At 51.7% G+C, this 258,623-nt stretch overlaps 8 protein-coding genes and 2 long non-coding RNA genes across 37 annotated transcripts; 7 read left to right on the top strand and 3 right to left on the bottom strand.

Moving 5' to 3' along the window:
* The first annotated feature begins 28,007 nt into the window (after positions 1–28,007).
* LOC110350644 (uncharacterized) lies at positions 28,008–39,227 on the top strand. Its single transcript, XR_015448962.1, has 4 exons — positions 28,008–28,420; positions 32,466–32,611; positions 38,223–38,279; positions 39,021–39,227. It is a non-coding gene; the product is annotated as an uncharacterized LOC110350644 (long non-coding RNA).
* Positions 39,228–51,449: 12,222 nt separating this feature from the next.
* On the bottom strand, positions 51,450–69,040 carry Ifitm10 (interferon induced transmembrane protein 10). Of its 2 annotated transcripts, none has more exons than XM_021264397.2 (4): positions 68,982–69,040; positions 67,208–67,317; positions 65,869–66,321; positions 51,450–52,042 (listed from the first exon to the last, which is right to left on the bottom strand). In XM_021264397.2, exons 3-4 carry the CDS (start codon positions 66,109–66,111, stop codon positions 51,893–51,895), a joined length of 393 nt encoding a protein of 130 aa, XP_021120056.1. In that variant the 5' UTR covers positions 66,112–66,321; positions 67,208–67,317; positions 68,982–69,040; the 3' UTR covers positions 51,450–51,892. The 2 variants fall into 2 exon arrangements, with proteins under 2 accessions (XP_021120056.1, XP_087061659.1); XM_087205533.1 differs by lacking the exon at positions 68,982–69,040 and adding an exon at positions 67,781–68,945.
* A 1,994-nt stretch (positions 69,041–71,034) lies between these two features.
* On the bottom strand, positions 71,035–81,095 carry Ctsd (cathepsin D). Its single transcript, XM_004852084.4, has 9 exons — positions 80,894–81,095; positions 78,533–78,692; positions 76,912–77,035; positions 76,163–76,281; positions 74,554–74,780; positions 72,408–72,530; positions 72,040–72,184; positions 71,858–71,956; positions 71,035–71,783 (listed from the first exon to the last, which is right to left on the bottom strand). Exons 1-9 carry the CDS (start codon positions 80,959–80,961, stop codon positions 71,616–71,618), a joined length of 1,233 nt encoding a protein of 410 aa, XP_004852141.1. The 5' UTR covers positions 80,962–81,095; the 3' UTR covers positions 71,035–71,615.
* A 117-nt stretch (positions 81,096–81,212) lies between these two features.
* Positions 81,213–143,847, top strand: Syt8 (synaptotagmin 8). Of its 3 annotated transcripts, XM_013075037.3 has the most exons (10): positions 81,213–83,387; positions 93,816–94,028; positions 141,373–141,477; positions 141,584–141,753; positions 142,330–142,428; positions 142,546–142,704; positions 142,782–142,949; positions 143,092–143,197; positions 143,293–143,426; positions 143,525–143,847. In XM_013075037.3, the coding sequence occupies exons 3-10, from the start codon at positions 141,384–141,386 to the stop codon at positions 143,756–143,758; spliced, it is 1,164 nt and encodes a 387-aa protein (XP_012930491.2). In that variant the 5' UTR covers positions 81,213–83,387; positions 93,816–94,028; positions 141,373–141,383; the 3' UTR covers positions 143,759–143,847. The 3 variants fall into 3 exon arrangements, with proteins under 3 accessions (XP_012930491.2, XP_004852143.2, XP_012930490.2); XM_004852086.4 differs by lacking the exons at positions 81,213–83,387; positions 93,816–94,028 and adding an exon at positions 137,622–138,010; XM_013075036.3 differs by lacking the exons at positions 81,213–83,387; positions 93,816–94,028 and adding an exon at positions 138,277–138,561.
* Positions 143,848–146,518: 2,671 nt separating this feature from the next.
* Tnni2 (troponin I2, fast skeletal type) lies at positions 146,519–147,821 on the top strand. The gene is made up of 5 exons (XM_004852085.3): positions 146,519–146,719; positions 146,801–146,929; positions 147,074–147,163; positions 147,281–147,457; positions 147,631–147,821. The coding sequence occupies exons 2-5, from the start codon at positions 146,807–146,809 to the stop codon at positions 147,724–147,726; spliced, it is 486 nt and encodes a 161-aa protein (XP_004852142.2). The 5' UTR covers positions 146,519–146,719; positions 146,801–146,806; the 3' UTR covers positions 147,727–147,821.
* A 9,850-nt stretch (positions 147,822–157,671) lies between these two features.
* On the top strand, positions 157,672–189,810 carry Lsp1 (lymphocyte specific protein 1). 10 transcript variants are annotated; one of them, XM_087205523.1, is made up of 11 exons: positions 157,672–157,910; positions 179,843–179,980; positions 180,888–181,052; positions 182,787–182,949; positions 183,304–183,396; positions 183,607–183,650; positions 183,812–183,893; positions 184,555–184,689; positions 185,015–185,092; positions 185,225–185,327; positions 189,364–189,810. In XM_087205523.1, exons 1-10 carry the CDS (start codon positions 157,843–157,845, stop codon positions 185,312–185,314), a joined length of 1,056 nt encoding a protein of 351 aa, XP_087061649.1. In that variant the 5' UTR covers positions 157,672–157,842; the 3' UTR covers positions 185,315–185,327; positions 189,364–189,810. The 10 variants fall into 10 exon arrangements, with proteins under 10 accessions (XP_087061649.1, XP_012930453.2, XP_087061650.1 ...); XM_013074999.3 differs by having other exon boundaries at positions 157,680–157,910; positions 182,784–182,949; XM_087205524.1 differs by lacking the exon at positions 157,672–157,910 and adding an exon at positions 166,509–167,127.
* On the bottom strand, positions 185,811–192,235 carry Prr33 (proline rich 33). The gene is made up of 2 exons (XM_021264398.2): positions 192,154–192,235; positions 185,811–188,215 (listed from the first exon to the last, which is right to left on the bottom strand). Exon 2 carries the CDS (start codon positions 188,204–188,206, stop codon positions 186,857–186,859), a length of 1,350 nt encoding a protein of 449 aa, XP_021120057.1. The 5' UTR covers positions 188,207–188,215; positions 192,154–192,235; the 3' UTR covers positions 185,811–186,856.
* Positions 192,236–193,946: 1,711 nt separating this feature from the next.
* Positions 193,947–197,858, top strand: LOC147829530 (uncharacterized). The gene is made up of 3 exons (XR_015448960.1): positions 193,947–194,190; positions 197,125–197,159; positions 197,308–197,858. It is a non-coding gene; the product is annotated as an uncharacterized LOC147829530 (long non-coding RNA).
* A 2-nt stretch (positions 197,859–197,860) lies between these two features.
* On the top strand, positions 197,861–211,405 carry Tnnt3 (troponin T3, fast skeletal type). Of its 6 annotated transcripts, XM_087205527.1 has the most exons (13): positions 197,861–197,873; positions 199,291–199,308; positions 200,773–200,787; positions 203,463–203,481; positions 206,065–206,110; positions 206,866–206,982; positions 207,069–207,146; positions 207,416–207,529; positions 207,630–207,739; positions 207,865–207,955; positions 208,987–209,027; positions 209,673–209,713; positions 211,065–211,405. In XM_087205527.1, exons 6-13 carry the CDS (start codon positions 206,899–206,901, stop codon positions 211,388–211,390), a joined length of 885 nt encoding a protein of 294 aa, XP_087061653.1. In that variant the 5' UTR covers positions 197,861–197,873; positions 199,291–199,308; positions 200,773–200,787; positions 203,463–203,481; positions 206,065–206,110; positions 206,866–206,898; the 3' UTR covers positions 211,391–211,405. The 6 variants fall into 6 exon arrangements, with proteins under 6 accessions (XP_087061653.1, XP_021120068.2, XP_087061655.1 ...); XM_021264409.2 differs by lacking the exon at positions 209,673–209,713 and having other exon boundaries at positions 211,065–211,345; XM_087205529.1 differs by lacking the exons at positions 197,861–197,873; positions 199,291–199,308 and adding an exon at positions 200,552–200,569.
* Positions 211,406–228,123: 16,718 nt separating this feature from the next.
* Mrpl23 (mitochondrial ribosomal protein L23) lies at positions 228,124–236,487 on the top strand. Of its 11 annotated transcripts, none has more exons than XM_013075007.3 (7): positions 228,383–228,414; positions 229,507–229,573; positions 230,261–230,331; positions 231,096–231,218; positions 232,088–232,170; positions 232,847–232,920; positions 236,237–236,487. In XM_013075007.3, the coding sequence occupies exons 1-7, from the start codon at positions 228,398–228,400 to the stop codon at positions 236,396–236,398; spliced, it is 597 nt and encodes a 198-aa protein (XP_012930461.1). In that variant the 5' UTR covers positions 228,383–228,397; the 3' UTR covers positions 236,399–236,487. The 11 variants fall into 11 exon arrangements, with proteins under 11 accessions (XP_004852147.1, XP_004852148.1, XP_087061642.1 ...); XM_087205515.1 differs by lacking the exon at positions 230,261–230,331 and adding an exon at positions 229,821–229,870; XM_087205518.1 differs by lacking the exon at positions 230,261–230,331 and having other exon boundaries at positions 228,387–228,982.
* Positions 236,488–258,623: the final 22,136 nt, after the last annotated feature.

The following is a 258,623-nucleotide window of genomic DNA, read 5'->3' as shown; positions in this document are numbered from 1 at the left end:
AAAGGAGCCCCGTGGCCTGGCCATTGTGTAAGGGAACTTTTCGTACCACCATGTTGGCCATTAGAGTTTCGAGGCCTGGAATTTGGAGGGTCACATTTGTACCATGTGTCACCCTCTGAGCACCCCCTGAGCCATCCAGAGGTGTGGGCTCCCCCAGGCCATGGGACTGCACAGTCTGGTCCCTGCAGCTGGCCCTGACTCTCCCTGCATCCTGGGTTTACCACCACATGCCTGGAGCTCCTGTTGCTGCTTCCTGCAGCCTGTGAATGGCGTGTGGGATACAGCTCCAAGTGGCAACAGCCTGATGTGAGGCAGGGGAGGAGCATGGGGCTGATCTGAGCATGCTGGGGTGACAAGAGGGCTTCTCATTCCTCAGTGGACCCTGAAGAATCATTGCCTGGCACTCACTGCTGGCTGTGCTAAAAAGTATAGACATTTTGGAAACTAATGGGAAAAAAAAGTGATAAATAGCTTGCATCTAAATTAACTTTCAGTCCTGTGAATCTTCATTGTGTCACTCTGAAGATCTGGCCCTGACTTTGGCCTTATCTGCTCACCTTTTCTGAGTATGCATATTCTGTTCCTGCAGACTTATTATTTTTGTTTTGTTTTGTTTTTTGAGTCAGGGTCTCCCTTTGTAGTTCAGGCTGGCCCTGAATTCACTATGTAGCCCAGGGTGGCCTCTAACTTGCGGGGATCCTCCTGCCTCAGCCTCCTGAGTGCTGGGATTGCAGGTGTGCGCCACCACGCCCAGCCCAAGATGGCTTTTAAAAAGAGTCATTTTGGGAAATTTGAGACGGGGGTTTAGCTCAGTGGCATTGCACCTGCCTTCCAAGCATGCAATGTCCTGAGTTTGATCCCCAGTACCAGAAAAAAAAAAGAAAGAAAGAAAATTTAACTCCCTATCCTTGAATTCAATGTAGACACCTTTACTTGGTTCAGTGATTTAAAAACAAACAAAACAATTCAAAGCCAAACAAAACTTTTTGTCCAGGGACCTTGGGCTCCAAAACGTCCTAGGAAAACCCCAGGCGAGCCTGGTGCAGCTTCTGCAAGACGCCACCAGGTGGTGGTGTTGAATGGCGAAAGAGAAGTGGAGCCCACTGCGGTGACAGAGCAGCTACTTGCTCTATCTGCCTGAAATGGTGTGTGTGTGTGTGTGTGTGTGTGTGTGTGTGTGTGTGTGTGTGTATTTGAGTGTGTGTCTGCCCAAGACTGTGGAGTTGGCCCTGACCCTCCCTGCGGGGATGTCCTAGTAGAGCTGCAGCTCCTGGGCTGCGTGGAAGGTGCAGTCCAGGTGATCATGAGCAACAGGCTTTCCTTTGGATCTGTATCAAGTGTCCTCTTGATCAAGAGGGCAGGAGGACCCAGCCCTACCTGTGGGCTTCCCCACTCTCCCTCCCTGTGCAGAACACGACTGCCAACCTCAGAAACAGCCCCGAGGGCCTCCCTTCTCCAGGAGGATGTGCTCGAAGGCTGTGAGGTCCCTGTATTCTGAGCCTGCCCCTTCCCATCTGGGCTGTGTCGTTGCCCCCAGCTCATCCCAATGGCCAGCCCATTATTGTGACTCTGGCCACCAGGTGGATGACCAGGTGTGAGACAAGGCTGACCTGGACTCTCCAGGCAGAAAGTTAGGGATTCTCCGAGCTTCAGCCCCCCTGCCCCCCGCCCCCCGGGGGGGGATGTGGTCACTGTTTCTCTTTGGGCTTTGTCTAAGGTCCAAGGCCTGGGAACCACAAACTGGGACATAAAGACCCAGGGCGTGTGGCACGTGGCTGAGATTTAGCTTTCTGTTCTGCCAAGTGCATCAGCATAGGCTGGGCTCTCGGCTTTCCCACGACATAGGAAAAGGAGTTAATGGGAGAAATTCTTCCCTGTGCCTCCATCTTTGAGCAGGACCCTGCAGTCTCTGATACCTATTTTGCCCATGTACGCAGTGGCCCTTGGCACCCAGGATGGTCTGGTAGTGATCAAAGAGGCTTCTCCTGGAGGACCTTCCTCGGGGACCACACCACGCACTCACTGAAATGGGAAGGAAGCAATGAGCAGTTTTGACATAAATGCATGACAAAGGCGACTTCACATGGCCTGTGCTTATTGTCCACTTCAGGCTGGGCCCTGTCAGCTCAAAAGCCCACAAGCAACATCTCAAACTTTTATGCATTGATTATTTTTGAAACAGCCCTAAGAAGCAGAATTTTAGCCGTACACCACAAGCCCCATCTGACTGCTGTTCTGTGTAGGGGTCTCTCTGTGTCTCTGTCTCCCTCTGTCTCTCTTCCCCCGCCCCGTCCCCTCCCTCCTTCACATAACTGAAAAGGGAGGGTTTCTGAGTGGCCAGGTGGCATGCGAAAGTCCCAGTGTCCTGTCCTCTCTGTGGAGGAGTCTGGGGTCAGGACAGCATTTATGAAGAAAGGACAGGCACTGGAGAAGGAGCTCAGCAGGACAGGTCTCAGCATCCTGCTGCAGAGGGTCCCTTGGCCTGTCCTGGAGCTGGGCAGCCTGTTGCCCTTCACCCTGTCCCACATCTTTCTGGGGTCACCCCCCTGCTGCTCCTCAGTGTTTCTGAGGGTCACAAACTCTGTGATCACAACTCTGTGCTGACAGCAGCACTGGGTTCTTCACACAGTGTGGCCTTTACTGTGCACGCTTGAGCGCCATGGCTGGTACTGTTAGAGGATGCCCCGTGGCAGGGCTGAGATCTATCCCCACAGCTTCCTTCCGCCTCCAGGACAAGCTCCAGCCAAGTTCCTGAGTCACACTCTTCCTCATCGGGGGCCACCTCAGAGCATACTGCTCTTCCCAATGAGGTGTGTCACTTAGGACTGTGTCCTATGGACACAAGTCCCATGGCCACTTGGTGTCACATGCATGAGTGTTTATTTTCCCATTGCAATACAGGAGACAGCAGGAGGCATTTTTGTTTGTTTGTTTGTTTTTCAGCACTGGGTATGGGACATAGAGCCTCACACATGCCATGAAACATGATAAACAAAAACTCTACCACCGAATTATAGCCCCAACCTGGGAGTTTGTTTTTTTTTTAATGTGATGCAAAAGGCATAATTTTGCTCCAAGACCCCAGCCTCTGCTCAGTCATCTCTTCCTGGAATGTTCTGAAGCTTCTGTGTGGGACCCAAGCCTGCTTGGCATCCAGAGTACATGTGACCTTGAGAATAGAACTGGGGACCACAAAAGGCCCTCCTGGCAGCCACTGCACTTGGCCTCAGGCATGGCTGACCACCTTGAGGGTCTCCTGGTAATCGGGTCCAGCCGCACAGGGAGCTGTCATTTAGGATACTTCTCACTCCACAGTCTTTGCTCATCTCTCTTAGTGGCAGAGGATGAGAGAGGGACCCCTCCCCTGAAGTGAGAAGGAGCAGGGGCAGACCCCAAAGTGGGATGCCCTGGAGTACACCTGATTTGTCCTCCCTTTTATTTTTAATTTCTTTTTTTGAGACAGTAGGTTGCTATATATTACAGGCTGGCCTTGAGCTGCCTATATAGGCCAGGGTGGCCTTGAACTCTCGGCAATCCTGCCTCAGCCCCCTGAGTGCTGGGATTACAGGTGTGCACCACCACACCTGGCTGTATCCCCCTTTCTAGGGTCACCTGCATGTGTACATCATCCACCCTCCAGCCCTCCTGGCATGATGTCCTCTGTGTGCTGAGCCAGGGGTCCCCATGGGGTGGTGTAGACTAGAGGCGGTGGGACAGGGTGGATCTCTTGAGGGTAGTGACACTCAGGAGGGGTGGGCCTGTTCTAATTCTGCCTCTGAATAGAAGCTAACACTGCCGGGCCTCGGCTCCCCTGCAGGTGCAGACATGGTGCACCATGCTCCAGAGAGACCCTCCTGACAGGAGCTGCTGTCACAGTTGGGTCTGAACTCACTCATTCTCTAAGCCAAGCTCACATGGCCTGAACTGTCGGCGCTGGGGATACAATGGGAGAGCAGACCCTGCTGCAGGCTCCTTATTATTCCCTCGATCATCAGCTGCCGGAGCCAACATGGAGGCCCAGTCCATCACTGTGGCTTTATGTTCCAGCACTTGTCCAGTGGCTGGGGAATAAAAGCAGAACACAGAATGGATGTGATATCCATGCTGGGTCAGCCCTGGCCTAAGTCTGCATTGTCATTCCACCATTTTTCTGTGCGGTCTGCAGATGGCTTTGGAGTTCTCTGTCCCCTTGAGCCAGGGCAATGTCAATTGCCCTTGAACCATGTAAGGACAGTCATGTTGGTAAAAGGCCATAGTTCTCTGAGAAGGCCAGGACACCACTCATACCTTGGAGGGCAGGACATCTCACCCCTCTGCACTCCAGACATTGAGAAGGGCTTGGTCACCAAGAGGGCACCTGCTCACTGGAAACTATGACATTCTACAAAGTTGTATGTGCTGGGGCTTCTCCTCAAGAAACAACAGTGCCGATAGGAAAGATAGTTGCTGGAAAACCAAATAAAGCAGCAAATATTCTCTAGAGATCCCCAAGAAGCACTTGATAAAACCCAACACCCTTTATAACAAACCCCAATGTCCAAGAAAGTTAGAAACTGCTGAAAAAGGAAAAATAGAACTTTCACAAAGCCAGTGGCAAACCCAGATTTTAAAATATGAAGCCCAAACCATTGCCATTAAAATGGGAAATAGACCAGGAGTTTCACTGTCCCTACCATGTTTATTTGGGGTCCAAGAGAGATGAGAACGTGATATGAGCCACGGGAGAAGCACACAGCTGCTGGAATAGGACAGGCAGGCAGAAAGGGTTTGTGCTGTTAAGTGTTCAGCCTGCTACTGATGAATTATTAAAATATTTGCTCTCAGGGCCAGGTATTTAGCTCAGTGGTGCTGCCGCCTGCCTCGAAAGTGCAAGGTCCTGAGTTTGATCCCTAGTACCAAAATAAAATAAAGAATAAATTAAAAAATTTCGGCCGGAGATTTAGCTCAGTGGTTCTGCCACCTGCCTCGAAAGCACAGGCCCGGAGTTTGATCCCCAGTACCAAAAAATATAAATAAATAAAATATTTGCTCTCTCTGACCCTTTGGGTTGCCTGGTTTGTCCAGATATGGAAAGTTTCCTGAGATGGTAGGTTTTCAGCACCACACACAAAAAAACAAAAAACATCCAGGCATCTGCATGTGTGGTTGTCACCAGCCACAACCATGATGCCACCTGCTGCTCACCTGGGTGTGTGACACCAGGTTGGGTCTGTCCCTTGCATTTGCAAGAAGCTGCTGGCTCCTTCTCCTGAGCACTAGGCACCAGAATCTCCTGCACCTTGTGAACTTCACCAGCACATTATGTACTCACATTTCTGCCTGTTTTTCTGTCTTCATTTTTAAAATTTGAAATGTGACTATCCTTTGGCTCTTCCACCCCATCTCGGAACGGTAACATGTCAGCACAAAGGTATTCATAAACAAGGGTATCCACAGCTGCATTCTGTGTCATGGGAACAGCAGAACAACACCAAACAAATGATGTGGAAATGCAGCAATCTTGCAGTAGAAACTTGGAAGTGTGCAACCACATGAAGGGATATTATGAGAAAGGAATGAGGGATGTCTACAAATGTTAACCTTAGAATATTTCCATTTTATAAGCAAAAAAAAATGCATGTATGTGTTTGAATTAGGACAGAAAGTCAAGTGAAAATTCAGACCACAGTGCACCAACATTGCTGGGCAAGGGACAGAAAGAGAAGGCTTCTGGGGGAAGTTCTCCCTTTGAACTTATTTACCACAGTGCTGCTTGCCGACTAATCATGACCAGGCATTCCTCGTGTAATTAAAGCCATTAATCAATCGAAGGAAATAAAGAAAACTAATCAGGATGCAGAGAAACATGCATATTGTGGGTTTTCTGTTCAGTTGAAAATATTTTATAGAGAAATTAGAAGGAAAGTTTCTAACGTAATACATTTTTTTTACAAAGAAAGAGAAAAAAGTATGGTGCTGAAGATAACAGATTAAATAAACAGGAGAAAAGGGAAGCAGAAAATGTAACAAAGCTGAGAGCTGTCATCTAGTGTCTGAAAAAAAGGAAAAACACCCTTTTCTTCAAGGGCACAATGACCTTGCCACCCACTCCGAGACTGTTTACAGGGGGACCAGCGGCTTCCACGGGGTAAATACACACACCACCAATCACACTTGACATTACCAGTGACACAGGTGGCTGAAGGATGGAATAATCAGAAGTAAATTAAACAAAAGAGAAACTACAAAATTTAATTAACCAACTTTGTTTAATAACGAACATGTGAAAGGATGCAAAGACTTAACCTGAGCCCACTGGGAGACAGAGCTCGGGAGCACTTTCCCCCCACCCATGCGTGGGGAAAGACACCCAGCTTGGGAAAGACATATCACTACCTGGGTGCCCAATTCTGCAGAGACCTGAGCCTGGCTGAGGACACAGGCAATAGGGGAGTCATGGGGCGAGGAGGGGAGATAGAGGGTGTTTTCTAAACCCACTGTCGCTGCTCTGACAGGAAGGTTTGTCAGAGGAAGGAAGTGGTGGAAGTGACTGGCGGAGTGACCCGGAAAGACTTCAGACAGGTCACAGATGCAGCTGGGGGTGGGGCACATCCATGATTGCAAAATGAATGAACTTAAGGTGAAAATGCTACCACCTACTGATGGGTAGATTGAGGAAAGGAAGAAAAACTGAGTCCCAAGTGTGACCCATGTGCCTCACGGAGGACAGCAGCACAACCTCCTGCACAAGGAAAGCCAGTATAGAATCTGCTGTTACCTTCGACGTGGGCAGACACAAGTATGGTGATCAGTAGAGGTCCCCTGTGGCTGATGGCCAGTGTGTGCACCCGGCCAGGCTGTGCCCTGAGGGTCACACGAGGGATTTTCTGCACATAGATGTCATGTAAATATGAGGAATAACAGAGCAGACAAAGGGGAGACACAGAGAGAGGTGGAAGGGGAGGGAACTGAGGCGGTTTTCTGGTCGATCCACATTTAATAAGGAGGAGAAGTTGCCGAGGTAGGACCACCAGAGGGTGGTAGAGAGCTGAAGATAGAACAACAGAAAGAGCCCATCCGGTGGAGTAAGGTGGTCAAATAGACCCTGCTATGAACCAACAGTCAGTCACCTATTACCTTTACAGTTATTCTCTGTTCCATACTCAGGCCGCAGGTGGACCCTAAGCAGCTCCAGTTTCACCACAGGAACTTTGGTCAGAATAGATATCACGTGCAGGGTAGCCAGAGCATGAAACTCTAGGGTCAGAGGCGAATAAGCTTGGGACCACTAAAGGACCAGCAGCTGAACAACACAGTTGCATCCCTTCTGTCTGTCCCCAAGCTTACAGCGTGAGGTGGTAAGATAAAGACAGCAGGCAGAGATGACGCTGGGACTGCCCAGGTGCCCACACTTAGTGAGCCATTAGCAACTTAGTAACAAAGCACAAAGGTTGTGGCAAGTAGTAAGTCCTAGAGCACACAGCAAGCACTGTAACAAGCAGCAAGACATCTCAAAGACGTTGGAGCAACAAACAGACGTTACAGAAGCAGCAAAAGTCTCCCCTCATCACCCCAGGAGAACAGGAAGTTCCAACATAGCCACACCTTGGTTGCAATAACCTACTGAGGTGTCTGAGTGACCAGATACAGAAATAGCCTGACTGGAGGGGAAGGTGGGCCCTGTGGTGTGGCGTCCACAGCAAGGAGGACCAAGGTGCTGGAGCCCAGGGAGCGAGACCATTCCCACCACTAAGCCAGGCTAGAAGATGAGGACAGATATTCAGGTGACAAGGACAGTGCAGTGCCTCAGTTCTCAAGAAGCAGAAGCTGATCCCAGTCTGTCCCCAGAGGACAGGAGTTTTGGTAGGAAACAGCTGCCCTACAGCTGCCAGAGGTGGGCACTGGACTGGGATCTCCAGGCCCAGGCTCTGCTCTCCTGCATGGCTGCCAGGGGCATCACAGGAGACAGGTGTGGCCTCCGACTCTAAGGAGCTGTCTGTTCCTGCAGAATCCAGGATCAAACCATCTCGGGATGCTGGCTGTGATCGTTCACACTTTAAACCTTCACCCAGAGAATGGCATTTGTCGCTTGCATCTGATACCCTTGGTTGACCAACAGCCATGGGTGTGAGGCCACCCACCTGTGGTCAGCTGGGGTCCCTCACAGCCATGGGTATGAGCAGGGAAGAAAGACTCCACGGGCAAATTCATGCTCTGTGGTGATGACGTTTCCTCCCCGAAGGTGAAGAGAGGGGCACAGGGAGCCAGCTGCCTTAAGCCACTGTAGAAACAGTCATCATCGGATCTTCCCCAAGCACCAGGGATCAGTAACCCCTTGTTGTCCCCGCTCCATCCACCCCTCAGGTAAGAAGATGCTTAGCTCTCACCATTCACTTCACACACCAAGGTGCTGCTCCTATTTCTCACTCTGAGCACCAGCTCCTTTGAAGGCGAGAAAGGCAAGTGAAGATACTTTAGAAGAACGCATTGAAGTACACGCCAGAAGAATTCAAATGGTGAGAAAATACCTGCTAAAGGCCAGAACAGAGCCTGCTGTCGTTAACACCCCAGACCTGAAAAGTTAGGAATGCACTACATCAAGTGATCACATGTGTGAAATGAGCTCAACTCTCCACCAAAACCAAGAGAAAGCAGAGCCAAAGAAGCAGAAACAGGAAGAGAGAAGAGGGGAAAGATGGAGCGAGGAGCAGGCATGGGAACGAGGCCCCCAGAATGACCCCGTCCTTCCATGTGGCAGGGCAGGGACAAGTCCCACTGCCAGGCTCTTCGTGGGAGCCGAGAGTTGAGCAAGTCTCCTCAGGAAGGAGGCGGTAAACACGTCCGGAATCAGCTGACAAAATGCACCCAGAGCCTTGGCAGCATCAGCTGCACCGCTCAAGTTTATCCCCAGAAGCATTAGCAGAACAGTTTATGAGGGATGCCAGTCAGGATTCCATCCTTACAGTGTACAAAAAAGCAGGACTTCACGGAGTAGTATTAAGCTCTTAAAATCCTTGATCCAGGAAAATTTTCCTACCCTGGGAAACACACAGCTACACCCTCTATCTGGTCCCCGGGTGCAAGGGCTAAGTCCGTATCTGTGTGGGAAACAGGAGAGCGGCCAAAGAAAACAACAGAAAAATGCAAGCCAGGCACCTCGAGGTGGGCAGAGTACACTCACTTTTGCTCCATGTTTTACTTCGCAGTGTGAAACTACAAGGTGTTCTTTTATACTTTCAAAGCTACTAATTAATTAGCTGGAAGGAGGCTGGATGGAATAGAAATCTCACACAAACAAAACCTTCAACAAGATACAATTGTGATTCTCTGTCTCAGTCCCAAAAGTCTGACTGCACTGCCGAAGGGTGTTGAGGCAGTTGTGAAGGTGCCAGCACAGGATCGGGGCTCCGAGCTCCTGAGTCTCTCTGTTCGGTGATGGGGACGGAAGAAATCTGTGCTTGGTGGGATAACATGGATGCTGAAGCGCTGCCCTTCCATCAGCTCTCTAGAAAGCAGAAAGGGCACAGAGGAGAAGACAGCAGAGTCCTCTCCGGAGCTGTGGGAACTCCCTCAGGAGAGAGAAGCACCATGGCCTGGCAATCTCACGCCCACTGTGCCCCAAGGATGCACGAGGGGACCGAAGGAGACGTTTGTGTGTCTGTGTCCATCCCAGCATTGTGCACAGTGGCCGAAAGGTGGACACGAGCCACACATCCCTGGAGCTGAGTGCAGAGGGGATCCGTGGTCCATCTTCACAGTGGAATCTCACTGACTCGCCTCACAGACGAAGGGGCAGTCCCGCTTACAGGCTGCTCTGAGTGGGGCTGGGGTGCATTAGAGGGGACCTCAGCCACAGCGGAGCCCTGGCACCAGATGGCCCTGGTGGTTGAGGGAGGGGTCTCCAAGTACCAGGAGGCAGGGAGGCTGGGCTGATGCGCCTCGGGGCCCCTGCTCCCCCACACTGGGTTCTCCATCACAGACCCCCTTTCCGGCCCCCTCCCACCTCAGCTTCTGAGAAGCCCACCGGGCCCTGCCTTTCAGCTGGGTTCTGGCTCTCCACGCCCTGTGGACTGGGGCTCTCCCGGTCCAGGCACATCACAGCCTCCAGTGCCACTCTCAGCTCTGCTTCCAGAACTCACCAGAAGGTTCTGGGGTCCCCGTGTGTACACTGCCTGGCCAGCATTGCTGGGGTGGAGGGGGTCCCGACCATTGTGCCTGGGTCTCCACTCCCAGCAGGGTCCCACCCTCCACACCTCCACAGCCAGCACAGACCCAGACCCGGACCCAGGCTGCCCACCCCCATGGCCAAGCCAGGAGCCGATGTGTCCCCACACGGGACCCTCCCTGCATGGCGTGACTCTCGTGACGTCCCTGACCTGCCCACAGAGACCTGAGGGGGACCTGCAGAACATTACGGGGGAAATGAAAGGGAAGGGGAGGGAGAGGCAGATGTGGCCTCCTGTAAACAGTCTGATTTCCCAATGTAAACCAGATTCCGGCCCAAGACATCAGGTAAACATCTGCATCAGCGCCCCCGGGCCCCCACCGCCCCGCGAGGCCCAGGGGTCTGCATCGCCTACTCTGGGACGTGTCAGAGTTGCCGCCCAGACATTTCGTAATTAGGCAAAATTAGGCCTCACATTCCTCTGCTAAATCCCAAAGATCTCTCTCTCTCCCTCTCTCTCTCTCTCTCTCTCTCTCTCTCTCTCTCTCTCTCTCTGCAATAATTTCGGGTGCTCTCCAAAATGAAAACACTTGGTCATTCAGCGACACCGGTGAGCATGGCATAGAATGTTCTCTCAACTGGAAAAAACCAAGCCAGGAAGTCATTCTGATTTCCCACCCACCTTGGCTGGGAGGCAGCTTATCTCTCTGCAGAGGAATCTGCTGGGAGAGCAGATTAGCTGTGGCCTTGCTCTGCAGGGCCTGGGGGAGGCTGCAGAGGCCTAGGGGGAAGCCGGGGTGGGGGGTGCTGCCAAGCTGGCCCTGCCTCTCTGATACTGGGATTTGGGGCTCTGAGGCCCCACATTGCATCCAGCTGTGGGAGCAGCACCAAGGACAGTGACCTTGGCGGCTCAGACCAGGCGTCAGAGCCTGTGAAGCTGGCGGGGTCCCCACCTTGGTCCTTGAATCCTGTGTGAACCTCAGGCCCATCTGGGCTGCAAGGGCGACTCCTGTCAGATAGAACCCACAGATACTCATCATTTACAATGTTCTTCTCTCCTTTTGTTTTTTACTCATTTATTTTTCTTCATACTTTTAAATTTTATTTAACTGTGTTTGAAAATGTAACATATTAAGGTGTCTCCAAATGTCATATGTCTGTTTTCTTCTACCTTTTTTTTTTTCAAGCATCGAATTTACCTTTCCTGGGGCATCAATTGCAAAAGAAAATGGATTCCTGCATCTTTCATTTCCCTTTCTTCTGCAGATGGTAATATGCAGTGTATGCTTTCTTCCTAATCCTCACGGTGTTTTAAAGACTTTTATTTAAAAAAATTAGTTTCCCACAAAGTTTCTAGAATAGTCCAGAATGTTCCTCATGCTCCTCATGGAGGCTCCAAATGTCTTCATCTTTCTCTAGTAGCACACAGTGTCAAACAGAAAGTTGGCTTTGCTGCCATCAGTGTCCCTAGGGTCCTGGCACCCTAGTGGGTGTACAAGTTAGCATGCTCACCATTATGTGCAGACTGTGGACCATGGCCACTGCCCCTCTTGCACCAAACTTGGACTTACTGTCCCCACACTCACCTCCCTGGCTCCTTACAATCTCTGGCCTGCTTTCAATTGCTATCGTCTTGTCCTTTTGAAAAGATTGTACAACTGGAACATATTTAACCATATGATATTGGCCTGTGTTTCACTAAGCACAATGCACTTTAGATCCAAGATGTCGTGTGTATCAGTGGTTGTTCCTTCCTATCGATAAGCTCTATGCTGTGTTAGGGATCCACCATGGTTTATTTAGCTAGTCACTTACTGGAGGGTATTTTAATCGGTTCCAGTTTGGGACTATTATGAATAAAGCTTCTTATGAACAAATCATGTACAGGTTTGAGTGTGAACATGAGCTTTCCTGTGTCTGGGATAAATATTCAGGGTGTGATTGTTGGGTGGTATGGTAAATGTATGTTTAGTTTTTAAAGAAACTGTCAAACTGTTTTCCAGAGACAATGAACTCTTTTACATTCCCAAGGGCAGTGTATGGGATATCCAGTGTTCCTGCATCCTTGCCAGCACTTGATTTTGCCATCAGTTTCCATGATAGCTGTTCTAATAGGCTTGACTAGAGTCTGTTTGTGCTTCCCTTTTGGGTCAAGATAGACCAACAAGTCAGCAGGACCAGAGTGTGGGAAGCTGGACCCTTACTCCCCCACCGTGTGCCTCCAAGACAATGGGGCAGCACTTGGGGGCTTCCTAATTGGTGCACCTCTGCCTCCCTGTGACTCCATCTCCACCCCTTAGGCGCTCTTGCAAGGGAAACAAGGGTGCCTGACCCTGTAAGGATGCTCATACCACTGCTCCAGCTGCCACCTGTGCCCCCTGCTGTCTCCCTCCTTCCTGTCACTGCTGGGAGGAAGGCCAGTGCTCCCTCCCCAAGGCTGCCAGCATGCTGTTGCCCTATGTTCCCAAGCTGGGCTCAGGGCCTGCCACCAGAGTGGAAAAGTCTGCTCCTGCATCTCCTGGATGTAGTTCTTTTTTGTTTCGGTTTGGTTTTTTGTTACCAGGGATCGAACTGGGGACCTTGCGCTTTCGAGGCAGGCGCGGAACCACTGAGCTAAATCCCCGGCCCCTGGAGGTAATTCTTAAAAGGAAAAAGAAGTGTAGAAAGTCCTCTGCCTCTGTCTTTCTCTATCTCTCTCCACACGCTAGACTTAAAGCTAAATGTCTTGCTGCAGAACCCTGCTTGGATATAAGGAGAGTCGCATGCATTGTCCTGTGAAGGTGATTTCATGTGTGGACTTGGAGGATGCTTTTGGATGAGGATAATGTTTCAGTCAGCAAACAGTGGGTGAAGCAGTTTACCCTCTGCAACGTGGGTACACCCCAGGAAAGAGGAAGTCAGGGGCCGACCAGCCAGCCACTAGAGGGGCAGCCAGTGGAAGCACAGGTAGTGATTTCGGCAGCCTCGAGGTGTGGGAACAGAATTACACACACGGCATCCAACAAGGGGCCCAGCTGTCAGCTCACTCCCGTGGATGGGCCAGGTCCGGATACGCGAGATCAGGCGTGACAGGTGACCCTGACCCCATGTACTTTTCCTGCAGCCAGAAGAACATGTTACTGGCTCTGAAGGATGATTAACCAGCCAGAGTCTTTGCTGATGTTCACACACATTGTCCACCACAGTCCAGACTCCGCCAGGTCTGGCCCGGCTTTGTCCTTTGGTGAGCCTAAAAATGACTTCCCACTCTGAGCCTCAGTTTCCCCAATGTAAGTAGGGGGAGGGTGATGAAGCCACCTCACAGTGCTGCCATGAGCAATGCCAGACCCACATAACAGAGAAATGATCACTTTCTCCCAGCCCTTCACATCCTGCACACTGATAGTTTAAAGGCCAACTGTGGAAGACATGTCCCAAGTGGATGTGTCCAGCAGGGATGTGATAAGGACAGTACAAAGCAGCACAAATCCCCTCACAAATCCCAGACAGGGCCCTGACGTCAATTCTTCAAAGATTGTTTGCCCTTTGAGAGCCTAGCAGCCTGTGCCTTCCTGGGAACAAGGGGGTAGTGTCTTATCAGGGGAGACAGGCAGGCCATCTGCCTTCTTGGAAATTACTTTATCACCAAGCCATAAAAATTGTTTTAAAAAATCTTAAATCTCCCATGGGCAACACTGAGCATTCACTGTGCTGTGTTCTGCACGTAACCAAACCCCACCATGACCTGGTGGAATGTTCCCACCATCGGGGGAACTGTCCCCACCACCAGACCTGCTCTCTGCAGTTTCCTCAAGTGTCCTCCTGCTGGGGTCCTCACTCTGGCCCACCCCTGATAAGAGCCCTTTCCTGAAGCTACCCTGTACTCCTAGAAAACTTCACTGTGGGAGTAGCAAATCTCATCCCCACAGTACATATGTGGGTTGTCTTGACATGGGAACAACATCTGGGGTGAAGGTCATATGTCTTCAGAGCCACAACCAACCACACCTCCGATCCAACTGCAGCTCCACACAGAAACCCCACACTGACCAGTCTGCACATTTGGTTGTGAGCAAGGCTCATGTAAGTGTCGTTACATGTACTGCATCAATCATGCATCAGTCTAGCAATGTGCCCAAAGAAGAAGGAGGAAAAGACACATGACACACGCCCTAGGCTCCAATGGTTCCCATGGAAAGATGAGATCCAGCAAGCACTCAGAGGGCTGAGAGGCACGTTCAGAGCCATTCTCCCAGCAGAAGTGTAGCTAACTCCACCACAGGGCCCAGCACCAACTCCCAGGCTGGTAAGCAGGGCACCATGATTACTATTTTGTCCAGTTATGGGTGAATCAGACCACCCTTGAAGATGAGGACCACACCCCAGTCTCCATGGTGTCTCCAGGTGTTAGTCCACAGTAAGGTCATGTTCTGTAAATTTTAATTGAGCAAAATTTCTGGAACTCAAAGGGTCTTGAAATATAGTCAAACACTCTGAGTGAAACAAAGACACCCTGAAGGCTCAATGAGCCCCATTTAAAAGGTGATGTTGGCTTTGCAGAGATGAAGACCACCTGAGATACTAACTCTACTTTTGGACCCAGGGGTATTGCTGTACAGGACGTAGGCTAAGGTTCAGCAAACTTTTTCTGTAAAGGGTCAGATAATAAATATTTTACCTTGGTGGGTCACCTTATCTCTGCCTGGATGTCTCAACTCTGGTGCGTATTGAGGAAGAGAATGGGACTGTATGTAAATACACAGGGTGGCTTTAAGCTAATAAGGCATTGCTTATGAACACTGGATAATGATTTTTATACAGCTTTCAGGAATCATAAAATACTATTTCCCTTTTGATTTTCATTCAGCCAATTTAAAAATGCAAGCAAGCTCGGTGTGGTGGCAAGTTTGTAATCCCAGCACTCGGGAGGCTGGGAAAGGAGGATGACTGTGAGTTCAAGGCCAGCCTGGGATATGTAGGGAGTACAGGACCAGCCTGAACTACATTGTGAGACCCTGTCTCATAAAAAATGGAGGGGGGGGTAGCTTGTAGGCTGTACAAGAGGTGAGGAACAGACCATAGTCACACCACTGCCCTAGCAGTGAGGGAGACACAAGCAGGAGTGACACACTAATGTATGATCCAGTCTCAGGGGACCAGGAAGGCACATGACTCCTCAAGATACAGAACAGGACATGCCAGCAGGTGGCAAATGTGGAGACTAGAATACTAGGCTCCATCCTCACTAGGCAGAGCATGGGGACAGATCGAAGCCAAGAGGGAGTACACCCCGACTCCAGTCTAGGTGCTGGGGGACAGCACCTAGAAAAGAAGGAACAGCAAGGCCAGGAGTCGCCCTTGCAGCCCAGATGGGCCTGAGGTTCACACAGGATTCAAGGACCAAGGTGGGGACCCCGCCAGCTTCACAGGCTCTGACGCCTGGTCTGAGCCGCCAAGGTCACTGTCCTTGGTGCTGCTCCCACAGCTGGATGCAATGTGGGGCCTCAGAGCCCCAAATCCCAGTATCAGAGAGGCAGGGCCAGCTTGGCAGCACCCCCCACCCCGGCTTCCCCCTAGGCCTCTGCAGCCTCCCCCAGGCCCTGCAGAGCAAGGCCACAGCTAATCTGCTCTCCCAGCAGATTCCTCTGCAGAGAGATAAGCTGCCTCCCAGCCAAGGTGGGTGGGAAATCAGAATGACTTCCTGGCTTGGTTTTTTCCAGTTGAGAGAACATTCTATGCCATGCTCACCGGTGTCGCTGAATGACCAAGTGTTTTCATTTTGGAGAGCACCCGAAATTATTGCAGAGAGAGAGAGAGAGAGAGAGAGAGAGAGAGAGAGAGAGAGAGAGAGAGAGGGAGAGAGAGAGATCTTTGGGATTTAGCAGAGGAATGTGAGGCCTAATTTTGCCTAATTACGAAATGTCTGGGCGGCAACTCTGACACGTCCCAGAGTAGGCGATGCAGACCCCTGGGCCTCGTGGGGCGGTGGGGGCCCGGGGGCGCTGATGCAGATGTTTACCTGATGTCTTGGGCCGGAATCTGGTTTACATTGGGAAATCAGACTGTTTACAGGAGGCCACATCTGCCTCTCCCTCCCCTTCCCTTTCATTTCCCCCGTAATGTTCTGCAGGTCCCCCTCAGGTCTCTGTGGGCAGGTCAGGGACGTCACGAGAGTCACGCCATGCAGGGAGGGTCCCGTGTGGGGACACATCGGCTCCTGGCTTGGCCATGGGGGTGGGCAGCCTGGGTCCGGGTCTGGGTCTGTGCTGGCTGTGGAGGTGTGGAGGGTGGGACCCTGCTGGGAGTGGAGACCCAGGCACAATGGTCGGGACCCCCTCCACCCCAGCAATGCTGGCCAGGCAGTGTACACACGGGGACCCCAGAACCTTCTGGTGAGTTCTGGAAGCAGAGCTGAGAGTGGCACTGGAGGCTGTGATGTGCCTGGACCGGGAGAGCCCCAGTCCACAGGGCGTGGAGAGCCAGAACCCAGCTGAAAGGCAGGGCCCGGTGGGCTTCTCAGAAGCTGAGGTGGGAGGGGGCCGGAAAGGGGGTCTGTGATGGAGAACCCAGTGTGGGGGAGCAGGGGCCCCGAGGCGCATCAGCCCAGCCTCCCTGCCTCCTGGTACTTGGAGACCCCTCCCTCAACCACCAGGGCCATCTGGTGCCAGGGCTCCGCTGTGGCTGAGGTCCCCTCTAATGCACCCCAGCCCCACTCAGAGCAGCCTGTAAGCGGGACTGCCCCTTCGTCTGTGAGGCGAGTCAGTGAGATTCCACTGTGAAGATGGACCACGGATCCCCTCTGCACTCAGCTCCAGGGATGTGTGGCTCGTGTCCACCTTTCGGCCACTGTGCACAATGCTGGGATGGACACAGACACACAAACGTCTCCTTCGGTCCCCTCGTGCATCCTTGGGGCACAGTGGGCGTGAGATTGCCAGGCCATGGTGCTTCTCTCTCCTGAGGGAGTTCCCACAGCTCCGGAGAGGACTCTGCTGTCTTCTCCTCTGTGCCCTTTCTGCTTTCTAGAGAGCTGATGGAAGGGCAGCGCTTCAGCATCCATGTTATCCCACCAAGCACAGATTTCTTCCGTCCCCATCACCGAACAGAGAGACTCAGGAGCTCGGAGCCCCGATCCTGTGCTGGCACCTTCACAACTGCCTCAACACCCTTCGGCAGTGCAGTCAGACTTTTGGGACTGAGACAGAGAATCACAATTGTATCTTGTTGAAGGTTTTGTTTGTGTGAGATTTCTATTCCATCCAGCCTCCTTCCAGCTAATTAATTAGTAGCTTTGAAAGTATAAAAGAACACCTTGTAGTTTCACACTGCGAAGTAAAACATGGAGCAAAAGTGAGTGTACTCTGCCCACCTCGAGGTGCCTGGCTTGCATTTTTCTGTTGTTTTCTTTGGCCGCTCTCCTGTTTCCCACACAGATACGGACTTAGCCCTTGCACCCGGGGACCAGATAGAGGGTGTAGCTGTGTGTTTCCCAGGGTAGGAAAATTTTCCTGGATCAAGGATTTTAAGAGCTTAATACTACTCCGTGAAGTCCTGCTTTTTTGTACACTGTAAGGATGGAATCCTGACTGGCATCCCTCATAAACTGTTCTGCTAATGCTTCTGGGGATAAACTTGAGCGGTGCAGCTGATGCTGCCAAGGCTCTGGGTGCATTTTGTCAGCTGATTCCGGACGTGTTTACCGCCTCCTTCCTGAGGAGACTTGCTCAACTCTCGGCTCCCACGAAGAGCCTGGCAGTGGGACTTGTCCCTGCCCTGCCACATGGAAGGACGGGGTCATTCTGGGGGCCTCGTTCCCATGCCTGCTCCTCGCTCCATCTTTCCCCTCTTCTCTCTTCCTGTTTCTGCTTCTTTGGCTCTGCTTTCTCTTGGTTTTGGTGGAGAGTTGAGCTCATTTCACACATGTGATCACTTGATGTAGTGCATTCCTAACTTTTCAGGTCTGGGGTGTTAACGACAGCAGGCTCTGTTCTGGCCTTTAGCAGGTATTTTCTCACCATTTGAATTCTTCTGGCGTGTACTTCAATGCGTTCTTCTAAAGTATCTTCACTTGCCTTTCTCGCCTTCAAAGGAGCTGGTGCTCAGAGTGAGAAATAGGAGCAGCACCTTGGTGTGTGAAGTGAATGGTGAGAGCTAAGCATCTTCTTACCTGAGGGGTGGATGGAGCGGGGACAACAAGGGGTTACTGATCCCTGGTGCTTGGGGAAGATCCGATGATGACTGTTTCTACAGTGGCTTAAGGCAGCTGGCTCCCTGTGCCCCTCTCTTCACCTTCGGGGAGGAAACGTCATCACCACAGAGCATGAATTTGCCCGTGGAGTCTTTCTTCCCTGCTCATACCCATGGCTGTGAGGGACCCCAGCTGACCACAGGTGGGTGGCCTCACACCCATGGCTGTTGGTCAACCAAGGGTATCAGATGCAAGCGACAAATGCCATTCTCTGGGTGAAGGTTTAAAGTGTGAACGATCACAGCCAGCATCCCGAGATGGTTTGATCCTGGATTCTGCAGGAACAGACAGCTCCTTAGAGTCGGAGGCCACACCTGTCTCCTGTGATGCCCCTGGCAGCCATGCAGGAGAGCAGAGCCTGGGCCTGGAGATCCCAGTCCAGTGCCCACCTCTGGCAGCTGTAGGGCAGCTGTTTCCTACCAAACTACTTGCCTTCATGGACAGCCTGGAACAGCTTGTTGTTACTTGAGGCACAGCTGGTTCTTAGTGACCTCAGTTTCTGTCCTGGTCTCACAGTCTGGGTTGGTGCTCCAAGAGGCCACCTCCTCTGGGCCTAGGACCATGTGGTTCCTCCCTATGTGTGACGGACTACAAGACCCACCTTCCTCTGACTCCAGGGTGTTCCTGTAGCTGGTCATACAGTCAGCCAAATAGGTGACAGCACCCACAGTGCAGCCACATTGTAACTTCCTGATTTCCTGGATAGAAGGGGGGAAAACTCATGTTTACTTGTTGCTGCAATGTCTTTTTTTTTTGTTTTTGGTACCAGAGATTGAACTTGGGTCTTTGTGCCTGCGCAGTGGGTGGCGAAACCACTGAGCTAAATCCCCAGCCCTGCAATGTCTTTTTGAGATGTCTTGCTGCTTGTCACAGTGCTTGCTGTGGGCTCCAGTGTTTACTACTTGCTAAATGTTGGCCATTTGTTACAATGTTGCTACTTGTATGTACCTTGTGGGTGTTATCTATGTCTGGTGTCCTTATGTTCCAGACCTCATGCCTTTGGCCTGGGGGCAGACAGAAGGAATGCAAGTGTTTTGCTCCGGCTGTTGACCCTTCTGTGGTCCGGAGGTCAGTTGCCTCTGATGGGAAACCTAACACTCTGGCTACATAGTGGGTGAGGTCTGGGCTGAGGGAAGTTTTCTTGGGGAGTCTGCAGCTACTGAGGTCCACCAGCAGCTTGAGCACAGTGCTGTGAGTAGTGGACATGATAGCTCTGTGGGTGAAGAGGCTGGTCCTTTGGAGGTTCCAGGTATCCATGCCTTAGGGCCAGGCTGCACTGCAACTCCTAGGAAGTGCTTTCTGGAGTCAGCAACATCAAGACTCCTCTTTGTTGTTGCTGCTGTTATGGGGATCAAACTCAGGACCTTGTGCTTTCAGGGCAGGCGTGGTGCCACTGAGCTAAATCCCCGGCCCCAAGACTCCATTTTCAAGTGGCTGTGGCAGGTCCTGAAGGCTTTTCCTGGTGGGCCTGACATGAGGAGCCCTGCAGAGCCTTGGGCTGCCCTACCCTGCCTCCCCCTTGTCTGCAGGGAAGATTACCCACAGGGCCAGCATTGCCTGGCCCTGACACCCCTTCCTCCCACAGCTCTGCTGACCCCTGGGCCTGTTCTTCCCAGAATGCCACCTCTGAGTCTCCCTCAGATCTGCTCATAGCCCTTTGCCACCATCCTCTCGGATGTCCTCCAGGTACTTAACAGGGCTGTTAGTTTGGGTGTTCACAGTGGGCCCCTCAGCGGGCATCTGTAACTTCCCTGGATTAATCAGGGAGTGCATTTAAGGAACCCTATTGTAGTGAAAGATAAGGAAGCAAAAGAATTCACTCTTTGTGCATCATACTACATGCCAGTTTTCTCTTCTACTCAGGAGGCTGAGCCAGGAGGATCAAAAGTTCCAAGACAGCCTGAGCAGCTTAGCAAGACCCCGTTTCAAAACGAAAAATAAACATGACAGGGGATGCAGCGCAGTAGGGTGTGCCCCTGAGTCCCATCCCCAGTACCAGTCAAAACAAGCAAGTGAACAAGCAAAACCATTCACTCTTCCCATTTCCAATATGGCCTAGTTCCATATACCTGGGCCCTCCTCATCCAACACCACCAAAGCACACATGGCCTGGCACTGTCCTGACCCCACACTCCTCCTCATACCCTGCAGCTCCTTACAGTGGGGTCAGAACCACTCTCTCCTCTTGTTCTTTGCATCCCCTCTCTCTGCACTCTGAATAGCTGGTGCTACATAAATGGTTGCTGTAACTGGCGTAGCAATCCAGAAATTGATGAGACAGACACACGTGGCTGAGGCTGGAACCAGGCGTCTGCCCTCAAGGGCCGAACTTAACTGTGCCCAGGAGCCAGGCCTGGTGGCCTTTCCACTGCTGGGTATAGCACCTACACTAATGGGGCCCCAGAGTCCTCCCAGCCCCTCAGGGGTGGGGTTGGGGTCGGGAATAGGAAGAGCCAGGCATTTCGAAGAAGCCCTTAACGGGCAGAGGTGGAGGTCTTCATCCCTGGGTCAGGTCTCTGAGACAAGGCTGGAAGGCCAGCCCCAGGGGTAGAGGCAATGCCGGCTGGGTATTTCTGTTGGTTCACTTCGCCCCTAGCTGAGATGCATAGAGCAAGAGCTCAGGGGCAACATGGCTGGACAGAGAGAGGCGAGTGGCCAAGAGCCTGTGCAGGGACCGGGTTCCGGATGCAAGGGCAGGCAGTTGGAGCCAACCCTGAGACACTCACACTCTGCCCTGTCCCAGGTTGTGCTTTTGGGTTTCTACTTGTCGAAGCATTCAGAGAAGGAAGTCAGTTTCAGTTTATCCACCGGGGAAGTAAGGCCCAAGCAATCGCTTCCATATCACCCTGTTTGCAATTGTATCTTCACAAGCCCTGGGTGCTGCCAGAATCTTCCGAGGAGACTAATGCAGAGACCACGAGACAGTGGCAAGAAGTATTCAGCTCTCTGAAAAGTATCTGGATGAGAAGAAATGAGGAGGGATGGTGGCCTCCTTGATTCTGCCAGGGGCCCACCTGAGCTATGGACACAGCAGGGCAGGGAGGTACAGGGGTGTACCTGTGTGTCTGGACCAGCAGCGGTGTGGGAATTCCCTACAAGCTAAGCTAGACCCACCTGTTGGAGCTGCAGTGATGGTCCAGGTCGGGGTTTCAGCCAGCCATACGCCTCTTCCATCCCCAGGACCCCAGAAAGAGATGGACACCTACACTGAGTGCCCCAGTTCTAGAACCCCTGCTTCCTGTGGCTCCTCACCTGCTGGTCTCAGGCACCCAGCCCACAGGCTCCTGCAGCCCTGTCTTCTGCCTCAGGGATAAAAGGAAGAGATGAGATCCAAGGCATAAGTTTGGCCCCATGAACATCTGCTGTGGGATGTGCAGGCGCATTCTCAGACCACACCGGCATACACCACAGGTATAACCCCAGTTGTCAGTGAGGCAGACAGCAGGAGCTTTCCCATAGAAATCCTAGCTGACCCTCAGCCTGGATTCCTGCTGCATCCGCTGTAGGCACAGCTGGGCTGAGCACTTGCTCTGAGCCCTGGAAAGAGGAGCCCACAGAAACGAAGCTTTGAGGTATGCAACTGTATCACTCAGCAGACAGCAAAGTCATTGTGATTGTAAAAGATTGTAAAGGACAGAATTTGACAGGATGATGAGCTTATTCTTTTTTTTTTTTTTGGTACCAGGGATCAAATTTAGGACCTTGCACTTGGGAGGCAGGTGGAGACACCACTGAGCTAAATCCCAGGCCCAATGAGCTTATTCTTGGTTCTGCATTGTCACCCAGAGGTGTTGGGAGGGGTAACCATGATATCCTGGAGACTTTAGAAGCCTCGGTGAATCTCCAGCCTGATAAGCTGGGGACATGGCCTTGTGAGAGCCCTGAGAGGTCACTGGCCATCCTCCATGGACAGAGATTTTTGGGGTGAACAGTCTTTTCTTTTCGCAGGAGGACTGCCATAGTGACATTTTGGCCAGCAAGTGGTGGCCTCTTCACCCCAGTGCAGCCTGGCATTTCCTGGCTGAACAACGTGAGCAAAGCTTTGGTGAGGGTCAGCAGCCGGCCAGGACAGAGGAAGCCCTGGGTGATGGGGTTGGGACTCAGGTGCTGAACCTGGAAGAACAGGGCGCTGACGAAGGGTTACAGACAGGGAACCTACCCCACAATCAGCAAGGACAAGGACCACTTCCTCATGGGCTGGAAGAAGGCCTGGTGGGTCTGTATACAAGGACAGGCTAAGGATGTATTAAGTTTCAGAAGGCCGGTACAGGGCGGGAAGAGCTGGCCATCTGTCCAGAGGGCTGCTCTGACCACAGTTCCTGCAGGACCTAAGCCAGCTCCGTCTTGTGAGTTGAGTCAGCATGCACAGGATAGAGCAGGAGTGCTTGCCACTTCTTGACCAGGGCTCTGACTGTCCCGGCTGGGAAGACATTGGGTACTAGGGGTGCTCAGTACCCACAAAACCTGGTGCCTCCTTGAACCAGTCTGGGCTGCCACTGCCTTTCCCCAGGCTGCTCTGAACCCTGAATCCCTAGCCTGCTCCTGTCAATGCTCACAGCTCAGCCACCACCAGGGGGCATCCACGGACTTCTCAGCACTCATCTGCAGCTCACCAAGATCCCCGCCTGCTCCTTGGCTCCTTTTAACCCTTAGGTCACTGGCCTGGGGGAGGGGATGCCTGGGAAGGAAGAGTCCCAAATCCAGGAAGCAAAAATGACAGAGTAAGGTGACAACTGGGCTTCTGAAGAGAGGCAGTGACTTAATTTCTGTGGCCTCTAACCTTTCAAGTTGCCTCTGGACATGGGTCCTGAGGCCTGTCTGGCAGTTCCCCCGGCCCCATGCTGGAAGGGTGTACATGGGGGTGGGGGAGGTTTTGGAGGTGGCCCAGGGGGCTGTCCTGAGGGGCAGAGGGGCAAGTGTGGAGATTGCAGCAATGACCGAAGCCTACAAGAGTCGCAGAAGAGCATGTGCACACTCCCAGCTGCAGAATCAGAATGATCTCAAAACAGGATGATGAAGCTAGGCCTGGTGGGGCACACTTGTAGTCTCAGTGCTCTGGAGGCTGAGGCAGGAGGATCGCTGAAAGTTCGAGGCCAGCCTGGGCTACATAGTGAATTAAAGGCCAGCCTAGAATACACAGTGAGACCCTGTCTCCAAAAAAAAAAAAAAAAAAAAAAAAATCAAAACAGGATGATATATTTCTATAGAATTTTCCAGTGACCCCGGACATCCAGGTACCTGGGTTGGCAATAGAGGGGACAGACTTGGGGGCTCTGATTTGATTTGAGGCTTTCCTTGAGCTTCCCAGTCCCTCTGGACAAAGGACCCTGCACAGCTGGGGATGGTCCTGGGCCCAGGCTGCCATGCTTACCAGATGTGCAGCTGTGCCCTCCCTCCAGCTGAATGATCTGCCCCAGCCCTGGCTGACCTCTGAGGACACATCTTGTGGGTCCCATCCCTGGTTCTGACAGGACTCCACATGTGGATTCACTGGCCATCCTATGTCCCTCGGCTCTTTCTAGCTGTCACCTGGGTTGACTTTGAGGGCTACTGTCCCGTGTGTGGGATGGGCACAGGCTCCTCTCACACCCTTATCACTTTCAGAGTTCCACTGTGCCCTCCTGATACCCAGGCTTGCCTCCCAGCTGCCGAGAGCTGTACACACTTCTGTTGCGGCTCCAACTCTCCCAGCCAGCTGGATGGTGTCATCAGCATTACAAGGTGCCAGCCTGCATGTCACTCATCTTGGAGCCCTAAGCAAGCCCTGAGTCACCTATTTCTGTAGGAATGGCCACACAAGGCTGTGGATCCTGGGGCATGCCCCACTTTCCAGCAAAGACAACCCAGGTCCTGGCCCTGAGTCCTTATCCTGGGTCTCGTCCTCATCCTGAATTTCATCCTTATACTGGGTCCTAGTCTGATCCTAGGCCCTGTTCCGATCCTGAGTCCTCTTCTGATTTTGGATCTTGTCTTACTCCTACATTCTGTCCTGACCCTGGTTCCTATTTATGTTAGCCAGCTTTCTGTTGCTGGGGCAAAATACCTGATAATAACATCCTAAAGGAGAAGAGATGTATTTTGGCTCATGGTTTCCATCCATGGTCACTTGGCTCCGTTATGTCTGGGCCAGACATTTGGCGAGCATTTGGTGAGGGGGCATTTGATGGAGCAAAGCTGCTCACTGAGGCTTTGGCAGCTGGTAAGCAGAGAGAAAAGCATGTGCTGGTAGGCTTCCTCTTTCTACTTTTGTTCTGTCCAGGGCCCCACCAACTGGTGGTATCACCCACATTCAGGGTGGGTCATCCCCATCAGATTGTCCCACATGCCATTTGTTTCTGGAAACACCCTTACAGACACACCCAGAAGTGCACTCAACTAATTTTCTAGATATTTCTCAACCCAAACAAGTTGACAATCAAGATTAACTATTACATTATCCCAGTCCTGGCCCTGTCCTAGACCTGAGTCTTGTTCTGATCCTGGATCTTGTCATAATCCTACATCCTATCCTGACCCTGGTTCCTACTACTCTTATCCTGATCCTGGGTCCTATTCTCATTCTGGACTCTATCCTGATCCTGGGTCTGATCCTGATCATGGGCCCTGTCCTAGACTTAGGTCCTACTACTGGGACCTAGGCCACCTGCCCCAGGGTCCTGTGCTGGTTCTCTGAGTCCTGTCCTGAATCTGGGTCCCATCCTTATCCTGAGCCCTTCTCTGCCCACAGGTGGTGGCTCAGGATGAAGTTGTCTGTTCCAGAATGTCCCCATGGACTGTCCCCTGTGGTTTCCATGAACAACCCTGGGGCTCCACACCCAGGCTAAGATCAAGGAAAGACCAACTGCATGATGAGACAGTGCATAGACAGAACAGGGCCTCCAGTACATGTCCACCCGGAACCAAGTTAACATGAGGTGGCACTAGGTCAGGCTGTCTCCAAACCAATGACTTAGGTCTTTGTAAGGAAAATGTAGGGAGATTTGAGATGCAGATACAGAGGAGGATGACATGTAAGAATGGAGGCAGAGATGGGAACAATGCAGAAATGAGCTGAGAATTCCCAGCAGCCAACAGATGCCAGAAGAGACAAGGAAGGTCTTCCTCCATGGGAACGTGGCCTTGATCTTGGCTGTCCAGCCTTCAGAACTGTGAGAAAATAAAAGTCTGTTGTTTTAAGCTGCCTGTCTGGTCACTCGTTACAGCAGTGCAGGGAAATGAATGCAGGTAGCAGAGATGAACATGGCATCAAAGCTGAGTTTCCTGTTCCCATCTCTCCAGATCACATAGAAATGGCAGAGGCCCTGCTATTTTTTAGAGAAAATGTGAGGAAAATAATAAACCAAAGGAAAAAAAGCAAAATATGGCACAACTGAGGTGATTTTAAGATTAAACAAACATAAATTTCCTAAGGAAATGGCACAAAGAAGAAGCAGGAAGTAGCCATGTGTCCAGCCGCACACCTGACCTGGCCAGGTATAAGGCTCCAGGCTGAGGAGGCTCCCACCTGCACACCTCCCTCTCCTCCTGCTCCTCTGACCTCTCCACCTCCATCACCAGAACCATGACCTGCTCTGGCTGTTCCGGAGGCTGTGGCTCCAGCTGCTGCTGTGTGCCCGTGTGCTGCTGCAAGCCCGTGTGCTGCTGTGTGCCAGCCTGTCCGCTGCTGTGTGCCAGCCTGTCCCTGCTCCAGCTGTGGCAAAGGGGGCTGCGGGTCCTGTGGAGGCTGCAAGGAAGGCTGTTCCTCCTGTGGGTGCTCCAAGGAGGGCTGTGGGTCCTGTGGAGGTTGTAAGGCCAGCTGCTGCCAGCCCTGCTGCTGCCTGTCCAGCTATTGCCAGTCCAGCTGCTGTGTCCCTGTGTGCTACCAGTGCAAGGTTTGAGGCTCTGTTCTCAGATCTAGTGTGAGTGTGATATGTCAGCCCTCCCCAGGAAGTGACCAGAGCTTCAACTCAGTTCCTCGCTATTGCACACACCCAGGGGTCATGTCCCTAAGTCCTGAGGAGGTAATGATCCTTTGTAGTCCTTGGCCTGTCCTGTGACCCTCTTTCCCATCACTCTCGTGCCCCACATCTTCCCTGCTCCCAGATCCCTAGAATCTCATCTGACAAGACCTTTGCCAGGTTTAACCCAGCCAGGGCAGGGCTCTCCCTGTCCATCACTCCTGCTGCCCTTCTTTCTGCTGTCTCCCCAACATGGGGTCAGATCTAGAGCAGCCCTATGTGGGGATAAGGGAGCCTCAGGCCCCACAAGGCTCCAGGCTCCCTCTTCCTCCCAGAAGGTGGTTGCCCTTGGCAATTTCCCTCAGCAAAGGTCCAACAGGCCCTGAAACCCTTTCAATAAATACATCCTCACCCAATGCTTGCTCTTACTGTGGTTCTTCGCCTATAGCCTTTGCTGATGAGCAGCCTGTCCTTAGGTCATCTTGCATGTTTCCTGAGCATCCATGTCTCAGGCTTTGGTAAGCTCTGGGGATGCAGCAATAAGAGGGACAGAAGCCCTTGTCCTGGAGCTCAGGTCCAGGCTGGGTCAGCTTCTGAGAAGCAGTCCTGGAAAAGGAGGCTGCCTCTGGAAATGCTTGACACACATCCTGGGACCCATGCTATGCTCTGGGCACGTGGCTTTGGGCCTATGAGAAGCAGGTTGCCAGCCCGCGGGGGAGGTAATAGATGCTATTAAAAACTGGGAGCAAAGGCTTCAACCTGCATCAAAGGCTCAAGCTATAAGGGGGAAGGTCAAGGCATGCCACAGCTGCAGGAGGCAGCTCTCTCTTGCATCCTCTGACCTTCTGGCCCTTCCCCTGGCCAGGAGCAGGGCCCTGTGAAGACCAAGGGACAGGGATGGTCTTATTGGAGCAGACATAGTGTTTTCCACATGAAGAATTCACCCCAGCAGCTTCCAGTTGTAGAAGCACAAGAAGATACACATTCTGGAAACTCTCTGGCTTAAAAGCATGCAGTTGTTGGGTAAAACAAGAAACATCTGTTTAAATGCTTAGCCAAGCTCACAAAAATAAGGACAATTGTTATGAGACGAACAAATTGGGTGCTGGAGGTCAGGCATGAGGTTCTGGATCAGAGCCCAGCCCCCTGCTGCCATCAGACCAGTGGCTGTGTCCTTCCTGCTGCCGTGGCCACTTTGCATTGATAAAAAACTTCTTTGGAGCAGTGGGAATGGCTGCTCATGGCTGAGCGCCTCCTGGAGGCAGCCCCCTGGCCAAGAGCCTGCACAGCCCAGCACCACAAGAGGACCCACTTCGATGCCCCAGCAAGAGTGACCACTCTCTCCAATTCCCTTGTCAAATATGTTTTGCTGTTACTGAGCCTCACAAACGCCGCTGGGCAGTGTGCACTTCTGTGGCTGCGTCCACCCAGGAAGTGTGGTGAGACTCATCCAGGCTGTCGCACCAGACAGCAGCTGCACTGCGTCTGGGGAAAGAATATAGCACAAGGTTCTCAAAGATTTCAGAGCCAGGTGGGAGGGTGCGATGCAAGAGGCTTATCTCGGGCCTGCAAAGTGAATAATTAGTGGCAAGGGCTCCTAAAGAGGCCACGCCCTCAGAGGAAAGGTGGGCTGAGGACAACCTCCTGCTATCAAAAGCAGATAGTGAGGGTGCTGGCTTCGGCAGCACATATACTAAAAGCAGATAGTGAGGAAAGATGTTTTCTTGAGTCTGTGGAGGGCGATAAAACATCTCCCCCAGGAGTGGTAGCGTCAGGCTCACCCTCACAGAGGCTTTCGGCCCACATGTGCATTCATTTTGTAGCCCAGAAAAGCTGTTAGTTAGAAAGTCAGTGGTGCCCAGAGCAGCCTAGCAAGAACAAGGGAAAAATGGAAACATAGGGACCCAGCAAATGTGAGCTCACACAGAAAGCAAAAACCTACAAGAAAAGAAACAACCATGATTGAGAGGCAGCAGGCACAATCTGCGACTACAGAGGCCGAAGACCTGACAACTGATCTCACAGGATACAGGGTCCCCACTGCCTGGGGACCACAGCACCTATCATCAGAGCCCAAGGTCCCTCCATCCGGGGTTCCAGGTAAACACACAGGCAAGTAGACCCCTTCTCCAAAATGAGTTTGACATTGTTAACAAAAACCGCAGCGTGTCTGGGGCTCCAGGTGTGTGATCTATGAGACAATACAGCGTGAGGGGCTGTGGAGAGGGGCCGCACTGTTAGGCTTCCTCAGCCCTCTCAAAGTGGCCATGTGTGACCAAGGAAGCGAGTACGTGTTTGGCATCCCTGGAACGACATAAAGATACATTCTCAAAGAGCACAATGAAGATGGTTCTTTGAAAAGATCAAGACCTTTGATAAAATTCTAGCAGGACTGGGCTGGGGATTTAGCTCAGTAGTTTGGCCGCCTGCTGCGCAAATGTAAGGACCCGAGTTCGATCCCCGGTACCAAAAAAAAAAAAAAAGAAGAAATGAAAAGAGAAGCCTAGCTTAGTGGCTCATGCCTATAATCCCAGCACCCTGGGAGGCTGAGGCAAGAGGATCAGAAGTTAGAGCCCAGCAAGGGCTATTTAGTGACCCAGTGAGACCCTGTCTCAAAATAAAAAAGGGCTAGGGCCAGGGATTTAGCTCAGTGGTTCCACCGCCTGCCTCTCAAGCACAAGGTCCCCAGTTCGATACCTGGTACAAAAATAAATAAATAAATAAATATAAATTAAAAAGGGCTAGGAATTAGCTCAATGTGGGTCTTGGGTTCAATCCCTAGTACTGCAAGGGGAAAAAAGGGGAGAAGTGATGAAAAAGGAAAATCCTACAGATGGGATCACACACTAACAGAAAAGCTTCTGCACAGCTAAGAAAGCAATCAATGGGGGAGAAAACCTTCTACAACTTCTCAGTTTATGGATGCTAAATATCCAGAGCACAACCATGTGTGGTGGCGCATGCCTGTAATCCCAGCCCTGGGGAGGGAGGCTGAGGCAGAAGGCTCGCCTGGGCTACATAAAAAGTTCAAAGCCAGCCTAAAGTACATAGCAAGACACTGTCTCAAAACAAACTAAAAAATCCACAATACACAAGGAACTCAAAAAATTAACCAAAAAACCCAAATAATCCAATTTAAAAGTAAGCTAGTAAAAGAATGCTAAACGGATTATTTGAATGGCCAACTATAAATGTTCTTTCAATTGGTGCCTTTAAAGCTGTCTTTTAATCTTTTCAACTGCTCATTTTTATTCCTCCATTTAGTCCAGTATTTTTCCAGTCTATATTTGTTTTTAATCATTAAATACTTTTGTCATGGTTTTGGAGGACTAAGCTGAGGAACATTTATTTTTTAACTTAAGCAGTTTCATGTTTATTTTCATATTTAGCTTTCTTAGGCTTTTAAAAACAACAACAAAAATCAGCTTTAGACCTTCAAATGAACTCGACCGAGGGAAAAATCAGTTTGATTTGAAGACATTCCTTTGCCTTACATGGTCTTGTCTTTGACATTCTGTATACCTTTATTATTAGGTTATGAATTATTTATATACCAAATATTACACTTTTAAATATTTTCATGTTCTCTGATCTTTAGAATTATTTATGTTAAAATTTTAATTGGAAAGCCCATTGCCTACTTAAGCTCAGGACTTTATGACCTCAGAATGGAGTGCCTTTGAGTTCTACATGCTAACAGAAATTTCATAGTAACTGTACATGAGGTTGGAGGATCTAATATTGAAGCTGATAATAGAAGCATTAATGTAAAAACAGAACTTATTTTTGTCAAAAATGAGATGTACGCTTGTCATGATTTAAGTATGTTGGCCTCTTGTGTTTATTGCTATTTTGAGACATGCCCACTTTCCTTCCAGTCAGAGTAAGTACTTTTGTGGTTAATGTATATTTTTAGTATGTTTCTAAAAATGGGAATCATTTTTATGTATCTCTGCAAATAATAAATGCCCATTTAAAAGTAAGCTAGTGATTTGAATAGGCACTTATCAAAAGACAGAATACAAATGGCCAACAAATATCTGAAAAATCATTAATCATTAACATTGAGAAATCCAAATCAGGCCAGGGATTTAGCTCAGTGGTTCCGCTCCCTGCCTTGCAAGTGCAAGGTCCCAGTTCGATAGCTGGTACCAAAAAAAAAAAAAAAAAGGAAATGGAAATCAAAACCACAATGAGGCTGAGGGTGTAGCTCATGGTAGAGTACTTGCCTAGCCATGCCTGAGGGCCTGGGTTACATGCCCAGCACAGTAAAAGAACAAATAGACAAAACTCACAATGAGGATCATCTCACCCTATCTTACAATAATAACTTCTATCAAAAAAAAAAGGAAAGGAAGAAAGCTAATCCAGGGGCCCCACATCTGTAATCCTAGCTGCGTGGTAGGCTGAGGCAGGAAAGTTGCAAGTTTGAGGTCACCCTGGACAACTTAGGAAGACCCTGTTTTTTTGTTTTTTTGTGGGTTTTTTTGGTACTGGGGTTCAAACTTGTGACCTTGAGCTTTTGAGGCAGGCACCAGAACCACTGAGCTAAATCCCCGGCCCCAAGACCCTGTCTTAAAAAAAAAAATTTGTTAAGGAGCTGGGAATGTAGCTCAGTGGTATAGAGTGCTTGCCTAGGATGTGTGAGACCCTGGGTTCGATCCCATTACCAAAATAAAATAAATATATATATTACAAAATAAAGAATAGCGAGCTGGCAAGGATGTGGAGAAAGGGAGCTCTTTTATATGCTGTTGGTGGGAATGTAAATCAGTAGTCATTATGGAGAACAGCATGGTGATTCCTCAAAAAACTAAAATTAGAACCACCATAAGACCCAGCTAACCCACTTCGAGATGTGTATCCTGTGGAAATAAAGCCTGTGCACCAAAAAGATGCCTGTACATCCATGTTTACTGCAGTGCTATTCACAGTAGCTAAGGTGTGGAACCAGCCTGGATGCCCATCAGTGCATGAGTGCATAAAGCAATAGAGTACATACACACAATGGGGTATTTTTCAGTGATAAAGGAAAATGAAGTCCTGTCATTTGCAGGAAAATGGTTGGAAACAGAGGACAGGATGCTAAATGAAGTAAGTCAGGTGTAGAAAAACAAGGCCTGTGTGCTCTCTCTCATATATGGAAGCTAAAATATGTTGACCTGAATGTAGAGCAGTCATTAACAGAGACTAGAGGGGTGGGGGTGGGCGGGAAAGGGGCTGTGTTTGATCTGTGCATGATGTAGGCAAGCTTTGAGTGATCCCTTTGCACCCCATTAATATGTTCAACTAATACCTGGTAATAAAAAATAAAAAGGATAATGTGGTAGTACTACAAACATCTCTGCCCATACATACATTTGGAAACTAAGATGAAAGGGACCAATTCTCTGAAAGACACAAACCCCCAAACTCAAGAAGAAATAGCCAGAGTAATCCTTTTGTCTATTAAAGAGCTGGAACTTGTAATTAAAAGCCTCTCACAAGGAAATCTCTGGGTCTGGATGGCTTCACTGGTGAATTCAGGGAGCACGTAACCTATAAGCAAGCAGGAATAAATATGCATGTATATGTGTGTGTCTCTATATAAACCAGAAATCAATGCACCGAGAACAGCAAAACAATGGAGAATTTGATAAAACTAAAAACTAGTTCTTTGAAAAGATCACTAAAAGTGGTAAACTGTTAGCAGGACTGGGAATGAAAGAGAATAGACATTAATGACTGGCATTAGGGTTGGAGGAGGGCTGTCAGACCCACAAGCATTATAAGGGTGTTAGGGGAACACTATATATATTATATTATATCTATAACACTATAATATTATAAACACATAAATTTGACAATTAAGATGGAATGGGCTAATTTCCTTTTTTGGGAGGGTGGTTAATTTCTTGAGAGACATGAACAACCAAACTCTCTCAAGAAGAAAGAGACTGAACAACCTCATATCTATTAAAGACATTTCAATCATAGTTTGAAAAAAAAAAAAGGTTCACAAAAGCAACAAGTAAAAATCTCCAGATCTGGATAGTTTCACTGGTGAGTTATACAAAACCTTTAAGGAAGAAATAATATAAGTTGCACACAATCTTTTCCCAAAAATAGGATAGAAAGGAGCACTTTCCAACTCTCTCACCCTCTCTCTTTTTTAAAGGGGGAGCATGACTCGACTGGAGACAAAAACCAAATGCATTTCAAGAAGAAAAGGGAGAAAAGGGCAGAGCCTCCTCTGTGATGAGCATGGGTACCATATTCTCCGCAGAGCATGGCCCGCCCAGCCCAGCTGCTGTACTAGGCCAGGTGAGGTACGACAGCTGTGCAGCCTTGATCCCGGAGTGTAGGCGACCTAGATGTTTAAAATCAGTGCAACTGGGCACACAAAAGGACTAAAGAGGAAGACTGCAGGATAATAGCAATAGATGCAGGCAAACCCACTGACCAAAATCCAGCATCCACTCACAATAAAAGCTCTCAACCAAGCTGGGGGTTTAGCTCAGTGGTTCCGCCGCTTGCCTTGCAAGTCCAAGGACCCCAGTTCAATCCTCAGTACCCCCCCTCAAAAAAAGCTCTCAACCAGTTAGTAGGATGAAGCTTCAACCTAGTTAAAGGCACCCACAAGCCAGGCATGATGGCACAGGCTTGGGATCCCAGCATTCCGAAGGCTGAGACAGGAGGATTGTTGAAAGTTCAAGGCCAGCTTGAACTACATAGCAAGCCCCTGTCTCAAAAAAACCAAAATAATAATAATAAATTTTAAAAATAGAGACATCCACGAAATCATTATAGCATGGTCATAGGTAGTGGTCAAAGGGTGAATGCTTTGCCCCTGGGATCAGAAACAAGACAGAGGGCCATTGTTGGTAGCTCCGATGTGGCCCTGAAAGACACAGTTAGATGGGAGGAGGGGAGAGGTGTAAAAATGTAAATGGAAAAATGAAGCTACTCTACTTCTCAGCCAACCTGATTGTATACTCAGAAAATTTATCACATCGAACTAAGACTCCTAGAATTAATAAGTGAAATTATCAAGGGCACAGGGTCACTTTATAAAAATCAATCATTTTAATGTAACTCTACAATAGCAGTGAAGAGTTGGAGATCCAAATTATTAAAAACATCCTTTAAAGTAGCTCCAAAACAAAGAAGCATATGAAAAAACTTCTTGGCATCCTATGTTATTAGGGAGTTGCAAATTAAAACAACAAGACACCACTATTCTTCTATGAGAACAGTTACAGCACTGACAATTGAATTCTGGTGAGGAGATGGGGCAACAGGGATTTTCACTCATTGGTAGGGGGGATGCAAACTGATTCAGCCACTTGAACCTTTCTTTTCTTTCTTTCTTTTTTTTTTTTTTTTTGGTACCAGGGATCAAACTTGGGACCTTGTGCTTTCAAGGCAGGCGCCGGAACCGTGGAGCTAAATCCCCGGCCCTGATTCAGCCACTTGGGAAGACAGTTTGGGAGTTTCTTACAAAGCTAAGCATACTCTTACCACACTCTATCCACTGCATTCCTTAGTATTTACCCAAATGAGGACATGTCTATGCAAAAACCTGCACATGCGTGTTTATGATAGCTGTATTCATAATCACCAAAACTTGAGAGCACCCAAGACATCCTTCAGTAAGTGAACTGATAGACAAACTGTACATCTAGACAATGAGATGTTATTCCATAATAGAAAGAAATTAACTATATCTCAAACATTAGACACAGAATGCAATATGATCCAGCAAATCCACTTCCAGGTTTACAGCCAAGAGAACTGGAAGCAAGGCCCCAAAGAAGAGGTACTTGTGCAACCAATGTTCTCAACTGATTTGTCCACAACAGCTGAAATGTAGAAGCAATCCAAGAGTCCATTAATGAATAAATAGATAAGCAAAATGTGGTCCGTCTATAAATAGAATATTATTACTCAGCCTCAAGAAGGACGGAAATTCTGACACATACTAGAGCATGTATGAACCTCGAGGAATAAACCAGTCACAAAAGGACAAATATTGTGTGATCCTACTCACTGAGGTTTCCGGTGGAGTCAGATTCATAGAGACAGAAAGTAGAACGGTGGTGCTGGGAAAGCGGGTAGGGAATCAGCATTTAATGAGGGCAGAGTTTCAGTTTTCCAAGATGAAAAAGCTCTGTCAGTGGCCCGTGGTGATGGTTGCACAACAAACGGAATGTGCCGCATGCCCCTGAACTGTGCACTAAAAATGACTAAGGTGGTAAATTCTTTTTTTTTTTTTTTTTGGTACCAGGGATTGAACTCGGACCTTGTGCTTTCGAGGCAGGTGCCGGAACCACTGAGCTAAATCCCTGGCCCTAAGGTGGTAAATTCTATGTGTATTTTTCCACAATAAAAAAATAATGGCATAGGAGGGGCTGGAGATTTAGCTCAGTGGTTCCGCCGCCTGCTGCGCAAGCACAAGGACTCGAGTTCGATCCTCGATACCAAAATAAATAAATAATAATAATAATGGCATAAACTAGAGCTATAAAACTATGAAAAGACAGAGGAAACTTGAATGCACATTGCTTAGTGGGAGAAGCCAATCTGAAAAGGCAGCATCCTGTATGATCCTAGCATGTGACATTCAGAAAAGGAGAAAATATAGAGACAGTAAAATAATTGGTGTTTTCCAGGGACTGGGGGAGGGATGAGCAAAATGAAGAGGATTTTCTAAGGCAGCAAATCTATTCTGTAGGATATTACAATGACAGATATACATTTGTCAGAACCCATAGAATATATGACAGAATGGTGACCCTAAGGTCAACTACAGACTTTGGGTGGCAAAGATGTGTCAGCATAGGTTCATAGGTTGTAACAAAGGTACCTCTATGGACGGAGGCATTGAAAATATGGGACACTGTGGGTATAGGGGACAGAGGAATTTGGGAGTCGTATATACAACTCAAGTTTGCCATGAACCTAAAACTACTATTATTTTTTAAAAGTCTATTTTTTAAAAATTTCCCTCAAATTACTTAGTTTTAAATCTAGCCAATCAGCATCTGCATAAAAATTACAAAACACTGATAAAAGAAAGCTAAGAATGCCTGAGTGGGGAGACAAAATGCACTCATGGACTTAAAGAGTCAAACAGTGACAATGTCAACTCTCCCAAAGCTGATTTGCAGATTTAATAGGATTCCAAAAATCTTAGGATCTTGTAGACATAGGCAAATATTTATGAAGTTTCTTTGGCTAGGAAAAAAAAAATTAGAATAGCCAAAAGCAATTTTGAAATAAAGTTGGAGGAATGATACTACCTGACTTTAAAGATTTTTTAAAATAGTGACAGTAATCCAGACAGTATGGTATTGATAAAGGGATAGATGCATAGATTAATGAAAGGAGTTGAGTTTAGGCAACAGCCCTTACAAATAAAACCAACTGATTTCTGACAAAGGTGCAAAGACAATTGGATTGGAGAAGTACCTTTGTTTCTTCTTTTTTTTTTTTTGGTACCAGGTATTGAACTCAGGACTTTGCGCTTGAGAGGAAGGTGGCCGAACCACTGAGCTAAATCCCCGGCCCTGGAGAAGTACCTTTGACCACTTGTGTTGCTTAACAAAATACCTGAGACTGAGTGACTTGAAAACAATAGAAATTTATTCAGACAGTTCTGTAGGCTGGGTAGTCCAAGGTGAAGGTATTGGCATTTGGCATCTGATGTGGGTCTTGTTGCTTCATTCTCACCTGGTAGAAGAGTAAAAATGGCCTAAGCTTGTTCCTTCCAGCCCAATTACAAGGCACAGATCCATTAATGATGAGGGCAGAGCCCTGTGATTCTCCACCGGCCCCATGTCTTAACACCACCACAACAGGGACTTTGCTTCACAATGTGATTTTGGGGGGACACACTCCCACCATAGCAAGAAGGGACAGCCTTTTCCAACAAATGACATTGAAACAATTGAGTATCCAATATGGAAAAACATTGCAACCTAAACTCTATACTTTGCACAAAATTAAATCATAGATCAAAATACAAAACTGTGAAACATTTGGCATACAATAGAAGAAAATTTTTGTGACCTTGAATAAAAAATGAATAACAACACTCGGGGATTGTTTGTTTGGATATAAAAGGTCATGGAACAAAATCTCATTGTCCTTGCCAAAGCCACAGGGCGAACTTGGCTGTGGCAGTGATTGGTGGAAGAGGATTGAGTGGGCTCTTTGGAAGGAATATAACTCCTCTGCACCCCTTTCTTCACCAACTGTTCAGTCTTTGGGGGCCTCATGATTATTTTATAGGAACAGTGAATGGATGTATACCTGTATGCAAAAGAACCTTAAGTACAAAACACCAAGACAAACATTAAAAACAAACAAACATCAAAGCAGCATGGTCATGTATGTCTATAATCCCAGCACTTGGGAAGCTGAGGCAGGGGGATCACCATGAGTTTGAAGCCAGGCTGGGCTACAGAGTGAGTTTAAGGCCAGCCTGTACTCCATAGTGAGAATATATATCAGAAAGAGGTCTACAACAGAAAAATCAACTTGGAAAAAGAGAAGACTTGGCTATTGAAGGGTTATAGATCTACAGAAATCAAGATCGAATGGCACTGATGTCAAGAGGGACTCATGGTTCTCAGCTACGACACCAGTCCATGGAGCCATTGTTAGGGGCTGAATTCCTGACTCCCAGCACCTCAGAATGTGACTGTATTTGGATATAGGTCCTTTAAAGAAGTGGTTAATGTAAAATAAGGCCACTCAGTGAGCTCTAACCTAACTGACTGAGATCGTATAAAAAGAGATCAGAACCCAGACACACAGGGAGAAGATGCCATCTGCAAACCCAGGAGAGAGGCCTCGAGAGAAACTTGGATTTCCAGCCTCCAGGATGTGAGAAAATAAATGCTGTTTACGCCACTAAGTTGCGATGTTTGTAATGGTGGTCTCAGCTGCCAAATGCAGCAATGTCAAGTCATTTTACGATGTTTCCCTTGGGGGAGGCACTGCTGGGGCAGTGGGCAGGACCAATGATTTGGTTTAGCACCTTGTGATGCCCAGGATGGTGCCCCCAGCGGAGAATCATCTGCCTCAAACTGTTAACAGTGCTGTGGCTGAGAAACCGTGATTAGTAAATGAGATAAGTAAATGAGAAATAAATCAGTGAAACAGAATAAGGAGTCCAGAAATAGACCCCTAATTCTTATCAAATTAAACATATATGGATCACATGGCTCAGCAATTCTACTTGCAAATGTTTATTTGGGTGAAAGAGAAGTATGTTCACATAGACACCCTGCACCTGTATTCAGAATTACCAAAAGCCAGAGAAAATGAAATAAATCAGAAACAGAAGGTTAACTATCACACGGTTTCTCTTATATGAGAAACCCAAAATATAAATAATTTAGAGGACAAAATAAAAGATGACAGGGAACAGGGAGATAGATTTTGTGGAGATGGAGAGAGACACTTGAAGATCCAGGGAGACAGGCAGCGGGGAAGGGGAAGTAAAAATAAAAGAAAAAAAACCAGCCCAAGAAGGTCCAAACTGTCCCTTACCTTGGGAGTGGATAACTGTGTCACTGAATATACTGGAGGACAGCTTGGCAACACAAAGGAACAAACCACAATACACTCCACAGCATCCAAGAATCTCAGCACATCATGCTGAATGACAGGGGCTGGACCTGAGTGTTTCCATGCTATCGGATATCACTTCCATGGCACCCAGGAAGAAGCAACTGGGGAGGGGACATGACCATGTAATGGCCTCAGTGGGTGTGCAGGTTGTGGCAGTGGTGGAATATAGTGTTCTATGCAATAGGTTCTGTATCTTGGCTTTGGTAGAGGTTACCTATAGCTCATAGAAATGTAAATTTCACTGTAAGCAAATTGTACTTTATTATTACTCTTTTCAATCTTTTCCACCCTACAGATACCACATGTCCCTTCAGGATGGTGGGAGTACTTAACCCTAGTTCCTGGGAGCCAGGTGAGTGATAGGGCAGCCCCTGGGCTGACATTCTTGAATCCCTGTCTCAGTGTTCAGGGCCCCAGGTTTCCCCTGACCTCTGCATACTGGATCTTCCTAGGCTGAACAGTTCGACCCCCCAGCTCTGTGTCATCATCAGGCCTGCAGCTCAGATGCATCTGCCTTCCACCACGGACACAGGCAGTGGCCACAGAGCTCTCAGCTTCCTTGGCAGCCTTCGTTCGGAGTCATTTTCCTTCAGTGGGCATCAGCACAGCTCAGTAGTGCCCAGCCAACCTCCTGGTTCTGTGGGCACCACCCCCATCATTTTGTGCTTCCATGGGGCTCTCTTCCCCTGGCCTCCTCTAGTCATCACCAGTGAAACTGCTGACAACAGAGCCTCCATCTTGTCTTGGGGGCTGTCCACCCCTGCCCAGTGACCAGGAGGTGGCCTCTTTGTCCCCAAGGTGAACCATTCTAATCCTCTCTTCATCACTTTTCTCAGACCACTTCCTGCATTCCTGGTGCTGCTCTGGGATTTCCAGGGAGCAGATGCCAAGACAGGACCCAGCGTGGAGGATTTTTAATAGGGGAACCACCTGTGTGGGAGAAAGCAGGGAGGTGGCCCTAAGGCTGGGAAAGTGCAACCAGGGTGAGGTTCTCACCGTGAGTACAGTAGAGTGGAAAGGCAGTGTGCTGGTCATGCCATCTGAGAAAAGCCTGGCATGGCCTCCAGGGAACCCTTCTACCATTTCTCATCAGAGGACCGTCCGATGTGCCAACAACAAGCCTGCAGAGATCGCAATCCTGGGGAGCAGCCCAAAGCTTTGGTGTAAATGAACCACTGGATTTCAGCTCTCATTTGCTGGGCCTTTGGACAATTCCTCTCCCTACAGCAAGCTCAGTAGGTATACAAAACACCCTATGTAACAACTTTTGCCTACAGTCAAATAAAGATTGCAGCCCCAACATTGTAACTGTTTTTTTCAAGGACATTTGATATGTTAACAAAAGATTAAGTAAGTGTAAACTATGTCTTGGAACACTTAGAAAATACACTGTACCCAAAATGCAATTATGTTACAACTTCATGAAAAAATTTAACTAGAACATTCATATAGGTTTAGATATTAGAAAATGTTATTATCAACATTAGTTGAATCAAAGTAGTTAATTTCATGAAATAAGCAATTCAAAGTAGTTAAATCAAATACAATAAAGATGCTATTTGTCAAATTTAGAAAAATGACTTCAGAAAAGAATTGAAAGGCTTAAATAGAAGTACACCTGGTCCTATAGTAACTTAATTTTTTCCTGAAAATCCTGCCAGTAGCAGAAAAACCAGTAGACAAAATAATATTCCCATTAACTTTAGAAATAAAAGTTATGGGCTGGGGATTTAGCTCAGTGGTTCGGCCGCCTGCCTTGCAAGCGGAAGGACCCGAGTTTGATCCCCGGTACCAAAAAAAAAAAAAAAAAGAAATAAAAGTTACATTGTGCTCTATCTCAACTCAACTCAAGATACCGAAACTATTTTAACAAACAGAAATGTCATTTAGCCTAGCAGCGCAGACAGCGATCGGAAGTGAATAATTTGTGCATGAAATACAGTGTCATAAAAGGTCACCTTACCCTTTTTTTTCCCGCACCATTTCTCCGCCAATGTGTTGGTCAGTCAATTTGTCACTAATCAGTAACAGTTATTTTGCATTCAGGCTTCAGTCGAAAGTAAAATTATAGCACCAGAAAAATATTGAAGGAAAAAGTAGAAGCTTAACCTGAGAGCAGTTTTCAACACCTATAATCCACAGAAAAGTTGTGGAGAATACCAGTCTCTACCCCCTTACTCAGCATGTGTGAAACAAATAAAACATGTCAGGTTCATTGAAATGGGTCACGCAATTCAAATCGTGTCATATAACATTCTAAGAACTCTGTTGAGGGCTGGGCATTTAGCTCAGTAGTTCCACCGCCACCCTGCAAGCGCAAGAACCTGAGTTCCATCCCCGGTACCAAAAAAAAGAACCCTGTTGAGCAAAAAAATGTAAAAATGATTTTATTTGAAACCATAACAACAAACGATCACTTTTTATGTTTATTGAGTGTGTTTGAGGATGAAAAAGTCAATACATTGAATAAAAAGAAATTGTTCTAAAGGTAGTACAAAGTTTTCAGTGGCTCTTATGGTGACATCATGAAGTGGACAGTAATTATGTCTATATTTGAGTATAAAAATATAAAAAATAACTTGTTCAATATTTAGTGCAAGATATTGGCGACAGGGATAAATAAGTAGAAAACAATAACTCATAAAGGAATTGAAACTAAAATTAAAAGCTTCCTACATTGGAAAGTAGGGTATGTGGGTTCCCCAGCTGCTATACCAAAGATAAAGGATAAGACAAGAACCTTCCCAGTATTAAGACCTGGAGAGGGCTGGAGATTTAGCTCAGTAGTTCTGCCACCTGGCTCACAAGCTCAAGGTTCCAAGTTTGATCCCCAGTACCACACACACAAAAAAAGACCTGGAGGAACCGGAGTCCTGATCTAAGGAGCATGGGTGAGGAAGAACATTACAAGTCTATCACACACTTTTGTGTCTGAAAAACAATCACAACAGAAGTGCCAATGTTTTTAAAATACTGATAGAGTGCATATTTTAGATTTAGTTCAGACATGCAAAGTTTTTTAATATCAGAAAAAATTAATTTGCTTCATACATTGGTTAAAGAAGGAATATCACAATCAAATTAAAAGATGTAGAAAAATTTTTAACACTTTCATAGAAATTTAATAAAATAGAGCCATTTATGTTACAAGGCATATTCATGAATTGTAAACTGGCTCAACAGCAACTGGTATAGAAAGAAATGTCTGTGTATAAGATATAGTTAATGTGCATAAGTAGCAAAACCTCCTTTTCATTTTTATTTTTTTTCTGACTCCAAATCAAATGCTCTTTTATTTTATTTTATTTTATTTTTTTCCCATTAAGTTTATTGGTACATTTTAGGTATAAAATACAGTTACATTCATCATTGGGATCTTGTACCTGTACATGATGTATCTTGGTTCTTATTTTTTTCCCTTCCCCTGCCCTCCCTTCACCCCCTCCACCCTTCCCTATTTGCAAAGACTTTGTTTCCATTTTTCTCATATTTTTTTCTTTTCCCTTCTTTCCTTTCCCCTACCCCTCCCACTTCCCCTCTTTCTTTAGACCTTTTCTTCCTATTGCACAATTCAGTTATACATTTTAAAATTACAATATCAAGATCTAGGAGACATTACCACAGATTTTACAGAATTTAAAAGGGTATAGAAAGCATATTACAAAAATCTTTTTTGAAATAAATTTGATAACTTCTAAGAAAAAAACCTCCTTTTTAAAAATACACTTTTTAAGACCGTCGATTTAGCTCAGTGGTTCTGCCACCAGCCACGCAAGGTCCCTAGTTTGATCCCCAGTACCAAAAAAGAAAAAAATATATACTTTTAAAAAATAGAACATTAAAAAATAAAAAAGATGGCAAGCAGCTGGGCACGGTGGTGCACGCCTGTGATCCCAGCACTCGGAAGGCTGAGACAGGAGGATCACCAGGAGTTCAGGGCCAGCCTGAACTACAAAGAGACACACTGCCTCAAAAAACAAAAACCAAAAGACAAAAAGAAGGCAAGCAACTGGCAAGCCACAGGTTAGACATGCCCCTGGAGCAGTGTTTGAATCTGGGACATTCAAGGTGATCATCTTTAAGGACCAGATTTCTGCAGCAAGAATCTGGAGCCAGAGCAGAGCGTGGAAAGAGGCAGTGTGTGGGGCCAGGAGAAAGAGAGGGATTGCATTTGGCTCTTGTCATTCTCTCCAGTTGCAGAAATTCCACAGGTTTTGCAGGACTTTGCTCCCAAAATTTATTTTCCCATTAGCTCTGATATTTTTACTCCACACTTTTGCAGAATACAAAATCTTTCAGATTTGTGGCATCAAAGCAGAAATGCCAGTGTAAGTGTATTATGAATAATAAAGAAGTTCCTTAAATAATACAGGACGACTACAAACACTTAGAACAAATATCACACAAAGTAGCATAGCCTTGAAGGGCTTATCATTGAGATGAAGATCATAACAGAAAAGCCTGATGTGGCAACTTCTATTTTTACATTGTAAATGAGGTCTTACGAAATGCAGTGAATCAAGAAAAACAAAGTGTATGCAGATTAGGAAGGAAAAACTAAAACTGTTACCACTCATGTGATCACATGCTATGATTGCATGTGTAGAAAATTTAGATGAAGCTTCAAAAAAATCATTAAGTTAAAAAAAATGCTTAGTAAGGATACTGACTGTGCAATTGCTTTTTAAAAGTCAATCGGATTTCTTTACATCAGTAATAAACACTTGGAAAAGAAAATACTTCAAACTGACATTTATAATAGCATAAAAATCAAATGTCTAGAAATAAATCTAACAAGCTCTGTGTAAGACTCTACACAGTAAATGGTTAAGCATTTTGTAGAGAAATTAAAGGAGGCTTAAATAAAAGGATTACCACACTTGAAAATTTGAAAAATTCCATATTAACAAATGTAATTTTTCCCTAAATGTATCTTTAGATCCAATAAAAATCTCAATAGGTCCCCCCCTCCTTCTAGTACTGGGGATTGAATCTAGTGTCTTGTGAATACTATGTAAGCAGCCTACCACGGAACTATATCCCCAGCCTTTTGAAATTTTATTTTGAGACAGAGTCTCCAAGTTGCCCAGGCTAGCCTTGAATTTATGATCCTCCTGCCTCAGCCTCCTGAGTAGTTGGGATTGCAGGTATGTGCCACTGCCCACCAGGGTTCAATTGGCTTTTTTTTAAAAAAAAAAACAAAAACTTGACAAATTGATTCCAGAATTAAATGAAAATCAGAAGTAGAATAGTCAGGAAATTTTTAAGAACAAGAGGCCTAATATACATGTAACTCTTTGTGGTATTGGTACAAAGACAGACCAAAGACCAAATAAAGAACCTGGAAATGGAACTTGTGGAAGGAACATTGGACACAGGACTGCAACAGCCCATGACGCAGAAGAAAGGGCAACTTTTCAGAAAAACAGAAAGGTGACACTTACCTTGCCTCACATAAATATCTAAATATGAAAGACAAAGCAATAAAGACCCTAGAAGACAACAAAGAATATTTTTAAAGTATAGGGAATTAAGAACTGTTCATACAGAAGCCAGCCATAGTGGTGTGCAGCTCTAGTCCCAGCACTCTGGGAGGCTGAGGCAGGAGGATGACAAGTTTGAGCCCAGCCTGGGCAATTTAGCAACTTAGCGAGACCCCATCTCAAAATAAAAAATATAAAAAGGCTGGGGGGACGTAGTTCAGTGCAAAGACCTTGGGTTCAATTCCTAGTACCACCACCAAACAAACAAAAGAACAAAGAACTGGTAATAGAGAGAAAGATACCACGGAAGGCCTGCTTCACTGAGATGTAGGAAGTCACTAGTTGACTTCAGGAACACCAGAAAAATACAGGCTACAAGCATACTAGGGCATTGGAGAGCCATCAAAGCAATGCAGACCAGAGAAACTCAAATTCTGAAAAGGATAATCTTATCCCAAGTAGTTGATACAATTGGTTAATTTTCTCATGGGAGCCAATTCTGAGAGAAGGAAGTAGCGTACAGGGACTGGTCCATGTCCACCAGGATAAGCTAGAAATGCAAATGAAAAGGCCTGGCCTGGGTGCTGGGTCCTCCCAGAGGAGGGGAAACCACTGGACACCTGGTGGCTCTTGTGAGCTAGACAGGAAGAGGAGGAGGGGGAAGCTGGATACTTGTTGAGTTCTGGGGCTCTTGAGGTGAGGTTTTGAGCTAGGAACTCTGTGGGACCGAGCGAAATCTCCTGGCTTCTCATGATGCATGAGAGACCAGGTCCCACTGGAAAGTGGCCTGCCTCAGATTTGGGAGCAGACCACTGCTGAGGGTCCACTGAGATGCTCCAGCTCCATGGGCACAGACCTGAGAAGCCACGTTCAAAGGCTGTGCTGGAAAGGCCACATCTGCCACAGTGGTGAGGGCTTAGGAGAAATATAGCCCCAGCTGTGAATGCTCAGGAGGGCCTGCCCCAATCAGGAATAGAATAAAAGAGGACTCAAGCTTTCAAAAATCGAAACCCAGCCCGGGGATTTAGCTCAATGGCGCTGCGCCTGTCTTGCAAGTGCAAGGTCCTGAGTTCCATCCCCAGTACCAGAAAAACAAAACAAAACTGAAATCCAGTCCTGAGCTAACTCAACCAAACTAACTCCCTTAACAAATGTTTCAGCAAAAAATCAAATATTAGAAAAACAACCAAAAAAGTAAAATATTGCTAATCCAGCTTCTTATTGTTTGTAAAAGATAATAAAGTATACCTACATTTAAAAATGGAAATATGATATGGCTATAAACATTAGTCAAAAGAAAGCAGCATAGTTAAATAAGTATCAGGAAAAATGGTAGCTTAATAAATGAAATATTGGGGCAGGGATTTAGCTCAGTGGTTCCACCACCTGCCTCGAAAGCCAAGGTCCTGAGTTCAATCCCTGGTACCAAAAAAAAAAAAAAAAAAAAAAAAATTAAATGAATGAAATATTGCAAGCAATAATGTAATCATTTAATAATATTAAAAGGATCAATTTAGGAAGACATAACAATCCTAAGCTTGTACTCACCTAATAATATAGCTTTAAAATTCATAAAACAAAGATTTACAACTAAAAGGTAAATAGACAGTCAGAGTCCGAGGTTTCCCCAAGCCCTGTATTGGCCATTTCCCCAGAGGTGCCCATTTCTGTTGGTGGTTAATCGTTTTAGGAGCCAGCGTCTAGATGCCAAGGGCTAGGGCTTCGCCAAACCCACCAAATCTCATGCATCAGTGTAATGATTATTTCCTTCAGGGAAATTACTTGAACCCATATAAAAATTTATTCATTTTGGTTATTTTCTATTGTGGTGTTTATGACAATTACAGCCATAAACATACATGTATAATACATACATAGCGTATAGAAAATTGCATCAATCTTAAATGTGCTATTTGATGACTTTTATGAAGCAAATATTCATGTGACTAACACCAGCATCAAGAAATAGGCCCCAAGGCTGGAAGTGTAGCTCAGTGGTCAAGCCCTTGCCTAGCATGTGTGAGGCCAGTTCCATCCCCAGCAATACAAATTGAAAAAAATAAAAAATCAGGACCCTCCAACACTGTAGGAATTACCATATGCCTTGATTGGTTAAAAGTATTGATTTTCTTTCTATTTTTACATCTATTTATGTCTTGGAGAAGAGCAGTAACTGAATGAAGAATGTTGGCAATTATGACTGTACTGAAGTTGGAAACTCTTGTTTTTAAAAAGAACGTAGAAACGGGAGCCTCTGAGTGGGCAGTTTCCTGCGATGCAGAGAGCTGTCAGAGTACATGTATCAGCTGAATGGGAAACACCTACAAAAGCAAAAAAGCCACAGTTCAGTAGGAAAGAAATGGTCAAGTTACTAAAATAGGTGTTTCGCAAAAGGGGACATCCAAATGGCCAGTAAGTGCTTGAAAAAGACACTCAGCCTCATTTCCCAGGAGAGAAGCACAAATGCTGCCAGGTATGCACAAGACAGGTTCTAGGGAGTGCAGGGAGGGCATGGGGCAGCTGGAACACAGGTTTGCTGACAGGGGCAGAGGCACAAGCACCTTGGAAAACTGGCATTTTTTGTTGGAGTAGATGGTCTGGTAAATTCACAACCCAGCTGTCCCTCTCCTGAAGATATGCAGGAGAGAGGATGGCCAGGGCCTGGGGCCCGTAGAGTGCTGGTCTCCAGCAGTTATCCATAAATGCCCAAATGGAAACCAGCCATGTCTGCAGGCAGGAGAGTGTGGTCTATTTGCACAATGGAATAATGGTCAGCAGCGAGGATTCCATGAGTTGTGGCTCCACCCAACACCACCACCGAACCACAGTTAAAAAAGGTGCTGGACACAAGCAATCATACGCTGATTGCTTCCAACTATAGAGAGTTTGAAACACAAGAACTTGCTTAAAAGATAACTGTGCTAAGGGCTGTGTGCTTAGGTTGTAGAACATATGTAAAGGCCTGGAATTGCCTGCCGGATGTTCATCAGGGCAGTGGGACAAGGTGGCCCTTCTCCATGTTTTGTGATGATTGCTTTGTGAAAATTCACCCAGCTGTACATTGCCTTAAATTTTATTTTTAATTGACTTCTGTGCTGTATGTTGTATTCCTGTGTGTTATAGTTCACATTTCAGAAATTTTTCTTTAAAGAAGTATTTTCTAAAAATGAAAATAGAAGGAAAAAATGGAAACAAACATTTTGTACATAGGGAGGGGAGGGGACTTGGAGGGAATGGGATAAAATAAAATTTATTTTTAAAAAAATTAAAAATAAAGAAGTATTTTCTTTCCTGCAGGTTATAAATGTTCCATTATTTTTGATGGAAAGTCACCCCCCTCTTGCTGCTTTGACGATAATTGGGGTTTTCTCCAGCTGCTCTAAAAGCTTTTTTCTTTTCTGTGATGTGCAGAGCTAGGGATTTGTTATTTCTATTTCTTGGTTTTGAGTTTGTGGGTTGATGAGATGGGTAGTGGAGATTTTCCACAACTACTCCTCTGTCTCTTCTGTCCTCAGCCTTGCTGGCTGGCCTCCCGGGAGTGCAGCCTCTCTGTCCTGCTACATCCATCCCTCTTGGCCACCCCCAGGAGCCTTCAGCACAGCAGGCAAATGTAGAATCAGACTGAGGGGATGCCTGCCACTTTTCTGCCTCAGAGTAGTTTTCTCTCTGCCCCCAGCACCTTCCCCGGGTAACTCTACTCATTCTGCACTCCAGTGGGACTGAGCTCACCTTGGTAGCTGGTTGCTGCCCTTCATGGTCCTGCTCATCTGAGCCTCTGTTTTTTGGGAACAGAAGGACCTCAGGGAGTATAGGTCCCAGGTCTCTTAAGCCCCTGGGGATGACAAGGGCACATGATCAACTTCTGAGATGTTAGCTTCGATGATTGCAGATGGCAGCAGCTTGAGCAAGTGCTTAAGGCTGGGGTGGTGATGGTGAGAGAGTTTGAGCCAACCCCAGAGCATCTCCTCTCAACACACCAGTGTCACATGGACACTGTCACACATGTGCACACAGATGGACAGCCCAGGTTTTAGGCTCTCTCCATACTCAGGGAAGAACTGTGGGCTGGGAGTCACCAGAGCAGTGGCCAGGGTAGCTCCAGGGACAGGGGAAGTTGGCCTGATCCGTACAGGAAGATATTGGGCATGTAGGGAGAAGGGAAGGAGTAGGGAACAGGGAAAGGGGATGTTACCAGAACCCCTGAAGTGGATCCTGGTCTCCTGTGAGCCATGACAGCACAAGGTGAATTAAAGAATTAAAACAAGTTGGGCCGGGGATTTAGCTCAGTGGTTCCAGCACCTGCCTTGCAAGCGCAAGGACCCGAGTTCAATCCCCAGTACCAAAAAAAAAAAAAAAGATTTACAAGAATTAAGACAGGAAATGAGACTTAGAGAGGAAGCTGGGTTCTGGGCCTCATCAATGTGGCTCTGGGCAGCCAAGACAAGGGCACACCAAACTTGCCACTATTTATTGGGTTCATAGGGAGTAAAAGATGACTCAAAGGGTGGCGATAATCCTAAATTGACAAGGATCTCATAATCTGAGAAAGTATCAGATGTCTCGGAGGGTGGCAGCAATGCTAGGATTCTGAGAATCTTATGTTGATTAGGACAGTAAGAGGAACAAAGAAGTTCTTACCATAGGTGGCATGAGTTAAACTGATAAGGAATTTGTCCCTCCCCAGGTGAGACCTTTCCACTCACTTCTCAAAGACTCAAGATGTCTTCAGTTGGTATAATTTTGGCCTTGGGCATCACAGCATCATGGGACCACTGAGGTCTCAGCTGTGACCAGAGGCAAAAATGGAGTTATGTTTCGGCATGTCATAGCCAGCCTGTAGGCAATAAGACTAGGCCTCAAAGATTAAAACTAGACCCATACCTATCACCATGCACAAAACTAAGATCAAAGTGGATTAAAGATCTAAATCTTAAAACAAAAACACTAAACTTGCTGGAAGATAAATTAGGTAGAACTCTTGAAGACATTGGCATAGGAAAAGACTTTATGAACAAAACCTCAGTAGCACGGGAGCTAGCACAAAGAACAACTGGGATCTCATCTTATTAAAAAGCTTCTGCATTGCAAGAGAAACTACCAACAGAGCTAAGAGACAACCTACAATGTGGGAAAAATTTTTTAGCAGCTGTACCTCAGACAAAGGTCTACTATCTAGAATATATAAAGAATTGAAAAAAATCAGACCCTCCAAATTCAAAGACCCAATTCAAAAATGGGCATCCGAAATGAACAGATATTTCTCAGACAAAGAAGTAAAAGCAGCAAATAAATATATGAAAAAATGTTCAACATCACTGGTCATTTGAGAGATGCAGATGAAAACAACACTGAGATTCCACCTCACCCCAGAAAGAATGGCTGCTATCAAGAAATCAACCAATAACAAATCCTGGCGGGGGTGTGGGGAGAAAGGAACCCCTCTCCATTGTTGGTGGGAGTGTAGACTGGTGCAACCACTGTGGAAATCAGTATGGAGATACCTCAAAGAACGAGGGTTAGAGGTCCCATTTGACCCAGGTATTCCCCTGCTGGATATCTTCACCAAAGAATTAAAAGCATCATACCACAGCGATATATGTGCACCCATGTTTATAGCAGCACAGTTCGTAATAGCTAAACCTTGGAAACAGCCCAAAGTGCCCATCAATTGGAAACTGGATAAAGAAGATGTGGGTTTTTTTTTTAATAAAATGGAATACTACTCAGCCAGAAAGAACGAGAAACTACAGACATTTATAGCTAAATAGGACACATGTGTAAATACCGAATAGTTTCTCTAGTGTGAGAAACTGAAAGTGTAAATAAGGATTAAAAGGATTAAAATGAATAATCAATAATTTGAAATATTAAAAGATCCAAAGGTGTAGGGTGGTGGGAGGGGAAAGGGAAAAGAAAAATTTTGAGAAAAGAAAAAAAATGGAAATGAAATTTATGTAAATAGGGAAGGGTGGAGGGGGTGAAGGGCACACAGGTAATGGGGAAAAAATAAGAACCAAGATACATCATGTACAGGTACAAACACCCAATGATAAACGTAAACGTATTGTATACCTAAAATGTACCAATAAAAGAATTTAAAAAAAGATTAGGCCTCATCATGATTTAATTGTGAAATGATTTTTTGCCAAAATTATGTAGAATGGCTCCCGACAGGCAGGGAGAGAGAAGGCAATTCTCTCTTTGATTCATACAAGTGTTTACTGAATGTCAAATGTGACCCAGGCACTATATACAACCAAATGAAAATGGGCCAAAGGGGCTTGCAGGGGACAAGGAGAGCTGCAAGTCAGAGACAAGCCCAGAGAGGTGAAAACACAGAGCTTGAAGCCAGAGCCAGGCAGTGAGGGCATGTATGGACTGACCCCACTGGGACCCCCGCCGTGGAGTGCTCTCTCCATCCTGAGGTAGCTGTCCTCTGCAGTGTGGCTCTGTCCATACTGTTGGCTATCAAGTAGCTGTCCTGTCTCCAACATGAGCCCAGGAAGCCTCAGCCTGGGAAAAATCCCAGGGAAGGGCCTCCTTAATGTAGGTGCGCCCTTGGGGGCCGTCTAGGCAGGCATCCAGCCAATGCAGCATCAGTGCTAAGGAAAAGGAGTGAGGAAGATATTGTTTCTCTCTGCTTCCTCACCTCCAGGTACAATAAAGCTGCTTGGACACAGAGTCAGCCTAAGCTGACCTCACCATCCAGGGCCCAGTTTCCTGTGGATGCCCTGGCCCCTTACAGGGTCCAGCCCCACCCACCCATTTTTGCTTGATTCCTTCAGGAAGCTGTGGGGAGACCATTGGGATCACCTGCTTCTGATTATGAGGTCAGAAGCATCCAGGACTGGGCAGCCCACAGTCGGCCTTCCAGTGGCATCTCTACTACCTTTAGGGACAGGAACCGTCCCCCAGGGTCCTACTCAGTCCCCACCCTGGCCCTCTTCTGACTTCCAGGCCCTTCTGCTCCCCTCCCCTTCACCTCCTGCCTGGACTGAAACCTGTGTCCTCCAACTCTGCTGTGTAGAATTTGAGTCAGGATTGGGACTAGGTCTCACAGTGGGATACTGGGGCTCCTCCACCAGCCTACCCCAACCCTGCACGTGTCCCCACTTATCAGGCTTCCTTTCTTTGAGCCCTGTGTCCATGGGGTGGTGTCCAAGGCCCAAATGCTTGACCTTTTCATCTGGAAAGTGCTTTTCCAGGCTTGGGTGGGGGTGGGGGTGGGGTGATCTCCACTTGCTGCTGCCAAAAGGCATAAGGCCCTGGTTCCACATTTCCATCTCTCACACAAAAGCCCATCCTCCCAGCTCACCACACAGCGTCCCTAAACTCCTACCTCCTCCTGCCCTCCCCAAGCAACCAGTCTGAAAGCCCCATCCCACTGCCCACGCACTGGTGGGCACCCTCCACCCCCTGCAATGTCTCCAGCCCGAGTCTCTTGCCTGCACTTCTCCATTTGGCATCTCAGAGTCAAGCTCTTCTCCCCACTGTTGGCCTGTGGCCCTGTCCACCTCCCAGCTGTCTAGCCACCTGGCCCCGGAGGAGCTGCCAGACACCACCTCTGCCCGCAGCCCTCTCCCTGTTACCTCTCCTAGACCCATTCTCCAGCCTCGCACCCTCTGCCCCGTGCCACGGGCAGAGCCCATGTGGGGCACTGCTGCCTCCTGAGCTGCAACCTTGGGTCAGCCTTTACTGTGACTCTGGGAAGTGGGAGCCATTTTGCTCTTTTATGGCTGAGGAGACTGCAGGAGCAGGTGAGGAACCTGCCTAGGTCCCAGGAATGAGCCAGCCCTGGAATCACCTCTGGGCACTCGCTCCTGGGGGAATAGGGGTTTCCTAGCTCCACTCTCAGCTGGTGTGGGAGTTTTTGCCACCCTATCTGGCCCCAGGCTGCCTGAACCCCTGGGGTCAGGTCCCTGTCAGCAAAACTGGCCGTGATGCAGCTCCCTGGACTCAGACCACCAGGCTGTACCTAAAGGAGGCTCCCAAGGCCTCCAGACACACACACACACCTGGGGCACGGACAGGAGGCCAGGCAGGAGCAGGGTAGGTATTTTATTGAAAGTTCACAGATACAAGTGCTCTGAGCAGGTCACAGCTTGGAGGAGGCAGGGTCAGGAGAGAGTGGGCCTCAGGTGCTGGCAGCCCGCCATCCTGGGATCTCCCACATAAGCCCTTCTTGCTGGTAGTGGGATCTGCAGGCCCCGGAACCTGGGCACATGGAAGCCGGGGCAGCAGTAGGGAAGGAGCTGAGGCCCAAAGACAGGCAGGGTGAGGGCCAGGAGGCAGGTGGGGGTTGCATGGAGCTCTCTGCTCCTTGGGTGTTCAGCTTTGAAGGCCTTGCTCTGAGTCACACAAAGCCTCGGAGGCCCAGGCAGGAGCCTCAATCTGGCCCACCCTCAGGGCATCCTGCATCTCAGTGACCACAAAAATAAGCAAGTCTCAGTGCTTCCTCCTCATGGCCCTGGCGCCTGTGGGGTCAGTAGTCAGTGAGTGGGTACCGCAGGAAGATGAAGACCAGGATGATGCAGGAGGCTGCCAGTGCCGAACTGGTGATGTTGAACAGCCGGGCCGTTTTGGCGTCCTCCACTGCCCCATTCAGGTCATTGAGGAGCTTCTTGTCCCGAACCTGGAGCCAGAAGGAGGGTAGGAGCTGGGTCACCAAGGGGCGGGAGCCAGGGCCCACAGAGGGCGGTGGGCAGCATGACTTCCAGACTTGCAATATCTGTACGCTCAGCTGCAAGGAAGTACCCTGATTTTGGGGAAGTACTGAGGCCTCCTGTGTGAAACTTACTCTGAGAAAGTTTGTAAAAGAAGTATTTAGAGAGAGAGAGAGAGAGAGAGAGAGAGGAAAGGTAAATGGGGAAAATATTAACATTTGGAATCTGGGTAAAGGTTCCTGGGGATTTTTTGTTTGTTTGGTTTTTCAAAACTTTTTGCTAAGTCTAAAGTGATCTAAACTAAGGAGAAAAGGTGGTTTTGGAGAGGTTTTGGAGAGGGCAGTGTGGTGGGAGCATGGGGTGACACAGGTGCCCTGATGGAACTAATCCTGAGAGTAGGTGCTGGGAGGAGAGGACAGGCAGCCATCTATCCCCAAGGACATGAGGTGGGGGATCCAGGCTCCCTGCAGGGTCAGTGGGCAAAGCTGGTAAATTTCCTCTTCCAGGGGAGTCTCGGGATGTCCCTCCTACCCACAAAGTCCAAAAATGGCAGATGTGAACATGCTGTAAGAAACCAAAGCCTGGGAGGGGGAAGAAAAGAGTCAGAGAGGTGAAGAGAGGAAGTGATGGAAAGTCTTTGCATTAGTCAGTTGGAGCTGGTTGAAGGAAGGAAGGAAGGTGAGCAGATAGGTACCTGGACTGACCAGGCCCAGATCACTAGGCTGACAGATTGTGAAGGTGGATGGAGCTCAGAGCAATGGGTGGGCAAGAGGGCAAATGGCTAGAAAGGTGGGAGTGCGGGGGTGGGGGTGGGGGTGGGGGGAGGGGGCGGTGGAGGGGAGTAGCTGGGTGGAGGATGGGCCTGTGATAGACAGAAGGAGGAAGCAGGTGGCAGGAAGAGCAAAGGAAAAGGAGAGAGAAGAGGATGAAGGGATGAATGCGTAACGATGGACAGAAGGAGGGAGGGCCGGTGGGAAATAAGGGAGATGGGGTGGAAGGAAGGGGTGGGAAAATAAGATGGTGAGAGAGGGATGGAGCAAGGTGAACAGGCAAGACTTGTAGGGAATGTGTGAACAGACAAGAGACAGAGGGCTGCAGGGGGACTGGGGCTGAAGGAGGGAGTGGTCTCCATCCCTGGGGAGCTGTCATGCTCCTGATTTTGGAAGGAATGGACGTTGGCTGCTCTCACTGAATTCTGTCCTCTTTCCTGAGAATAGGGTGTGTCACTCACTTATTTAGCTCCCACTGTTTGAAGTCTTTATTAAAATAGTTGTATAATTTTCTCCTTAAAGAGCTATCCTACCTTTTGTTAGATTTGGTCTTAGCCTATTTATTTGTCTAGGTTTTGATTTGTTTGAGACAGGGTCTCACTATGTACTCCAGGTTGGCCTTGAACTCGTGAGGATCCTTCTGTCTCAACCTCCCAAGTGTCGGGATTATAGGTGTGTACCACCACACCTGGCTTTAGCCTTTCTCTTTGTAAATTGTAATGTAAAATGACATTTCTCACTGATCTTTGCTGGTGGTAGACATCTGACTCTCTCCTGTAGAGTGTCCGGCTAAACTACGATATTTTTGATAACTGACCATTTTTTATAATAAAACATAACAAATCCACTGTAAACAATAGCAGTTCTACTGGCTCGTTCTAGTCCTTATTCCACACTGCAAAGGACAGCAGTTAGGGGCATAGATGCCAGAGAGTCACTGGCTGGACCTGGACCCTGGTTCTATCAGGTGCTCACCATGTGACCCAGCAGGTAATTGGCTTTGCTGTCCTTCTGTACCCTCATCTGTGACACAAGGATCATGTGGTGCTGGCCTCACACAGGTGGGGAAGGACCTCATGAACTAGCAAGTGTGCGGCCCTGGCAGAACATCTGGCCCACAGCAGCTTTTATTTTGGAGGCAAAGATGACTTCTAGAATGGTATAGAACAGCAGAGATGGTAACAAGCAGTCTCTTCTCATGAGGGAGCGTAACATCTACTGCAAAGAATGATGCTCATTTTATGAACAGAGGGCTAACACTGTGCTAAAAAGTCTCATGAGATAAACACTCGATTTTCCCTTTTAATTTGTTAATGTGTTGAGTTACATTCATTGCTTTTCTCATATTAAACAAACCAGGGGCGGGGATTTAGCTCAGTGGTTCCACCGCCTGCACCACAAGCACAAGGACCCAAGTTCTATCCCTGGTACTGAAAACAAACAAACAAACAAAAAACCAATAAACCTGGATGTGGTGGTCCATGCCTGTAATCCCAGCACTCTGCAGGCAGAGGCAGGAGGAGGCTGCCTGGGTAACTGGACTACATAATAAGACCAAAGGCCCCCACCACACTCTGAATTCCTAAACTAAGCCTTGATCAAACTTTTCATCGAAAGGAATGACAGAGGGAGGGCACTGTAGGTTTAACGTGATGGACCAGCAGAGGGAAGGAAGACAGCTGGATGGCAGCCAGGACTAGGGGACAAGGGATGGTGGCCAAGGGGGACTGGGGAGGTGATTTGACATTGGGAGCCATTCTACATAATTTTGGGGAAAAAATCATTTCACAGTTAAATTATGATTAGGGCTATATGAGGCCTAGTTTTGCCTGCAGGCCAGGTATGGTATGCAGAAACATAACTCAGTCACAGCTGAGGCCTCAATGGTCCCATGATGCTGTGACACTCAAGGGCAAGATTATATCACCTGAAGACATCCTGATTCTTTGAGAATCAAGTAGTAATAAAAAAAAGAGAAGGATTTCACCTGGGGAGGGACAAATTCCTCATCAGCTTAACTCATCCCACCTACTGTTGTAAGAAGTTTTGCTCATCTCACTGTCCTAACCAGCATAAGATCCTCATCATCATGGGATTGCTGCCACCCTCTGAGTCAGCTGATTCTCCCTATGAGCCCAATAAATAGCGGCAGGTTCGGAGTGTCTTTGTCTTTGTCCACTCTGAGGCACTGACCTCCCAGCCCCCCATATACCTTGAAATTACAAAAGTCTACTGTGTTTTTTTCTTTAGCCCTTGCCATCCCTCTTTCTACTGCCCTCAGGTAACCTGATGTTTGGAAAGAGGGTGGATTTGTGGAAGGTAGATGTTTGCAGGGGAAAGAGAAGCAGTCACAGGAATAATGTATGCTGGATTGGAGGGAAGGTGGGATGGATACAGGGACTATGCAGATTAGTGGGTGATGGATACGTGACTGCGGGTCAGATACGTGGCACAGGTGCCCAGAGTGTATTAAAGGTGGTCAGGGAAATGGGTGAATATATGAGAATATGATGGCTGCATGGCCCAAGTGGTCAGATGGGACAGGGATGTGTGCCAGGTGAACTGGATGGGTGAATAGGTGAGTTTGGAAACATATTGAAGAGTTGAGGCAGGTATGCAGCCGGTGCATCAATGTACTTTGAATGGGCAGGATGGCAAGGAGGTGAAGGTATCAATATACACTGGATAAGTACAACAGGTACATAATGGACATGTGAATATGTGCCGAGTGGACAGAGCAGGAGAGTAGGTGGTGGTGCAAATGTATGCCTAGGGTGGGACAAGTGGGCAAACAAACTTGTGGGTGTATGCTGGATGAATGGATCAGGTGGATAGCCTGACAGGTAGACAAATGACTTTGTGAGAATATGTTGGGTGGCCAGGGTCTGTACTGGGGGATGCAGTAATGTATGCCACATCATAGTCACGTACCTAGGTAAGTAGGCTGGACAGGCGGAGCAGGTAGGTATGGGTGCATGTTGGATGAGACAAGTGGATAAGTGAAAAGGGGGGTGTGGGATAAGTTGTATGCAGATCAATGGATGGCAGCTGGATAGACAGATTCATTAACACAATCAATCAATCCATCATCAATCAGTTTATCTTTATCCAGTGTCTTTGTGCAGCTGCTGCTCTCAGGAGGAAGAAGACAAGGGCTGGGGATTTAGCTCAGTGGTTTCGCCGCCTGCCTCGCAAGCACAAGGTCCCGAGTTCAATCCCCGGTACCAAAAAAAAAAAAAAAAATTCCAAGAAGGAAGAAAACAGTCTCTGTCCTCACAGACTTTACATTCTGGGGCGATGATACAGGAAATAAGTACAATTAGCAAGTAAAATGGCTGATGTGTTAAATGTGCTCAGAAGAAGCCCAAGGAGAGGGGAACACAGTATCAAGGAAGGCATGGTCTGGCTGTATTGCCAGGAAGACCTCAGGGAAGGGACACGTGAGTAAAGACTAAGAGCGACAGGTTTGGTCACAAGTTTATCTGGGGAGGGAGGTGCACAGGTGGGCTCAAAGCTGTAAGGAAGGCAGAGACCAGAGTGGGGAGCAGAATATGATAGATGTGGGGAGAAGATACTGGTCAGGAGCTGACTGGGAGGGAGGTTTGTAGGAGACTTTTGAAGTGAATTAAGAAATGGATGATCTGATAATTTTAATGTGGAGATTCTGGCTTCCATGTTAAGATCAGATTGAAGGGGAAGACAGAGCCTGGACAGGAGCAGAGATCAATTTATTAGCACAAATTAGAGATAAGGGTGGCTCTCCAGGCTGGAGTAGTGAAGGTGGAAAGACGGGCTCTATTTCTGGGTATATGTTGAAGGCAGAGCTCATGGGGTTTCCTGAAGTCAGGTTGGAGTGTGACAGAAAGAATGGGCCTGGAGATGGCTTCATGGGCTTCAGTTTGTTCAACGTAAAGTGCAGACGACCATGAGAGGAGCAAGTCTGGGGTGATCAGCAGTCCAGTTCTGAAGTAGCTAGAAAAGCCTTCCAGACATACTGCTAAACATTTTGAGCAGTTTCCATGAGTCTGGAGTCTGAGGACAAGGTCAAAGGGAGGAATATAAGACTGAAAGGTGTCAGCACAGATATGGTGTGTCTGAGACCTGGCAGGGCATGAAGGAAGGGCGTGGCAACAGGGAAGAGGGCCATGGCAGACCAGGGAGCATCCTGAGTTCAAAGATCAGGGAGCCAAAAGCAACCAGGAAAAGGGCCTGAGAAAAATGGGCAAAGAACTGGGAGGAAAACCAAGAGTGTAAGGATGGTGGATGGGGGCCAGGGGCAGAAAATTGGAGAAATAAAGTTAGAACATGGAAGACAGGGCAGATACACCAGGGCCAGGTGATGGGGCAAAGAGAGTTTATGCGTGATGTTGGGTGAATGGTGGGGGGGCTGGTAGTAGAGAGCTTTGTGGTGGGACAGCTGGTTGAACCAGTCAAAGCAAGGATGGAAGAAGATGGGAGGACATCAGACGAGATTAAGAGATCATAGGTACATAGGTGGGAGGTTCTTTTATGAAGGTGTATAGTGATTATATGTGAAAGAAGAAAAGGAAGAGGCTTAGGTGAGTGGGTGGATGAGTGGCTACTGGCGCAACACCTGGCTATGAAGGTGAATGTAGAAAATTGTTGGAGGACTGGGAGAAAAAAAACAAGGGGAAGAGGGATTCATAAATGGATGAATGGGAGATGCTAGGTTTTGGATGTCTGTGTCCTCCTAAACGTCTTTATTGAAATTCTAGTCCCCAGGTGATGGCAGGAGGTGGGGCCTCTGAGGGGTAATTGGGGAGGCAAAGCCCTCATGAGCAGGACTAGTTCCCCTACAAAAGAGGTCCCAGAGAGACCCTTGCCCCTTCTGTGTCTGAGGACACAGAGACAAGTCAACAGTTTATAACACAAAGAGGGTGGACCTTTACTAGAATCTGACCACACAGGCACCTTGATGCCAGACTTTCAATCTTCAGAAACGTAAGGAATAAACTCCTCTTGTTCATAAAACACATGGTCTTCAGTAACCCAGATTACAACAGACAACTCAACCAGAGATGAATGAATGGGAAGTATAAATGGGTGGAGGGAAGGAAAAGAGAGATGGGAAAGGATGTTACACAGTGACTGGATTGGTGGTGGGCTAGGGGACACATGGATGAGATAAGGGAAAAGAGATAAAGGCTAATGAACAGAAGTTTTAAGAATGAATGATCAGATATGTTGATAGAGCAGGTGGGTGGGTAGTTAAAACAAAGAGGGGCAGAAAGAAGGGTTGAATGGATCAATAGATGAATTAAGATGGGAAGTGGGGGACCGGGGATTTAGCTCAGTGGTTCCGCCACCTGCCTTGCAAGTGCAAGGACCCGAGTTCGATCCCCGGTACAAAAAAAAAAAAAAAAAAAAAAGATGGGAAGTGGGTGGAGAGAGGAAATCAAGATGAGTGGCAGGTAGGTAGCAGGATTTACTGGAAGAAATGTAGTATGGAGCTAGAAGCATGGGTATGAGAAACATTCTTGGTGATAGCCACAAGGAGGTTACCTTGTCTCTCTGTGCCCCAGTTTCCTCATCTGTAAAACTGCACCTACTTCATACCATTTTATGATTATTAATTAAAATATTAAATAATGGAAAATTCTAGAACAATGTCTAGAATACGCTAATAGCTTGACATATTTGCTATTGTGTGGTTATTACTTGCTGGGGTTGCTTGTGCCTCTTTTAATATTAATGAATGAAGAGGGAATGGATGACTCCAAGGAGAATATAAAGAATACGTGGAGAGTTGGCTGAATGGATAGAATAGAGTAATGGAAGAGGTTAGCATGTAAGTAGTGAAATAAGAGGAAGAGAAAGAAAAAATGGCTGCTGCAGGAATGGAAATATAAATTTGGTCAATAATGAATGGATAAATATAGGGACGACTGAATATGGAAGGAAAATGGCAAAAGGAAAAAGGACAAATAGGATAATTTACAGAAGGAGAAATGGATGGGCAGATGGTAGAAAGGATAGGATATGTAAGGGCTGAATTGGTGCATGGATGAAGTGAGCGAGTGTGTTTTCCAGAGTTTTTTTCTTGTCATTATTCCCTCAACAATACAGCATAACAACTACTTACATAGCATTTACATTGTACTAGGCATCATAAGTCATCTAGAGCTGATTTAAAGAACATGGGAGAATGTGTGTAAGTTGTATGTAAATACTATTTCATTTTATATTAGGGATTTGAGCATCCTCAGATCTTGCTGTTCACAAGCGGTGCTGGAACCCATCCCCTGTGGATACTGTGGAGCCACTATATTCACAAATGACCACATTTTAGCTTTCTGTGCCCACCAACTTGGTCCAAACATTGACTGATGCAAAAGCCTTTCATCTGGCCTCCCAGCCCCCACCTCTTTGCATCTGTATGTCTACTTTCCACACAGCAGTAAGATTAATCCCGAAAGCCACTTCACACTGACCCTTTGTTGAAAATTCTTCAATGAATCCTCATTTCACTCATTTCACTCTATGCCAAGACTTCTGCTGTGGTTTACAAGGCTACACAGTCTGACCCTCAGCCACCCTCTGGTTCCACCCCCACTCCAGTCACACTGGCCTCCTGGCCCTAGACGACTCTTCCTCAGACACATGTACAGCGACTGCAGGAACCATCCCACCAAAGAGGACTTCTTTGCTCACCCTGTATAAAATAGCAGCCCCTGGCCATTTCCTCAACCACACTTTAAGTATTCTTCATAGATGACATCATTGTCTGACACACATAGCTGTGAGCTTCATTACTGCCTGACTTCCCTGCCAGGAAATAAATGCCCATGGTTAAGGGATATGTGTTCTTTTCACCTACTGGACATTGTACAATCATTTCCTGGATATGTAGTAAATGGAGAAGGAGTGGAAGGATGCTGAGGGATTTAAGGGGGCCAATGATGGGGTGAGTAACTAAACAGATTAACAAATGCCTATGATGGTGACATCATATAAGAGGGTCAAGGAGGGGGCTGGGGATTTAGCTCAGTGGTGCCGCCTCCTGTCTCATAAGCACAAGGTCCTGAGTTCGATCCCTGGTACCAAAAAAAAAAAAAAAGAGGGACGAGGAGGGAGGAAGACAAAGTGAAGGAAGATGGACAGATGTGTAGATGGAGGAAAATCAAGGGATAGAAGTGGGTGAGGCAGAGAAGAAGGAAGAAACAAATAAGTCACGTACAGTGCCACACGCCTGTAATCCCAGCATTCTGGAAAGCTGAAGCAAGAGGACTGCAAGTTCAAATGCAGCCTGGGTGACTAAGTAAGACCCTGTCTCAAAATGAAAAAAGGGGTGCGGACATAGCTCGGTGCAAAGGTTCTGGGTTCAATCCCCAGTACCACACACACAAAAAAATGTTTTTTAAAGAGATAAACAAATCTGCAATAGATAATGTGGCAAAACTAGATAGAAGAATGATGGACAGACTGGATGGTATAAAGGGGGTTAACTGAAGGAATGGAGTAACAATATATGGAGAGAAGGATTAATAGGAGTTAGAAAAATGTATAGGATGAGCAATCAGGTAGAAGAAAAAAGGGGGGAAGGAAAGGTGGGTGTGTGGGAAGGGGGTGACTGGATGAACTAGTGAATTGCATGTTTTGATGGGTAAAAGTGAGAGAGAGCGGAATGGGTGGGCATATCAACAGAAAAATGGGGTACATGGTTGGAATATAAGAAGAGTTGGGTAAAGGGAGGAATGGGAAAGCTTGGAAGAAGAGAGGGTAGATAAGTATGTTTGCATTAGCATGCGGATGAATAAGCTGTTGGATGGGGCAGCTAGATAGGCAAAAGTAAAGAAGGGAGGAAGAGGAAATAATAAGAGAAAAGGTGATTAGAGCACATATAGTTGGGAACAGGTTGGATGCTTGAATGAAGTTGATAGATTTGTGTACTGATGTATGGATGCCCAGGTAAAGTCCTACGTAGGGCTGGTAAACATGTAGAGGTGATGAAGGAGGGACTAAAGAAGGAAGATGGATGTATGAAATAACAACAGTAATAATAGGAAGAAATTATTATAGCCAGGTACTGTACTGATGGCATTACATATACTAACTTCTCTCAACAACACCTTGAAGTAGGGACTATATAAGGAAGCATAGACATGGTTACCTATTTAAGGCCTCACAGCTAGTTAACAGTATGTCCAGGTCTCTTATCATATGCTCTGAGCCAGAGTCACCATGATCCACAGGGTGTATGGCTATGTGGAAAACACAGGTGAAAGGGATGGACAGAAGGAGGGAGGGAAGATAGAAAAATGGTTGGCTGGTTGGGTGAATGATCATTGGTGTGAAAGTAACTGTGAGAAAGGAAAAACAGAAAGGGGAAGAATAGATTATGAAAAGATCAATAGAGGGTGGGTGTGCTGGATACAGGTGAATGATTTGTACGTTGATAGGTGGTATTCAAGGAGAGATGGGAGAAGGAAGACCAGGAGGGAGAGTGGGAGGGAAGGGAAGTAGGTACATGATGGAAAGACACAAACATATGGATGGCTCCATGATGAAAAAACGGGTGTGTGAACAAGTAGCTGGACAAATGAAGGAAATCAAGGATACAGTGAGGCTGGATGGATGTATTATAAATTAATGAATTCAGCAAATGGAAGTGAGGGGAAAAAGAAGAGGGAAAAATAATGTAGCTACATGGATGCATGAATAGTTGGATAAATGGATAGATGAGAAGAGAAGGAAAATAGAAAAATGATAATGGATTGATTACATTAATGGATGGGAAGAGCTGAAAGGTAAGAAAAGCACTTGGTGGATGGCTGGGTGGCTGGATAGCTGGATGGACAAGTGTGGCTCGGACAGAGGGGCAATGGGAAGGATGGAGAGGGATGACTTGAAGTAGAACAATCTAGGCATTAGGCCCAAGCTGGGTGGATGATCGAACACATTGACAAGGAGGGCTGATAAGGAAAGTAGGAAAGTCTTTGAGAGAATGATGTAAAGGAATAGTTCAGTGGATTTATGTACAAGGTAGGTAGGGGTAGAACAGGAGAGAAGGAGGAGGAAGAAGCATGAATGGGCAAATAGAGAGATAGGAGGCTATTTGGAGGATTGAAGGGAATGAAGGAGGAGGGATTGATGCACAGTCATATGTCACTTGGTGACAGGGATATATTCTGAGAAATGCATCAGTAGATGACTTCATCATTGTGCTAACATTACAGAGTCCACTCACACAAACTAAAATGGCTATCTCATCACTAGCTGATGTAATCTTAATAGGACGGCCATGGTACGTGTGGTCTGCTATTGACTGAAACGTCACATGACCATAGAAGGTGGGATGGTGGGTGGATGGGTGAGTGGATGGATGATGTTGCTACTCAGAAAAGAAGGTGTGGAAGATATATACATACAAATATCCAGACCATCCTCCCTCCAAATCTATTCCATCTGATTTCTCTTGTCACTGGGGAGTGTCCGGGCCTCCTGGGCTCAAATTAAGTAGCTGCTACCTCCTGGCTGCATCTACTGTCCTCCATCTTTTCCTTAGCTCAGGCCACATGTTATCCCACCTGGACCTCCACACTGGGAACCTAACTCTGCCTTTAGCATTTCCTTGTCCCCTTCCTCCACACTGCTGCAGATGTTACAGCACTGATCACATTTCCTCTTCAGTCTTCTACACGGTAGAATCCAGATCCTTCACCCCAGGGCTTCTCTCTGCCTACCTAGGACTATCTTCTGCTGCTCCCTGGGGGTCTTCCTGACCCCCAAAGCCCCAACATCCGTGTCATTCTCTCTGGAATACCTTTCCCCTCACCTTCCCTTTAAGGCCCAGTGAAAATGCAGCCTTCTCCCAGAGGCCTCCTGCCCCTGAGCCTTACCTATCCCCAAACTCGAAGTGATGCATTCTTTTTCTGAAGCACTGGGACATTTATTCTCTGGTGCTACATGTCCTCTGTCCATCTACCCATTCAACTAACATTCTTTGACTCCTATGTTAACCAGCCCTGACAACATTAAGATGAAGGGATGGTTGGAGTGAGGGTGGGCAGATATGGCCAGGGCAGGGTTGTCCTGGGGGTTGTGCAGAAGAGAGACCTGCACCTCACAAATTCTCCTAGCTGCAGGAAGAGTATGTGCAAACCCAGGTGCAAACATCACTTAGGGTGCTTCCAGAATGACACAGGCAGGGGCGCGTCTGGTGAGGCCAGGAAGAGGGATGCAAAGGAGTTCTGAGGTGTCTTGAACAACACGATGAAAGTCTAGACACTATGAAGCTAACAAGGGAGAGCCATGGTCATTACGAGGCAATGTGTAGACAAGGCATGAATGGAGAACTGATTTTCGTATCTTGCCCTTCCCAAAGGGCTAAGCAAAGTAAGGCTCCAATCTGCGATGCAGGGCTAGTCTGCATGGAGCTGTGCTTGCCCAGCTGGTAGAGGGATGGGTGGTGGCTGATGGGTAGATGGACAGACAGGGGAAGGCAAGGATACAGCATTTATTTCACATCTGCTACTTGCCAGCCCCTGCCTTGTTCATGTGTGCTAGCTTGAATGGTGCTTTGTTTCTATGTTTTGTGATCATATGAGGGAGCAGGGGTTCAGTGAGGTAGGTGAGGTGGCTGCATTTCTACAGCTGGGATTCCAGCCAAAACTTCCTGAGCCCATGTCCAGCTTCTGCCTCTGCCCTTGGAAGTGCCCATGACAAGCTGCACACAGTACGAGTGCAGCAGGTCAGGAGATATGCAGCTGATGGGCCGATGGACAATTCCCAGGCTGAGGACCAGAACCAGCTGCTCTGTGCTCCCCTCTGTCTGGAGGCAGGCAGCTCACCTTAAACCACACCCGTGGGGAAGCGCCGGAGCCTTCGCTCTCCCTGCCTCCGAGGAAGGGGTAGCCCCAGAGGGCAGTGTGTGAGCCCTCCTTGACCCCAAAGTGCCAACTTCATGCCACCCCCACTGCAGCACAAACCCAGAGATGCCTGACCTACCTACAACCCACACCAGATGGGATTGCCCCATGCCAGAAGCCAGCCAGCACAGGCTGAGTCAGGGGAGGAGGGGATGGCTTCTGGACAGGAGTCTAGGCAGCAGACCATGTCCACAGGCCACCGGCAGTGCAGGGCAAGAGGGCACCAGGGAGGCTGAGCTCTACCAGCTGTAGCCACAGCTGCCCCAGGAAGCACACCCTCTGCTTGGCACTGGTCTAGGGAGTGGAGTAGAGCTGAGCTGAGGACCAGCACCAGATCCCAAGGACTTTCACTTGCTGCCCTAGAACAGGTACACACTCATGTATGTGTACTTCCCCCACATTCACACTCACATATACCTACACTGGCATTTGCAAGCACACTCAAACACATGCATTCACTCACACACATGCACACAAACATGTATGCACAAGTGTAAACCCACACACGTAATTGTACTTGTGCTCCTCACACATGCACAGATATTTGTACATACAATCATGCACACATGCATATCACTCACACACATGCACACACACATACATGGAATTTATACTCATGCTTCTCCACATACTCACATGTCTATACTCACACCTACATAAGCACAAACCATATACTTACATGCACACCATGCAATATACTCACATTAACTCATAGGAACACATTCATTTGCATATACATAGTGAGTCAGATGTACATGCATGCATGCACATGCACATGCAATCACACACTCACACAGACATGATCACACATGCATATACACACATACAGGTCCCAAATAGTGGAGCCAGAGCTAGGTACACAGGCCTGAAGATGAAGGTGTAAGTGACAGTGTGGATGGTGGCACTGGGGCTGAGTCAGGAGGAGAACAGAAGCCAGGTGGCCAGCATGTGGTGCAGGGCAAGGTGGGGCTCACACTCAAAGACGATCAGAGGGAGCTGTCCCAGTGTCCTTCCTTCCTCCTGGGTCAACCTGGCCTGAGCTCTCCTCTCCCTGCAGCCCTCGCTCTCCCCCAGGCTTCTGCCACCCTCACCACCCTGGGCAGCTTCAGTCAGTGGACTGCATCTGGCTTGGGCCATTCAATTCTGGGCTTGGGAAGGAATGACCTGGCTAAATGTGAGCCAAGTCCTCCCTTTTTATCCATCCATCCATCCATCCATCCATCCATCTATCCTCTCTCTCTGCCTCCCTCCTTCCTTCCCTCCTTCCCTCCTTCCCTTCCTTCTTGAGTGGGAGGGTGGGTGGAGGGCCTGAGCCCTGTCTCTCCACATCCTGTTGGTGGGCTCCAACAGTCCAGAGCTGCTCAGTCCTTACATGGGACACAGGAGCTGCTCCATCCAAATGTATCTATTATCATCTCCCTCGTAGTTGTGGTCCTTTCTCTCGCTTTGCCCTCAGGGGGATGTGGCTCCATTACCTGCCACTCTGCTCTGCTCCAAACCAATTCCTCTTAATTCCCAGGGGCTCTAGAAATTATGCCCACTCTGAGTGAGGAGTGTGAGAGGGGAGTGTTGACGCAGGCTTCCCCATTCTTGCTCCAGGCTGCTCCAGTCACTAGGCCTCCCACCAAGTGCCAGGCTGGGTGTGGATAGTGCCTGGCATCAGGTTTCTGGGTAAGGGAGTCTGCAAGGGTTCTGACCTCACCCCTCCTCTCTGAACAGACATAGAACCCCAAGCCCTCTTCAGTTCCATGCCAGCTCTATCCCCATTTGCCTAGGGTAGCTGGCAGATGGGTTGAATTCACACATGACAGGTCAAATTCCCACAGGCCCTGACCAGAGGATTGGCTAAGCTGGCTGTGCCGAGCTGACCCTGCTGGACCCAAGCCCCATCAAGAAGCTTTTTCAGCTCAGGAGGGGGAAGGGCAGCCTCTTGCTGCTGGCACAGACCTAGCCAACACCTCCTCTCCGGACAGGACCCACCAACAGAGAACCTCTGTGGTTCTTGTACCTCTTGCCACTTGATTGTATCTGCTTGGCTCTGGGCTCCCCTGGGAGGGAGGGCCAGGGCAACACAGCCAGGGCTCAACCTGCCAGCACCTGCCCCCTGTAACCCCCTCCTCTGCCACCCCTGCTCACTTTGAGGGAGTAGGCCAACGCGATAAAGCCCAGGCAGCAGAAGTTGAGGTAGACGAAGTTGAAGATGGACCACAGGTAGTAGTCGTTCACCTCGGTGGTGTCTGGGTAGACCTCGATGACTGCCGTAGGGTTTGTCATGGTCTTCTTCTCCGCTAAGTGCTTGCAGGCCTGGGGGGCACCAGCCGCCCGCACACTGTCGGTCTTGCTGCCCTTGGACTCCATGGGGAATAAGGTGGGAGCCATGGGGGGTGAGGCCGAGGGCTCAGGGGCAGGGGCCGCTGGAGCCTGCAAGGCAGGGGGCTTGGACACGCAGGCAAAGCAGCCCTTGGGCGAACCTGCTGGGGGCCTCGGGATCCAGAAGGCCCCGTCCAGGGGGACGCGGGCTTCCTGGGCGCCGTCCGTGGTGCTGGCCGGGGCTCCCAGCGGGGCTGGGCACTGGCCTGGGCCCTGGGCCTGGAGAGAGGAAGAGAAGAAGCTGGGCCCTACCTGTCCTTCAGTACCCAGCCTCAAGGCCCGCAGCACCCCCCCCCCCGGAAGCCCCATCCACAGCCCCCAGCGGGGACAGAGATCCCTGAGAGGCAGCCAGCTGCTGCCTACCACCTGCCTCCCCCACCCACCGGCTACTGCCGATGCCAAAGCCCTCCGCAGCCTTGGCAGCCACATCTCGGCTTTTCATCACTTTGCCATCTGCGCACAAACACTCAACCACTGACACACACAACAGCATGTCAAACGCACCCCAAACAGCACTCCTACACTGTTGCAACAGTCAGAGCTCCCCGGCACCCCAAACACTCCAGCACGAAAACCTACAAATACACTCCCCAGGTGCTGCCTGGCAGGATGGGCAGCTTCTGAAGCCCCTGCCCACAGGCGGGCAGACAACAAATATAAGCACCACCCGCCAGGCCCTCCAACCCTGGCACACCCGGGCTGACACCGCCAGGTAAACAACTGTGCCACGCAGCCTGGACACACAGCCTGGACAGCGACGCAGGCTCCGCACAGTCGCCAGAGGGAGGATAAACACAAGTGCCCGGCACCAAACTCGCGCTTATAGTCCCCACCCCCAACCCCCACCGAAATCGGTCCCTGGGACCCCAAGCGTGCACTCTCGAATATGAAGTCACCCACCCCCGTGCCACAAACAGACGCACAATGACTCCGAAACGAACACTTCTCCAAAGAGGCACCCAGGCACCCGCGCCCCGCGCCACTCTGCGTGCGGCGCACAGGAGTCTGGGCTCTGGCTCCGCAGACCCCCGCCGACCCCCGCCGACCCCCGCCGACCCCCGCCGGCACCGGGTCTGCTGCAGCCGCCGGGACGGTGCGTCCTCACCTACGGGAGACTCTGCCTCGGGCGGGTCAGATCCCTGCGCCTCTGTGCGCGCGTCCTTTTGCCTTCCTGGGCCGCGGTCTGTCCGCCGATCCGCGTCCCGGCGGCCCAACCTTGGAGGCGGGGAGCGCACGGGGCTCTCGGTGCCGCTGCCTCCCCCGTTGCCCGCGCCCGCTCCGCAGCGCCAGGCCGGCCGCGGCTGCAGCCAGAGCCTGACTCACGGCGGCGGCGGCGGCTGCGGTGCAGACACCTCCGCCTCCTCCGCCGTGAGGGCGCCCCCCCCCGCCCCCCGCCAGCCGGAAGCCGCGACCCCGGGGAGTCGCAGGCGGAGCAGGCATGGGACCTCCGCCACCCAAGCGCCGCGGCCCCACCATCTCCCCAGACCACCTAGCTGTCAGCCCAGCCCACCCTGCTCCCATTCTCCCGCGGACTGCCCCGTTGGGAGCGGGTCTCCGAGCTGCCCCCACCCCCGTCTCCAGGAGTGACAGCCTCCCTCTGGCTCTGCTCCCTTTCCGGGACCTGCTGTCTTCAGCGCCCCTCTCCCGCCCCGCCTCCTCTGGGCCTGTTGAGTCCCACCTGCCGTTTCTTCTCTCGGGCAGAGTCCCTGCTCCTGCCTGTGAGACCCCAGTCCCGGTGCAGTGGAAACGTCACTCTGCCCGCGCCGGTCCAGGGAGGCCCCTCACATCCCAGACCTGGTGCTGTCTGAGCCTCTCAAAGCCCCCACCGGGGCATCGAGCCCCCTGAGCCTGTCCCCTCTCTATGTCCTGTCCTGACCCCACTCCCAGCCAAGCCTGCCCCCTAGCTCAGCTCCTGTCCCTCTATGGTCCCTCTCCCTAACCAAGACCCTCTGGAGTTCCCGAACTCCTCCACCCCAGTTCCAGAGTGGTGCGCACTTTATCAAATCCCCATTTTTGCATAGTCCTTCCCTACAAGTGCCCAGCCCCTAAGGCCACTCTTCAATCCCTTCGCTGCTGAGTCTACCAAGTCCAGGACCTTCACTAATCTTCAGAGCGTCCCCCCTCCCCAGCCCAGTCCTGTTAGAGCTCCTACCTCTCCGTGAGTCTGAGCCCCACCGTATCTAACCCACTCTAATTCAGTTCACTAACCCAGTTGGTCTTGGAGCCTGTGGCCCTTCACAAATCAGCCTGTCCCTGCACAGGTGCACAGTCACCTCCTCCCTGTCCTTGCAGCCAATGTCCTGCTCCAAAGCCCTGGCCCCTGGTCCTTTACTGTGACACCCCCCCCCCAACACTGGTAACCTTGGAGCCCAGTCCACGTAGCTGCCAGGGCCTCTCTGTGAGCCTCCATCCCACCTGTGCCTCAGTCCTGGGGGTCCTCTGTCCCACACCTCACTTCCCCTAACCAATGCCAACCTCTCAGCTGGAATCCCCCCGAACACACATTCTTATTCTCTCTTGAACACTTATCCTCAACTGATCTCCCAGCTCCAGAAAAGTTCTGATGAGCCCCCCTCTCCTGGAAAGAACCCCAGCCCTCGCTCCCTCAAGCCCTGCACTACACCGTACAATTGCTGGTTCTGAGTTAGGGCATGTTCACTGGTCTGCTGGCCCGGCTGGGCCCAGACCATGCTCCTAGGACCCCTGAAGCTATGCTGATGCCCTCCTCTCTCTCCAGCCTGACCTCCTTTCCAAGCCCCCATCTTTCTCCCGTGAAACCTTCTTCTGTAGCCCTCTTGGTCTATCTCTAGCCTCTCCAGAACCCTCCCGCTTTCCCTTCTCCCAGCCCCTCAGGAACCCATTCCTGAGTGAGTGCTCACCAGGCCCTGACCCTCTGTTCCCTTTCTCTCTGGAACCTCAGTGGTCTCTGAGCCCAGAGCCCTTCTCTGAACCCTTGTACCAGGAGAAGCCCTGCCCCCTCTAAAGTCCCTCCCCTCCCAGTGCAGGCCCCGCCTCCATCCCCAGTCTGACCCCCTGGCTCAGCCTCAGCTTGGCATGTCAGGAAACCACAGTTTGAAGTAATCTTAAATGATGTTGATAACACCCTGAGTGGTAAGAATTCCTAGACTCAAGGAGCCCTCCCTCCCTTTTTGGAAGTTCTGGCTGCTCCCTTCATGGAGCCTAGCCTTTGTGCACAGGCCCAGAGGGCCGTGGGTGGTAGGGAACCAGGCTATTTGCCTTTACCTAATGCTACCTTCCCTTTCCCAAGGGCCTGGCACAGGGGAACCCACACCCAGCATCCAGATGTGCTGAGGGCTGGGCCCAACTTAGGTGCCCTCTGGTACTTTCATGTGCTGCATGTTATGCCATCTTGTCTTCTCAGGACAGGCAGCCCCTCAAGGGCCTCCCTGCCACACAGCCCTAACTGGTGCTGCCTGGGGAAACAGCAGCAAAGCCAGGGTGGCCTAGTGCACATCTCAGGGAGCAAGAGAGATGCCTGGGCCTCAAGGCAGGGCTGCTCAAGGTCACTGGCAAAGGCATTCCGGGTCCTCTCCCTGCACCCGCAGAAGTCCCCACTCTGAGATGGTGGATGAAGTGGCTAGCCTCGGTTAGGCACCTCCTGGAGAAGCTCCAGGCCAGAAATCTCCCACCTAGAGGGAGACAGATGCTGCAGAGCAGGGCCAGTGTTCAGCCATGAGGGGCCCCGTAGCCAGTCATGCAGTGGGGCCTGTTATTTGCTACATCCTAGAGCCAGGGAGGGAGGCTTGGGGTAGGTCACCCAGCCAGAAAACCTGAGGCTGGATTTGAACCTCAGTCAGACTCCAGGGTCCTAAGAATCCTAACTGGCTGGCTGGAGCCCTACTCCTTGGGCACCTGCAGCCCTGTGCTTGGGCAGGGGAGGGGAGGAGCTTCCTCCTTTTGGCCTTGGTGCAGAGTGTCTGATGACACCGGTCTCTTCAGAAATCCTGCCAGGCCCTGCAGAGCTCTCTCCAGCTCCCTACTTGTATTTCAGGCGCAGAGAACACTGGGCACATGTGTACTGGGATCCTGGCAACTCTGGGTGAATGCCCTGCAGAGAAAGTGCCTGCTGGGGCTTAGCCCTGGGGTGTAGGCCTCAGAGCACATTGGGAAACAGCCTTCATCCAGCAGGCTGAGGGTGCCAAAATGACAGGATCACTAAGGTCACATTAACCCTATTTCCTGTACCTGCTGGGGTCGGGACCAGAGAATCTCTAGGCCTGCCACCAAGTGTCCACCGCACTACTCAGCCCTTAAAACCCTGTTAGCTGCTCCCTCTGCTGCATGTGGACATGTGCTCCTGCCCTCCTTCCTCCCAACAAAGACCACTCAAGAGCCAGCCTGTGCTTGTGTCTGTAGCAGCTGCAACCTGGGGGTTCTGACTCTGGTCCCCAGGCAGATCTGTTCTAACACTGGGTTGGCTCACACAGGCCCAGGCCGCTCCCAGAATTGGAGGAAACCCAGTTAGGAGGGAGGTTGCACATACCACCCAGCCTGTGCAAAGGCCTCCAGGGCCCCAGTTGAGTGTGGAGGACCTGCCCGGGACCCATTACTGTTCTGTTTCTTCGAGGCAGGAATACTCTGGAAAAGCATAGCAGATGCCAGCCTAGACCACACCTCCCTGTGAATCCTTTATGTCTTAGGGTAGGGACTCATACCAGAACAAAAATGTACGAGGCCCTACCCCCACCCCGGCCTCAGGCCAAGGCCATGTCCTCTGGTCACTGTTCTAGGCCTCAGAACAAGCCAGTTTTTGCCAGCCACATACTGCCCACAAGACAGAATGGCAAGCCTCAGCCTTGGCGTCCCAAGCCCAGCCCCAAGAGCCAGGCTTGGGCACCCCAGGGGCCTCCCTTGCCTGGGCTTCAGTCAGCTCTTCCACTCAGCGCAGCGCAAAGAACATGGACACAGAAACAGAGGCTCAAACAACTGTATTTTCATATCACTGTGGTTCTCAGTCCCCGGGGGGAGGGCAGCAGAGGTCAGCCACAGGGGAAGGTCTGTACTGCCCCACTGCAGGCAGATCACACCCCAGGATGACCCTCCAGCCCCTTCGGCCGGCCTTAGTCCACATGCTCCTTCTGACCCTTCAGGCCTCTGCAGTGGCTGGGGCGTGAGGATGGGTGTAAGTGGCAGAGCCTGGTGTGGCCCAGGCTGGGCAGAAGGACCTCGGGTGGCCCAGTTTCCAGAGGAAGATAGTCTGTTGCAGGGCAGGGGCTCCTGGGATGCACAAACTGGGCAGCCACCAAGCCCATGCTTGGTCTTCCAAGTGAATGACACAGATTTATGCACTGGACCAGTCTCCACCATCCTCAAACAGACCGGCAGTATTTGAGTCCAAGAGGGAAAACCACAGAACAGTGAGGAGCCCAGGGCCTCCAGAGTCACATGGCAAGTGTGTAAGTGTGTGTGAGTGGGGCAGGGGCTGGAGGGCTGGGGGTGGGCAGCCTCCTACTGGACTGTGGGCTATTTCTCCGCCGCTGGACAGAAGTAAGCTAGAGCTTGGCGGCCTGGGCGAAGCCCACCCTGTTGTTGTCTCGGTCGAAGACGGTGTAGTAGCGGCCAATAAAGACATCACCCAGGATCCAGAGAGGCCCGGTGGGCGGTGGGATGTCCATGCCCATGAAGCCGCTCAGGCATATGGTCCTCCCGGCTTGCGACACCTGCATGATCACGGTAGTCACCACAAGGCCTGCCCAACTGGCGTCACCCAGCAGCACTGCCCGTGCCCACTCACCTTCAGAACGTAGTCCTCTGGGCTCAGGGGGTAGGCGCTGCCTCCAAGCTTCAGGGTGACTGAGGGCAGGCTGGACACCTTCTCACAGGGGACCATATACTGCAAGAAGAGAGGAGTGTTAGGATGCAGCCTCAGCACCCGTCTGCTGCCCACTGGTTCACAAGCCCTCCTGCCACGCTCACCTCGCCCTGGATCAGCGGTATGGCCCCGATGGCCTTCTGCAGCTCCTTCACTTCGTCCACGGGGCCCACCAGGAGGGAGGTGCCAGTGTCCACGATGGCCTCACAGCCCCCCTTGCACAAGTTCAGCCCGCTGCCCACCTCCAACCTGGGGATGGGAGGGCCTAAGTTCATGCACTTAGCCTGGGGCAGAGAGGAACTTGGGGTGACAGGGGGTGTAGGGGGATGTCCTGGTCCCAGCTATGGACCCTGCTAAATCCTGAAGCCATGGGCCAGCAGGCGCTGTAGCCTAAGTAGGGGAAGGGAGGGGCTGGCCACACCACCCCAAGGACCCCATGTGCCACCCCTGCCCCAGAAGTATCCCAACTCACTGGTCCATGTGGACCTGCCAGTAGGCCTTGCGGGTGACGTTGAGGTAGGTGAAGGAGCCCTTGTAGTACTTGCTGTCAATGCCACCCAGCATAAGCTCCCCGCCAGGCTGCGCACTCGGGTCCCTGGAGGAGAAGGCAGGAAGCAGTCAGCATCTCTCACCCCACACAGGTGGCCCCTGAGCAGGCATCAGAGGACTGGGTGGGCCAGGACAACAGCAGAAGATGGGCTTCCGGAGGAACACCCAGGGAGAGAAGCAGCAGCCTCCTCCTTCCTGGGGAGGGAATTCGATCCCACACCCTATGTAGCCTGCTCCCAGCAGGAGAGCTGGCTGTAGCTCTGAGGACCTGGCACTTAACCACAGAAGGTCAGACCAAGACTGCAAGACAGACAGGGAGGTGTCGGGAGGCCAGGGAGGGCACAACTCTGAGAAACTGAGGAGGTGGCTTGTTCCTGCTCTAGGGCCTTTGTACTTGCTCCAGAAACAACCTACAGCCACAGCCTTGCGAGCTCCTCTACATCTGTTTCTCTCACCTTCTCCCCATGTCCAGTCTCTTAGACGCCCCATGTCTAGTCCCTTAGACACAGCAAGCCAAGGTGCCCTTGAGTGGAATGTGGGCCACTTCCTTCCAGCTTTCTGTGGTCTGTAGCCATAATGCTGCAGACTTAAAAAAAAAAGTCAACGGGAAAACCTGAGCTTTAGTATGCTCTCTCAGGATTTTCTGCTGTCTTCCTGGCACGTCCCCGACTGTACCTGCCACCCTCCTCCTGCCCCGTGCCTGCACTCGGAAGCCCAGTCCTCCCACCCGAGGCTCGTCCTGCCTCCAGCCCTGACCTCCTCTCATCCCTTTTGAAATCACAGGTGTAGAAAAACCTGACTGGCACCTCGTCCCTCCTCTCTTCCGCCCACGAGCCTCCTCTTTTGAAGCCTGGGCCCCTCGCCTGACTCCACTCCTGCCTCCGCCCAGTAAGCAGTCAGGGCCCCAGACCAGTGCCTCTGGTAGTCACACAGGAGGGTCTCAGCTTTGAGGTCGTGCCCCAGGGCCTCTCTTGCCTCTTCATCTCACCTCCTCCCTTGCACCTAGTGGTAACCCAGGGAAATAACCCCAGCTCTCCACCTGCACCCCAGCCTCCAGCTGGCAGCTCTACCCAGAGTCCTGCTGCTAAGAAACAGTCACTGACCCAGCAAGGGACAAAAGAATTGATGCTGAGCCTAGGACGGGGATAAACAAATGCAAAATGCTCTGGATAGGAATTGTGCCAGAAGGGCCCCCAGGGCTTGGGGTCAGGAGCCAGGAGGCCCAGAGACCTAAGAGCCAAATGGGGACGAGAAAGGTAACCCTGGCTAAGGCACCCCTGGAAAGGCTGTATGCAGGACAGTGGCTGGCAATGCCTTGGGCTGGAAGGCCACCTGCTGACTCCCTGCTCACCTGGGAGGCAGCGCCCAGGCAGTGGGGTACCTGACACCCAACTACCCCCTCCTATCTGCAGCTCCTGCTCGGGACACAGCACCAGCATGAAGAGAGAAATGGAGGACCCCTGTAAGGTCCCCTGACCAGGGGTCTCCATGCTAGGCAGCAGCTGCAGGTGGATCCCCTCATCTCATTGGGAGGAAGGATTCCTGTGTTCCCTTTAGGCCATGGCATCTTTGGGAAAAGCCCTGGAAGCTTTCACTCCACATGGAGACTAAGATTCTGAGTGTGCTCTTGAAGCCAACCCAGGGCCACCTCCCTAGGAGGCCCTGTCATGGATCAGGGCTCAGAACTATGTCCTCTCATGGCCACTAGCAGCCCTGGCCAGGACCACATCTGTCCTCCCCAGACCTGACCTAGGAAGTGTGAGGCAGACTGAGCCAGGAAATGTCACAACCCCAAACAGGTCCAGTCCCCACAGGAATAGAGGCCATGGCAGCCTGGACCCTGGGAACTGGGCCCTGCCCAAGCCCTTCCCAGCTATAGACCCGGACATGACGCAGCATTCTCAGGAGGCTGCTTGGTTATCCTTAAGAGACTGGTTCACTTCTGTCTCTCCAGATACCATGAGCCCAGAGGGCAGGCACAGGCTCCAAGCCCCACCCTAGGTTTCAGCAAAGCTGAGCCCAGGAGAGCTGGGGGAATGGGGACTTTCGCACTCTCTCTCCAAGCCCACCTGTTCAAGTAGAAGGAGAAGACATTCTTGTCCACCAGCTTCTGACTCATCAGGTTGTCAAAGACCGGCAGCACATTGTTGACTGAGATGCGGGGGTAAGCCATGCCCAGGATGCCATCAAATTTGGCTGCAATGAAGGTGATGCCTGGCTGCTTGGTGGCCTCCCCAAAGGTCTGCTTCTCCACTCTGAGGTTTCTGGGGTTAGACTCAGCTGATTGACAGGGTACCTGTGGGCCAGGGCAGGGGTCAGCAGGGCATGGGTGCTGACTGTGTGAATCCCACTTTGGGCACAGGTGGCCAGTTAGGAAGCCTAGCTCAGCGACATCCCTCATCTTACACAGGACAGCCAGGCAGGCAGAGAGAGCATGAGTGGTAGCCTCTGACCTCTGCCAACCAGCCTAGTCTTGCTCCTACCCTTGAGCTCGGGACAAGATCCTGAGCCTGTAACCCAAGAGGCTAGGGAACCAGACAGCTCCCCAAGGTGAGGCTGCAGAGAGACAGTGGGCAGAACAGGATGTGGGATGGCTGCGTGGGGCTGACAAAAGAGAGAGTGGGTTAGGCAACATCCTATTCAGACGGGGGCCCCAGAGAAGAGAGCCCCAAGGAAATGCTACAGACAGATCTCCGGGTATGTGGGGGGAGAGCCCTGCGTGCTCCAGTTCGGCAGCACAGGCACAAGGCACAGCCATCCATGGGACAGGGGCCCGACACGCAAGATACTGGCTATACCTTGGACCCCAAGCAGCAGGCCCAGCTAAGACATCTGCCCCTTCCCTTCCCATCCTGAGATGGCACCCTCTGCTTGCCCACCGCCTAGACCTGTGGCCTTGCCCAATACTACTTCTCAGAAGTGCAGTCCATGGCCTCCCAGCCTTTCCTTGCAAGACCCTCCACCCGAAGGAGGCCTGATGGCTGTCCCCTGGTGGCCCTCCCCTCTGTACTTCTCACTAGATGCCTCTCCTCTAGCATCTTGCACATCACACCCTTTCCAAGCCTCCTGGATCCCTCGGCCAGATGCAGACACCCACTCTATCCCCAGCACCCCTACCCCATATGCCCCCTCAGGCCTGGCCCTGGACACTCTGCCAGCTCTTTCAACCCAATCCATTCAAAACAGAATCCCATCCTCCCAGCCAGGTCCACCCTGCACACCACACCACACCACACCACAGAGAGGGAGCAAGCCTCCCAACACCCTCCCATGGTTGCTGCTGTGTCTCCAAGGTGTGGCCATTCTTGCCTGCCCCAGTACTGCCTCTCTGCTCATCACCCCCAGGCTCCCAGGGAACCCAGACCCTTCCATCCCAGGGGCTCCTTGCTCTCCCTTGCACGTGACAGGATCCCCTCCCATCTTCTTCCCCACAGAGCACTGGAGCCCTTCCTGTCCCAGCCTTCACTCAGATGGCACCTCCTGCCTAGCACACCTGCCTCTAGACCCTCCTTGCTCAGTGACCTGCTACTGGTTCTCAAATTCAGCAGGCCCACCCCTACCTCCAGAGTTGGGGTTGGCCTGGGACCACGATGCCCTTTCCTTCAGCTCCAGGTGCGCAGGTGAATCCTTGGCCACAGCTGACACCTCCAGCCCCAGAAAAGGCCCCGAGGGACTCACCGAGACAGTGTCCTGGCTCAGGTACCCAGAAAGGCTACCCGAGCCATAATGGATGTCAAAGGACGAGCCATTCTTCACATAGGTGCTGGACTTGTCACTGTGGTACTTGTGGTGGAACCCTGCAAGGGGGCAGGAAGGGACATCAGCCTGCCACCAACCCCACTGTGGACTACCCCAACCCACCACAGGGACGGTGGTCTACCATGCCAGGGATCCCTGGACTGTGGGCTGTGACACCCCCAGCCCTGCTCTTAGATCCGCAGGTGGTCCAGCAGCTCACAGCTTGCTCTGACCTGCACCAGCTCAGTCCTCAGCCCTGCTGGGAAGCAAGGCCAGCACAAACAAGTTCACCCACAGACTGGGGTGCCCTGGGGCAGGGCAGAGGAGCCAGTCTGATGTGGTTGAGAAGCCAAGCACACACTGCCCAAGAGGTTTCCCAAGGCAGGGACACTTGTAGGTCCCAAGCCTGTCTCACTTCCCTGATGGCCCTGCCACTGCATACCACAAAGACTGGACTCCCTGGAAGGAAAGCAAGTATTCTGAAAACCGGAGTGGACACGGCTACTTAAGGGCCCCACGCCAGAGCTTCTGCCTCCCTGACCACAGGCCCCTAAGCATGGATGAGTGCAAAGGGCAGGCAAGGGTCAGGGCAGTACACAGCTGGGTATCTGGAAGGGTGTAGGCCCTTGGTCTCCCCCCTGGGGACCCAGGAGGGGCTGTGAGCAGGAGGACAAACAGGGAAGACTCACAGCAGGCTATGTCGAGCATATTGCACCTGGAAGAGGGGACCCACAGGTTGGAGGAGCCAGTGTCGAAGACAACTGTGAAGCACTGTGGCGGGGTTCCAATGCCGATCTCCCCGTAGTACTGAGCCTGGTAGGAACAGTGTGCATCAACATGAGGAAAGGACCCCAGCTCTCCACTCAGCCTGAGGGGCCCCTGGCTGTCCCAGGCTACAGGGGGAAGGAACCTGGAATCCACTTTCACCTCCTGTGCCAGGCAGGCCTTGGCAGGAGGGGTGGAGAGTGAGGGGTCCTAAGAAACAGGCTTCAGCCACACCTAGTCCTCAGGCTCACAGGTACCCATGGTTTCTCCCCAGAACTGTGGCCCCCACCTGGCGCATGGCAGGGCCAGGCAAGGACCATACTATTCAGAAGATGAGGCCAGAGGTCAGGCCTGGCCCTTGACCTGGGCTCAAGTGCTGGAATGGCTGGCCTGGTAGACCCCGCCACTGCCTAGGGCTTGAAGAGGGGGACACTTCTTCCCCAGGCCAGGCCTGATTCTGGTGGCCTGTTCCTGCAGTCAGGGGTCAGCTGGACCCTGCTTGCTTGGCCACAGATTCCTGGGAGGGGGCTTGCCCCTGTCTACACAGGACCTTGGCTCTCATTCCACCAGTCCTCTAACCACTTGGCCCCATGGAGCCGCGAGCCGCCGCTATAGACTCCCGACCCAAGAGAAGGAGGGGAGGGTGGTGACTCAGCAAACCCCCACGTCTGTGTAGAAGTGTGTGCACGTGCTCTGGGGGGATTGGGACTGGGCAGTAGCCGCCAGGGCAGGCGGCCCCCACCTCCTCCAGAGTCACATGCTGCATCTCAAGCTTCCTGTCACAGCTAGAACTCCTGCCAAGCAGGACAGAGAGCACAGTCACCCCCCTGCCCAGGGCAGCCATAAAGCCCACGCTAGATAGTGCCAAGGACTTTCGAGATTCACTTGAAGCAGGGTCTTGGGCTGCTAAAAAGATTCCAGCATTTGGCCCTGAACCTGCCCCCAGATTTGGAATAGGCTCGCCAGGCCCAGCTTGCTACATGGCTTCCAGAACATTCCACCCTAGAGCCTATTTCCAACCCAAAGACAGTGGGCACGAGAGTGGCTGCCTACTGGGAGAAGATGGTGAGGGGATGGGACTACATACAGTGTCACCCCAGGCCTCCCACAGGACAGGCAGGAAACAGAGGCTCCAGTTACACCCAGGCAGGCACAAAGGCCCAAGTTCCACACCCTGAAGCATCTGGGGCAGGATTAGGGCGGGGCTGGGATTGAACTGAGGCCCCTTTGTGCCCCACAGAACAGTACTGAGGATTAGTTACCACTATACCTCTGAGCTGGTGGTCAGTGCTCAAGACATGCAGGAGAGTTATCCCCAAGATACCAAGGCCAGCCCCTAACCCCCCCCCTCAGCCCCAGCAGCAGCAGGCTCCCAGAAGGAAGCCAGGAGGGGTGGGGCTGAGTAGGGAAGGGCGTGGCCAAGCACAGCCCCACCAAACAGGTGTTCCAGTCAAGTTCCTGGCTGCAGAGTAAGGCAGTTTTCACCAATTCATACAGCCAGCGCCCCAAGCTCCTACCCTCACGGCACCCCTGATCCAAACTCACATCCATGTAGTTTTTCAGGGTCTCGGGAACTGGCCCCGTGGTCTTGGTGGACAACTGTGGTGAGTACTTAGTTAAGGGACCATGGGCAATCAGGTCTTCCACGGAGCCTCCTACTTCCGTCATGGTGCGGCGAATGGACTTGAACTTGTGCAGGGGAATTCTGTCAAGATGGGGTGAGAGGCACGTCAGAGAAAGGGTCCAGGCACATTCTCTTCACCTCCCACCCTAGGATATGCAGGTACGGTGAGGGCAGCCCTCTAGCATGCTGGCCACCAGCGGCCTCCAGGGTAGGTCCACCTGGATATCCCTGGAAATTTCAAACTCTGCATGGCTTAAACCAAACTCCTGCCCTAAACAAAACCTGCAGGCCCAATATCCCTCAAATCACCAAAGAGCAGGCTGGGGATTTAGCTCAGTGGTGCCACCACCTGCCTCACAAGCACAAGGTCCCAAGTTCAATGCCCGGTACCAAAAAAAAAAAAAAATCACCAAAGAACAACCTATCACCACCCCTAGGTGGCTCAGGCCAAAGACCTGGAAGGTCCCTGCACCCCACACTGACTCTGTTCCTTGTTCCCCACATTTAAGCTGGAGGCCTGTGTGTCCACCTCTGCTGCTTCCCAACCACCCTCAGTCACTCCAGAAGCCCCTGCTGGTCTCATCTTCTTTGTGCACCTCTAGTCTCGTCTAGGATGGTGACCAGCAGGATCTGGTTAAGGTGCTGCTGGGCACCTGTCACCTCTGCCTGAAGCCCTCTGTGGCATCCACTGTACCTAGTCCTCTGGCCACACCTGCTCTCGAATTAGACTCCACACTGAGGTGGTCCCCTCTAGGCCTGCAATGACACATCTGCCTGCCTGACCTCCCTGGTGGATTCTCCTGGCCATCAGAGGGGCTTGAGCATCAATCCTATGCCCTCTCTGACTACCCCAGCAACCCCTCAAGAGCCATTTCCTAAGCCCCATCTCCATCTGTGTGCGCACAACCATATACAACTTGGGAGTTCAATGACTCCCCCAGGGCACCAGAGGGTTCTGTGTGTCCTCCATAAGGGGCCTTGGCACTCTGGCTCAGAGCATTCCACCTGACTCAAGTTGCCTCCGGGCCTGACCTGTGGGTGCAGGAAGGGAGCTGGAAACTGTACTGTTAAATATCCGACTCTATCATCAAGCAGCACAGTGAGAGAGGTCCCTGCCCCAGCTCCTAGGGTTGCTGGCCTCCTTAGCCTGAGCTTGGTCCCTGGAGAGAGCTCCACAGAGCTCGTAATTGCTGAGTGAACCATCCATCGCCCCCCCCCCCGGGGGGGGGGGAATCTGAGCCCAAGGTTAGAGCTAGCTAGCTTTCCTTGGCAAGTCAAGGAGTGCTCTAACACAGGATTCTTCCTTCAGGATGGGGGCTGGAAGAGTCAGGTTCTGGCCTGGAGGGACCACACCTTCCAGGGATCTGGAATACCTGTGCTGCCAGTCCCATAAGAACTAGGATTGGGTGTGAGGGGCTCTTTGGCTTTCTCTCCTGCCAGGAGGAAGCACCCTTCTCCACTGTTATCTCTGCCCTCCCTGGAGGGGATGCCTGAGGTTGGAGCAGGCCCTACTAGAGCAGGCTCAGGCCTGTGGCTGCACCCTTCAATGGCTCCAATTGAGGATACTCGCCCCCAGGTTACAGCCCACGGTCTTTGGCAAGGCTGGGTCCTATTCTGCTCCCTGCCTCCAGCCTGTCCAGCAAGCTCCCAGTTCCTGTAGCCCCATGACCTCACCCACCTGCTATGGGCACAGGGCCCAGCAGAGTGGAAGACGGCAGATGCCTCCCCCAAAGGCTCACCTAGCACAAGCGGCAGATCCCTAGACCTGAGGAGGGCCTAGTCCACCCAGGACCACTGCCCTACACCACCTCCTCTTCTCTGGGGCTTGTGGGATTCTAGGGTACCCAGGGGCCTCTCCACCCAGGGCCTATAGGAGGATGCCCTGAAAAAACTGCAGGACGATGTTCCAGTTCGAAGCTAGCCAATGTGGCCCCCAAGAGGAAAAGAGTCTTGCCCGGATTCAAGGGGCTTCAAGGCCTACTCTTTTGTCTCCTCTCTCCGCTTCCTCTGGCCCTGAGTACAGACACCCCAGCCCAACTCTCCTGAATGCCCACTGACTCTGGGAACCTGGGTCAAGCCCGAGGCCTGGTCAGCCTCCGGCCTTCTCTTGGCTCTCAAGGCCGACCCCAGGTGGTGCGGGCGGAGGGCCGAACCCTGCGCTCCAAGCTCAGGTACTCCTGAGGCGGGGTGGCCTCCTCCAGAGGTCGTGCAGGGCACAGATGTTTACATTCCGGCACCAGCGGAGCGAGGCGGGTCGGGGAGGGAGCTGCGGGGAGCCTCACCTGATGAGCGCGGTGGAGGACCCGGCCAACAGGCCGAGAGCGAGCAGCAAGAGGACCGGGGACTGCATGGTGGCGGCGGCCGTGTCCGAGTCGAGCGCCTAAGGTTGCGCGCTTATAGCAGGGATGACGGCGCAGTCGGGGCGAGTCAGCTGACCAGCTTGTTTGCCCCAGGGCTGTCACGTGGGTCAAGGACAACGGAGCTGAGGGCGGGGACAGAGCGGAGCGACCCTGGCCGCGCCCTCCTCGCAAGCCTTGGCGCAGGCGCGTCCCGCCCTGCCCCGCCCCTCCGGCTCCCGGCGCTCAAGAGCGTCCGAGGCAGGCCCCACCTCGAATCCTAAAATGCAGCTTCCTGTGATGCGTCGGACCCGAGCGCGCTCAGCCTCGCTGGGAGAGGGAAGCGACTCCGGTCCCGCCTCCCCACCTGTCTCTGCTTGGAGGCGGCTCCCCAGCCCTGTTCCCCTCGCAGCTCCCCCTGCTCTGCTCTGGTGAATCTCCCAGGACGTGCCTTGGGCGTCTAGACGGGCCTCAACCTCCTGCCGCCCTCCATTTCCCCAGAACCGGCGCTTCACTTGGCCTTCCTGGGGCTCCCTGAGCCCCATCCCTGGGGCCGGGACCTGGCCATCCATAACATGGCACTGACCTGTGGAGGGCCGACCGTCGAAGGATGCTGAGTGTGGAGTCAGATAAAGGACCAGGACCCCAGCACCCATGATTGGCCTCAGTCTCTGCGGAGCCTTGGTCCTCGGGGACTTTACGGGTCACTTGTATTTGTCACAGGGCATGGTGTGGGGAGCTGAGTTAAGTGCTGTCCCTGGGCCCTCTGGAGCTCAGCCCAGCCAGAGAAGGGGACCTTTGGAAGGTCATCTCAGAGAAGGGCCCCTTCAAGAAGGACATGTAAGGGAATATGAGGTCTGTGGGGGTCCTCTCTGGGAGGTGAATGTAGGCTGAGGAGCCTTCTGGGGGCCCCTTCCAGCGCCCAGGGTGTTAGACACTCCCTGAACTCACTTTACACGGAGACAGACACCTACTGTGCTCCAGCAGGTGGGGTTGGTATTTCCATCTTCTCTGTAACCAAGTGAATCCGCCTTCTCCCCCTGGGTCAGTCTGATGGCCACCTATGAGTGACCGTAGCTTGGGCCCTGCCTGAATACCCAGTGCTCCATGTGGATTTATTTCGTATAAGTGAGCATGAGCATGTTTGCCCTTGAGTCTGACCCCCACTGCTAGGGGTCCAAGATTGTCCTTGGAGCAGTCCACAAGTAGGCCCTGGCACCTGAAGTCCTCCCTTTCCCTCCTGTAAGCTCCTCTTTAAGAAATAACAGCTGGGCTCTGGCTGGACAGACAACAGGCAGGGTGTAGAAGGTTCCCTAAATCATGCTGGGCCTGGAACGCTGCAGTGGACAAGGAAGTGTGTCCCAGGATCCTCATGCACAGGAGAGGGATCACCGAGGCCAAGGGAGCAGATGGGCACTATGGACAGTCAGCATGACCAGAGGCAGGACATGGTGGTCAGCTGTGGAGTGTGGTGCTGGTTGGACCACAGGGAGCTACTGAGAAGGCAGTTAACCCTACAAGTATCTGTAGTGCTTTTATACAGAGATCTGCCTGCTCATCCCATGGTTTCCCCACAGCTGGAGCACAGCCTGGCATGTGGAAGGTTCCCTGTATAATCTGGGAGGGATGAATGCCTGGATGAGGGTCCTGGAGGGACTGGCCCACAGCACCCTGGGGCATGGTTTCTGGTCCTCTCTACCCATTTAACCAGGCAGATTCCTCCTGCTAGGCTTGGACTCTGCCACCTGCAGATCCAGGGCCGGGGCCACAGACTCAAGAGATGGGGCAGAGCTGGCTGTGCTGGTCCCTGGCACATGCTCTGCCTCACTGCGCCAGCGCAGACCCCAGAACTGCTACACCTGTTAGGCTGAACCAGGAGTCCCTTTGCCATCTTTAGGGGCCCCTGGGCTGTGGAAGGGGCCGTGTCCAGGGCTGTAATTCTGTCTTGAGTTGTGTCTGTGAGCCAGGGATCCTGGCCTTGCCCTGCATTTGGGAGAGCACAGGGGACAAGGCCCTATTTGGGCCCATTGTTCATGGGTTAACTGTGGTGGACTTGGAGGTATTCTTTGGCCTCCAACTACGCAGAGGGTTTTCTTGGGGATCCAAGGGTCCCAAGCCAAGAAGGCTACAGGTGGCAGGGACATGAGATCTGTCTCATGCGCAGCCTGCAGGAAGGGAGGAGGCAGGTGGTAAAGGCTGGTTTACATTCCATCATAGTGTAACTGGATCCCTCTAGCTCTTGGTCGGGACCTTGTTTGGGAGCAACAAAGATTGAAAAGCTGACACTACAGCAAGGGGTGGAGAATGGCCATGTGTGTGTTTATGAGAAAGAATAAAAAACTCTCAGGTAGTCGGAGAGGGGTGTCCCGTGAGGAGGAAATGGTGGAAGTTACCGGGGTTCTGTGTACAGGACTGAAAGCAGGAATGCTCCTGGTTGCAGGTAGGCCTTTGATATGGAGACTGCTTCATTTGTATTTTACTTCCTCCAAGATCTCCCATTTGTTTAAGGATCTGTTCTTAGTCCCTTGCATTTCATTAGGCCCTGGTGGTCTGTTTGGTATGCAAACCCACTTAGGCCCGGACTTTTAGTTTAACTATCTCAGCTTTCCCTGTCTTCTGGCTTCTATACCCTCTGTAGCCCCAGTTGTAGTCCCAGCTCTCTCTAGGAGCTGCCACAGGACTTGTGTGCAAATGCCTGTCTTCCTGCCGTGCTGAGTTTGTGCCCACAATCAGGGCAAGGTGGCTCTGCCTCGGCCTCCTGAAACCTGGCAAAGCCCTTGCCTACCCCAAACATGTCCCCTGGGTGGCTCCTGCCCTGCCCAGGCCCCTCAAGTCCTGCCCACTGGCCCAGCCTCCCTGCCCCATCACTGCTGGTTCCTGATGTGTTCTCAGGAGGGCAAGTGGCTGACCCACAGATGTCCTGACCCTGCCCTCTAAAGCGACCCCTGCCACAGTCTGTGGTCACGGCATCTACTGGTTAAGGACTTGGTTCCGGTCTTGTTTGCCCCAAGAGATCAGGCCTGGTCTGTCCTGTTTTGCCCAGCAGGCAGCACGTAGTGGATGTCGCCTGGGAACTTGTGTTTTGCCAAAGCAGAAGGAGCAGCCCTTGACCAAGGTGACAGCAAGTCACGTCTTGGGTTATTCCAGGTGCCAGGCCTCATGATCTCTGCAGTGATTTTGAAGCAGAGCCCATGCCTGTGGGTTCCTGGGACCCCCTGCCCTACCCCCATGTGTCTGGCTCTACCTGATTCCTCTACCTGTGCCTGACTCTCCTCCCCCGCCTATGTCTGGACCTGCTCTCCCTCTTCCCCCAGTCTCTGTGGCCTCCCAACTCCTACCCCCAAAGCTGTGTCAGCCACCAGTTCCAGTCCCCTTGCTCAGCTGATCCATAGCTCAATACCTCATTTGTCCTCAGCTGTCCCTGAGCCTGCCCCGGAGAGGAGTGACTCAGCCAGGAGGGGGAGGGGGACTGAGGGCAGAAGGGGGTGACTCAGCACCTCCTCCTGCCCCCACCCCACCCACCCTGAGAGAAACCACTTCCCACCCAGCACTGGGGCAGCCTGCCCTCCTGCCTGCCCTCTCCCTCACCACTTTACCACCCCCTTGGGGAGTGCTAAATAGAGCTAAAGTGGGAGGTAGGTTGTGTCTCAGAGCCTCCAGCCAGCCCACCAGTTGAGCTGGTGTCTCTCCTGGTCCTCCTGTACCCACAGCACTCTCTGGCCCCCTGTGGAGGGAGTAACGGAGCTTTCTCAGGGCTGAGTGGGGAGGAGGAGCGGGAAGCCAGAGCCCATCATCTTCAGAGGGGCAAAGTGAGGAGGGCGAGTTGAGAGCAGCCATGCCCCACGCCTGAATGCAGGCCCAGCCCAGGCACCCTGCTGGCTGCCATGGACACATAGCATCCCAGGTTGGGACTCAGCAGGCTGGACACAGGCCGTAGCAGTGTCCGGGCTGGCTCTGGTTCTGTGGCCCCGTGAAAGTACAAGCCTCTGTTTGGCCTCTATATTTGGGAGCAGCAATAATAAAACCTCTTCCACCCACCCCACGGAGCTGGGAGTAAGGGTGAAAGAAGGCCTGAAAACCATGGCATTGAGAGAGACCTGGGACGGGTGGGGGTGGGGTGGGGGTGAGAGCCAGCACAGAGCGGAAGCCCCATCTTCCTCCGCCTGCCTGAGTCTAAGAGCTGGGCTGTCCCTCCTGCCTCTCTCATCCTTGGTGGCTCAGTGTTGAGTGGTCTGCTCAGTGGCGAAGACCCAGTGCCTGGCCCTTCTCCAACATGACCAGTTTCACCCTCTATGCTAGATCACTCCCATTTGCCTATTTCCTCAATGTTTTTTTGCCTGCTTCTTAATGGTGTGTTTTGAGAAACAGGTTTTTTTGGCTTTTTGAAACAGGGTCTCGCTATGTAATTCTGGCTGGCCTTGAACTCACAGAGTGCTGGGATTATAGGCGTGTGCCACCACATCCGGTTGAAACAGAGGTTATTAATCCTACTATAGTACACTTTTATTAGCTTTCCACCAAAAGAAGTTGAAGCTCCTTTTTCTACTTAGCCGGGTGGAACGGCACACGCCTATAATCCTGGTGCCCAGAAGGCTGAGGCAGGAGGATTGAGAGTTTAAAGCCAGCCCGAGCAATTTAACAAGATCCTATCTCAAAAAAAAAAAAGCCTTTATTTTTTAGTTCAGTTGTACCTACACAGGAAAACTGAGCAGAAAGTATAGAGGTACCATAATCCCCCCAACACACACACACACACACACACACACGCACGCACAACTTCTCCTATTACTAACATCTTAAACATTAGTATGTGACATTTGTTATGATCAGTGAACCAATATATATGCAATATTATTATCTAAAGTCCATAGCCTACTTGAGGGGTTCTCTCGGTTTTACACATTTTGTGGGTTTGGACAAATGTATAGTGTCCTGTATCCACTATTACAGTGTCACACACAGGGCCACTTAGCATCTTGTGTTCCACCTCCCCTCAGCACCTGCCACCACTGATCGTTTCACTGTCCTCAGAGTTTTTCTTTTTCCAGAAGGTCACATGCTTGGGTCACATAGTAGGTACACTTTCCAGACTGTTTTCTTTCACTTAGCAATATTCACCTTAGTTTCCTCTATACCTGCTCCTTGGTTTGATCACTCATTTTTTTTTAGTGCTGAATAATATTCCATTGTCAGCACATACCACAGTTTATCCACTCTCCAACTGAAGGACATCTGGTTTGCTTCCAGGTTTCATGAACAAAGCTGCTGTTAACATTGTGTGCAAGGTCCTGTGTAGACACAAATTTTCATTTCCTCTGGTTAAGTATCATGGAGAGCAATTGTTGGATATTAAGATGAGAAGATGTTTAGTTTTGTAACAAACAGCCAAGCTGTTTTTCAAAGTGGCTGCTTCATTCTGCATTTCCACCAGCAATGAAAGAGACTTCCTGTTGCTCCACATCTTGCCTGGCAATTGGTGTTGTCAGTGTTTTGGAGTTTGGCCATCTAGTAGGTGTGCAGTGGTATCTCATTGTTGTTTAGATTTGTAATCTCGGGTGACGTCTGGTTCTGAGCATCCTCTCAGAGGTCTGTGTATCACCTGCATTTCTTCTTTGGTGAGGTGTCTGTTCAGGCCATTTGCTCATGTTTTAAATTGGGTTGTTTGTTTTCTTGTTGGTGTGCTTTAAGGGTTCTTTGTATAGTTTGCTGATGTGTGTTTTGCAAATATTTTCTCCCAGTCTGTGGCATCTCTTGTTTTCTAAACAGCGTCTTTGGGAGTTGGGAGTTTGTGTGTGTGTGTATGTGTCTTATTTAAACAAATCTTTGCTGATTTCCAAGTTACAAAGAGAACTGCTTTTGTCTTTTTTCCCTTGGAGAACTGATAACTCTGATGCATCTAAAATTGGTCATGCTTTGTGGAAAGGAGGGATCAGGCCCTCCAATTCAGTGCTTTCTCCATTGAATTTTTATCACCTTGACACCTCGCATATATGAGACTCTTCCTTTCCTTCCTTCCACCTGTCTCTATTAACATCACTCTGTTGTTTACTGAGGTAACAGTCATTCTCTCTTAAACATCACACCCACTACACTGAACACTGAAATGACTCATGTCAAGTGCAGATTGCTAAATCATCCATTACCAGAGGTGTCTGACACAGAGGCCACTCCCCTCCTGGGCCACTTTCTTCAGTGGCTTCCAGGATCCTCTCTCATCCTCTCTGTCTCCAGGTGGTTGCTTCTCAGTCTCCTTTCCTGGCTCCCTCTCAATCCTCCAGCCTCCTAATGTTGAAAGTCCCAAGGCTCAAACCCCTGGCCTCTTCCCTCTTCTGTGCTCTATAAACACTTGGCCCTTGGTTTTACCTATTCTTATTGGGGTGATACCGTGGGTGCTGATTACTCACAAACTTCTATCTCAGCTGGATCTTTCCTCTGATCATCCCCCTGGATTCCCAACTCAGATAGCTGCTGTGGCTCAGTGGCTGTCCTGACATGCCTTATAGATGACAGCTCCACCTGAAGCAGACAGAGCAGAGCTCCTGGTCTTCTTCCCAATCCCCACTGGCCTGCCCTCATTCCTATCTCAGCCAATCTCTTGCTATCTAGCTGTCTTGGACAGAGTCACTATTGACTCCCTATCATAACCATTTGTGCGATCCATAGGAAAATCTCACTGGACAACTCAAAAGTGCGGCCAGAATCTGTTGCTTCTCACTGCCTCCAGGTCCAGGCCACCACTGCCTTCTACCAATGCTCTTGCCCTACTTCCCAGGTGGCATTCTCCTTCACCTGGGCCCAACCTTGACACTTGGTTCCTTCTTTGCCAAGGCTCAGGGCCCCTAGCAGCTGCTCAACACCTCCCCCAGACTCACTAGCAACCTCCCAGGGGGAACTTATTTGAGCCACATGGCAGGTCAGCTCCCCTGATCTCTGACCTGCCTCTTTTCCCTCCTTCACACCTCAGGGCTTCGGCTCTTGTTGCTTCAGTGTTGGTGGCTCTTTCCCAGCTCTGGGACCCATTACCTCCTTGAAGCTGCTCAGACAGGCTACCCTGGTTGCAGTGACCTCTCCTCCCCATCACTTCCTGTGCCCCCTCCCTACATCAGCTTGCAAAGCCCCCTGTGAGCTGCCTGCTCCATTTTATGTCTGTAGCATCTGAAACATAAATCCCACAGGGACAGGAATTCTGTACAGTGCTGAGAATTTTCCCCCAGAACAGAACTTAGCATGTGGCAGGGCTGGGTGTAGCCTAGAAATAGAGCACTTGCCTATTATTTGCAAGGTTCTACAAAGGAAAAAATAATCATGTGTACCGTGAGTTTCAGGTGAACACATGGTTGCATGGGATCCAGAGGGCCTGCTCCACCAGGCAGGGTGGGACTTTGGAGGCCCAGGAGTGGAGGTTGGGGAGAGTCTCCACAGGGGACTCCTGTCCCTGTGAGGTTGTGCACACAGAACTGGTGTTCAGCATGCCTGCTCTCTTCTCTGTCTCTTCCCTTGGGGGTCCAGCATGGCACCTAACAGGAGAGCTTGTGATGAGATAATAATACCCAGGGATTAGCAAGCACCGGTCCAGATGTTTCTGTGAAGGCATTTTCCAGGTGGGATTAACATCTAAATCAGGAGGATTATGAGGACATCAGAAGAGACTCTATAATGAGATGGGTCTTGTCTAATCTGCTGAAGTCTTTAAGAGAAAAATGCTGAGGTTCCCCAAGAGGGAGTAGTTTTTGCCAGCAGGTGTCTTTGGACTCCAGCTGCACTGTCAACTCCTTCTGGGGTTCCAGCCATCCTGTAGATTTCTGACTTGCAGCATCCATAACTCCATGAACCAGATCTTTAAAATAAATCTCTTTCTATGTCCCATTTATTCTATCTCTGGAGGGTACTGGCAAGTACAGATAGATTCAAGGAAGGTGTCCTAGGGCACTTGAGGCCTGGAGAGTGCCCCAATAGTGCTAGACATGGTGAGGGCCAGGCCCATGGTGAGGATGAGGCCCTTGCTTGGTGCTGCTCACAGACTTCCAGGGGGAGGCAGCTAAGATGTCCTGACTTCAGGCTCTGGACACTACAGGCTCATAAGGAAGGTCAGGGTGAAGGGTGAAGGTACGGGGCAGAGAGGGGTGGCATAGGGAAGATAGAGGAGACCCCTGCAGTGTGGCCTGAAGGAGGATAGGGTCCAGGTAGGAGAGGGCAGGCCTGAACTGAGACTGTGGGAGTAAGAATGGAGCAAGGGGCTGGGGTGCAGCTCAGTGCTAGAGCACTTGCTAGTATGCATGAGGACCTGTGTTCCACCCCAGCACTGAATAAAAAGGAATGGGATGGAGGGGCAGATGGTAGATACTGGGAAGAGAGAGGTGAGGGAGCATTGCACATACTGTATCTCCCCTCTGTGTTCCTTCTAGAAGTAAAGATGCCACCCAAGTCCCAGTGTGAATCACTGTCAAAGCAGAGCTGCAATGCTGGGACCCTTGTGGTGGCTGTGATAAATCACCACAAACTGGGCAACTTAAAACAACAGAACTTACTCTTACAGCTCTGGAGGCCAAAAGCCCAATTTCAGATTCATAGGGTCAAGTTGGAGGTGTCAGCAGGTCTGGCTGATTTTGGGGGTTCTAGAGGGTGAACCTGTTCTGCGCTTCTCTGGCTTCTAGAGGGCAAGAGTCTCTTGGCTGAGACCCTCCTTGCACTTCTACAACTATTCCTTTAAACTTCCACTACCACTCATCTCCTCTGACCAACCCTTCTGCCCTCCTCTAGAGACATAGGATCCACCTAGCTGTACTAGATCATCTTGAGGTCCTGTCTTTAACCATACCTGCAAAGTCCCTTCTGCCATGCAAAGCCATGTCTTCACAGAGGCCAGGGGTCAGGATCTGGACATCTCGGGAGGGGTGTTGTCTTCCCTAGGATGCTGCTGTTTATTGAAACAAAGGCTGTAGCATGAGGAAGAGTCCAGTTTGGGGACAGTGGGCTGTACCTGCTGTTAAAGTCCCCAAGTACTTGGATGTACAGTGAGGTCCGAAGCAAGGCTGGTGGAGTCCTGGCAGATCTGAAGTCCCTGTGGGTGGAGGTGTTTCAGTGAAAGTAGGGCAGTGGGAGGAGTAAGGAGAGGAAGGAGGGGCCAAAACCTGAAGCCCCCAGGCCTGTGATAGAGGTAAAGGGCAGTAAAGGGCACTGATAGAGGCTTGGGAGAGGGTGGGGTGGTTGGAGCTGAGTTGAGTGATGCAGGGTCATCATGGTGACTGGGAGGGGTGGAGCCATTGGGGGTGGGTAGGTTTATTTAGCTAGGAAGTTGTGTTGGCTGCATGGTTTGGCCCAAAGTTCAGTGGGGCTGGGTTGCCTGAGCAGCTTGTTTCTTGTATTGGGTTAGTGAGTGACAGGTGGTTTTGAGCAATGCCTGTGGTTTCTCTAAGAGCTTTAGACTGGCCATCCCCATGTTTCCTTGAACAAAGACATGGCTTGTGCCTCCACAGCTGTAGCTTCCCTGGCCCTGGGTGCCTTAGGCACTGCCCATATGTTTATATGCATCTTCACCCCCAAGTGTGGTCAGCAACCACCCAGCATATGACTGACCAAGCCAACCTCCCACCAGCTGTGCTGGACTAGCCATTCTTAGGGACCAGAAGGTGCCCTGGCATCTCAGTTCCATGCCTCCTCCATCTACTGAAGCATCCTTGCTATAGAGCAGCAGGGAAGAGTCAGCCCAAATCCCTGCTTTGCATCTTTGGTCTAGCTCCTGTCCTGAGGGTAGGACCACACTGACCTTGTCATGACCTTGTTGTGAGGGTGAGGGAGTAGATGGATCTCTGTGAATCAGGGTGTGGGCTCACCTCTGCTCCCAGAGAACCTGTTCTGGAGCCAGATCTGCTCCCACTTCAGAAAAAGACTTTATCATCTGCCCTCCCCGTGGTCCTCTCCCATCCTCCACCCATGGCCACCAGGCCTGTTCCCCAGGGTGGGCCGGTGGTGGCAGTCAGTGCCACCTGCTCTCAGGGATGCCAGCTCCCTGTGGTACCTGCCCCTCCAAGGCAGGTGGACAAACGGGTCTGGGGCTACAACACCCCCTCTCTTGCAATGGTGACTCAGAAAGGCAGGGAGTGGGAGTGGGGCAGGTGGCCTCTCCTCTGTGAACAGTGCCTGGATGAGGTGTGTATGGGACAGGGTCAGTTCAGAGTGGCTGTGGCACAGCTGGTCTGTGACTGAGGTGAGCAGAGCAAGGAGGTTGCCCTCCTCTCACCCCCAGGGAAATCTGAGGCCTTCATTCTCCATCCTAGAGGGACCTTGCAGTGGCAGAGGGGGATGAGTTGCAGGCCCCAAATCCTAGAGTGACCTAGATTGTCCCCTGCAACAGGAAGCAGGGCTGTGTGACTTCCGGTGTTCACTCTGCCTCTTCAGGCCTCTGTCTCCATGTGCAGGATGGAGCAACTCTCTGCTCTCTGGTTTAGGGAGGGTGCAGGACAGCTGCCTACCACGTGATCCACCCCATCTTCCCATCTGCATTCAGAAAGCCAGTGGCTTTGCCACTTTGGACTTCAGAGTACATGCAGACTGTAGGAGAAGCTGGAGACCAGGTTAGGGTGCTCTGTAGGGCCAGGAGCACAGCTCCTAGAGATAGGGGCACACAAGGGGGCCTGGGGAAGTAGGCAGGCAAGTACTGCACCCAGTCTCACCCAACTGGGCAGACAGAGGGTAAGAAGATGAAGGGGCCTGCACACTGGATGGTGTGGGAAGATGTGACCTCTTCTTCCCATCACCCGGCTCTGTAACAAAAGACAAGCTACCACGAGACAGCATGACACAGTTATGTAATCAGCATTTTACTTGTCTGGGGAGACTTCAGAAACCAAGACCCAAAGATCCAGGGAGAAGTGGGTTTTATGCTTAGGTTTGGTGAAACACAGACAGCTGTGTAGACATATGACTAGACAGAGAGCGTGACCTTGTGGTGATGGACTGAAGGGCTCCAGAAAGTCTGTTGTGCAGAGTTTTCTTGGTCCCTGTGTGGCCACCCTTCCCCCTGGGTGGGTCTAGGGCAGGACCCTCAGCAATGAGTGTCTTAGGACCCTTACTCTCAGACAGGGTAGGTCAGAGGGCGCTTGATGTCCAGCTTCTACAGGGAAGGGTGAGGGGGCTAGGTGGTGTAAGTTTTATGACTGCCTTCTGAGAGAGGCTCTGTTTTGTACCCTGCCACTGGGAGAAAGGGTGGGAAGAAGTGGGTAAGAGGGTCACAGAGACCTGGCACCCCATGAAGGCTCCTGTCTCTGTGAGTCCACGGTACTTCAACATCAAAGCACTATGCCAGGGAGGTGTTGTATTTGAACCTCAATGACTAGTAGCCAAGCCCCAAATGCCCTGGTGAGGGACGGGGATGTGTTTCCCAGGATGTGCAGGCCAGCTGTCCCCTCTGGGTCCCTGCAGGCACTCTCTTCCGTATCTCACATCTGCACTGAGCTCGGGATGGTGCTCCTGCCCTAGAAATGCTGCTCAGAGGAGGACTGAGGGAGGACTTCAGCTGCAGGCCAGAGCAAGTGGCAGAGGGAAGTAGGGATCACCTGCTCCTCCTCCACAAAGGCTGGGCCCCAAGACCTGTACTCAGGACTTTTGTTGGAAGGACCAGGCCACATAAGAGGCAGCCTCTGTGAGTGGCTCTGCACCGGAATCCCCAAAGCCATGGAGCCCTGAGATGGAATGGTCTGTGCAGGGCGGGATGCCTCTTCCTCTGACCCTCACTCCGGGATTTGCACCTCCTATGGCTGGTAGGGGTAGGGGTGGTCAGGGAAGGCCTCCCAAAGAGGGGCATCTTGCCAGCTTGTGGACACAGGGAGGAGGCCAGGCTCCTGATGCTAGGGGTGAATGTCTCAGGCCAAGAGCAGGAGGTAATATGGACCCTGGTGCTTTACTCTCTGTATCCAAGGAGGCTTTGCAGCACTAACAGCAGAGACCAAGAAATGGCCATCTTTGCAGGTGACCAGGGCCCCTGTTGCTATGGAGAAGGGGGGGCAAGCAGAGGAGAAAGGTGGTGATGCCTGATACGGGGCTTCTTCCATGACAGTCCTGAACCCCGTGATTGCTGGCCGAGAATCTGACCTCTGAGCACATGATGAGGCCTTTCGTGCAGTCCTACCCAGTCAGCAACTTCCTTCCCTTTCCAGAAATGGCCCTGCTGTCCCAGTGCCAGGGTGCTCATGTGAGGCACCATGTACCAACCCCAGCTCTACCACCCTCCCATTCTCAATGAGGCAGTTCTACCTCTGAGCCTCTGCTGTTCACCTCTGCTGTTCACCCTCATCTCTCTGCTGGGCAGAGCCTCTCTGAGGCCCATCTCCCTGCTGCCTGGCCTCTGCCCACAGCCTCTGCTGCACAGGCAGCAAGCCCCTGCCCCAGCCTTCGTGGCCCAGAACGTCCTTCCATTGCTGAGACCATGGCTGGGTGTCTACTGTTGGGAGCAATGTTACATAATTCTAGGGAAAAATCATTTGAGTAGGCCTAGTTCTCCTGTCTATAGGCCAGTTACGACATTTTAGACATAATTGTATTTTGGGCTCGGGTCAGAACTGAGACCTCTGTGATCCGGCGATGTTGTAATCTCCAGGACAACACCACACCTGTGGGAGACGCCAGGGAGGAACCAAATCTTCATCTGCAGAGTTCCACATTGTTCTCAGATTTCCACTGTCCCCCAGCCTTTTGTTACACCTTGTTTATCCCAATGTGAAGTACTGAACTCTGCATTTTCACTTGTTACAGCTGTTTCCCCATGTACTGAATAAAAAGTGCTGCAAGCCAGGGGGCTTTGTCTTTGCCGCCCAGAGCAGCACTGATCAGACCCAAAGCTCAGCTTCTTCTCATTTGTCTACCTTTCCAGTAATTCGCCGTGTGCTGCCGTGGCTCGCAGGAGACTAGGACTTACTGCAGAGGTTCTGATAACGTCCCCTTCCCCTGTTCCCTACATTTGGCGCCCAACGTGGATATAAATCAGATCCACAAGTGAACTCGCCTGTGAGACAAACTCAGAGCAAAAGAGACAGCACACAGATCTCCCAGGATGATTTCTGGATTCGGACGAGGGACACTGGTGGTAAGTGTGTCCAGCTGGGAGTAATTTTCTATCTTTGCTGAGTTATAACTATGGGTCAGTCTCTGTCATCAGAGCAGCATAACTTTGCCAAATTACTTAAGTCGCTGTTAAATCAAGCTATGTACCCAGTACCTAAGGATGCTGTGATAGATTTGTTAAAAGACATACAAATGTACATCCCATCTTTTCCCCACGAAGGGACAACTAACTTAATATCATGGGAATGCGTAGGTACCACTCTCTGTGAGGCCTGGCAAAGGGGTGATTGTCTCTCCCCCCAAACGCTCCCCACTTGGGCCTTAGTCCACTCTGCTCAGAGGTCAGAGTTGCTAGCCATTATATTTGTGATTGAAAACTTCCCTCCCCAACCTCTTAATAGTTTAAGTGATTCCTCTTATACAGTTTGGTTGACTCAAAGACTGGAAGGAGCTATGGGCCGCTCTACCTTAGAACCTAAATTATTAAACTTGTTTTTAAGATTACAAAAGGCCAAAATACAGTTATGTCTAAAATGTCATAACTGGCCTGTAGACAAAAAAACTAGGCCTACTCAAATGATTTTTCCCTAAAATTATGTAACATTGCTCCCAACAGTCTACCTTCAGCCAGGATGGAGCCCCCGTCCTGAGATATAGACAGCACATGGGAAGCAGAAAGGCACGGTCCCCATCAAATTCTTGCAGGGTTGTAGGCTGCACAGGTCTGATTGGCCAGTGGCAGGGGTGGGAGATGTGGGGACATGAGGAGAGAGCATAGGACCTGGGGTAAGATATGACATTACGGAGCCTAGAAGTCTGTGTGGGCACCAAGATGAGGTCAGGATGAGGGAGAAGAAAGTCACTGCTGATGGTGGCCACCAGCTCCCCTTTACACACACATGGACCATGGCCACCAAACTGTCCTGTCTCCTCCCTCAGCCCATCAGGGAAGCAGGGCCTGTCCCCATGCCCCAGATAAGGAAACCGGGCCACCCACGGGAGGAAATTGCTTAAGGACACACAGCACGTCCTATTTCTGGGGTTTTGCCACCTTGGCAGACTTGTAGAAGTCACTTTCTCTGTTGGGACCATGGCCAGGGTCTCTGGCCTCAGTCCCAAAGAATGCTATGGGTCCCCCTAAAAGCAAGGGATCCATCTTCTGTGGCCTGTACAGAGCTCAATGGGTGGAGGGTCTGAGTTCCCCCTCAAATAGGGTCACCTGGACCAGGGAAGACCCTCTCCAAGCTTCCAGTTTCTGAGCTGGAAAGACCCCAGCCCACCCAGGTATTTGCCTTGAAGCCCAGCACAGACAGTGGTCTCTGCTCACCTGGGGTGAGTAGAGCCCCCTCCTCAGACCATACCAGGAAGCCAGGTAGGGTCACCCTTCATCCCATCCTCCTGTCTCAAATCTAGCAGTCTCTGCCCATTGCTTTTCGGTCCCTCCCTGATACCTGGTGCTTTGTTCTTGGACTGGACTGAAATTAACCTCCAGAGATACCCATGTCCTGATCCCAGGAACCCACTTGGCAAAGGAGCCTCCAGGTGAGATTGAGTTAAGGAGATCTCCAAGATGGCACCCACCTGGATCAGCCAGTCCTCTCTCTCGTCTTGGTCACCCAGGATTCACTCAACACAGTGTGGTCAGGGGTGGGATCTAGTTTAGGATGGTGCTGAGCTCTCTATCCTCCTCTTCTCTAAGAATTCCTGTGACTCCCACCACTATTGGGAACAGAACTGGTTTCTGGCCCAAGGCCCAGGCAGCCTGCCTCTGTTCATGGGCAGCTGCTCACCTAGGACCCTGCTAGTGCAGGGCAATACTACCTCTGCCCAGCTTTCTGTCTGTGGACATCCCTTTCATGAACCTGCTTTGCTCCAAGGCCTGCCTCAATCTGTCATTTCCTCTGTTGCCTGCTTATGTCAAATGATTATAACTTCATTAGCATTTCACTTGAAATATAATTGATATGTAGTTCACTGCACGGGTTTAGAGTGTGCAATCTCGTGAGTTCTGGTAAGTGTCTCCAGTCAGGGTAACGAACATCCACCCCACAGCCTCTTTGCATTTCCTTCCTTCTTCCTCACCCCACCCGACAGGTTCCCAGGCAGACTGGCTGTCATGGCAGATGAATTTGAATTTTATATAGTCAGAGTCTGATAGCACATGCTTGGTTTTATCTTGGTTCTTTCAAAACTCAGCACAATTATTTTAAGACTTATCAGCGGTGTTGCATATATCAATGCATTTGTTTCCACAGCTGCTATAACAAATTGGCATACGTTTAGTGGCTTAAAACAACACACACATGTATTATCTTGCAATTCTGCTGTTTTTTTTGTTTTGTTTTGTTTTTTTGGTACTGGGGATCGAACTTGGGACCTTGCACTTTCGAGGCAGGCACCGGAACCACTGAGCTAAACCCCCAGCCCCTATCTTGCAATTCTGGAGGTCAGAATACCAAAATAAGTCTTCCTGGGCCAATATTGAGGACTGTGCTCCCTGTGGAGGCTCCAAGCACTGACCCAGCTCCTTTCCTCCCAGCTCCTGAGGTGCTGCATTCCTTGGCTTCTGGCCTAGTTCATCTACAGGGTTGGCACTGGCTGGGGTTCTTCTGACATCACAGAGCTCAGATCCTCCTCCAAGCTCCTGCTTCTGTTTCTAAGCACCTTGTGATGAAATTGCTTATGGGATAATCCAGGACAATCTCCCTTCGGGGAGGTTGGCTGCTTGGCAACCTTGGTTCTGCCTGCAACCCCAGTTCCCATTTGCTGTGTCACTAATGTGCACAGGTTCTAGGAATTTGGGGTAGAACTTCTTTGAGGAGCCACTCCTCTGACTGCCATGACCAGTAACTCATTTTAACTACACAATACTTATTTATTACATGCGTATGCCACAGTTGGTTTAACTATTTAACTGTCCTTGAACACTTGGGTAGATTCCAATTTGGGGTTATTACAAGGAAAGTTACCAGAATATTCATGTATAAGTCTTTGTGCAGGTGTGTGTGGTTTTGATTCTCACATAAACAGGTGTGAAATTGCAGAGTTGTATGACAAATGTATGGGTATGGGGAATTTTTTTTTGTACCAGGGATCGAACTCAGGACCTTGGCCTTTCGAGGCAGGCAGCAGAACCACTGAGCTAAATCCCCAGCCCTGTGGGGAATTTTTAAAGAAAATTTAAATAGTGTTTACAATGTCCTTGTACCATTCCCCACTCCTCCTCATCGACACTTAACACAGTTGATTTCAGTGTTAGCCATCTCACAGGACAGCAGTGGTATCTTAGTCTGGCTTTAATTTGCATTTCCCTGATCACTTTGCTATCTTTTCATGTGCTTTTGACCATTTGTATATCTTCTTTGGAAGTACTCATCCATATCTATTCTCTATTTATTTATTGGATTGTCTTATTATTGAGTAGAGAGAACTCTTTTTTTTTGGTACCGGGGATCGGGCTCGGGACCTTGCACTTGCGAGGCAGGCGCCGGAACCACTGAGCTAAATCCCCGGCCTGAGAACTCTTTATATATTCTAGACACAAGCCCTTTGTCGAACACAATATTTTGCAAATATTTTCTCCCATTCTGTAGCTTGTCTTTTCACTCTTTCCATAGTGTCTTTCAAAGACAAAAGTTTTTTCCCTAGTTTTTTATGAACCCTAATTTATTGATTTTTTTCTTTAATGTGATTTTTATGTTGTATTTAATCCATCTTTGCTAAATTCAAGGTCAGTAAGATTTTCATCTATTTTCTTCTAGAAGTTTTATAATTTCATCTCTTTAGCTCTGTGACCCATTTTGAATTAATTTTTGTAATGTAATGTGAGGTAAGGGTTAGAGTTCAGTTTTACAGCTCTCCACTGGTTCTGACCTAGTTGTTTGTTTTTAATGTAATTTTTTTTCCGGTACTGAGAATCGAATCTGGGACCTCATGATTGCCAGGCAGGCACTGTGCCACTGAGCTACACCCCTGGCCCTCAGCCCAGTTGTTCAAAAGATAATCCTTTCTTCCCTGAATTGCTTTGGCAATGCTGTTGAGCCCAGGGTCTCACATGTACTAGGCAAAGGTAACACTTTACCACTGAGCTATATCCCAGCCTTATTGATTTATTTTTATGCCAGTACCACATGGTCTTGAGTTACTGTAACAAATCTCAAAGTCAAGTAGGGTGAGTCATCCAACACTGTTCTTTTTCAAAATTGTTATTTTAGAGGTTTTGTATTTTCATGTAAATTTGAAAATCATTTCATTTATTTCTACAAAAACACCTCCTGAGGTCTCAATTCTGAACAAATCTATAGATCAGCTTGAGAAGAATGGATATTATGGCAACCTTAATTCTTCCTGTCCATCAACATTGCATATTTCTCCATTTATTTAGTTTTTTTAAACTTTCTTTTAGTATAGTTTACAGTGTTCAGAGACTTGGCTAGCTTTTGCTGTTTATCCCAAGGGCCGGGAATTTAGCTTAGTGGTGCTGCCACCACCTGCCTCACAAGCGCAAGGTCCTGAGTTCCATCCTTGGTACCAAAAAAAAAAAAAGTTTATGCATTTCTTATTTTTCAATCTAATGTAAATGGACATTTTAAGCATCAATTCCAAATTTTTATTACCAGTATATAGAAATGCTGTTGATTTTTGTCTATTTGCCATCTATCCAGAGACCCTACTAAATTCACATGTTAGTTTAATAACTTTTTCGTAGATTTTGTAGGATTTTCTTCAAAGACTACCATTTCTTCCCCGAATAAAGCCAGCTTTTCCTCCTTTCTAATCTGGTTACATTTTTTCTGTCTTTCTTTTCCTGACTTCAGTGGGTAAAGCCTTTGAGCACTATGTTGAACAGAAGTGATATGGGTGGATATTCTTGCCTTGACTTTGGGACTTGTTAACAGGACTCAAGCCTATGTGGTACTGGTATAAAGATAAATCAAAAGAGCTGGGTGTAGCTCAGTGGTAGAGTGCTAGCCTTGCCTAGCACATGCAAGACCCTAGGTTAAAAAGAGATAGTCTCAAAGATTTACGTCCAAGATAAAAGTTATTTTTTAAAAAAAGACCCTAGGTTGAATGACATTGCCAAGGAAATTTAGGGGAGAAAGGATTATCTTTTAAACAGTTGGGTTGGTAACCAGTGGAGAGCTGGTTCCTGATCATGGAAAGTATTCACATTTTACTATTAAGGGTGATTTTGGTTGTGTTTCTCCACACTTTTTACCAAGTTGAAGAAATTTCCTTTCATTCTCTACTGGGAGCTGTTATCAGAAAGAGATGTTAGATTTTTATGAAATGCTTTACAGAAACACTTATAGACCTTTTCTTTCTTAGTATGTTAATATGGTGAATTAAATTAATTGATTTTCAAATATGAAAATAATGGAGTATTCCTGGGATCAATCTCATTTGATCATGAGTATTATCCATTTTATATATTTTTGGGTTTGACTTGCTAACCTTCTGTTAAGAATTTTTGCATTTATGTTTCATTAAATATTTTCTTAAACTGTTTTTGCCTGGTTATGGGTCAGCCTAATGTTGTCCTCTGAGAAGTAGCTGGGAAATGTTCCTTTCTCTTCAAATGTCGAACAGTGTGTGTAGATTTGATCTCAGTGTTCACTATAGTCCCTTGTCGTCCTTTTAATATTTGTAAATTCTATCAGGGTCTCCATGGTCATGCTCCTGACTTAGTACTGTGTATTTTCTCTCATTTTTCTCCAGACTAATCCGATTAGAGTTTACTGGATTTGTTTGATCTTCTCAAGCAGACAGCTTTGGTTTCATGGATTTTCTTTCCTGTTTTATAGATTTCTGCTCTCATATTGACAATTTCCTCTGCTGACTTTGAATTTAATTTGTTTTTCTTTTTTCCGATTTCTTAAGGTGGAAGCTGAGATAATTGATTTTTCTTCTTTTCTGGTATAATGAAAGCTAAAACTGATAAATTTTTATTTTATTTTATTTTTTGATCATAAAATATTTATTAAGGTATACTTTAAGGAATATAATGAATATAAAATTTAGGATCATAATATGAAGCAGTTTCAGTCCTCTCAAAAGTCCAAACATCCCTCAATACTCCACAAATATAAAATCACTGGTAAAAATTAAAAAGCAGCTGACAAATACAGAAGTGGCTTTTCATGAACATTTACAACTAAAGCATCTGAATACCTCTTTTAACTGCAAAACCACACCACATTGCACTAATGCAGTAAGAATGCATTCATATTGTGTTCATTAGTCATTAGTCAGCTGACAAATTTTTATATGTTGGTTTTTTGTTTTCATTCAGCAATTAGACATTGCTTTCTAATTTCCCCCTAGAGTCCTTAGTGTCTGTGCTATATAAAAGCATGTTGATTTTTTTTTTGTGTGTGTGTGTGTGTGTGAGACAGGGTCTTGCTGTGTAGTTCAAGCTGGCTGTGAACTCACTGTGTAGCCCAGACTGCCCTTGAACTTGTGATGATCCTCCTGTCTCAGCCTCCTGAGTGCTGGGAAAAGCGTGCACCACCACACCTGTCTAAAGCATGTTAATTTCTGTATCACTTTGGTTTTCTATTGCTCCATCACATGTTTCAGCAGCAGTAGCAGTTCCGGTCTATTGGCAGTTAGTATTGCACAGCTGTCAGAAGGCCAGAGCTCAGGGCTGAGTTTCATTCAGCTGAAGTCGAGGCCTGGCCATCGTCTTCTCTCCTGGAGGTTGGGGTCCCTGCCCAAGACCCTGCCTGTTTGCAGAACTTGGCTCCTCGCAGTTGGAGGACTAAGTTTGAGTGCCTCACCACTCTTGAGGCCTTTGGGGCTCTGGCTCTTTCTGAGATCAGGCCAGCCACCTGGACCATGTCCCTGTTTTATTCTTGGTAGGTTAGAAGCCTTAATTATATCCACACAGTCCCTTTCCTCATGTGTCATAAATCCTGGAGTAAGGCCTGAGGACAAAGGTCATGGAACCTGGTTGGAATTTTGCCTTCCCCACAAGCATGGGGAGATTTCTCAAGTATCACTCATTTTAAATTTCTAACTGATTTCCACTATGGCCTGACTTTGCATGATTCAGGTCCTTTTACATTTCTGAGACTAATTTTATGGCCCAGGCTATAGTATTTTAGTAACACTTCATGTACACTTGAAAAGATGTAGATTCCATTGTTTTAGTATGGACTTGCTATACATGTTAATTATGTCAATTGGATGAGTGTTGATAAGTCTCTAACTCCTCCTTGGTCTGCTGTCTGTGTTTGTGCTCACTTGTTGGCACGGTTGTTAAAATCTCTTAGTAGATTTGTTTATTTTGCCTTTCAGTTCTATACATTTTTGCCTTATGTGTTTTATGTTTTGAGGTTTTGTTAGTATGTTTTTTGCTTTTTCTGAGATAGGGCCTCACTATGTTGCCCAGGCTGGGCTGAAATTTCAGATCCTCCTACCTACAGCCTGCTCAGTAGCTGGCATTACAGATGTGGACACCATGCCAGCTACTGCAGGTATTTTAAATTGCTGTTATTAGGTGTCTTCCGTTTAGGGTTGCTGTGCTCTCTTTATGAATCAAATCCTTTATCATTACAAAATAACCCTTCATATGCCCAGTAATATTCTTTGCTGAAAATATACTTTGTCTGGAATTAATATAACTTCTTTTCCTTAGTGTTAGCATAGTATTTCCTTTTCCATGTCTTTATTAAAACTAGCATTTATGCTTTTGAGCAGGTAGGTATACAGAAAAATTGAGCAGAAAGTGCAGAGTTCTCATGTACTGCTTCATTCCCTCCATTTCCTCTATTAGTTTTTTTATTTTTTATTTTTTTGGTACCGGGGATCAAACTCGGGACCTTGCACTTGAAAGGCAGGCGGTGGAACTACTGATCTAAATCCCTGGCCCCTCATCTATTATTAATATCTTGCATTAGTGGGTACATTTTTATAGTTGGTGAGCCAATATAGGCACATTTTTATCAACTAAAATCTGTCATTCCTCTGGGGTTGCTTTTTGTATTGTACACCCTATGAACCCATGGTTTGGCAAATGTATTTTATGTCTCCTCCATTCCAATACCGTAGAGAATAGATTTCTTGTCTTAAAAATCTACCGTGTTCTCTCTTTTCACCCCTTTCCCCTATCCAAGCTGCTGGCAACCCAGGTCTTTTCACTGTCACCATTGTTGTGCCTTCCCAAAGTATCACACAGTTGAAATCATACAGCACATAGTCTTTTCAGGTTGGCTTCTTTCACTAGGTACTATGCATTTAAGTTTCCTCCATTTCTTTTTGTAACTTGATACCTTATTTCATTGTATCAATTTCCAGTGTATGATTGTAACACATTTTGTTATCTACCTAATAAATGGCCTCTTGTCTGCCTCCAAAGTGTAGCAATTTATGAATAAAGCTGCTGTAAATATTTGTGTGCTGGTTTTTATTGAGCATAGTTTTCAACTCATTTGAGTAAAGTTGCTAGGTCATAGGGTAAGAGTATCTTAGTATTTATAAGAAACTGCTAAACTGTCTTCCAAAGTAGCCATACCATGTTGTGATCCCATCAACAAAGAACAAGATTTTCTGTCACTCCACTTCCATTTGGTGATGTCACTGTTTTAGGTTTTGGTCATTCCTTTTTTTTGGTACCGGGGATCGAACTCAGGTCCTTGCGCTTTTGAAGCAGGCAGCGAAACCACTGAGCTAAATCCCCAGCCCCTAGGTTTTGGTCATTCTAACATGAACTTAGTAGTGTCTTATTGTTGTTTTAATTTGCAGTTTCTAAATTACATACATGAAGTGATAAAAATATATAGTGAATGTTTAAATTTAAAAATTTTTTATTACAGTAAAAGACATGTTGCCACTAATCCGTCTCAAAATATTCCCCCCCACTTCAAACATGCTTATCCCATCATTCTTGCCACTTTTTGAAGCACTTCTGGAAGTCTTCTTTCATGTCTTTATGAAGTATGATAAAAAAATATGATGAATGCTGCTGGTGAGTGCCATCTAATGGAAAGGCAAGCTCATAAAAATTGCATGGTGTGTTCTCATCTAACTTATGTACCAGATCTGGCACTGTGTGGCTTCTGGCTTTTCCCAAGTTAAAATGATCATGAAAAGTAAATCTTTTGAATCAACTTGGGACATCAAGGCAACTACATCAGTACAACCAATGACACAAAAAGGGACTTGCAGAACTGCTTCAGAAAGTGGCAAGAATGATGGGATGAGTGTGTGGGAAGTGAGAGAGAGTATTTTGAGGGGGGTTAATGGCAACGTGTCTTTTTTTTTTGATACCGGGGATCAAACTTGGGTCCTTGCACTTGTGAGACAGGGACAGGCCCCGGAACCACTGAGCTAAATCCCCAGCCCAGGCAAAGTGTCTTCTAAAAATTTAAACATTGGTTCGATCCCTGGTACCAAAAAAAAAAAAAAAATTTAAACATTTACCATGTACTTTGACCAAACTTCATACGACAGTGAACATTTTTAATGTACCTATTTGTCACCTATTAGCCTTTATTGGTGAGGCACCTATTTCTATCTTTTGTCTATTTTTATTTTATTGTTATTACTATTATTATTACTTACAGTGCTGGTGATCAGACCCAGGGTCTTGAGCATGTTAGCAATCAATCAGTCAATCATTGAGCTGTGTTACCAGCCATGTCTATATAAAAAAATTTTTTTAAATTGTTGAATTTTAAGGATTTGTTGTATATTTTTTTTATTTATTTACTTATTTATTTATTTGGTACCGGGGATCAAACTCGGGACCTTGCGCTTGCGAGACAGGCGCCGGAACTACTGAGCTAAATCCCCGGCCCTTGTTGTATATTTTAGATTCAAGTCTTTTATCAGATATATATCTTACAAAAATTTTCTCCCCAGAGGTTTTAAATTTTAATGAAGTCTAACATCAATTGCTTTTTTGTGGTTGGTGGCTTTGGTGCTGTAGCTAATAAGTCATCACCAAACCCAAGGTCAACTAGAAGTTTCTTCTACATTAGTTATTTTATAGTTTTATTGTACATCTAGGTCTGTGATCCATTTTGAAATAAGTTTTGAGGGTGTAAGGTCTGTATGTATATTCTTTTTTTGGTCTGTGGATGTCTAGTTGTTCCAGCACTATTGTTTAAAAGTCTAGGAGGGCCGGGGATTTAGCTCAGTGATTTTGCAGCCTGCCTCGCAAGCACAAGAATCCAAGTTCGATCCTCAGTACCAAAAAAAAAAAAGTCTTGAGGCCATACTCTTAAGTGAAATAAATAGGACACACATGTAAATACCAGATAGTTTCTCTGGTGTGAGAAACTGAAAGTGTAAATAAGAATTAAAATGATTAAAAATCATAATTGATAATTTGAAACAGGAAGAAAAAGTCCAAAAGGGTAGGGGAAGTGGGAGGGGAAGGGGAAAAGAAAGAAGGGAAAGGAAAAATTATAAGAAAAGGAAAAAATAGACACAAAGTCTTTGTAAATGGGGAAAGGTAGAGGGAGTGAAGGGAGGACAGAGAATGGGGAAAAAATAAGAACTAAGATACATCATGTACCCAATGATAAATGTAAATGTATTGTATACTTAAAATGTACCAATAAAAGAACTTAAGGGAAAAAAAAAAAAGGAAAACAAAAAAATAATAAAAGTCTATCCTTGAGCCAGAGATTTAGCTCAGTGGCGCAGTGCCTGCCTGGCAAGCACAAAGTCTTTAGTTTGATCCCGAGTTCTGCAAAAAATAAAATAAATAAATAAATAAAAGTCTTTCCTTTCTCCATCAAATTTTCTTTGTGTCTTTGTCAAAGGCCAGTTGATTGTACTTATATGGGTCATTTTCCAGGCTGTATTCTGTCCATTGGTCTGTTCCTCCTACGTCAACACCACATTTTTTGGTCTTAAGGTCAGGTAGTGTTCTTGATTTTGTTCTTCAGTATCTTCCATGTTTCCCTGAAAATAAGACCTAACTAGGAAACAATCAGCCTTGAAAACTAGAGATCAAAAATGTCAGCCCAATCAGCCTATCCTTGCCTTACCTGCCTTACATAGTAGCTACAGAGCAAGAGAATAGTGATGGCAGGTGAGGCAAGGATAGGCTGATTGGGGCTGGCATTTTTGATCTCTAGTTTTCAAGGCTGATTGTTTTATAATTAGGTCTTATTTTCTGGGAAACAGGGTTGTTGGCTATTTGGACTCTTTTGCCTTTTCATATAAACTTCAGAATCTATTTGTGGGGGCTGGGGATTTAGCTCAGTGGTTCTGCCACCTGCCTCGAAAGAACAAGGTCCCAAGTTTGATTCCCGGTACCCCCCCCCCCCAAAAGCTTCTGCAGAATCTATTTGTGCTCAGTCATGAAATAGATTGCTGAGATTTTTATTGGGATTCCATTCAATCTACAGATCAAGTTGGGAAGAACCAATATATTTATAACATTAGTTTCCTATCCATGAACATGGGCTATCTATTTCTTTAGATTTCCTTTATCAGAGTTATGGCAGTTTTCCTCTATAGATCTTGTAGATATTTTATTAGATTTATACCTAAGTATCACATTTTTGGATGCTAATGAAAATGATAAAGTATTTTAGTTTCAAATGCTAACTGCTCATTGCAATTCCAGTTAATTTTAATCTATCTCTCTTTATGTGTTAAGCGAGGTTCTTATAGCTAGCATATAGTTGGGCCATACTTTTCTTTTAAAAATCCAATATGACTATTTCTGCCCTTTTTTTTTTTTTTTTCAATTTCTGTCTTTTAATAGGATTTTTTTAGGCCATTAAGCCCATCATTAATATAATTGAATTTAAATTCAACATCTTGCTGTTGTTTTCTATTTGCCCCATCTGTTCTTTATACTTCTTTCTTTCTCTTCTGCCTTTTAAAAAAATATTATGAGTGTTTTTTATGATTCTACCTTTTCTTTGATGGTTTCTTAGCTATAACTTTTTGTTTTGTTATTTTACTCTTTGATTTGGGACCTGTAGTATGCACGTTTAACTTATCATCATCTACTTTCAAGTAATAACATTCTACTTTATGTATTATGTGAGAAGTTTTCAATGATCTACTTCTTTTTTTTTTTTTTTTGGTATCAGGGATCGAACTCGGGTCCTTGCGCTTGCAAGGCAAGAGAAGGAACCACTGAGCTAAATCCCTGGCCCCCAATGATCTACTTCTATTTGTGCCCCTCCCCAGCCTCTGTGCTATTGCTATTTCATATATTACATACCTCATTCCACAAACCTCAAAATACATTGTTAGTATTTTTATTTAAACAGTTATTTTTTTAAAGAATTTTTTAAAAAATTAAATAATTTTCATCTCTCATGCTCATGATTGTCTTGTGCAGATACATATTTCCATGTGGTATCATTTCCTTCTGCCTGAAGGACTTCCTTTAAACATTTCTCATTGTGAGCCTATGTGGTAGCACGTGCCTGTGATCTCAGCTACTTGGGAAGCAGGAGGAACAAGAGTTGGAGGCAAGCCTGGGCAATTTAGTGAGACACTGTCACAAAAACAAACAGAATTTCTCATTGTGTAAATCTGCTGGTTATGAATCTTCTCAGGTGGAAAATGTCTTTATTTTGCCTTCATTTTGTTTTTGTTTTTGTTTTTGTTTTTTGAGATAGGGTCTCATTATTTAGTTCAGGCTGCTCTTGAACTCACTCTGTAGCCCAGGCTGCCCTTGAACCCTTGTTGATCCTTCTGCCTCATCCTCCTGAGTGCTGGTATTACATGTGTGCGACACCACACTTGGCTGTTTGCCTTCATTTTTGTAGGAATTTTTGCTGGACACCGTTCAAGTTCATAAGTCTTTTTTTCAACCTGTTGCTCTATTGTATTCTGGATTGCATTGTTTCTGATCAGATTCCTACTGTCATTCTTATGTTGTTTCTCTGAGTGTGATGTGTCATTTTTCTACAGTTGCTTTCAAGATTTTTTTAAATCATTGATTGCCGGTTTTAGGCAATTAATGATGTGCCCATTTCCATCTGGGTGGGCACTACCTTGAGATGGAAGCTCCCTGTGGCTGTCCCCTGGTACAGTGATGGCTCTCATCTTATTTCTTCCTACTTTCTCCAGAACCTTTGGCCTGCACTCCTTGGTGTCCAATGTCCAAAAACCACATTTTCCCATATATATTCTATTTTTGTTTATTTCAGGATGGAGGACAAATCTAGCTCCAGCTACGCATTCTTGGGCGGAGATAGTGATGATTTGAAAATGAAATTGTTCTGTTTCTCTTACCATTTTTAAGGCTTTGAAGTTTAGGCTTCCTGAATCTTTCAAGAACAGGGAAAGCAAGGTTAGGGTTGGTTCAGTCTCTGGGTTTAAATGAGATCTGTAGTGAAAGAACACAGAGAGATGAGTTTTTGTTTTTAAAAAAAAAAATAGAAGGATAATGGTCCTGGCAAGTAGATAACATGTTCTGAGGACCAGGAGGGAGTTCACCCATCACCCCCTCATGTTCAAGAAGGATTTTAATGTGCCAAGGGCCAGCTGTGGTACAAGCATTGCCTGCCCAGCCTGAAGCTCCCCTGGTGACCTGCACAGTTGTTCTCCCAAGGTACACCCAGGACTCCCTTGACTTTAGAAGGTGCATATGGGAGATGTACATTTCAGCCCTTCGGTGGTAGATACTATGAATCAGTACTGGAGCAGTTTAAGGGCCTCTCTCTCTGACACCAACATGCTCAAAGCCCTGATGGCACTGGGAGATATATGGGAGCCTTGTTTGTGTCAAAGAGATCCTATCTCTCTACAGCATCTGTGCACATGGACACCAGGCATCCTGGGAGAAACAGAGGAAGGGCATCAGGCTTGGCCTGTCCCGGATTGTGCAATGATAACAATTTGAAGCTATGGGCAGGAGTCAAGGAGGAAACTTCTGGCCGCAGGGGTCACATTCTGTTATGTTTTGATTGAGAATGATCTGGCTGGCTGGTGGGTTAGGCCTGAGGTCTGGGGAGTGGAGTGGTGGTTAAAATATAGATAGGGCTGATTCCAAGAGAAGAGTAGGCTGGCTGTGGCAAGTGTGCCAGGCTTGTGAGTGGGCCGTGGCACTATTGGGCCATCCTAGGGGCAATGTCGAGAAGGGAAATGGATTCATGAGCTGAGCTCCTTCCTGTGGTCAGGGCTAATTTAAACCTTTGGGAGTCATGGCATGTGTGAGATTTAAAGTCACCGGAAGAAACCAGCTCCCTGAGGAGAGAGCATGCCCCAGATGGCCAGACAAAGACTGAGCTATGGGTGGCATCTCAAATCAGTGGAAGCTGGAATGTTGACAAGCAAAAATACCAGGGGGACCATTATTTAACGATGAGGTGGAATGAATCTACATCTTCTACTTCATGCTGAAATAAAGCCCCAGTGGGTTAAAAAATGTAACAATAAAAAGAGGAAGGATAAAAAGAGTGCAGCAAATGGATCATGCAGAGGGAGTGGGCTGGGGTTCACATCCCAGGCCTGTGGCCTATGCATGCTACTCAGCCTTGCTCTGCTCCTTGTCCTTATCTGTAAGGTGTGATCAGGGCACTGCAACCTTGACAATGTGATCCAGGCGATAAGCCTGAACAATGGCCTAGCATGTGTGATGCACAAGATGTGAGTCCACCATCACCACCATTGTCTTAGGACATTGCTGTGTCTGCATCTCAGAGTGGGGACGGCCTACGTTATGACATCCAACCCAGAAACCAAATCCAGAAAGGCTAATAAATTTGGTTACATAGAAGGTTTTAAAAGATCCTAGTTGGCAAGTTCTATAATAGGCAACCTGGTGGTTTAGTATTTCAGACTTATTTGGTAATGTACAGAAAATTTTGTAAACTTACATCAAGCTTATGGGTAAAGAACCATTTAAAAAATTTTAAAGGACTAGAATAGGCAGAGCTGATCATGGACAAACATTGAATAACAAACACAGAAAAAGCTTTAAGTCCCTAAAATACGAAGAGCTCCTATAAATAATTTTTAAAAAATTAACCACCTGATAGAAATGCTAGTGACTGAAACAGGCCAAAATTCATTTAAAAGATGTTGAGAGCAATTCTACATAATTATGGGGAAAAATTCGTTTCACAATTAAATTATGATTAGGCCTAGTTTTCCAGCCTACAGGCCAGCTATGGCATGTCCAGACATAACTCCATTTTTCTCTCTGGTCACAGGTGAGACCTCAATAGTCCCATAATGCTGTGGTGCTCAAGGGCAAGATTGCATCAGCTGAAGACATCTTGGTTCTTTGAGATCTGAGTAGTAATTAAAAAAAAGAGGGGGCCGGGGATTTGGCTCAGTGGTGCCACTGCCTGCCTTGAAAGTACAAGGTCCTGAGTTCAATCCCCAGTACTAAAAAAAGAAAAAAATGCTTCACCTGGGGAGAGACAAATTCCATATCAATTTAACTCTCCCACCTACTATTGTAAGAGTGCACTTCTTTTTTTTTTTTTGGTACCAGGGATCAAACTCAGGTCCTTGCGCTTGCGCAGCAAGGCAGCAAAACCACTGAGCTAAATCCCCGGCCAAGAGTGCTCTTCTTACAGTCCTCCTCAACATAAGAACCTTTCGATTTAAAGTCTTCATCAGCATAAGTTCCTCATTGTACTAGGATTACTGGCTAACCCCTAAGTCACCTGATACTCCCTCCAATTATTGTGTGTACCCAATAAATGATGGCTAGCTCAGAGAGTCTTTGTCTTTAGCCACTCCGAGGCACTGACCTCCCAGCCCCCCATATACATTTTTTTTTTTGGTTCCAGGGACTGAACTCAGAACCTTGTGCTTGCCAGGTAGGCACAGTGCCACTGAACACCCCCCCCCCATATCCTTTTTTTTTTTTTTGGTACCGGGGATTGAACTCGGGCCCTTGCTCCCCCCATATAGTTTTGTTTGTTTGTTTGTTTTGGTACCGGGGATTGAACTTGGGTCCTTGGGTCCTTGTGCTTGCGCAGCAGGCAGCAGGCGGCGAAACCACTGAGCTTTTGATATAGGGGGAATAGATGCAACTCCCAAACCTGCTAGCCGAAATGCAAGTTCGTGTTCTCTGAAATCGAAGAGTGAATTCTAGGAACAACAGAAGTTAAGAGTAGGAAAAATTTATTGAGAGAAAGATAGCTTTTGTCTAAGAGAGACAGAAGGGGGGGGCTAAAAAATGGGTTACCCAATGACCCTGCTTCTTAAAGGTGTTTTATGGGACAAAGCCATGAGGTGAGGCAGGTTCAAGGTGGGGCAAAACTATAGTCAACTTGTGAGATTGCCAAGTACTGTCACTTAGGTAATATTGATCCAATGAAAAATCACAAGGTGGACAAAACTATGATCAACCAATAAGATTACAACAAGTATAGTTGCTTAGCTAATATTGATTAGATGAGGATCCAAAGGGGAAGCAAGTCAAGTCCAGAAGTGTACAAGGGTAGCAAGTGTACAAGGAATGAGCGAGGATTTTTGGTAGGGGATGGGTCAGGGATGGTTCCTGGAAGGACTTGGTCCCCCACCCAGGTGATACCTATTTAGAATATCAATCATTGCTCTTCAGCCTATGTGGGTGTGGTAGTTTCTCTTCTTTTACAATGCTGGCCTTCAGTGAATGTGTCTTGATTGTCCTCCATGTTGGCTCCTCGCAGGCCGGCCCTGTCTAACTGCCTACAAATATCTAATTAACTTACCTATCTACAATACTTTGAAATTACACAGGTCTTTGTTGTCTTTTTTTTCCTTTAGCCCTTGCTGTCCCCTTTCTAGGCAGTTGGAGAATTGATCACCTTCTAATAAAAAGGAAACACAGCTGGCCTCAAACACATGAAGAAATACCTATACTTTCTTAAAATGAAAGGAATGCATGTGTGAACTCTGGAATTGGAATGTCATCGTCACTTCTGATGTTGAAATAAGTGAAAGTGAAATAAAGCTGTCAGCATGCCCCTAAGTTTGTCCAAGAGAGTGAGAGGAGAAGTCCTGGGGGATATCACAGAGGGAACCTAAAGGGGGACAGCCTCGGTGGAGAGGTTGGTAACATTTCCCAGGTGTCAGGTGGACACAGTCTGTGACACAGCAGTCCTCGTTTTAGGGATCTGATGTGCAGGGACCCTCACATCTGTGCAAGGTGATGTGTATAATGCACTACTGGCTGCAGCTCTGTGCATGATGGCAGGAGATAAGACCCAAACATCCCTCCTGAAGTGTGATAGCCAACCTGACTCCATTTGTATACCTAAGTCCAGTGATTCTGGGTGGTCACCTTCCCCTTCCCCCTTGGGAGTCCCCTCAGTTAATATATAACAGACCACCACATCCTGTGTGAGACTGCAACTATGTTATCTTTACTACCTTGTAAAGAGAAGACTCCTGGCTCCTATGTGATACTTTGCTTTAATTAACCTGTGTGAAACTGCCCCTGACCCCCACTGACTTAGCAAAGTTCTGCCCCTGTGAAACTCTGCTTGTGCTCCCCCTCTCCCTGAGCCCTCCCCAAATAGGAGACCCCTTAAAAGGATCCTGAAAACTGCCTTTCCTTTGTCCAGTTTTTGGAGGCCTGAGCCCCCTCTGGACCGCCCCCCCCCCATGATAATAAAGGATTCCATTTAATTCAGGGTGTGGTCCATCTCTACAGTTCCAACTCACCTGGCCCTATAACAGCAGAACTGGTTACATACCTGGTGGGTGGTCCATGCAGGGTGCACCTTCAGCCATTCCAAAAACAAGAATAAAGAGAATCTCTAGACTTTCCAGGGACGATCTCTAAGGCAGACAAGTATGGTATGCTTGATACATAACATCATGTGCTATGATACAATGTGCATAGGAAAGGACAATTAATATATTTAAATTCCTTTTCCTGTGTGGAATTTCTTAGGATGGATACAAACAGTCCTAGGGACACAGAGTTTCTGAGGGTGAGTGTAGGGTGAAGGAAAGTTTCCATGGCAGAGCTTTTTGTTCACTGAGTCCCCAGAGTCTGAAAGATGCACATCACACTCTAACCTGATCAAGGTACCCACCAGTCAGTCCTCTCCTCTATGACCCCACTCTGGCACACTGCAGCTAATGCCACCACCTTCTCCCACTCCAGGACTAGACCGAGTTGATTGGGAAATTTGTTACAAGTTGCAGGATGTGATGAGCTGACATTTTATTTAAAATTTCTGCATTCAAAATAATGTTTCCCTTTTTTCTATTGTCCTTGTCTGATATTGGTACTGAAGTTATACACCTCATAAAATGTAAACACAACTTTTTTTTTTATACTGGAGGTTGAACCTAAGGCCTTTGCACTGAGCTACACCCCCAGCCTTCCCTTCAAAATTTTAAAATTTTGAGACAGGTTCTCGTAAGTTGCCCAGGCTGGCCTTGATCTTGTAATCCTCCTGTTTCTGCATTCTGAGCTGCTGGGGTAACAGGTATATGCCACCACACTTAAACAACTTATTTATATAATCATTTAAAGAGTTATGTATGATAGGGACTTCTGTTCTTTGGCCTTTTTTGGGGAAGTTACTCCAATGCCATCAACATACCTAGGCCTTCTTTTGGGTGTTATATTTTTTTTTCTATGGATTCCTGTATTCCTAATAAATTTCAGATTGTTTGGCATGCAGTTAGTTGTCCATAACAACCTCATTATATTTTAAAACTTTAGCTGCTTTACTTAAACTTCCCTGTCCCTGTACTGAAGGAGGCCCAGTCACTGCCCTGACTTTTGTCCCTCTCTGGCTTGATTTGACCCTTTAACTTTTTTACTTCTGAGTCACTCTTTCTTACAGTCAGTCACCTTGGGTTCCAGGAAGAGAAGGTCAATAAATACCTTTTTGATAAGGATCTGAAATTACCCCAAGCAAGGATGAGGTCACAATCATGCATGAAGGGATTGCCCCCCAAGTGGGATCAATTTCCCCTGGACAGAATGGAACTTAATAGTTCCCTCAAGAGACAGCAATAACAGCTTTCTGGAACCTCCCAGACCTAGTCCTGAGACAATGATCTACCAGACCACATTCACCCAGCATTACCTACCCTTCCAGCTACCCAACCTCTCAACCCTTGCCTTTGTTCCCCTTTTCTACAAACCCCTAAGCTTTCTGGCAACCCCTTAAACACAGATCTAAACCTCTTTCTTTGTCCTGTTCATTAAAGTTTCTTTTCTGCCCTTCACCAGTGCTTATGTCCTTTATTGGTGCTTTAGAACCCTTGGAGCTGGGGCTCTCTCCCTAAAACTCTATTAACAGTGTTGTGAATTTCTCATTCCTCTCTCTCTCAGATTTGTTTTTGTTTCGAATTTCATTAATTTTTATTGGTGTATTGGGGATGGAGGGGCATGCCTCAGTAGAGAGCCTAGCATGTGTGAGGCCCTGGGTTCAATCCCCAGCACACACAAAAAAGAAAGGAAAAGAGGAAAAGAAAAGCCACTGTTTCTTTTGAATGCAAGGATATGTTGTTATTCTACATTTTTTTTCTAACTTCATAAATTATTGAATACTTTTCTAATTTTAGCCCCTTCTCTTCCCACTTTAGAGCATTTGGTTTTCCTGTAAACACTATCTCGGCAGTGTCCCACCAGCTCTGATATACAATATTTTCTGTTTTCATTATTGCTTGGCTCTAAATTCTACCCAATTTTCAAGACCCAAAGCTATTTTAGAATAGCCCTTCTTCAAGTTTGAAAATACATCTCGGATTTTCTTGTTGTTTTGGTTTTCTGTTTTAACTTTTTTTTTTTTTTTTTTTGTACTCAGGACCTTGCTCTTGCCAGGCAGGCACAGTGCCACTGAGCTAAATCCCCGGCCCTGGTTTTCTAACTTATTTGCATTCTGGTCAGAGACTGGGGTCAGTCTGACTCAAGTGGGTTGTCATGTATAAGGCTTACTTTATGGGCTCATATACAGTCAATTTTCACCAATGTGAGCCTGGGAAGAGGACTGATTCTGAAGCTGCCAGGCCCAGGGACTGTGTCAGTCCACAGGACCAGGCTTGTTAAGTGTCGATAAGTCATCTGGATCAGTTTGGATTCTAGAAATTGCAAGTGGCTTTTATCAGAACCAAACCTTCTGCAGAAAGCAATTATAAATTCAGGACAAAATATTTTTAAAAACTATTTGAAAGAACCAAGGAACAATGGAAACCAGATGGAAACTGCTGAGGCTCACAGAAGGGCAGTGTAGGGGCCAGGTAGACACTGAATGGGATTTTGTCCCAAGGCTTTAGCCCCTGGTGAGCAAGGCAGCTTAGCTCCCTGCAGGAGGACAGATCTACAGGAAAGGGGAACTCTTCGAGGATTTAGATACCTGGGGGGACGGGGGGTGCAGAAAAGAAACTCTGATCCATGTCCCACATGTCCTACATCTCTGCCCCCAAACCAGGCCTGCACAGGAGAGAGTCCATGGACTCTGAATGTGGGAGCAACAGCTGGAAAGCAGGAAAAGTTGACTGCCTCTCCCCAGTCTGACTCTCAGCAGAGCAGAAAGTTTGGATGAGCTCCTTGGCTTCCTCCAATCTAGGAGGGCCTTTGATCAGGAGCACGGACTGTGCTCCAAAGCTGAGGACTGGGCCCAAGACTAGTCTTGATAGCTCCATAAATGCTAAAAAACCCCCCTGAATTTATAATTCAAAAATTCCCAAATAGTAAATGTCCAAGCCCACATGGTTTCTCTGGAGGCTTCTACAAGCCTTCAAAGAAGAGTTAGCACTAATTCTACAGTCTCTCCCAGGAGACAGCTCATTTTCCAGCTCATCTTATGTAGCCGGCATTTGCCTGATGCTAAAACCAGGCAAAGTTGGCACAAATAAGTCTCAATCAGAAATTTTAAGTCTTATGGACTTATTATCTGAGCACAATGGAAATTAGAAATTGATTTTTTAAAGGTATCTGGAAAACTCTCAAATGTTGGCCAAAAAAACCCCATAGGAACATTAGAAAACATTTGACTTGAACAAAAATGAAAATACATCAAAATTGGTAAAATGCTGTGCTTGATAGGAAATGTACGAGCTTAAATGATTATGCTAATAAAGAAAAAAATAGGTCATCAGTTACCTAAGTTTCCATCTAACAAAGCTAAAGAAAAACGAGAAAGTAAAAGAGCAAATTAAACTAACTTTAGTAGAAGGAAACAACACCGAGTGGAATTCAATGAAATAAAATAAAAAGCAGAGAGTTAATAGAGGATCATAATTGTAGAACTCTAGCAAAACTTGAGAGAGGGAGAGTGAGAGAGAGAGAGAGAGAGAGAGGGAGAGAGAGAGAGAGGGAGAGAGAGAGAGGGAGAGAGAGAGAGAGAGAAGAGGAGAGGAGGTGAGGGGAGGAGAAGACAATTCAGCAGCAGCAGAAATGGAAGAAGGGGTGTTGGGAAACCACTCTGCCTGGGTTGCTGGCATTTCTGCACTCTTCTGTCCCAAACTGTTGAAGGAGTTAAAAATATTCCACTTTGGCATATGACTGTTTAAATTAAAAGGTGCTTAAAAAAGAGCAGATGCAGAAAGATTGCTCTGACCTTGATGCCATTTTCAAAGGCATAAAATGAAATTTCCCCATGAAAGATGCAACATCCTTATCTTCAAAGACCAAGTGGATTCTACCCAGACCTTATTAACTCTTATCTTTTAAGCCTTCCCACATAATTTAGTTGCTTCTTCCCAATTTACTCCTCTGTATCCAATTCAGCATGTAAATGATGACCTATGTTGCTTCTTTGGGACTTCATTTCCTTAGAAAGCCTTAAAATGTGTATTAGTAAATTTACGTACTTCTCTCCTGTTAATCTATATCAATTTAATTCTGGGCCCAGCTGAGGCCCCCAGAGGATGGAAGTGGGTTTTGCTCCCTATGCTCTCCTCCCTGTGATGTTTGTGGAGCCAACAGCCTTAGAAGGCAAAGGTCCTGTTCTTGGGGCAGATTGCAGACTGTCCAGAATGATGAAGATGGTCTACAGGACCAAGGATGTACCTTAGTGGCTGAGCACTTGTCTAGTATGCTTGAAGACTTGTGTTCAAATCCCCAGCACCAAAGGTAATTTGTAAAGCCAGTATTAGGGCTCGTCTAATAGCAGCTCCTTATGAAATATTGGGGTTTCCTCAACTTGGAGTTCCTCTACTAGGATGCAAACCCACTGCACTGGCAACACCACTCTGAAATGTTTCTTTTGCTAAGGACTGGGAGGAACAGAGGCCTGCTGGTGAGCAGGGGGGCCTGGTCCCCAAAGCCTCTGTTGCACCGTGAGGGCTAAGTCAATTTCTACAAACCCCAGTGAGAATTTTGATCAAGGCCTGATACAATCCATAGATAATTTTGGGAATAATGGCATTGTTAGCATCTAAAGGATGTAAAAAAAAAAGACCCCAAAACAAAAACTTCTTTATTCAACTATCCATTCATTCATTTATTTTGAGATATACCGAAGAATTCAGAAAGCAGAAAGCATATTTACACTAATCATTGGAAGGTACACATCAGTGTAACAAATTCCGAGGTACACAAAATGGCAATTTTGACCATGCCACAGTATTTTCCAAAAGGGTTGTGCAGATCCACACACTACTAGCACATATGAATATCTATGGCTCTACATTCTCCCACACTTTGCATTTTCAAATTTTAAAATTATTGTAAATATGATGAATGTGTACTAATTGATTGTTGTTTTAATTTGCATCTCCCTAGCCACAAATGAGCACCTTATAAGGTTTTTTTTTGAGTGTTGGTAATACTCCATGACACAGAATCTTTTTTTTTTTGGTACCAGGGGTTGAATTCGGGACCTTGCACTTGTGAGCCAGGTGGCGGAACCACTGAGCTAAATCCCCAGCCCTAGCACCTTATAATGTTTACTGGAAAATTGCCTGAGCTATTTTGTGCCTGTGCAGGTTATTTGCCCATTTTGATTGAATTATCTGCTATCTCTTCACTAGCTTTCAGGAGCCCTTTTTATTTTGAACACCGATCTTTTTCAGTTATATATGTGGCAAGTATCATATCCAGTTCTGTAGGTTATGTTTTTCACTGTCTGTGGGGATTTATTTTATTACCTTTATTAAGATATAATTTCATACAATAAAATGCACAATTTAAGTATATAGTACAATTAAAATGTGTACACTCACTTAGTCATAACTGCATCAGGATGCAAAGCCTTCCTATTTCTTCATAAAATCCCCTCAGGTCCTTTGGAGTTAATCCACTGTCTGCCACAAACCCCAAGTCCCATTCACTTGTTCCAGCACAGCAGACCTGCTTTCCATCCATCGAGTGAGTTTTATTTATTCTAGAAAGACACATGAATTAATTTCCATTTGGCTTCCTTCACTCACCTGGGTGTGGTTGCGCACACCTGTAATCCCAGCACTATGGGAAGCTAAGACAGGAGAACTGTAAATTCAAGCCCAGCCTGGGCAATTTAGTGAGATCTTGTCTCAAAGTAAAAAGAGATGTAGCTCAGTTTGAAGGCACTGGGTTCAATTCTTAGTACAAAACAAAACACACCAAACCAGGATCTGTAAGATTCTTCCCTATTGTTGTGGTTTCTGCAGTTTTCCCATTCCTATTGCTGAGGGTTATGGCTTGTATCTAGATGTCCTCTTAAAGCGGAATGCTCTCGTAAGTGAGGTTTTGCAGAGCTGGATGCATCTAGGGTGTATGATACTGAGATTAAGGGTGTGTAGTACTAAATTAGCCCACTGTTTGAAATTAGCATAGTTCTGGGCGTGGCTGAATGGATTTACTGAAGACAAGCCCCACCCTGGATGTGGGCAGCATCACCCAAAGGCTTGATGGGATAAAGGTGGAGAGGCAGGCTCACTGCTTTGGTGCTTGCTGCCTTCTGCCTTAGACTGTTTTTCCTCTGTGATGCCCCTCTGCTATACTACCCTGCCTTGGAGCCAGCCAAGTATGGATGGAAACCTCTACAAACTGTGAGCCAAAATAAACCTTTCCTTCTTTAACTTGTGGGTGGCAGGTATTTTGTCTCAGCAATGGGTAGAAGTAACTAAGACACTGAATATGGATAGAACACAGGTTGGTTGGTTAGTGGTTGATGGGCGTTTGGATTGTTTCCAACTTTTGGCTTATCATGAATAACGCTTCTGTGAATATTTGTGAGTTGAAGTCTTTTTAAGGACATATATTCTTATGTCTCTTGAGTAAATTCCCAGAATAGTTGGGTCACAGAGAACATGTGTGTTAACTTAAGATTAAACACTTTCCAGTCTGCTTGTACCCTTTCCTGACACCAGTTCAGCCCTATACCATTATTTCAGAGCCAGAAAGAACCTTGATGACTACCTGGATTTACCATTCTGAAACTTCCTAAGGTGGTCTTCTCCTTCTCATCTTCCTTCTTTTTGAGCTAGGGTCTCAGTATATTGTCCAGGCTAACTTTGAACTCCTGAGGTCAAGTAGTACTCATGGCTTAGCCTCCATGGAAACATTGTGGGGCCAGGGATTTAGCTCAGTGGTTCCGGAGTCTGTCACGCAAGCACAAGGTCTTGAGTTCGATCCCTGTTACCAAAAAATAAAATAAATAAATAAATAAAATGGAAACATTGTAAGCTGGATCATTTAAAGTGTGCAACCAGATGACTACATACACACACACACACACACACACACACACACACACACACAGAGTCCAGTGCACATGCTTGTTTGGAAGGCACCAGATGCATTGCTATGCAGTCCCAGGTGGCCTCCAGAAGTGCTGAGGAGCAGCCATCCCAGCCACAGGGCTGAAAGCAGTGTGCCCAGCTGCCTGCTTTGTGTGGCAGGAGAAGTGGCCCAGAGTGAGACATATGTGGATTCCTGGGCAGGAACCAGTGGCCTGGTGCTCTGGGTGGGAGCCAGAAAGACACAGGGGAAGGTGAGAGATGGAAGTGTCCAAGGAAGGGGGTGTGGGTAAATGAGCAAGGTAGGCACAAGTGTCACACACTGATGACCACTGAAGCATCCAGTCACCACACACACAGAATGGCTTGGCCTGTTGACATTAGCTGCCACACCTGGGACAGTGAATGCTAAATGGGGTGACCGTAGGGGCACACAGAGGCCACATGCATCCCCAACAGCATGGACCGTCAACTAACGACCTAGGCCAGACGGGCTGCTGCTGCCTCTGCAGTTCACCTTCTAGCAGAAAACAGCAGCACTGAGCCCCAGTGTGCTGCTCTTTGGGGAGACCAGCCAGCCACCTACTGGTCACTCTAGCACACTGGACTCTTTCTATCCAAGAAGGACCAGCAGCTCTTTCCCACAAGGACAGACACCTATTCTGGCATGGGACCTCTGTCCACAGAGACCCTGCCATACCACTCCCACGATCTCGTGTTGGTTCATGGTCATGGGCTCCCATACAACACACAACCAACCAGGGACACAGATGAGGAGATAGGAGCCAGTCATGAGAAGCGGACCCATGGGGTGTGTCACTTGTGGAGACGAATCAAAGAGAAGGTGCCATCCTTCAGGATTAGTTCTAAGTCAGACCCAGTGTAGGTCCAGGGAAGGGGAAGTAGGTTGGTCCCACTCACCACCAGCAGCCCCCTCCCCCAGGGCTCTGTGGGGGATGGAGACTATGCTTTCTAGGGAAGCCAACAGTTTCTGGGGACACAGCAAGAGTCCAGTGGGCTGCATGGCATGGCTCCTTCCAGTGCAGGTGCAGAGTGAGTGTCTCTTTTAGCTATCTGATACATCAGGCCAGCAGGAGGAGGCAGCTGATGGGGACAGAAGGGACACCTGTGGGACCTGGCTTCATGGTCACTGTGAATGGACACACTGACACTTAGTCTTAATGGTGTGACCCTCAGTAGGCAACCAAGAGCTGCAGAGCAGACAATGGAGGGTGAGGAGCAGGGGTGTGAGATGGTACACACTATGGCCTGGAACCAGCTTCCCCAGCAGGAGCTATAGTTCATCCACAAAATCCTTCTTCCATGTTTCCCCTCCAGAAAAGTGGCCTGGGACCACAGGCAGCTGCTACGCAATGTGATGAGCAAGATCAGCCTGACCCTGCAGCACATGGTTGTGGACGCCTACTTTGGAGCCTTATTGATTGGCAACCTCAGCTGTGGCCTCCAGATACACTTATATCCATAAGGTGGAGCCTGTGGCCATGTGTACAGCATGTGGGCTCCTTAACTAGTCTTGGGTTCAGGGCCCCCATTAGGCTTTAGACTGGCTGCTCTGGAGCCTCATCACATGAGCTTCCTCCCTCCCAGGGCCCAACTTGCATCATGGCCAAAGTTTCTCCTGACTTCTCTATCCCCCTCCTTCCCACTTCCCCACCCTTGCTCTCTTCTGCTACATTTGTCTTTTTCAGTCCCTTCCCACCTTGTCCCAAAATGTGTCTTGCACAACCAAGGACAGCTGAGGTTCCAAGGACCAAGAGTCCCAAACAAACCTCCTGCCTGTGCCTGACTGGGCCCTCTCAGGCAATGAAGGGGAAGATGAAGTGGGAATAAACCCCACTTTTAATACAAGTGTAATATATAGGGCCACTGCTGGGGATGATGGAGTAGTGAGTGGATGGACGCGTCTATCTTTAAGCCACCGATGTTGTCACTGCTGTCGCTCACATCTAAATTTAAACCACACCTGTCCCCTGGAAATGATCCAGTTCCAGGGTCTGCAAAGGCCCAGAGGCTGAAGCCAGTAAAGCCCTACATACCAACCTGGTGCTACGGTGGCCTCTATGCATCTGCTTAGGGTGTGTGACAAAGTACCACAAACTGAGTGGCTTCAATAGCAGTCACTGACTTAGGTCCTGGTGTCTAAAAATCTGAGATCCAGATGTCACTGGTTCTTCCTGAAGCCTCTCACCTTGGCTTACTGGCAGTATCTTCTCCCTGTGTCCCCTGAGTATCTGAATCCAGATCCTTCTTATAAGGACAGTCATATGGACTAGGCCCACCCTAGTGACCTCATTATATTCTGATCACCTCTTTTAAGACCCATCCTCCTCCCAGTAGGGTCACATTCTGAGAGCTTGGAGGTTAGTGCTTAAACAGATGGATTTCCTGGGGGGATACATTTCAGCCCCAGCCTGGCCACTCCACATATATTCAGGGTACAGAGATGGGGCATTCCTGTGCCCAGATCTGGGCCCACAGGACCATTGTCCTCCATGGCCCAGTACGCACAGAGAAAGGTTGCAATCAAGCCTGTCCCCTGGGGGACTGCCATCTCCAAATGAATCAGGAGCCCAGCCCATCTGCAGCCACCCACTTCCTGGCCTGGCCTCAAGAAAAGGATACCCCAGAGGAGGAAAAAAAGTGTTAATGTTGCATGGGACTAGGAGCCTGAGAAGGTGAGCCATGTGAGCCAGTGTGCAGCAAACCTTGAGCATCCTTTCCCTCTAGGGGGCTGCACCTGGGCTGCAGTCCCAGGAAAGCTATCAGCTGCCCCCCAGGCACCTCCCCAGCACCCTTTTCCCAGCTTCTTGGACAGAGGCTTCCTCTCCCTTCTAGGAAGGAATTCCCTTCAGCTCCAGCATCTAGGTGGGCCTACCAATCACTGCTGGCCATGCCTCCAGGAAAACCTCTGTACACAGCATTGCCCACAGCCTGCCCGTTCACTCCCACAGGGTCCCCAGCAACTCTGACAGTCACTCCTCTTCCCAGTAAATGCCTCCTGTCCTTTCTTCCCCAGCTCCAGTTGGCCCGCATCTGTTTGTGTTACTGGCAAACAGAGCTCAACTAATACTAGGATTCTGTGATGGTCACACTTGGGTATTTCTGGTGATGGGGGCAGAGGTGCTGCCAATGATACTGCACAATGGACAGCTCTGGGGTATGGGCAACAGGGGCCTCCAGGCCATTGAGGACTCAGGGTAGTGCACAGATGTCCTTCCTCCTTGCAGCTAAGCCATGATATCTCCTGGAAGAAGGCCACATGCCATCCTCCAAGAAGAGTGCTGTGGGCAGCAGTGGTGTCTCCATTCTTTGTGGGATTCAGGGTCACAGCCACCAAGGTGTGTGCCATCCAATGGATTAAAGGACTTGCCTTTCTGAGAATACGCCTGACAGATGACATCACCTGAACTGTGAAGCCTCAAAAACCGTGATGTGTCTCTTCAGTGAAATGGTCTCTGAGCCTCCTGGGCTGAGCCCCAGGGTGATGGGGTGAGAACCATGGGCTGTGCTGGATATACTTTGGAAAAATGCACCAGAAGAGAGTGGCCGTGGACAGTGGACATGCCTAGTCATAGTGCTGGGAGGCAGGAGTTTTGGAGCTGGTGGAAGACATAGGTGTTATTGGAACATTCCAATGGCAGTGGACAACCGAAACCTGGCTCAAAATGGACAAGATGGCGCCCATGCTAGCTACGCATGAGGTCTCTCTACAAGAAGGTGACATTGAAAAAAAAAAAAAAAAAGAAGGTGACATTGGAGGTTCCTGGTTGTCCCTGAGGAGGGTCTGGCTGAGCAAGCCACAGGACGTAGACTCCTGTACAGCTGGGGCAGGCAGGGGCTGGGCAGATCTGGGGAGCAAGGGGCAGAGCAGGTGGGTTCCGATGTACTGTCCTGTACTTAAGAAAGGGTCTGAATGTGCATGGAAATATTTTAAAAGAGAAAACCAAAGCTAACAAAAAACAATTACCTAAATGACAAGAGAAGAGTAGGGATCAAGAGGGACCTTCCTAGGTTTTGTCAATTTTTACTTCAAAGACATAGAAATATTTTCCATAAGTGTAAAACACAGTGAAACCAAAATGAAGAGCGCTGGACAAGAGTGAAATGAAATCAGTGTGGCCAACTTCACACTGAGCTGGTGGCTTAACCACTCAGAAGGAATTTATTTTAAGCAACTTTAAGACATAGTGATTGGAGGACAGCTGTCAAGTGTGGTGAAGTATGTGTGTATTTATGTGTGTTGTGCACACATGTATCTATGTATAGGTATAATTGTGTTACCAGCTTTTAGGAAATAGTATTTTCAAGTTAAAACAGACACACATTGAAATCCTACACTTGAATTGGAAGAATTAGTATAATTCTAGGGTACATTTTTATCTTTAAAGAACATTTATTTATTTATTTAAAAAAAATTTTTTTTGGTACCGAGGATCGAACTCAGGACCTTGCGCTTGTGAGACAGGTGGCAGAAACACTGAGCTAAATCCCTGGCCCTTCATTGATTTCTTTTTTAAAAATAGATTTTATTTTATCCCATTTCCCCCCTCCTCTCCCTATGTACAAAAGCTTTGTTTCCATTTTTTTCCTTCTATTTTCACTTTTTTTCTTGTCCCTTCCTTTCTTTCTCCCTCCCTCCTCCCTTGGTTCCTTTGCCATTTGAACACGTTCTTCCTATTTCCCAACATCCATTATACATTTCAGTCCTTATTTCCACTTTTGGTTTCTCATTCCAGAGAAACAATGCAGTATTTAAACATGTGTGTCTGATTTATTTCACTTAAGAGTGTGGTCTCAAGGTCCTTCCATTTAGCTATAAATGTCTGAAGCTCATCCTTCTTTATGATAGAGTAGTACTTCATTGTATATATTTTTAAAAATGACATCTTTATTCACTCATCAGTTGATGGGCATAGGCTGTTTCTAAGATTTAGCTATTACAAAATGTGCTGCTATAAACATGGATGTGCATGTATCACTGGGGTATGATGCTTTTAATTCTTTTGGAAGATACCAAGAAGAGGACTAGCTGGGTCAAATGGAACTTCTAGTTTTAGTTCTTTGAGGTATCTCCACACTGATTTCCACAGTGGTTGCATCAGTCTACACTCCCACCAGCAGTGGAGAAGGGTTTCTTTTTCCCCTCCAGCATTTGTTATTGGTTGATTTCTTGATAGCAGTCATTCTTTCTGGAGTGAGGTGAAATCTCAGCATCGTTTTAATTTGCATTTCACGAATGGCCAGTAACATTGAACACATTTTCATATATTTATTTGCCATAAAAACATTTATTTCTTAAGGGAGTCATAAAAGACAAATACTGAATTATTCTACTCATTAAGAGGTCCCTGGAGCAGCCATACCCATAGCAACAGAAAGCAGAATGTTAGGTGCCACGGGCTGGGGTGCAGGGAATGGAGAGTGTCTTTGTCAGTTTCCCATTGCTGAGACACAATGTCCAACACCCATAACTTAAAGGAAGAGAGGTTTATTTGGTTCACAGTTTCTAGTGGGTTAAATCCATGGTTGGCTGGCTTCAGGCAGAAAGGGCACAGTGGAAGGGCATAGTAAAGAAAAGCTGCTTATCCCATGTTAGCCAGGAAGCAGAGAGAGAGAGGGCAGGAGCCAGGGACAAGAATACCTATATACTTCCAGGTCACACCCTCAGTGACCCACCTCTAGCCAGTCCTTACCTCCCAATAGTATAGTCAGCTACTGAACTCATTAATGGATGAGTATAGCATCCCCAAAATGCAGTCACCTTTCAAATGCACAAGACTTTTGGAGGACATTTTAGATCTAAACCATAACAGTGAGTCTTTGTTTAATGGGGACAGAACCTCACTTCAGGAACAGGAGAAAGTTCTGGAGGTGGATGGTGGCCATGAGTGCACAACATTATGAATGTAGTTCTGTGCACCTAGTAATGGTTAAAATGGGAATTTTTATGTTATGCATATTTTACCACAATTTCAAAAACTGGAAAAAAAGTATTTCCAAATTTTATCTACAGGAAAGGCCTGGAAATAGCAGCCAGACCAGCAGCAATGAATAGCCTAGCACCCATATGGGGACCTCTGCACACCAACTGAACCCCTGAGGAGAAGTGAGGTGCCTTGGAATGGTGGGGCCCAGGCCTGGCAGGACAACATGGCTGCCCTGGAGCTTCCCCTCCCTCTGAGAGCAGAGATGCCATCCAAGACCAGTGGAGTCACTTGGAAATAACACACTGGTAAACTTATAAGTGTCCCTGTGGTTTTAGTCCAAGATGGGGCCACTTGGTCGCCAGCAGAGAAAGTAAATACAATGACTCATAATGCATCATGGCAGATGCACCCTGATGTGACCCTCCCTGATGCAGGTCAGACCCTGTGCTTTCTTTGAGCTGAGAGACTAGGGCAAAAGCAAAGGGATTAAAGTGTGATTAAAGTCCCTGATGGTTGACTTGGAGCTATGGAAGGGAGATTTCCTGGTGGAACTGACACAATAGGGAGCCCTGTGTAGGATCCTTGGGCCTCAGAAGCCAGAGTCTGGACAAGGTGGAGGGCCTCTCTCTCTGGTTGGTATGGAAGGACCAAGCTGAGCAGATTCCACAGCTGCAGGAGCTGAATTCTGCCCAAGGCCTCCCTACTTCTCCGGGAGGCTCTGCTCTCAGCCTGACAGACCTGGGCAGAGGATCTGCTGAGTGCTGCCAGGACTTCTGGCCCTCAGAATTGTACTATAATAAACAATTATGTTTCAAACCCTTAATTGGCAGTAATTTGTTACATAGCAATAAAGAACTTCTCCATATACTTAAGTAATATGTTACATTCATGATTTCATAATGGGCTACATGAAGTATGACAAAAATAATGATGAATATTTATTTTTTAAAAATTATTACAGTAAAAGATACATTGCCATTGATCTCCCTCACTTTATCTACCCTCACTTCAAACACACTTATCCCATCATTCTTACCACTTGCTGAAGCAGTTCTGGAAGTCCTCTTTCATGAATGTTTCAGTTGCACTGTTGTGGCTGCCTTGATGTCTAAAGTGACTCAAAACATTTACCTTTCATAGTCATTTTGACTTCGGGAAAGAGCCTGAAGTCACACAGTGCCACATCTGGTGAATAAGGTGAATCAGGACACATGTTTTCATCAGCCTGCCTTTCCATTGGATGGTACGAGATAGCAGTACTCACTGTATTTTCGAAAATACCTTGTAAAGACATGACAGGATTTCCAGAACTGCTTTAAGAAAGTGGCAAGAACGATGGGATAAATGTGTTCAAAGTGAGGGGGAATATTTTGAAGGGGACTAATTAATGGCAATGTGTTTTTTTCTGTAATAAATTATTTTTATTTAAATACATACTGTAGTTTTGACCAGCCCATATATAATATATTATATGTGTGTATGCATATAATACATATATTCTTGAAGTAACCAATATTTTTGTCCTTCTTGTAGTAAATATTTGATGTGGGAAAGTACATCTTTATGGAATTCTCGAAAATAAATGCTGAAGAAGTGCTAGATTTAGAAAGTTGCAATTTTGCAACTTCTAACACAATAATAGAGCTGGGGCTACTAGAGACAAGTTTGCCTCTCAGGAGGGCAGTTGGTAATGTCTAGAGACAAGTGTGATTGTCATAGCTGAGCATGCTGCAGACATTCTATGGGTAGAGGCGAGGGATGCTGTAATGTACAGGATAGCCCCCACTATAAAAATTGCTTTTAGCTGAGACACAGACTCTGGGCAACCCCATGATTTTTCCATTCCATAGTTCATCTTTTTGTATGATCCCTGACCTTGAAAGTGGTGCACCTGTGCTTTGTGGCTACTCAACAGATTATTGCAAAGTGGTAGACATTGTACCTGGAAACCTGTCACCTACATGAGGTGCCAGGGTCACTCTTGCTCCTGCCAGCCTGTGAACTTCCTGTAGGGGGTGGGGGCACATGGTTGAGGACTGTGGGAGGCCTACGAGAGGTGGGGAACTCAGTCCCAAGACCACAGGAACTGAGGTCTACAATAAACTGAGTGCACCCAGAAGCTGGGCCCTCAGTTCAGTCTTCAGAAAAGAATACCACCCAAGTGACACCTCAGACCTGCAGCAGAGAACCCAGCTCAGCTGTGCCAGGACATTTGGCTGTATTAGCTACTTTTCTCTGGTTGCCGAGACAAAATAATAGGCACCCAAAGTTAGAGGAAAAGAGGTTTATTTGGCTTACAGTTTATAGATGTTTCAGTCCAGAATCGGCTGGCTCCAAGTCAGGGTTGGCAAACAGGCATCACAGAAGAGTAACAACATGGTGCACACAAGTTAGCAAAGGTAAGGAGAGACCCTCTTCCTGCCCTTTTTATTTTATTCAGACCACTTAGGGTAGGTAACACTCACACCTTTAATCCCAGTGCCTTCGGGCCTAGCCCCACCATGAATCAATTACATACTCTAGATTCAACCACTTCTGGAAAAGCATGAGGCTTTGGGGGGACATCTAAACATGAGCCATAACGTCCAGCCAACATGATCTATGTGAGATCATAGTATGTACAGTTTCAAGCAAATCACCATGTGGATATGAAGGTCAATAAAATGCCCCTAAATGCCAACTGTGGCAACATGGGCAGTTCAGATGTAGGAATTTATTGTTTCTGTAAAGGACTTTTGACTTTGCAGGCCTGTTTGGTCTGTTATAACACCTGACTCATTGTCTTGGTTGTTTGTTACCGTGTGAAAGATCACTACTGACTTTGCCACTGAAACAACCCACTTGCTGGTCATAGATCTGCAGGGTAGGAGGCAGGGTTCCCATGAGGGGTCTCACAGCCTGAAATCAGGGTGTCAGCAGACAGGGTCCCTCTGGAGGCACCACAGGAAAATCTACTTCCAGCTCATTGAATGTAGTAGCAGGACCTTCCGGCTCCTTGTGGTGATAGGACCAGGGTCCCACTTCCTCGCTGGCTGTTGGTGGGCACCCCTGTGGTTCCTGTAGGAACCCCAAGTCCTTCCTCATGAACCCTGAAGAACTAACCTCATGTTGAATCCCTCTTACACCAACCCGGCTCTCTCTGACCTCACCTTTGTGGGTAGATGAGACCCACCCAGGAAATCTCCCTCTTTTAAGGCTAGCCAGTTGGTATCCATAATTATGTCCCCCAAATGTCTTCTGCCCTAATGCAATCATAGGAACAATAGCTTATCCACAGGTCTGGGAACAAGGGCATGAGATCTTGGGGGAAACCTTAGAATCCAGCCTACAACAGCCATTGCATCACAAAAGCAGCCACAGATAAAGACGTGGGGGCCATGTTCCAATAAGACTTTATTCACAGAAATATGTCCCGGGCTGACATGGTCTGTGCCGACAGCAGTTGGCTGACCCCTGATCTAGGAATTGTTGCCAAGAACTGCTGACACCCTGAAAAGAGCCATATCTGGGAGCTTGGCAGCAGACGGTTCTAGGTAGCCACACCCAAACCCACTCGCAAGGTAGATTCACATGACAGGACAAGGACAAGGCACCCCAGGTGTCACACGCCTCTTTCACGTGCAACAGGAAGTGCTACACCCTCAAAAGTCACTCCAAGCCCACCAGGCTGCCAGATCTAACAATAGACAGCAGAAAACACTGTAGATGCTCTACCTACTCAGGGCGTGAAATTCGACATGTTAGAAATCTCTTAAAACAAAGGAGCTTACTTTTTCAACAAATAAAGGGCAAGAATTAAAAGAGAGGGATAAGGCTGAGGATTTAGCTCAGTGGTTCCGCCACCTGCCTTGCAAGTACAAGGACCCAAGTTCGATCCCTGGTACAAAAAAAAAAGAAAAAAGAGAGAGGGGGGTACTTACTGATAAAGGGGGTTTTAGCAACAGTAAAATCTATTTATGAGACCCTTGGGGAAGTATGAGCCCTGAGCCTAGATTGGGTGATATTAAGAATTACAGATATTTCCTTAGGTGTCATAATGGCTTTCTGAAGCATTCTTATCTTTTGGAGACAAGAGAAGGTATAACAAAGGATGGAGTGTTTATGGGTGACATAAAGGCCTTGTGGGGAGTGAGTGAGCTGTGAGCGCAGTGACACTGGGCTGGCTGGTGGGGACACTGCTGAATCTCAGCAAGTATCCTGACATGCTCTCCACCTCTGTATGGGTGTGAGATTCTCCAGTGGGAAGTGTGACAATAGTTACCTTCAGACTGCAGTGCAGGCAGCAGGTGGCAAGGGCAGGCCTGGGGAACCCCTTGGACTGGGGGTGACCTAGGCTGTCTGTGGACTCAGCGTGGACACCCTGACTCCCTGACAGATTTAGCGGAGTGTGTGAGTGGGGCCTGGCTGCCAACAGCCTTGGGATTCCTCCCTTCTCTTCGGCCCTGAGGGCTTCTCTGCAGGGTCCCAGGGACAGCTAGGCATGGCCCCTCTGTGACTGAGGCAACTGAGCGGCCAGTTCCTGACCAGTGGAGACTCCTTGGTTTGGATTTCCCTCCTGCCCTAAATGACTAAGTTGGCATAACTAGCAGCTGCGGTAAACATCCCAGGACACAGAGGGGTTGAACCTCACACCCCACCAAGGCCTTCTTGTATCATGTGTTGTCAGAGATTTCTATGGTGGGTGCCCATCCCCTAGCATCCTGTGAACTCCAGAGCTATTCTGCCCCCCTAACCCACACTGGCCCCTTAAATGCCACTCAGTGACTAGGTCACATGTAGGCAAGGCCAACAACCAGCCTTTTCTTGGGTGGTCTCGCATGGCTCCAGCCACCTCTGTAGCCCCAGAAGTTGGGCTGGATACTCACAGGATCTTGTTACCTCCCACCTGGGTCTCTGTCATTGCAGAGCTGTGGCCCAGCTGGGTCCCAAGCTTTGCCTGTGGGCAAAGCTGCAGTGGCACGTAGATGCTTTACCTGTGTTCCCTGTCTTGCATGGTCCCCTACAGGGTCATGGGCCCCTCACCTCCCTGCTTGTCTCTCACAGGGTCTGGGCAGGTCAGCAGTCTCCTGATTCTCACTGTCACTGTGGCTTCTTCCTGCCTGGCTGTTGTGACTGGGGAGGGGCCTTGGCCAGTCTCCTACACCCCTACCCCATTGTGCCAATGTGGAGGGACCACCAGGGGCTCTGCCTGCTCTGTCTCAAAGCTGAGAGGTTCTTGGTGAGCTGGCTGCTGGGTGCCTGGCTGACTTGGGTGTGTCCTCAGCACCCAGGGCCCCTTCAGCTTGTAAGAAGGCATAAGCATCTTCACCCAGAAAAACTGTGTGATGTGGCCTATAGGGGATGAAAGAATGACAGACAACACAGACATGTAGCCATGTGGATGTGTGGATGGACAGCACTGACAGAGCCGCTGCTGCCCCCCACTGCCCTTCTCAGCACTGCTCACGAGGTAGCTCATTCTGTCCTCACTGCAGCCCTTGCAGGTGGCACTGGTATTGTTCCCAGTTACAGTGAAGCAAAATGACACCCAGAGTGGTCACTGGCCTTTCTCAGAGTCATATGGCTCTTAGATGAAGGGACTCATATCAAGTGCCCCCAGGGACCATGCTGGGACCCACAGAAATCCATGGTCACATGGGTCCCACAGATGAGGTTAAGGTTGGGTACCCAGATGACCCAGAAGCTCAGACACATCCCCAAGTGCACTGAGGTACAGCAGGTGCCCACGAGCCCATGGGGCAGCAAACAGGGCAAGGTTCTTGGAACCACAGAAAGGCCCATGACAGGAAGCCCAGGGACAGACACACAGGCCCAGGACACCAGTGCAGTGGCTAGGGAGACACTAGGCAGGACCTTCCCAGCCTCATACCCCATCCTTCCAGCTCTGACACCTAGACCACTGAGAGTAGCTGTGAATGACCAGGCAGGGCTGCTTTCTGGTCACCAAGACCTACCTAAGCCAGCAAGCAGCAGGTGACAGGTGTGACTATGGGCAACTCTAAGGCATGAATAAGCCACCAAGGCCAATGAGCTCTCACTGCTGCCCCTCCCAGTCTGAGAGCCATGGACCCAAAGACCCTACCTGTCAAAGGATGGCAGAGGGCCTGCCCCAGCCTTCCTCTTAGTGTGCTTCTGTATCCTCTGGGATGATGGGCTGCATTTGGGGTGGCCTACCCTGACCCTCAGGGCTCTTTCTAAATGTCAGGGTCATGGCAGGGGTCCCTTGATCATGAACCCTTGACTGGATCCAGTTACAATGAGGCAAATGAGGAGGAAGAGACCTAGGGGCTGATGGAGGCTGGACTGGGCAGCCAGGCTAAGCTAGAGGGGCTGCATACCTAGGGTCAGGTGGGCTCCAGACCCTCAGAGGCTCTCTGCACCCCACCTAGCACTCCAGGCCCTGTCATCCCTCTATCCTGGCCAGAACCTGGCCCTTCAGGGCAGCAGAGGCAGAGGCCAAGGGCACCTCAGACCAAGGAGAGATTGGCAGCAAGACCTCAGCCTCCACATGTAGCTTGGAGATCCTGTGGGAGGTGGAGGAGAGGAAAGACCCTTCCAGTCTGGCTGAATGAGGCTGGGAAAAGGGTGTCCAGAGCAGTGTGGCAGGGCTTCTTCCAGAGTCCGCTGGACCAGGTTGGATGTGGTTCCGGACCCCATCAAACTCACGTGCCCAGCAAGAACTAAGGCCAGGGCTGTGGTTAAGAGTGAGGGTAGAGGTGGAAAGTCCTTGGACTCCATACCAAACATGGGGCAGCCTCACCAGTGCCTGCTTCCCTTCACCCCCCAATGTCTTCTCACAAGGCTGGGTGGGAGCCAAGGCATCTCTGGCTGCCACTGACCTGCTGGGAGGTGCTGGGTGCCTGGGAACCCATGGTCGCTGTGGAATCAAGACCCATTCTTTCTATGGTGGATCTGGGCCTTGACAAACTTCCCAGGGCTTCCTTGAAGCAGCTAGCAAGGGGGCCAGAGTAACTCATTCTCTTCTGCTCACCTGGGAGCTGAGATGGCCTCTTGGGGTTCAGTTTTGAGAGAGCACACATAATGTGTGAACTGTGCACGCCTGTGTGTCTGCGAGTCTGTGTGTGGCATCTGTATGTGCATGCCTGCCTGTGTGTGTGACGGTATGTTAGCAAGATGCAGCACACGAAGGGGGTGGGGTCATCTGTACCTTCTGGGAGGAGCCAGCAGGAGGATGGCAGGTGCCTCTCCCCATGTGCAGGGAGGGTGCCTGCTGTGCTCCCTTGGGGCCTCATGCCTGTACTCCTCACTTTCCCTAACTTCTCTCACTGTCCCTGACCCAGATGTGACACCAGCCTGCCTGGCCGCATTGTTCTCTCCCACCACCCAGAGCCACACCTGTGTCCTATCATTCCTCCTGCCCAAGGGCCTTTCTAAGGGCTGGGGCTGTCCTGCTAGACAGGGTCTCATGTTTCCCTCTAGTCACAGGGCCATCCATTCTCCTGATTTGCTGTCCCTTTCCCTTCCTGGGCCAGCACTGTGTGAAGGCCTCTTGCTCTTTGGCCCCTATTCCCAGCCATTCATGACTTCATCCAAGAGGTTAAGGCTTTGGCCTGACTGTCTGGGCTGGGGGCTGGGGAAGGTCTGAGGTCAGTAAGCTAGAGCTCCTTCCAAGAGCAATCCAGTGTCCTGGGGTCCCAGCAAGCCCTGTCCAGATGAGCTCATGTGGAGCAGGAGAGGGTCTTGGGGGAAGGCTGCTCAGAGGGGCCAGGCCCAGAGGACTCTTCGCAGTCCAGGCCACCTGGGATGGAGACTGTCATCCAGAAAGCCAGTCCCTATGGGGAGGGGCCTCCAGAGGAGATCTCACAGCTGACAGGGTCCCAGGACAGCTCCTAGATAAAGAGAGTCAGGCTGTTAACTGTGCTAGAGGGGACCTGGCCAGAGGCCTGTGTACAGAAGGGGGCGCCCAAATTCCTGCCAGGAGCTCAGGTGGCAGGCAGGGTGGAGCCAGGCTGGGCAGGCAGGGCAGGGGTCAGGCAAAGGGAGGTTAGCCACCTCCAGGAGCAGCTGGCAGACAGCAGGGGGAGCAGGGAGCCTGGTAGATCCTTTTTCACAAGGGGCGACCTGCTGCTCCCGACCCCAGGCCCAAGTGACAGCTGGGGCCACCTAGTTCTCTGAGGACCAGTAGGTGCCCTGGAGATGATGTGGGGAGGGTCCTGAGCCATGCACATCCAGCTCGGGGTTAGGACTCATCCACAGACCACCAGCCAGATAGAGAGGAGGGCCCTAGCCAGGGACCCCTGCCTACCTCACCAGCCACACCTGAGTAAGGGCCAGGCCAGGAGATAAGTCTTGGGGAACGAGGGTCTCCCCTGAAGCTGCAGGAAAACCCTCTGTGTCCAGAAGGAGGGGGCAGGGGCCTGTGGTCCTGTGACTCTCTGGTCCCGTGAACCCAACAGCCACTGTATTGGGCTGTGACTCCAGACCTCTGCACAGCAGGGTCCCCACACACTAAGGTCCCTACAGAGCAGGGTCCCACACAGCTGAGGCAGTGCCCAACTGGCTTCAATTCAACCTGGCCTGCCTGCCAAATTTCGGGAAATCCTTGGCCATCCCAAAAGTTCCCTCAAGCTGTTGGGAAGGACTGGCAGGAACCCAGGTAGCCATTCCTGATCTGGGGGAGATTGAGGGAGTTGGGGCCAGAGGTGTCCCTCCCAAAAGTCAGGACACAAACAACCCAGGGGTGCAGAGAGGGAGCCGGGCCAGCAGGGCACGGAAGGGTAGGATGCTGCAAAATGGGAGAGCTGACTTCTGGGTCCTGTGATGGGGGTTCCCACATGGCAGGCACGCAGGGATACCCCCAGACAAAGCCGACCAGCTCCCACCCAGACACCATCAAGTCACATCCAGCGCACACGGACGGCCCTCTCGCACCCAGAGCATGTGGTCAGCCACCCATACTTGGAGAGCCTACCCTCGTTCTTCTGTCTCTTATGCCCTGGAGGGTGGGGGCCCAGATCCTCATCTACATAGGGGCTTCTGGTGTCCCATGTGACATCCGGCAATCCCGAAGGCAGAAGATGGTCATATACTTATTCCTGTCCACCGTCTAACCTCCAGGGAACAGGCGGTCTGAAGACAAGGGAGGGGGAGCCAGTGGCCACCCTCTAGGAGCCAGAGTGGACCCGGGGCAGGGGTCAGATACCTATGTCCCTGTGTGATCTTTCAACACCAAGGTGCCCCTCAGGGTCAGAGAAGGGCAATGGCCAGTGGTACCGGAGGAAGATTCTCACCACCCTCTTCTACCTCATTCTGCCTGGGACCCTGCTCCGGCCTATGCTGACCAGTGTGATGGCAGCTGCAGTGGGGGACCTGGAACATGCCTCCTATGTATGCTATGCACATGGCCACTCTTGCTGGCAGCCAGTCTGGGACATGCTCTGTCACAGGGACAGACCCCACAACCCAACATTCCCTTGATTGGTAGACACTGTCCACATAGGGGAGGCTTTGATGGCATGCCCCAAAACTGAGGGTCTCCACTCTCCTTCCATATCCACCCTCCCCTCTGTCAGTCTCAGTCCTGTCCCAGCCTGATGCTAGTGCCAGCAAGACTAGGGTTTGCATTGGCTCTCACCCAAACCCTGGAATGTGCCTGCTGGCTGTACGGCAGCTGTTCCTGGAACGGGACTATGCACCGACTACCTTTGAGAAGGGGGTGGACGGGGTGCAGACTACCCAGACCGGTGCATGAATAGGGCACAGACCCCCAGACAGGATGGATGGGCTCGCCGTGGCTCAGACAGCCCTGGACTTGGAGGAGCTCTGAGCATCCAGGGATGCAATGGAGCTTGGAACTGGTTCTGGGAGCACTGACTTGGTATATGGACCCACATGAGGCCTGGAATGAAGCAGCTGAAGGCAGGCACTGCTAAAAGATCCTGATGAATGGGGAACAGTGTATCCAATACTCAAAATCACAGGTATACCTGATTCATGCACTTACTGTGGGGTGCAAGCTAAAACACCCCAATTCCCCAGTTGAGCATTTGGGTAGTCACAAAGAACATGTCCTTCAGGCACTTGGATCTGATGGGCAGAAGGCACGAGGATATTCATAATTATGAATAGGGTACAGGATACCCCTACTCTTGGGTCCGTGGAGTTCATATCCCTCAGATGCTCCTGAGATTGTGGAAACTTCAGATTCCTTAAGAAGGGGAATAAACCCCCGAATGCTTAGAAGGCGATGCTGTCAGCCTGGTGCCAGGTGTGAATAGGGCACAGAGACCCAGACAAGGATGACTGGACTCACATGGCCATAATGCCACTGTGGTGAATGGACAGTGGGCTTCCAAGGACTCAATGGTCCTTTGAACTGGCCCCAGAGCCCTCGCCCCGGGATGTGGGGCTATGTGAGAGGCAGGCAGTGGGAGGTGGCTGCCAAGATCCTGATGAATGGGCACTTGCTGTCCAAATCCTTCGGGGAAGGAGACTGGGGCTGGGTGCATGTCAGCCAGTACTCAGGGTGGGTACACTGGCAATCTGGGTGCAGAGGACACCCTGAGATCCTCATTACGCAGGACTTCACAGAGGCACGAGAATGGGTCAAAGGCACACAGAACAGCAACAACCAAAACTTGGGTCTGAGCCACAGGGTCCAAGGAAAGGGGTCCAAGCTGGAGTTAGGCCAGGGATATGAGAACAAATGGTCACTCATTCAGAAGGAGGTCAGGTATCCAGATACCTGGGGAAGGGGGAGGAGCTATGCCCAGACCCAGGTGATGAGATAGCTCAGGATCCCCGTGTCATACAGACACAAACTGGTGGGTTACCAGCTGGAGGCTGAGTAGCCAGACCCTCAGATGGACAATGTGATAGCTGAGTCTCCCAGGGTAGGGCTCTGAGAACCAAGATAGTCTGATGCTGAGGGTACAAGGTACTCAGACACTCAGACAAGTGCGGTACCAGGTCTCCAGTGTACAGTCACCTGGTGTTCAGGTGAGGAGAGCTTGAGTATCACAAATGTCAAGGAAGGGTGACAGGGAAGCCACTAGATTCTCCAAGGAATGGGATACAGGTTGCAGAGCTCCAACAGGAAACACTGAAAGGCTCACTGGAGGACAGGATGAAGACAAGGAAACAATGAATGGACAGCTCAGCTCAGCAGCAAAGTGGGATGTGGGGACCAGACACTCAGACTGATGGGGTACAGAGACTCTAACACTCAGAAAAATGGAGTGCAGGATCCAGACTCTGGGTCTCTCAGACACAGGAATCGCCATCACTCCTGGGGTGGGGGTCAGCTCATCTGGGAACAGGTAGAGACCCAGATACCTGGGCAGCTTGGGGTGGGCAAGCAGCCCAGTGTCTGAATGAATGGCACATAGAGAGCCCAGACAAGGGTGAATGGGGACCACACAGCAGTGCAATGGATGGGACAGTGTGTCCAAGACCACAGGAACGAGGCGCTGGCCCCTGGGCCCTGGGCCCAGCACACAGGTCCATGTGTGACACGTCAATGGGGGATTCAGCAGACCCAACACGTTGGGTATGGGCTGTCCAGGACCCAGGGGACCACAGAACAGAGAGCCACTGTTCCCAGACTAACAAGGCTGCACACGTACTTAGGAGATCAAGGAGTGTACTCCAGGTATTTGCAACTGTAGGGTAAAGATGCTGACTCCAGGGATCCCCCAGATGAACAGGAACACCCAACAAAGTGAATAGTGCTCACACAAGATGAAGGAAATGAGGCCCTGAACCCCAGGTCTTTGAGGCCTTTGGGAGATGTTGTGAATTGGCAAGTGGGTTCCATGTAGCAGATGATGGGTATGTGCCCCTGGACTCCCTAGCGAGAGGAGGATTCACTCAGAAGCTCCAAGGAATGATGTTTATATCCCTGGAAACCAGACGGGGATTTTAAAAAGATGGGGCTTATACCTAAGAAACCCATAACACAGTGCTATGTTCAGAGAGGGTTGCAGGCACCTGATGATCAAATGATGGGGTACAGCCTCATCTGAAACTCAAATGGGGAATAAGCTTCCAAGATTCTTAGACAATAAGTTAAGTTCCCTAGATGCTTGGATGATGGGATATAGCCTCCCCAGATGCCCAGGTGATGGGATACAGCCTCCCTGGATATCAGGTGATGGGGTACATGTTTCTTGGGTGTTTGGCTCTTGGGGTACATCTTCTCTGGAGGCCCAGGTATTTGGATACACCCTCCCTGGGTGCTCAGCCAATGGGTATCTCGTCCCTGGATGTCCTGATGATGGGGTACAGCCTCCCTGGATATCAGGTGATGGGGTTCAGTTTCCCTAGATGCTTGGATGATGGGGTAGAGGTTTCCTCAGATCCTTGAATGTTGGGGGTTGGGCCTCAGGTGAAGAGCACATAAACAGCTAAGTCAAAGGTGACTGGGGCACACACAGGCTGAGACAGAACAGGAACCCGAACCACAGAAGCCTGTGGCAAGCTGAGCACCTGTCCTTGATTTCCCTGGCACCAATGAAGGGGTGCCCTGGCTGGATGGGATGCACAGTGGGTCAGCACAGGAGGAGAGCACATGTCTGACCCAGCATGTCTCACAAATTGGGGCCAGGAGCTCATGGCTCCCTAGCCAGCATCTGCGGTGTGTTCCAACCTCAAACACTCCCCAGGCACCTTCCTAGGAAGAATCCTCATCCAAGATCTCTACCAGGGTCTCCGCAGGCCTGCTGGCTGCCAAGCCACTGTCTTGGGGGCTACAGAGCTGGCCATGGGGCTGGCTTCAGGCTGCCAGCTCTGTTTGGTTTTCTCCATCCTTCCCTGGGAATCTCAGGTGCCACCTCACCATGGAGGCACCCTTATGTTGGGGAAGCAAAAAGTTCCTACACAGCTGGGCTGGGGTTACTGCTCACAGGGCACATAGCTCAGCACACTCTTGGTTCTGTGTGTATCCCGAGGAACAGATGCCTGTTTGCTGAGGTGGTCCTGGCTGCGCTGGGGTGGCTTCTGGCCCATCTGGTTTTAGTTGCTTCTAAATCCCTCTCACCTTGGCTGGATCAGACTAAGGGACAGACCCATCCCTGTGTGGGCGTAGGGTAAATGCATACTGCTTGTGCCCAGAACCACTCACAAGCCATCCATGCACAAGTGAGCTTATATATCCCACCTGCTTGGCCCCCCAAACTTCCTTGAGCTGGGGGCCTCTCAGCCCACACAGGCCTGGTCCCAGAGTAACAGGTTTTGCTGTTAAGCATTAACCAGTCCCAGGTCTGACCTCCAGCAGCAGATAAGAGGTTTTCTGTGACACCCTAGCCTAGGTCCGAGAGTGACCAGACCAGATTAGCTGGCTGGCACACAGCGGGGGAGCTGGGCTCCTGGCCCCAGTTGAAGTGAGAGGCACTGAAATTAGGCTGCAAAAAGGACTTCTGCTCACCGACTCATGGGCCACCCAATGAGGGGCTGCTCCTTGGAATACCAAAGGCTGAAGGAATTGATCAACCCAGCCAGAGGCCTTGGGACCTCCAGCACAGCGAAGGCCCAGATGGCCCAGGTGAGCAGTGTACAGTACTGCCCAGGGCTGCCCTGACCAGAACGCTTGCAGCTCCCCTGCCCAGCTGCTACCCTCTTACCCCTGGTTTTGGTGGAGCCAGCAGTGCCAGGAGGCCGTCTTCCAGCCAGGCAGCCATGACTCAGCCTGTGTGGTGTGCTGAGCTGGCGCAAGCCAAGTCTACCCCTCACAAAGGTCTCCCAGATGGGCCCATCACCCACTCTCATAAAGCTTGGTGGGGCTCAGGACACCTTCACCCCTGAGGGACCCCTGCAGATAGGCCAGAGCACAGCCAGCCTATCCCTGAGCTTTCAGGGGGACCTTCCTCCTGAGGGAGTTTCCTGGCTCCTGAGGGCTAGCAGTTCCGGCTGAGAGGTGGGGCTCCCTGAAGCCCGGCCTCCCACGCTCCCCCTCCCACCGAGATGCTCCTAATCACTAGAGACACAGCAAATGCTGGGTTCCAGTTGCCAGTTCTGAGTGGGACCAGCCTCTTGGTAGCCAGAGTCTGAGAGGAAGGCCAGAGACGGGCTGGCCATAGGAACCGTGGGCATCAGGTGAGATGCTACACTCTTGGGGGACACCACCCCACACGCAGGGGTCTGCTCTTCGAGAGGAAGGGCCCACAGAAAATTGTTCCCATTGAAGCCCAAGCTCCAGTTAGACTAGCAGTGGACTAACTAGGAAGTAGTAAATGCCTGGCTTGGGCAGACAGTGAAGTATGGGGGTAGCCAGCCAATACTTGGCCTGGGTTCCCTACTGGGAAAAACCAGAGTGCAATACAGCACACAACTGGTCTGCTGGAGGGACCACAGAGGGCTTCCTGGAGGAAGCAGGGTTCATATGGGCCTGGAGGGTGTGTGGGACCTGGGGGAGGGAATGGGGGGTGGGGGGTGGGGGGTGGCTGGCAGCTGCAAGAACGAGGTAGCTGCCCTGCCTAGAAGCTCAGATCAGAGATGGAGTCACAGAGCCATGGGGAGTGGGGTAAGGGGCGACTTGGGCAGGACGCCACTCTCCCTTTCCTGGAAAAAGCTGTGCTCATTCCCAGAGAGGGTTTTCTTTAGTAGGCCGGGGAAAATAGACCGCCAAAGTCAGACAGCAAGAGAGGTGCTACCAGAAGACAGCTGAGAGTGTGGGGGGGGGCGGGGGGGGGCGAGGAGGAAACCAGAGAGGCCCCTGTCTCTTGTACCTGAACCGCCCCAGCTCCTGGGCACTCTGCCCAGAAGCCCCAGTCTGGAGGTGAAGGCTGCTGACAGGTGGAGACCAGTGAGGCAGACAGTGCCACCTGGTGGCGGCTTGCCCACCAAACCTTTAGGACCTAGAGGTCCCGAGGGACCCTGAGCTCCCCAGGCCTTAGAATGCCCTGGACCAGCCGTGGTGTCCCCAGGGCCCTAGAGTGCTCCAAGGCCAGCTTCCAGGCAGTGCCTGAGGCCCTTGCAGACAAGTTCTCCAGGCTGCCTGGGAATGCTGCCAAACTGTAGCACCAAATCCAAATTCTAGGGCCAGCCCACCTGCTCTTAGGTGCCTGAGGTGGGATGAGGACAAGCAGAGTGCAGGGAGGGCCACATGCATATATGTGTACACACAGAAAGAGACCATATTGACAACATTTCCCAATTTCCAACCATAAAATCTTGAACGAAGCTACTTTACTCCAGAATGCACTTAGGATCTGACACTTCACAGTGGGAGCCGACTCCTCCTCCAAGCTGGGCCAGGTGTGGGGGTACTCGACAGACCTGCTCCAGGGACCCTGCAGGACCCTTGGACCCATTTCACTGGCCACCATGAGGGGCACTCTGTCAGCTACCTGGGGGCTGTGGAGCTCCCAGAATGGTCCTGGGGCAAGGTGGGGGTTGGGAAGGAGGAAGGGCCATGGACAGAGCGGCTGCCAAAGCCTGCAAGTTCACAGCCTACTCCTCTTCATCTCCATCTGCAGGGCCTTCTCAAAGGGCCCCCTGAAAAATTATAGACAAGCTATATGATATGCGGGGCCCAGTACAGAATGACAAAGAGCCTCCTTTTGTTCAAAAATGAGGAATTTTAAGAGGCAACAGCAGGCACTAAACCCAGTATTGGCCCCTCTGTAACACTCCCAGGCCTGGCCCCTCTGCTGGCCTCACAGTTAGGTAACTGAGCTCCATCCTCATCAGGAAACCCCACAGGCCCCTGGAGGGAGGCAGGTCAGCTGGGCCCCTCCTGAGCCACTGCCCCTTTCCCTGATCATCCATGGGGCAGTGGGTGGGGATCAACTCTGGAGTTATGATGGGGTGCCTCTCTTCTCTCTTGTGCTGTGCCAGGCTAGGGGAAGGAATGTGAGTGGATCTAGCTCATCTACTGGTTGTGGGGGGTTGTGGGGTCTGGGGATTGGCCCTGCAGAGGGTTGCAGGTCTTGTGGCAGAGGTAGAGGGTTAGGACCCCAGGCTCCAGGCTGCTCCAGGAAAAGGGGAAAAGAAGAACCTTCCCTGGGCCTGGGGTCACAGTGCACACCAGCCCCAAGCTGGGAACCTGCCCTCCCTGCTCATGGGTGGGAGGAGCCAGCCCGGCCAGGTATGCTCCCTCCCCAGGCCCCAGGCAGGTAGGGTGCAGGGGCCAGGGCAGCTGCACCTGCCTGCCCACCCTATTTCCCACCCACCTGTGAAGGGTGACCGGTAGGGCAGGCAGGTAGGCGAGTCTGGGCAGGTGGCTGAGTCAGTGAGGAGGAATGTTCTGGCCGCTCCCAGCTGTACCCTGCCCCTGCCTGCCCCCACCTTGCCCTGGTCCCCAGGTGTAGCTGGCCCAGGGCCCACCCATGCCAGCAACATATCTTCAGCCCAGGCTTGCTCAAAGGAGCACCCACCCACAGCCAGCCTGTCCCTGGACCCCTGGGTCCCTCCCAGATCCACCTGGGCCTGGGGCCATGCTTGCAAACTTGGGCCATGCTTGGGGAAAGGGGCATGTGATGAGCCATTGAGAGAGGAGCTTCTCCATGGATGAAGTGGGCCCAAGGAAGGGCCAGGGCCTAGGAGACAGAGGCAGGGAGAGAGGGGCTTTCTGGAAGAAGGGTTTCCTGTGAGAGGGGAGGGACAGCGAGGGCAGAGACCAGGCTGCTCAAGCCTGCCCAAAGCGGCTGGGGCTGGGGCTGGGGCTGGAAGCTGGGGGAGGTGGTCAGGAGCTGGGCCCACGGCAACTAGGCTGGAGCTTTGGCCAAGCCAGAACCTCCCTTCCTTGGCTTTCTGGGCTCAGAACCCTCGGCCTGCCACCCTGGGCTGCCTCCTAGCCCAAGCAGACTCTGTGCTGGCTACTGCTAGGATGTTAAGACAGTGGGCAGAACTTGGGGATCCACCACCCTCATGACCTGGCCTCTCTCCATGACCTTCTCCTCCAAGCCACCAGGAAGATGGGTCGCCTACCAGATCCTCAAAGCACCCCAACCCCAATTGGCACCACGGCCATGCCTGGGCTCATTCCAGACCTCGTTTCTGGGATCATCTGTGAGTGTCAGGACCCTGAGTGTCAGAGGGATATGGGGATGGCCTGGCTGGGCAGGGAGCTGGGACTTCCACAGAGGCAACTCAGCCTCCTGTGCCCCCACCCCAGGGCCTCACTGGGCACTCATTGTTGCTGCTCTTGCTGCTGGCATCCTCGCTGTCTCCTGTTTGCTCTGTGCCATCTGCTGCTGCTGCCAACGCCGCCATCACAGGAAGAAGCCCCAGGACAAGGAGGTTATGAGCCTGGGCAGTGCCTGCAGCAGCACCACTACCCACCTGGTGAGGAGCAGCTCCATGTTGGCTCAGTCTTGAGAGGGCAATGCAAATTCTAGTCTCTGGAGCTCAGGACAGCTCAGGCAATCAGGGACAAGCTCACCTGCCAGGGACAGTCTGATCTTCCCCAAAGCAGGAGCAGGAGGACCTTCCTGGCAGGAGAAAAAGATGAGCAAAGGTGAGGAGGAGGCATTGCAAAAAAAGACATATAGCTGGGCATGGTGGTGCACACCTACAATCCCAGCCCTCAGGGGCTGAGGCAGGAGGATTGCCATGAGTTCAAGGCCAGCCTGGGCTACATAGTGAGACCTTGTCTTAAAAAAGGAAAAGAAAAAAGAGGGAGGGGCAGTTGTTGGTTCATGGGTCACTGGGAGCCACAGTACGTTTGTAAAGAAGACAGGAGTGCGACAGATAAGGTATGTGGGGGGAATTGGCCAGTCTCACAGAGCTGAGCTAAGGATGTGAGCCCTTCGAGTGGCCTGACCTGAAGGTGGGTGGCTTGACCCACATCTTGGAACTTTTTCCTGGGATCCCAGAGCTCTGATGAGAGCACACGGTCTCCCCTGTCCCTGCCCAACCCAGGTGCAGCCAGATGTGGAGAACCTGGAGTCCAGCTTGGGCGACCCTCGGCGGTGGGGGCGCATGCAGCTCTCCCTGGCGTACGACTTTGGAAGCCAGGAGGTGGGGACCCCCAGAGCAGGCCTGGAGTCCAGAGGCTAATGGAGGGTGATGGGTGGCGTGAGGGTGTTGGAGGGGACCCGGAAAGGTCTGTTGGCTGAGCCCACTGCCGGCTCCCAGATCAAGGTGGGTCTGAAGCAGGCAGCTGACTTGAGGGCCGAGGGCATGGCAGACCCCTATGCCCGTGTCAGCGTGTCCACGCAGGCTGGGCGCAGGCACGAGACGAAGGTGCATCATGGAACACTCTGCCCCATATTCGAGGAGACCTGCTCCTTTCACGTGAGTCCCAGCTGGGGTGGGTGAGTGGGTTGGCCTTTGGAGCCAAGATGTTGGCTGGCTCAGCATCATGCCCACAGGTCCCACCGGCAGAGCTGCCCAGTGCCACCCTGCAGGTGCAGGTGCTAGACTTCAAGCGCTTTTCTGAGCATGAGCCGCTGGGGGACTTGTGCCTGCCACTGGGCACCCTGGATCCCCAGCATGTCATGGAGTGCTGGTACCAGTTGGGTCCACCGGGCACCAATGAGGTGAGGCTGAAGTCCAGGGGCAGAGCTAGTAGGACCCTTTTCTCCAGTGCCTCAGGGGAGAGTGAGGCTCAGGGTGGCAGGTTTGTGACTGTAACACCCCAGACAAGGAGGAGTTTCCCAGTGAACCTTCTTGCTCCCACAGGCAGAGCAGATGGGGGAGCTCTGCCTCTCGCTGCGGTACGTGCCCAGCTCCGGCCGCCTGACTGTCGTTGTGCTAGAAGCCAGAGGCCTGAGCCCAGAGTTGGCAGGTGACAGCCATGTTTGCCTACTCTGGTAGATGGAGGGCTGGGGCTCTGTCAGCCCTCAGACCCTGGATGTCCTTCTCCCACTCTTGCCTGCCCAGAGCCCTACGTGAAGGTCCAGCTCATGCTGAACCGGAAGAAGTGGAAGAAGAAGAAAACATCCACCAAGAAGGGCACCACGGCCCCCTACTTCAACGAGGCCTTCACCTTCCTGGTGCCCTTCAGCCAGGTCCAGGTGGGCTGCTGGGAGAAAGGGTAGGGAGGGGCAGGACCTTGTGCTGGGCCAAACTGACCTCACCTTCCTCTCCCCCACACTGACCTGTTCCTGTGCAGAATGTGGACCTGGTACTGGCTGTCTGGGTCCGGGGCCTGCAGCTCCGGGCCGAGCCCGTGGGCAAGGTGCTGCTTGGCCCCCGGGCCTCTGGGCAGCCCCTGCAGCACTGGGCAGACATGCTGGCCCATGCTCGGCGGCCCATCACCCAGTGGCACTGCCTGCAACCTGCCAAGGAGGTGGACCGCATCCTGGCCCTACAGCCCCGCCTGCACCTGCCAGTGCCTCACCCTTGAAAGCATCCTGGCTTTTAGTTTCCTCAGACAGAGCCATGGACACTCGTGCAGGTCACCTTTGGGACTCTGTAATAAAAGCCTTGTCCTGCCATGTGTGTCCTGCTGGTCCTGTGGGAACACATATGCAGGGCAGGGCTCCAACCTCAACCCCACAGCCCGCAAAGGTTTCGGGGAGGGTTTTTCCTCTTCAGACTCATCAGACCTCAGCCTCTGACCAGGAGTGAAACCTTGATCTGACCCCTGGATGGGGCTGGGGTCCTTCAAGAGCCACCAGTCCCCTCTGGGTGCAAGCAGGGAGAGGCAGAAGGTGGAGCTTCCCCCATGAAACATGTAGGGGATGGCATGGAAGGAGAAGCTGGAGATGGCCCTTTGGCCCAGTATGCTACTGGGGGCATTGTAGGTAGGGACAGTATACAGAGGGTAACCAGCACTTTTAGGGACCAGAAATACAAGGCCTCCCCAACATGAGCAGCAGGGGGCAGTAGTCACCTTCAGAAGCTGCTCAGGGCCTTTGGGGGGCAGCTTTGGCTGGGGATGCACCTCCTAATCCCCACACATCTGGATGGCTTTAGCGGCTCCAACCTTCCTGCATCTCATGTCTCCTCTGATCCCCACGGGCTGGGGAGCAGGCAGGGCTGGGGCCAAGCGCCCCACCACTCAGAGCGGGTGCCAAGTCACGAGCCGGTGTCTCTGCAGGGTGGAGCCAGTGAGGGTGGGTGGGGGCGAGGGGCCTGGCCCGGGTAAGCAGGGTAATGTGGGGCCTGCCAGAGCAACAGGGGGCCCCAAGCTCTCACGGTTCGCAGAGAGGTTCCCAGGATGGTAGCGTCGCCATCCTGGGGTTGATGGACATGTTCCAAGTTGCCTGTACGAAGGCGCCCGAGGGCCAGGTGTTGTGGCAGGCCAGGGGAAGCCCAGCTGCTCATCCAGGGGCCCCATCCTGCTCGGCTCAGGGTGGGAAGGCAGGGTCATGCAGAGTGGAGAGTGGCCCCCCGGGTCCTGGTGACCATGCAGAGCCCGGGGGGACTGGTTTAGGGGTCTATGCCCTCCCTGGGGTTGGCTTGGGGGGGTGGCACTTGCTGCTTTGCCTGAAGGACCAGCCCTGGGTGATGTGGGAGCAGTCAACCACGAGAAACAAAGGGGTGGGGTGGGACAGAGCTGTGGGGTGGGCCCAGGAGGGTGGACCTGAGACTGAAAGGGGGCTGAGGCAGAGCCAGGCTCCCATGCAAGGCCCTTCCCTGACACTGAGCTGGGTGCCCACCAAAGGCCAGATGCCAACCACACATGCTGTCCTCAGGCTCCTTGCAAGAAAAAGGAGACATCTCGACCTTGTCACTGAGCCCTAAATAGAGCAGCCCAACCGCGACACCCTCCCCACCAAGACTTCTTGGACAGGATGGCAGCAAGCAGCAGGCGGCAATCGCCTGGGCTGGGCCAGGCCAGGCAGCCTGGGAAGGTGGGGAGGTCTCTCTGGCTCTCTGTGCCCCCATTGGTCTGAGGAGGACTCCATGTCCTTTCTGAGCAGGGGCCCAGGCTAGGGGAGGCCATTTATACCCCTCCCCCTGGACCCACCAGCCCAACTCGCTGCTGCTGGCCTGACCTCGCTCCCAGCCCTGCTGCCCAGACTCTAGGTGAGGCCCGGCCCGGCCCACTGAGGCCAGAGGACAGGGCGCTGTCAAGCTAGCTTGCAGAGGACCTCCCGGGCAGGGGTTTGGGGACAAGGGTGCCGCTGCCAGCAGCCCTTTCTGGGGCTTCTGCAGAGTTGGGAGTGAGAAGTGGAAGCTTGGGGAGGCAGCTAAGATGGGGCAGGGTTCTTGGACAGGTCTTCGGTGACCAGACCTCAATTCCAGCCAATTCTGGCTAGAAGAGTCTGTGGTCATGCTAGCCAAGACCTGAGCCCCCAGGCCACGATGAGGAGCATTTTCTTGCATGTACTTAAGTCTGAGGCCAAAGGACCAGAGTTAAAAATACCAGCATTGCTCTGGCAGCCACCTGTGCTGGCCCGGCCCACCCCTCCCTCAGGGACAGCTGCAGCTCCTCACCCTGCCTTGGACATTTTGGGAACACTTTCTCCTCTTACTTCTTACCCTGGGGAGTTCTTCCAAGACACTGTCCTCTGAAGACTGGAGTCAAGGCAGGGCACAAGGGAGGCCATCTGCATGCTGGGCGCTGGCCTCCTGTGGGTGCACCCTGACACCTCTGCTTTCTCCCCACAGGCTAAGTTCCAGACCTCAAGATGGGGGAGTAAGTGGCACCCCACACGGGGTCCCTACCAACCACACCCTCCTCTCACTGGGGCGGGGGTCCTAGCATCTCCAAAGCAACACCCCCTGCCCACCCTGACCACTGCCCTTCCCTTTGCCCCATCACACCCATGACTACTCCCTACCCACTAGCCATGACCCTAACCTCTCTCTTCTCTCCCTTCCCCCTCTCATCCTTCCTCCTGGGACAGTGAGGAGGTGAGTACCTGATTGGGGACCTGCAATGTGGGTGGGGAGACAGGATTCCCAACTTAGGATAAGTCAGAGAGAAAAACTTTAAGGCCCTGAGGCCCAGGGAAGATACTGCTACTCTAAAAGTGCCCCACCCACAGAGACTGGTGACAGAGGAAGTGGCTGCCCAGTGCCTTATGGGGCAGAGGAAGTGGGGCTGGGGCCTGGTCACAGGAGTGTCACTTCTTCCTGATTTCTGCACCCCACATACCTCCAGCCTCCCCCTCCACTTTGTCCCATCCCCCACTCCCAGCCCACGAGCCACCTAGGCCAAGTGTTAGGCCAGAGTATTGCAGCTCTGGGGAAGCTCTGGGCTGGAGAAGTAAAGCCTGGGCTAGGACCACTGGTTCAGCTGTCCCTGGCCTCGAGGGCTCTGGAGAGCATGGGTCTGGAGCTGGCCTGATACTGTTCCTTCTGTCCCCTGCAGAAACGCAACAGGGCCATCACAGCCCGGAGACAGCACCTGAAGGTAGGTACTGCCGTGGGGGCGCAGGGGTGGGGGTGGGAGTGTGGGGTCAGAGTAACCTCTCACCATCCCCCTTCCCCGAAGAGTGTGATGCTCCAGATTGCTGCCACCGAGCTGGAGAAGGAGGAGGGCCGCCGTGAGTCAGAGAAGCAGAACTACCTGTCGGAGCACTGCCCCCCCCTGTACATCCCTGGTTCCATGTCCGAAGTGCAGGTACCAGCTGCCTGCAGCCAATGCACCCCTGACCTCAGTTTCCCCACTTAAGAGAGCCAGTGAGGTGGTCAGGGCAGGGCAGAGGTGGGCCACCGCAGCCTCAAGTGTTAGGACAGCTGCCTACCCGCACCCTCTCCACCCCAGGAGCTCTGCAAACAACTGCATGCCAAGATTGACGTGGCTGAGGAGGAGAAGTATGACATGGAAGTGAGGGTGCAGAAGAGCACCAAGGAGGTGAGAAGGGGCAGGACTGTAGCCCGAGGACGGGGCTTGGTGGCTTGGGTGCCACGGTAGGGAGGTGCGGGGCTTTTGCCGTCTGCCAGGCTCTCCCATGGCCTCCCTCCCTGGCAGCTGGAGGACATGAATCAGAAGCTGTTTGATCTGAGGGGCAAATTCAAGAGGCCCCCACTGCGGCGGGTGCGCATGTCCGCCGACGCCATGCTGAAGGCGCTGCTGGGCTCCAAGCACAAGGTGTGCATGGACCTGCGGGCCAACCTGAAGCAGGTCAAGAAAGAGGACACAGAGAAGGTAGGCCCCGCCCCTATGGAGATACTCCCCACCCCCTACAGAGAGACCCAGCTCCCGTGGGTAGCTCCCCTCTTTCCTTGGGGACCGCACTGGGGAGGCGCCTCTATCCCCTTTACAAAAGGGAAACGGAGGCTAGTGCATCGGTGGGGCTGTGGCCTCTCTCACTGCACCAGGAACGGGACCTGCGCGACGTGGGTGACTGGAGGAAGAACATCGAGGAGAAGTCTGGCATGGAGGGCCGCAAGAAGATGTTTGAGTCTGAGTCCTAGGCCTCAGTGCCCAACTAACCCCAAAGAAGCATCCAACAGCCTGGCCTGGAAGGACCTGGCTTCATCTCAGTGGTCAATAAAGGATTCGAATCCCAGGACTGAGCTGGTCTGGTTCTGGAGCCTGCAGTGTGGTCTGCACTGCCAGGCAGCCTGGGAGGAGAGGAAACTGCATGGGTTCAGAGAGGGAGGTTGAGCCCAGGAAGGCCCCACAGGGAACTCACCCTGGGCTGCATCCTGGGGCCGGTGGGTGTGGCCAACATCAGCTCCCAGGTGTCCCCTGGACTCTTCCAACAACTCAAGGATTGGAGAAGGAAGGCCACTGGGGGCCCCAGTCACATCTGAGGAGGAGTCCCTGGGGTGAACTAATTTGTCCCTTTGTACCTATGTGCAGAGACCCCCTCCCAGTGGCCCAGGCCCAGGCTGGCTGTAGCAGTCACACCCCCAGTGCTTAGGCAGCCCCCATTTCTCCCAGGCCCAATCTCTTTCTCAGGGATCCATCTGAGCCTGAAAGTTGGGAGCCACCTTCGTTGTCTTGGCTGCAGCCCGCCCCCCAGTTCTCTGGGGCAGGCATCCATGCCCGTGTGCCATGCCTGCTCCGGCCCTGGGCACCCAGGGTTGAGTTGGGAAGGATGAGGCTGAGGCTGCGTGGTTGGCCCCAGTCTTCTCTGTCACTTCCCAACAATGTCATGCCCCAGTACACCAAGGGACACCATCACCTGGGCTGCTCCAGTGCTTGGCTTAGTAGCAGGAGGTGCTACAGCCAGAGCCCCCAGCCTTATCACCCATCCCACCCCCAAACCCTGGGCCTTCTACCTGGTGCCTGGGCTGCCAACTCTGCTCCTGTGGGGCCAGGCAGCAGGGCAACCTGGAGCAGGCAGGCACAGGTCCAAGGAGCCTGGGACTGAGTACCATGAAAGGCCATGTCTCAGAGGCGGCGCAAGGGCCAAGGGAGACTAACCAAGTGGGGACCCAGGTATGTCCCTGGAGAGCCAAGCAGACACACGGACCGTGACTTCACAGAGCAGACTGGCTGGAGTATGGAGCCATGGAGACAAAGTGAGCCAGGTAGCTCGCTGTGCAGGGATGTGCCTACCAGGAACAGGGCTGGACTCCATCTGAGGGCAAGGGGCTGAGGTTTGTAGAGCAGGGGGAGGTGGGGTGCATTGGACCCTGCTCCCAACAGGCTGGATTCAGTGCTGTCCAGTTTAGATAGACACCCAAGGGGGGAAATTACCTCCTCGCCTTTTTTTTTTTAAAGAAAGGAAATGCCAAACCCCAAATTCCAGATAGTGATCATTTGAGGCAGATGAGGTGGGGCAGAGCAGGAAGCAGGATGGGGTGGAAGCTCCTCAGTTGGTGTAGGTTTGTAAAGTGCTGTAGTTCTTGGCTTGGATAGTGGATTTATGGGTGTTTGCTGCATTTTTCCAGTGGATGAATGAAGCAAAAGAGGCTCATGCAAAATGAACCTAACCAGACAGCAGATATCAAAGCTGACTCTGCCCTGAGCCCTGCTCCAACCACTCTGCCTATGCTTTGCTGTGACCCCACTGGCATGGCTCTGGGTCTCATCAGGAGAGATGCATGTTCATACAACAGTGAGGGCTGAGGGGGTGATTCTTGTGAAGCAGGTAGCCCAGCACTGCCTGTGCCAGCTGGGCATTCTAGAAAGATCTCGGCAGATGGAGAGAGTCAGTAAGGAGGCCAGGGCAGAGGGAGGACGGAATGGGAGCCACCACTGTGAACTGGGAGGAGAAGTGGAAGGGTGGAGACATTGAGCAGTGTGGTTCCCAGGTCTCAGTGGGTGAGGAAGATGGGGGCCAAGCATGTGCCATTCTCTAGGGTTCAAGAAGACAAGGAGCTGGCTATGGGGCTTACAGGTCTGTGGGAGCCCGGCGGGGAGAGGTGGCTGACAGCAGGGTCAGGGCTGGAGGTGCAGATGAGGGTGTCCTTGGAGGTGAGACGGACAGATATGCTGGGTGAGCAATCAGAGGGAGGAGGAAGCAGCAGAGGTTAAGAGGATGAGAGGCATCTGTGCCTGGGGATGCCAGCCAGAGGTCATGGATGAGAATGCAGCTGTTGCTGTCCCGAGTGACCCGTGCTGGGCAGCCACTGGGAAGAGAGGAAGCAGAGAAAGCATGCAAGGCCACACTTTCAAAACCATGGCTACTGAGGACCAAGGGAAGGAGTTTCCAGTGGGCAAGGCCGCAGGTGCCCAGATGTGAGTGTGTGGGTTTGGCCGAGCAGGTGATTCCTGCCCAGCACCTCAGGAGGCAGGGGGACCAAGGGCTCTGCCAAGGCCATCTCCTGACGAAGGAACTAGACACAGAGGCTGCAGTGCTGGGCAGGGGATTCACAGAAGAGCCAGATGTGTTGTTAAGCAAGAAATATGGGCCAAAACAAAACTAAAGTGACAGGGAGCAGGTCATGAGGCAAAGACTGGTAGAGTAGATGAAAGTCAAGTTTCAGTGTTAGCCATGTGGGTGTGGATAGCTGTCCTGTGGGTAGGTAAGAGAGCAGCTTCACTTTAGGAAATGAATCATAAAGTCTTTAAAGTTAAAAGATGGATAGAGGGATGGAGGGAGAGACAGAGAGTCAGAGAGAAAAATGGGTGCATGTGTGCAGAAGCAAAATTTCTCTGTACTCTTCTTATTCTTGACACTGGTAAGCTTGAGGTCATTTTCCAAACAGCCGAACTCTTCTTCAAATGCTTAAACAAGAAAATTCTTAAGTGGCAACAACAAGGATGAAGTGAAAAGTGAACAAAAGTCAGTGGTCAAGACTTCAGAGGTCAAGATGTGAGAAGGAAGGTGCCGGGGACAGCTCGCAAGCTCTTGGGTAGCCCTGGAGGATTCAGAGGAAGCCATTCTTCAGAGTGGACCAAGATTGATGACAGAGTGTTGTCACCTCTAGGGACAGTAGAAGTGGAGACCAGACAGGTCTACTTGTCCCAGGCAGTCTCTGTTACTTCTACCTTTGTTTTCTGAAGTCACTGTTGACTTGCTTTTTGTTTACTCCTGTCCTTCCCCAGTCAGTGGACAGAGTTGGGGACATGGTGTTATACAGTGATGCCTGTCTCTAATGCTAGGGAGGGAGGAGCACACACCCAAATACTCAGACCTTGATAGCTGCCCATGGAGGGGTAAAGGTACGAGCCCCTCAGGGCAGGGACAGGATGCCTGTCCTTTCTTATCCAAGTTTGCAGTGCTGGACGTGGCTGCACCAAACAGCCCCCTTCCCCTGGCTGCTTCTGCCTCCAGCAAGCCCCTCAGTCCCCCGGATAGCCACTGCCTAACCACATGGCCTCTCCCTCTCCTTTCTCTGTCATCACACCTCCTAATCATTCCTGTCATTGACAAAGTCCCTGCTTTGGCACAAAGCCTCCCTGGCATGGATGCAATCTCTGGTCCGGTGAGGAGCTTAGCCCATGGGAGACAGTATCAGCTCATGATCCTCCACCTCCAGGCCCCCTGAGTTAGCCTGGGAGGCTTTGCTCTCTGCACCCACCTTGAGGCTTCTCCTGCCCCCATTCTGCCCTCCTGGCTCTCTCCCACTTGTCAGCTACCTGCCCATGCAGCCCTGCTTGCAGGCTTCCCTGTCCTGTCCCCATCCCTTCCATCTGTGGTTCTGTCCTCATTTGCCTGGGCCAGGACCCAGGCCTGTTTCCCATGTTTGCAGTGGCCAGTAGGAGATGAGGGGCCGGGGCAACACCAGCTCCAGCCTATGGAGCCTGTGTAACCCCACAGAAAGATCTGACCAACACCCAGTGCCCCTGGGGAGGGAGCCCATCCACCTGCTATGGTGGTCTAGTCATTCCCTCACTCTAGTGGCTCCTGCCCACAGCAACTAAATCCCAAATCCTCTTCTTGTCCCTACCTGGGTCTTGCTTTGTGCCAATGTGCACCAGTGCTCTTAGCTTCTCTCCCTAGACTCCACATCTCAGGCTAATGGGGCAGAATATCCTTTCTTGTGGGTACACATCTTGCAGATAGATGTGTGTCCCCATGATATGTGTTGTGGTTTATATCTGGATACCTCCCTAAAGCCTCATGGGCTCCTAGTTGTGACCTTTGGGAGGTGATTGGATAATGAGGGCATTATAGTTGACTTGCTGTTAGGAGGTGAGGTCTGATTGGGAGAGGTTGGTTACTGTGGGCATGACTTGTTCGTTTGGTTTTTGGGGGTGTTTTTCTTTTTCTTTTTTTGGTACCGGGGATTGAACTTGGGACCTTGCACTTTTGAGGCAGGCAGCGACACCGCTGAGCTAAATCCCCGGCCTTGATCTGGAAGATTATATCCCCCTTCCTCCCCTGACCTTCTCTGCTTCCTAGATGCCATGATGTGAGCAGCTTTCCTCCGCCAGACCTTTCCAATATGCCACTTCTGCCTGGAGCTGGTTGACCATGCAAAGGCTGAAACTTTTAAGATATGAGTCAAAATAAACCTCTCCTCCTTCAAGTTCTGTGCATTGGGTATTATGTCTCAGCAATAAAGAAAATGGCCAAGACGGCATGTGTCTGGGCCTGGTCCCAGAACCCTCACCTTCCTTAGGGTCTCTCCCCTAACTCCTGCCAGCTGAATACAGAGAGCCGGTCAGGACTCAGGTCCTCAGAAGAGCCAAGTCCCAACCCTGCCTGAGGAAGGGACGCAGCGAGGTGTGGGGCTGCTCATTCCCACAGCTGGTCTTGCCTCCCTGACCAACTGTTGATCCCTGTGTGAGTTTCCCGAAGCCACCACCACAAATGGCCACAGCAGGGTGGCTTCGACAGCAGATAGTCATCCTCAAATGTCCTGGGGGCTGGAGGGCAGCTATCCAGTTGTCACAGGGCTGGTTCCCCCAGAGTCCTCGCCTTGGCTCACAGTGTCTCCTCTCTGAGTCTTCACATGGCTGTCCCTCTGCCTGTCTGTGTCCTGACCTCCCTGTTTTGCAAGGGCCCCAATCACATTGAATCACTTGGGCCCATCCCAGTGATCTTACTGTAATTTAATCACCTCTTTAAGATTCCACCTTTAAATTCAGCCACATTCTGAGGCACTGAGGGTGAAGGCTTCAACATACGAATTTAGGGGGGCTCAGTTCAGCCCACAGCAGTCCCCGGGGCATTTGTGCTGTCATCTGGCCTCACTCAGACTCTCAACAGTCCTGTCCTGGGCCCTCACCCCCTCCTTCTGCTGCTCTGTCTCACTCTCCAGCTGCACAGATGCCCCACTTAGCTCCCCTAAGGATCAGCCTGCCCTTCCTAGGGTTCTGCTACCCTGCGCTTGTGGTATATGGCCCAGCTTCCTCACCCCGGGCCAGGCCTGCTCACCACCCTGGTCTGACACAGTGACTCCTAATGGCTTCATAGGCAGTGACCCCCCCTCCCCCCACATTTGCTGACTGGGGTCCTACTGGGATCTCAGGCCACCTGTTCTGGCCAGAGTCACTGCGCATCATGGCTAAGCCAGATGTGCTGTTGCCCCTCCCATGTGTGGCTCATCCATGCCCTTTACCCTGTCCCCATGTCATGGACTCTCTGGATTTGTTTACCTCACCCACTTTCTCCTGTCTCATCACCCACCTGTCCCTAAGCATGTGGCTCTAATGCCATCCTCCCTGAGGAAGTTCCTGCCGTGAACCCCACTGCTCTGTGAACAGCTCACCTCCATGTGCCCCAGGCTGCACAGGGTTGAAACCTCTGGAGAGGACCCATCTCTGCTCATTATTGCTGCGATAACAAAATGCCTGAGGCTGAGTCTTTTATGAAGAACAGAAATTTATTTCCTCTTAGTTCTGAGTGTCAGGAAGCCCAAGTTCAAGGTGCCAGCAAATTCGGTGTGAGGTGAGTGCTCTCTGCTTCAAAGAGGGTATCTTGTTGCTATGTCCTCATGTGGCAGAAAGCAGAGGGCACAGGGACCCCACTAGTGCCCTGGAGCCCTTTTATTCTGACTCAATCCATTTCAGAGGGTGGAGTCCTCCTGCGGTCACCTCCCAAACCTCCCCCTTTATACTTGTAGAAGATGAACTGTGACTGTCCCCTTGTCCCCTCACCCGCCAAGTAAAGCTGTCCCATCTCCTCAGTGTCTCTTGGAGCTCTGCTCGTCTTTCCATCTCCTCCACCCAGCACTTCTGCCTGCCTGTGCTCAGCCACAGGGGACAGCAACAGACATGGACTGTGCCCAGGTCTTGTCCTTGCAAAAGTCCTCCAGAGGCGTCCCCAGAGGTCCTCACCTGGACTCCAGGCTATCCTGTCCCTCCTGGCCTCTGTCTATGTCCTTCTGCCTAGTGCCTCTGTTTGTTTCTCACTTGCTCATTCCCTTGTCACTATGCTGCTTGCTGGGCCCTGAATCAAGGGGACAGGATGATGGATGAGACAAGGACCCACTTGCCCCAGGCCATCCTTGGAGTGTGAGTGGATGATTCCAACTGAACAAGTGATTGTGCCTGATTCTTGGGGCAATGCTCAGCTTCCAGGGCTCAGCCTGCCCTGATGAGCCTGTCACCAGCAGAGCACCTGTGGCTCTCAGATACCATGCACTGGGAAATGGGAAATGACTGATGGCCAGAGGCACTTCCCCTGGGCTGCCTGCTGGTGCAGGTGCAGTGGAGGGAGATGGGGTGGAGCCCAGGGCTTGCCAGAGGGGAACAGAAGGAAGGGGCTGCAGCCTCGTGGACGTTTGGGCTTTTGTTTTAAGTATGAACCCCTGGAGCACATGCTCCCCAGAATGGTGCAGAGGGAAGAGAAAGGTGTAGGGAAGGAGAATGTGGGAGGGCTGGAGTCCATGCCAGGGGAGCTCATCCCGTCTGGGATGTAGAGAGAGCTGGGGTAAATGTGGGCAGCAGAAGTGGCTGGATGATGACCTGAGGACACTTGGTGCCCTGGTTTCCAGGTCCTCTGAGAAGTGGGAGGTGGGAGAGTCATCCTGTGAAAAGGAGGGGGCTGGAGCCAGAGCAAGGGAGGCTGCTTGTGGCCCCTACAGCATCCTGTAGGGATATCTAGGCTCCAGAAATATTCAAGTGGGGCCTGTGGCAGGACACCTGCTAGTCTTGGAGGTCAGGAAGAGGTATCCCCACCCTGTGGCCCTGGGAGGCACTGGGGCTTGTTTGTTGGACAGAGAGGGGAACATCCTGTAGCCACCATAAAAACAAATTGCAGATTTGCAGATTGGGGCCTAAGCCACAGACTCCTTCTTCTTCTTTTTTTTTTTTAACAGCACCAGGAATTGAACCCAAGGCTTTCATACTAAGCTACATTCCCAACCTTTTATTTTTTATTTTGAGACGTTTTGCTTGCAATCCTCCTGCCTCAGCCTCCCAGAATACAGGAATTTACAGGTGTGTGCCACCATGCCTAGCTCATGCCATAGACATTTGTCTCTCATAGCCTGGAACCTGTGCTCTAGGTGTAGCAGCTGGTCCCTCCCTGGGCTTCCGTGTTTGCTGGGGATCCTTGGAGCTCCTCGTGTTGTGGCAATATCACTGACCTTTGCCTGCATGATCATGAGGCCTTCTCCCTGCGTGTGTTGGTGGCCAAATTTCCTCTTTTTGTCAAGATACCAGTCATACTGGAGCAGGACCTTCCCCAATGACCTCATCTCCACTAGTTCCATCTGCAGGGACCCTATTTCCAAATAAGGTCACATTCTAGGTCCTGGGGTCAGGACTTCAGCATATGGATTTTGGAGGGCACTGCTTAGCCATAACAGGAGGGATCAGGCTCTGCCCCTTCTTGGGAGGGTGGGGACAGCAGAGGGAGGAAGGGGCTCCCTCGATGGCTGAAGCTTGGAAAGGATAAAAACTACCATCTGAGATGGGATCAGTGAGGTGGGCTGTAGTGATTCGCACCTATAATCCCAGCTACTTGGGATTATAGAGGATGGGCAGGAGGATCATAAATTCAAGACCAGCCTAGGAAACTTAGCAAGATCGAATCTCAACAGAAAACAATAAACTCAGTGGTAGTACACCCCTGGTAGAATCCCTAGTGGTACTGCAAAACAGCAACACAGAAGTGTGTTGTCAGACAGTCATACTGGGCCCTTAGTTCAAAGATGTCTCAGTCTGTTTTAAGTTGCTATAAAAATAAACCTGACTGGATAAAGAGGTTTACTTGGCTCATGATTCTAGAAGCTGGGAGTTTCAGAAGCAGGGGCTGGCTCTGGTGAGGCCTGCTTGCTGCTCTATGACATGCAGAGAATATCCTGTGGTTCTTGACTATCTTATTCTCCAGCTACCCCATGAATCCATGAATGGGACCCAGTCCCCTCTTGAAGGTCCCATGCCTTGACACTACTGCCCTAGGGACTGAGTTTCCAACACACAGACTTTCAGGGGATGCATTCAGATCATAGCACAAGGGCATGGATTTTCACTCAGGCAGAGCTGGCTCCACGGGTCTGGAAGGGCCTCTGCTTGCCTTCAGGCTACACCACCCAGCTTTCAGTCAGTGAGTGGTGGGACAGGGAAGATGTAGGTCTCCATCTGTCTCTCCTCTTCCAGCTGCGAGGTTAGGACGACCTCATCACCACAGGCTGGAGGCGGGTCCTGAAGATGCTGGGCCCACTGATAAAGCATGTCAGGGTGAGCAGGTGCCCAGCCACTGTCCTCCAGGAGCCCAGGACCTCGAGGGGCCTCTTAGGACAGTCTTGGGTTGGAGGCAGCTCAGCAGGAGCCCTGGGCTCTGCCACATGCCACGTGTACTCTTAGCCATGCACCAAAGGGGACTTGAGAGCCCCAGGAAATAGGATGCAGAAATCCCCCGAGGGAAGAGGCAGCCAGCACTCCCAGGGCTATCAGCTCATCTTGCAGCCCTGGGTGACCTGATCAGGCCCTGCCAGGTGATCGATGGCTGGGGTGGGGTTGGGGATCACAGTGCCTCTTCTCCTTGCTGGGGTGTCGTGAACCAGGCTTGCTGCGGCTCTGTGGTATGTGGGAGGGGATGCTGGCTCACTGCCTCCTGAGTGGGTTCTCTGGGCCTACCTTGGTGCCTCCCTATCCCAGACCTTTCCCTGGTCCCTGTGTGCCCAAGGCCCTTTGAGATCTTTCACTGAGATTCCTCAGGCCACCCACTGGCCCGGCTTGGCAAAATGGCACTGTTCCCTTCTTTCTCCTTGGCCAAAGATTTTTACCAAAGAAGCCTCTGCTGCCCTGCACTACCCTAGCTGGCCCAAGGACACTTTGGTCTAGTCCCCCCAACTTTGGAATCTGACCCCCATCTGCCCAGCACCCAGTGATGACTCTGGAGGAGCTTTGGAGCTCCTCCCAGCAGCTGAGGACAGGAAAAAATGAAATCATCCTCCGTCCATGCCTCCATCTGGCCAGTGCTCCTAGGAGAGCCACTGGGCCACCCTGTGGAGTCTGAGGATATTAACTGGCTATATGGTCAGTTCTGAGAGCCTAGAGCATGAGAATGAGGATGAGGGTCAGTGGAATCAACAGGGCAGGGGAAGGGGCAGCAGAGATCAAGGCAGCCACCCAACAGTTCAGAATAAGCAGGACAGTGCAAAACAGCACACGACACCGGGGGTATGGAGGGGGGAGCACTGTATATAGGGACCCTGATGTCACCGTGGGGCACAGACTGGCCAGGGGCACTGAGGGCCATGACCCCGGGCACTGAGGACAGACTCTACCAGCTTCTGTGGGTGCATGCAGAAGTGGGCCTCTGTGAAGGATTCCATCGAGAGGCTGAAATGCTAATGACGATGCTCTAGGAGCATGAACTGGCTCTCCGTCTTGAGGGAGAACCTGCTGCTCACAGCACACTTGGGGCTGCTCCAGGGACCCAGGAGGTGCATGGGGTGTCCCAGCCTGGTCTCATCCTTACCAGACCTGAGAAACCTCCTGACCCCACCTCTGCTCTCATCCCCTCTTCTCTCAGCTGAGACGCCTGTAGCTTGCTTAACACTTCCTGAGGGGTGGTTTGAGTTTTGGGTATTTTTTTTCCTTTCCTCTTGCAGCAACAGATTAAAAAAACAACACCCCAACCCAAGCCCCAGTGGTTCCAAACCTCAACCTGCAGTGGAAGGGGGAAGTGAAACCCGGCTGGGTGGGGGCTCCGGCTACAGCCTGCCCGCCCAGGAAGCACCGCAAGCCACAGTGCACACACGGCACCAGAATTGGCCCCAGACTCAAGGTCCATGGCGGAGGCTCCAAGTGCCCCGGGGTCCGAGGAGCAGGAAGAGCTGCTGGTGGAGGAAAGCACTGGGTAAGGGTTTGTGGATGTACCCAAGCTGTGCATCCGGTTCTAGGGGTGCACTGTTCTGTGCACACTTACCCTGGAAGTCGGCTGCCCTGTGGGGGACTTGGGGGTCCTCCTGAGGCCCCCTTTTCACCTTGAAGGTAAATGTCTCTTCTGTCTGCCTCTGTGTCTTGGCCTTACTATGGGAGGACCAGGAGGAGTTGACTGTGTGTGTTGGGGGATGGGGAGAACAGTGCCTGTGCTGGGGGGACCTAGGCCTGGCCTCAGGAGGAGGGTTGTCCCCCAAACTTCTTCTGAGTGATGGAAGAGGCCAAAATGGGGCAGAAGCCTGTCCTGGGTGCCAGCACTGTGCTGTGGTTGGGGTAGAAGTGGGAGAGGCCATGGGCAGAAGCTGTGTGTGGGTTCCTAAGAAGAGTCAGCTATGTGCCGTGCCTAGAGCCAGGCAGAGAAACTCAAACTGCCAGCCTGCTCAGGAGCAGCTGGGCTCCGAGGGGCCACTGAGCAGCCACCCTGAGACACACAGAGTGGGTCTGGGGCCTGGCGCTTGGGCCCTGGGCTGTGTGAGGAGACCTTTTAGGAGGCAATGGGGGCCACCTAGCCCTGGCTATTGATCCCTGAAGAGCCAGGAGCAGGCAGGGCTTGGGATGGGCCTGAGGGAGCATTCTGACAGTTAGGGATGGAAGCCTGTGACGGGCCTGGAGGTCAGCCCCGGAGCAGGACAGTGAGGCTGCTCCCACGTATGCTAAAAGGAGGAGCTGGGCTGAGCTCAGACACCCAGAGCCCACGGCCCCTGCCTGGGGCACCAGGAGGGGAGCCTCAGACTGTGCTTTGGGCCGCTATGCTGTGGACCTCCATTGATCAGCCAGAGCAGGGTCCCTTGGCCTCAGGCTATCTTGCAAAGTAGATCCTGGCCCCAGCAGCTGTGTGGGCTGCAGGCCTTAGCAGTGACATCAGAGAGGAGAGGCATCACCACGAATAGAGTGTGTGTGAGGGGTGGGGAGGCAGCAGATCAGCTGTGCTTCAGCCTTTGGACTGTGAATCTCACTTGGAAATTTCTTTGGGGGGCAGCTAAGGTGATCCCTGAATACCAGTAAAGGAGTCAGAGGGTAAACAGAGGCTCTGGATCAGGATGTGTGTGCCTGGTCCAGGCTGTCAGGGCTCCCCTGCTCCTCTGAGGGTCTCTGGGAGCCCATACTCCAGGGGAGGGGGATATGCAGCATGCAGGGCTGAGGAGGGTCAGAGGACGCTTTGCCCTGGCTGAGTGCCATGAGGTCACAAGCTGCTGGGTGCATGGCACTGGGCAACTGGGTGAGAGCTGCATCCCGTGCATAAGTGTCCTCACGTCAGCGCTGTCCCCAGTGCTGGACTTGGCTCTGCCACATCTTGTCCATAGAAGGGCAGGGTGTGAGCGTCCTGGCTGGCCCCCGCCTTCCTCCTAGGCCCTTCCTTGGCACCTCCCCTTCAGCTGTCTCAAATGCCACAGATCCCAGGAGATTTGGAGATGGCCAAAGCTGCCCATGGCCCTGGATGCCCAGTGGACCCCCGTTGTCTTGGTGCAGATCTGGGGCTGAGCCCACCTGTGTGGGTCTGTCAGGAGCTCTGGCTAGAGAGTCCTTGGGACCCAAGGAGCCTGGGCACCCCCCAAGAACCCTCCCAGCCCACTCCCTGCCAAATGTTACAGGAGAGCATGACACTGACCTTTCAGAATGAAACTGACACCTGGAGTGAGTGAGGTGGGGCTCTCCTTTCACGAGATGACTAAGGGAAGTGGGCATTTTCCTACCTAGGGTGAAAGAGAAGTCCCTGACATCCAGGAAGGGGTATGTGGCCTGGGAAGCCCCACCTGGGAGTCCCCAGAGAGGCCAAGCCTGGGTAGGATCAGCTGGGCTATAACAGAGGAGAGGGAATAGCCCTGTCCTGTTCACAGAGGGCCAGGGAGGAAGACCATGAGGGTCTTAGGAGACACCTGCCCAGCAGGGCCAACACAGCTGAGTCCCTGTCCCGAAGGCCAACTGGTGCTGTCTCCCCAGTCCTGGGCAGGGCAGGTCCCACCCCCTGGCCTGCAGGACTGTGCTCCTCCCTGGGGGGTGCTCTCTCCCTGCCCTGGCTGCTCAGCTGCTGCTGGGTCATTGGCCTGTCCTTGTCCTCCCCACCCTGGGGCAGTGTGTGGCATTTCAACAGGACTGCAAGTGGCTCTGCAAGGAACTCTGGGTGACACTGAGTGGGCTTTCCTCTCCTTGTTTCTGGTCTAACCCCAAGAGCAAGTTCATCCCCACACCGTCCAGATGCCTGAGGAGCCACTGGCCTTGGGGGACTCGGAGAAGGACTGGCAGTCATCTGGCTAACAGTATTGGGAGAGAGCAGGATGCCTTCAGGATCTTAGATTCAACATGTCCAAATCCTGGAAGCCTCAGCTCCATGAAGGCCCCATATGCCCACCCCAACCAAGGCCCAACTGTCCTGAGCACTCTCCATGTCTCTAACAGAGGTCTGAATCTGCTTCCCCCAGCAGACACACTGGCTGCCCTCCTGGTTCACTGTGGAAGAGCCCATATCCTGCCTCACTTACTACCATTTCCCTTTCTCCCTGTGCTCAGCTAAGGGAAGGGACAACTCTGCCACCTTGAAGAGTTCCTTCCTGGGCATCTGTCCCACTGAGCTTCAGTCTGGGCTTCAGGTGCCTCCACAGTCAGTGCTAGGCCAGGCCAGTACCTGTGGGCCTTCCTTCCTTCCCTGAGTAGGAACCCCCAGGAGAGAGCAGAGGGTGAGCCTTCCTCCTTGGCCGAGGCTGGCAGGTCACCAGCTTTCTCCAGCCTACCATCTGGACCCTTCACGTGTCCTCCTTGGGTGGGGAGGGACCAGACACTTGGTACATATGGGAGCATCACAGGCCCCAGCCACGATGATTCTGGAAGCCAGAAACCCTCCCCTCCTCCTGCCCTCTTTGTGGCCCCATCTGTCTCCTAGCAGAACAGTCCTGGATCCCACACAGGCAGTGCTGGGAGGGGCTCAGGGACAGATGGCTGAGAGCAAGATGCCTGCCAGAGTGGCAGCCTTTCTTCACAGTGAAGATCTTTTCCTCCATTGCCAGCCTGTCTTTGCCTTAGTTTTCCTCAGAGCAGGAGAGGGCAGGAGATGAGATCTCAGCAGGGGAGGGGGCCGTGGGCAGGTGCCTGTGGCCTTTCCCTTTGGGTCCACAGGCTGGCAGGGCGGGCAGGGTATGAGATATGACTGCCAAGGGGAAGGGGAGGGCAGCTGCAGAGCCCTGGGCATGTCCCCACAGACTAGTGTAGACTAGTGCCCACAGGAGCAAGTAAGCCCCACCCCTGGAGCCTTAGCTTCCTCATTTGCAGGCTCAGACCATGGCTACTCAGAACCACCACTCACCTGTGAGAGTCCGTGCCAAGCTCTCACTTCATCCCCCAGAGCCCAACAGGTAGCCAGGAGCTTCACAGACAGACACTCTCGAGGCTTCAGAGGGTCCACTTGGAGTGTGGCTGACACTTTGGAGTGCATGCCCTCTGTGGGCTTAAATTGGGGTGCTGAGGACCCAGGAGTACACTGCACTGGGCTGCCCCTTGTGGGTGGCCCATAACCGCCTACAGTACACCCACCGCTCTTCACATGGAGGTTGCTAAGTGGCCAGGGTGCTCAGCGAGGCACAGCCAGGCAGCACCCCAAGGCTTTCGCACACAGCAATGAGGCAGGAGCAACTGTTTGTCTCCCAGGAAGAGGCTCTCAGCTTCTCTTCCAACCCAGTCCTCTGTCAGGAAGCCTTCTTTGAAATGTCTTCTAAGGACTTGGGACGAGATGGAGGCAATCGGACCTCCTGGTGCAGTCCAGCCCAGTGGGATGGGAGGTAGAGGCATCCAAGCCCTTGGGCCTTTCTTGGAGCCAGGTTCTTGGAACCAGGTCAATCCTGTCCAAGCTCCATCAGCTAACTGCCTCCCAACTTGGCAAGGAAGAGGGGGTGTCTGATCCCACTGGCTGCTGGGAAAAGGCTGTCTGAGAACCCAGGAGCTGCCCTTTTCTCCCTTCCAGCCCACTCCCCCTAGCAGGACTAGGGAAGAACTTGAGCCCCCATACTCCTGAGAGCTGCAACAGGGAAGGCCTGTGGAGGGCTGCCGAGAGTCAGCCCCCACACCTCACAGTGTGACCTCTGCTAGCCTGGGCTTGCTGGTAGCCAGGCTGGAGTGGGAGTCACCTACTCCCTACATGGGAAGAGGGTTCAGGGTCCAAGAGACACCCTTTCATCTTGCAGAGCCTCAGATCCACTGGTGCCAAGTGGAGGAGAACATGAGGACAGGTTGGCATCAACCCAAGACAAGCTGAGCCTCAGACTCAACTGGTGAGAGTGCTCCTTCTCACCACCAGACCCAAACGTGTCTGTGCTCCTCCTCCTCCTTGGATGTAACCTACTCTTAGCTTCTAAGATAAAGCAAGGGTGCCCCTTCGTCCTCAGAAAAGCAGTGGGACTTGGGGCAGGTGGATCTAGCTAGCTATTTCCAGAGGAATCCAGAAAGAAGTTTTTAACATTTCTCCCAGCCCCAACCCTAAATCCAAAATCCAAGCTTCATTACCACTACAACCACCTTGGCTCCGGTCTACTTGCCCATTGTTAGAGGTGCTTGCTTGGACAGAGGGACACACTGAACTGAGGAATGCTTGAAGCATTTGGAGGTTGCCTCCTCTGTGAATCAGAGATGTTGCTCTATCAGAAGCCACCCAAGAGCCATCAAGCCCACTGGCCCTGACCTTTGCCACACCCAGGAGCTCTCACTGTTCTTTGCACTTTTCAGATCCTGCTCTGTGAGTATATGTTTGTCAGAATGTAGAGAATGTGTGAACAGGCAACGTGTTCTTATTTCCCCAGCCCCTGTTTAGTTTCTACTGTGGCACTTGTCTCCTGGGCCAGGAAGTTCTGCTTTGTTCTTGGGCCGTGAGGTTATGAACTATGTCTTAGTTGCAGGAGAAAAAAAAAAAAAGAAAAGAAGACTCAATGACAGAAAAAGTATAAATGGAAAGGTGGATGAAGAAGAGTAGGAGGTATAAAAAAACTAGACAGATGGATGGATGGATGGAAGGATGGGTAAATGGATGTATCGGAGGATGGATATATGGGATGAAAGTATGGATGGACAAAGGAGTAGATGGGTAGAATATAGACAGGTATGTGGACAGATTAATAAAAGAATATCTAGAGAGAGACATAGATAAATATGAATAATTGATGTATAGGTATATAATGGGCAAATATAAGATGAGATGGAAGAAAGAAATGAACAGAAAAATAAAATGGATGGATTGGTGCTGGATGAACTGTTGGAAGAGCTAGGCAAGCGAACAGACTCCTCTCTGTGAGGCATCTTGCACTCGCCTCATGGGATATTCTCTCTCTGTCTCTCTGTCTCTTTCCTCTCCTCCTCCTTTTCTCCTCCTCCTTCTTCCCTCTCTCCCTTCCTCCTCGAAACTCTCTTTTCAAGAAAATGCTTATTTTTCCCATAAGACTCTCCTTGGCCATCATATACAAAATATTAGCCTTCTCCAGACCTCCATATCCCCTTACCCTGATTTTTATTTTCCATAGCATTTACTATCATCTGATTTTTACAATACATACTTACGCATTTGCTTGTTCCCACTAAAATATCAGCACCATGAAAGTGCAAACTTTGTCAGTGTAGAATCTCAAGCATAAAAGTACCTGGAATTCAATACAAATTTGTTGAATAAATGTATGGATCAATGGACAAATATGTGAATAAGTAAATGGAAGGGTGAATGATGGGATGAGCAAAAGGATGGAAGAGAAAAGACAAGGGACATTGGTTGGGGCTGACTGTATTTCAGTAAGTATTTTAAGTATTAACTCACTTAAGAGCCGGGGATTTAATTCAGTGGTGCCATGCCTGCCTTGAAAATGCAAGGTCCTGAGTTCAATCCCTGGTACTGGAAAAAAAAAAAAGGATTAACTCACTTGGATAAGTACGTGCACAGAAGTATACACACAGATGTATGTGCATGATTGGATGGGTGTCTTGCTAGGAGAAAAGATCAATAGACAAGTGGATGGATAGATAGACAAATGTATGAATGGATATGCAAATGACATAGAAAATAAAACATTTAGGCAGATGAATGAAAATAAAGGCAGAAGAATATTTGGAGATTGACGTATGTATTAAAGAAATCATCATAGCTAGACATAAAAATTGATGGGTGAAAATATAAGTAGTAATAGTAATTAACATGTAATGAATAGTTATTGTGTTCCAAATGGATGAATGGCTTACTGACTGCTCCAAGTGTTTTGTACATATTGACATATGGATGGATGCCTGAGTGAATGGATGGATGGATGAATGGATGGATGAATGAATGGATGAATAAATAGATGGATTCTTGCAACCAGTGTAAAGAGAGATGGATGGATGTGAGTATATATATATATATATATGGATGGATGTTTGAATTGATAGAATGGAAGGCTATATTAAAGCTTTTATAGATAAGTGGGTGGATCTGTGACATGGGGACAGAGACATGTGAGGAGTTGATAGATTGAGAAATGACATACATGTAAAGACAGGCATCATAAAGAGAGGATGGATAGAGGGAGTGATGAATGGATGGGTGGATACATGGAGAAATAGATGAATGGATGGATGGGCAAATAATAGTGAAGCTGGCATTAAAACTCAACCCCATTCACCATATTAGGACATGTCCTAATTGTAAAACCAAGAATCTTGGCCACTACATTTAAAGATATGTTTTTGCCACTTCCCACTCATCAACAGTTCTGAGTCAGCCATTCTGTAGTGATAGGGAACTTGAATCATCCCATGGCAGCCTTCTCCTCTGTGGCAATATTCTTCCTTTCGAACCAAAATTGCCTTGGCCACATTTTATTCCTGGCAGTCTATGGCTAGAGACCTAGGTTCCTCTGGGTGAGCTACTAAATGTGGGCACAATCTAAGGCTTATTCCTGCTTCCTCCCTGCCTGTGTTCCATCAGATCTGGTGGTTCCTACAGCTCTGTGGTGCTGAGAATAGGCAGTGGGCAGAGCCATCCTTGCTGTATACCTGATATTCTTGGGCTCCTGAGTGGTGCAAAGGGAGGGAAGATGCTGTGAGCTCCCTCCTCAAGATTGGCCCGGGGACCAAGCCTGTTGTGTTGGGGTGGGGCAGATTTCCTGAACCTGGCAGTCTCTACCCACTGCCCACCACCTGAGTCACCGCAGACCTGAGCAATGGACCCTTGTGGAATTTTCCAGTTGTTGCTCCTACTCTCTGTTGCACACTGCCTTCCTGTGATGACTCATTTTGTGTGTTCATCCACTCATCTGCCTTATCATGACCTCGTTCTTAGTCCACTCAGTATTCTTCAGTGTCCTACAGCTCTGATACCTGGCCCAGCCACAGGTTACACTAGCTGGGCATGAGGGAAGGGCCAGTTATCTGGACATGGAGATGGGGCTGCTGGGCCTGCCTAGCTGCACACACAGAGATGTACTAGGCAGTGCTGAGTGGCCAGCAGTCAGCAGACCCAGGCCTGGCTCTGTGGCCTTGGATACCCATGCTGCTAACTGAGCCTTGGTTTTCTTGTCCAGTACATGGATGCAGTTCTGCCAGTCTCTCAGTGGTTGTGTTAGTGAGTTGGATGAACTACTGGATATGTAGTTCTGCTGGCCCAGAGCTGGCCCACTCAAGTCTCCTCGAATGTGAGTCCAGTCCCTCCCCTTGTCCAGCCACTAGCCCCTGTGTTCTTGAGTGAGTCACAGTGACTAAGCCCAACCAGAACAACAATGGGCTGGGCTGCTTCTCCCTGGGCCTTGGCCAGAGTACAGGGCAAGGGGGGCCCAGCTGGTGAGGGCACCAACCAGCCTGGTGCCCATGGCCACTTCTGGACCATAGAGATCAAAGGGGAGATGTTGTGTATGTTTCAGGTCTCTTCATTCTGTGTGCAGTTCCAGGGTGCTGGGGGTGGGGGGTAGCCTTCCTACTTGGGAGCCAGGGAGGATTCCTGATGTGCCCAGCCTCCCCTTGGGGTGACAGCAAGAGCAGAGGGCTGGGAATAAACAAGCACAAAATGGAGACCTGGAGGGAGGGGAGAGGAGGGAGGGAGAGGAGGGGAAGAAGAGGAAGGGATGGGGGAGGGAGGATTGAGGGAGACAAATAGGGACAGAGTCACCAGTGGGGAAGGAGAGAGGAGAAAGGGTCTGCAGGGAGAAAGGGAGACCTGGAAAGAAGAGAGAAGGCAGGCAGGAGTGCTGGGCCAGACAGAGAGGGCCAGCAGGAAGGCCAGGCCTGGATTAGGCCCTGTCCTAATTACTGGAGGGCACTGGAGAGATGGGAGGCAGCCATGTGGTGGGCAAGGGAGGTGCAGCCTACCAAGGTGGCTGAGGGAGGGAGGGAGGGGAAGGGAACGAGGGCGGGAAGGAGGGAGGGAAGAGGCAGCCATGCTGCCCACCAGCGGCCACAGAGGTCCAGTGAGCCTCCACGCTGCTGGGCTGGGAGGGTTTTCTCTCTGACATTTTTACTAATCTTGGAAGGAGGAGGAGGTGGAGGTGGAGGAGACCAAGGGGGGCGGAGAAGGGGGTTGGGGGAACAAAAGGGAAGCAGCTGTGAAGCGTCCTGAGGAAGGAGAGGGGAGCGAGACCCACAGAGACAGGGCCCAGGGACAGTGGACAGGCTTTGGGGCTGCCAGCTGGGAGCTAGCCCAAGACCCCTAGCTCGAGGGCCAGGGGCTCAAGACACACAGAGAAAAGGTGACAGAGACAGACAGACACCCATCAGACAGTCAGACAGAGAGGAGACGGGGAGGGGGCATCAGAGCCAGAGAGACCAGACAGCCAGACACAGAAGGGGACAGAAGCAGAGAGAGTAAGGACAGGGAAGGGGAGGGGAGAGGAGAGGAGGGAAGAGGGGGAGAGAAAGAAAGGAGAGGAAAGAAAAGAAAGGAGAGCAGAGGAGGAGGGCTGAAGGCGGCCGCGGCGGCAGCAGCAGCAGCAACAGCAGCAGCAGCAGCAGCAGCAGCAGCAGCAGCAGCAGCAGCAGCAGCAGCCGCCGCTGCAGTGAGACAGGAGCTTTTGAAGGAGGCGGCATCCCCAGGGCTGGGGTCAGGCCAGGTCGCCAGCCTCCCGGTTGGCGGCCAGCAGCATGAGTGGCTCCATGCTCCTGAGGAGGAATTCTAGCAGACGGGGTCTGGAGCAGCTCCTGAGGTAGGTCCCCCACCCGACCCAGGGTGGGTACCCACAGTGCTGCCATGCACGGAGGCACCAACTGCCCCGGCTGGGCCTGCTGAGCTCGGCTTTTGGATGTGGGGCTGTCCCGGCCTTGCTTCTGCCGGAGTCAGGCCACAACGGTACCAAGCCAGCCACATGCACGTGCGCTGGAGCACGAGGCCATCACCTCCCTGGGCCCTGGCAGTGCGTCCTCCTCCTCCTTTTTCTCCTCCTCCCACCTGCATGGCTGTCTCTGCTCAAAGGCTTTCACACAATACCCAGGACAGAGAACAGGGCCTCAGGGCACCATCAATCACCCTGCTTTATAGATGGCACTGGACTCAGAGCCATATACACCAGCCACCCTTGGTGTCCAGCCCCGTGTGGGAGGCATTGTTGCCTGAGGAGCGCTTGGGCCTTGGAATCCTGGCTTGCTGGCTGCTGGCTCTGAGCTAGTGCAGAGTTTTGTCTGTTTTCTCCCTGTTTCTTCCTCTGGAAAGTATGATGTAGTGGCACCCACTTGGCAGAGTCATGATGAGAACACAGATACCAAAGGCCCTGAGCCCCGTCAGAACTCAGACAAGGCGGGCTCAGAGCCACGGGTCCCCAGTCAGTGGATCTGAGCCACTCGCATTGGCCTTCTTCCTTCTCAACCTTCCAGACTGCAATGCCACCTCCTCCAGGAAGCCTGCCATGGTTCTCCCTGGCTGGGAGACCAATTCTTCTCCGCCAGCCTGGTGTACTTTCTTCCTGGCTCCTCTCAGGCCCAGCATCTGTCAGCACTCCCATGCACTGCAGCCCTAGTTCTCTGTGGTGAGCCTAGGGGTAGATTTATGGTCATAGGGGTCTTCTGAACAGAGTCTGAGTGGCCTGGGGTGCACCAGCTCCTGCTTGCTGGGTCCATGCAGATGTAGAGAGATGGCCTTCTTCACGTCCTCTCCCTGGCATGGTCCTAGCCCAGGACCAGGTGGCCCTGCTGGTAGGCTCCCTATAGTCACACTTGCCCTGGGCCCCATGAGCCCTTCTTCTTGTTTTTCAAGGGCTCAGTTCCAGGCTGCCCAGGGCCCTCACCTCCCAACTCCCTGCCCTGTAGGATGTGTCCCCAGCCCCTCACCCCAGTCCTCTGGGAAGCTCTGTGGCCTGGATATTGAGTTGCTGGCATCAGACCCCTGACTCACCAGTGACCCTTAACAAATGGGGAAGCTGGGGGCTGGGAGCAAAGAGCAAAGCACCTTGGGTGTTGGGAGGAGCCACATGGGCCTGGCTATGTGTCTGCACCCCCATGCCTGGGCCATGACCATCAGTTAGCTGGGGCTTTCGCTGTGCCCTGTTCTTCATGTCAGGCCACTATTTGGCTACCCAAAGGCCTTCGGGTGCAGTTGGACCAGGCTGGAGGCAGACAGGTGGCTGACCAGCAGTGGGCAGAGGCAAGAGAAACTGATCCTTTGACTCCAGGGAAACATCATGGGAGGGAGTCAGGGAGCAGGGGAGGCCCTGTACAGACCAAGGGAAGCATGTTTGTGTGCGGTGGTGAGTTGGGGAGTGAGCAGTACAAGGGGATATTCATGGGCATGTGATGACCCTCATAGCCTCGAGGACCCTGACACTGGGCCAAAGGTGCACACTCACACATACACCCACCCGTACATGCATGCTACCACCTGGGACAGTGACATCCTCTACCCAAGCTCCATGACCATAGTTTGCATCTCTACAGCATCCAGTGATTTCCACTTCCCCCAGCCCCAGCACACAGATTTAAAAACCAGGGTCAGAGAGGTTTAGCAACAGCAGTTTGCCCCAGGTCACCCAGCAGGCAGTGGTGAGCTGCTTCCCATAACCACCTCTTCTCTCCAAACCTCTCCCCCAGGGAGCCTGACTTGCTCCCATGCCAGGGTGCTGGGCTCTGCCTGTCCTTTCTGAGACCACTCCAGAAGGGCCTGCTGGGCACCACCAGCAACCAGGTGTAAATCAAACCCAGTTGAAGCTCATTAAAAGGATGCTATGGCCCAGTGGAAAAACGTGTCTTCTGCCTACCCACTCACCCTGTCTAAATCTGGTGTGAGCAGTAGCTCGGCATGGAGCCACCAGGGAGGACTTCTCAACCTCTTGCAGGCACAGGCTTTAGGCTGGCAGGGTAGACCCAGGGACTGGCACTCCTGCTAGGTGCCAAGCTCCTCCCCTTCCAGGTGTGGCATCTGCCTCACCCCATAACCCTCCTGTTTGCCCCTGGGTGAGTCAGGCCCGTTCAGGTGCCCCTTAGGCCAGCCAGGGTTAAGGGTGATCCAGAGACCCCATGATGACCTCCCCCTCCCAGAGATCACCTGGACTCTCGGCCACCCTCCTGGTCCTGTGGCCTCCAGAGAGCTGGCTTTGTGAAGGCAGTAAGCTGGCTGAAACACCTTGTAGTTGGCACTGAGCCAAGAGGCTGAGCTGCAGTCACCCTGGCTGGCATTTCTGTGTGGCTCTTGGCCTTCAGCCCTGTTGCCACCCCCTAGCAGAGGCTCACTGGGTGGCAGGAGCCCTCTGCCCTGTTGATCCCAGGCACACGTCATCCCAGACACACAGCCTGCATTCATGGCTCTAAGGCCCTCAGGCAGGCATCCACCCTGGGAACCTAGCTCAAGGGACTCTGGGGACCCCAGTGCAGCCAGCGGGGCAGGGGATGAGGATGATGGCCTGTTGGGCTGGCCCCTAGGGGTGGGGAAAGTAGGCCGCCAGGCCACAGTGTCCAAGGGGGCGGGGCCACCAGGCCCATCCAGGCCTGCGATCCTGGGGGTGGGGTGCCCCCCCCGGCAAAGCTGGGCATTTGGTGGGCAGCATGTTACAGGCTCAGGAGTCTGTTGGCTGGAGCATGTCCTGCCAGGAGCCTAACTGAGCCAGCAACAGGGGTACAGGGACCGAGTGGCCCAGCCCCCTGGGCAGGGTGTCAGGGCCAGAGCCCAGAGGATGGAGGTTCCGGCTCCAGTTCCAGCCAGCAGATCAGAGCTGGGGAGTCGGGCAGCAAGCAGCAACCAGGGAGCACTGGGGACCCAGGGACTTGCCTACCCAAAGCTGCTTCCAGACCCCAGAGGGGGCACCCTGAGGACTGGCATGGCTGGAGGGGTGCTGCCCCCAGGGACATTTCATCAGTCTCAGAGTGGCTCGGTAGAGGACCTCGGCTGGAGGCTGACTATGAAGGTCTCCAGAGGGCAGGTGGGCACAGGGGCTGCCAGGGGTTGGGGGAGGGCTTGGGAGCTGGAATCTTCTATGGTCCTGGGTTGGAGGTAGGGAAGAAGGGGTGGTGCTCAATCCCCAGCTGGGTGCTGAATGAGGTCAGACCCTAGGCCTCTCCTGGTGGGACTGATGTATATGATGCTGCTCTGGGAGGTGACAGTGTGGCTATGAGTTCGGCTGATGCTCAAGAAGGTACCCAGGCTGGAGATGCTGGTGCCCAGGAGCCAGGGTGCCAGGGGCTCCAGGGGTATGAGCACTCCTCCTAAGGATGCGCCCTACTAGGTGGGCAAGGAAAAAAGAAGGGCAAGTAGAAAGAAATGAGAGGGTAAGATGCCCAAGGTGGTAGGGTAAGGGGCAGAGGGCTAGCAGGGAACAGGCAGAAGGAGGAATCTGGGGAAATGGTAGAAGGGGCAGGCCATGGTGCCGGAGGAGGGGGGTGAGTGGGATCCCTGGTGCCACCATCACTAAGCAGGAAGGTCTTCTGTTGTCCCCCCTTGGCAGATCGAAACCAAGGCCCAAAAAGGTGGAGTAGGGTGGGTATTGGCATTGGCTGGCCCTGCTCTTAGTCCTTGGAAGAAAAACGGAGAGGAAGGGAAGGGAACGGGCTTGGTGGAGAGTGGCACGGAGCCCACAAGAGAAGGATGGCAGTGGCGGGGAGGAGGAAGGGAGGAGGGAAGCAGAGGCTGGTTCTCACCAGATGAGAGGGGGGCTGGTGCGCCTGGACTGGGCCTCCTGAGTAGGAGCCTCCTACTCAGGACTCCCACGTTGAGGGGAAGCTTTTCCGCCCTGCCACAGCCTGGTTTCCCCAAACCGGGTCCTCAGGGGCTGAGGGGCCAACCTCATCATGCCACTGACCCGCCTAGTCCTCCGGGGACACTGGCCCTCTGGTCTACAGCTTGCCCATCATGGGCATGCAGGGGGGATCTGGGCTGCTGGTCAGTGCCTACTTTGTCCCATTAAACAAGGCTCTTCTGATCCAGCCCTTGGTCTTGGCCAAGTCTCAGGTCAAAGGACCAGAGCAGGTTGTCAGAGCCACCTTCAATTGCTGTAATGTCCAGAGGGATGTGATCTCCCATGGCCCTCTGAGACTGGCCCTTGGTCCTCCATTTGTGCGGAGTAGAAACTGAGGATCAGGGAGGAGGAAAGGCTCACCCATTGCCCCAGGGCAGGAAGGGGTCTGCAGCCTTGTGGCATAGGGCTGAGAAGCTTCACACTGGAGGCTGATGAGGGGCTGCCTTGGGCCTGGGCCTCTCAGTGTCCCATGAGTCATCCAATACAGAGTGGTAGGGCACCCCGAGAGCTCATAGGAAGTCAAGGGCCAGGTAGGGACCCCAGGGCTCCAGCAGGCAGACACAGTGAGGCTGGAGCAGGAATGTTGAGGTGCCCTAGGGGCAGGGCCAGGAGCAGGCACTGGCGGAGCTGGGCTGACTCGCCGCCTGTTCCTACTCCAGGAACAGCCTGGCTAGACCGTGTAGGGGATGGGAGGTGTCTGGGAAGCTTCTGTGGGCACGGCTGTGAGCTGAGTGGGCCTTCAGGAAGAGGTGGATCTGGCCATGCTGGCCAGAGAGGGAAGAGGAGGGATGGCAGAGCCCAGGCTGGTGCCAGCCACAGTCTCGTGCCAGGGAGTGTGCCAAGCCTTGCCTCGTGAGCACTGCGAGTGCTCTACCAGGGCAGCCTGCCACCAGAGTCACAGGCTCCACTGAGCACCATCCAGTGTAGAAAGGAGACGGCATTGAGACCCTTCACCTCCTCCCCTGGGAGGTTGGCAGGCGTGAACAAGACCGGAGTTTGCTGATGGCAGGGAGAAGGAGCCGAGAAGGTCTCCAGGGCTGCTGTGCACTTGGCCCAGCCCCTGCAGCGTTGTGGTCAGCGACATGGACAGCAGAAAGCCTCACAGACGTAGTGTGCAGAACGAGCCGTGGGAGAGAGTGCTAGCCCAGGGCCAACAGGAGCTGAAGTCGCATGGGATCCAACCGGAAGGACGGATTGGGAGGAGGGTGAGGCTCTGACTTCCAAGCCTAGGCCCCAAGGGTCAGGCCTGGTTGAGCAGATGGGGCCAAGATGTAGAAAAGCCACAGTACCAAGGCAAGGAGGCTGCCGGCGCCAGACTAACTACGGAGCACATCCTAAGAGGTAGGGCACTCTGACCAAGGGAGGTGCTGGGCTGGCCAGTGGGAAATACAGCTTAGTTCTGGTCTCCACTTTGAGGGCAGAGTGGACAGACCCTGGCTCACCCTCTGAGAGAAGTGTGGGATAGACAGGCTAGTGCATGGGGTATGAGAGCATCTCCACTTCCAGTCTCATTGAGTCCTCAGGGTCCTAGAGAGACCACCTGTAAGCTCCTATGAAGAAGCTATTCGGGGTCTATCTGTCCTAAATGTAGAGTATTTGCTCATGGGTCAGGACCTTTCCCAAGGGCCTTTGGACAGAGTGAGGGGTTGCCCAGTGGCTTGGTTGGTGTGGTGGGAAGGCCTGGGCTGTGGTTGTCTGCCTGGCACTCAGCTGGGCTCCCAAGGAGCAGGCAGTGTGGTCCTGAAGTGGTTGCTCTGACAACTCCTGGGGTGCAACCATCACAGGGATTGGGAGCAGTGGCCATCAAGGGAAGGACCCTCCTCAGCCTGTCTCTCCTGAGTGAGCATCAAGTTCTAGAAAGGCAGTGGGCAGGTGGCAGGCAGCAAGGGAGTGGGTGGACAGCCTCAGTTTTGGTGGGGGTAGAGGCAGGTTTGGGACTAGGTGTGTGTGGGATGCAGGAGGTTGGGGACCCAGGGGGGCGGACGCTTTCCCCCAAACCCCAGAGGTAGGAAGGCGGGGGCAGCCCGAGACTGCAGGCTCCCAGGCTCAGGGCCAGGATCATAGGGAGTAGGGGCTGTGCCTCTGGGCTCCGGGAGGACTGGAGCCAGGACAGGCTCTGGGGTGCCCTCCCTGTCCGCTGGCCCTGCTCTCCGGCTCCCTAAAACCATGACCCCGTAGATGTCTCCCAGATCTCTGTGCATCCACTTGCTCTCCCATTCTGGAGCAGCTTCTCTCCATCACCACAACCCCAGGCAGCCTATCTCAGGCACTGTCCCTGAGGACACGTCATGCCAACCGCACTTCCCAGAGGCTTGGACAAGGAGTATCCTCTATGTTCCGAGGTGCATCATGGGTCAGGGCTGCACTTGGCCTCTAAGATTCCTGAGGGCTGGGGGAAATTCAGGGTGTTTTGAAGGTCCCTGGCATCATAAAAAAGGAAGTATTGGAGAAGGAAAGAGAAAAAGGGAGGAAGGCTCTGGAGCAGTTTGTGAGAAGGAGGAATGGTGTGGCAGCTCACTGTAGGGTGGGAAGGGGAGCCAGATGCAGTCGTGGCAGTGGCTGGTGTGGACCTGTGGAGCAGGCAGTATCCTGAGGGGACCGCTGAGGCTCCTGTTGCTGACTCCTCTTGTTGGTGGTAAGACCCCAGGCCTGGCCTTCCTCTTCTGGACTCGACTCCACAGCTATAAAATGGGTGGGGAAGCTGCCCAGTGGGATGAGAGCTGAGTGTGGCAGCCGAGGGACCCAGGGATGGGCTGGATCTGGAGCCAGCGCAGAGGACACCGGAGCCAATGTTCTGAGGAAGGTCAGGTGGGGCAAAGGCTGGGGAGAGGCCGGTGGGCAGGAGGGTTGCTGGTGGCCGAACAGTTCCTGAGCCCATGGGGGAGGGAGGTAGCAGACCTTGGCAGGGCCAGTTGTCCCTGAGCTCTAGGCAGTAGCCAGCAGGGAAGACTGCGGAGCGGGCTGAGCTTCCTTGGCCTGGCAGTTCTGGGTGGAGGCAGTGAGAGGCCCCCAACAGGGAGAAGATTCCTGTGGGGACCACACAGGCTGTAAAGGCCGCAAAATGCTGGGGGGGGGGGGGGCTGCTCTCCACCACTAGTGCCTCGCAGGAGACAAAGGCCTATGGGATGTCTGGCCTTTTTACCAGAAAGCTTTTGCCATCCGAAGGGCTCAAAGCAGGACTGTTGTTTGCCCAGGGTGCACAGCGCCTCCTACTGGGCTGAGAGAAGAAGCCAGAATCCCAGATTCCTGCAGAATTCCTTACAGCCTCCTCTCTGGGGCTGTCTCTAGGAATCCTGGGTCACAACCTTGCATGGACCAGAAGGTCAAAATATGGGGAGCATGTTGCAGGGTGGAGGTGGCCTTCCCTGCTGACTCTCCATGCTCCATCCCTTTTGGCACCCTTTGGAGTGTCAGCGGGTTCCCCATGCTTTGCAGGCAGATGTCCAGGCAGGTTCCCAGATGGGACTGCCCACCAGGGCCAAAAAGGACCAAGGGGAGGGTGGGGGGTGGGGAACCTTGGCTGGGCCCTGTCCCGGTGTGGCACAGTGGCCCCAGAGATCTGGGGTCTTGACACCAGCAAGAGAAGTGGAGATAGGAGCCTCAGCACTGCCTATCCCCAGCCAGCTATGGACAGGGCTCCCTCCTGTCTTGCCAGGGTGAGTGGTCCTACTCCATCCTCCCATTCTGACTTTCTTCACCTCTTCTACCCGCTGGCCTGTCCCTCTCTTCCCCGGAACAGGGGCCACTGGGAGTCCAGTTGGACTGCAGTTTTCTCCACTCAGCAGCCCATTCCCCTAGGGCCTCATCCCAGATCACTCCAAGAATGGCAGCAGGTTCCCCATTCCCTTCTCCCCTCCCATCTGCCCTCCACAAGCCAGCCAGAGACTCCTGGCTCTATATCTTCTGTGCCTCTCTTCTCCCTGCTCAGAACCTTCTGTGGTTCCCATAGCCTCCAGCTTAGGGGCTCATAACTTCGTGACCTTCCCAAGGCCTGCCCCTTAGCCCTGGATGTCATGGCCCTTCAGGGCCATCCCTTCCAGGAATAGCCCTAAGGAAGTCATGGAACGACTTGACCATGTACGTTCATTGCACAGTAGCTGGGCTGACCACTTGGCATACATTAGCTCCTGTGGTCCTTATAGCTGGGGACACTGAGGCCCAGGAGGCTGCTGATGGTCCAGGCTTCCAGGGACTGGGGGGAAGTAGTCAGGAACCTGAACCATCTGACTCCTGAGCTCTTCTTCCCACCTGGATGAACAAGCTGCCCATCCTTGTTGGGACCTGTGGGAGACCTGAGGGGCTATGCCTGGGCCAGGAGGGTGTGGTATCCCTGAGCTCTCCCAGGGGAGAGCTTAGCTCCTCTCGGTCAACGTGGACCAGCTCAGGTTGCTGCTGCCAGGGTCCTTCCAAGGCTGCCCACCCTAGACCTGGTGGGACCTGCGGCAGCCACCAGAAAGGTCTCTTGCCCCGTGCTGCATGCTAGGCTTTACTCAGTGTCTCTCCACACTGAGCAACCTGAGTTCCACCTCCCACAGAACAGATACTGTGGCAGTTCTAGAGGCTGCTGCCCTGTCCCTCTTCCCAGCCCAGCCCAGCCTTCAGCTTCTCCCTCCCAGTCCCTCTTGTTTAAATCTTCCCCCTACGTCCAGCCTCACTGGCCCTCCCCAACACACCCAGGGCTTCCTAATAGGATGCAATTCTGGTTGGATCTGCTCCTTCCCAAGCTGCCTATGTGCACCTTGGGGACAGTACTTCTGGCTCTGCATGTTCTGTGGCCTCGTTGACTTTGCCCTACCCCTCCTTTCTCTCTGGCCTGAGGACACTTGCTCAAATTCACAGTCATCTCCCTGCTACAAGCAGCTCATCATGGGACTTCCCTGGACAGTGGGGCCAGGCTCTTGCCCTGTGAGGTGTCCCCCTCACTTACCAGCCCATGATGACAGGAAAGGGGTTACCCCCCTCCCCCCACATCTAGGAGAAAATAGACACACCAGGGAAGGTGACACGGGGGGCCATCCTAGGACATGGTATGGGGCAGGTTCTTGTGCCCTTACCCCAGCCCTCCTGCCCACCTCTCCCAGTGCTCACCTGCTGGCCTGGAACTGTTTGTGGCTTACGTGTACCTCTGCCTCCTGGGGGAGAGGGACAGCTGGGCAGGCCATACCTGCAACCTGTCTTGGCCTGCTCCAGGGATGGGACCCCAGCTTTGAAATCACAGAGCTTGTCAAAGGGTTCATGAGTGGCATCCTCTGTTGTGGGATGCAGGTGCTGGCCTGCTGCAGCTACCTTCTCCCTGGTCTCCCAGACAGGCTCTTCTCTTTGCTCCCTGCTTGTGAATGTCCTTGAGCCGGTGCCAGGAAGGCCTCTACATAGGCTCATTGCCTCTCCTTGCTCTGTCTCTTCTCCTAAGGGTTCTGTGGTCTCTTGCAGGACCACAAGCATCCTAGCCCAGCATATGAGATCTCAGTGGGCTGCGCTCATGAAAGCAACAGAATCTTTGGTGGTCTCAGAAAGCCAAAGGCTTCCTGATCACCTCCAGCCCTGTGGTGTCCAGCTGACTTAGAGTAGGGAGGGTTCCCTACAGGCAGCCTGAAGAAGGCACTCCCCATACACACTTACCTCCTTGCTTTGGTTGCTGCCCCCAGCCAAACCCTGAGCTCTCCCCAGGACTGGGAGCAAACCCTGCAGCTGACCTTTTGGAGATGGCTGGACTGGTCAGCAAACGAGCTGCCTGTAGGGGGCAGAGTTGGGACAGGGATGGAGGCCTGAGCCCCTTCTGGAACTCTCTGTGGAAGGACAAAAAGGGTGGGCAGCTGAAAGGGCTGGACCTAAAATGGGCACCCTTGGACTCTGGAGGGGACGGAGAGCTGGGTTGGGGGGAGCAGCAGAGGAGAGAGAAGAGGGACTGGTGTCCCCAGTGGGAAGTGGCAGGCGGTAGACATGGCCACAGGGACCACCCTGAGCTCTGGGAGCCCAGCTCAGAATAAGGAGCAGCCTGGGGTCTGCATACACTGCTGCACCTGGGTGAGGACCAAGCACCTCCTCCGCTCAGACCCTGGGATGTTGTGGGTGCAGGGGGACAGGGCCCCACATCCTGGCCCCTCAGGCTGAGCCCCAGGCCACAGAGCCAGAACAGACAGGAAATGGCCTGATTGCATTTGCACAGGAACACCAAATCCCTCGCAGCTGTACTCAGCTGGGCCAGGGCCACGGGCGGGGCGGCCATCGCCAGAGCCCTGACAGCCCTGCGGAGCGTGCCAAGGGGTCTGGGCTGCTGGCCGGGGGGCGCCTTTCCCAGGCCAGAGGCCCCCACCCCACCCCAGGAGAGACGCCCCCTTTCAGTTCCCAGAACGGAGCCCAGCTGTGGAATAGTGAGGGGGTGAGGTCATGGGGAGGGGGCGCATTACTCACATCCTGGGGCAGGCGGGAAGAGAGGAGGCAGGGGAAGGGGCCCAGGGGCCTCTTGTCCTCACTTGCAGGGTCAGGAGCTGGGGGGCAGAGGGGCTTCTTCCCAGCCTGGGGCTTGAGGGAGACACTGGGAGAGGCCTACCCTGAGCCCCATTCTGTCCAGGGAAGGCTAGGTGGGGATGACCTTCAGAGGGCCCCGCTCTGTGAGATGTTCCCAGGAAACACACCGTGGCCTCCTGCCAAGCCCAGCTCCACTGTTGTCTGGGTGATGTGGAAGAAAACAGTAAATAGTGAGGCGGGGGCACCTAGAGGAATCTAGGAGGGGGCCAGGACCTGCCACTTTGTGATCTCCTATCCCCGGGGTCTGTCTACACTTGCTCAGTGCTGTCTGTGTGTGTGCACGTGTGTGCGGGGGGGTGCCCACATGGGCACCTGAAGAACACGTGTGTGCTTGTCTGCCCTGCTCAGGTGTGAGCTAGCTGCATTTCTGTGTGCCCTATGATTTGTGTGTCACTGCTTCTGAGGGGGTCCCCGGAGACTTGCACACGTTTTGCTTTTGGTGGCCCCCTGGGCCTAATGGAGCAGTCTAAGGAGAGGAGGAGGGCCCTGGCCCCATGTAGAGAGAGGTGCCACATAGAAGGCCCTGGGCCGGCCCTGGGCCAGCCCAAAGGGGGAGTTAAGGCACAATTCGATGCCTCAGGCCCAGATTTACATACCCACCTGGGCAAACACACACACACACACACACACACACACACACACACACACACACACCAAGAACTGCCACATACATATGTACACCCAAGCCTGCCTGTGCTGCCCAGAAACGTGGAAGTGGGAACAAAGCCCATGCCCCACTGGTCACTCCCCAGAGGTTGCCCCAGTAGTGGCAGGAGCACCTCCTGCCCATCCTGCTGTGCTCCCATCATCCAATTTGGGGGATGCTGGCATGCATGGGCACAGGAGAGGGACCTGAGCCATAGCTTTCAGCCAACAGCTCCCAGATGAATATGTCCAGCAGCCCCTATTGGCTGTGGAGCTGTGAGGCTGGCTGCATCTGCTGGGTGATGGGAGCCAGGTGTGGGGAATTAAGGGCTTCCTGGGGCTGGCAGTTGAAGGCCCTTCTGAGGAAGAAGCAGGCGGCTTGGGGTGCAGAGCATGAGTGGGTGGCCAGGTTGCGGCTGGAGTCCCATGTGGCTGCAGCGGGGGGAGCAGGCCCCGCACTGGAGCCTGTAGAGAGGCCTGGCTTTCGTCTGAGAGGCTTAGGGGAGACCTGAAGAGATTAGATCATGTGCTGGCAAGGCTGCCTGGCCAGGGGACTGAGGCCCAGAGGGGAGTGGGCCATGGGGTCATGAAGCGGACACTGGCAGGAAGGATGGAGACCCCAGCAGGGAAACCCAGCCCCATACCAGCTCTAGCCTGGCTCCCTGAGTCTGGGGCAATGAGTCCTGGTGAACCAGAGACCCTGGACTCTCCTTTTCAGCTCCAGGCAAACTGTGTATGTGTCGGGGTGGGGGGCAGGATGGCCAAAGCCTATAGTGTCTGCTGGACACCAATGACCAGAGATCTGCTGGTCAGGGGCCCCTGATTCCAGGCCCAGGCCATTCTGTCTTCCCCTGGCTGCCCCTAGAAGTCTGGTGCTCTGAGGGCAGCAGCTGTCCCCAACTCAGTTTCCTCACCTTGGGGAATAGTTCTGAGGCTCCACAGAGGGCCCTGAGATGAAGTTGGGATACCATGCAAAGCCCCAAGCAATGGGCTGGACATGTACAAGGTGGGGATAGGATGAGGACTGGAGGTGGAACAAGGGGTGCCCTGCCTGGCTGGCTAGGCACAGGCCCGTCTCACCCTTGAACCCTGGACAAGGGTCACTTCCTCACAGTACGGGATGGTGTACCTCAGTCTGGTAGGGTGGGGCTGACCCTAGATAGTATTTGTCAGTGCTGCTGGCCAAGGCTCGTGGCCTCAGGTGGCTATGGCCAACACTCCCTGGAGTTCACCTACCTTCCTAGATGCCCCCTGGAGCCAAAGCCACACTGTTCTAGATCCTGCCTCTGGCAAGGTCCAAGGACAGGCTGGTGGAAGTAGACAGATGGTCTCCAGTGCCCCTCCATCCCCAGGAGAATCCTGGGTCCTCCACCTGGGCCAGAGACACCTTTATGGCTGCTTTGTATGACCTCTGTTTCAAAGATTGGTAAACTGAAGCTTAGAACACTGGTCCAGAGCCTGGGCTTATCCACTACCTTCACCATGTGGCAGCCTGTCTTGGCCATGGTATGACTGTTTTTCTATTCCCCAGGCTCACCACCCAGTGGAGTGTAGAGGATGAAAAAGAAGTGGCCCGGGAGCGGCGCCGGCGGGAACGAGACAGGCAACTGCAGGCCCAAGACCAGGATGAAAGTGGCCATTCCCCGGGGCAGCCAGAGCAGGAGGCACTGTAAGCCACCCAGGGCCCTGGATCGAAGTCCTGCAGCCTGTGCAGAGGAATGTGCTGGTGGTCAGACCCTGGACTTTGGGGTCCCGGTACAAGAAGAATCTCAGAAAGGGCAGTGGTCTTAGGACAAGGGTAGTCAGCAGCCTCGGGCGACCCTGTCTTCTGGACCCCTGACTGGCCAGAGGGTCCACAGCGCTACGTGAAGTAGTCCCCTCCCATCAACCTCTTGGGGGCTCTGACTCAGGTTCTGGACACCCTGCCTGGTCCCAGCCCTTGCTTGGACTGATGCTGACACCAGCCACGAAGCCCTGGCCCCTGACCCCCGCCCAAGCTCCCTGCTGCCGGTGACTCACAGAGGCCACGTCCAAGTTGGCGGCCACTGGCCAGTTTGTTTCCTTCCTGGGCCCAGGAGGCCCCCTCTTCTGGGCTGGGCTGTTTTTCCAATAATGCTCCCCTTCCTCCTGGCCCTGTTTTGTTCCATTTTCTCCGAGTCAGCATATTTGGGTGGGGTGAGGTGCTACAGCGGTCACGGCCCCTTGGCCGAGTCCTTTGTCACTGCTGAGCCTGGGAGCTCTTCCTAGCCCCTGCTACTGAGTAGCCTACCCTGCTGCTCAGGAAGGCCTGTGAAAAGCCACTCCAAATAAGCCTGGGGTTGGGGGAGCCTCTGGAAGCCCTAGACTCCAGGGAGAGGCATAGCCCTGTCCTCTGGGAGCCCCAGACTGGTGGGTGAAGCACAGCCTTGGTCTCAGGGATTTTCTGACTACAGGGAAGACACAGTTTAGCTATGGGGAGCTATTTGTGAGGCAGGAGCCCAGGGTCTGAGGGGGAAGACGAGGGAGGGGGTATGCGGTGAGGGCTGAAGCCTGCGAAGGCTCAGCCCTAAGGCCCTCCACTGCTCTTTCACCCTCAGCCTGAAGCCCTCAGAGACCCCTGAACTGGATGAAGATGAGGGCTTTGGTGACTGGTCACAGAAGCCAGAGCAGCACCAGCAGCAGTTCTGGGGGACTAAGGGGTCTGTGGACAGCTGCAAACCCCCTTGGGGCACGTGTCCAGAGGGGGAGCAAGAGGAGGACAGGCAAGTGGGGGTCAAGGCCTGGAGGTTGGGCTGCTGGGCAGGGCTTCCATGCTCTCTGAGACCCTACCTGTGTCCTAGTAGCAGCCTCTGCTCTCCCTTCTCAACCAGCCCCCCTAAAAGCTTCAAGGCTGCAAAAGGGGGAGAAGGGAGGAAGGGAGTGAGACGGCAGAGAGGCCTACGAGGGGCTGCAGGGAGGGGGCGGTGAGGAAATTTCATTCCTGGGCTCCCTAGGGCCCCTGGGCCCCATCCAGACCAGCTGCGGCCGGCGGGGATGGGGGGGGGGGTTGCCACATCAGCACGCAGCTGCAGCCCACTGACGTAATGCAGGCTATGCAGCCCGCACCCCCCTCCCTGGGGGCTGGCTGATCTCCATTCCCACGAAGGGGAGCAGGTATTTCCAGATGTGTGCTTTCGAGGCTGCGGGGGGGGGGCACACTTTCCAGATGTGTGGACGTGTGTGCCTGCCTGAGTCAGGATGGGTGGGGGCCCAGAGAAACCCTGGGGTCTGTGGATGGGGGCTGCTCCTGAGCCTCACCTTGCCCTCCCCCACCTCGCCCTCAGAGTCTGAGCTGCTCTTAGTAACTTGTGGGCCACGTGTGAAGACAACCCCATCCTCCCCCATCAGGCCTGGGATATGGGTCCCCAGTCCTGCTTAGGAGCTCCAAGCTTGGGGGGCTGCCTATACTCCCTGACTGGGCCCCTCTGAGGCCCTTAGATCAGCTGAGTCTCTGGTTCAGCCCTCTCCCATGTCATGGCCACCTCATTTTCACTCTACAACCAGGCTCCCACACCTAAAGATCCATCTGCCTATCCTGGCCCTGACTCTGGCCTGCCCATTGCCGGCCTCAGTTCCCACTCCCCCCACCCTGTGGCCCTGCACAAGCTGTCTCTGAGACGGGGCAGCTGTAGCCTTGCCTGCTGGCTCGATGCCTTCTCTCGCCCAACAGCAGGGGGCACTTTTGCTCTACTGTGGATCTCTGAGCCCCTGTACTCCCACCCCACCCCCGCACCTGACTGTCTGCTCGCAGACAGCCAACTCCTGAATGGCCCCTCTGTGTGGCTGCTGCTGGCTGGGACCTGGCCCACCTTGGTCGGTGGGTCTGGGTCTTGGCTGGCAGGTCTGCCAAGGGGCCTGAAATCATGGAAAATGCACGAATTTACCATCTTCTTCTCCAGGTTCAGTCCTGCTCAAGTGCAGAGCCACGCCCAGCTGCCAGCTGGCTGCCTCGCCTCCAGGTGGCCCCTCTCCTCAGTGATGTGTGCCTCCCCTAGCTGACCCAGCCCCCCCAAAACACTCCTGCACCCCACCTCCCCCCTCTCAACATCCTGCCTCCCTGATCCGCTTGCCTACAGCTAGAGTAGGGCAGCCCAGGAAGCCCAGGCTGGTGGGGAGGTCATGCACAGCCCCTTTGAAGCTGGCCCTGCCTGGACAGGGGGCTTCCAGGAGAGGCCTGCCTCAGGGCCAGGGTAGCACTGCACGGCAGGAAACATGCAGGGCTGCTGTTCTCAAATGAGCCCCTGGGCCTCGACACAGAGGCTTTAGGAAACCCAGGTGCTTGTGAGATTGCTGGGCTTCCTTCCCCAAAGAAACTGGGGTCTCAGAAGTCCTCAGAATTCAACCGTCTGATGCCCCTATTTTACAGATGGGGAGACTGAGGCTTGGAACTAGGAAGAGACTGGAACCAAGCAATCACATGGCTCCCAATTGGCTTTGCCTCCCTTTCTACCCAGTAGGCCCTGCCAGTGTCCCTGTGAAAATGATAATGAAGGTGGCAGATTTTGCCACACAGAAGCCCACCTGGAGGGACTGTGTCTGGACCAGAAGGGACCAGGCCCAGAGGAGGAACCCATCCAGGACCACTTAGGGGCTGCAGAGACTGGAGAGGCAGAGGAAGAGGTGAGCGCTTTCCTCGGGGTGTCCTGGTAACTGCTCTCCCTGAGTTGGGTCAGTCTTTGCTTCCTGCACCATAGTGTGGAGCTTGTGGACTGGCCCAGTGCCCCCTGCCCTAGACTTTCCCTTCCAGGCCCACATTCTCGGAGGGTGGAGGCAGTGAGCCTGGTGACCCTCAGGGCAAGTTCCTCCCTGATCAGGAGACATTTCTCTGGCGGGAAAATTCCAGGGCTGGAGCGTGTCAGGGCCAGACAGGGCCTGAGGCCCAGGGAGGGGAAAGGGTGTGCTGCAACACACCCTAGGAGGGGCAGGAGGGTTGCAAGGAGGGGTCACTGGGTCAACTGGGTTTTGTGTCCCCAGCACCAGAAATGTCTGCCACCCAGGACCCCCAGCCCTTTGGCCTTGGAGGGGACAACCGAACTGCGCTCGCCTCCTCTGAGCCCCACCGCCAAAGTAGGTCAAGTCCGAAGGCTCCTGTTCTGCCTCCCCAGGCTCTTGCTCCACACACTATTTGCTTCCTCCTACCCCTTGCTCATGGCCAGCACTCAGAAAATCCTCCTGACAGGGAAGTGGGTGGTGGGATTAATGGGTGGGGTTGCTAGGGAATGGTGTGTGCACCTCACTTTGGCTGCCCAAGGCCCACATTTCTGCCCAACTCCACAGCTGGCTGATAGGACAGAGTCCCTGAACCGCTCCATTGAGAAGAGGTATGTCTGTCTGGTCTCCAGGATCCTCCATGAGGGGGTTGAAGAGAGTGACTGGGGGGGTGGGTGGAGATCTGAGATCTTGGAGGGCCCTGGGAGTGGTGCAGGGTGGGCTGGAAGGACCCCGGCAGAGAGACATGAGGCCCAACACTTCTTCTCTCTAGTAACAGTGTGAAGAAGTCCCAGCCGGCATTGCCCATCTCCAAGATTGACGAGAGGCTGGAACAGTACACCCAGGCCATTGAGGTATATGCTCGAGCCCTCTGCCAGATCCCTCCTCCATTCATGCACCATGTCTCCACCAACCCACACTCCCTGCATCCAATCAATACCATCCAGCCAGCCAACACCTCTCCATTGGTACACTGCTCCTCCACTGAACCAACACTATCATCTCATGAGTGTCTGTCCCGTCAAGTAATGTCTCTATTCCCAACATTCCTCCTTCCTCTAACCCACACCTCTCCATTCAACCAAGCACTCTTCTACCCCATCCAGTGCTCTTCTAGCCAATCAATGTCCTTCTATCCATCAAACCCACATGCCTCTAACCAAAAACTGCCCCTCAATTCAACCAACACCCTCCTCCATGCTCCTCCACCCACCAAAACTCATTAATGCCCTCCATCTAACCTCCAGTCCCCCAGGCTTATGCCACATGCGGCATTAAGACAGACCCCACATGTGCTGTGTGCCCTCACATCACATGTGGTTTTCACAATAAGGCTGTATTTCATAAGTGCATCGAATGAAGGAAAACACATTTTTCCAGAGTACCTGGCTCTAGCCCTGCATTGGGAAAGCTCTCCTGGGAAAAATAAAGATAAAGAGAGGCTCCCCAGGATCTCTGATATGCTTCATGGGGGCTGTTGACTAAAGCTATCCTGGGGCTCTTTCTCTTCTGCAGTCTGCAGGCTGGACCCCTAAGCTATCCCGGCAGGCCTCCATAGAGCTGCCCAGCATGGCTGTAGCCAATACCAAGAGTCGGTGGGAGACTGGTGAGGTGCAGACTCAGTCTGCTAGCAAGACCCCCTCCTGCAAGGTAAGATCTTCCCTTGGACAGGGCTGGCCTGGGTAATCAAAGCTTGGGACGTTCCCTTGAGAAAGCGAGTGGTAGATCATTCAGGATGAAGCATGGGTGGACATCCATACTGGGATGTATGGAGGGGTCGTTTTGAAGGGCTGTGTGAAGTCTGTGTTGGCCAGTGACAGTACATGGTGCCTTCTCTTCTTTTCCACCTCTGCTTCCAGGGTCTCACTCTCAGAGGCAAAGTGGGCAGATCCTTAGACCCTGGTCAGGGAAGGCCAGGCAAAAGAGAAGGATCCAAGGCTTCCAGCTCTATGACAGCTCCTTCTTTTGCCCCCAGGATATTGTCGCTGGAGACCTGAGCAAGAAGAGCCTCTGGGAGAAGAAAGGAGACTCTAAGACATCATCTACAGTCAAGGTGGGTCTTGGTGTAATTGGTGCAGGCTGGAGGTGGCCAAGAGGGACCCTTTTAGCTGAGAGGGCTTCCCAGAGGCAGCAGCTTCTCCTCTTCAAGGCTCTCTCCTTGACTCTTAGTCTCTTTCCCCAACAGAGCACCCCATCCGGGAAGAGGTACAAGTTTGTGGCCACTGGCCACGGGAAGTATGAGAAGGTGTTTTTGGATGAAGGATCAGCACCCTAGGCCACACATTTTGGTAAGTCCACAGCACATTGTATGTGAAATGTGCCATTCTGGGAATGTGGCAGAGTGGACAGGGTCTGCTTGTCCACTACTCTGGCTTCAAGGCTAGGCCCTGAGGCCTGAAGGCCTGGTCTCAGGTGGCTGTATCCCAGGCTGGTCTTCCAGACCCTGGTGAGACTTGTCCCTTATCTCACACTGTCCCGAAACTCTCCATCTCTCCAGGTTCAGGCCAGCCTAGCCACTGCTCATGGGAAACTCAAAGCTCCCCTCAGAATTTCCGCCATGTGTACTGGGGCTTGTTGGGAAGGAATGGCAACCTGACCACTACTAGAGGAAGCAAACAGGACAGAGGCCCCAGGTGCAGGGCTCCCCATGTGTTGGTGCACTGGTTTTATAAAGGGGACAGGACCTAGGTTTTGCCCTCTTATTCCTTCTGAGGGCCATTGAATAGCTCGCTGGCCCCAACCTTTGTAAAGATAGAGAGCTGACACCTGCATGCTGAGATAAATGTTTATTGGTGGCCCAGGTACCAAGGTCAATTCAGTGCCCACTGCATCCAGTGGGGCGGCCAGCCCACCCCTATTCCCTTCTTCCCCTGCCGAGTCCTGTGTGGTGGCTGTGGCTGGAGGACTCTCCTGGCACCTCTGGATCCCTCTCTTCATGGTTGGTGGCCCACCAGGGTTGCTGTTTGCAGCCTGAGACCCTTTCAGTGCCCCTGTGCAGGCCCCAGCTTCCCCTCCCCCCACTTTTGCCAAGTTAATCTCCCAGCCCTGGGGTTGAGAACGCCTTCCTCACCCTGCCTGCCATCAAAGCCTGGATGTAGCTAGCAAGGTGCCCCTGCCCCCTCTCCAACCAGCAAGCCACGCCAGAAGCTGCCAGCCCAGGCAGGGAAGCAGAGATGGGCCATGAGCAGGGCCATGGCCAGGCCCCTATCCACTGCCCAGTCAGCCTTTCTGCCTGCCTCTGAGGGCCCCTCATTCAGGCCAGCCCCCACCTGCATCCTGGCCTGGGGTCTGGCTCCCACCGCCCCTTAAGCCTTTCACAGGCACCCAAATGCCGACCAGCTATTGGTGCTGGTGGCAGTTCTGACCTCACACAGAAGGAAATCTGTCCCTCAGGCTTTAATAGTATGGGGAGGATTCTGCTGGGCCTGCCCTTGGGGAGGCTCAGGTTGGCCCTGCCTGGCAAGGTCAGTGAATCCAGCTTCCTGCCTCATTACACACTTGCTTATTTTCCCTCCCAAAAGTCTTACCCTTCAAGCTCCCACACTACCCTGATCAGACTCATTCCCTGACACCACTGAGACCCTGGCCTCCCCTCCCCATGCTCCCTGCTTTGTTCACCTCTCTGACTTGTCCTTCCTGACCTGTTGCCTTCCACCAGGTTCTTCTGGGCACCAGGATGCACCCTTCCCAGGCTGCCCCCACACACTTCAGCCACCTGCCTCCCCCACCCCGCACCCCATTGTACTTCCTTCTACAATGGCTGTGGCCACCACTCTAGAGCTCAGCCATCTTATGTCCACCCTGTGGTCTTGACACTTCACCAGAGCCTCCAGCCTGCTGCTGTCCGGTTGAAGTTCTTGGGCTGGGGGTTCAGCACTACAATGGGTTGGAGTGTGGGAGGGGTCCGTGTGACCTCCTGCAGTTTTCGGGCATTGAAGCGAGGACGATACAAGAAGGGCAGATGGGTGACACCAGACCGGGAATGCTCCCCATCTTTGGGCCCTGCTGGGTAGCTTTGAGACTTGGCCACTGACATGCGGTACAGCACAGCATCCCACATCCTGGAGGCCCGGGAGGCAGGGGGCCCGGAGCTGGGTGCAGTGGGTGTCTCCTGCTGAACAGCCTCCAGGCTGGGCTCCGGCCCTGGGAAATGGGACTCCTCTGCTCCTTCCATTAGCTGCTTTTTGAGGCGTGTCCAGCCACTGAGCCGGGGCTTGGGTGCAACTTTAGGGGCAGGGCTTGGGTGGGGCTCTGATGCTAGGGCCAGAGATGATGGGCCCTGCTCGACCTCCAGTGCAGGCCTGGCTATAGGCAGATGCTCCAAGCGCTCAGCCTCAGGTGCTACACGGACTGGGCTGTATGGTAAGGGTCCAGGTGAGCGATAGGTGGGGGCGATGGGCACCACCACCCTGGTCCCAGCCTCTCTGGACACTGAGGCCTGGAAGCTGGATGGTGGCCTCACTACAGGAGGCTCCTCAGGCCTAGGACTGACAGCCTGGGCCCCAGCAGGCAATGGGCGGATGTGGGCCACCGGGATCAGAGGCTGGATACTGGAGAGACCTGGGGCTAGGTCTTCATCCTGGCTGCTGGGGCTCCCATTCAAGGCTGTCCTGGAGGGATCAGGGGTTCCTGCACTTGGGGACGGTGCCAGCCGGATGTGCACTTGAGTGACATGGGTGCCCCTTGTTGTGGGGGCCAAGACAGATGCAAAGCCACTGGGGGGCTGGGCAGGCTCTGGAGCTAGGGCTTCAAGCCTTGAAGAGGCCTTGAAGTGTGTAGCCAGAGCCTGGTGCTGAGTGATGCTGAAGGAGAACGTGGATCTCTGTTGGGGTGAGGCCACATGGTGGATGACTAGGGTGTGTGGGGAGCGGGGCAGAGGTGCCACAGTGTGTGGAGCCTCAGCAGGATGCAAGGCCTCAGCAGGATGTGGGGCCATGGGCTCCAGGTCATGGCTGGCTTCACTCACAGGGGACAGGGAGGCGCGGAAGACCCCAGGTGGGGCAGGGGCAGCCCCTGCCATCTTCTTCTGAGCTGCCTTCCTCAGAAGCTTCTGCAGACGCAGGTTGTCTTTTCCCGGTTTGGGCAGCAGGGGTGGAGGGGGGCCAGGGGTTCCCTGGGGGCTCAGGCCACCAGCCCCCAGAGGCACTGAGGCAGTGGAGATGAGCATCACTGCACCCTGGAGTGGAAAGGACACAGTCAGGTCAGCCCTTCTCCCTCCTGGTGGTGTGGACATGTGGTCTTCTGCTATCCAGGAGGCCAGAGGTGTGGCATCTCAACCACCAGATACTCTCTGCCTGAGATCCAGAATCTACCAGTGCCTTCCAAGCTTGGATATCAGTGGCTGTGGGCAGGGCCACCAAGTCCTGTTATAGAAGTAAGCCCCAAGAGGTACAGCCATGTGGCAAGTGCTAAGGGCTGGAACCTGCCTTTGTCCATGCCCAGCACAATGCCAACCTCTCATGCACACAAGCTGGGGCAGGCCATGGTGCCATGAAGGATGGGGGATGGGAGACCAACAGGCGAGCTCCAAGTGAGAGGCTTGAGCCTGGCCAGTTACCGACTCTGGCCAAGGGCAGGAAGAGCAGGCTGCCCGCAGACACGTGAGGGGCGCCATTCTGTCGCCGGCCCAACCACAAGTGCGTGGGTCTGCTGCAAGCCAGTGGTAAGAAGCGGCGGCCAAAAGGCTTGGGAAAGCTGAGGCTGCATCATCAGAGGTAGACTGGCCGGAAGGTGGGAGCAATTTTCGCTGAGCTATGCTAAATGGGATATTCCCGCAGACCTCCTGCCCAGGGTGGTCCTGGCCAAGCCACCCGCCTTGGTTTCTGGGCGCCACATGTTTGCAAGGACATTGACAAATGGCATCTGGGATGAGCCAAAGGTTGTCTGGTTTGGAGAGGAGGAAGGCCTGGGGCTGCCACCATGGGGGCTGGCTCTGACGAGGCAGGAGCCTTCTACTGGGGAGGGGCCAGAAGGGGTCTGTTTCCTCACTCCCAACTGCTAGCTGTAGGACTGGAGAACTGAGGGAACCCCAGGTCTCATTCTGGGGGTCTGCCAGGGTGGGTGGGTAGCATTCCCTCTACCTTGAGATGGTCCCGGGCAGAACCCTGACTTGCAGCACCAGAGTTCACCCAGGGAGCTGGTCTCCAGATGGAAACAGACAGTGCACTTCTGGTTGTAGGAAGGGGGTGTGTTCAGGGCCAGGTGGCCACTAGTGGACTAGGGGTATGGAGGGAGCAGAGAACAGAGCCCTTCAGGAGGCATGGCTACAGCTCCTTCTCAGGCCCCAGGCTAATGTTCCTCATGCCCCATACCTGTATTTGACAGGTGCAGGCTAGTGGCACCCTCCACTCCTCCAGGGGAGACGTCAGCCAGACACCACTGCCACCTCCAGCCCTGGCTAAGAAGTTGCTTCTGATTACCAGCATGGCCTGCTCGTGCCAACTGCTCCCCCCATGCCCCTGCAATCTCCACCACCTCCTTTTGCTCCTGGACCTTCTAACCTCTATACTCTTCTACTCTGGCCTCCCAGCTCTGCCTCTCACAGTTGGGGAAGGAAGAAGACTCCTGACCTTGGCTAAAAGGACACTTCTTAGAGCAGCCAAGAGACCCTAAGGAAGGCTAGAGACTGAGATCCAGCCTGTGCAGAGGGCTGGTCACCTCACCAGACCTAGGGACACCTGAAGCCATACTGGATGCTCAGGATTCTGTATCTTTCTTGTTCCCTCCCTACAGACCTCCCCCCATTTTGTGCAATAAAATTTCTCAAGAGTCGTTTGTGTGCTGGCCTCCTGTGCTCTCTAACAGAGGAGGGATGAAGGAGTGTGACTGGCCAGGACAGAAAAGCTGTATCAGTAGGACAGCCCACACACTGCATAGTTCATGCTGGCCTCAAATTCAGGGGACTTAAGGAACATTAGACTCCAGGATCTGAGATGTAAGATGGCCTAAATTAGGGTACCCACAATGGCTGGGACCCCACATTCCTCTTCCAGGATATCTGTAACACCTCTACCTTGCCTGGCCCATATAAACCTCAACACTGGGACCAGTGGATTTGTGTGTCTGTGCACTCACTGAGGGGAAAAAATCTATCACAGGGCAGTCCTCATGATCCCCCAACTCTGCTTCTCACAGTTGGGGGAGGAAGAAGAAGAATCCTGACCTTGGCTAAAGGGACCACTTCCTAGAGTAGCAAAGAACCCCTTAGGAAGGAGAGACTGAGGCCCAGCCTGTATAGAGAGCTGGTCACCCCACCAGATATGAAGGACACCCGAGCCCATGCTGGACATAGGTGAATGAACGGGCATAAGTCTGAATGGGTGGGTGGATGGATGGTGGTAGGATAGATGACTGATGGGTGGGTGGATTAATGGATGGTTGGACAGATAAGTGGATGGTCGATGGATGAATGATGGGAATGGGTAGGTGGATGGATGGATAGATGAATGGATTGATGGATGGATGAATGAACAGATGGATGGATGGATGGATGGATGGACAGAAATGAATGAGTGAGTTAATGGATGGGTGGATGAATAGATAATGATGGAGGAATGGGTGATGGTGGAGGAATATGTGGATGAATGGATGGATACATGTGTGAACAAATGGAGAGTCATATGAATGGATAAGTGGCAAATGGGTAGATAGATGACGGAGGAAAGGAAGAAAGGAGGAAGGAGCAATGGAAGTAAGGAAGAAAAGTGATGAGTATAAGAATAATGCTTAAGAATGAGTGAAAGGGAGGGTGGACAAAAGTATAAATGGGAGGCAGGGTAGGGGCTGTCCATGCTAGCACCCCTTTCTCTCCCTGGGACTACCCTTGGGCTTGACACAAAGTCTGTTACCTTCAGTGTCTAGGGGGCCCCTCAAACACTGATGGTCTAAGCTTGACATTGTCATTTACTTAGCCATTCAGAGCTTCTACTTTCTGAGGCTCTTAGTCAAACTTCATCTGCCTCACAAAAATGGACAGCTCAGGAAGGCAAAAGTTCAACAGAATACATCTGCCAAAGCAAGGGGAGTGGCATGCCAACCCCATCCCTCTGGCCCACAGTCCTACCACTGAGGAAGTATCAAGGGCTACCCTCCACCAAGGAAAGAGCACTTTCCAGGTAACAGATGTTCCTTTCCTTTCATGCTCAGTCTTTAGGGGATGGTGACCAAGGAGAGCAGGAAAAAGGCCACCCCAAAGTCAACAGTGGGGCAAGGAGCTGGACACCAGCACAGGACCAGAGTGAAGAGCACTAAGAATCAATGGGCTGGATCCCCATTGGCTCAGCCTCAGGGATGAAGATCAAGCACCTCTCTCACACCTTGCTTGGATTGCAGGCACAGAGTTCACAGAGTGTTGAGCCACACCCACACCTGCTGGCCTAAACCAGGAGGGCAGGCCTGCCATTGTCAAAGTTAAGGGGCTCAAAGTAGTCACCCTCCAGAAAGCACCTGGTCAGGGATGCTAGAGCATTACCCCTTCCTCATTCTGCCTGCCTAAGGGGCCCCCGATGGCCTACTGCTCCTACTCCTACTACTACAGTTCTGCACACAGGAGACGCCCCTTTGTATCTGCAGAGCCAATCCATGAGTCTACAAAACCACTGGGTACACACAGGCATGGGGGCAGCAGCCACCATGGTTGGAGTGGCATAGTCCCAAGTGCCATTTTAGCTACTCCTATCCTGGGCCTGGCAGAGCCAGCCTGCAGTGGGTCATCTCAGGGCACCAGGCAAGGCTCAGGGTTGGTAGGCTCCTCCTCTCCCAGCCATAGGTGCTGGGGCCTGTGACCCAGATTGAAGGGTCACCCACACAGGCCACTGGAAATGAGACACCGGGGAAGCTGGCCCCCTCCCATGGGCTCATCCCCACCTTGGGCTTAGCTCAGTATTCACCAACTTTGAAGCCTCCCACCCCTACCCTAGGACTGGCACTAGTAGGTCTCCTATCTCCTCCTGCGAGGAAATCTGTCCCCTACCCAACTGGACTGAGCTGCTCCTTGTCCCTGGCTTCACCAGGATCTCTAGCCCCTTTGTCCTGCTTCTCAGAGGAGGCTTCTGCCCTCTTTCCTCTCCCCTTACACAGCCCCAGCCAGACCAGGTGGGACCCGCTGTGGATTACCTGTCACAGGACCGCAGTAGCCAGCAGCAGCCTGCCTAGCAGTGTCTTCTCTGTTGTCTGGCTGTACCTTGGGCCCGACGCCCTGAGGAGGAGGTAGCTGTTACCCAAAATAAGACCAGCTTTATCCCCCTGACCTCACGGGACAGCACCTGCCAAAGGCTGAGGCTTGCTAAGTGGGCAGCCACCCTCCCCTGCTGGCCAAGCAGGGCCACTGCAGAGACTGTGGCATGCCCACTTGGAAGTGTGGTCTCTAAAGGTCCCCCACGCTACCTAGGCAAAGTGAGTGGACAGGGGCTTCCCACGCTAAGCTCCAGCAAAGCCTGTAGATGGAACCAAGTTCTCCCTATGTCCTGCTCACCACATGGGCATCTGCAATGGGGAAGAGGGTAGGGTGTGCTCAGACCTCTATTAGCAGAGTCTGGGGAACCAGGCTGAGAGGGGGCATCAGCCTCACCATGGGAGAGGCTGGGGCCTGCTGGAGCACCAGCTCAGGATCTCTGCAGGAGTTCCAGCCAGAGAGCTGGTCAGTAGTGACCAGGGGTCTGGGCTGTGTCTGAGGACATAGACAGGTGGAGCGGGAGGTATAGGTTCTGACCTGGAGAACAGGGATGACCCCAGCAGTTGGATGCTTGCGGGTAGTGGGAAGGGGAGGGCCCCTGTCTTTCAAGTCAGCAACCTGGGGCACTAACTCTCCTTGCCTTGTGCCCACAAGCACATCCCTGCCTGTCTCTAGCCTTCAAGGCCTCATCTCCAGCTTTGTAGGAACTGGGTAAAGTATCAACCACAGCCTTCCAGAAGGCTTGAGATCCAGATCTGGGGAACAGAGCAAGGTGGAGCTGCAGCTGGGACATTGTGAGTCTTGTACCAGGTCATCTTGATGCCCCAACCCTAGAACTCTGGAGGGCAGGGACTTGTCTGCATCTCCTGGGGCTCCCCTTGTCCTGGGCACTGCTCAGCTCTGGACTGGGCAGCTCCATGGACCCCACGACATGCCCAGCCCATGGTGTCTGGGAGGAGTGGGCAATGGAGTCAAGGTACTGAGTTGCTCCCCCTCCCTGCCTCAGTTTCCCTAATCCAAGAGCCAGGGCCATCCAGGTATGTATCTCCCTGGCAAGCACGGGGCCATCAGAGCCCCACAAGAGGCATCTGTTGGTTGGATGGTGCCCCCTGGAGTCCTGAGGGAAGAAGGGCCAGCTCCACAGGCACACGACTGGCTACTCAGAGCCCAAACGTTGCCCTGGCCCCTGGAAGGAGAGGGGCCTCCAGCTTCTGGACCCCCAGTCAGGAGCTGAGGGCAGAGATATGTCCCCTGGCCTTGGGAGGCACCAGCTACTGGGGGAAATACCATAGCAGGAGCCAGTGGATTTAGGTCACTATTTCTTGTACCCTTTTATCTGGGTATCCCAGTAGTCTCACTTGGAGAAATAGGCCTGGCCTCCAAGACCCCCAGAGTGTTGGGACTGAGAACTCAAAGTCTTCTACCCCCTGGAGGTCTTGGGCTGCTTCTCTAATGGAGAGATATGGAGTGGGCCTGGGCAAAGTTCTAAGTGGAGATCTTGCCCTGGGTGAGGTGTCCACTCCCAAAGCACACCTTGGGCAGAGGAGCAGGGGCTGAAGACCTGTGACCCCGGCTCTGAGAACCCCAACACCAGCTTGGCCCAAGGAGAACCCTGAGCCCCATCCCAAGGCCACCTGCCACCTTCCTCCTCCCCTCCTGAGTCCTTCAAGAGCAGGCCTACTACTGGGCAGTAAAAATAGCAGCTGACACCTTCCTGGGGGAGGCGGAGACCTTGACTCCTCTAGGCACGTCTCCTCCATCCTTGCCTCCTTCGGTCGCTTCCTCGGGCCATTCCTATACTTGGTCAGGGGCCTCACTGGGCATACCCTGCCCCCCTCCCCAGCCACCCAGCCACTGTCCAATGGGCTGCTGGGAAAGATCAAATGTCGCTATAACATGAGGGTGTGAGGCCGACCGGGCAGTGCCTGCAGCTGGTCCTGTCCACAGGGAGCTCCAGCCCTTCTCAGACTCAGCAGCAGGTGGGTATGGGAGCGAGCCACCCCCAAGGCCTCCTGCATCAGAGCTGGGTACTCTGTACCCAAGGTGGGACTATTGGGCCTGGGGGCCAAGGTCCCTGGCTGACAGGTTGCCTGACACTCGGATGGGAAGCATAGTGGCTGGAGAAGCCAGGTGGCCCCTGGGAACTGGTGAGCGATTCTGACATCATGTTTCCATGTTCCCCTAGCCTCAGGATAGGACAGAAGACCTGAGTCTAAACTAGAACACAAGGGTGTGGAGTAGGGTGCTGGGAAGTTTGGGGTAAGGGGTTAGAGCTCTATGTTGGAGAGGTAAGATTATGAAACTAGACCGCACAAAAGGGGCGCTGCCCAGGGCTTCAAGGGCTGCCCAGGGGCTGCCTGCTACAACACAGCTGTCTCCGTCACATTGAGGGTTCCTGGGCATTGCTTCTGACATTGTCCTTTTATAGATGATGGAAAGGGGTACATGTCACAGGTCATCCCAGAGAGAAATCCATAGGGAGAAATGTCTAGACCCCAAGCAAGCCTGGGGGGAGTAGACAGAGGGGCTGGGGTAGGGCAGGGCAGGGAGGAGGGAGTTGTTCCTGCCCAGAAAGGCCATGTCCCACCTTGCCTGTGGCTAGAGGAGCAGGTAGCTCTGAGAGGACTCCTGAAGTCGCTGGCCAGACTCTATCATCTATCAGGTCCCGCATGCTGTCCAGAGGTCCTTGGGCATTCCGGGGGGGGGGGGACAGGGCCAGGTGAGGCTGACCAGAGGGGAGTGAGCATGGTCAGAGCCCCCCATCAGGTGAGTGGCAGGGCCTCCTATACCCTCACTCCTTGTCCCTTCAAAGAAGGGAAGGATGGCACATGTCCCCAAAGAACCCAGCCTCATGGGCTATTTACATGCAATGCCTCTGGTGGCAGAGCATTAAGGGGACAACTGTTTTCCTCCTCAGCTGTTGAAATGCCATAACCTGCCCCAGCGCACCCCCCCTCCAGGACAGTGACAGAGACCACACAGAGGGGGAGGGGTGCAAATCAGTCCGGGGTGTGTGTGTGTGTGTGTGTGTGTGTGTGTGTGTGTGTGTTTGTGTCTCCAAGCACTCTTCAGAGGAGCAGGAGCTTCAGTTTCCCCACCTGGGAAGGAGCCCTTGCTGCCCCACCTTGAAGGGTGCAGTTTCCCTCACTGGGTGCCCTCAGGAGATGGGAGCAGAGAGAAAGGTCTGGGCTGTTCTTCCCCCACCCCCATACACCGTCTTGGGTTTCTGAGTGGAGGAGTCTTGCTGATTTGGGTGCCTATTTCTGGACACCTCAGCTGCCACAGGCTTCTTATAAATAGCCCCTCCTCAGTCATGGGCCATCTCTCCCCCTCGGTGGTTGACAGGTGTTGGCCCTGCTGGGGTCGAGGTGGAGGCAGCGGACAGGGCCCTTGGCTCCACAGCCCTCACTAATCTCCCTGCCCTACAGAGTGGCCTGGGAGTAGACAGAGGGGTTGGGTTTTGGACCCACTGAGAGGGCAGAACCCAAGAAAGACCGGGAGCTGGGAGCTGGTAGGGAGCAGAGGGGGTCGGAGGACCAGAGAGTAGGCAACCTTGGCCATTGGGTGGAGGAATGATGAGCCCCAGTCCAGCTGCAGATATGCTAGAGGCTGTCCACTGATGGGCAATGGAGTCCTAGGCAGGGTTCTGGGGTGAGGCAAGCCCCACCTTTGCCTGGACATGAGCTTCACAAATGTCTGATGGTTAATTTTGCATGAAGATTAACTTGCTCAAAAAAAAGAAACATTATGGACAGAGAGCTTAGAATTAGTTCCCACCTTAGCTTTGTGCAACAAACACATTTTTAAGGCCGGGGATTTAGCTCAGTGGTTTCACCACCTGCTGCGCAAGAAGAAGGACCCAAGTTCAATCCCCCGTACCAAAAAAACAAACAAAACACATTTTTTAGCTGATGAACGGGTGTTTTCTTATATAAGTTCCTGGGAGGGGGGCCATAACCAGTGTCTTCAAGTATGTAATATGTTTTCATGAACTTTGCTTTTTAAACCCAAAGCTGTTGCTCAGAGAGCACCCAGGCCACCACGGCCATGGGTATGTCGGGGGGGGGGGCAGCTCCCTGAGGACAGTCCCGAACTCCCTGGTCCCCCAACAGCCACACTTGGACAGGTGTGGCCAGTCCCAGGCCTGGCACTTTCCCACAGACACTGACAAGATCAAGAGCATCATGGGCCTGGGAAAACAGTCCTGCAGCACAAGAGTGCCAGGCTGGGGCACCTGCCAAAAAGCACCTCTGACCACAGCCCTGATGCAGCTCTGGGGCTTGGCCTCCATGTCTGATGGGGAGGAGGGAATCAGGCAGACAGTTCACTCACACACTTCTTTTGGAGAAGACATCCTCAGAAGGTTGTAAGGAACACAAAAGAAGCTCTGGACATCTTCAAGGGAGCCTGGTGGTGGAAGCCATGGGGCACTGCAGGGTGCTTTGGGCTCACACAAAGAAGGGGGACAGTTGGTGGACAGACCGGGTCTGTACTGCCCATTTTGGGGAGCTGGCCTTGGTTGTCTTGGGCACCCAGTGAGGCCCCCCAACCTAACCAGAGGCCACCAAGAGACAGGCTGTATCTCAGACCTGCAAGTCTCCCGAGCATGCAGAGAAGTCTGTAGAGTCCTGTCTGGCCTGGACAACACTTGAACCTCAAGGGCTCTCCTTGAAGACTCTGTAAGGAGACTGCGTAGGGGAGATTCTGAGCTCCAGGCTGAAGCCCCAGCAGGAAGGAAAAGGATCAGAATCTTGGGGGAGGAGGCTGGAAGGGAGCTGATGAGGGGCCCCATGTGCATGAAGCCAAGGACCAAGGGTTGGACAAGTCCTATCTGTGATGTCCCCTCTCAACCCCTGCTCTGAGCCACCTTCCCCTTGCAAAAACCTCCTAACTCTCTCACTTTCTCTCCCCAGAAACACTCCACCCTCACCATGTCTGACGAGGAAGTGTGAGTACCACTGCCTGGGAGCTGCCTCAGAGCTTTGTCCTGTGTGCAGGGTCCGGGGGCTGCTGGGAGCTGCTGTAGGCCAGCCAGCAGAAGCAACCTCACTCCTCTCGTTCTCTCTCTCTCTCTCCCCCTCCCCCTCCGCCTGCAGTGAACAGGTTCAGGGTGAGTGTCACAGCTATTTTCTTTCTCTCTACATCCATCTCTAGTCAGAAAAATTGTCCTTGGGGAGAGGGGGGGTTGACTGGGGACAGCACATATCTGTTGGGAGCCCCTGGTCTGGAATCCCAGGTTGGCTACCTTTGTGGGCGGGTGTTGGAGCAACCCCCTTTGAAAATGGTCTGTCCTGTCCTGTGAGAAGTAATTACATCTCAAGCCACTCAGCCCTGTAGACCTGCTGGGGCTATGTGGCCCTGAGGAGCTTGGGGTCTGTTGGCCACCTGGTCCTTGTCCTTCTTGGCTCTGCTCATGGTCATGGTAGGACATGGCATCCAGGGCATAGATGTGGCCCTCGTGGCTCAGCCATTTCTTCCTCCGGTACAGAGAGCCCTCTTTGGGCCCAAGGAGTCACAGGCCCCATCCCTGGCCAGCAGAAGAGGCTGGACCATCCAGAGATGGGGCAGGCTGGTCCTCCCACTTCCACCCTCTCCAGCAGCCCCTGCTAACATGGCCCCTCTCTTTTGTTCTATTCCAATGCAGAGGAATACGAAGAGGAAGGTAACTGTGGTGGCCTTGGAGGCTCCTCAGCCCTCTAGATCCCCTCTTTATGGAGCCCCCTCCTGCTTGGTGAAGGCCCCACCCACCCCGCCCTCCCTGTCCTCTTCCAGCTCATCAATTAACTGTCCATCTTCTTCATCATTAATTCAACATTAACCATCGCCATTAATCATTTCTTAGTGGTTAAAAATGCAATCATTTAATTAATAGTCAATGTCTTGACTCATTAATTAAATCATCATTAACCTTCAATGATGATTGATCTCTTCAAATGATTAATGGATACTCATTAATCGTTCATGAATGACTTGTGTGGTGGTCACATCCGTGGTGTGTGGAGTGGGCTGGGATCTGATCATTAAAATTCATTAACATCAAGGGCCTCAGCATACACTGCAGCTGCTCCTTGTCTCCCTGTCTCTCTTGGTGTCTCTTCGACTTTCAGTGTCTCTCTATGTGTCTTGTCAGTATCTCTGCATCACTCACTATCTCTCTCTTCTGTCTCTGGGTATTTCTCAATATCTCTCCTAGTCTCCCTCCAGCCCTGTCTCTCTGTATTTCTCTGTCTCTCTGTCTCTTTCTGCTTCTCTGTCTCTGTCTCTCCCAGTGTCTCTACACACCCCCCATCACCACCACCACTGTACCCTCGGGTGCATGGCAAGGCCCTCCCTGGCTGTCGTGCCCAGGCTGGCATGGGTGGTGGAGTGCTGGGTGCAGGCACACCTGGGAACGGTGGGCGCAGCAGTTCCCAGGCCCAAAGGGTGCTGCTCAGGCCCCTGGCAGGCACTCAGCCTCGACAGGCAGGCTGTCCTGCAAGGGCTGCTGGGTGCTGTGTTTTGAAAATATTTTGCAAACACTTAACAACATGAGTGGAATACTTCTTTTTTCTGCAGAAAGGTGGAAAGGCTGGTTTTTGAGCAGGAAATGTGGCCCTGGGAGCCGCTTTTTCCCTGGGGACGGTCATGGGAGGGTCTCCTGAGAATGTTTCTTCCAAGATCCACGTATCTCCCAGGGACTTTCCTGGGGTCAGAAATGGACCAAGAACATAGGATCTCTTCATCACACATGAGTTTTATCCCTGGTCCTCACTTCCATCCCCCACAGAGCAAGATGTTTCGTAGGCAAGCATTAAACAGGCAAGGTCAGCCCTAAGGCAGAGGAGGCCCAGGCCTGGGCAGCCATGGGGCCTGGGGTAGCTGACTCTCAGGGAGGCCTGCTCACCATGGCCAACTGTTATGGCCAGAAATGCAGGATTGGCCACTCCTTCCCTGATCTGTCAGGATAGTCCTCTGCCCTCTTCTCCTGTGGGCCAGCCTCCTTCCTGTCCTCATCCCAACGTGACCCTCTAACGAATGTTTTATTCCTTCTCTCTTTCTCCCCCACCTCTCCTCCTGCTTCTGGCTTCCCCTACCCTCAGAAGAGGCCCAGGAGGAAGGTAAGTGGGGTCCATGACCCCAGGCCCATACCCACTTCCCAGTCTTCCTGACCCCACCCAGCCCTCCCCTCACAGCCATCCTGATGTGCCAGGGTTGTGACCCGGCTCCTACCTCTGAGGATGTGTGCCTGCCCCTGTCTAATCCTGTCCTCTCTCCTCCCTGGCACTCTGTACTCCCGGCATCCTCACGGCAGAAGTCCAGGAGGAAGGTATGAAGACCCAGGACTTCTGGTCCCCATGTGGGGCCCGGGGCCTGGCTGGAGCCCTCTTGGGGTGGGGAGAGGGTGGGGGGCCAGCGAGGCACCAGCCAGCCAAGGGGCCCCACATGTGGCCCCACATAACCCACTAACCACAGCCCGTGCTTGAAGGTGTGGGACCCTGAGGGACTCCACAGGCAGCACAGCCAGGGCTCCCAGTCCTTGTTGTTTGGGGCCATGTACTCCCCCAGATGGAGAGGGTTACCCTGTGGATAGGGAGGGCAGCCTGGCTCAGAGGGCATGGGAAAGACTGTGGGGCTTGTGAGTGCCAGGCCCTCCTTCCCAGGGGGCAGCTAAGAGCCTATGGTGGGGTGGCATGAGACTCCCAGCCAGGCCCACACCTGGGCAGGTTCCAGTACAAGCTCAAGACATTGGAGAGAGTGGCAGGCCAAGGCAGAGGTCTGATAGCCCAGTTTGGGTCTGGAGCAGGCAGGAGGTAAAGAGAGGGCTTTGTGCCTAGCTATTGGAGTGATGAGAAATAGGGTCCTGGCAGGCTTCCCACCCTCCCTCTGGCCCTGATTCCTGGGCTCCAACCCCGCCCGGCAGCATTAGACAGGCCTTGCTGGCCCCGTCAGACACCGAAGCGTGGGGATCCTGAGGGCACATAGGAGGTAGGTGAGAAGCAAAGGAAAGTGAGAGCCCATCCATATCTGTCGCTGAGACCTGCACAGCAAGAAGTGGCTGGGCCTAAAGCAAGAGGCAGCACCACAATCTGCCCCCACCTCAGTTTCCCTACTTGTGAGGATGGGTAATGGGGTGGGCTCAGGCCTCCTCAGGCCCTGAGGCTCCCAGATTCTGACAGTGGGCTACGGGACTTGGGGACGTGGGTCAGTGCCAGGCTAACTCTAACTGTATCCTGCTCACTTCCCGCATGCACGACCCCCTTGGCCTGCGTGGCGACTGGCTGTTTCCGTTTAACCTTGGATCCCTCTCCTTTGACCTCTGACCCTCGGTTTTGCCTCTTGTTCCGTGGCCCTCCTTAGCTCCTGAAGTTCATGAGCCAGGTATGTGACATGACTTCCACGCTACCGTGGCACGCGTGGCCGTGTGTGGGCGCGTGTAGGAGCCGAGGCGAGAAGGAACAAGAGGGGCCGAGTAACCTGCTCACGTCTGGCCTGCTCTTCCTGCCCCTCTCCCGCCCCCCCCCGCCCTCCCCTCACTCATGGGTCCTTCTCTCTCTCCCCCTCCCTCACGGCGCTGCTCACAGAGGAAGTCCAGGAAGGTAGGCTTTGAAACTGTCCCCTCCCTCCCTGTGTCCTCTTTCCCTCTCACCACCCCGCCAGACATTCCATTCCCCACTGTGGACAAAGCCCATCTGGCCTCTGGGCTGGGGACCGAGTGGAGTGAGGTGGACCTCATTGATAGGTGTAGGCTCTGTGTGGCTCAGGCAGAGGGGTCAGGGACATCGAGGCCCTTTGTGGCCACCAGTAGGAAGGTGGAAAGTGTGAGATGTCCAGCCCTGAGGCTAAGGGCAGAGCAGGCCTTGAGGGGACAGTTCTGGGGCTCACTGGGACCCTCTGGATCTACCAAGTTAGGCCGAGAAGAGTGGAGGAGGAGTGGCAGGGTAGGTAGCCAGAGGAGGAGAAGTAAGGAGAGGTAAGGTTGAGGGAGGGTGGAGGGACAAGTGGGGTGAAGCAGAAAGTTGGGCTGAGGCCCAAGGTGGGGATGTTGGGGACCGGAACAGCCGGAGGCCATGCATGCAAATGAGCAATCAGTCAGGTCTCAGCATCCCACCCACTGCCTGGGGCTGAGCCAGACACACCTGGGCACAAGCGAACACGGTTGGCCACAGGGGTGGAGGGAGGGAACTGCAGATCCGAGTCAGGGCCTCTCCATTCACATGCTGCTGCTGCCTCCGTCGGGCTGCATGGTCCTTCCGGCTGCACCTGAGCCCCCATGCAACTCTTCCCTGGCCCCAGAGAGGCCATGGGGACAAAAAGGACAATCTAGGAGGGGAATAGTGGTCGAGTCTCAAGCCTGGCACAGCATAATAGTGCCCAGAAGCCAGCTTGTATGTGCTACAAGGTCACCAGGCCACCCTGGTGACAATGGATGGATGGACAAATGGACACACAAGAGGGATGGGATGTGGGAAGAGTCGGGGGGAAGCTCTGCTGCTTGGATTTGGGCTATGGCCTTGTTCCCTGCAGCTCCTGGCTCCCTCCCCATCCCCCCACCCAGCCCCAGGATCCCAGGGCTGCAGCTCAGCCTCACCAGGAGAGAGCAAGGCCAAGGCCGCAAAGCCACCCTGGGCTTCATGCTGTGCTCAGCTCTGAAGCACCCGCTTTGCTCCCCAGGCCCCACTCTCCCAGGTATTAGGAGAGGGGGCATCAGGCCCACATGCAGAATTGCATGGCTGCTCTGCCGTGTGTGTTGGGTTCCTAAGCAACCATGTTGCTGGGACCTGGGGAGCATGTGCACCACCCAGACCCCGACCCCGACTCTGACCCTGCGCAGGGTTTGCTAGCTGTTCCCCATGTGCGGAGAAAGGAGCTGGTGTCAAAAGCTTTTTTTCAGCCGGCCTTTATTGACCTAACAGAGGCAGGGGCAGGGACATGGCATGTAGATAGCCTTGTCATCACTACCCAAGGTCCAGAGCAGGACTGTAGGACAGTGTAGGTCAGGGTCTGCTGGCCACCTGCGGACACTAGCTCCAGCCAGGCCCAGCCAGGGTGTCCCCCCGGTGAGCCTGAGGGCAGTCTACCTGAGAGGGTGGCTGGCCTGAAAGCCAGTTCACCTGCCCAAATCTGCCCCCAGAGGGGGCTGACAAAGAGGGAATAGGGGCTGTCTCAGAAAGGCTCATCACAGGCTCCAGAGGAGATGGCTCTTAGGGTCAGAGGGCAGCCTCTTGTGCTCAGGTTGAGCAAACCAGGACTCATGGCCACTGACAGGGCCAAAGTGGACACTTGGACTCAGCAGGGGTCCTTGAACTGAGACTGGCATTAGTTGAGGCCCACATAGGCACACGGTGCCAAGAGACTAGGACGTGGGATCTTGTGACCCAACAAGGCTGGTCTTGCAGGCAGCAGGGGCCAGAGCCATACCAACTGTCCCAGGCAGAGGCTACACTCAGACCAGCTCCAAGGACTGTGTCAGGGGTCCCACTCATGGCCCGGGCCTTCCCAGCTCCTTCCACCCTGTTCTTAGACAGCAGTCCTGAGGTTCAGCTAGGGTTCACATGGAAGTCCAGGCCCCTGGGGAAGGATGGGTGCTGTCCCTGGGCCTGTGCCTGCCGCTGCTGCTTCTGTGGCCGCTGCTTCCTATGTGCGCGGCTTTTCTCTTGCATGTGTGCTTGTGCCTGTGCCATGAAGATGCAGCTGATGAGGAGCAGGAAGAGGACGAGGAAGGTAAGGGCAGCTTGCTCTGTCCACATGGGACCCCGGTTCTGGCCAGCATCTGTTGCAGCTCCCAACCCCACTCTCGCCATCTGTCCATCTGTCCCTCTGTCCTTCTTTCCCTGGCTCAGAGCCTCCATGCAGGACCTTGTTACTTGGCATGGCAGCTGCCCTGGGGTTGGGTGCCAAGGTGTGCAGCCAGTGGGGACAAGCCAGCAGACAAGCAGCCCCAGATGGCCTGGACTCCTTCCTCCAAACCTCCTCCATCCCCAGACCTCTGAGGACCAGTACTTGCTGCCATATCTTCCTTCTTCTCCTTACTTTACACTCTGAGCCCTTCTTAGAGCCCCAGGGGGCTTTCACAGCCTGGAATGGAGATAAAACCTTCTGCTTCTAATGGGGTAGGGTAGGTGGGTAGTGGGAGGTTCAGCTGGAGAGGCAGGTGGCCCTACAAGTCAGAGCCCAGCAAGCTCCCAGCTTGGTGGTTCCCATCAGCAGGAGGGGGCTGCCTGTCTCACCTGGTCTCTCTCCCTTCTCCCTATGTTGGTGTTTCGGTGACCAGAAGAGAAGCCAAGACCCAAGTGAGTGTGGGGTCCGGGCAGGGCTGGGGTGGGCATGTCAGGAATGGGCATATGTAGGAGCCTGGGGCCCATGGTTAGAGAAAAAGCCCAATGTGCAGGGAAGATGAGGACCAAGGTCACCTAGGAAATAGAAGGGGGACTGTAGGGTGTGACTCTGACCTACTCATCCAGGGCAGGCAAGGAGGCCTAGATGTAGGAGGGGCCTACACTGAGGACAGAAAGGCATTGGGAAAGTTAGGGGAAGAAGGTAAGGAGCGAGGTGTGATGCTCAGGGCATTGGGATCCCAGGTGCCTCTCCAGGCTTCACTGTGCCTAGCTGCTTGGGGGTGGAGGTGAGCGGAGAGAGGGTGGAGCTTGCTCAGAACCCCCTTCAGGTGGACCATCCAAATCAGCTCTCTGCAGGAGACCCTGAGACCTGTGAGGAATACTTCTTTGGGGGCGGCTCTTGCCCTTATTTCACCACTTGCGGGTGTTTCAGAGACTTCTTAAAGTTCAATTCTCTGACTTTCCTGGCTTCGATAGTACTCACAAGCCCACGACTCTCTCTCTCTGTGACTCACTCCTTATCCTTCTGAGTGCGTATTTTGTTCTTCGCTCTACAAGAGTGGGAATTCAGGGGATATTAGCATAAGCTCCATGTCTGCTCCTGCTTCAGGAGGCACGGTGGAGTCTCCAAAGAAGGGTGAAGATAGCCACAGGGCATAGCCAGCGTACTCCCACCCTCAAACTTTATTTTTCAGCAAGTTTAAATAAAGAAATGCTGGATCACGAGACATTTTCCCATTTCAGAAAAATTGTTTGTGTTTTCGCTATGAAAATAAAACACCTCATTAAAGAAAATTCGGAAAATACGTAAAAGTCAAATGAAGAAAAAAAAATCATCTATAATTCTCCCACCTACCCATCTAGCCAGCCAGACTATGGAAAGGAGCAGAAAGAAATAAAAATCCTTATTTCTTCCTACTCTTTTTCCACCCAAAGAGCTTGGAAAAAAAGATCTCAACTCTGCTGTTTTCAAACATCGAACTGTCTATACAGCCTTGAATTCTGCTTTTTTATAATTTAGCACTATTCATAAGTATTTTTCCATGTTTTTACATCGTCTTCTCAAATATTTTGAATGGCCACATAATATTCCATCAATTGGACAAACCATAATTTTCCTAACCATTCCTCTATTGCAGGCTTCCCCCAGTATTTTACTATCATAAATAACACTGAGTGGAAAGCATTTTCCATCTTCAGGGCTATTTCCCTAGGCCACATTCCCAGAACTGGAATTACTGGGTCAAAGAGTACGAACGTTCTTAAGACTTTGACGTTCCTTGCCAAATTGCTTTCCACAAGGGCCTGGCCAAGGCGGCCTCCGACGTGGGCTGTGAGCAGTCTGTGTCCCACGCCTGCCTCACCCAAAGTCAGAAACGTGCTTCTGCACCTCTGCCATTGACAGATGGCAGACAGCATCTCACGGCTGTTTTCCTTTGCATTCCTCTGATTGCACGAGGGCCAACTGTTCCCCGAACGTTTGTTAACTGGTTGTCTTTCTTCCTTGAGAATTGGTAGCTTATGTCTTTTGCTCATTTATCTAGCAGTGGACATGTCTCTATGTTTTCTTAATCATTAGTTTGCATAAGGATATAAGTCTTCTGCGTATTTGCTGAAAATATATTTTTTTTAGTCTGGGTCCCCCCCCCCTCCGCCCGCCTTTCAATTTTTGCCCTCTTTTCACATACATAAGTTTTTCATTTGCACAGAGTCAGCACATCTTTCCCTTGGAGGGAACTTCTGGTGCTTCTGAGCTTAGAGAATCCTTCCCGCTCTGGTTTTCAATCGATACTCAGCTCCACTTTCTGCCGTGACTTGTTTTAAAAAGTCCTTGTTGTCTTAACCCTCTGCTCCATCTGGAACATGTTGGTGGGAAAAGGGGGTCACAGAGCCAGTGGGCTGGGGGCTCCTTTTCTCTTCAAAGTGCCTCTTTCTCCTGCCTTTGGGCCCCCAGAAAGATTAGATTGGCCAGAGAAAAAGGGTCACAATGACCAGTCCTGAGCACACAGGCCATTGCCACCCGCTGTCCCCAAAGGCATGTGGCAGTCGCCTGCCTTCTGATGGGACCTGGCTACATTTGTTTACTTGTTTGAGAAATAAACTGGACCCCTCTCCTGGAAAGATGGGGTGAAAGACAATTTAGTTTCCAGGTTAGGTAGAATCACCAGTTTGCTGGTGAAAGATTCTGCAAAATGAAGGGAACATGATGAAGTTGGAAACTTCTTTAAAGGGTCAGATCACTCTTGGGAAGTGGATTATAAATTTGTTAAGAATAACACTGAGAGGGCTGGGGATTTAGCTCTGGGTTCCCCTGCCTGCCTCACAAACGCAAGGACCTGAGTTCTATCCCTGGTGCCAAAAAAAAAAAAGAATAACATTGAGGCAAATGTGCCACTAGGCAAGGTGCCCTCAGCCAGGTGGGAGGGTTTGAAGGTGTGAGAGCCAACCTGGGGCCGGGTCAACTCAGAGAAGTCCAACCCCCCAGGGGGTCTTGGTTGTCTGTGCTCATGAACCAATCTCTCACTCTCTCTTTTTCAGACTCACCGCTCCTAAGATCCCGGAAGGGGAAAAAGTAGATTTCGATGTAAGTTTATGGGAACCAGGTCAACATCCCTCAACATCACCCCCACCACTCCCTGCTTCAAGCCCTACATCAGGCCTCTGGGTATCCTCTCCTTTCCAGCACCAGGAGAGAAACTATTCTTCTCTAACTTATTCCTGGAGCAGAGGAAATTCTTCCAAGAATAGACATCTTCTCTTTTCCTCTGTTCATCCTTTCATCCATGAATCATTCATGCACCCAACCTTCCATCCATCCCTCATCAATCTCTACAATTCATTCATCTGCCCATCCTTCCTTTCGCCCACCCATCTACCTATCCATTCGCTCATCTATCCACTATCCATCATGCATCCACTCATCCACCCATCTATCTCTTTACTTATCCTTCTATAATTAAGCTACTCATCTATCTGTTTATGCAACAAATTTATTTCACTCACCAGTCTCCTCTCAGTCAAGCCCATGTAAAGCATCTCTGAAGATGAAGACCAAACCAAGTTAGAGCCAGTCCATCCCATGTCAGAGCTGCTAGCCTCACAGCTTTGCAGGGCCTGGCTCACCCACAAGAAGGGCACCATCCTTATCCTGGGATTCGGGGGTCAGGCTACCCAGGATCCCAGGAGGGCAGCAGCTCAGGGACATGGCAGGCAAAGTAATTGTTGTGGTGGCCAGAGGAGGCAGGGGTCTTCTTGGGGGCAGAGTAAAGTGCCACTAGGAACCAGGCAGGACCCAGGCTAGAGAGGATGGGTGGGGACAGATGGCTTCTCCTACCCCAGGACATCCAGAAGAAGCGCCAGAACAAGGACCTCATGGAGCTCCAGGCTCTCATTGATAATCACTTTGAAGCCCGCAAGAAGGAGGAGGAAGAGCTGGTCGCACTCAAGGAGAGAATTGTGAGTGTGGGCACATGGGTGGAGGCCACTGGGCACTCTGAAGGGCTGGGCAAGGTGAGGCTGGGCTGACCCACTTCTTGGCACAGGAAAAACGCCGTGCTGAGAGGGCTGAGCAGCAGAGGATCCGCGCTGAGAAAGAGCGTGAGCGCCAGAACAGATTGGTGGTAAGGACAGTGCCAGTCCACCCACCTTGCCCATGAACCCAGAGTTCAGGTGGCTTAGGCTTCATTCTCCTAGGGCTCCTATTGCATAGGTTAGGGATCACAGCCATTAGCTGAAGCCTCCTGTCCTGCAAAAATGCTACTAGAGGGCGGACCTTGACCACTAGAGCTTCCTTCCAGAAAGTTCTAAGCCAGGGCATAGCCTTAAAGCAGGGCAAGAGAAGGTATCTCTGGCCTCATCCCTGAGAGTCTTGGGAATGGGGTCTCCACAGGAGGAGAAGGCTCGGAGAGAGGAGGAGGATGCCAAGAGGAGAGCCGAGGATGACCTGAAGAAGAAGAAGGCCTTGTCCTCCATGGGAGCCAACTATAGCAGCTATCTGGCTAAGGTGGGGCCAGTGCCCAGAGCCCAGGGGGTGGCCACTGGTCTGTGTTAGTACACATGCCATTCCTGAGACTAGGCCCCTCCCTCTTGCCTGTCCCCTTCAGGCTGATCAGAAGAGAGGCAAGAAACAGACAGCTCGGGAGATGAAGAAGAAGATCCTTGCAGAGAGACGCAAGCCACTCAACATTGACCACCTCAGTGAGGACAAGCTGAGGTGAGGGGCTGGCGCCAGGGGTGAGGCCACTGAAGCCCAACTCTTGCTCTGTGGTAGCTGAAGAAGTGCAGGGGTTTGAGCCTGCCTCTCAGGCTTAGCCCTCCCAGCCTCATTCTGTCCTCCAGGGACAAGGCCAAGGAGCTCTGGGACACCCTGCACCAACTTGAGACTGATAAGTTCGAATTTGGGGAGAAGCTGAAACGCCAGAAATATGACGTGAGTCCAGACATTCAGCCCATGGGCTCCCCCAGGTCTCACCCGCCAGTGTGGGCAGCTACCTCCCTGCACCCTATTATCCTCTGTGCGTGCTCCCTGACCCAGGGCCTGGGCCCAAGGAACCCAGGCAAGCTGGGGACCACTGCTCAAGGCTGTCTTCTGAGACAGCCTCCCAGCACCACCCTATACCCTTAGCCATCAACATGGGCCCTGTAGCCACCATGGTCAACTCTGTGATGAAGGCCTTCAAGAACTCTGGCTACCACAGCAACCCCCAAGATGTCTGCTTCCTCACAGCAGCCAGACCGGGGCTGACACACACCTCCCGAGGCAGCTGGGAAAGGAGGCTGGGGCTAGGCCCTGTGGAGGGCTGGCAGCTAGAGGTACTGAGAGGGCTCACGGACAGGGAACCCTCCCATGTAGATCCCAACACCGAGAGCCAAGCTGAGGGTCAGAGGGACCCTGCCTGGGGTGGGCTGCAGAGTCAGGCCAGGGGCACCAGGGGCTAGGATTGGTACCTAGGGCTTTCCCATCTATGGAGGCCTGAGGACCCAGGGAGAGACACCAGTTCTGGGGGCATGAATGTACTGTGCAGATGCACAACCCTGAGCTCTACCATCAGGGCTGTGCTACCCTCCCTCACCCTCCAGCATCCCTGGGGAAGACGATGTTTGCCCTCAGGGCATGTGTAGAAGCAGCTCCCAAGGCCGCCAAGACAGACACATAAATCTTGGCTCTTTCTTGGAGCCCTGGGCAGGCTGTCAACCTATCCCTTAGTGTCCTTCCCTCTAACAGAGCAGCAGGACAGCATGCCCCTCCCTGAGCTGTCCCTATGAGGAGACAGATCCATCTCCCTCAAGGCTGCCCTGAGGCTGGCCCAAGCTGAATCGGGAACTCTGACATACTGTACCCATGTCAGGTTCCCAGGGGCTCAGAAAACCTCAAGGGTCATTGCCAGGCTCACCAGGCCCATGGCAAGCCTCGAAACCTTAGCCACCTGCCCAGCCCCATAACCATCTTGGTCTTTCTAGATCATGACTGTCCGGGCCAGAGTGGAGATGCTGGCCAAGTTGTGAGTAGCCAGAGTGCACTATGGGCCAGGCTCGTGGGTGAGCAATGCACGGTGTGCCTCTCGCATGGCACAGATCTGGGTCATTTGCAAGGATGCTGGCGGCCAGGGCTGGAGCCCTCATGGTCTTTCCTCTTCTTGCTGCCTTGGCTCCTCCCTCCTGCCTCCCTCAGTGGCTTTGAGCTGGACTGCTGCCCTTATTGGCTGGCAAGACAGGGCCTCACCTTCCCAGGAGATTCTCCTGGTGCCAGGGCACCTCAGCCACAAGTCAGGAGTGGGGAGTGGGGGCACAGGAACAGGAGGGTCAGGGGTCAGGGCTGGGAAGGAGGGGTCTTCAGGCCTCATCTCCACCCTACCCCACAAGGGCCCACATCCTGCCGCAGTGAGAAGGTAAGTGGCCGGCTCCAGAGCTGCTGTGTGTGGTAGCACAGGCTGTGCTGTGAGAGTGAGTCCAGACACAAGCAGAAGGCCAAGGGGCAGTGCCCACTAAGGAAGCCAGTGGCCCTGGTGCTGCCACAGGAAGCTACAACACCTCGGTGGGGATTCCACAGCCTGTCCTGCACTATGGTAAAGACAGGCATTTGCCTACCATGCTGAGCCTGGGCCTCCTGGGTCCCCATCACAGTAAGTTGCCTGTGTTGTTCACAGATCACCACACTCAGAAGCCGCATCGACCAAGCCCAGAAGCAGTGAGTAGCCCGGCCCATCTCCCTCTGCGCTGGGCACAGGGTCCCACAGGGCCAGCCACCATGTGCCTCACCTAGGGCCTGGTCATTTTAGCCCTGCATAAGGGTCGGTGGTGGCCAGCCTTCTGCAGAGCAGTAACAAGACTAACATGGCCATGCCCCTTGTCCAGCATGTCCAGGGCCTGTGCCTAGGATCTGGGTGTTCCTTTCTCATCTGCATATAGGAGGGACCACATGGGGTTTCTCCCACATCTGGAGCAGCCAGCAGGGACAAGGCAGCCTGGAGGCTCCCAGAGTGTGGTGACTCTAAGTGGCCTGTGAGTGGCCTGGTATAGCGGGCCTGGACATTCTACAGCATTTCACCCTCAGAAGTGACCTATGATAGGGAATTCAGAGGCCAGGCTTTGCCACCACCTTTCTGTGATCACTGATTCCCCAGAAAGGTGACATTTCCATCCATGGAATCATGCCCCATGGGGCACGGGGACCCACTGCAGCAGCTGCAGCCCACCCTCTGGGCCTGTACTTGGGTCCCACACTGAGGTCTTGCCACTGAACCTAGCCAGGGTGTTGTCACATCCAAGCATTGCAGTACCCTAGGGATACTTGGAGTCCCTGTTTCCTGGGCTCCTTTTCCTCCCTTGGTCTCCTTGCTGCTCCCAGATATGGGTCCCTTTTCCAGGGAGGGGGCTGGTGAAGGAGACTCCACAGCCTCCCAGCCTGTTGTGTGGGTCAGGGACACATGCATGCAAGTGTGTATGCATACATGTGCATGTGCACACATGTAAGAGTGTGAGGGCATGGCTGTCACCACCAGAGGTCCCACTGCACCAGCTCTCAGGGGTTCAGCACTCTTGTCCTCCCACCTGCCTCAGCCCTCACCCCGTTCCCAGCTTCTCCAAGCACACTACCAAACAGAGGGCCTTAGAACAGCCTGAGGACAGCCACCTTGGCTGCCATCTAGAGGGCACAAACTTTTCAGGGAAAACAATCATTCATCTACTGAGACAGTCTCCAGGCTGGGGTCTGTCTGCAGTAGCCCCCCAGGCAGGCCAAGGAGGACAGAGTGCGGGGCCCTGGCTTGCATGCAAACCCCAACCTAACCACACTAAGTCCCAGGCCTGGCCCAGTCAGGTGCAGGTGAGTCAGTGCTGCTTGGACTGCAGTGAGGCCTGTGTGCTAGGGAAGCAGGCTGCCCGCCTGGGCCCTTATCCTGAGAGACACCTGTGGAGGCCAGGGCTGAAGGTCTGCCCCGGGGCTAGGGCCTGGGGAAAGGCCTGCCTTGCAGAGCTTCTTATCCCTGGGATTAGCTAGTCTCTCTGATCCTAAAAAACAACTTGTTTCCCATTTGTAGCAGCAAGAAGGCCGGCACCCCAGCCAAGGGCAAAGTCGGTGGACGCTGGAAGTAAAGAAGCCCAGAGGCCCTCTGTGGCAGAGACCCCCTGCCTTGGGTCACTCTGGGCCCTGGGGCTTTTTACTACAAGATGGCATCTTCTAGCTCCCACACTCAGGCTACTTCTGGAGCTCCAGGATGATCCTGGGGGTAGAGGGGCCATCCCAGAACAGCCCCCATGCCTCTGCCCTCATCGCACCTGCCCCCTGGGGTCTGTGAATAAAGCAGCAGGCCTCCTTCCACCAAGTGAACTGTTGTGCATAGGGGCTGGGGAGGGTGGTGCATGATCTGGGGCTGCTTGCAGGCAGGAGCATCTGGTGGACGCCCTCCTCAGGGACCAGCTCCAGGGAGCACAAGGTGCATTCTGTCCACTAGCAGTGGCTGTGGCCTGACTGTGCACAGGCCAGGGGCCCAGAGACACCTCCAGGATGCTGCCAGAACTCTCCCCATCAGGGACTCTTCACCCCTAGACACTCCTGTCCCTTGCCCTAGAGCTTTCCAAGCCAGATAGGGGGTTCATCCACCCTGAGAGGGTTTCTCCTTTGGGCCTACTCTGAAACTCATTTGGGGCAGAGTTTTTCCTTGGGAGGAGGAGGGAGGAAAGACTTTGCAGACTTCGACCCCAGGAGGGTGGGGCAGATGGGGAGCCCACTCACAAGGGCACACTGGGCTCCTCTCCCTGGCTCAGCACATCAAGGGCAGGAGGGAAGTGAAAAAGCACGTTTCCAGCGAGAAAGCAAATATGGCAAACACAGAGTGTTTTTCTATATTATAAGGGAACACAGTGCACAACTGTGTAATAAATTTGAAAGTCCTGACCAAATAGAATTATGGAAAATATAAATCACAGAAATTGGATCAAGACGCAAGGCCCTACAGCAAAGCATTCATACAGGAAGGTGTTTGTCCAGAACTGCTTCTCCAGGAAGCCCTGGGGCGGTGGTGGTCTGTGTCTGCCTGCAGAGACAGGGAGGGAGGCCCCTTCAGGCTGCAGCAGTGCTGGTACCAGGACCTCGGGGTCAAGATAGAAGTTCCAGATAGCACATGTATACGTGTAGACACCCTGACACACATACATAGAGGAGGGTGAGCATCCTGGCACACAATACACCAACCCATATGTGTACATTATTAAAGGAAAAAATCATTCAGTGATACTTGTCAAAGCCCAGTAAGGAAGACTTTCTGTAGGACCATCACCATAGGTCTAAGGACCCCTGTGTCTGTGTCATAGTGGGGGGAGATTGGGCTCAACCCTAACTACAATGTGGGCAGGTTGGATTCAGAGCCCAGGAGCAGTAGGTAGAAAATAACTAAAAAGGGCCAGGGATTTAGCTCAGTGGTTCTGCTGCCGGCCTCACAAGCGAAAGGTCCCGAGTTCGATCTCCGGTACCAAAAAGAAAATAACTAAAAAAGAGACATCAGAGTAGAGAATGATGCCTTAATCAAGCTAGCAGGATTCCCACTGAAAGCAGATCAGAGCCCACTTGGGGGTGGCAGAGGAGGAAAAATCCTACCCAATATGGGGTTGGTCAGGTATCAGGGTTCTTGCTAACCTGACTTAGCACGGCTCTTTGATAAAATTGAGTTGTATAAGGCAGAGCAGAGGGCCCAGGAGAAGGCACAGGAGCCTGACTGAAGCGTGGCCAGCAGAAACTCTTTGACACCCCAACACACATACATATGCACACATCCACAGCCCCCCTCAAGCACAGCTTCTTACACATATGGGCACACCCTAGCACACATCCACAAACACACCCCAGGCCCCTTGCTCCTGCATACACAACTCACACACACCCTTGTACCCTCCAATAGACCTATACAGCACAGGTTTGAATGTGGGAAATGAGACCAACCACACTTTATTTCAGTAATGCAAAGATATACTGTATATGTATTACATACATAACCCTAATGTAGTAAGTGATAGCATCCATCTGTTCACGTCACCAGTCTGCCTCCTTGCCTTGTTCTGAAAGGCAACAGCCAGCACAGAAATGACAGGAGGCAAGCTTTTATGCTGGGGACAGGCAGGAGGTTCCATGCCTCAGGTATCGGTGGCAATTCAGGAGGCAAATGGTGGCATCACAGGAAAAATGTGCAGATCTCAGCACTGCGTGCACATCTCCAAGCAAGTGACAGATCAAGGGTACAAAAGCAAGGCAGTAATACGTGCACAATTCGCAAAACAACTGATGGAATGGACATGGCTGGAATGCTGTTCCCCCTGGCCAGGAATGCGTGTGAACGCTGGCAAAGCTGACCTTAGATAGGACGCAAAGTAAATTCCAACAAAGTCCCAACAACAGGAATGTCCCAGCCAAGCCCGAAGCCAACAGAAGTAGTCTCTTCTGGCATGTGTTTAGAACTGTAAAAACACAGCTGAATGCTCTGGATGGGAGAGGAAGTCATAGAGGAAGGCAGGAAGCACTTAGGGCCCAATGATAATGGATCCTGGCCCCACTGGTACAGGACTGACATGGGAAATGGGGCCCCTGGTCCTTATACTAGGGAAGGGAACAAAGGCCTCCAATGCTCAAGAGTCTCCTGGGCAACTCAAGAAATTAGCAAATGAATAAAAAAGTAGACTAAGAAACAGAGATGATAAGAAACAGGAAAGGTGTTAATAAAATAAAAGCCCCAAATTAATGGAGAAAATTAACAAAGTCAAAAAGTTGGTTCTAGAAAAGGACTAGTAAAACAGTCCATCATCTAACATGATAACTAAATAGAAAGATGAGAAGACGGGGACAATATTAGGATGACAGGAAGAGCACAGTTACAGAGTTCAGGAACACAATTTACAGCAAAACAGTGCCATGAACAACAGAATGACAATATATTTGAAAACTGGGTAAAATGGCCATTTCCCAGGAGAAATATAACTTACAGGATTGGGTCAAGGTGGAAAGTAGCCCTTGAATAAGCTCAGTTTTGGGGGGTTTTCTGGTTTTTTTGGTACCAGAGATTGAACTCAGGACCTTGCGCTTGTGAGGCAGGCATGGTGCCACTGAGCTAAACCCCAAGCCCCTCAGTTTTTTGACAATGAATTACAGGTTAAACCAAAAAAACACAGAATTTATTAAAGTTACATCATGACCAAGGGGGTGCTCTCTAAAAAGAGTTTTATATCAAAACTGAATGATGTAGTGATTCATATTCACAGCACATGAGTTTAAAAGCTAAAAAACAAAACAAAACAAAAAAAGCAAACAAAAAACCCCCTGCAACTGGGGTTGTAGCTCAGTGGTAGAGTGCTTGCCTGGTACAGTGAGGCCCTGGGTTCAATTCTCAGTGTCCACTACCCCTGAAAAATAAGATCTATAGCAAATGTTACCCTCTGTGTTGGAGTGCGGGAAGAGTTCCTTTTTAATCAAGAGTGAGGCAGAATGTCTGCTTCTCTACATCTACATCAGATAGCCAGAGCTTGTCCTAAACAAGAAAAATGAATTTTAAAAACATGATCTGGTCAACAAAGGGAAAAAAAAGTCATTCCTAACCAAATAGTTATCTACAAAGGAACCCAAGAGAATGTAAAATCCTGAATTGGTAGAATTGAGCAGAGTCTGGTGGGGGCGCTGTGAGCATTAGATAGAAAAACGAAATGCTTTCTCCTGAACTAGCTAGAGTTAGGAAGCATAATGTTTAAAGATACCATTTACAATAGAATCTTTAAAAACATGGTAAGAGGGCCGGGGATTTAGCTCAGTGGTTCAGCCCCGTGCCTCGCAAGCGCAAGGACCAGAGTTCGATCCCTGGTAACAACAACAAGAAAAATGGTAAGAATAAATCTAACAAAAGACATACAAAACAATTACAGAGAAAGTTTAAAAAGAAAAAACAACCAAAAACTATTGAAAGACATTAACGGACAACTAAACTAGGGATTATTAGTATGTTTCAGGAGAAAAAAATTCAATGACACTGTTCAAAGCCTGGTTAGGAAGACTTTCTACAGGCCCATTATGATAGATCCAGGGTGATCTACCAAGAGGTCTTGTGTGGGAGGGGGAAATTGGGTTCAATCTGGAACACAGAATGGGCAGTTAGGACTTACAGCCCTCAGCAGTGAATGGAAAATAGCTAAAAGGATATCAGGGTAAAGAGTATCTGCCTAAATTGACTTAACAAAATTCTTGCTGAAGAGCAGAGCAGAAGATTAGACATCACCCGCAGGTGCTGGAGAATGAAAAATCTGTCCAGATACAGAAAATGATCAGATATGGAAGATGTGGGATTCTTGATAATCTGACTTAATAGGGTTCTTTGGCTGCAACTGGGTTTCATAAGAAAGTACAAAGGTGAGCCTAGGCGAAGGTTCAGGAGTCTGACTAAAGTTCAGCTAAGGCAGAGAATGTTTTTCAAAGCAACTATATTCAATATCTATCAAGAACTGGGATACCATTATCAAAAAGGCAAGCAGCTGAACAGAAGTGTGAGTCAGGCCAGGAAAATCTCATCTTTCCAGTACACAGCTAATATGTGCAGGTCAAAAGACAGAATTCGAAAAGCACCCTTTGTGGCCATTAATGCAGTAGTTAACTGAGTGAGGATTGTTGGTAGGCGCTCAGGAAGAAGTTCATGGGAGTTGAGTACTCAATCTCAGTGTACCACCTAGCTGATCACTTGAAGCTAAAAACAGATAGCTAGCAGTGACCATCGTGAACAACTGATTGATCTTCAGTGTCACCAATGCTGGGACAAATGCACATCACATAGCTCTCAGGAAATGCCCTGGGAGTAACAGGACCTCTTCCAAGCAATATTCTCACCAAAACCTCCAGCCTGAACCAAACTGGAGAAGCTGCTGGACATATCCAAAACATAGGACACGCTCAAGACTGCTCTCTCATACTCTTCAAAACTGTCACTAAGAGTGAAAAAAATAAAAGGCAGTGGATTGTTATAGATGGAGAGACTGTAGGGACTTGATAATTAAATATGATTCAAGGGCTTGACTGCACACTCACAGGAGGTTGTTTTTGTTTTGGTACCGGGGATCGAATTCAGGTCCTTGTGCTTGCACAGTGGGCGGTGAAACCACTGAGCTAAATCCCCAGCCCTCACAGGACATTCATGTTCTCAGAAGACATGGGCTGCAGCTGAGTCTCTGATGGCTCAGGAAGGTGGCAGAGAGGAGGCACCAAGTCTAACAGCAGCCAGCAAGGAAGCTGAGGTGCTCCTGTGCTTTTGGGGAGAAGGTGTGTGAATAGGAAGGTGTGAATGGCCACTTGGCTCCACCCGGCTGGCTTGGCGAGGGGCAGCGCCAGGTCTAGCAATTTCTTTGCTGGGTATAGATGAGTGCTGGTAATTTTGCACAAAGTTAGAAAGATTCCGAACACTCATCAAGGGGAGAATGGGTAGGTAGGTCACCTGTGGCGCATCCAGATAGCACAGAAAAGCTCAATTCTGAGAGGCCACTACTGCCGAATAGCTCTTCAAGTCTGAGAGGCCACTGCTGCAGAGGCTGGAGGATACACAGGGGATGGGGGTGGGAAGCAGGTTGAAAAAGGAAAAGTGCAGTTATGAGACTATTCATATACAATTTAAAAAATAAATCATATGTGCCTGGATTTGTAGAACACACGGTTCAGATAAAGGGTCCTCTCCTATGCAATGGTGGTGCCCTGGCACCGGGCCACAAAGAACATGGGCGGACTCCTCCCGTTTCACCACTTAGGCCTGTGGGGGAGGGCAGTGCTGGTGTTTCCTGTTTTTATTGATGCCTCTGATATGTCTCAAACAGTTCCTAACTGTTAACTGTGTCTGGAAGGACACTGTTAAAAGTCAACTTTTATTTGTGAGAACAAAACAAGGCAAAGGCTCAAGAATCTACAGAGTACTATAAATAAGCCCTTCCTTTATCTCTCCTCTCGGGTGGGGCCTGCACGTTCCAGCCGGGCAGGAACACGAAAGGATACCTGCTTTTACCATTACTGCTCGGCCTGGCCTGGGAATCGAAGACAATGCAAAAGATGCTAAAGGGAAACAAGATGTATAACTTCTGGAAAGGAGGAGACCAACCCCACATTCCTGCAGCCCCCAGAGAGCAGCGGAAGAGCTCGCGGAATGAATGAGAGAATTCAGGAAAGCCGCCAGATGCAAAATACATACTTTAAATCAATATCTTTTATTATTCTCCACCAACAACTAGTCAGAAGATAAAGTAGAATTTAAACTTCAATCTTGAAAAAAGAAATCACACACACACACACACACAAACCTCAACAAGAGCAGCGATCAAGTACACAAAAGTACTCTCTTCAGAAACACTTGGGGTCTGTAGGAAGAAAACAACCTTTACTGAAACATATGAAAATAAAACTCCAACAAAACAACAACACAACATGCTCTTGAGTAGGAAGTTTTAGTTTTACGAAAATCAGTTTTTTCAAAATTCATGTCCAGGTTTCACAGATGTTCAGCCCTATTCTAACAGGATCTGTTGGGGGGTAGGGGGTGAAGAGTGGGCTGAGGGTGGGGAGGTACTTGGCAAGATGAATTTAAAATTCATATAGAAGAAGAAATCAGCAGGAATCCCTAAGAAAATGTACATGTAGCTCAGATGGAGTGTTTCTGTTAAGTGCTGAACAGACATCTCTGGCCTTTGCCCTGCAGCCCTTACCTCACAGTGGTAGAGGAGGTGGACTCTTTTCCAGAAGAGCAAACAATCTCCGAGGGGGTCAAGAAAAGTCCCAAATCACACAGGTACTCAACAGCAGCTCAACCATGACATCAGGACTTATAGCTCCCACACCCTCAGCTTCTGCAGGTGGTAAAGTTTATTCTGTTTTTACAGAATTTATCAGCGTGACACAGGTGTACCTAAGAATCTGGGAGCCTCAGAATCAGAGTGGGGGGTGGGCTGGGGATTTAGCTCAGTGGTTCCGCCACCTGCCTCCACAAGCGCAAGGTCCCGAGTTCGATCCCTGGTACCAAAAAAAAAAAAATCAAAGTGGGGGATATCTGATAAAGAAGGAAGAGAGCCAAGTGAAGTAGCACACACTTATAATACTAGCACTTGTGAAGCTGAGACACGAGGAGGGCAAATTCATGGGCAGCCTGGCTACACAGTAAGACCCTGCTTTACAAAACAAAAAAAAAAAAGGAAGGGACCGGGGATTTGGCTCAGTGGTTCCGACACCTGCATAGCAAGCGCAAGGTTCTGAGTTCAATCCCCGGTACCAAAAAAAAAAAAAAAAAAAGGAGGTGGAGAAAATCAAATTCATATTTGGGAGAAAAAAAGAGGGAATGAGATTTTCACTGTACACTAAAGGCCAAGGTACATTCCTGGGGAATTAGTTCAATGTGAAAAAATGTTAAAAATAAAGCTAGAGAGACTTTTAGGTTTTTATCTGCATTCATGCTAGTGACTACTGTCTCAGTTTAAAAATAATGGAAGCACAGTGGCGGGAAAGAAAACTTTTAGGAAATTCCACTACTTAAAAATTTCAAGTTTCTGTATATTGAAAAATAGTCCACCAAAATAAAAAGGCAAGTTTCCACTTCTGTTAGAGATGGATTAGCAGAGACCGGATTTAACTGCCTGCCTACAACACCAACAAAACAAAACAGAACAGACGCAAATATGTGAACAATGGTGTTCAAGGCACTGGATATCAGTCAATGCTGGACAATGATTCTGAGAAAGGGGAAACCGTCCAGTGGGCCTCGAGTTTACTGCCCAGCTCACTTCCTTACGAGAGTTTCCAGGCTCCATGCAGGAAAGGGGGAACTGAGGCAGAGGCCCCTGCATTCTTGAGTGGACAAGATGAGCCTGGGGTCTGAGAAGCCCAAAGCAACTAAAGTTTGTAGGACAGGGCACTGGGGCAGAGGGGCTACACAGCTAGAGATCGTGTAATCCTGCAGAGCCTCCTCCAGGGGTCAGCAGTTAACAAGGCCATGGCCCAAGTCCATCCCTATCAAAGAGTGCACTAAGTGTACGCAGTCTACAGGGAAAGGTGTGGATCAGCAGTAGATTATGTGTTTAGTATGCAGGAGATCCCGGGTTCTGCTCCAGAGACCAAATAAATAAATAAATAAATAAATAAAACAAAAACTCTAAATATTTCAATTAAGAAGTGGTCAGATTGTGTTGCCTACAAAAAATACAGCCACATATAGGTTAAAAGAGATAACACATCTTGAAAATATAATGAAGCAAAACCTGATAGAACTGAAAGGGGAAATAGACAAACCCATAGCAATGGTCAGAAAATACAATACCTCTCTCCCAGTAACTAGTAGGACAAAACCCAGCAAGGACTGAGGGGACCTGGACAGCACCATCAGCCACTGGGCTTGACCAACATTGGTAGAATGTTTTTCTCCAACACAGGTTGTGAATGTCTTCAGAGTAGGTACCAATACAGAGCAGGCTCTGGGCCTCCGCACCCATCTTCGTGGGTTGAGAAAGATTCAAGTCATGTGAATTATATGTTTTGACCATAATGGAATTAAATTATAAATCAGTAACAGAAAGATCCTTGGAAAACCCCCAAGTATTTGCAAACTAAATAGCATACTTTTAAATAATCCATGAGTCAAAGAAGAATCATAAAGAACATTAGGACACATTCTCAACAGAATGTAAACCAAAAGCACAGCATGAGGAGACTCAGGGAGTGGCATAAAAGCAGCACCTGCAGAAAGGTGTGTCACCAGATGCCTGTGTTGGAAAGTAAGAAAGGTGAACTCAGCTTTCATCATAAGGAAAATAGAAAAAGAAAAGCAAGCTGAACCCAATGTAAGCAGAAAAAACGAAATAAGGAAATAGTAAGGATCAAGTGGAAGTGGATGAAATAAAAAACAGAAAAGCAATAGAAAAAATAAAAATAAAAATCTGAGTCTTTGAGAATACAATAAAACTAATAAATTTCTAACTAATCCGATGATAAAAATTACCAATGCCAGGAATGAGGAAGGTGATATCATTACAGATTCTAAGGAAATATTTTAAACAATTTTATGTCAATAAATTTGACAAGTTAGATGAGATGGACAGATTCTTTTTTTAAAAAAATTCGAAATACCAAAGCTTACTCAAGAAGAAACAATGAGCTGGAATGGACTGAATCTTACTGGTGGCTGACGAGTTCAGTTAGAAACTTTCCTATCAAGGAAAATCTAGACCTACACGGCCTTACCAGTGGATTCTACCAAAACTTCCCCCAAATATCAATTATATTTAGTTTCTTTGGGAACAAAAAAATGAAAAGAATACTTTCCAACTCATTCTATGAGGTCAGAATCACTCTGATACAAAAACCAAAGAGTACAACAAAAGGAGAGTATGGAGCAAGAGCCCTCATCAGTATAAATGCAAAATAAAAGTTTACCTGGTAGAATCCAACTATCTATAAAGAGGATGATGCATTGTGATCAGACATGGGTTTTCTCCGGAATGTAGGGTGAGTGTAACATTGGAAAGTCAACCAGAGTAATTCACTCTATTAACAACTGAAAACACCTGATCATCCCAGTGGGTGAAGAAAAGTATTTGAAAAACTGCAACATCCATTCCCAAATGAAGCAAAGCAAAAATGCTCTCAGCAAAGTAAGAGCAGAGGGGCTTCCTTTGCCTAATAAAGGATACATATGAAAACCTCACAACTAACTGTGAAAAGATTAAACATTTTTCTTGCTAAGAGCTAGAAAAAGATGAAATATTTGCTCTCATCGTTCCCAACCAGTGCTGTCCTGGAGGTTCTTGTTATTGTAACTTGGTATGAAGAAATAAAAGCCACAGAGATTAGAAAGGAAGGTGGAAACTATTTTGTTTACAGATAACATGACTTTGTAATCCAAAGGAATCATAAAAAAAATGCTATAATAGTGAGCTGAACTAGGTTGCGAGATATAAGATCGATATACAAACTCAACTGGGTTTCTGTAAAATTACATTGAACCATCAGATATCGACGCTTTAAAAACACCGCTTTCTAATAGTATTAAAATGCACTGTTCAGCGATGAATCCGACAAGAGTTGTGAAAGACCCGCATTTAAAAAGCACAAAATATCCCTGAGAGAAATTAAAGAAGATCCAAATAGAGAGATAGAGAGAATCTGTGCATTCAAGGGCTCAGTATGGATAAGATGTTCATTTTCTCTAAATTTCTAGAAATTAACAGATGGATTGTAAAATTTGTGTGGATTGTGAAACTAGCAGATGCCAAGATAAAACTGTTTTTGTCAGATCCAGACAGAGCAAGAGCCGGGAAGTCATAAAGGGCTCCTGCCTGCTGGGCTGAGATAAGTAGTTTCTCAGGGATTTTCTCAAGTCCCACCAGAGATTCCTTCTCATTCCACACGCACACCCAATGCTTTGCTCTTTTCGCACATGTGCACGTACGCACAGATTTCTATAACAAAGTTTATCTTTAACATTCTCTAAGCCTGGAGCAATTCAGACAAGATTCTCCGGATGGAACACATGCCTGGCAACAGTACCTCCATCGGGGGCTGACGCCAGTGCCCGCTTTGGGCTCTCTGAGACCTACAAACAAACTCTGTACCCTAGCAGTTTACATAAATTTCTCCTTTTTTTGATTTTAAAAGCTTCCTTTTGCCTCAACTTCTTTGAATACACCCATACCATGACATCCTCAATAAATATCATTCTTCTTTGGAGAATCTCTCTGATTGTTATTTATGTTGACAGGTTAAAGCAAACATTCTTGAACAAGAACAATAAAACCAACGAGCTAACATCCTAAGAATTAGTGTACAGCTAAAGTAATCCAAACAGGGCAGTACTGGCGTAAATAGTAAAAAAGATCAAAGGAACAACACAGTCAAGAAATAAACCCATGTCCATGCAGACAATCAACTTTTTTTGGTACTGGGGATCGAACTCAGGTCCTTGCGCTTATGAGGCAGGCGGCAGAACCATGACAACTGACTTTTAACAATGGCACAAACGTTATTCAGTACACAAATGGTTTTTCCAGAAATCATGCTGGAATAATTGGATATCCACATGCAAAACAAAAAAACCTTGGTTTCAATGTTTCACATGGTATATAGAAATTTACTCAAAAATAGATCTAAATGTAAGGCCAGAAACATAAAATCATGAGAGAAAATCTTTGTGATCTTGAATTATGCAAAGATTTCTTAGACAATACCAAAAGCACCCTTCTTAGAAGAACAAATTGACACACTGGAATTCAAAAAATTTTTAAATTTGTTCTTCAGATGACAACAGTAGAGAAACTAAGAAGACAAACCACAGACAGAAAATCTTTGCTATGTGTCTATTTCGGGGCCTGATCCAGAATACACAAGGAACTCCCCAAATTCAAGAAAACAGACAATTCTACTTAAAAATGATGGGCAAAGATTTGAACAGACACTTCACTAGGCAAGATGGATAAATAAGCATGTGGAAAAATGCTCATACCACTTGTCATTGGAGAGATATAAAATAAAATCACTAGATAGCACTGTACATCTACAAGAAAGGCTAAAGCTAAAGGACTAACAACTGAATGTGGACAAGGATAGAGGAGGTAACCCTGAAGGAGAGGTGACATGGTTAAACACATACCTCCTAACATAAGCCCTCTAGGGTTACTTCTAGGTTTCTTCCCAGGAGGAAAGGATGTGTTCAGTCTTACAAGACTTGTATGTGACTGCAACTAGCAGCATGGCTTTAATCATCAGATACCAGAGAGAGCCCTCATGTCCCCCAGCAGAGGAGCTGGAGTGTCCAGCGTTGGTAGTAGGGACCACTGCATGCAGCCATAGCAGGGACAAACCTCAGGATAGCCTCTGTGAGCAGAGGAAGCCAGCCAAGGAGTCCATACCACCGACTTCATTTATAGGACACTCTCAGGGAACAAACTGGTCAGGTCAGTTATCTGTCCCTCACAGAAAGGCACAAGAGGGATCACAAAGCAGCAAGAGGACACTTCGGGTATGCTCTCTCTTGACAGTGGTGTCATGGTGACTACACATGTCGAGACCGATGAGACTCTCCACTTGAAAGAGGTGCCTGCTAATGATGCTTCACAAAAGCTGTTTTAAAAATTAAAAGGGAAATGACAAATGGGAAACTGCTTTGAGCGAAATATGACAGATGAGGGGTAATATAATCAAAATGTTAAATGAACTCGGAAATGCATAAGGAAAACATTACCCAACCTAATTAGCCTGCTGGGGCCACCATAACAAAGCCCCACAGTCGGGTGGCTTCAACAGAAGACATTTATTGTCTCAAATTCTGGAAGTCTGAGATGCAGGTGTTATAGGGCTGGCTCCTCCGGAGACCTCTCCCCTTGGCTTGCAGATAGCATCTTCTTCCAGTGTCCTCTTTTAGGCCTCCCTGTCTGTCTGTGTCCTAGTCTCCTCTTCCTATGAGGATATCAGCCCATCCACTTTAACCTAATCACTTATACAATGACCCTATAGGCAAAGACAGTCACCTTCTGAAGTGCTGGGGCACCCATTAAATTATGTCCTCCTTTAAATTCAACATGTGAATTTAAAGGGGAGACATAATTCAGCCCATTGAAAAATGAGTAAAAGACAAGTTACAGAATCAGAAATACAAACAACAAATAAATGTACCCCCCAAAAGTGCAAACACTTTTAAGAGCAAACAGAGGAGCACCATGCTTTACACCAGCTTTGTCAGAGCTGAAAAGAGTGGCAACAACCATGTGTGACTGAACCCTCAGTCCCATAACCTACCTAGAGATAACCAGCCCTTGCCCTCCAGGGAAAAAGCTGAGGGAAAGTCAGACACTGGGCCCCGGAGTCACCAGTCCCTGGGGCAGGAGCAGACAGAGCTCTTAGGGAGCAAAGTGAGCTCTGGATTTTTCTGTAGTGAGCTCTGACTTTTTTCATCCTTTGGGCTTAGAAGCCCCATGACCAGCATGTTTCTGCATCTAGCTGCTTTAGATCCTATGTATAGACCAGACAGGGGTGACCTGGATTCTGGGAATGTGGCCTGCTCAGAGCCCCTAAGCCACTATGCACCTGAATCAGGACAGGACCCCTGGAGGTGCTGGGGAGAGGCAAGTGGATCCCAGCCTGCAGCTCTTACCTGAGTGATCCAAGAGCTTTCTGATACTTACCCAGTGTCTTCCAATTGGATGAGCAGCCCTACTGGTGGGAGGCCTGTACCAGGGCAGAGTGGATAAGTGGCGATGTGGTTGCCTTTATGAAGCCCCTCAGAAACAGTTGCCCATCAATCCCACAACCCCTTAGCTCCTTCCCTCCCTGTTCCTCTCCTTCTCAGCCAATAGGACTCCCTGCTTGGGCAGCAGAGACCCAAGGTACATGGACTGGTCTGTGGGCAGCTCCTTGGCCAGCTTCCTACTCCTAGGGATGCTGCCCCCTCTGCAGGATCCCCTTCTAAGCCCCTGCCGCACCTTTTGCCCTTTGGGGAGCCTTTCCTCCCTTAGATGCCATAAAGAGGGGACAGAAGAGGGGAAGGCACCCATCCACCACAGACTGCTGGGCCACAGAGCCTTTGTACATGCAGTGTACAGGGCAGGGGCATCCCTGACCCCCTCACTTTTAATTTCCAGCTCTGTCACCCGCAATATTTTTTCATCTCCTTCAAGCATATGTCCCTAAGCATCTGATGTATTCCACTTGTTGATTTGGGTCTGTCTCCCTCTAGGAACATGCACTCTGTGGATATATGGAACTGTGCTGGCCTCAACCCTTTTATGGATCCTTACAAAGCAGCCAGCTCCTAGGTGATCCCCAGATGAGATGAAAACGTGGGGTCACACCAGCACACACACAGGTGTAAATGGCAGCTCTGTTCACCACCACCTGCCTGGTGCTTTGCCCTGCCCAGGTTTGTGGCCTGAGGTCCAGGAAGAGCTACAGAAGCAAAGTCTCCCTCTGACCCCCTCCTGCTCTTCTATCTCTCACTCCTCTTCCTCTTTCACAACAGGCCATGGAGACCAGAATTTCCCTTCCAAGGTGGGTCACAGAAATTACAGCCTCTCTCCTCCAAAGCCAACTGTAAAACCATGAAATGTTATGCTAACCTTTCTGTGTAGGAGCTGGTCAAAAGAATGTAGGTCACAAGGCTTGCATTCTAGAAAAGGTGCGGCCCTATACCTGAGAGGAAGGCTGAACACACACGGTCCAAGAAGAATCTGAACAGACAGGCCTTGTGGGGTCCTTGTCAGTCCATTACCACCAGGATCCACCTTCTGCCCAGTCACATATCTGCATGGCTGTCTGTGCTTAACCAAACCCAAGCATGAGTGGGCACTGCTCCGAGTCTTTGGCTATTGGTTTCTGAAGGCTCCCTGGACAAGTAAAACGCTGATGACCTAACTGTCATGATTTTCTCTTGTTAGCCTGTCTTTTGTTGCAGTGGGAGGAAAGGGGTCATATTTTTCTGCCCCTACGTGCCAAAATTTGGAAGCAACAAAGAGGTCTTTCAATAGATGAATGGGTAAACCGAGGTATACCCAGACAAAGCAATATTATTCAGCCCTAAAAGGAAGTGCACTGAAGAGTCATGAAGACATGGAGGAAGCGGAAATGCACATACTAGCTGAAAGAAGCCAGGCTGTAAGAATCCAAGGAATGACATTCTATAAAAGGCAAAAAGGCAAACAGCAGAGACAGTGAAAGATCCCTGGCTGCTAGGGCCTGCGGGGAGGGAGGGATGAAAGGGCAGCTCAAGGGGGGTCTTTGGGCAGTGACACTGTTCTGTATGACACACTGAATTGTGCGCAAGGACATTATGCAAGGGTGAGCCCTCCTGTAAATGCTGGACTTCCATCAGCGGTAATATATCAATACTATTTTGTAAGTTGTAACATATTGGAACACACTAATCTAAGATCTCAATACTATGGGAAATTGGTAGAAGGGGTGGTCTGTGGAAAGTCTATTTTGTGTGCAATTTTTCTACCAACCTAAAATTGCTCCTTAAAAAGTCTATTTTTTATTTATTTTTTATGGTAGCAGGATCGAACTCTGGTCCTTGCGCTTGTGAAGCAGGTGGCAGAACCACTGAGCTAAATCCCTGGCAAAAAGTCTATTTTTTAAAGAGAAAAAAAAAAGTCAGTTGTTGAGCCGAACCTCACATTTAATTGGGCATACTATATTTTATCTGGCAACCTCAGCCCCTGGACTCAGGAAAGGGGCAAGCAAAGAATAATGGGATTTGTGTGTTGTGACAGATGGGAAGCAGGGAGAGAGCATCTTAGAGCTGCCACATACCCTTGGGGGGAGGCCTGGGCTCTGTGTTCAGAAATTCTAATCCTTGCATGGAGGATCTTGTTGGCAGTTGTTAGATAAGTGGAGAAGCAAGACTGAGTGTCCAAGAGGGTCTGGCCAAGGACCCCACCAACACCCTCCTTGCCCTCTCAATTTCCGGCCACATCTCTGAGTGCATTATACCTGTGGGTTACAACATGGCCACCAACAAAATCAGTGCTTTAGGAGAAGAAAATGTAATTCCTGGTCCTGGAATCTGATCCTCAGCTCCATCCTGAGCTGAGGTCCCAGGCCACCTGCTACTGGGAAAGTGCCTGTTTAATCAGCAACCTCAAGTCCCTCACCCTGCCTGAACCCTACTAAAGAGAGCTGGACCCCCTCCATCCCACACAGCGCCTGGACACCTGCTCCTCCGGGGACAGGCCCTCCTTTGCTGCCATCACCTTCCCTCTTCATACAGCCTGTGCCCCCCACCCTACCCCCAAACTGTCCTGTCACAGATAATCCCTCACCTTCAAGAAGTCCTTCAGCCTAGACCAACCCATTTCAGTCATATTCATTCTCTCTCCCTCCCTCCCTCCCTCTCTCTCTCTCTCTCTCTTTCTGGTTTTTTGAGACCGGGTCTCACCATGTAGTTCAGACCCGCCTTGAACTCACTATGTAGCCTAGTCTGGCCTCAAATTCACAGTGATCCCTCTGCCTCAGCCTCCCAAGTGCTGGGATTACAGGGATTTTCACGGGTGAATAGGGCGAGGGGGGCTCTAGACTCTCTCCAGGAACCCCAGGACAGAGCACTGCTCTCTTCGCTGATGCCTTTGGTCTCAGCCAGCTCCTGACTTCCCCTTTGCCCAGCACTGTCCCTACCTGAAGGTTTGGTTTCCTGTCCCAAAGGGCTGCTAGTGTCATTTCATCTTTCCAGGGGTCCCTCACTGCCCCTGCTCGACGTCCCCACCCATGCCACCCCAGCTCCAAAGTACATCGGAGGTACAGTGTGGTACAGAGTAAAATCAGCCAGCCTGCCAGGGCAGATGGGTAGCTAAAGGGATTGAGAAGTGAGGAAACCCAAGGAGTTGGGGTCTGGGGACAGGCAGGAGGGAGCCCGACACCCTCTCCTGCAGGGGAGGGTCCTGGTCAATGGCAGAAAATCAAGGACTTGGAATCAGGGGCAAAGAGGTCCCCTGAGCTGGGCTGTCCTGGTCTGGAGAGAGAGGGTGGGCCGACAGAGAGGCCCGGAGAAGCCAGGGGCCTCTTGAAGGAGGTGTGGCCGGGGGAGGAGGGGGGTTGGGAGTGAGCCTGGCGGTGGTGAGCTGGCCTGCCGGAGCTTCAAGGGGAAGGGGGCCTAGGAGTCCGAGAGCGGAGGGGGAAACTGCCGGGCCAGGTGGAGGAAAGGAGTCCAAGACCCCAGACCCCGGCCCAAACCATTCATTATTTCCCCACCCCCACTGCCAGGCAGCTGGAAGGTGGCAGCACTGACCAGGATGTGACCTTGAATTGTTGAGAGGGAGAAAGGGAGAGACTGGAGGTTTGCGCCGCTGAGTCGCGCGGTGGGGGTCGGGTGGAGGTGGGGGATGGCAAGGAGCAGGACGCATAAGAGTGGGAAAGCGCAGGCGCGGGTGTAAGGGGGTCTAGGGGATTGTAGGGCTCCTAGAGGCCTCAGTGCGTGGGCGGAGTATTCGAGGCTGAGTGCGGAGTGGGGGGGGAGTGGGGGGGGAGTGGGAGGGGGGGGTTGGGGCCGGGCCAACTTGGTCGTGGTGGGCCTGGTGGGAGAGGCCAAATCCAAATGGAGCTGTAGGGGGAGGGGAGAGCAGGACCACGGTGTGCGGCTTTGCGGGATGTGCGGGAACGTGCGGACTGGAGTTGGGCCAAGAGGGGCCTCTGTGTATGTTGCAACGCTAAGGAGCGCGGGCCACGGGGAACTGCACAAGTTGGGGGCGGGGCGGCGCGGTGCCTGGCGCGGTACGGGATGCAGGGCGTGAGGTGGTGCACAGGGAGCGGGGCGGCGCGGCCTCCGGAAGCGAGGGGGCGCTGTGCCAGCGCAGGTGCCGTGCGGGATGGGTGCCGCTCCTTCCTTCAGCTCGACGCGCGACCGCCATGGCGCGGAACGTGCTGTGAGTAGTGTCGCCGCAGGGCCCCTTGCGGGCCCCCGGCAGAGACACAGGGGCTGAATGCAAGGGATGGGAAGAGGTGGAGGAGGGCTCCCGGTGGCCAGGGCACAGGTCCTGTAAATTGAGGTCCTCGCCGTCGTGGGGCTCTGGTGTCGCGGCGTGGTGTCGGGGGCAGGTGATAGCCTGAGCTGGATCTGAGCTGGGGGAGCACTGACAGGGCCTCCCAAGTTTTTGAGAGCCCCTTGCGTTGGTTCCCACGTGGCCCAGGTGTCCGAGTCTCCCCAGAGACTAAGCAGGAAGCACAAGCCCTCGGTGAACCTAGGACAACCCATGAGTGATGGGACTATGCCACTGTGGGCTTTGGGAAGCAATTATGAATATTTGGGGGGTACCCAGTAGACAGCACTTTGGGGCCCCTGCACACATAGCTAAGGAGATAGCTGGCGGGGTGGGGGGCCCTTGAAGACCCTTGGGTGAGTTCCTTCTGCAGACTCTGGGACCAGGACACGAGCGCCCTTGGCCTGGGGAAACTGAGGCTGTGGGCAGGGGCAGGGGGAGCGGGCAAGACCTGGTGAGTTCACATATTCACCCTGAGGCTCTGCAGGGAGCTAACTCAGTGGCTTACAGTGGGATGCTGTGGGTGGGGGGTGAAGCCAGTGGCCCTGAGCTGGGCCCAGCGTTGTTCAGAGCAGTGAAGAGCTCCATTTGAAATTCGTTGAGTTTGAGGTGCTTGTGAAATGTGGGGAGCATCAGGGAAGCCCTCCGGGGACAGTGAGGTTGAGGGAGGGCCTATTGAAAGGGTGTCTCAGGACAAAGGAGGAAAGCAGGGGCAGTGTGATCTTTCCAGAGCTGGAGGCCCCAGGACAAGCCTTGGGATGGGTCATGGTGTGCAGCACAATCAGGGAAGATAGGTCTGAGAGAACATGGATTGTGAGACTGAACCCATGTGGCCTTGGGCACTCTCAACTCAGGCTTATGTTGGGCCCTCCAGTGCAGCACCATCTCAAGGCTTGGAGTCTGGGGGGTTCTGTGAGCCATTGCACCTCCTTTCTCACCATTAAAAGATAGGTCCCCAACCTTGTCTGTCACTTCCAGTGTCACAGTTGGACACAGTGGGAGTATGAGGGCTCCTTGGGCAGTCACAGTTGGCCTGGACCTGTGGGTAAGTTGAGGGTCCCACAGCCTCGCCCCTCTCAAGAGCTTGCTCTTCAGCACCTCTTCCAGCACCCCTCTTTTTTATTATTTTTTTTTCCAGCACCCCTCTTGGGGGGGCATGACTAGGTGTCTGCAGCTTTCTTCTTCTTCTTTTTTTTTGGTACTGGGGATTGAACTCAGGTGCTTGCGCTTGCGCAGCAGGAGGCAAAACCACTGAGCTAAATCCCCGGCCCCTGCACCTTTCTTCTTTACAGTGGAGACTCAGCCAACTGGCTTGGCCACAACATGTTGACTTGGTCACCAGGTAGATGCAGTTCTCCCTTGACTTAGGCACACCTTTTCCTGCAAGTGCTTGTGTCTGAAAGTCCCCAGCAGCTTGGTCCCACCAGGCTGTCTGTCTAACCCCTGGGGCACTGGCTTCTCAGCCTGACCTAGTGTCCTGGCTTTGGCCCTCAGCAACTGTTATCCTTGGTGCTCCCTAGACTCAGGTGGCCCAGGCCAGCATGCACCTCCCTGAAGGTGGGTCAGTGTCAGCCTGTGAGTGCCTCCAGCATGGTGCTGGGTAATCCCCAAATCAGGTCACATGCACTGCCCCAGACTGGTCATAAGGCTACGGATGAGATCCTGGACACCCCCCTCGCCCGCCCCCCCGCACTCACCCTTCACGGACCCCAAGGAGGTTGTACCTTCTCAGACTCCACAGATCTTGAGCTTCTGGATGCTGAATGGGGGTACTGTCCCCCAGCCCCAAGGCCTAATGACAAGGTGGGCTAGGAAGACACATAAGACCACTGGAGTGGAGATTTTGTTTGATTTGTCACCAGGAGCACAAGCCTAATGTCTGGGAGGCAGTTGGCCCCCAAGCCCCTTAGCTGCTTATTTGCTTTGAGGGTTTGGGTGCTGGGGAGATGTTGCAGCCAACTTGTGATGTGTAAGATCAAACACAGTTTGTTGAAAGTACCCTCCTCTACAACTCTAAGCCCTTAGCCTGCCTCCCTGAAGGCCAAGGCCAGAAGGGCCCCACTGTGGTGCTCCCCCACTCCTGAGCAGCAGGGGTGGCCATCCTCAGGTGTGCTGTCCTGTAGGGAATTAGCATTTCCAGGTTGAATCCTTCCTTCACCCTGTTTGTGGGGGACATTCTTGGCTTCTTTTTTGTTTTGCACTGTTAGGGATCAAATTCAGGGCTTCATGTTCGCTAAACACTATACCACCGAGCTACACTCCCAAGCCCTAAATATCGGCTTCTGCTTCTCTAGTTCCTTTCTGTTTGTTCTTTGGCCCTGCTGTAGACCATGGGGGCCACCAGCCCCTTTTTCCCAAGTCGAAGCTAGGGGATGAGAGACCTGACTGCCACACTGGGCAGACTGAGGTGGGGATGAGCTGTGGGATCTGCATGCCCTGGGTTAGTGACCTGTGCATAGCTGTCCTGCCTGCCCTGGCCCTGCTAATGTGGTGCACAGTGGGGCCTACCAGTTACCTCAGAGCCTGCTGTGTTGATACATAACATGAACCAAGTCTCTCCTGAGCAGGTATCCCTTGTACCAGCTGGGTGGCCCCCAGCTCCGAGTATTTCGAACCAACTTCTTCATTAAGCTGGTACGGCCTGGTGTGGCTCAGCCTGAAGACACGGTGCAGTTCCGGATCCCCATGGAGTAAGCCCCAAAGGAATCTGGGCTGAGAGCACTCTGCGGGTGCTGTGGGTCCCTGGCACCCAGGGTCAGGCTCTTCCTGCCTGGGAAGACCTGGGGTGGCTCTGCTTAGCAGGCAGCAGTGAAGGCCTGTGTTTGCAGAGCTGAGGAGAGCAAGGGGAGCGAGCATGCTCTGGCAGGCTTCCTGCTGGCCTCCACCTGGGAGGCTTAACTGAGAACCTGAGATGTGGGCTCACTTCCTTGCTCTGGTCTTTGTTGAATTCTTGCCTTAGTCCTCTTCCCAGGAAAGGCATCCCAAGAGGCTGGGTTGGGAGCCTGCTGTGATTCGCAGAACTGCTCATCTTGGCTTCTATCGTACTTTGCTTCACTCAGCTGGCTGGGTTTGACAGCTGCTTCACCTTTAGGGAAATACATAGCCCCCCGACTAGAACTGTTGGTCAGGACTGGATCAGACTGGTGGGGTGGCAGCACATGTTTCTAAGGGTGTTGAGCATCAGTTTTGTCCAGCTTCCTGACAAGGACAGAAGGGGCCTTAAAGCTGAGCTCACAGTCACAGGCAAGGTCCAGCTGAAAGGACCTGCAAGCTCAAGGCAGGCTGGGAGTCTGGCAGCTCTTTAAGGCAGTCACATCTCTTGTGCAAGCCCAGCTGGTCCCTGGAGGTTGAGGACCAGTGGAGAGGGGATGGCATGGACCAAGTTGATAGAGCTGTATTCTGAGTGCCTGGGCCTTGGTCCCTGTCACCCTAATCCTGAGTGAGGAGGACAAAACTGGGGGTCCAGTGGTCAATAGTGCTGGTGTCTTTGGCCCAGCTTGGCCTCAGCCTGATGTAGCCGAGCCCTGTTCAGACTTCCCTTTCTTTCTCATTCATCCAGGATGACCAGGGTGGACCTCAGGAATTATCTTGAGCGCATTTACAACGTACCTGTGGCTGCTGTGCGTACGCGGGTGCAGCACGGTGAGTGGCTGCACCCTCCTGTCTACATGATAGTGCTCATTCAGTACCAGGTCACAGCCTCAGGGTCAGTCATTGTAATCTGACTTGGTACAGGAGGCAACTGAGGCACAAGGGGCTTGGGGTGACTTGCTAGGGTCACACGGTACTCTGGTGGCAGATCTGACACCATGGTTTCCCTTTGGTGCTACCCCCAGCCTACCACAGCACAGCTCCCCAAGAGGATCCCACTGCAACCCTCAGCAGCAGCGCACTGTGTTTCCTGGAAACCTCACCTCACCCCTTGGCTAGTGCCACCAGGTGCTCATATTCCATTCCATGCTGTGAGCCTGCCGACCTCGCTGACCTCCAGCCAGAGGTGGCAAAGCCAAGCACATCTGTTTGGTTTTAGTGCCTTCCCAAGAAAGTGCCTATCAAATTCATTTACATTTTCAACAGAGAACAAAGTGTTAAATTCATTTTAATGTTTTAAAATCTTTTACTTTTGTTTTCAAAGGTTATTTTTATTTAAACAGACCCATTTCGGTGGCACTGGCTGGTGGGTCTGAGCTGCTTCTGGTGCTTGGCCTCCTGTGACTTGGGGCAGCCACCATACCTCCTGTCTGGAAAATAGTTCTTGGGCTAGTGGGGCTGGATCTGTGTTGGGACCTGGAAGTAAAGGTCTGCTTCCTCCCTGCAGGCTCCAATAGGCAGAGGGACTATAGGAATGTGAGGATCAAGAAGCCAGACTACAAAGTGGCCTATGTTCAGCTGGTGAGTGAGCCCCTTTGAAACCTGACCTCCCACTGTCAGTTGTGCCTTGGGGCTGTTGGTAGCCACCATGCCAGGAGAGCAGAGCCCAGGGCCCATCATGGAGCAGACCAGGCCCCACATAGTGTCTCCTGGGCCCCCACAGAACATAGTTGGTTAGCACATATGGACAGTACATAGGGACCTGCTGTTCTGAGCAGTTCTCAGATCTGAACATTCCATATGAAAGGCAGATCCACTGCAGGTTATGGTGGACATCAAAGGCCACCTGTCCCTTGAGGGCCTGCCCTGGGACAGGTTGCAGGCCTGGAGACAGGTGAATGCCGCTGAAGATACACTGTGCCCTCCTAGGAGCCTGGGTGCCAGAGCTGGTGTGGGATGGCCTGGGGTCTGGGGCCCTGGTGGCACAGTCTTGCATTCTCCTCTCCCCCTTCCTGGGTCCTGTCCAGCTCTAAGTCTGGATTCCATGAGCATGTGATATCAGCGCCTGAGTTACTTTATCAAGTGTCCTGGCCAGGGGCCTCCAAGAAGGCACCTCCACCGCGTGTTCCCTGAGGCACAGACCTAGGAGAAAGGAGCCCATGTGTTCAGACAGGCTTTCTCTCCTTCCTGAGAGTGCTCAGGACCAGGACAAGCAGTAGCCACGCCCGGCGGCCCTCAGTCTCCAGGCAGAATCCCCTCTGACCTCAGTGGCTGGCCTTGGACTGCAGGGCCTCTGTGGGAATCCTGCAGGGCCTATTCACCACTCCCCCACTGCTTAAAACCGGCAAAAGGAGGGGGGCTTCCTCCAGTTCCTTCAGTTTTGGTGTAAACAGCTCACCAGGGAGCCCCGGGGTGGGGGGACACTGACCACTAGATGGCAGTAATGCTACTAGAAACCCTCCTCCCACTGGGACCTAGCAGGACCCAGCCCTGAGTTGGAAGGCAGTTTCCCTCAAAGAGTAAGACAGCTTTCCCGAAGAACAGCCACATTTGTTCTAAACAGGGTCCCGTAATCACTTAGCCTAATATTTGCTATGTATAAAACCAGGCAATTCAGGTGGAGAGAGCAGCCACCAGCCTTATAAAGACCTGTGTGTGCTGGTGTTGAAACGCCCCATCTGTCTCTGTCATGGCTGCGGGGCGATGTCCCATATGCTGGCATTCGCTACGAGTCACTTGGAGACAGCTATGGTTACAAGTGGCTTTTGAGTCATCTGAGCCCCGTTTCTCCCCCAGCCCCACCTCACCCTGAAAGCTGAACTCTCGGCAATCCTTAGATCCATGTCTGCAGCTGCCGCCTGCCGTCTTTCTCTGAAATCCAGGCTGCCGGAGACAGGCAGGGCAGCTGTGGCCAGCATGTCCCCGTCAGCATGGCTCCTCCTGTCCCAGAATTAAAATTTGTAACGCCACCCCACCAATCTTTGCACAGCCTAGAAACTGGGTAGTGGGTCTCCATCCCCCCCAAGGACCCAAGGACCCTCAGAGGCCCCTTCTGTCTGTATCTGCTGCCAAGACCCTCCTTTTGGCCCCATGGGGTGGGGGTGGGTGCTTCTAATAACAACCCATTGTGCAGCACACGCAGGGTCAGCCAGAGACACAAATTAAATGATGGGATTTATTGTGAGTTGGCGGCAGTGGAAAGGCACAGCCCACATGGTGGGGGTCCCACTTTTTCCTCTGACAACCTGATAAACATCTCTGGCCCCAGGTCCGAGAGGGAGTAGGAGCAAGTCCTCAGTTACCCACAGAACAAAAAGAGCATTGACCATGTATACACAGAGCCGCATTTGAGTGAGTGGTGCACACGAGCCATGAGCTTGCTGCTCCAGAACAAATGCTTGGGCAGCAAGGGGCAGGCAAGTCCTGGCCCAGACAGTGGCCAAGAGCTCCAGGATTACCGGAGGGGGGCTGGCTTTTTCAGCTCTCCTTGTGACCTTTTTCTCTCCTGGTCTCTGCCACTGATAACTCCTTCCTCTCTTTGGAAGGTGAAAGGATTTTGTTCTTTAAAGTGTAGATTTCTCTAAACAAGGAAAATCCCCCAGGGAGCCATCCGGCACCTACAGATACCTCTGGTCTCCTGGTGAAGCGGGCCATTTCCCTAACAGCTGCCTGTTTCTTCACAAGCCACTGTATGTGGTCATCTTTGTGTCTGTGTTTTTAAATGTCACTTTGGGTTTCCCCTGCTGCAGAAACTAGCAGAGTCACCTCAAGATATCAAACACAAATCCCCCTTCTAGCCAGGCAGCCCTGCTTGTAAACTATTGTCTGTCTGTCAGTACTTTTCAAAAGGAAAAAAGGAGTCTTGAGATATGTAAGATAATCTCTGGCAGCCTGGCTCTTGGCCTTTTATCTAGCTCCTGCACCCTGCTCTATGTGACCAGAACTTAACAAACTCTGCATTCTCAGGGTGGGATCTGGGACTTATGTCCTGTTTCAGATCAAGCTTGGCTCCCTGCCGAAGCCCAGATTTCCTTAGGAAGAAATGAGGGTCTCCTAGAGCCCAAGTGTACCCCACTGACTTTGCTCATTAAAGTGCTGCAGATTCAGTGCGGTCTTCAGCACTCCTTTAACTGGTAGCTGGAGGCCAGGTGCTAGCTTCCCCTCCTGCTTTCCTGTCTGTTGCCCCTTATCTTGGAGCTGCTTAGTGTAGTCAGCCAGGCAGTACAGCCCCTCGTATCTGCTTAGGCTCCACACCATGGTCCCCCTCCTCACCAAGGGCTTGCACTGGTGCCTGACCCACGTGCTTGGGGGCCTGGGCTGGGACTTGGCCATGCTGAAACATTCCGAACTTCTAGTGAAAGACGTAAAACCAGTTAATTTGCAAAGCCCGACTTGATTTATAGACTGCTGCATATGTAGGTTTCTGTGTGCGTTACATGTGTTTTATTTGCCAAGCTCCGAGCCTGGAGGAAGGCTGGCCTTTAATGTGGGTGAAGGCCTTTAGGTACTTTGGATGGAAAAAGCTTTAGCGTGGCACCAGACGTCACTTAATGTCCTGTTTTTCTGTGCCTAGTTCCTGCCCCTCAGTTCAACCAGGCTGCCGCCCTGGTGAATAGGCCTTTGCTGGGCTACTTCTAATGAGCTGGGGGCTGGTGAGACACCACTGTAAAGAGATAATGTCCATGAAAAGAAGCATTGTCTCGGGGTAATGGCTTCCCGCTGCTAGATAAGAGCAGGAGGCCCCACAGCACAGAGATGTTTATTTTCCCGGCAGGGACCCTGCACTATAGACAATGGCAGCTCATCCCTCCCACTGTGAGGGTCGAGGGTCACGGTCCTTGAGCAATTGAATACGGCCTGAAGACTAGAGCACTGATCTGAGTTGTTTCCTCCCCAGGCCCATGGTCAGACCTTCACCTTCCCAGACCTGTTTCCCGAGACAGAGCCCAGCCTAACCGATAAGGAACTACAGAGCCAGAGCGAGTTCCTGGAAGATGTGAAGCAGAGGCAGAGCAGCGACCCCCGACGTGGTGGTGTCTCAGACTGGTTTGGCCTATGACAGCCACAGGCAGGGACAGATGGACACAGGCCCCAGTGGGTAGAGCAGTTCTAACAATCCAAATAAAACCCCTGCCCTGGGAAAAAGAACCGGATGTCTTGTACGCTTCTGTTCTGGAGGTCACTGAGTCTCAGCCACGTGTGCCCAAAGTATACGTCCTGGCCCTGGAGGACTGAGGAGGAGCTAGCTGGCCATGCGTCATGTGGTCGCATGGGGCACGAGGCGTGGGCTTCTCTGGCCTCACCCAAGGCCTCACAACTTGAAGATGACACCAGCACACATACTGAAGAGATAGGAAGAGGTGAGGACAACCTCATGCAGCCTGCGGCTCTTTGCTACATGAGTGTCCACACTTGGAGCTTGAGCTCAGGGTGTTGGGAGGAGAGACAGTGTAAGTGTGAGCATAGAGGCACAGGGAAGAACCCTAGGTCAGCAGCCCTTGAGGACCAGGGAGGGTACCCCTTTCGGGCTTATGGTTTCCAGTTTGGCACAATTGACTTGAAGTACCTGAGTGGGTGTCAGGCAGAGAGAGGAGCAGAAGGAGGAGAGGTGGCCTATCCACAGAGAAGCTTCCTGGCAGTTGGGCAAGGAGACGGGAGGACAGGTCTGCTAGCTCCCTGACTGGAGTGGGGATGGGCAGCCAATAACCCCCAAGCTGCAGTTTTATGACTTTCACAGGTCTGTGGGGATGCACAGGTGGGAAAAGGAGAGGGGGTGTGAGAGTCCCTGTGGGGATGCCGGATGGCCCCTAGTGCCCCTTGCTTTGGGCCAGTCATGTTGGCAGAACAGAATGGAAGGCACTCTCCTAGGGCTGTCTGGAGCCTGCAGTAAAGCCCTGCTGTTTATTGTGGGCACCCTACCCCAGTCCTACCACCATCCCTGCACACATCCTCTGGGAGCAGGTAGGGAGTACAGGGTCCCTTGTCCCTTTGCTGGGCTTATTCACTAAAGGCTAGCTTGTCATCTCATTTCTGCTGGGCAGCACCTGAGACTCTGATCTGGTCATGCTCTTGAGTGTTGATTCATCACGCCTTCTCACAGAGCCCAGAGCTGCTAGCCCCTCCCAGGCCCTGGCCTGACAGCCTAGGAGCCTTGCTTCTCGAAAGGGCCTGAGGCCCTGGGTCTCTCCATAGTGAAGTCACGGCATCCACAGCATAGATCCCAAAGGCCCCTTGGCTCAGGAAGCTCAGAGAGAACCCCTTCCCACCTGTGTACTTTAGAAGTTTGTGGTTAGGCCAGGGTCTACGGTATAGATTGGGTAGAGGAGTGGTCTGTGCATCCAGTTAACCCTCATAGTCCCTGCCTTGGCCATAGTGGAGCAGGACCTTTAGGGTGGGTGGACAGCCCCCTGCACACATGGCCCCACTGCCTGCAGCTGTGCCCTGCCTGCAGCTTTGACCTCACACTCTGTATCTGGCCTCTGTCTCAGAGGGAGAAGCTACCTGGCTATCCCCAGTCAGGATGGGGAGATGGCACAGGGAAGCACACACATGGCCTCGCCAAGCCTGGCCACACCAGCATGTACCTCAGGAGCCTAGCACCTGGGCTCTCTGCTTCCCTGTGGGCATCTTGTCCATCTCTGCTGGGCATGAGAGTAAGGGCCCAGCCCTGCCTCTGTGAGCAAGAGCCATCTCAAATGCATGGTGGCAGTGGCTATAAGATAATATATTTGAGCTAGGCATGGTGGCACACACCTGTAATTTCAGCACTCAGGAGTCTGAGGCAGGAGGATTCCCATGAATTTGAGTCCAGCTTGTGCTATATAGTGAGTTCACAACCAGCCTGGACTACACAGCGAAACCCTGTCTCAAAAGGAAGGAAGGAGGGAGGGAGGGAGGGAGGGAGGGAGGGAAGGAAGGAAGGAAGGAAGGAAGGAAAGGAAGGAAGGAAAGGAAGAAAGGAAAGAAAGAAGATGTATTTGCCAAAATAGGTCTGCTCAAGTTGCAGGGAGCAGCAACAGACCTCCAAATCGGTTGGGGCCAAAACACCAAAGGAAGTCCCAGAGGTGCTAATGGTTTATCATTTGTCCAACATGAAGGGCAATGCATGCCTTCAGGTAGAAGCCAAGCCTGAGAGGGCTGGAAATAAACGTGTCTGGGCTGTGGGTTGGGACCTAGAGAAAGGAGTCAGATGACAGATCAGGTGAGCTGGCCAGGGCACCATGACAGGGGCTCGGAACAAAAAGACACGGTGTGGAATAGAGAGGACAGCCAGCACCCGAGAGCAGCAGGAGGCAGGACGACAGCAGCAGCAAGCATGGGCAGGCCCAGAGATGGGGGTGGGGATGCTCTGAATTGTACACAGGCTGCCCAGAGGTAGAAGGATGAAGCCACCTGTGATCTGAGCATACCAGCTAGGACCACAGGGAGCTCCCTGGAGACATGTGACACATGGCTGTGTGTATCTATGTGTCAGTGTGTCTGTAAGACTGTGTCATGAGTGGGTGACTGTGTCTGTGTGCCAGGTGTCTGTGTGTGTGCACATACCTGTGTGTATATGTGAGTGAGTGTCTTACTGTCTTGAATGTATGGGTGTGCTGAGTGTGTAGTGTGTCTGGGTATTTTAGTGGATGTATCTGAGTGGGTGTGGGTGTGTCTGTGGCTGAATGTGTGTGTGAGTGTATCTGGGTGTGTCTAAGTGGGTCTTGGTGTGTGTTTAAGTGTGTCTGAGTATGGGTGTATCTGGGTAGGTCTGTGTGTCTCAGTATGTGGGTATAGGTAAGTGGCTCTGAGTATGTCTCTGTGTTTAGGTGTATCTGGGTGTGTTGAGTATGTGGATGTGTCTGGGCTGGGTAAGTGAGTGTGGGATGTGTTTAAGTGTGCCGTTGGATATGTCCAGGGGTGTAGGCACATCTGAGTATTTCTGGGTGTGTCAGTGTGAGTGGGTCTAGGTTGCCTGAGTGGGTCTGGGTGTGTGTCTGAATATGTCTGGATGCACCTGAGTGTGTATGTCTGAGTGGGTGCCGTGTGTACAGGTATCTGTGTGAGTGGGTGTGTTGGTGTTTGTGTGTATGTGTGTCAGAGTCTGGGTATCTGTAAGTGTATCTGGATCAATATGTCTGAGTGTGTGTCTGAGTCTGAATATGTGTGTTTAAGCGTGTCTATGTAGGTTCTGGATGTGTGTTTGGATATGTCTGAGTGCGTCTGAATGGGTTGGGTGTCTCAGTGTGTCTGGGCGGATCTGAATGGGTTGGAGTGTACCTTAGTGTGAGTGTACTGTGTGTATGTTTGCATATGTCTAGGTGTGTCTCAGTTATTTGTGTTTGAGTGGGTCTAGGTGTATCCGAGTGTATGTGTGGGTGTGAGTGGGTCTGTGTAGGTGTGTCTCAATATGTCTGGCTGTGTCTTGAGTGTGAGTGTGCTTAGCTGTCTGTGAATGGGTATGTGTGAGTGTGAGTATGGGTCTGAGTAGGCCTGGGTGTCTGCGTTTGAATGAGTAGGGCTGGGTGTGTCTCAGGTGTGGGTGTGCCTTAATGTGTTTGTGTGGGTCTATCTGTTCAGGTGTATCTGAGTGTGAGTGTATAGGTCTGAGAGTCTGTGTGTTGGAGTGGGTGGACCCGGTTGGATCTTGGTGTGTGTTTGGATGTGTCTTGGTGAGAGTGTGTGTAGGTATGTGGGTGTGTCTCTGAGTGTGTGGGTGTGTCTGAGTGTGAGTGTATGTTTGAATGGGTCTGAATGGGTCTGGGTGTGGGAGTTTAATGCTAAGGAGGGAGGTTGACCTAGAGATTTGGGGAGCAGCCTGAAAGCAGCTGGAGTGTTCTGGAGAACCTGCTCACGTACCATATGGCCACGTGGCCTCTGGTCCCCCAACCCCTCAGCCTCCAGCCTTCCCTGTTCCCCGGTTCTGCAGCACCGTCCCACTGTGGTCTGAACAGGACCTGGCTGTTCCCTTGCTGGTTGGCCTGGAGATGGAGACAAGACACTGGGCTCCTGCCCCGACCCTGGAGCCACGGGGTGGGGGTGGGGGGTGAAGGCCCAGGCAGGCTGCACCCTTCAGTGTTGATTTAGGGGACTGGGAAGGTCAGGAAGTGGGGCAGGAGGAATGGAGTCAACTGTATTTTCCTTAGAGAAATAATTCATGAGGCCTGGCATCCTGAGGACCCTCACTCAGGCAGGGGAGGAGGAATTCATCGTTCATGGCTGCCACACCATGGGCTGTAACAGCCCCCACAAGGGCACCAGACATCGTGGCCAAGGTCGCCCTTCATCATGGCCTGAAGCTCATACCCCCTCCTCTTCCAGCCTTACCCCAGCCCCCAGCATCTGCCTCATGCCTAAGGGCCTCCCTGACTTTCCAGCCAGGGGAGGAGGTGGCTGGGCATTGGGCAGAGCCCACCCCCAACAAGGCACCCATGGTGGAGGACGAGCTGTGAGGTAAGAGCTGAGTACATTCTTGAGGAAATAACGGGGGGCGGGGGGGGGGGTGCTGCTGACTGTGCTGCTTCAGGAACAGTGTTCTCAGTCCTCTGAGGGAGGGAGTCACACACAATCCACTTCTGGGTCACCAGGTTAGCAGACACATAATTCCTGATTGCAGTCAGGCTGGCCCAGCATCTGTCCAAGCCTGTGGGGAACAGCTTGCCCTAGTAACCTGAGGGGTCTCCAAGCTCAGGCACCTCCCTGGGCAAGGCCAGCGGGGGCTCCTGCTTCTTCGGTTCCTCTGGGCCCAGCGCAGGCAGGCGGATAAAGGGGAGAGGCGGGGCTGGGGGCAGGGCTTGCTGGCTGGGTTTGTTCCAGGATTCTGGCAGGGGGCCCTTGCAGGGGAGCTGCTCTCTGTCTGAGGCCTCAGAGGTAAAGCTACAACCTTTACAGATCCATCTCTGTACCCCCATCCAAGGGGCCACAAGGGCCTGCTTCCCTGTGACTTTTTCCCTCCTTGGTACAGCTAGGCTATGGTAGTCCAGGTTTTGGTTCCAGCAGCCTCACTGCACTGCAGTAACTCAAATCCCTAACACAGGTGCTCTCCCATGTGTGAGGATAAGGAGGGTCTGCTGCAGAGTAGGGGTCAGGGGGCCCCAGGGCATCAGCCTCATTCCCTGAATACCTGACAAGACCCTGTCAAACCCCAGCAGCCCACCTGTCCCTGCAGAGGGAACTGAGACATCCCCAGGCTGATGAGCACCATGGCCACCTTTTCCTGGGCATTCACAGATGTGGCAGGGATGGGAGAGGGCCTGACCCCAGACAAGGCCCAGATGGGCAGGGGGACCCGCCTCCAGTGGTTCCCCAGCACCCCCACCCCTTGCAGGCGTCTGCTGGGAGCAGGGAGAGAGGGTCATGGGGGCAAAGCAAACCAGCAAGCTGAAGCCCCCTTGGACGTGTGGTTGATTTGTTGCTGCGGGGGCCTCTGTTCATTCTGCAAGAGGGAACGTGGGGTCAGGCAGCTCTGTGCTACACAGGAAGAGCTGGGCTGTGGGGCTGGGGGCCTCAAGGCTGTGCTGGTTTGGCTCAGCCCCCATTCCTGGCCTGTGTTCGTGAGTTATGGCTACAGCAGGCCTGCCTCAGTGGCCCTCAGGGACGCATCCCAGATCCCCAGCAGCTCCAGGTAAGAAGCTGCCAGATACAGCAGAGCCACTCTAGCCAGTGGCCTCCTGTCCCTGGCTGTTCTCCTTTAGGACCTAGTAGTGCTTTTCCTCTGCAGTTTACCTACCCCATATTGTGGTCCCACCTCCAAGTGGCCTCAGGTAGTGAGACATGGGCTGCAAAGGGAGAAGCTCTTCTTTTGTGCTGTCCACCCAGCCTGGCCCACCTGGAACCCAAGTCACATCGAAGTCATCTGCCGGGGCTGGGGATTCTGGACACTTCTGGCCACCGTTCTTTCCCAAGCCCAGGGACACAGCATTTCCTTCTGTCCTTCTGTCCTTCTCCAGTTCTTAGTGCAGAGGGGAAGCCAAAGAAATCAGACCCCTGAGAGGGAGCTCACCTTGCCCGTTTGCTCCCCCACCTTGATTTTCCTGCAGTTCTAAACTGTATCTGCCAAGTGTGTGGGCAGGTAAGGACCGAATGCCTGAATCACTTCGTACCACCCAAGGCAGGAAGTTGGCTCAGCAACAGGAAAGTGGCTGTCATCCAACTATGCCTAGGCCTCAGGCTGGGGTGTCTGGGCCAGTCAAGTGGACCAAGTGCCCTCCTGGGCATCACTATCCACCCATGATAGTTTCTGCCTGCACAGGATGTCTGGGGATATGATGGTTCCCTTCCTCACCTAACCTTAGGGATAAAAGAGTTCTGGCCTTGGGACATACATGTCTGTATTTATCAACAGCTTTATTGAGATGTAGATCACATGCCATATAATCCACCCACTTAGAGGATATAATTCTATGGCCTTGGTGTGTTGCTAGAGTTGTGTACCTGGCACTATGAGTGATCTGAGAACATTTATTGCACCCTAAACAACTCTGTACCCTTTATCTGTGGCTCTCTCTCTCCTACCCACTCAACCTATCTCAGTCTCTGAATGTGACAGTTCTGGGGACCTCACATGGTAGAGTCAGTCCTACAGGATTTGTTCTTCCATGCCTGGCTTATTTCACTGACTGCAGTGTCCTCCAGCTTCATCCATGTGATGGTGTGTTCAGGGGATCCTTCCTTTTTATGACTGAGTAATCTGAGTAATATTCCCCTGTAGAGATGGACCCATTCTATCCATCCATTCATTCATCAGTGGATTCATGAGTTACTTCTGCCCTTTCACCCTTGTGACTGGTGCTGCTGGGCGCTTTTGTGTGGATGTATGTTTTTCTTCTTCATGGGAGGACAATTCCCTCCTGTCCCTGATGGATGAATGTGCCCAGCCCGGGGCTGCTGATGCCCTGTATCAAGGTGCCCCTTCCCTGTCGCTCCTTGCTGCCTGTGTGCCTCTATCCACTTCCCTAGATGCTGCCCACAGCACTCCCACTCCTTTTGCAGTGCTGCTTCCAGCTTGAGCCCCTGGGGTAGCCCACTACCCACACAGCAGCAGGTTTGGGCCCGTTCTGTCCATGGCACACATGGGCTCTGGTCCCCGCTTTGCAACCAAAGAACAAAGAATTATGGTCTTTCAGTGTGTTATCCCCTGCCAGTCTATCAGGCTCTCCACAGGATGTGCTGCTCTTTGTCCTTGGGCATGGACTGGGGACAAGCTGGGTTACAACCCTTCAGGCTTCCTCCTGATTCCAGGCTCACCATGGCTTCGTAGGAGAAAAGGAAAAGGTGTCCCCAGGAGCTTTGCTCCAGGTTCCCCCAACTCAGCCTGGTAGAAGCTGCCCCCCACAAGGCCTTGGCTCACAGGCCGCCCATGCAGGTCACCAGCCTTGGAGGCAGCCAGCAAAGGAACGGGCTCCCCGTACTCAGGCCAGTATCCTGCTTAGCATCTGTATCTACCCCCACTTCCCCATCTGAGATCATCCCCTTCACCAATCTCCCCAAATCACTTCATTATTCTTTGTGAGTAGGTTTTTTTCCTAGTCAAAATAATCAGCTTTTTCTGTTGCTGCCACATCTGGCTTTGATTGGTCCTGGCCTCTGTGGATGCTGGAGACCTGATGTGATGACCAACAGAGTGGCCAGCCTTCCCCACCACACACACACACACACACACACACATGCGCGCGCACACACACACACACACACACACTTGTGTTCCCCCACCAGGGCTGGCCCAATTCAAAGGGCAGGCCCAACTCTGGCTTCTCAAACATGGGACCTGAGGGGGCTCGTCCAGGCTGGACTGACCTCCCTCAGTTGCACCCCTGCAGGGGCACTGACCTTTAGAGGTACTCCTGCCCTCAGGACTGGCTGAGCCGCCTTGCCACCCTGCTCCCTGACAGACATAACAGAAAAGATGCAAGAAGTCACCCCAGACCTTCTACACACAATTTATGGAGTCAGTCAAAGGTCTCTGTGTGTCGGTCCAGAACAATGGATGTACCTAACATCTCCTGCCAATGCTTCTGCAAGGACCAGGGTCTGCAAGGCAGAACTCACATCACCTCTTCTCATCCCTAGGAAGCTCAGATCTGACTCCACCAGGATCCTTCCCTCCAAGACATTTGTACCATGCAGGATCAGGGCCTCAGCTCATCTCACTCACCCTGCTGGGCTCCCCAAGAACAACCCCAAGGCAAGGGCTGGTTTGGAGCACTAGGTGGGCGGAACTTGGCCCTCTTTTCTCTGACTAGAGTCCAGGCAATGGGAAGGCTCCCTCTTCAAAAGGGGGCAGCACAGCCCTGTGAACCCTGCTACCTTTGGTTACAGGGTTGCGTCTCCTCCCCACTCTGTTGCAGGGGGAAAGCGCTGGGTCAGTGTATCCCTAGGTCCCTTATGAACAGAGGGTCAGTGCTCAGCCTTTGTGGGTGTTAAGGCTGGCTTCAAGGGAAGGGGAGCCCAAGGCTGACATCACCAGGAAATGCTGCCCATGGAGAGTAACAGAGGTGCTCAGGGACCCCAGAGCTGAGCACTGACAGTGACTGTGGGCTGAGTGATTGATTGGTTGGTGTGCTTCTCCCACTGTATGCCCCACCCTCACCTGCATGCATGTGAGAGCAGCTCCTGGGGTACGTGTGGTCTGGTGACCCTGGGCTGTCTATCTCACCATCCCTCTTCTGGCCCCTAAACCTACAACCTGGTTCTGACAGGGCTGCTCTTGCCAGTTGAACTGACCAGTGTCTGGCCAGTCCCACAAGCACTGCGGGCAGCACGGGGCACCAGGCATTGTTCAGGGTTACAGGAGTTTGCCCAATGATGGAGAAGCTTGAGAAGATTCGGGATGGAATACAAAGACCACAGAGGGGCTCAGCTTCTGTGTACCCAGACGCAGAGCATCCCCCCGAGTGTGCTTTGGAATGGGGTTGGACAGTAAGAGGGTGAAAACCCCAAAACTCACTCCCGCTCACCTGTGCCACAAAAGAGCCTGGGCCGCCCATACAGGCCCTTATAACTGCAGCCTCCCCCCCGCCCCACTGGCCTGGGCTTCCCAGCAGCCTTTGTGCCCAGGGCAGGGGTGACACATCCTACTAAATGGAACAATATGCTCCCCTTTCTACCTTCACTTTACGAAGTGTTTGGAATTCCGATGGCCCAAACAGCTGGATGTGCCTTGCCCTGGTTCTCCCTGGGACTCTGCTAGCGGCCAGGGCCTTGAATAATTCTTATAAAAACCATGTCAGCCTCAAACTGTGTGATATCTGATTTGTAGCACTCATAAAACCCCATGCTTGCTGCCAGACAGGGGGAAGGATGGGGACAACTCACTGAAGTCCCCCCCCACACACACACTTGTGTGCATGTGTGTATACATGCACATGAGTGACTGAGAGATACCTGGGGGGGGAAGGTCACCCCAAAGAACTGGGCCCCTGCAGCTCCTGTCTCGCTCCATGGTTCTACCCTACCCCCAATAGGGATGGTTGACCCAAGTCCCTCCGCAGGAGTCTCATCTGTTCACAAACACCAGGCCTGTAGTGTCTTAACTCTGAATGACAGCCAGGGCCAGAGGGGTCCTAGATTGTCCTCTAGAGTTAGAGGAACAGCAAAAGTGACTGCCTGTCTGGGAGTCCCAGCCCACTACATCAGCCTGGAGTTCAGATGACAAGGGACTGGCCGGACCAGGATGCTTGGGAGGAGGTGTACCCCACCTGCAAAGTTCCAAGGAAGTACCCAGGCAGAGTGCTGGGCTGGCTGTGTAAAGGGACCATCATTCTGTGCCACAGCCTCTGGAGCCCTTAGAGCTGAGGGCACAATTCGTGATTCTCTGGACATCCTTATCTGGCCCCAAGTGACAAGGTGTGTGGGGGAGTGAAGCTGATCAGGGGACCCAACATCAGGCCTAAGGGCGTCCAGGCTGCCCCACACGGACCCACGGGGAATGTCCTCAATCCCTGAGAGGGAGCAAGAGCCCGCCTCAGCGCTGCTGGTCAGAGGGTTTAGATCATAAACCCCTGCTTAGGCTGTGGGCACCAGGAGGGGGCTGCTTGGCAGGGATGGCCATTAAAGCCCAGATCAAAGGGCCCTTTAAACACATGCTCATTAAGAAGGCTGGTCAGAGCAGCCCAGGCCAGGCCACAGAAAGGGGTTTGCTGTCCATGTACCTTACTGGGGAGAGAAAGGCCAACCTCTAGTGGACATACACGGGGCCACAAAACATCTGTGGGGCCTGGGCATGGCAGCAGACAGCCCCAGGGTCTCACCGTCCTGGCTTTCATTGGTCATCCTGCAGTGTTTGAGAGGATGGACAGCAGGACCTTAGGCTTAAGGCACCTGCCTAAGGATTTGGGGAGACATGGGGGCTGCCTGTGGGCTGGGAGATGGCACTTTCCCACAGGCTTTAGTGGCCAGGAGACAACAGCCAGCCACAACTCAGACAGGGAAACTCTGGCTGCCTTGGGTACACACTTGAGCTGTGGGGCTCCAGGAGCAGGACTGATGGAAGCTTCCAGAGGGAAGGCATGGCTGTAGGTACAGCCTGGCTGAGAGGGCAAGCATCTTGGTTTCCACCCTGAGATACTGGGCCTGTAACTGTGAGGCCTTTGGTGGCTGCCTTATCTTTGTCTAAAATGTGGTGGTAATGCTGGCATGTAAGGTTGATGGGAGGAGCATGTAAGGTTGATGGGAGGAGCCCCGGGACCTTCCTATGGGTGTTAACTGGGGGATTTGCCCTTCTTCTTGGCCCCCATGGGCTGTGGCATTGCATGAGGCCTGGTGCTTCCATATCTAGGCAGGAAACCCATCACTGTCTATTCCTCTCATAGCCATATTGTGACAGAGTGTGGCCAGACATGTGCACCCAAAGCCCAGTCCTAGATGAATGGGCTGACCTAGGAGAAGGCATTGCTGTTGTTGGCCAGGGACAGGAATTTCCCTTGGTGCCAGCCCAGACCCCAGCCATGAGGTGGCATGGCCAACCCATCCAAATACCAAGATAGCCAAAGGATGTGCCAATTTGGATGATTCTCAGCTCCTGGGACAGCCATTCTTTGAGGAAGCCTTGTGGCAAGCCCATACCCTGACTCAGGGACTGGGAACGACCCCCCCCTACCCACTCCAGGAGTGTCCCAGGCACCAGAGCATTTGATAGCACCATGTTCCCTGCTGCACAGCCACTGCCTACTGCAGCTGGTCCCTTGTGAGAACGCACAATATAGGCACAACCCTACTCCCAGGGCTGACATTGGCTCCACTGCAGTCACCTGATCATGTGGGCTTTGCCCTGCTGCTGTATTTCTCTCCACTTAAAGAACCCTGCTGCTATTTTACCCTTTCCTAGTGAATCTCCCCATCCTCAACCTCTAGATGCCCCTAGTAGCACAGGGATCATGACACTAGAATCATGGCTTTTCCTCCACTGACAGCTTGACTCATAGCCCCAACTGAGTCGTTTCTGCACACTGAGGGACAGGGTAGCCACCAGGTGCTCAGCCAAGGCCTAGACTCTGGGGAAGGGGACACTGTGGCTTTGGGAAGGGCTGGGCTAGTGCTAGGATGCAGATGTGACTGAGTGTGCTGGGGGCAAACCTGCTCAGTCCCCCAGGAGCTGGGCCATTTGTCCCAGAGTTGCAAGACCAGATCCAAGTCACCCATTGAGGCTTCCCCCAGGTCCTAGGACAACCTGGTATGTGACGACCCTGAGCTTGGCCCTGTGCCCCCAGGATGAAGCAGCCCCAGCTTTGCAAGGTGCCTCCTAAAAATACACCCCAGGCTCTGGCACCGAAGGAGGCCCTGGGGTCAGGACCAGCTGTTCCCATCTCGGCTGTCCTCCCCTCCCAGAACACACCCTCCTGCCCAGGCCCAGGCCACACCCCAGCTAAATCCACCTTGGCCCCTCGACTGGTACATAATGGGAAAACTATGTGTTCTGAGCCTCCTTTGGGGCTTTGGGAGGACATGCCCACTTGTGCTGGGGTAAGGGGAGCCGACAGCTGCCCGAGGAGTGACGAGGGACACCAGGAATGTCCTTTATCTGAAAATATCAAGTGGCCTGCTGATGCTGGGAAGTCATTTCGGGGAAGCCAGAGCCCCGGACTCCACTGCTGAAAGGGAAGTGGCTTTGGAGATGGGGCTGCAGTTGCCCACATTTATCACGATGACCCTGCAGGATGGCAGCTTCTGGCTATCCCAGTCTTGGGTTTTTCCAGGGGCTGCTGTCTGGTCCCTAGACCCCAAAGCCAGGAAAGCTTCAAGTTCCCTGGGAGGCCCTGGGAAAGGGTCCTGGAGGCAACTACATCTGTCATTCAGATCATGTCTGGCACCTCCAGCTTCCCAGGTCTGCGGTGTCCCACCCATGACACAGGGGAGGGCACTGGGTGGGTGTTTCTGCTGGGCCCGCCCCCTTCACTGGCGCTCACATTTATCTCACAGACTCTTCTCCCCACCCTGGGGTCCACTCACAGGCACTGAGGGACCAAGATGCATGGCAACAGAGAGACCAAGGGAGGACCAAAGGGCGTGGTGAGACAGTGTGGGCAGGGGGCTCAGGCAGGAAGATCCCCCATGAAGTCGCAGGAGCAAAATGGAAATTCAAGGAGTGTCCCACATCCAGAAGCCTGGACCTGAGAGCTTAGGGAGCAAGGCCCCAAGGAGGGACAAGGTGACTAGGTGGGGTCACTGGGCAGCAGCAGGCAGCAGCCCACTGGGCTTGGCTTGGAACACCCAGCCGCATGTTTGCCCTCAGGGCTCACGGAATGTTCTTGGTGGGCCAGGGCTGTCAAGAGAGTCCTGGGAGGGTGCCAGGAGCTTAACAGTTGGCATGGTGCCCCCAGTGCACTTAACCACCTCTGAGGTATGACCTGTGTCATCCCCCACAGCAATGCCAGGGTGGGGGCAAATAGAAAGGGGCGACAGTGGTCCCCTGCCTCCTGATCATCCTTTTGAGGGGGTGAGACAGCAAGGAGAGACATGGCCAAGTTTGTGAGAAGCCCATGGCTGGCTTCGATGTAGCCCTGCTCTTCTGCCCAAGCCAGGATGCTGTGAGGGGGTACAGTGGAATTGGGGTTTCAGTGAGTGTGACCAGGTTCCCAGGTCAGGATCAGGGTGCTCTAGAACCTTGGGGTCTGTGGAAAACTGTGGGCTCTTCCTGATGCAAGTTCTGGGGCTCTAGGGCCATGAGTGCATGGGACGAGTGGCTCTGACTCCTGGGAGGTCTCCATGCACTTCCATTAAACAGGAGAGCCCATCTCAGGGGACATGGGTCTTGGCCATTCAGAAGTGCTGAGTGGGGTCAACAGGTGGGTCTCCAAGGAGTTGGCCTAGCACCACCAGATGCCTGATGAGGGCAGTAGAGGAGCACAGTTTCCTGTGCCTCTGGCTATCTTGAATCAGGGCCCTTCTGCCCCCAAACCAGGCCAGTTATCTCCTTGAGGCCCTTTCCTACCACCCAGGCCCCTGGAAGGTAGGAATGTGGGCCCAGAGCTGCAGTTTTGGTGTGCATGTCTAGGCCTCCAGGGTGCCCCATCTTGTTGGACAGGGAGATCTCGGGCCCAGGGCTCCTCCAGTGGAGGACTGTTGGGGATAACCTGGGGAACTTTTGTCTCCCTGATAGGTGGTGAAACTAGGGCAGGAATTGAGTGAAGTCCTCTTTCTCCCTTCCTGGTGGTTGGTGCCAGAGAAAGGGCAGGCAGTTCATAGTTCCCAGCATACTCACCAAGGCCTCAGAGGATGATGCCTGTGCACCCAGGACCAAATTGGGGGAAGGGATGGTATGGGCACAGTGTCCCCAAATTTCAACCAAGGGTGGCGCTGCTAACCAGGAGGCAGTCAGCAGTGAATGGAAGGGTCGTGTATGGTGATGGCCGAGCTGGACTTCCTGGCTTAGCTGTTTGAAATATGAGCTCTCCTTGAACTAAGCAGGTTAGGAGACCATAGCATCACTGGGAAACTTGAATCTCTGCCACAGTGGCAGTAGGAGCCATGTCCAGGCCAAAGAAGGAGGGCCCAGTCACACTGAAGGGCAGACAAGCGTCCCCTGTCTGGCAGGCTGGTCTTCCACTGCCCCTCCAGCCCTGCAGGCACAGCCCCTCCCCCACACCCAGCCTTGCCTCCCCGCATCTGCTTTCTAAGTTAGAGGGATCCGGTTCGCCCCTCCTCCAGGGGCTGTGTCTTATCTCTGGGAAAGAGATTACAGAGTTTCTGACATTAAATTTTCATGCTGAAGTTTTCAGCATGTAGTTTGAAAAGTATTTTTTCCAAATAACACCTGGAGAGGAGGGATACAGGAAGGCCACTCAACACAAAAAACCTCCAGCACTCCCTCCCCACAAGGCTGCAAGGGTCTCCTACCCTCCCCCAGTGTGAGTTACTGATTCCAGCTACAAGAGCCTCCTCAGCTTCTACCCTAAGTTCTCCCCTCCAGCCCAGCCTGTGGGCCCCCAAAGCCTCCCAGCTGTTTTGGTGGGTGTCAGGACCCGGGGCTGGTCCTGGGCTGCACAGGTCTGATTCACAGGCTTCTTTGGTTCTTTGTTTTTAGGTTCTTGGCTTCTGGCAGAACAGCTTATACTTACTGGGGCTGGGTGTGGCCAGCTGGTCTTACACCCCACCCCCAGGAGAGCTGACCCCTTTGGCCTGGGGACTCCTCTGAGCCCGAGGTGGTCCTGAGGTCTGAGTCCCGTGTCCGTCCAAGGGAAGCAGTAATGGAGGGGGTCTGCTATTTGTATCTTTGGATAATGAAGGGGCCACTTGGAAAATCTCGTCTCTAGCTTGTTCGTTGGGTCATTGTGACTTGGGGATTTCCAAACATTGGGGCCATGAGAGGTCACCTTGCTGACCCTGGCCTGCCTCATTATGTCACAGCCAGATTGTGGTGGCATCTGATAGGATCCAGAAGCCTGGGCTGGGAGCGGGTAGGGGCCAGAATGTGGGGGCAGGGCTCAGCTCAGCCTGGTTAGGTTATGAGACTCCTGGGGCCAAATGGCCTTCATTGTTCCTCCTGTCTCCTGTCCCTGAGCAAGGGGCCCACAAGTGCACCAGTCCCTGTCCCAGGCAACCCAGGTCCAGCCCATAAGGGTCCTGCCAACTTCCAAAGACTCCCTGCCCCTCACTCCTCCCTGCTGAAGGTGAGTTACACTTCAGGGGCACTGCCTCAGCCCTGGTCCCCAAGGTCAATGCCCCCTCCTACCCAGCGCCTCTACACCTTCCAGCGGGGAAGCCCCACTGTGCCTCTCTTTGTAGCTCCTGGGACCCCGAATCGCCATCAATGCCACTTCAGGCTGCCTAGCCCTTGCTAAGCTCCTTGTCTCCTTTGGTGTCCAGCCCTGCAGGGAGGCCTCCTTCCTCTGCCCTATGTCACACCCTCCTAGGAGATTTTTTGCTTTAGACCTAAGTCCCCAGCATGGGACCTCCTGGGTTTCCAGTGGTACATAGCCCATGAGGTGCAGGCAGCCCATAGGAGGAAGGCCCAGACCCAACTCTGCCCAGCCCCAAACTAGCAGAACCATGCTGCAGCCCAGCTGCCTCTGGCCCTGATTCCCTCCCCAAACCCCTTTTTCTCTCTTAGGGTCCCCAGCAAATCTCCATGCCGAGCCCAACTGCCCCTCACCTTGTGGATCCTCCTGGTCATTACCCAGAATAAACTCTCCTGTGACCCCCAGTGGAAGATGGGCCAGGCCAGGGAGGATAGCCAAGGGCACAACCGTGACTCACCTGCTGTGTATCCCCTCCTGATTCTGGCAGCTCTTTGCCTCCTCAGGGCCTCCTTCCCTGCCAGGGTTGGTGGGCAAAGGGACCGCCTTGTGTGACCCTTGTCCTCCTGGGAGGAATGAGGCTAGCAGGAGCTAGTTGCCTCCAAAATCGAGCCTTCCTCCATCAGGAAGAACTGGGGGTACTCTCTGGACCCAGAAAGGGACTAGGCAGGGTGAGATTCCCCTCCTGCTCCCAAGGGAGAGATGTGCCATCCAGGGACTGGAAGGCAGAGGTGGGAAGGTAACCAAGTAACCAGGCAGGGCACCCGAGGATGTTCAACCTCCTCCCTGGGTGAGGGCCGGCAGCTTGGCCAAGTGTCCAGGGCTGGCCCGTCCCCAGGTGCCCTGGAAATGGGAGATGGGCTGGCAGTGTTCAAGGCTGAGCAGCACGCAGGGTGCCACGCTCCGTCCTGCCCCTCTGAGCCTGGCTTGGCCCTAGGCTTAGCAGGTCAGCACTTTCTGCAAACCCACACACATAGCCGCCAAAGGCTGCTCAGCAGGGTGCCCAACACAGCCCTGTCTGCCCCCCACCCCCTCACCCTCCCTGCCACACCTCCTGCCTCCTGTCCTCCCCACACAGATCCCACCCACCTCTGCCCCCCATACTCCAGAAGGCTCAGTGGTGAGCAAGATGGCTGGAACACTGCCCATTCCTGGAGCAGCTCCCATGGCTTCCTCTTCTAGTCAGAGCAGACAGCCTTGGGAGCAAGGTGCACTGGGGGTGGGATCCGGACTGTCCAGCAGGACCATTTGGGATGGGAGTCTCTTGTTCAAGTAAGATGTTGGCGGTCCTGGTGTGGTTGTTGGGTTGGTTTGGGATTCTAAATTTCCATGGGTTGGCTATAGGCCCAAAGTCCAGTCCCACTGGGGGTTCTTCAGGGCACAGTGGGGATCCAACAGTCAGGCTGTGGAGGATGCTGTGCTGGCTGGAGCTGGGCAACAAGGGAAGCCACTCATACTCATGCCCAGGCCACTTCCTGGCCCTGGCTAGCTCCAGAGCAAGACTTTTCCCATGATCCAGCTACTCCTGGGCATGGCTCTTACTTCAGCCTTCTCCACAGCAAGATACCTTGTTCCTCAGGTCCAAGAAAGTTCCCGAGCCACCATCTCCCTGACCCCGAGTCCCCTGGGCTTAATGTCCCTTTCTGACCCTCTTAGTGTTGTGTAAGGAGGATGAGAAAGATCCAAAATTGGGAAAGAGCAGGCTATTGGGTAGACGGGGCTAGGGTTGGCCCAGCAGGTGAGAGGCTTTGGGGAAGATGGAGGGCTTGGTGGAGACAAAGTGGACATTTAGAGAAAAAGAAGGGAATGGAGAGAGAGAGAGAGCAAAGATAGAGGCCAAATTCTGAGAGGAAGAGGGCAGCTCAGAGGAAACAGAACCACCTCTGGAGTCACCACAGGCCAAGAGCCTCAAGTGCCAGGCCAGGAAGGCATCCAGGTGGAGGGAAGGGGCAACTTTTGGGGAGATGACCTTCTTTCTGGGAGAAGAAAGGACAGAGTGAATCAGCAAGACAGAGAGAAGACAGCCCCAAAGTTGAGAGGCTGGAGAGGGAGACTCAGCACCCTGCAGCTAAATGAGAGTATCCTTCCCAACCAGAGTCAGCCAGGTGGGTGCCACCCCATAAGGTTGTGATCCTATGCTGGGATACTGGGTAGTGGGCAGGCAAGGGTTCCCATAGCACCAGACACAAAAAAGCAGTTTCTGGGAGAAAAGACATGGTTCTGTGTCTTGGAGGTGATAGGAGGGTGGTGGTATGCTGGTGCATGGGGCAGTGTGGATAGGAGCTCCTACACTGGGGGTCCTAGGCCATTTTACCCTCCTAGAAGGCCCTGGAAGCTGGGAGCATTTCTGGATGACTTGGGGAGTGAGGAGGGAGAAGGGCTTGTGGGAAGTAGACCAAGCAGCACCCTCCAATGCCAGCCACAGCAGGGCTCAGGGGAGGGGGCTCAAAGTCCAGGGCCAGGAGGTAGGGATCTGGTGCAAGTCCTGATGGTGAAGGGGCCTTGTGCCATAGGGCTGGCTAAGAAATATGGAAAGGGTTGGGGAACCCAGGTGGGTCCCTCGCCATTGCCATGTTTTGGGACTCTCCATGGAACTCTGTGGCTCCCAGCCCTTCAGGGTGAGGAAGTCAGACCCACCCGACCCATTCTCCATCCCACTGGCTGGGCTCACATTTCTCTCTCTGTGTCCATCCCGCTGAGGAATGGGGGTCCTGGCCACAGCGCCTATCTCTACTGGGTTTGGGTGGATAGTGTCTGGAGAAAGTCCCAGAAAAATGCAAAGTTTTGAGGTTGATCTAGGCTGAGGACAAAGATCAGATTCCTGGCTAAATTTCCACTGAGACTTCAATTCCCTGGGCTAATGATTTGGGGGCTGAGGATTAGGACGAGGGGCACAGGGCTCTTTCCTGATGAGGTCTCCTTATCCCAAAGGCCAATTAGCCTTCTGAGCAGAGCCGTGGCAGTGGCTTTCTTGTCCCCTGAGCCAGGTGAGCTTATTTGTTCAGAGGGGCAGCCTCTGAGATAAGCCCGAGGCAGGGCTGCTTGCTCCCCATCCCCTGCAAGCAGGCTGGAGCTAGGTGGGTCTAGGGACCCTTCCTGATGAGTAGGGTATGCCCCTCCCTAGACCACAGCAGGACCTCCATTGCCACATCTGGCTAAGGTCTGGCAGGGAGGCAGCCATTTCCAGGTGGGGCTCCCAATACCTGCAGCCCATAGAGCTGGACCTGGAAGCACCTCCTGTGTAGTTGTCAGAGGGCGGGCCTTACCCCCACCAGGTGCTCAGCCTTAGCATCCCCTTATGGAGTCCTCAGAGCCCCAAGTGGGCCTTCACCTGGTCCTCCAGTGCTGGGCTCAACCTGGTGGCTCTTCGAGGACTTGTTGTCTTTAAGCCCCAGAGCTCCAGCCTGTATGTCTTGGAACTGACCTGTCCTGAACTCCATGGGTAAGATGCAATGGTGGCTGTGCTGGGCTCCAGCCCACGGTGGTCTCTGGATTGGTGCTGAGGGCTCAGGGGAGAGGCTGCTTTTGAAAGATGTCCTCCCACCTGGCCTGTAGGCTCCTTCAGCCATGGACATGGCTGCATGCTGGTCTCCATCACGGGCCCTTCCTGGACTGTCTCACCAAGACCCAGGGACCCGCAGTGGCTGCTCCCCCACTGGCCGGGTGGGAAAAGGCCACGATGCAAGGCACAGAGCAGGGCGGCCAGGGATTGGTCACTGCCTGAATGTCCCCGGACGGATGCCCGTGTGCCCTTGGGCAGCTTTCCCCTCAGACAGGCTGTCCAGGCCGGGGAAACCCTAAGCCAAAGGGATTAAGAAGAAAGGCACAATCAACTGCTCCCTTGGCCGTGCTAATTTGTGCTTCATTTAATGCATATTCCCTCAGTGGGTCAAAACACGGTGCTGATGAGGCCAGAGGTCCGGATGTGTCCCTTAGCTCTGGTCAGCCTCTCTCAGATACTGGGCCTCACCCGCCCCACCCCTGCGCCCTTTCCCCTCACAGCCATCTTGCTCACTTCTGTGGCTGCACAGGAGAGGACAGAGAGCCTCCTCTGGGTTCCTGGGTACACTGAGGGGTGCAGGGACCCTCAGCTCGGGCATCGAAGCTGGTCTCAAGAGAACCTCAGCCTTGGATCAGGATCTCAGGGCCCTGCCTGGCCATCTGCTCCCAACCCTGGGACCTAAGAGTTGCTCCCGACCTCTGCTCAGTGGGAGGTAGGAACTCTGCACTGGGTCCACATGGGGATGGGCCTGAGAGCAGAGTGCAAGCTTCATACACAGGACTATTGCTCTCTTGGACACTGTGGAGAGTGCTAGGATGCCTGGAAGCGTCCCAGTGGTCCACAGCCAGTGATGGCTGGAAGAGCCAAGGACTCAGGTTCCATGGACTGACCATTTGCAGGGCTGGAGACCCCTCAGCATTGTCCTAGCTCTGTTCTTGGATGGAGGCCTCCTGGGGGCTGTGCCAGGCAGGTGGACAGAGTAGAGTCAGGGTCCTTCCTAGGTGGGCTGTGGGGAAGATGCTCTACCTCCTCCCATCTATCATAAACTGGCACTGATGGTGGCCTTGACTGTAAACATTCCAGATCACCTTCAGGAAGAACAGAGAGACCCCAGGTGACAGGGAAGAACCAGGGTCAGACCTTCCACCCCTCCTAAGCACCAAATTCCATTTGGCTTGCCCAGCACACATAGTCCCTTTGCTTGTTCTGTGGGGGCTGAGCCTGCTGTGACTCCCCTCTGGGTGCGCTTCCCCATAGTGACCAAAGCCTCCCCAAAGGCTCCACAGTACCAGCTTGGAGAGGGGGTGGGGCCCCCCAGGCCTGGAGGCTGCTGTTATTTCTCCTCTCTCCCCGAACTCTCAGACTGGACCACTTAAGAATAATGAGGTCCAGGTGGTCCCACGTGAGCCTCGATCCTCACTGGCTTCAAGGCCAGGCCTTCTGCCTGTCCCACCTCCCGCTGGAGCAGCTAATGACAACCAGAATCTGGAAGGTGCAACTCCTTGCTGCTGTCAGGCTGTGCGGGACCCTTGGCCACAGGTGGCCACAGGGCAGGGGCCAGTCAGGCTGACAGGTCTACACTGTTGCCCTACCCTAGGGATCTACTTCTGTTGGACCCAGACCTCTGCCCTGCCCCTCATGGGCCTGGATTCAGCCAGCACCCTGCTGCCAGGGATTTTTTTTTTGTGGGACCTTAAAGTGATCAGACATTTCTATTTCTTGGTTGCCTACTTTGCCAGCATACTGAGCTGCTTCCGCCTCCTGTCTATCCAAGGGGAAGAGAACAAGTGGCTTGTACTGCCAACAACCATTGGCTGGGGAAGACAGGAGCACTCTGGTGGAGGATGGCACTGACATTAATGCCACCAAGCTGTATGCTTAGACATGTCACAGTGGCTAAGCCTGTACTGCATGAATTTTACCACAGTAAAAGAAAAGGTCCATGGCACTACTGAACTCCATGAGTTCACAGAGCATATGCTGTCACGGGGCCAGGATAGTGGATCTTGGTCACTATGTAGGACAGTGTTCTTCTGTCCAGCCCTGTGGTGGTCAGGGCCTCCAGGAATCCCTGTTGTCTTACCTCCTTCCAGGAGACATGTCCCCTCTCCTCTTGCCTCTGACTCTGTAGTGCTCTGGTCCTGGCCTCCAGCCTCCCAGGCTTTGTTTCCTTGGGTAAAGGAGGCTGCCCAGCCTCAGCCCAGGCCAGCTGTGATGAGCCACAGTAAGACAAGGAGACACGTGTTGTGCAAAAGCCACATGGTCCTGAGCACATGGGCCATAGCACCAATGAGGGGCTTTGCCTACAGCACTTCCCAGAGGCACTAATGCTTTCTCCTGGAAAGCCCGTGCAGGTCACCTGGACCTGGGCAGAGTGGGTGGACAATGAAAGAAAGCAGGGTCTTGTGCAGAGATGGCAAATTCAAAGAGGCCAGGAGTGGGACCATGGAGAGAGGGTGGTGATAAATAATGTTGTGCTGGAACCAGTGGCCAGGCTAAAGTGAACCTTGACTACATTGCTTGGGGTCTCATTCCAGCAAGCAGAGGAAAGAATTCTACTGGTATTATGAAAAGAAGATGAGATAGAAACAAAAAGGAATAATAGGGTGATGTGTCTCAGCCTGGGGAGTGCGGGTAGGTTGGGGGCTGATCTGGCTCCGGGGGAGCTGGGCTCGAAGGGCAGCCTGCAGGCCTCAGAAGGAGGCCGGGACTCAAGGCTGGCGGGCACCAGGTGGCGGGAGGAACAAAGGGCCAAGCGCCTGAAGACCTGCCGATAATTGCACTGCCTGCAGAAGGGTGGCCCTGGCCCCGCAGCCTGTGGGCCTTGAGTATTTCCACATCCAGTGATAAGGCATTGGTTACACAATTACAGGGTGATTGGGACCAGGGGGCCGACGCCAGTCACTCTGGAGTCCGAGGGAGGCTGGGGTCCAGGGTCTTGCTTTGTCGCTCCCTCACCTGATACCATCAGCAAACCTGCCCTGTCCATGCATGTGGTCACCATGTGGCCACACCAGTTCCTGCTGTTGTCTTCTCACTAAGCCTGGAGCTTATCCTCCCCTAGGCCTCTTGAACTGGACACATAGAGGTGGGTGTGGGGGCTGGGAATCATACCACTTCCAGAGCCTCCCTCTGCCCATCTGTCTAGCACTTCCCACCTGTCAGGGGCTGACCACTGACGCTGCCTACCAGCCATAATCTGGGGAAAAGCCCACACTTTGCCCTTCCAGGAGGTAGTGGTGCTCTGTGGGGACATGCTGGAGTGTCTAGGTTCCTGAAGGCTCTTTGGGGTCTGCCTAGCCCTGTCCTAGTGACCTAATGAGCAATAGTCCAGGCCAAATGAGCTGGTACCCATGCTTGGAGCCAGGTAACTCCAGCATGGGCAGATGGACATTCTTGGCAGAGCCAGTAGTCAACGGGACACAAGTGTCCCCAGCTGGGACTCCCATCTGCCTCTCTCCAGGGCTACTCAGAGGACTGAAATCCAGTCAGGGAGCAGAACAGGGCCATCAGCAGGAGGGGCCTCTGGGTAGCTTTCCCTTGCAGCTTTCCCACGATTCCCCCATAATCGG

Source organism: Heterocephalus glaber, unplaced genomic scaffold, assembly GCF_053883595.1.
Source record: "Heterocephalus glaber isolate CG9 unplaced genomic scaffold, H.glaber_assembly_v1.0 deba00000594, whole genome shotgun sequence".
NCBI lineage: Eukaryota > Metazoa > Chordata > Mammalia > Rodentia > Bathyergidae > Heterocephalus > Heterocephalus glaber.
The sequence above is the reverse complement of the archived record's forward strand: the minus strand, read 5'-3'. Positions and strand labels throughout refer to the sequence as shown.

Excerpts from the sequence above, each read along its gene's own strand:
- Ifitm10 (XM_021264397.2), bottom strand. The coding sequence starts at position 66,111 with ATGGCTCCCACCTTATTCCCCATGGAGTCCAAGGGCAGCAAGACCGAC. Across the intron at positions 52,043-65,868 it reads CGTTGGCCTACTCCCTCAAA|GTTCGGGACAAGAAGCTCCT; the intron begins GTGAGCAGGGGT and ends TTCTGGCTCCAG.
- Ctsd (XM_004852084.4), bottom strand. The coding sequence starts at position 80,961 with ATGCAGTCCCCGGTCCTCTTGCTGCTCGCTCTCGGCCTGTTGGCCGGG. Across the intron at positions 71,957-72,039 it reads TACCGCTGATCCAGGGCGAG|TATATGGTCCCCTGTGAGAA; the intron begins GTGAGCGTGGCA and ends CTCTTCTTGCAG. Across the intron at positions 71,784-71,857 it reads CAGAGGACTACGTTCTGAAG|GTGTCGCAAGCCGGGAGGAC; the intron begins GTGAGTGGGCAC and ends GTGATCATGCAG.
- Syt8 (XM_013075037.3), top strand. The coding sequence starts at position 141,384 with ATGGGTCGCCTACCAGATCCTCAAAGCACCCCAACCCCAATTGGCACC. Across the intron at positions 142,429-142,545 it reads ACGACTTTGGAAGCCAGGAG|ATCAAGGTGGGTCTGAAGCA; the intron begins GTGGGGACCCCC and ends GCCGGCTCCCAG. Across the intron at positions 143,427-143,524 it reads TGCCCTTCAGCCAGGTCCAG|AATGTGGACCTGGTACTGGC; the intron begins GTGGGCTGCTGG and ends GTTCCTGTGCAG.
- Tnni2 (XM_004852085.3), top strand. The coding sequence starts at position 146,807 with ATGCTCCAGATTGCTGCCACCGAGCTGGAGAAGGAGGAGGGCCGCCGT. Across the intron at positions 147,164-147,280 it reads TGCAGAAGAGCACCAAGGAG|CTGGAGGACATGAATCAGAA; the intron begins GTGAGAAGGGGC and ends CCTCCCTGGCAG. Across the intron at positions 147,458-147,630 it reads AGAAAGAGGACACAGAGAAG|GAACGGGACCTGCGCGACGT; the intron begins GTAGGCCCCGCC and ends TCACTGCACCAG.
- Lsp1 (XM_013074996.3), top strand. The coding sequence starts at position 173,640 with ATGGTGTGGCAGCTCACTGTAGGGTGGGAAGGGGAGCCAGATGCAGTC. Across the intron at positions 179,981-180,887 it reads CAGCCAGAGCAGGAGGCACT|CCTGAAGCCCTCAGAGACCC; the intron begins GTAAGCCACCCA and ends TTTCACCCTCAG. Across the intron at positions 184,690-185,014 it reads GCAAGACCCCCTCCTGCAAG|GATATTGTCGCTGGAGACCT; the intron begins GTAAGATCTTCC and ends TTTTGCCCCCAG.
- Prr33 (XM_021264398.2), bottom strand. The coding sequence starts at position 188,206 with ATGCTCATCTCCACTGCCTCAGTGCCTCTGGGGGCTGGTGGCCTGAGC.
- Tnnt3 (XM_087205527.1), top strand. The coding sequence starts at position 206,899 with ATGGAGCTCCAGGCTCTCATTGATAATCACTTTGAAGCCCGCAAGAAG. Across the intron at positions 207,956-208,986 it reads TGAAACGCCAGAAATATGAC|ATCATGACTGTCCGGGCCAG; the intron begins GTGAGTCCAGAC and ends TGGTCTTTCTAG. Across the intron at positions 209,714-211,064 it reads ATCGACCAAGCCCAGAAGCA|CAGCAAGAAGGCCGGCACCC; the intron begins GTGAGTAGCCCG and ends TCCCATTTGTAG.
- Mrpl23 (XM_021264412.2), top strand. The coding sequence starts at position 230,150 with ATGCACTGCCCCAGACTGGTCATAAGGCTACGGATGAGATCCTGGACA. Across the intron at positions 231,219-232,087 it reads CAGTTCCGGATCCCCATGGA|GATGACCAGGGTGGACCTCA; the intron begins GTAAGCCCCAAA and ends TCATTCATCCAG. Across the intron at positions 232,921-236,236 it reads AAGTGGCCTATGTTCAGCTG|GCCCATGGTCAGACCTTCAC; the intron begins GTGAGTGAGCCC and ends TTTCCTCCCCAG.